The sequence below is a fragment of the Macrosteles quadrilineatus genome, unplaced genomic scaffold (genome assembly GCF_028750875.1).
Source record: "Macrosteles quadrilineatus isolate MER2022 unplaced genomic scaffold, UCM_ALF_1.0 Scaffold_6__1_contigs__length_79288215, whole genome shotgun sequence".
NCBI classification, from domain to species: Eukaryota; Metazoa; Arthropoda; class Insecta; order Hemiptera; family Cicadellidae; genus Macrosteles; species Macrosteles quadrilineatus.
Window position 1 is genome coordinate 58,169,036 of NW_026542599.1, and position 211,300 is coordinate 58,380,335.

Consider the following 211,300-nt stretch of genomic DNA (forward strand, 5'->3'; position numbering starts at 1 on the left):
GAGCACGGTCAATTTCCAAGCAAACTAAAATTGTCAAAAGTAGTACCACTACACAAGAAGGGATCAAAAGTCAAAAGGGGACGTTGGAAATTTGAGACCCATTCCGCTCGTATCAGCATTTTTAAAAGTTATTGAGAAGATACGAAGATGGTCTACGTCATAATCAATGGCTAAGTATTTTTATAAACATCAAGGCATCATGTTTTAATTATCATCAATTTTGTACTAAAAGAAAAGAGGAGGGAAGATACAAAACAAAAAAAGAATTAGGTGATTAGGTGGTAAACTAAAAACTAAACAAACAAAACAAACACGTCGACGTCATATAACAAGACAAGAACTAGAGAACAAGGGATTGGAAATATTAACCTGATAAGTGATAACTAACCGATAAATCTCAATATTAATTTACTGTAGTTATGTAATTCTGGTTTTCTGATTTTTACTCGCCAAGATTATTTATGTAGGCTAGACTAACAGTAGGCCTACTGTATTGAATAATTATTATAGGGTTAAGGTAACCCATTGAAATAGGAAATCAGTCTTGTCTTGCTTTTGGGGTAAGTAGGCTCGGCGATAAGTTTATTTTGTCCTAAGTTAATTGTTAGCTAACTTAAGTCTTGGCTTTGAAACTTGTTTTCTGTCAGCCATTTATTCATCCGCTTCAGTAGTGCAAATTACGGACATTGAACCAGTAGGCCTAGGCCTACAGTAATATCGATATTAAGTTTAGTATCAATAGGCCCTAGTCATATCAGCCTTTGAACATCGATGTCAAAAAAATATCTAAGTCATACATAATATCGATAAATATCGGAGAAATACATCTATATTTAGGGTAGTATAACAAAATGATAACTTAGTAGGCTAAAAAATAAAAATCGGAGTAAATATAAGTTAGGCTAAGTTTAACCTAATTTATACGCTAGCGCTAGGGGCCTAAGTTTTACTAACAAAAATATTGGAGTGAAATATAGATAGTAGCAATATCGGGTTTACCGATGAATCTCCATTAAACTTGTTTTCGAGCTATAGCCGTTAAAAAACGTGTTTACGTGTTTTATCAAATAAGGGTGATTTTATGGAAATACTTCGTTTTGGGGGGGGGGGGTTGTAATTTTAAAATGTCACTTTTCGTTGAGACCGAGACAGATCTCCACAAAAAATAGGTTAACATCTCCCGAGGGCTGCAATCACAGGGACAATATCATCGACACCCGTAACTGCGGCAAAATCATTAACCCCTTCCTTGAGCCGAAATCATGCGATATCATCATCGTCACCCCCATCGTGGCAAAGTCGTGATTATCTCTCGTGTGCTGCAATCATCGCGAAATCATCAGCGTCACCGGTAAAATCGTCAATATCTCCCGTGGGCCGCAATCACGGGGACATCATCAATGTCAGCCGGGATCGCAGCAAATTGATAATCATTAGAAAAATGTTTTTTGTTCTAAAAAAAAACCATTGTCAATCCATTGCGGCCCCCTGTTCCTTGCGGCTCTAGGCCACGTGTCTGTAGTGTGTGGTCACCATTCGAATCGCACATAAGTTATGCCTCGAGCCTATATAGTGCTCTGGGGACACTCCCCTGCATGCCATGAAATACTTCTGCTACAAAAAAAAGCTGTGAGGGTGATAACATCTAAAGGCCCAAGAGAACATTGCCGACCCATCTTCAAAGAATTGGGAATCCTCACAGTGGTGAGCCAGTACCTACTTAATAGTCTGGTCTTGCTAAAGGAAAACCTTAGTGATTTTGTGACCCGTGGTGATAGGCATAAGTATGGAATAAGAAGGGCCCATGACCTGGATATACCTCGCTGCCGCTTGAGCCATACCTTAAGGAGATACCCCCGCTCGGCTATCAAAATCTACAAGTCCCTTCCAAACCACCTAAGGAACCTCGACTGTACAGCGTTTAAGTCCGAGCTGAAGAACTTGCTCACAAATAGGCCCCTGTATAGTCTTGACGAGTTGTCAAATGATCCTTTGATGCCAACTTGAGAAACAGACAAGCTTACCACAGCCTAAGTTTTAAGTTTTATGATATTTTGTAAAGCAAGTTTTGTATATAATAATTTTGTAAATATTAGTATAACGACGCAATCTATCCGATATTACTTCAGTCAAAGATTAAGACAACAAGTAAGTAAGTATTCAACTATAACTCAATAACTTGGTTATTGAACCAAGTTTAACTTAGACATTTGCTATGTCTGCTTGTCTCTCTGTCTGTTATTTAAATGCGTTTGAAGATAAATTAACTTAAAACAGATGGAATATGGATCGTAAAGGAAAACCAAAATATTGATACATTGAAAAGAAATCATTGATAATAATGAATTTTCCCCTTAACAGGAGAGTACCGTTAATCCTCATAGGAAATTAGCTAAAATAAAAAAAAAACACTTGAAATATACTAAAAAATGCTTGTATTTAAAAAATACTATTTTGAAGTGTTTTTCAAGGATTTTAACTGTATGAAAAAAGTCCGTAGGTAACATAAATCAACGATTCATTATAATCTATACTCTGTCTTATTACTCTGTCTGTACTTTGTCTTCCTAATCAGAACCTACTTCAAAAAACTTAATACAGCCCTGAATTCGCATAAAGCTCGACCCACCCCCACCCTGACATGCCTAAATAAGAACTAATTTTAATTTACATGCAATTAGCGTCAGTTCATTTCTCTTGTAAATATTTCATCCTTGCTACCTTGTTTATTCAAAAGTTGTTTATTTAAACAGCGACATCTTCAGTAACCTAATAAATTATTCTTTCACTGTGAAAATGCTGGTAGGCTATATTTGGATTCAGGAGCTAAAAAACTAAAAATTAAGATATCAAAATGAAACACCTATAGTTTATAGTATAGTTTGGAAGCCTATATAATGTTGCGGGCTTAGCAGGTTCTTTACAAATAAAACTTGGCGATTTTATAATAACTATTTATTTACACTAATTATTATATATTTACAGATTTTAGAATTACCTAACACCTAACTAACCCTATCTAAACCTAGCTAAAGCCTATTCTAAATTTACAATGTTTCTACTTACAGCTAGCCTCTACAGGATTTATCACTTCTGTTACAACACTGTCACTACACTGTCACTAGAGACACTACACTGTTCTGTTACTGTTACTCTTACTGTCACTAAACTGGCACTGCCACTAGTACTAGCACTGGTCACTAACACCGACGGGCACTTGCTGCGACGATTCTCGGAAGGCTCAACTCAACTCAACTGCCGTGTGCCGGAAGACGGTCCCTTATATAAGCTTTCCGTAGAACATTCTAGAGACTACTCGTAGGCTAGACAAAGGTGTTTACAGATCGCCGTGGAAGCTTCTGGAGATGTCAAACCCCCTATTGACGTAGTCCGTTGACATGGGTCTATTGTCTATCACTGGCGCGTTCGGAAAAACCGTGTAAACAAACAACCCTTTTGAGACGGCGCCTGGCTATTGTTGCGCGGGGCTCCTGACTTGTAACACTACCCCCTCCTTAAGACTGTTCTGTCCCAGAACAGATTTCCCATGAAGCTTGCGATCTTCTGGTCCACCGGAGGCTCCCCATGGGTTGTATACGCAAACCACAATTTCGATGCCAGTGTCCTTAAAAAGTTCCTGTACCATTTTTCTCACAATCCTCCATTCCAGACCGTCATAACCACATCCCAGCCTGGGAATAGCAAGCTTTTTGATTCCAATCCGAAGAAGTGTGTCTCGCAGGTCTTTCAGGCTTTTCTTCAACGATTCGTAGGAGGGCTTCTGGCTTGACGCTTCCTTCGTAACGAGGTAGAACAAATGCTGTCCATTGCGCTTCAGGTGAAGGGTGGTGCCAATGGCGGGTCTCTGACGCTCAAGATCTTCAGTCCCTCCAAACTTGTTCCTGAAGACTGTGGCTAAACCTCGCGACGCTCTCAGGTCTTCTGCTACGCAGTGGGCCAAGGCATATTCCACTGGCAAAGTGAAGAGGTCCTTGTATAACAGCCTCGGTCCTTCATTTCCACGTCTCTCAGGCACGATGTCTCTTGGCTCGGTTGAGAGGTTCCAAACTTGTTGTTCCTCTTGTTTGCCGTGATCTCCGTTGTAGGGTGCAAGCCTGTTGAAATGGATTAATATGGGTTTGCCGTCTGGTTGCCTCTTAATCCGGTAGATGACGTCATTTAGACGGGAAATAACTTCATAAGGTCCTTCCCACGAGTTCTGGAGATTTGGCGAATATCCACGACGCCTTCGGGGATTGTGTAGCCACACGAGGTCTCCAGGTGTGAACACTCCTTTCTCGGCCTTCACGTCGTACCTCTCCCTCATCCTGTCACTTGCTCCAGATATGTTGCGACGGACTTTCTCGTCCACCATCTTCCCGTTCTTTGACAAGGGAGCCACATCCTGCCACGATGATCTTCCTTTATTGCCCATCTTCCACTGCATAATGTGCCTTAGGTCTGGGCCCCCCTTCCGGTCCTCTGAAAGCTTCTTCTCGTCCTTTTCGTCGTTAATGACGATCACACGACGAACCGATGCACTGTAGTCTTCCTTGCGCGCACAATGATTGCCACTGTCTCCACATTGTCTTCTGAAGAGTGCATCCGCCTTCTTATGGCCCGGCCCAGTGCGATGAGTTGACTCGAAGTCATACTCCTGCTTCGATCCTGGAGGGATTGACTGATTCTTAGTCCGGGGACGCCCCATCTCTCCGCAGTTCCAACAGCGTGCCTGCCGGTGACGATTTTTGAGTGCCTCCAGAACTCTCTCTACCAGGTCCTCGATGTCCAGTGGAGTTGTAGGTTCTGCGTCTGCCACACGGACTCGAGCCTGACCTCTCATCGACTGCCGTACAGCCTCGAACTCCAGCGCCTGTGTCAGTGCGTCATTCAGGGTCTTTGGTCTGGCGAGCTTCACTGCCTGTTGAGTCTCAGGTTCACGTAGACCGTCTAGGAATTTATCCACCGCCAAACTCTCGTAGACATCATCCGTGACCGATGGATAGGCGTTTCTCACCAGACGAGCAATGTCGGCTTCAAACTCCTGAAGTGACTCGCTGGGTTTCTGGATCCGGTTCCGCAGTTGAGATCGGTAAAGCTGGTCCATGTGTCGATGGCCGAAGCGCATGTCCAATCTTCTTACTAGTTCAGCGAAATTCTTCCGCTCCGCCATTGGCATAGCATGCAGAACAGCTAACGCATCGCCCCGTAGTGCAAGACACAGCGTCGAAGCCTTTGTTTCCTCGGTCCACCCATGGACCATAGCCGCTGTCTCGAAGAGAAGCATGTAGTCCTCCCAGGGGGTTTTGCCATCGAAATGAGGAACGATGTTCTGAGGGGCAACGGCAGCAATGGTGGGCGCTGGCTTGGAGATCGTTTCTAGGGCGTTGTCCTGCTGAAGTTCGCCAGTGCTAGCCGATGACGCAGGTGTGAAGCTCCCCGATGCAGCAATTTCCTGCCTAAGCTTAACTAACCTATCTTCTAGATTTTTTTCTATACAATTAAATTTCTCATCTATTTCATTCATCCTACTTTCTAAATCATCAACTTTGCTAGAATACTCATCTAACTTGTTTAGCATTTTTGATTCTACATTTGACATTTTTGACTCTAATGTTTTGCTATTTTCTAACATTTTTGCCTCAATATTAGCTTCTAGGTTTTCTAAAGTTTTATTAGTTTCTGACATTTTTGACTCTAATGTTTTGCTGTTTTCTGACATTTTTGCCTCAATATTAGCTTCTAGGTTTTCTAATGTTTTACTATTTTCTGACATTTTTGACTCTAAGTTCTTAAGCATTTTATTCATATCAGATGTTTCAAATAAAAAGTTATCTGGGTCTTCACCTGCATCAATTAAAGCTTGTTTAAGGCGTGCCTGAAGGGCTGATTTAGTTCCACTAGTATCAAGATCTCGTTCTTCTAATTCTCTCCTAAGATCAGCTACTTTTAACTCATCAAGTTTCACACCTTTGAAAGCCATTTTTATGCCAAACAATTAAAATAATTTTACAATAAATGATTTTTTCCTTTGTAACAAAATTACGACACAAATTACTACTATGTAACAAAGACCCTGAATCTTACTAATATCTAATACAACTAAAATTAAACTCAATATTTTACAATTAAAATCGCCAAAATAATGCCGCTTTCTGACACCAATTGTTGCGGGCTTAGCAGGTTCTTTACAAATAAAACTTGGCGATTTTATAATAACTATTTATTTACACTAATTATTATATATTTACAGATTTTAGAATTACCTAACACCTAACTAACCCTATCTAAACCTAGCTAAAGCCTATTCTAAATTTACAATGTTTCTACTTACAGCTAGCCTCTACAGGATTTATCACTTCTGTTACAACACTGTCACTACACTGTCACTAGAGACACTACACTGTTCTGTTACTGTTACTCTTACTGTCACTAAACTGTCACTGCCACTAGTACTAGCACTGGTCACTAACACCGACGGGCACTTGCTGCGACGATTCTCGGAAGGCTCAACTCAACTCAACTGCCGTGTGCCGGAAGACGGTCCCTTATATAAGCTTTCCGTAGAACATTCTAGAGACTACTCGTAGGCTAGACAAAGGTGTTTACAGATCGCCGTGGAAGCTTCTGGAGATGTCAAACCCCCTATTGACGTAGTCCGTTGACATGGGTCTATTGTCTATCACTGGCGCGTTCGGAAAAACCGTGTAAACAAACAACCCTTTTGAGACGGCGCCTGGCTATTGTTGCGCGGGGCTCCTGACTTGTAACAATAATAATCACCAGTAGTTTATGTATAAAGTCCAACTTAATATTATTCTTAATTGCAGAATGATAAGGAATCTGCAGAACATTTTACAAAGGTGTACATTACAAGCCAAGCTGTCCCATGTCAAGCATACAAGTTTAAGCTTTAAAGAGTGTACTGGTAAGTAATTAAATGTTTCCTTACTTTTGAGTAGGTACAGTAAAGTTTATTTTTGCTGATGTAACTTCCAAAGCTAACTTAGATAGGCCTACGTTTGTTTATGTGAGTTTAGCCTACCTAATGTAAAACACTGAAGAATAGCTCTGCATCACCAGTAAGTCTTCACTGAAATAATTTATAGCTTACCTAAGTTAGTTCTTGGGGTTTTAGTAAGTTATGTGATTTCAGAGAAACAATATAAGATTTTCAAAACACTCACTCAACATTTTTGAGAGTTTATCAAATCATTAGTAGGCCTAAATGTTCTGTTTAATTATTTTCCACACTGGATCCGAAAAAGCAATAAGTTTTTGTCGGAAATATTCCTAAGGGTCTGTAAAATTAAGTAACAAATTAATAACAAATAGATTAGAAGTTTCTTTTATTTATTTATTTCTTCATTTCTGAGGTGTTGCCTTCCGGATTACTTAACCCTAAACCCACAGCCGCTCCGAGAGTTGTATGGCAATACAGTATTATTCGTTCGTGAACATTTTGTTTGTGTTCGTTTTTGTTATCTATATATATAATACGCTAAGCCGATTTTTGTAAACAGAACTCCTCCCTCATTTTTGGACCGATTTTGATAATTAAAGTGTCAAAAGAATGGCCCTGATCTGTAGTTTTGCAAAGTCTTTTTAATTTTTTGAAATTTGTATTAGTTTGGGCAGGATCTTCCATCAAAGTTGGATTTTCTCCCATAAGATTAACATGGGGAAATCTAAATATTTAATTGAAAACTTTGTCTCCACTAATTTGAGAGAACCACTGGGCGTAGAAACTTGGTAGAGGTGTCCAAAGAAAGGTCTTGGTCTCTAGATGAGTTACCAAAAGAAACACGAGGTGAATCCCGTTAGGGCTCTGCCCCAGAAGCATTTAAAGATCCCTCCACAGATTTGCTTACATTTTCATCATGTGGATAATACTTTTGAATTAAACAGCTGTTAATTCTTAAATTGTATTTTAAACAACACACGTTTATTGGGAGCTATTGAATTGTCTAAAAGAAATATTTGCAATGTTATTTACTGATTTAAAAATTGATGAGCTCTTATCGTGTCTAATAACATCCGAACACAGAAAGAAACCTTGCCTAGAATGGTACCGGTACCTATCTTTGAAAAATTATTTGCAGTGGCCTATATTAAGGACCGTGGCCCACTGGGTTGGTAGCATTTTTGAAAATAACACGACATTTTGGCTGTAAAAAATGGCCCAATGAGTAAATACTATTTGATCAGCTACTGTAATGACAGAAAGGTCATCATCATCCTTTATACGATACGTTGATTAACAATGCATTTTAACATTAATATTTACGTAACAGCCAATTTACAGTATTCTTTCTTTTTGGAAATGCCACTTTACTATGTCATTTATTTGCATTATTTGTTGCCAATGAAACCGCACGCCTATATATAAACGAAGAGGCCCCTAACCGTCGATTTCGACGGGTTTCTCCTAGTATATTTATATTTGTCTTGTTAGATAAGCGCAATCTGTAGGTGGCTCACATCAACTAAGACAAATTTTATTAAAAACCTGGCTACAACTTTAACATGGGGATGGAATGTCTAGTTGTTGTATTAATAGTCAAAGCCGGTAGCCGTTAAGTCTACCAATGATTACGTTGGCAACAAGGTATTTAACCTCTATATATTAGTAGGTATTTATTTCTTTTTTTCATTGAGTAAGTTAAATGGTGGTGGTTTGGGCGGTCTAATTCTAGTGGCGACCAACACTTGAAGGGCAGAAAGGTTTATATAGTGGAAACAGCTGTTAGCTGTTTACATTTGATGCAAAATAAACAAAACCACACACACAACGACGTGAAACCAAAAGCTTAGTAACAATTCCCAACGATTCGACTTGGAAAAGCAAACAGACATATGCAATTTTGAAAATACAGTAAAACAACAATGATACATTTTTTTTATTTTAAAAAAGTAAAAGAGAGGTTGGTGGCTTCTTTTAACCTTGCATTTGCCCGTCCACATAGACTACAGATCTGTGGGTGGAACGTATCCAGCTAAGCAAGGGATGAGCCGGTACAGTACAAAGGTAAACTGTACTGATAAAATGTTTGCGGCAGTGACCAGGATCTGAACCTTGACATTGCTTGGGCCTGAAGTCCGCCACGCTACCTACTGATCCACCTACTCACCAGTAGGCTGCTAACCATGAACACTAAGCAGGGTGTTAAAACAAAACAAATCATGCGATGCTACTTTCTGCACTGGAAAAATAATATTAAAAGTGCAGCAGTCGCAACCGTTTGCCGGGGATAGCTCAGCCTACGATGGCTGGGTAAAGTTCCAGGGTCTGCGATAAGGTCAGGGAAACCACTAGGCCAAAAGCCGGGTCTAACCGGTATAGGACTGGCTCATACACGGGCACTGTGAACAAGTCAAAAACAAGTCACCAAAACAAACGTGCAATAATCACTACCAGGCCTACGCCGATTCTCCACACTCCTAGGGGGTCGTTGCTGACTACGCAACTCGGGCTTCGTCCTAACTATCCAATAGTTAAGCCCAGAGTGCCTAAAACACGGTGAGTTACACGACGACTTGCCAATAAAAACCACAACGCGAGTTATCACCAGGCGGGGTTTACTAGGCCACTATAATCCAATACACAACTCTATTGCCCAAGCTAACAATCAAACAGTTCACTCAATAATAATACCAGATAACAATACAAGTGCACTATAGGTAGAGTGACTACACCACTAGTAGCTGGTCTCAATGAATACCAAACCAAACAAGCAAAGCTAAATGGCAATTGCACTACTATTAAATTATTGAGCTACTTAGTAACAGATAAATAAATATTAAATACGTTCCAAACACTAGATAAATATATTATCTGATAGCCGGTACTCCGCTATCCAAGCTACCAAGATAACGTGTTGGATTACCAAACAAGCTGTTCAGGTTAAATTAAGTTAATCAAATGATTAATCAACAACAACCCTACGACTGCTACTGCTACTACCAACTTTATATTACTTAGCTGGGCTTCTGTTAATAGGCTAATAATATTAGCTACTAGCCTACTGGCCACGTGCTTCCAACTACGCACGCTAAATCGTGCAGCCTAGGTTTGTCGGGCCTCACAGTTATTAGTAATATAACTAACTCTTGGTACAACGCAAAATAATATCTACTACAGTCAATCCTTATATATAATACGTGAAGGCGATTTCTTGAAAACACTACTCCTCCGTTAATAATGGACGGATTTTTACAAACGACGTGTCAAAATAAAATATTTTTTGTGTAGACACCCCCTTTCACCAATTCATGTAGTAAAAATCCTCGGGCTTTGCCCCACAGGCCATCAAAGTTGGAGTTTCTCCCATAAGATTAACATGGGGGAATCTAAATATTTGATTGGAAACTTTGTCCCCACTAATTTGAGAGAACGGTTGGGCGTAGAAACTTGGTAGAGGTGTCCAAAGAAAGGTCTTGGTCTGTAGATGAGTTATGAAAAGAAAAACTAAGCAAAATCCCTTACGACTCTGCCCCAGAAGCCTTTAAAGATCCCTCCACAGAGTTGTTTACATTTTGGCCATGAGAATAATACTTTTTAATGAAACAGCTGTTCATTTTTAAATTGTATTTCAAACAACACATAATTATTGGGAGTTGAATTCTACCAACTAAGTATTTGCAATGTTATTTTCTGATTTTAAAATTGATTTTCTTCTTTATCATGCCATGTTTTGCAATATAACGTTCCATTACGAAATCAGTGGAAAATCCTTTTATCACAGCAATTCTTAAATTATATCTTATTGAACTATCTTATATCTATTGTACGGGTTGGTATGTGCCTTTTTCGCCACTTTTGCCTACATTTTATCATATTATTCTACAAAATATCAAATATTTATGTAGAAATATCTGCTCTTATTGTGTCTAATAAAATCCAAAGTTAGAAACATTGCCTAAAATGGTACCTATCTTGACAAATAATTTGCACCTTGACTTTGGCGCACTGAATTAGTAACATTATTGAAAATAACACGACATTTTGGCTGTAAAATATGGTACAAAGAGAAAATACTATTTAAGCAGCTACTGTCATGACAGAAAGGTCATATTCCGTTTAAACTAGATCACATAATCCTTTGACTGGGACGGGTGGCGTCGTCCTGTAATCCAGCTACTAGGAGGTCACGAATTGTGGATATTTATAGGAATGCACTGTGGATGCGATACTCCCTGGTGTGGATTAACGTCCGCACGAGTGAGTACTACGACTACCCGCAGTGCTATCCTGATAATTATACCAATTCATAAATACCAATGCAAAAAAAATTTGGTTCCAATTCAACTATAAACTGTAGATCCCTTGGTTGCCATTCGCTGTATTGACTATTAATTAACAGCTGTATCTAAGGAATGTCGGCCTTAGTAACTAACAAGACTTCAAGATCGCGCCACTCTTCCTACACTCATCTCCATTCATACTTGGCTTACCTACTATGAATGGTCGCCATAAAAAAAACGTATTAAAGGATTAAAGTATTTATTTATCATATACGTTGATTAACAATATGTAAACGTCAATGTAACAGCCATTTTACAGTATTTTTGCTTTTTGGAAATGTTCAATTGCTATGTCATTTGCATTATTTATTGCCAATGAAGCCGCCAAGATCATATGAACTAGGAGGCCCCTAACAGTTCAAGAATAAAAGCCAACTTTACTTCATGTATTCCACTACACCTAACATTCCGTAGAGAGATTATATTGACAACTTTATGTTATTGATAAGGCCGAGCCCCCGAGACAACTAACTGACATCCCCCATGTCAAGGAATTCCAGCTTTATCAGTAACCCCACAGTCAATTTCTCAAAACTATGCTAGAGGGTTCATTCATTGGCACAGAAGTACGATATGAACTGACGCGACGTGACGAAGGAAAATCAAACTTACACTGTAACGGATATACCTCCCTTTGAAGTTAGAACGTGTCTTCTCAACAAACATATATTTTTTCTCAAACACTGATGAAATCACGGAAGTGTTTAGCTACAAAAGATCCACCAAATCCGATTTAAATACTATTTAAAGGTTCTACCAAAGGAAGAGATACCATATAACATACTAATAATAACTCCGATGACGTAAAGGATAGGAAATATTTTAATCATTGAATGAACAACCAAATTTGGCAACTAACGCAATATTGTTATTGTTTTTACACTTACTCTTTGAGCAATGTTAAATGCTCAAAATATGTATATTTCACCCAATTCATCGCAGTTAGATGAATTAACGTAAGCCTTGAAAGTAACCGTCGATTTCGACGGGATTCCCCTAGTTAAATATATTATTTGCGCTCTAGCACCTGCCCAGAACCGTCAGGAATATACTTTAATATTATTCCTGACTAATATAAATAAACACAACTTACAACTCAACCAATTAAATCAGAGATGAATGTTTTAGTAACAACTATCAACTCTTAAACCAAAATGTAAGGAACGTCGTCCACTCACCAATAGTGGGTCTGTACCCAACTTACACCAACCACGACGACACCGATGTCACCCAAATCACTGGACGTCTCACTAGACACACGCTCGCTCTTCACTGCACGGGATCCACGACTAGAATGTCCTTGCTCGGCTATCCAGTAGTCCCGGGATACCCAAGCTTATCCGAACTGATAAGCCGGGTCAAAGGGCGCTAGCCAGGTTCGCCGCCGCCGCTTGCTTACCTCAACAGACTCGCGGCCAAATAGCAAAAATATACCCCCCTAAGGAAAATAGCTCGTTACAATCGTCCACTCTACTATAGAATTAAATAATCAAGTCGTCATTTAGTTATTGGGAAAAAGTTTCAATCAACAAAAAAAGCCAAAAGGCGTGACTGGGCAGGATCTTTCAGAGTGGATTCTTTTTTTGGAAATACAAACCTTAAAGTTCTCACCCTTTGGCAATTAGTTTATAACTGTTTTTTTCCACCCTGCCAAATATTTTTCTTAACAATCTTCGATCTTTCCAGCAATACAATAGTATCTAGATTGGTTTCTTTCGTCCGAGAAGTGTATCTTTACGATTGTGTGATTAATTTGAAAAGACTAGGCAGGCCAGGTGAAGTAGGCCTAGTTGAAATGGATTCTTTGAAGCAAATTTTGGGAAAAGGAAATATAATCAAGGCAGGCTAGTGAAGGGTAACTCAGGGGTGTTAAGGGGGGTGCAGAAATACAAAAGATTAATTTTTATTCCTGTTCGTAACCGCTATAGGCAAAGCTAGCATTTTTGAAATTGCTATTTTGTGGTGTTGTTTACTGTAAGTTACTTTCCACAGTCCACATACAGACTCGTCCAAACCGCCATATTACCATCCAAACCGCTTAATGGACCTTAAATTTGTCATTTTTAATTATGTAGACACTTAGGGTTGCCACCCTAAGTTAGAGAAAATTCGCGCATATGAAAATTCAGAATAGTCCCCCTAATACCTATTTCAATCTACTTTATACAAGCTTTATTAAAATTTTTGAATACATTCATGAAAGTAAAATATTTAACTAATTCACTAAATCAATAGGGCCTAGTGCAATTGGAAGGTAAGTTTGAGTAAACAATTCCAATGTCTAAAATATTTTGCAGGCCAATTTCAAGAAACCATTCATTCTAGATTAGTTAGTTAATTGCATTAACGACTGATAAGAGCTGAAAACAATGACCATTAGTCACTACTGTAATCAGTCTATTATTTCTGTAACTAAAGATTTGACCTATGTTTCTGTGCCATGTTGTAATTATATTCTTGTCCATTTTAGTGTCAACAATGCCAGACTGTTCAGTTGAAATTCGTGAGGCAAAAACCAGACTTCGCCTTGAGGTTAAGAATAGACTGAAAAATTTAACTCAAACTGAAAAGTTGAAGCAAACTTTTATAATTACGTCAAGGGTAAGTAATCTCTTATTATTTTATTTTCTGTATTATCACACCCAAATCTCATTTTACCTATAAGTTAAGGCATGTCTATTAACAGGGGACACAAAACAAAATGTAGTATCCACTCTTTTGTCAATATTGCCACTGTTTACAAAGAGTGGTTAAAGTGTTATGCTTTGAATTTAAAAGTTGCTGGTTCGATCCTGAAAACGATCTTTGTTTCTGGATTCCATTATCATAAGTTAGTGTTATTACCATGATTAAGTTAGACCTACTGATACTTACTTTCCGTGTCCGGAAATCAGACTTCTCTTTTCCAAATATTAGCTACCAATATGGCTTTGTCATTCGCTTGTAAAAGATCATCTAAGATCAGCAGATGGCCGGGATCCTGAACAACACCACACGCACACAAGATGTTTTCTTCGTCTGGTAAGAGACCCCATTTCTGCATGTTTGTCTTGCATTTTGGTACCTCAACCCTGATTCGATTTAGGGTCTTCCACACCGTGTAATGAAGGCCTCCACGAGGAGCCAGTTCCTCCCTGGCTGGTATTGGAGGGTTAGTCAACGTGGCCTCCCACCTTGCCACCCGATTGCTTGAGAGTGATCCATCCAGAACTCGTGTCCGTGAAAGAAAGCTCTTTCTGGACCGAAGCTGTCGCTCTACAGGTTGGTGGCCGTGTACTGGGTGACAAGGGTCCGTCTCTTGCTTAGTCCTTTCTACGACGGCAGCGACATCACGTCGGATTGATAGAGGGGTGATCCCTATGATAGGGAGTTTGTGTACTGGGGTTGGTTTCAAACACCCAGTTACAATCCGAGCCATGTCATTGACTGCAATTTCAACCTTTTTTGCATGTGACGATGCATTCCATACTGGTGCATGCAGCGTACTCCGCAGCCGACACACTGAGGTTCTGCGGACATTAGGGTTAGCAGCACCCTTGCATCTGCTGGTGAGCTTCCTGATGATATTATTCCTCGCTGATACTTTACCCCTTGTCGCTATACAGTGAGATTTAAATGTCATTGTGCGGTCCAGTATGACACCAAGATATTTGGGTGATGCTTACTGATGCTTGGAGGCCTACTGATGCTTTCTGGCAACCGGCTAGGCCTATAGTTTAATGTTTGTGAGACTAGGGTTTGGATAACCTTATGACATCAGATCTACAACTATATTGTTGTTCTTATAGTGAGTTTATGATATTGTTATTTTGTTTTAGATAGTTACACATCCAGATTTCCAAAATGCCAAAAGGATAGCCATCTACCTAAATATGAAAAATGAAGTTGGAACCTTTGACATTTTGCAAGAAGCATTTAATGGTAAAAAACAAGTTTATATTCCACTGTGAGTTGTTTTTGTAATATAAGATTTTAAGAGTCAAACTATAGATTAGATATATTCCCACATAGGTTTATCATGCTGTATAGATCAGCAATAGACAATTCACAGTTAGTATATTTATGTTTGTAAACGCTCAAGAGCATTGTCTGACAATTCTTTGACTTATTTTTGAATTATTATTCTCAATAATTTTTGTTGAAATGTGTTCTTTTAACAAATAAAACAATAAGCTTTATCCTCTCCTCTGGTATTGTAAGCAAAATGTAAATGCCTACTGTAAGGCCCTGTACATATGAGGGTGGCAGCCGCCGCGGTTGCTATTGCGCGGGAATGGCAGCGGTTGAAAGTACAAAGGAGCAAATGGGACCGTTCACATGCAACCGCCCACTTCCAGTCAACCGCAACAAACCGCGGCGGTCGTAGATTTTCCTTCGACCGCTGCGGCTCCCGTGCGGCTAAAGTTACTAGAGTTGGCATGAGATCGTACACATGGGGGCGGTAGCCGCCGCAGTTGACTGCAGTTGCTACTATAGGATCACAGACATCTGCCCGCTTGCCCTGTGGACATCGCTCTCTGTGTTGGTGAAGTGTGTAGCTGTGGCTGGAGTTGATGTAGTGCTCGTAGTGTAAGTTTACAATGGCCATGCGTGCTTCTGTGGAACCAGAAAACTTTGACACTGAACTGTTCATTAAAGAAGTACAAAAAGAAGATACGTTTAGGGCATAAACTAAAAAAGGTTGCGTGGCAAGAGTTAGTTGGGTTTTTTGCTGAAAAGAATTGTCAAGCGTTACGCGTTTAAAAAAAAATAATTGGGTAAATACAATACTGGCTGTCGAGCGACGGTCAATTCACACCGCAACCGCAGCGTAACCGCGGCTCCAACCGCTGCCATGTGTACGGTACTAGGCGGCCGCCGCTGCGACCACTGCGGCGGCTGCCGCCCTCATGTGTACAGGGCCTAAAACTGGCTTATCATATGGCTGTATAGCTGAGTGGTTATAGTAGGCCTACTCACATAGTGATCAGAAGGTTGTTTAATCTTGAGATGAGTCAATTTTTTATGGCTCAAAACTGAACCCAGTCACCCTTCATCATTTAAAGGTTTTCTATAAATGACCCTGGCTAAAGAATGAGCTGATCTTAGTCGGTAGCAAAGCTGTGTCCGATTCATTTAACACTCATATTTGCCTTAAAGTGTCCACCCTAGTGTGGTGTAAAAATGTAATCCAATTTTATATAGGCTGTAAATGGGTTACCAAAAGTGCTAAAGACAATTCATTGCAGAACTGATTGGTATTTGATTGAAGTTCTTGGTATTAGGGGTTTGGTTAAGTCTTGAAAATAACACTTCTTTTTCTCATCTTTGGAATTTTCAGCGTGGTTGGGAGTGACATGAAAATGGTCCGATTGGATTCAATGGATGAGTTAAAAGCGATGCCAAAATCAAAATGGGGAATAATTCAACCCATGGAGAGTGATGAGAGAGAGGACTGTTTGGAGACAGGTAGGTGACTGTGTGTTTGTGTGAAAGTTGGGTTTAATACATTTTTTATGGGCCAGTTAGGTTAGTTTGTATAATTTGTTTGATGACATTCTATGATTAAATTTCTGTGATCTCAGTCGTCAACCACTATTGAAGTCCATTACTAGTTGGGTAAAGTGTTTGAACGTAGTAAATATGTGCAAGGGGCGGAGGGGTGTTTGGAGGTGGTCCATTTGCACACTGATTCATCAGCCTTTTTAAAGTAACAATTAAAAAGGGACATCTTTATAAGACTATCAAGGAATCAGGGTCAGCCCTGAAAGCCTGAATCCTTTTAGCAAACTATCCTGAATTCGATCACTGTCTTGGAAAAAACTGAACAAAACATGTTGCTGACTGGTTGTGTAGATGTGTTTACACTTCTAAAAACTCCTTAAACCACTAATGCACAATTTCTACGTCCAAACACTTTACTCTTTAAATATCAGTCAACTGGAAACAGTAATCAATAGGAATAACCCTCTTCCTACAGAAACCTAATCACAAAATGCAATTTATACTTGGCTGAGCACCAATTTTCGTTTGCAACTTTATTTAGGCTCTTACCATGAGACCTACGGTAATAGCTACTTCCCTATAGCGAAATTCGCTAAAAGAGTATTTGATCAAAAGGAAGATGTAGATGTAAAAGCAGATGCTTCAAATAAAACGTAGAAGTAAAAGCTTTTCCTTCATATAATCTCTATATATATAAATGTGTCCTCCGTCCATTGTCAAGTTGGGCATGGAGGGGCAACATCCAAGCAACGTTGCGGCTATGCCGCGTGACGTCGGTGCAACACTGCATAGTGCTGCTGCCTAACGATCAATCGGGGGGTTAGGCAAACTGTAGCTGCGCATTAACTGATTTCATCGAGCGACCTGCTGAGCTGTCTCAGCGAATTCCAGCCACCCGCGTTACACTTCTGAGAACATTGGCCTGGCCTAGCGCTGAGCCACGGCTGACGGAATATTCCATGGTGAGGCAACTGGCTGACGCAAAAAGTTGGGAGGTTAACACAGTCCAATATTACAGACCCTCCTTTTAAATTTGAAATAAAGCAAAGCTTTTGTGACAGTATTGACAGGGTTTCTTAAGGGTGTAGGAAAAACCTCCCCAGGTGATATGTAATGGGTCTGGGAATTTTTTGGGCCGTCACAACCGTGATAGCGGTAGAGGTTTATACCTACTCTTGACTGACCTACCTTATAAATTACCTGACCTTACCTGACCTTTTAAATAACGATTTTGAAGGTCTGCGTCCTGTATACACCTTTTCATGATCCTTAGTGACTTTAATCTAATTAGGGTCCCTTGTATACTAACTAATATTAATAACTTTAAGAAGTCTTAGCCAACTGCAACCTTTAACATATAAATAAACTGGGCAAGGGTACCTTTTACTGTAAAAATATTTTTATATAATAGGCAGTATTATTGTTATCCTTATCCTCCGTAATTTTCTTAGTTACTATCAGGTGATTTTCCATTATGGTAGTATTTTGTGTTGCATTACAGGAGGAGTAAACTACGTAGTGGTTCCTGGGGTTGCCTTTACTTCCACAGGACTGAGGCTAGGCCATGGCAAAGGCTACTACGATAGATTCCTGGCGGAAAATGATCGGGTGAGATTACTACGTTGAATTATAAAATCTGTAAGTTATAACTATAAGTTTTACTATTAACAGGTACGCCCCAGTGCGGTGCAGCTTAGTGTGTCGAATGATCCCGATTGCCGGGCTATTGTCTTTCAAACTTTGGTCTGAGGAATAGCAAATAACGTTCGGTGATGTACTGCATTATGACGAGAGTCGACGTAGTTCACAACTTTTTTTTCGGACGCTAGGCACGAGCCTAGAATTGTTTTCCACATTACTTCAGGCTAGACCTAGGGGTTACGGCATTATCACTTAGATCAAATGCATTGGTGTTTTGGCGTGATTTGAACCCGGGACCTGTAGTTCACTACTAGTCACTTACTACACGCAAACTTGGTATAGGTCTGCCTTCGACCGACCCTAGGCTTGCACTGAGCAACAGATTGGTTCACTGCAGTGGGTTAGTACTGACCCGGCCACGTGAGGGCTGTGGGTCAGTACGGACTCACCCGCAGCGAACGTGTTAATGCGTTCAAATGCCTGATTTGAAGTGAACTGAAATTATTGATCATGTCAGCTTCATAATCACACCACCTACCCCTGACACAGACAGGTAAACAAAAGGCTTGATTGTGACAGGGTTTAAACCCTTAACCTTTGCGGAGAGATAACATTTTACACCCCTTTCATAATATACGGATTTTAGCGTCCAGTTAAAAACTGCTTGTTTTAATGTTTTTAGTAGAGCAAAGAGCATGAGGGCTTTCACTTTATATGGGTCCACTCCTTGAACGACAGGGAACCTGATGGTTGGCCCGCCGCAGCCCTCTAGAGCACTAGGGCAGGTGCATGAGGGCTTGCACGCTGAACGGTTTTTAGTCAGACAGGAGCCTGCCAGCCGTTTATGTGAATCAGTTCACCATTTCCTGTGCTCATCAATAAATTCAAAAATTCTTAGCTATGTTTTATATACACACTGAAGTAAAAGGTTTTTAAATTTAATTTAATCAACCTTATTAAATCAAAACCAGTGTTATGGGATAAAACTTTCTTACAAAGATCGTGTGGTAAAAAGAACTAGCGAATTTAATAATTAGAAAACATTTCTAATTCTTCTTGCCTTTGGTTTAGTGTATGTTAAACACTATATTACCCCTTTATGAAACAGTGATACGTCCAATCCAGCTTATACCAAATACCTGTTTCAGATTACTGGGTCCAGATGCATAACGGTTGGTGTAGGTTTTAACGAACAGATCGTAGATGAGTTACCTACCAATGAGAACGACTTTCGCCTCACCTGGGTTGTGTATCCTGAGATGAGTTCATTGTTCAGCAAACATATCGAGATTCCGTCAGAGTTCAAACCACCTCCTGAACCATTTATTATTTAGCATTCAAATTCTCACACATTTTAGGTCTCAGTTTGAACAATGTTAATATTTGTGTTTTATCAGGTAAAATAAAGTAATAGGTGAGTTGGTGGCTCAGACGGTAGCATGATGAACTTCAGATCTATGGCAGCAATGTCATGTTTTCGGATCCTGGTACCTGACATTATATTTTATCAGTACAGTTGACTCTTGTACCACATCAGTTTAACCCTCGCTTTGATGGATAATTTCCACACATGTAGATGTTCAACCTCTTAAAAAATAAATACAACAAATATGTATTACTAATAAATTGTAATATTTGTAAATTAGGATTTCACTTAAGACATTTGAAGAGGAGTGCTAATAAGATGGTTCTATCGGTAACCAAATCAAAATTGCCAATTTTTATATATTTTTCTTGGTTTATGGGAAAGAATTATTTTTTTGTATGTCTGTAAGACTGTTGGTTTCAGTGACATATTTAAAACAATTTAAATGATTTCCTATCTATTATCCTAGAACTTACATGACCAACTTTATTATTGTAATTTTAATTAACCTGATAACTGATTTGCATGAAATGAAATAATTTCTTTTACAATCCTGAGACCCATCTGGATGGTTGAAATTTTACTAAATCTACTATTTGATTAAACATTGCTAATTTTCATTGTTACATATTTTATTTATCACTTTGAAAGTAGTTTGTAATAAAGCTTACTCTGCATTATTTTAATACAAGCCAAATTTTTTCCAAAAACTGTAAATCATTCCATGGATGTAAAAAAAATAAATGTTTAGTTCATTTTTTTATCAAGTGTTTTGCTTACCGTATTGCATTTCTCTTATAACATACCAAATAGGTTGTTTGCCAGAACTAAGAAATAGTCAACTTAGCAATATAGTTTTGCTATGGTTTCATATCAGCAAACCACCTAATAGGTTATGTTTTAACTAACTTGACAACTATAGGTAGTAGGAATTTTGTACTCAAGGAAGATACTGTATATATTTCCGTTCTTACTTTTAAATACATAAAATTTATTTCACAATTTTTACAAACTGTACACTTAGATTAAGTTGAAAGCTACTTAAAACTAAAATTAAGTTATACGTAAATAATATAATCGTTAATGATACAACAATCATAATAACTCATCATTTATTGAGCTTAATGCTATTTACAATTTTAGATGGTTTATTTAAACATATGTGATGATTTATGTATGATATATGATTCTCAGGGCCGTATTAAGAATCTATAAGGCCCCTGGCGGCTCACACGAGACGGAATCCTATATTCTGATTCTTCGGTATTGCTTCAAATCAATAATATTAGGGGTCTGTGGACCAGACCTTTTACATTTTACTTTTTACATTTTCGAGTCTTGTCAAAAAATATGACCTTTGGATATTTAACCAGAATCAGGTGGATTCAATATTGGGTTGTTTAATGGCATTACAAAGAAAATATTAATTGTGATACTATAATCAATTCAAAAGAGTTCTGCAATTGTCAAAAAATCATAAACACGAAACAAAGTTGAAAATAGACTAAATATCCTTTGTAATGACAAAATTGTTAGTCTCCCCTGTGGTCTTAGACGCAATGTTCATGGTGAACATCTTTTATGATCACGTAGACATTATTACTATCTCCCACTGTTGCGGCAAAATTGTTAACATCTTTTGTGGTCAAGAAGACTTCACGTCGTCTCAAAATTCTGATTTTTTATCGCACAATATTCATAGTTAAGAACAAAAGCTAAGGTAAAAAAACTGAACCTTCTAACAGATTATCAGTTAAATTAATTTTTCAAGAGTAAACAATTTTCTTTTGAGGCCCCAAGTTAAGTGGGGGTGGGGGGATTCCTCCCGGGCCAAACCCCTGGCAACCATCGTTAAGGGAAATACGACCCTGATGATACTCGATACTGTATAAGTAACAACAGTTTATTATAAGTGTGAAAAATTACTAATTTCAGTTTTTAATTAGGCTACTTTACATTTCATCACAGATTAATAAAACTAGCCTAAAAATTTTTTATGACAAATCTTGAATATTTTTATGCCTAATTTTATAGTATTCTCTACAAGCTTTTTACCTGAAATAACCAAAATACGTCTGAAATTTGTATTAAAAATTTCATATTTCTTTACAAAGTTTTTACAAAACCTTTTCTTTATTCATATTGTGTCGTTAAGGAACTTTAAGTATTTCACGCTATTCATTTATTCCATTTTACAGAAATTGTCAATTACACACACTAATATTACCAAGAAATCATTGCAACAATTTAACATTTGACATATAGTATGAAATTACTTACTGTTTAATTAAGAATAAATTTCCTTTGATAAATATTTGTTTCTTGTTATCAAATAGCGTTTTCTTGTTAGAAGATGTACAGGAGTAGTACGAGTTGAAATCTGGTGCAACTACACAATTATTTACAAAATGGCACAATTATTTTACCATATTTTGTTTTGTAATCTAATGTTACAACTGATCAAGCAGTGAAATCTGTGACTGTGAATACATGACATTCTACTACGTAGTAGACATCCCATCTTCATAAGCTGCTAGTGTTAGAATATAAAGGACGTAGTTGAATTCAGCATTCGAGTTAGTGCGCTACAACATGTGACACCTACTTTTACCATTCACTATTGGATACTGAAGCTTTTACACAAGACAAACCGAATGGTTGACTTATTGTAAATAACATAATATTCTAAGAAAGATAAACTATCACAGTATACGATTTCTAAAAGTGACAATAAAACATCATTACTAGCATGCTGTGAGAGGCTTCTGTAATTCTTAAGTTGCTTATGAGTATAAAACTAGATTCGTCATATCCAAAAAGATAGGATGCCTTTTCTAGTATCCAAACATCAGCCTTTGAAGAGAACTATTTTAAATTTCACAATCTCAATGTACGATTTGTCAATTAATCCCTTACACGTGACTTGAAAAATGTCATAAAAATGTTCATCACATCATGGTTTTAACGAAGGCAAAGGCCACAAAAATAAAGCCTGTCTAGGATTCAAGGATGTTTAAGAAATGTAATTAAAATCAATCTTTATTGCTAGGTTCTTTAAAAACTCTTAGACTTGACATGCAATATTGTGTAGGGATTATGATTCTATTTGAATGTTTCTAAGCATCATATTCCGTTATAAATTCTGAATGTGATTTCATTATGTCTTCTCATTTTATGGTGCAAAAATTATCAAAACAAAACAAAGATGTGAACAAAGTCAGAATGGTAGGTCAAAATAAACCATTAAAATAATTGTCAGTATTGCCAATTGACTGAATGCATACATTTTGATCTGTTTCCTGATTTTCAGGGGTCTTTTATGGCTGTTTAGGGAGCTAATTTATAAATATTAAATCTCTGTTTAATACTTTTTGGGTAAAATACAAGCCTGACCTGCTTAGAGTGTCAAATAAACTATGAGAATGAGAATATAACCATTATTCAAACTAATGTTTGTGAATCAAAGTGTTTGTAAACTATTGAAAAACAGACAACGTGACCATGTGAACTACTGCAATGTTCATCTGCATTTGTAGCAGTTTTAACATATAACATTGTAAAGATTTCATAAAATCCATATACAGTATACCAAATTACAATACAAAGAAGTTTTTAAAATTGGAATTTTTTTTTATGGAACTTAACATTTTGGTAACACATTGGTAACTAATATATACACTAATCCAATTTTCCTTTGAATACTATTCAAACAAAATTCATTACCTTTCAAAAGTACAAAAAACACTTTTGAGCAATCATTTAACTTCTTGCTTTTGTCTGGTTTAAAAATTTACTGTTTCATGTAACAATCTTGTATTTAGTTAAAATTTATGGTCCTCAAAAGTGAAAAAATCACAAATTTCTTTGACAAAATTATATCTGATGAAATTATTTAAGAATCTGTCTTGAATTTTAATATTGTTTTTTTTTTTACTAATACTGTCTTACGCTTTTAAGCTGTGAATGATCCTGTTTTGACCTTTAGGAAAACAAATCATATCTTATCCATAAAAAACTGTTCTTTAAACTAAACAAAATGCAGTAATAAAACAGAGAAATAGTCCTTATTGATTAAAAATTAAAACAATCTTTATTAAACCAGCAAGAAGAAATTCTCTCACACACATAACTCACAACACATGAAAGCTTTTAGATTATAATCAAACTTAAAGTAGCACTTGGGTCTATTTACATCACAGTTCTGTTATATAAAATATCACTCAGGTAGGTTCAGGAATCACAGAGAGCCGAACATCCGTTTTCCCCTCGTCAGCATCAAACTGACAATCATAACTGAGAAAAGGAAGAAGAAGAATCCAACGGCCGTTGTCACAAAGCGACACCAGAACCTGAAACAAACATATGTCTTGAACAATGCACTAACCATAAAAATGTAATTGAAAATACAATATTAATTGTGTGAATTTTAAAGTTAAGAGTTTTAAAAAACAAGCAAGGATGGATAGATAGGAGAAACCATATACTTGGAAATTGGGTGCAATTTAATAGTTCTTGGGATTGACACAAGCTGGTCTTTTCTTCATTGGCTATGTGGATCACTTCACTTCATTCAAGGGCAAATGTATATTTTTGAAACAATACTTCTAAATCAACCCTGATCTGTTAAAATTGCCTTAGCAGATTGACATGGAGAGGTCTGAAGAGTTGAGTACTAAAAACAATGTTGGAACCCTGAAAGCATATCTTAGAGTGTGGAAGATAAATCTATTTGATCTTGATGGTACATCCCATAACCACAGTACTTATTTCAAATACCTATGGGTCACTTTAAATTAACTTTTTACATATATGCCTCTTGCAAATACCTTGCAATGTTATTGCAGAGATAGATATCATACAGTATCACTGGTGTATTATGTTGCTGAATACTGACTTCCAAGTGGCTAATAATACACTATAATTAAGGTTCTTCGTGGTAATCTATACTATTATAAAGAAGAGGTGGTGTCTGTGTGTGTGTTTGTATGAGGTAATCTCAAAAACTACTGAACCTATTGGGCTCAAATTGCACACAAATGAAGCTACAGCTCCGAGGATACATATAGAACTATTCCCGCTTCGATATTGTCCTAGGGCTCTGCCCCGTGGGCTTTCAAAAATCGGAGGTGAGAGATTTTAAAGTAAATTTTGATTGATGGTATCCATGACAACAAAGAACAAACCTACAAAGTTTAAAATGTAAACAAGCAGTACTAACTGTCAAATTGATTTTGATTTCACAATTCCATACAGCTGGTTCAAACATTCATTTAAATACTGCATGAATATTAGAACAGAGAGGGTAAGGATCATATTTAAAATAATGATGTCACTATCCTGAATGAAAACATTATTTAACATTATTTAAATGGAGCTGTCAAACCATACGCTAATGTCACTTAATACTTACATGCCAACCCCGTACAAGGACGGGTACTCTGCTAGTAAATTCAATAAGGTTTAGCTAGCTTATAATAGGGCGATGAGAGTGATTATAGGCACTCTTATTCTACCAACCCATCTTTCTTGTTACTAGTAGTGTTGCAATACTGCTAGCTACCTAACTAAAAAAAAATAATTAAAAGAGGCTCTATTCAAGTTAAAATAGCTATTGCAAAAACCCAGAAAGAACTGATCTTAATCACTGAACACATGTGAGGAATGATTAATATAACCTAATTTTTTTGCAATTTTTTCACATTTTGCTATAGTTAATTACTTGTAAGTAGTTAATGTCTTGTTCAGTAAGGTGTTACCCTACTCATATAGCTGGGTAGCTGAGAGGTTTCATAGTTATATCAATTTTTGTAATCAAAAGTTTGTTGGTTTGAGCCTGAGAAAAGTTAGCACCTTTTTGATGGATTAAAACCATACCCAGCTCCAGCTGTCTTTGACTGGCTTTTAATAAACGGTCCTGGCAAATGAAACAGCTGATCTTAGTCAGTAACAAAGCTACAGTACACAAGGCATCCCACTTCTAAACTCATGTTTCGGTTAAAATATGCACCTAGGGGATGTCCTCCTCTCAATTGGTAATAAAATATAATACAAATATATCAGAAACTCTGGGAGCAAACTGGACTAGTGGTAGAGCTTGGAATTTTAATCCCCAAGGCTGCGGGTTAAAATCCCCCAATCATCAATACAATGGATTTTATCTGAGTGATAGCCACACTACTGTCTAGGCTTGGCCTGATATTGCAAACTGAAAACAGTTCTGGGCTAGATCATAGCATATTATAGGATGTGAAGGTATGGGACATGAAAAAATATCAAAATCTCTAGTAGTTTACCTTTGGCGTTTGCTAGACTTAAGCCTCCTCATGAGCTCTTCAGCTTGGTGCCTGTCCAGGGTGAAGTCTGGAGAATGGAGTCCAGGAAACACCTGAAACAGGAAGACAATGTTTAGTTGACTAACATAGGTTGTTTTAGCCATCCTTATAAAGTTCACATTAGATAAGTCATACAGAAGTGAAACGAATATAAAAAGGTTTCCTTTTAGCGAATTTCCCATATAGGGAATAAGCTATTACCGTAGTACTCATGGTAAGACCTGGACGCGGGACCGATTTTTTGTTTGTTTTGAGGTCCCTAGAGGCCAAAAACACCATCCGTTCAAATTCATATATATATATATTTATATATATATATATATATGTGTGTCCGTTAGCACGATAACTCGAGCAAAAATGATCCAATTTTGATGAAATTTGGTACAAACGTGTAAACCTACGTTTATTCGAACGAGTTCGCGATCCAGCATGATCGGACCATGCGAACGGGGTTTTATGGGGTAAAAATAGGTTTTTCCCATTTTTGACCCAAAAAACATAAAATTTAGCAATTTCTTTCCAAACCATTTTGTAGAGCTTAAAAAAACAAATAATTTAGTATATTGAAGCGTTATTATGCACCTAATGGTTACGGAGAAAATTCAAAAAAATTTTAAATTTAAAATTCCCATGTCATTCTTATGGAGAATAATTAAACTGTTGTAGTTTGCTTGCTTATGAACATATTTTGATCAAATTTGGAAAACGTTTTTATTTCTTACTAACTATTAACATTTTACAACAAAAAAACAGTTTTACCCTCCCTGATGCAGCAAACCTAAGTACTTGTTAAACTAATTCTATTTAAATCGGGAATAAATGTTATATTTTTAAGTAGACATTTCAGTGTAAATGAAATCAGTCAAATGGAAATTCGCTTAGTCTGCAGGTTTGCTGCGGCGGGGGTATTTACAATAATTTAAAGTGCAGCAATCCTAATCCCCATCATAGATTGACCAACATTCTACCAACGAGCAATACAGGTCTGTTGCTTTGGGTTTTTGGTTTTAAACTCTTGAGTCACAATGTCTTTTTTGCCTGAACAATTATTCTACAATTCAAAATCCTAGCATTTCTTTGAACAAAATAAAATCATGTTGAAGAATATGATCCAAATGTAATTCCTGATGATACTATAGTATTACACTGTTCAAATATAAGAATATGTGAAAAACAATCCCAGGCTCGTGCCTAGTGTCCTAGGACAAAAAAAATAATATATATATAAGAATATGTAGAATTTGTCTTACAACACACACCTTTCATAGGACGATGGAAACACCTTAAGCTTGACATTACCACTTTTGTTTGGCAACACAGTAGCAATAAGTAGCACTACTACAAGTGGTTGGATCAAGGATGATGGAAAAGCTGAGTTGCAACACTTGTGAACCGACCTACAATCCAGCTGGTTAACTGTGTGAACATTCTGCCAACCATCTGCAACCAGCAACCATTCAACCTCAACCATACAACTACAGCCAGGCTTGGATTGGATATTAACATTGAATGCCCTCAACATTTGATGTTGCACAGTTCAGTGTGATAACACACGGTACACACCTTAGGTTTCATTGTGTACTTTGGAAAGCAAATTTCGTTTTTGAATACCTAGTAGATTTCATCAAGCGATGTTTGTATATTAATTATAAAAAGGGTTTTCTGATTAAATCATAACTAATATTGAAAATTGTGTCGTTGGGTGGAACTGGAAATATGTGCTACATGTAATTAAAGATATTTTGTTGCATGTAAGTCCAATCGATCCCTATTTTTAAATATTGTAAGTTTTAGTTGAAAGAGTAACTTTAGTTTAATTGAGATACTGAGATAGTGTGTGCTGTAGCAGTATTACCTTTACATACCCGAATCAACTATCCTATAGTACTGTATGATGACTCTCAAAGAAACCCAGACTTTGACTGAAGCACACACTGATTACTGAAAACGTCATATTTGATCAGAGGGCCAATGATAATAGCTTATAAGTAGGATAAAGGAAAATAAATGTCACAAGGCTGTAGTAATAAACAAAACAAAACAAAGAGGACCCTATTCTATTCTAAGCTCAGAGCAGAGTCCAGAGTAATAAAACATAATGTATTATTACTTTGAGTTTTCAAGCAACATACACATAACGACAAATCGATATTTAAAATAGCAAAAAGTCGCGCCAATAACATCGGACCATTGAACCTCAGCCTAGACGCTCGCCAGACAGAGGCAAGGTCGCCAGATCCGGTCTGCCAAGGCCACTTCCGCCCAGCTGATTGGCGGTTCCGTTACAGATCAAGTGACCAAACAGCTGACTTGTGGCTCCGCTACAGCTGATCGTAAGGTCGGACCAGGCAGACGGCAGACATTTTTTGGAGGGTTCTGATCACGCAACTCTTTTAATTATTCGGGTTTTCTCGACGATTTGCACTTATGCAACTGTTTCATCATGCATGAAGACGAGTCGAGGTAATGATAGAGGAGGTGAATATTGTTGACACGGATTTGCACGCCAATATTGAAGTGTTGGTTTCGGTTTGGCAAGAGATGAGAGTGCTGCTGAGGCATACAAGGATAAGTCTTCTTTTACCCGAATATAGGATATTGACATTAGGATATAAGTTAGGGGACTTCTGTTGAGTTTGAAGTCTACAATTTTTTTAGAGTTTAATATAGCATCTTGAACAAAAGAAACTTCATTGAAAGATTTTGTTTTAACTTATGACTTTTTCATTTGAAGCAAGTCCTTTGATCAATTGGTTATAGCGAGCTCAGAAACGTAAAGGCGAATTAATACGCTGAAACAATGTAAAGATGTTAAAACGTAGTCTATAATTTTCCAACCAAAATCCCAAATTTGAAACATGATAAAGCAATTTAGACTATGAAATTAAATAACTTTGCAATCAAATTGTAGCTTATTTTAGTAAATGTGAGATTTAGAACCTGTCTGGTGACATTTTGATAAACTTGAGATGTTTGAGTGGTGAGTGGGCAGGCAGCCAAATACATTTTGAATATACACGATGAATTTCTGGCTTTAGTAACAAATATGCCTCAAAAATGTTTCTTGTTAGGTGAGTTTTTATATAACAGCATTAGGTCTAATAGGCTCAACCAAGTTCTTCAAGACCTAAAGGAATTTCAAGAATCTCAGTGCTAGAAATCCATCATAGTGTTCAGTGTGAAATCAATATTAAAATTACAATCCATTAAATTTGCATCACATCTAAGTACGGAAATATAATGCTTCGAGATCCAATTAAAATGAAGGGTATGATCAATGTAAAACTTGTTTGGCAACTCTCCTTCACCTATTCACAAATTCATTTGTAAATATTCACGTTGAACTAAAGAAAAGTTGATATATGCATTTCTATATTTTGAAAATCTCCAGACTCGGGATTCGCTAGAGGATTTACCTGAGATTTTTCACATGAATGAAATGGACCGCCGGCATGAAACCTAAGAGTAACAAATGATACTGCGCGAGAGCGGAAGTGTTAAAATGAGAGCGAGAGGACATCAAGTCATGAAGAAGATAAATCAAGAGGAACAATAGAGAAGAGGGCATTAAATGGTGATTGTGCAAAGTGCCAAACCTCTTTGCCAAGGCTAAGCGCTGCCTGATGTCCTAATGCAGCTTTCTTCGTCGTTGTTTTTGCACGAACATGTCTCGTCTCGTCACATCTGTTCCAGGACATTCATCAAGGAAGCTGATGAAGAAGCATTTTTCATGGTAAATTGCTCTGTCTTTAGATATGCTTTGTCAAGAGAGTTAGAATTTCTGTTGAAAATGAAAACTACTTTTCACGATGTCATTTAAAGGTGTGAACATACAATGATATTAAATGAATATTCTTGCTATGAAGATTTGAATTAACAAAAAAGTGCTTGAATGTATGCCATTGAATTTTAGACAGCTTAGACACAGTTTAACCTGCAGAGAAGATCAAATGCAGCATTTTTATTTAAATATAAACCTAAGCATTGTTGCATGTGTGTTTATAATCAATAACGTAATACATTATTTTCATCGTCAAGCTTTCTAGGTTAGTGTGACTTTAAAGGGGCCTACATAGTAGTATGTTGAGTTCATTTCTACCTCATAATTTCAAAATAAATTGACAGAAATATTTATATTTATCGCGATTGAACGATTTTTCGCCAGATCAAGCCAGGTTTTGGCATGGCAGATTTTATGTCAGATGTTAGCTTTCTTATTTTAGACAGGGACAGCACTCTACTCTTAAAATCTTCTGTTGAATCGTGCTGCTTGCTATACACTAACCATAGAAGAAGACTTAAGCCAAAAAATTATTCCAGCGCCTAAATGCATTTGCATAATCAATGTTAGCAAACGGGTTGAACAATTTTATTTGATAGTCCTATTCCTCGTAGCACGGAATACAGAAAATTCCTCCTTACATTTCTCTCTTTCTTTATCCTGATCTGAAATCGATGTTAAGTTACCAATTTTAATTAAATGACCGATCTTGAAATCTTCAACTATATTCCTCTCACAGTTCAATAGCGATCTCACACAGTTCTCACAATTAACTGGCGATTGGTCCCACCCGGTAAGCAGTAAGCACTCTTGGACGTAGGGAAAGCTGCACAACGCCTTGTTACATCTACGATCACCATCAAGGGTAACCAAGTAGCGATTACCGGATACTGCGATTACTACAATTACAGTACATCAGTGTTCGTGTGTGGCCGTGTGTAGAACCGGATAATTTACACTTACTATTCACAAGAGAGTGAAGACTACGTTGGTCAAGCTTGGTGCACTCAAGGAATTTTTCAACGAGACTTGGTTGTTACCATTATGCTGTACTGTTTGGTGAATTTGAGATAATGTTTTTAATCATAATTTTGACAATTAACAGAGGTGATTGGTACGTTATGTTTTTTGTTTGGCATTTTAAATCGACTCTTCATTTGGTCATGTTTTAGGGTCCTCGCCGCCGGGGCTGTATTCTATGGCCCCGCCTCACCACTGGGGTCAGATTCTAAAATCGGAAACAACGCGAACTAACTAACTGTCCAATTCCCTTAACATTGGAATCAACATTATAATCTTGTAGTGCCTCCTAAAACAAATTGTGGTGCCAATGTCTATAGATATACAACCGTAAAGTGAATATGTTACACATATTATTCAATAGATTCGGCCTAATGTGGTACTTGTTGATAGATTTTGCATGTGAGAACCCCAACCTTTTAATTATGTAAGTTATATTTTAAGGGGTTTTAAATACTTTAGCGGAACTAATGCTGTAAATAAATTAATAAAGTATCAAAATAAATATATGTTATGAGCTAGAATTTCGACCACTTGTTAGTCTAGGCTAGGCGAATGACCAAGAAGATTAGACTGATGATGTCAACCAAAAACATATTATTACCAATGAGTTTCTTAGGTATAGTTGGATTACTCATCATTAGAGTAAAACGCAGTAACATTCACAAGCCAATGATGAATGAAGAAACATTTTACCTGGGATTGAAATCTACAATCACAATGGAGCGTTCACTTAAATGTTAATCAGATTCGTGAGATTTGTGTGCAATGTGTTGTAATCACTATGTGAGAATTAAGTTCTCTCTTTGCTTAACAAGCCAGAGTCAGATAGGTCAATACAAATTCTACTTAGTAAAAAGACACCTATAAGAGCATAGCAACAACAATTCATGGACAATTTCTTAACGGGTTATGTTTGTTTACTAATTATTGTAATGCATGCTTTGGTAGAGAGAGATCTAAAATGAAGAGTCTGCTTCCTTCGTTAAGTGGACACTTTTCCTTCTTCTTGATGCTTAGCTTAAAGCGAGATCCGAATTACCAAGACTTCTATAATATCATAATAGACATTGGTGTTTGGTAAAGATGAGCTTGTTGTACCTTCAGGACAGAGGTCCGACGCTCTTAATGTCGTGATCCTTTTGGCCTTTAACACTAATAAACAATAAATTACTGTCAACATATTGTCTTCAAGACACCCATCAAGTGTTTTAGTTATTGTTTGTGTTTTTTTCAATGTCTACTATGGCGTAGCTGCCGAATTGCTAGTGACGTTTTTGTACCGTTAGTGTTTTTGTAGCGTTTTTGTTTTTGTAGCTAGTAAATCGGGTTAACCATTTTTTAGCATTCTAGTCTACAATCCACTCGTGTATTTTGGGGACCCATATTTTCATAATATCGCAAAGAAACTCCTTATATTTTTTCGTAGATGTTTAGTCCATATACTAATAAAAACTCTAAAATATTTGACTGCCTACTCCATTTGAAATGTGTTAGGCAATTTTTCAATAAACATTAACATGAACCACAAAGTTTCCTCTTTCCTCTTTTTGACCTCAATCCAAATACCCATCTAGCAATTATCAGATTGTTCCAGCTCTTCGCGATCCACTAATTGGAAAGAAACCTGCCCAAATTAACTTGGTTGCGAAAAGAGAACGGGTTCAGGTGTATCTATTGGTAAATACGGCGTTGGAAAAACTGTACCATCAACTGGTATCTTGCAAAACAGCTAATGGAAACTTGGTGCCAAGGATGTATTGGGTGGATCATATCATCTCGGGCTTTTTATTTGAGAGTTTGCATATTAACTCAAGGACATGTTTAGTGGAATCTCCGGAGTGTTAATGTATGCCCATGCCATAACACGTGTTGCTCTAAATTGAGAACAATTCTATTTGTCAAATATTCCGACTCATAATCCAATATAACGGTTGGACATTCTACATTGTGACTATCTGATAACTCACAAGTCACTTTTACTCTTAAAACATACTTTAACGAACATCTAGGCACGAACTAGCCGACATTTCTAATTTTGTGGAAGATGGTTTAATCTTCCAGCCTAACCTAACGTACCAGGTACTGAGATATTAGTTGAAATGAACAAAAAGATTGACTAGTATGCCTAAGTGTTTATCCCTATCAGTTGCTTTGGAATGTTGTCCAGAGGTGCTTGTAGATAAGCAATCGTAGGCATTCGTTGTCAAGTTTGTGTGTTCAAAATTATACAAAATCTTTTTTGCAGATGTTTTGGCCATTCACTAGGCAATAGCTAAAAACGGTTGTAAGCTGTATAAACTTAATACGATATACCCTTGTTCTTTTGAGTTTGTTTGAAATGGTATGTCTGCTGTGGTATTGGTATGGTATTTTTAAATATTTAAACAAACTACTTAAGACGAACAACTGTCGAAGAATATGTATTGACCTCTGGCATATGTTCCAGTTGAGCATAAACATTAGATTCTCCCTAATCAGTAACTCCACATTTTTATATGTATGAACTAGAAACACCTTTCTTATACGTTTTGAATACAAATTCTAGTTAACAAACTGAAGTAAGACTGGACTTTGTTAGTAAATTTCTATTGAGGGCTATAAGAAGAATTTTTATGACAAACGCAGATACTGTGCTCAATTTATCTATCATCTGAAAAAAAAACAAAAAAACAACACCTAATTATACAAATTCCTAGTCAATTGTAAAGATGTGTAAAAAATCTGTTCTACCTATGACCTTAAACATAGTTCAGAAAAGTCTTAGAAAAAGAAAATAATTTTGTAAACTGAATATATGCTTTGTAATGTGTATATTTGCATTAACATTTTTATAAATACATCCATACCTTGCAATACCCAAACTTAAATTAATTTGTAACTATTACGTCACACTCAACTGCAGAATATGTTCTCAAACAATTCTCGTCCATGTTTAGTGTGACAGAAGTTCGTTACTTCTCTAAGACGTCTCCATCAATGACCAGGAAGCCAGCCATTCTACCCTCTTGCTAATCTTCAACCAATTAACCCATTATTCAGTTCAGATCTGACTGACCCAGTCCAGCCGTCACGCAGCTCTACATAAACGCTTTACATAAACCGTTGCAGTGTTAGATTGTGCAACTCTCCTAGGAAGTAGCAGCTGTGTTTCTGCCGACCATCGTGAAAGAAATCTTATGTTTGTCGTCACGCCACTTTGGTTTACATGGTCGATCAGGAGTGTTTCCTACATTGTATTGTAACACTTTTGTAATGCTTCAGTTGGATCAAGTAGGGACAAATCGTTTGCTGTAGAGGTGTGATTCCATTTCGTTCTAGCAAAGTTTTAAATACACGTGAACATCCCAATGCTGATTTAAATTGAAGGCACATGTTATGTAGCATGCTCAGCAAAAATAAAAGCAAATTTTCCCGATACAAAGTTTACATATCATTTGTGTAAAATTAAAATTAATATCAATCAATGCGCTGTTTCGAACTGAGCCCCCCCTATAAACTGCGAGTGAATACTACCTTTGACTCTTCTGTATCCAATAGTCAATGATACCTACTACGTAAAACTAAATATAAAAAATCTTTGGAAACCACCACATCAGCAATAAAAGTGAGTATAGGTAGACTAAAGCTACATAATCCTATTTCGTACATTGATACTGCCCCGGAACCTGTAATATTTACTAGGGCTTTTCAGTACCTATTACCGTACAATTCTTTACTGTTGACAAGTACTTTCAAATCTATATTAGAACACATTTAGTTTAAACTGAACAGTTGCTGTTTTTCCATTAAAAATGTTCAAATGCTCTACTTGTATAGTGTTGCAGGATTGGCTATAAAACAAGATAAAAAACCAACGGTAACAAGGTAACATAATTGTTTTCTTAACCATAGCAGTACTTGACCAATCCTGAAGTGTATTTTTTCCCTCACGTATTCTAAATTTGAAGCTTGAATAGAAAACATTGTAATCATGATCTGAAGGAGCTAAAGACAGTTTAATCTTTATAATGTTGTGGAACGTTCCTCGGACGTGTGATGAAACCATATATCTAGACACATCGTTTGTGTTGTGTATTCTCAAAATTGAAAAGTCAATCGTAATAATCCTTGACCTCTTCGAAAAATGACACTCGTGCCATCAAACATTACAAACGTGAAACTTGCAGAAAATGATTCCAAGTTGAAAAATGCGTGGTATTTGGCAAGATGCAGTAGCAGCGGTCGACCACGACCACATTGTCCACAACTGGGTCATCCAACCCAGCAACCCTGACACTTGAGTCTATAAATACCAGCGTTGGCCAATCGACCGGCTCCGGCCGCTCCGGCGCGCCGCCTTGGAGGCCGCTACGCCCTTCTCTCGTGCAATCCAGTTTTTGGACGCCAAGTACCGATACTGGAAAGTGGCGTCCGTCAAGGTTGCAATAACCGCATTGCTTGTTTACGTTCTTGTTTTATTGCAAAGTTGGATTCCTGGATGTAGGGTGGTGGTTTTCAACTCTAGGTTTTTGGACTGATTAGACGGTTTATTTATTTATTTAACGGTAAACACCATTTTACATTGTACAATTATTACTTTTTACAGATGGCCGAAGGTGAAAACAAGAAAACGTAGTAATAACATGCGTGTGACTATTTAAGCTATATACCTACGCTTAGAAATATCGAAATAAATTTGAGAAAAAAATTAATAAATATTGTATCACAGCAAGTAGGCAATACATTAAATTGGTTAGTTTTCAAGTAAAATGCATAGCTTTGGTGAATTGGATATTATTTGACTGGCATCCCTAGAAGACGGCTTTATTAAATGTCATCTAGTTTTAAGGCTAGAAGCTTGGTTTCCTTAACGAATAGAAAATGATGTCCCTAAAGGTAACTTTATGGGCCGATCTTCTTTGACTTAATATAGCCTAAAAGTAAGAGTAAAACTTAATTTGTGATTTGTGATGGCCAAGTTATGAATTGTGTTTTTAAGAGGCGTCCCTGGTATATTAGTATGTTTTCCTTTTTTGCGTTTTATTGCAATCACAACTAATTTGTCGGATTTCTTGACAATCAAGAGAACACTTTTACAATGGCATTGATCAAGAAAAGGTTACAATGCTTAATTTATTTTCGCCATTCTTTGTCTATAATTGCATATTATAAAGTACTAGCTGTACCCGCGGGCTTTGCCCCGTTTTACTTCATAAGTAAACTGTGAGCTCGTTCGCATGGCTCAATCACGTCCTGGTTGAAGTTCGTTCGCTACGCTCACTCACCTTTGGGTTGGAGCTCGTTCGCTGCGCTCACTTGCCTTCAAGTTAGCTCGTTCGCTACGCTAACTCGCCTCCAGGTTGAAGTTCATTCGCTACGCTCACTCACCTTTTGGTTGAAAATTAGCTGTTATCATAAATTTAAAAAAAATAATAGTGCTGCACCCTGTTGGTAATCCTTGTAACTTTAATGATTTTCAAATCATAGAACAGAACCAACTTGTTTAATTTGAAACAGCTGTTAAGATTCATTAATTCCATTTAAATACTCATAAGGTTAACAAGGGAAACTCCAGAGCCACTGGGGCGGAGCCCGATAGTCCGATCAGAATAAAAACAACTTAGTTTTCCTATTTAATGCCTAAAGAATCAGTGTACCAAATTTCAGCCTCCTAGGTAAATGGGAAGTGGGAGAATTAGTGATGAGTGAGTGAGTGAGTGAGTCAGTCAGTCAGTGAGGGCTTTGCCTTTTATATAGATTTGAACCATTTAAAATGTCTGAATCCTGAATCCTTTTAGAAATGTTGCAACAAAAAATATTTAATGTTAGAAATGTTTCCTCTTGTAGATTGGAATGTGTTTTCTTAAATTCCGATATATTTTTAAACATAGCGATATCAGTTTATGAAAATCTTATGTTTCCTTAATGTAGCGTGCCTTAAGATATACTTTGATTACTTTTTATTAGTATCAATATATCTGTAATAGTTTGTTTGACAATTTTAAGTACATGTATAAAATGGATAAGGAGCAATCTCCAAAATGTTGTGATTTGAATGATTGTATTAAACAATTATTTACGTAGTCTGGGATGAAATCTCTAGGTGTAAGTAGAGGTGTTCCTAAGTCAAAGAACTGGTACACCCCTGAACTTGCCCAGTTTAAGAACTTCATTTTAGCTATTGCTGATTGGTCCAAAAGCATGCCCCACCTACTGCCTGAACTCCGGAGATTGAGACGGGAGTACCGTACCAGGGTAAAGGAAGCCAAGCAGGTAGCAGTGGCCTCTTCCATCTGTGAGTCACCCAATCCCTGTAAGGCTGCGTGGGATCACATACGAAGGTTAAAAGGTCCTACTCCTGACCCACCCAGAGATTTTTCTAGTGCAGATGAATTTAATCATTTTTTTGTAGAGTCTGTTGATGATCTGGTTAAAAACTGTATACCTTCCAGACCAAATGACACCAATCCTGCTAGCCTTGATTCTATACCCATTTCCCAAGCTTCCTTCACCTGGCATCCTGTGAGTCCAGAGACTGTAATTAAGATTGTGAAACGCTTTAAAAGCTCAAAGAGTGTAGATTATTATGATATGAATGTTGAGCTCTTAAAGAAAATTGTATATGTCATTGCTCCTATGATAGCTCATTTTGTTAACACATCTTTTGCAAAAGGTGTTTTTCCTGAAACTCTTAAAATTAGCCGAACAGTCCCCATATACAAAAAGGGCCCAAAAGATGATCTCAAAAGCTATAGACCAATATCCATAATTCCTATCTTTGCCAAAGTTTTTGAGGCTATTATGCTTGAGCAGCTGTATACCTACTTTGAGGAGCATAACCTTCTCACCCCTGCTCAATTTGGTTTTAGAAAGGGAAAGTCCACTGTCCAGGCAGTAGACTTCCTTGTACAAACTATTCTGAACGCTTTTGAAGCTAAGAATTCTCTATCTGTAATGATGTGTGATCTGTCTCGTGCGTTCGATTGTGTGTCCCACAATCTTTTACTGTCTAAATTTGAAAAATATGGAGTGAGGGGTAATGCTCTTTCAATCCTCAGATCTTACTTATCTGATAGAACGCAAACTGTCTCTTGGAATGGAAGCAACTCAGGCCAGCTTAATGTTAAGTATGGGGTACCACAGGGCTCTATACTCGGTCCTTTTCTTTTCATTGTTTCAATGAACGATCTATATCTCAGAGTTGCTGGTAATGTACTGTTGTATGCTGACGATACTACTCTCTTTTCTGGTGACAGTGATTTCGGCGTTTCCAGGGCTGCAGTCCAGCAGTTGTTGGAAACTGCTTCTGTTTGGTTCAGAGAGAACAAACTGACTCTAAATGGAGCAAAAACTCAAACCATTACATTTAGTCTATCTAAGAATAAGCCTAATGCTTTTGATCAGCCTGCCAAGCTGCTGGGCTTTGTACTTGACCCGCAGCTAAATTGGACAAACCATATCGAACAAATTTGTAACAAACTTAGTAGAGTAATATACCTACTCCGTCGTCTAAAAGCTGACATGCCCCAGGAGTTTGTACGTCTCGCTTATATGGCCTTTTTCCAATCCCACCTACAGTATGGCACTAGACTCTGGGGACATGCGCCTGCTGTAGAAAAAGTTCTGCTTTTGCAAAAAACAGCTGTCAGAGTCCTCTGCGGAGCCCAGCAGCTTGCGCATTGCAAACCCTTGTTAATGGAAAACTGTATAATGTCTGTACATAATGTATATATTTATCAATGTTTATTAGAAATTAAGGCTCAGGAAGACACAATGTGTCTGAACAGTAGTGTACATAGCCATGCAACCAGGAGCTCTTCTAATGTACATAGACATAGGGTTAGGCTAACCAAAACTTTGAATTCTTTTCCTGTTGCAGGTATAGCCTTTTTTAACACCATACCTCTGCAAGTAAGAAGGAAACCTGCAAAAGCTTTTGCTAGGTGTGTTAAGGATTGGTTGGTGGCAAACCCATTTTACTCCTTGCAGGAGTTTTGGAATTCAGATACCCACACAATAAATTAGAAGAAATACAAAAAAAAAAAAAAAAAAATACATACATCTATATATATAATACGTGAAGCCGTTTTTTGTTAACGCAACTCCTCCCTTATTTGTGGACCAATTCCAACGTTTAAGGTGTCAAAAGATTTGTCTCAATGTGTAGTTTTGCAATAAGGTTTTAGAATTTTAAAATTCTTACTCTTAAGGGCGTGAGACCCTCTCAAAGGTCGAGTTTTCCCAATAAGAAATACACAGAACAAATTTAAAAATAAAAAACAGCTGTTTATAAAAAGAAACTCATTCATTAGCTTTTTGGGAGTTAATAATAATGTTTGTAATATTGAGTAGGTTTTGGGTTAAGACCAAGTTAAAAAGTTAATCAGTTTTGTAGGAAGAACAGAAAATGTCTCAAGTTCAAAGAAGAAATATTGAAAACGGGAGTAGGAGACAATTAATAATAAGATATCTTAATGAGGAGAGTAGAAATAGAGAGGCCTGGTCTAAAAGACCCAGATACACATTCACTTAGTGAGATGAATAATATTTGACAGTTCTGATATACATCGATGGTTCTGCTATGCAACTCACTTTTGGAAGTGAAAAAATTTACGAAGCACATAGTGAGTGTTGTCCCGGTGGTAAAGTAAACTCGCCTAATGTCAGATCAAATGAATGCATGCAAGAAATGTTTACTTCTGACACTGACAGATCGAGATATTTCAAAACATTTAGTAGAAACTATCATAATGCCTTGACTATGATAAGTTCAAGTAGTAAGATTATACTAAATCTTGGCGGACCTTTTAGTTTTTATTGTTAATTTTTGTATTAGGTACTTGCTCTACTTCAATTGAGAAAAAAACGCAAATGGATTGTTTACTTCTAGGTTTATGTTTCCAGTTCCTCGGAAAAACTTATACAAGGTTTTTTGACTGAAGTTACCAACACAATCCAGACATTTCAAGTCAAAAATAAGAAGTTTCAACAACTCATTTGCTATTGAAAGTTTTAGTGGCAATATTAGACCAAACATAAGTGAAGGAATTAGTGTTTATATATTCAACGATCGAGTTGTTACGGTCAATTTTATTTTTATGATTTAGAAGAGGCAAATAATACGCTGTTCAAAAAGAGAATATGAAAATTGCTATCCAAATCGTATAACTACATACAAGAGTTATCCAACCTATGTCGACAAATGAATCCATACTTTCAAAACTTTGGGACAGGTATTTAGAGAAACTCCACTGAACAACGTGACACTGACAGACAACACGTTAACATACGTTAACCAACTTTCAATGGCGTTGCTGCTTTAGCCTATTCAAAGCAGATTATGGCAGTCCAGTTGGTAACCCAGAGTTTGTGGGTAAAAAATGGAGCACATGAAATGGTTGATATCACCTCATTTTTCAGGATTCTCCACGGAGAAAATTCGTTTGATTAGAAGGATGTCTCAAATAAAAGAAATAAAATGACCCAACTTAAATTACTAAACACAGGTATATCAGTAAGGCAACAGTATTCTTTAATTCTCAATGCTGGAAAAACTTTGTTGCAACATGTTAACTCGAATTGAGGCAGATCGTTTAGCATTCATTAGAAGTTATCAATTAAAACTGAGAGCAGAAATAATGTAGGTGAACCTTGACGACATGCAAACCGAGATATTTAAAATTAGTTTCTAACAAGTGTTTAAACAACTCACTTAAGATGTAGCTAAAATTACTCTAATTTAAGCATAAAGTTTTCCTCGGCGTTATGTTTCATACTGTACTATGCGGCTCATTGAGCTGCGCGGGTTCTCTAGTATATTTATATTACCTAAACCTGGCCTACAGGTATGAGTGTGGTTTTTAAGTTTTCCGTTTTGCTTTTTCTCTGCTTTGTTAATTTTTATATTTTTTTTTTCTCCGCTGCTTGTTTTACAGTTTTGATTTGCAGTTTTTTTATTTATTTATCTATTATGCATGGTGTGCTCTTTGGACATTTGTATGTGCTCTTTGGACATTTTGTTTTTGTAAATCAAGAGGAATGCATCTCTGTTTTGTATTTTAGTTTAGTGTTAGTGACTTGGCCAATTGTTTGTTATAAACCGAACGGCTCAATAAATCTTGAATCTTGAATCTTGAAATTCCCATTATTTGTACTACTTTGATTAGTTGTACTAAAAAACTACTTTTCATACTTTTAGGCTTAAATCGATAAATTTTCAACAAAGGTTGTAATCTTCTTTTACTAAAATCCACATGTAAGCGATTATCTAAACACACTGTGTAGTTGTGTAAAACAAAAACAATGTGAAACGATAAAGATTTACTAATTTCTGATTTCCAGCACTAAAATACACTGATCCAAAATTTACCTTGCTCATGAATAGATCTTACTTGATACTTGGAAATATCCCACTGGAAGCGTATCTACGCCGTGGTCGTCAATGTATTATATTTACTCTTCATTACTCTTATTTTGTTACTCTTCAAGGAATTCTTTTACATTATATATTTTCTTCTCTTCCAGGTACATTTTTATTTTTTTCTTGAGGCCATTTTGATCTTCATTTTTTAAATTTTGAGGTAAACTATTGTATATTTTTGTGCACATGTGATAAGAACTTTTTTTAACCAATGCTGTTCTTACTTGCTGTACATGGATCTTTAGTTTAACTGCGGTTATTTTACATTTCAACCGATCTTTTAACTCGGCCAACTCGATGCTATTCGCTGAATAATAAACATTAACCATCCTTAGTCTAGAGAAAGTAAATTGTTTGAAATGTCAATTTGTAGTTAATGTCACTCGGCTTGGCGAGTACCTTGTTGAATACCTTAACCGTGTCATCACTATAATTCTGTATGTTTATGGTTTAATTCAGTTAAACATACGTTCAGTTATGATTACGTTGTTAAGAAACTCTTTCTAAAATGTAACTGATACTAAAAAAAAAAAAAAAACAATTGGCTATGAATCACGAATGTGCACTAAATATTGTTTGATGACGAATTATACATTTAGGTGCCATTTTAATCAGGATAACAAGACATCAAAGAATTTAACGCAATTGAAAATGTGATTAATAAGTTTAACTTATGGTAAAACTAGCTTCCGACTAAATAATCGATGATAATCGTGTTCTAACTTTTGTTTTATTATCCTTTACTAAACAGCTTTCATTGTTTCCCCCTATTAATGTTTGTCGTCAACACTTTCAGTATCCCTCTATGGGTTTATTCTTACAACATATTAACTCTTAATCAGCATAATACGTGTTATTCATTTTACGGAGAGTAAATCAAAATACGTCTAATAACACTTGAAACATATATTTACACTTAAACAGTTTTAAACAAGATGGTAAATATATACATAAAAGATGGTAATGGTGATCGACACAAGATGGTAATAGACGAATGACAATACTGAATAGACGAATGACAATGCCCCATACCACGTCTGATGCGCTCCGGGAACGAGATCTGTTCGTCGGTCGACCTTTTCGCTTCCAGTTTGGAGGCTGTTAGGCGAGTGGTAGCAGAGGAACGTGACGCTCTATAACATTTCACTGTTGGTGCTGTTTTTGATCTTGTTGTATCTCAAATCATTATTATTGTTGTTCATTTAATGCTTTATATTGTTATTCATTTCATTATTTATTATTGTTACTAGTTTAATTTCTACTACTGTTATTCTTTTCATTCTTTATCGTTGTTAATGCCTAGCACAAAACACAAACATTCACTGTTGTAGCTTCAATCTTTATCTTTGTAAATTGGTGTATTGCCGTTGGTAAATAAATAAAAAAAATACTTATATCCTATTGGCTACTGGAAGTACTGGCCAAGATATTTCTTTAAGTTTAGGTGTCCTAATAACTTGTGAACTAGTTGTTTACTTTTAGTTGACTGAACTTGACTTGTGTTTCTACTAGCATGTATTTATATAATTTGACTGTCTCTCGTGAACTTATATAATGTCGATAGACGAATAAATATCATTTAAATTCATTTCATTTCATTTAAGTACAACTGGATCCAAAATGTACTTGTTCATTAATAAGCTTATTTCTATTTTTACACTAATTCTTTCCAAGCATTCATTAAATCCTGTTTACAATAAACATAGATTATTCTCCATTTTTCCTATAGAGTGGCCATTTTGTAACAGGTGTTGTTCGGCATTTTATAGCCAATAGGATAAGTCTAGACGTCTTTCAGGATTCTTGTCATTCGCTTATTGGGTCTGATGATGATTGGAGTGTCCAATCGAAATCGATGTATATTACCATGTTTTATATAATATATTTACTATCTTGTTTTAAACGGTTTAATTGTATATGTTTCAAGTGTTATTTGACGTATTTTTATTTACTCTCCATTCTTACAACTTGTCAAAAGAAAAATTGAAGTAATTTGTAAAAAAGAATGGTATCTGGATTTATCAAGTACGTCATTGACTTGTTTAGACTAAACTAAACATAATACCGAGTTAATATTCTGATAACAATTTCTTGCGGTGATATCGTGTCCATAGGCTTTCTGTTGTGACAACTTGTGTTAATGATTATTACTTGTGAAAGTTTTTCAGCCTCCTGTAATTATTGCGTCTTCTAGTAATGGCCCATGCGGATCCTCTGATTAGATATTGGTATTTCTAAAATTCCTTATCTTCAATAATTTCCAAACTTTTGCAATGGTGTTTCACATATAGTTGCCGATGAAACTAATGTTGCATAAACTGCATGTGGTGAAGTAGGTTTACTTCGATTGAGGAACAAAAATAATTGGTGTACATATTTTTTTGGAATAAATCACTAGAATTACACTTGTAGTTTAGTTTTTCTCAATAATACAGTATATTAATTCACTTACTTTGTAATTCCGATAGTTATGTTAATCCTGTTATAGTATCCAACCATTTTAGTGAATTTTTAAGTAAAAAACGAACGTATAGAGAGAAATTATGAAATTCGTTTCTATCTGCAATTGTGAATATGATTGATTTTCGACAATCTGTTAAAATTTAACAAGTGCAGAGGAGCAAAGAATGTTTATATTTATAGGTGAAGATATATTCCAGTTAAGTGGTGATCCTATAACTAGGGTATGATAAATTAAAATCCAAACTGTGGACGACAGAAGTGTTGTTTGGAATTTACAAAATAAGTTCTATGTTTTTCTTTTGGTGTCACAAGTAGAACAGCATCATTGACCTTTTTTATATCACATTCAATGAACGTACACAAAAACAAACAAAACATATATTAGTTTTCTACAGTGATATTTGGAACTGTTTAATGGAGAGAATCAAAGCAATTGTGGATCTGAGTAAAGGTCAAATCACTTAGGCTTGATTATTAATTATAGAAATCCGTTATTGCACATTAAGCGCATCACACTGTTCTTGCAAACGAAGCAGGAAAACCCCATCCCTAAGCTTTTACCACAATGGACTTACTCAAAATCGAACTTCAATTTTCCATATAAATAAATTATTTCTACTTACCTAGAAAACATGAACTATAAAATACTGTTTACCACTGTCTCCTCACGCGTCAGGCCACCCTCAGAACATCAACTTTATCAATCACTTGTGAAAGGGTTAAATACTCGGCTTGTGAAGCTGGATCATAAACCTATGTTGCATCATATCTGTAACCCATTAAGATAATACGCTAGTTACTGTATCTGTAGCGGTTAATGAGAGAATGGAAGTGTCAAGGCAAGTCTCGTGTATGTCCCAGTTTTATATTCTCGTAGTCAAGACTACTTTTTACGCAGATTGAATGTCTTTACAGCCTGATTCGAGAAAATCTGTGTGATTTGCTGAATATATTTGAAATGACAGGTGTAAGAAAATGTGTGGTTGAAAGTTTGATTTTTTGGAGTGGTTTCGATGACGGGATCTTCTCCGTGAAGAAAGGGAACCTACTAGTTCACACTTTTTGTAATGTATTTTTATTAACTTAAACCTAGATTACCAAAAACTATACTGTCTTAAACATTCCTAGATTATGTAGTTAAAGCTCAGTATTTATTAGCTGAACAAAATTATTACTTTAATTTGTCATGGGCCTTCCATCGGATTTAATTTTGGGATCATTTGCGTTCAAAGTAAAATAACAGCTCAGATGAAAATAAACTGTAAAAAATTCATTCCGTACTAATTGAAATGTATACTGACATAAATTTTCAAACATTCCTTGTTCAGGTAATTTTATAATGATGGTGCGCTCAAAACATAATTACCAGTTTTGATATTGATCAACTTGTATTAAGATTTTATCGTGATTAAAAATTGAGATAAAAAAGTAAAATAGGGCATTATATTGTATTATGTTGTATTGTAATGTGTTAAATCACATTGTATTGTATTGTTCAGTATTGTATTCAATTGTATTGCATAGTACGACACTTTGGCTCTCACAGTTCGACATTTAAAACGGAGAGTCGGCTGCACGGGCCGACATTTGGAGGGAAAGGATGAACCTCGCAAACTACAGACCCATCACGCTACTAACCCCTTTTTTGCAATTGCACGAACACGTTTCATTGACCCTATATATCTCACGGTTTGTTGTCTAAATATTTCTTTGTATCGCGTGTATTAAAAGGAACTAGAGGTTGCCCAGTGGTCGAAAACTCGACCAAAAATATGTAGTGTGAAGACCTCTCTATTTTCACCCCACGCTCTAAGTATAGATTTAACATGCGATTGAAATGTATTCCATTCGTTTCGATTTCTGTTTATATTTAGTTTGTTATTTCGTCACCAGCATGGCAACCTATAAGGCCCATGTTAATTATTATAAATTTAAAATTAATTTGTTGTTCTTCTTTTTGAGCATATTTTAATTTATAAACGGATTCTGCACATCTACAGGAAAATATCTTTCTAACAGTATACGTAAATTTTCCCAGTGATGTACACGAGTTGAGAAAAAAGGTTTTAAAGAAACATGCTTGCCTATTAATATATAGATAGATAGATAGATAAATACTGTAAGGGTGGTACCCTAATCTAAATTAAATTAGACACAATTTTTAATTTTTAACGTGATTCGGTTACTCCTGGACACAACATGGCAATCTTTCAATCCCTTCAAATATGGATTTACAATATGCAAAGGCCACCTCAGGGAGACATTTGATTAAACCTTTTAATAAACTTACTTAATCCTGATACTTAAATGATCTCGTTTAATCTTTAATTCATGTGTAAATTGGGAACAATCGAAGAGGAAATAAATTATTTAATTTAAATTGAATAACTTTCAGTCAACATTACAGCATTGCTTGTAATTTTTAAGTTGAGCGTTTTCTATAGTCTCACTTACGATCAAAAGTAAACGACCATTGAACCAGAAGATGGTTTTGCGTTCAAAACCATACATTTTTGAGCATTTAAAAATATTTTTCGATTAACGAAGTACGTTTTACATTTTGAAACGTACTCTGTTACGGTATCTAAAGAATATTCATGGACTATTCGTAAATTTTGTCAATGTACACACCAGCGCGCTAAGAGAGGGAATGAAAAGCAATCAAGAGTTGAGCAACTCACCTGACATTTTGTGGGAGTAATCGAACTGATAATCAGCAGTTGAGTCTAGGATCACGAAAACTACAATCATAGCACATAACACAGCAGGGCCAAGGTTGGGTTAAGAAACAGTCGCGGGTGTTGACACTAGCTGCACGATTAGCTTTCAGCATAGATTAAAGGAGTGCCTACTCCTTTAATGCTTTCAGTGAAGGTGTCTTTGAAGTTATCCCCTGAAATAGGTTCGTTGTTTCCTTAAAGTGGCCTTTTCGAACCAGAAAAGTGTTTAGGGCTAAAACAAGTATTACTTTATTATGTTTGGTATCCTAAACCGAAAAGGTAGGATCTCTGGTTGAAATATTATTTTTAACGCTAATTGTTTGTTAAAGGTCACGTTTGGTCAAGTATAGATGCAAGTGCATAGTAAATCGTAGCATGACAGTATGGCAAAATTATCCGCATACATATCTATAGTTATGAACAAACTATCATTTTACTGCTACGTACGTCGTACAATCTTACAATTAGGCTACTTCATTCGTACCAAAATTGAATGACTAAAAGGTAAGACTGCATTGCCAGCTTTTTTTGGGCAGCTGACATCGCTGGGAGAAAATTAGTGTAAGTTCAGTGGGCTGAAGTTGTTTTGTCACCACTGTTCAGGAACACGTCCAGATACAATTTTTGTTACAGACTCTAACATCGTCTCCTCCAAAATACCATTTTTATTAGATTTTAGTCTTTATTTAAAGACTAAAAGTTAAGACTGCATTGCCATTTTTTGAGCAATTCAGGTAAATAGCATCGAAGAGTTTAAACAACTTGAACCTATCGATATCGGCTAGCAGAAAATGTTTGACGATACAATTTACAGTTGGTCAATGAATACCAGTGCATTAATGAGTCAGTAAAATATATTAGCTAGTTTCCCGGCCCCACCAGCCAATTTGTTGGTTTATTGCGATTTCATTATGCTTTGCAATGGATTTAGATGTATTATTTTCTAGAAACAATTGTATTATTCAACAATCTGTATAATACCTGCAATCCAGCATTATTATTGACAGTTCTGGTTGTACTGTAGAATCATTACCTACGTAATTTCAAATCTGGATAGCAATCGCCGACCAATACTGTAAACTGAAAACATATAAACTAATATATTTTATCCATGAGGAAAGCACTAGAGTTATTTACGAAAGTTTCCAAAAAAATCATGTTTCTGCAGGAATATTTAGTCCACCATTTTAACCAATTTGATTGACAGCAACGTGAGACGCATGGTACAAACTGTGCTATTATCACTTTCGCCTTCGTTAAATCACGATTTCTGGCATCTCAAGCGAAACTAAATATGTGCTGTGGCATAATGTTTCCTCTTATAGCCCATGTAGGGAATTTTCACTTCAGGTAAAATCAAAAGAGATTTAATTCTAGATTTATTTGCCAACGTTGATAGGACTACTGTGCAATGAGAACCTACTTGTACAGAGTGTTACAAAAAACGAAAAAAGATTGCTCTAAACTATCGGATTGCGGAATTATGAAAAAGCTAAGTCATTAGTGCTTGGTAAGATTTTAGCCTGGGACTCTATGGATGGAAGTTCTCAACTAAAAGTTGTCGACCAGGCTCGTTCTGTTCCTCCTTCGTTTCTAACCCATGTAAAAGTGTAAATCTGGTTGTTTATTTAGATTAAGCACAAGCTGTATTTTCCTACTGAACCACAATTTTATGCTTTACAACATTGTTGTCTTTGTCACATTTACCATTGACTAATTACCAAATGCCATCGAATTTGGACTCACTTTAAAATGGTTTATATAAACTCTCATATCTTAAGAACTGGATTGTTCATACTGTTGCTAAACGATTACTAACCACACAGCATATCTAACAGCTGAAAACCCCATCTTTTATACTAAAAAAACGTTTGCAAAACTTATGACAGCTAGCCTGACCATATTAATGGACCGAATTACATGCGGTTGGTACCAAATGAAAGATATTTTCCTGTAGATGTGCAGAATCCCTTTATAAATTAAAATAGGCTCAAAAATAAGCACACACAATAATTTTAAATCTTTTTAAAATTAACATGGTCCTTATGGGTTGCTATGTTGGTGACGAAATAACATCAAAATACAAACAGAAAATAAAAAAAATTAAAGACATTCCAATCACATGTTTTATTTACAGAGTGGGTTGAAAATAGAGAAGTTTGCTCAATATATACTTTTGGTCGAGTTTTCGACCACAGGGCGAGCTCTCGTTATAATACTAATTTTAATCCCCCCCCCCCCCCCAGTAAATGTTTTCAAACTATCAGTTGAACTAAAAATAAAACTAGTATTGGGCCAATGACCTTATCGTCTCCAAGGTAAGTAGGTGAATCTGCATTTACAAGTTTCTATCTTCTGTCAGGAACCTCATTAATTCAAAACAAGACTTTTATCTGAAACTATTCAAAACGGTTTCAGTGTCTTAATAGTCTAGAGTGAATATGCTTGTAAGCTGGGATCAGTTAGGGAGTAGAATTACAAAAAAAGCACAACTGTATCGGTTCCTGCAGTCAATAAACTTGTCTAATTTTAGACGATCAAGTTCGATTAAGTCACCGGGTTCGTTGACAGGCCTTGGAATATATTATGTTAATTTTCCATCCTAAGTCTAGTCTAGCTTTAAATCACACTAATGACTACTGATCCATTTATAATGTAACACCTTTCAAAATTAAACCTTTTTACTATGGGGTGTGATAACGGAAAGAATTTACTAGAAAATAAATTCAAATTGTAAGCACTTTTTCAACTCATTTCTTTTTCACACATCTATTCCTCCTTTCCACCACTCAGTACATTTACTCATCGCTATCTTTAGTTTCCTCTTTCATGCACCTCCATCTCGTATCTACTCACACCATGCACTATGTCACGCCAGGAAGCTCGTGTTACGCAATTCTTTGTGATGCAACCGAGGAAGCCTAGGTGTGAGTTGCCTCATCACTTTCCTCGGCCTTGGTCCTCGGTGACCCTGGCCTTACGTGAGCGGACGTCGCCCCCTCGGTCACCCGGCCAGTCGTCCATAGAGGAGGTCGACCACACCCACCGCAAAAGAGAGAGAGATAGTTTTAGTCACCCTGAAGTACAGCTATTTTAGGAGATCATGCGGAGACTGAATTAATCTGATTGGTTTGCGTCAACAATGAAACAGCTGATTACATATGTGTCAATCGCCTTGTCGCTCTGTAGTTGGAAGACTCAGGAAGGTAGATTGGTACTAGCCTAGTAGAATTTTGTTATAAGCTGCAGTACATATCTCCGACCTTTTTTAAGGAGATGGCCACCACTGATTAATTTTTTCATATGTAAATTTAGTTGATGTAAACTAACCTAAACCTGTCCTAGTCTAACTTAACCTAGCTTGCTTGCACAGGGCAAACTTTTAATAGTGGACTTTTTTTTTAATATCCCCCAAATCTTAAAGAGGATTAAGTGTACGTACAGTGAAACAGCTGATCCTTCCTGTGGCAAATCAGGGAACTAACAGGGGATAGTAAACATATCTTCTGTAGATTTGTTATAGACTAAACTAACTGACAGCTAACCCAAGAATGTAGGCTTTGAGGTACGAAATAAGTTATGGATTGGTCTACTACAATACAAAAATTAAATGTGAAAATACATGTAGTCTACAAAATATTAGTTTAGGGTACGCAGTTTATAGTTTGAAATTGACGAAATTTTATTTTACGCTTCCACGTTTTAATAATGTTTTTTTTTTTTTGTAAATCCTAGTCTTCCAAGTACGGTAGAAAAACTGCCATTACTATCAATATTTGTAGAGTAATAGCATTAAATATCATAAGTATAAATTAATAGCTGACGGTCAATATTATTACTTGGATTACAGTGGTGAAATTCACAATCAATAATGCAAGTAAACATACTATACAAATTTTATCGCAAGTTTACTGTGACAGCTCAATACAGTACAATACCATTGAGAAATGTATTAACATCATATCCAATCAAAAAGATTGCAAATACATTTCCAATAACACTAGCATCTAGACGCTAATATTTGTTTACTGGTAAAATCGAGGTTATGTTTATGTCATGAACGTCCAGTCGGCTTATCGACAATGACCTGACGACCTTGGAATGCACAGACTTTCACGTTAACAGCTGGTCAGATCGAGTGTCGAGTTGGGAAATCAGCTGGAAGATTGCAATTGAGAATTTAGGTTGAGGGAAAAATGATCGCGAAAGACGAGTTTTGACTTGCGTGTAACTATGGTTGATTCAGTTTAAAGGGCTTGCCAATTTTATAATCTTTTTTTCTAAAAATTTACCAGATACTGAGTTTTTTTAAAATTACGTAACGTAAATAGGCGATGTTAGCACTCCTCTTTAATGCTAGCATAGCACTTTGACTGACCTCCAATAAGCTACATCCACTGTGAGCACAATTTTTATTTCAGGATTTATTTTGCCAGCAGTGTCATTTGGTTGCTTCTTGATTCGAACCTAGTACCTACAGATTTTCAGCCCGGCACGCTACCCACTAGACCCCCGAGGCCGATGTCGTTACACCGTATCGTTGCAGTAATGGTGTTCCCTCAGCCAATCAGAAGCCTCCAAATAACACTGTTGGCAAAACTAATCCTGAAATAAAAATTAAACTGCTCAAGATCAATGGCCAGTTTCACTACAGTTGGCCTACTTTATACACAAAATAGCAGAGATTATACGTGTATAACCAATTTTGATCAATATGGCGAGAAAATGGATCCTCATTCGCATTTCAATAAATTTCATGTTTGACAGCAACCTCATAGCAAGATTTCACAGACGTTAATCAATTAGGACAGAATTACAGAATGATGGCCGAAGTGGTAAGGGAAGGAATCGAAACTGCACAGTGAGAAAGTTGTAGACACCCTTCGAACGTGTAAGTAAGAATGTGTATGTTTTTGGACAAGTTAAAATTATATTTTTATCAAATTAAAAAAAATAATCCGCCTCCCACTGAAACAATTTGTATATGGTTTACAATCAAAGGTGGCAGTTTACTGATAAGATATAAATATGACCTGAAGGTTTTTCTTTAAGGAATAGGGATAAGTTATCAGTAATATTAACTCCTTCTACCAGATAAATAATTTCAACATCATCTCCTTTTGCCTTATGATGAAAGAGACTTTGACATGAATAAATGTCATAAACAAGAAGCTCAAGATTCAGCAAAACTTCTTGAGCCACCTGTTGCCGATGAAAGAGCAGGAAATATTGTTTTCATCGAATTCATCTGCCACGTATTGTATGGAGTTAGCTGAATTTGCGTGAAACCTCATACATCTATCACTCTTGAAACACATATCTACACTTAAATGTTACAAGAGTGTTGTGTTTTATTTACTTTTTGTAAGTTTTATTAGTAAAATATTAGTGAAAAAAAAATATATTTTGCAATGCGAAAAGTAGATAGTCAGGCAGTTTAAACTGTCATGTTGCTTACACATGTGGAACAGTAATTAACAGTGTTTGATTGACTGCCTCTAGCAGCCAATACGAAAATTATACATAAGTGAGCGAAATTAAGTAAAAAACGTACAACTGAACTTTTAAAACATTTAGTTACTCCTGTACAAGCCTTGGGTCCACAAATGATTCGTTTGGTTCTAGTTCTTTCTGTCATTTTGATCTTGGTAAGTCTTCCATCCCTACATTTAGATAGAGAAAAAAAAGGTATTTTTCAGAAGGGGACGTTCTATTTGAACTTTGGAAACCCCACAGTTTAGGTTAGGTGATTTTTTTATATTTTTTTGTGATTATTTCTGTTCAGTAAATAAAATAAAATGTTTGAGTAAAGCTCTAAACTAACCTAACTTAAACTGTGGGGTTTCCAAAGTTTAAATAGTGGCGGCCCTCCCTCTTCTGAAAAAGACCAGAAACATGTCTTGGTTGTAGTAGATTCAAAGTGAATTAGGAACACTTTTTACTGTCAACGTAATAGCTTGTGGTAAATTTGACGTAATTTCTATCTACTCATTATTGTTATTGTGTCACTGATTTATGTGTACTGATTTACAAATTTCCTAAACACTCCGTAATACTGCTAACTCAAATAGTATTAAAACCATAAATACTCTAATTATTAGTGTAAAATTTCTAATTAAGCCAAAAGTAAATTATTTTGGGTTTCACTCTCCTTAATTGTGTTGTACTCAAAACTCTAAACTTTAAGGTTCTCTGTTATCTATTTATTTGTTTATCTGGTCTTCCAACCTTCATGTATTTTGTTTCATTTCGGTAGTTTTTTTAGTCCGACATTGTGTTAGCTTATTTTATCGGATTTTTTTAGGGTCACTAAACCATTTATGTTCTTTGTTAAAATCACCACATCGTCAGCAAAAGCAAGCATACTATTTTCCCAGAAACTATAAATGCATGATATTTTTTTAAGGCACCATAATTTAGATGAAGATACAAAAAAATGTATCGCACAAAAGTGTTGCTTTGTTAGTTGTTTTCTGTAGCATGATTACTGATGTCATATTATTATAACCGTCAGGGGTGCTTCAACATGAGAGAGAGAAACCACCCCTGGATAAATGATATATAAAAAAATACTTGAACAGTACCAAAACGGCATAAAACTGCACTCGTGATGCACCTCTATTACAGACAGGGTATACAGAATAGGAAATTTACAATGAGTACTTTCGTACATGCCGAAACTTAAAATTGTATATAGTTTAGACTTTCTAATTTTTCAGTGTTTCTACGGAGCCAACGGTGCCAAGAATGTTGGGACCCAGACCTCCTTTCCATCATTCGGTAAGTAACTTAAACTATCGTACACATAACTCTACTTTAGCAAAATAGTTGAGATTTCCTCAACTTCATCTTCATCACTGCCACCGTAAAAACAGCGTTGGACCATCAGGCCATTGCGGCGAATAACATCAATGGTAGCCAGACACCTAAGCAAACACCGCTCTAAAACTGTATAGTATAAAAAACAATAACACTTCTAAATATACAAAGATGTAAATTAACAGGTGCATTACCGTAAATCATTGTACTACAATGTACAATCATAATTGATCCATTCGGCGCTCAATGCTTTGATTGACTACTTCGATCATCAGTTTAGCATCAGGTTAAAAGTTCTCAACAGTGTTGTGTTTGTTCATTGGGGCCTTGAATCTGGCAGTTCCTGTTGACTGGCAGTGGTATCTACTTGTCGCTCGTACTTTAATTTCATGTCTAATTTATTCGTATGCAATGAAAGAGTATGAAATAGGTCTAGTATAAATGTTACTAAATATGAACGAAAGATATGAATAAAATAAAAACCTAAATATATGTTTACAGATAACCAACCGGAAAAGAAAATGCAGTTTAGTTTTGGGATACGTTTTCCACTTTTGGCCAAAACAACGAACATAGTTTCAAATTATCGCGGATAAACGTAATCGTAGCTTAGTGTGGAAACTATGGCATTAAATTGTGTTTAACCAATTAAATTTGATTTTTATTTCTGTCCCTGTCTTGAGTATACAGTATTTTCAGGAGTGCCGCATGGAGGAGGATTTTGTCAAGCCCTTCCATTGCTTTCCCAAACAACGGGATGAGCCAACTGGGGTTGTTGAAGCCTTATTTCTCTAATACCCTTTCTATATATTGCGAGTCCCATGCCTCCCTTGAAGTAAAGTTACTCTCGCTTGTCTATATTTGAGAGTTAAGGGGATAAAAGAGACAAAGACAGACGCAATACTGCCAGGGTGCTACCAAACGTGTTATTTGTATCAAAAGAGAAGTTTTAGAAAAAATGAAGTCGCTGACAAAAGAGCTACTTCACAAATATACAACTTTAAATGCAAGCAACAGCAACCTTGGAACAAACAAAAAGGGAAGTTAAATTTATAAATGTTACGTCGAAAAAAGTAAACATGTTAGCCTCTAGATCAAATTTTTTTACAAATAAAAGGTTAAAACCTGTAGTACTCGTGACTCATCTTCTAAAGGCTACACCAGTACACCACGTGACCGTTTCAGTATTATAACTTGGCCAATTTGTGTTTAATGTTTTCGTGTTCGTGTAAATGATGTGGATTTAATAACTTTTTTCAACCTCAGTGATGGAGAGGATTTTCCTAACTTGGTGACAGCTTGAAAATGAACCTTTAGATTCGAGACCTTGGTTGCTGACTGAATACCGGATCACCGATAGTACTTCAGGTATTTAAACTTTTATTTAAAAAAGTAGACGAATCTAAGATTAAGTAAGGGGTTTACAAACGCCCTGAATTCACTCACATAGTCTTATTTATACCAAAATATCAGGTATATTTTGTCGGAGTGTAGAACGTATAATGTAGAGTTACATATTCCGAACGTCAAGTTGTAAATGCTCAGATTTATGCTTATTGATTTATTCATATTAAATAAGAAACTCATTAATCTAACCATCTCTGTTACTCATTAAAAGAAATCATAAATTGAAATTGTGCGTCTTTGTATTAATTGTCATGCAACATATCCACAATATTAAGGAACGCGGCAGCGTTCCGCCCCGCCAAGTCCCCCAGCGGTACACAGCTGCTGCAGTGTATATATACATGACGTGACAAAGTGGCTTTTTTACTCGTCTATAGCTCTGAAGAAACAAAAGCTATTAAAATAATTGTTCATCTACTGGATAGGGGCAATCATTCTCAACAAAATAAAAAAAAGAATTTAAAAAACGGTTGTGTTTGAGCAAAGAAAAAACTAGTTTGAAAATTCACAAATTTTCCGTGTTCTCCTTCTTCTCCTTAAATGTTGACGGACCTACAGCCCAAACCACTTACTCAATGTTAATGTTCTTTATGTTGTGTGAAAGCCCTTAGCGTGTAGATGTGCCTTTTGAGGGTCTCAAGTCGGTACGTTGACCCATAAACCCTTGGCAAGCCCTCAAAGTACGATTTTGGCCCATTTAAATAACATGGGATTAAAATCAAAACAAATCAAAATAAAAAGAAGGACCAGCTGCGATTAAATATCAATAAATTTAAATGTTAGAGAAATTTATAGGAACAGCTGATAATTATTTTAAAACTTTTATAAAGTATTTTTTTCAGGTATACCGAATGACTTGAACTACTTACTATATAAAATTACTTAGAGCAGAGATATTCCCCCCGTGATGGTTCCAAGGGGGGGGGGGCTACAGGGGCTAAAGCCCCCCTCCTTGGACCCTGGAAAAATAAATTTAAACGTACATTTCGTCCTTAAAACACGCAATGTCTTAAACACACATCAATGTAGATTTTATTAAACTTAATAAGCGATAGCAGGAGTAGTATTAAGTTCCACATAGATCAACTTTGTGGACAATAGCACAGCAAATAAAACAATATTACGCAATTGAATGTTAGTTAGTTGGACACAATTATATACATTAATATGGCTTTAGAAAGTCAGTAAACAGCTTTTAGGACAATATTGCCGTAGCCTACAATATGTTTTGAGATTTTATGAATGCAATCGTCATAGTTAGTATTAAAATGTCTACTTATTCATGACAAATAAAAATGGGGAAATGGGAGGTTTTGCACACAGTTCTAGACGTTAAAACTGGCTGTAGAAAGTCACCCAAGGGCTCAATTTACACTAGTCTTTAGATATACGGGTTTAATTATCAGAACACTTATGTAACACCAACGCATTGCCAGTAATGTTGGAATTCACTTCAATATTAGGTTGAATTCTATTTAAGTTGGTAAAAGCTTTAAAAACGTTAAAACAGAGGGCTATTACTTTCAACACCTTTATTTACAATTGAACTCACAACAATAAGCATTTAAATCATAATTAAATCTTAGCAATGAAATATAAAGTACAAAGAATAAAATATATTCATCTGCCCGAATTTTAAGTCAACTATAAATTGGTGCTAAGTAGGCCACCAGATGCAATCACATTTTATACATATGTTTCTATATAATTATATACTAAGATACTAGCTAAATTATTTAACTAAGTCTTTTAACATTGTATTAATAATTTTAACAGCTGTAAATAAAACGTGTTTGTTGTCTTTTTCATGTTTACAAAAAGAGCAGCATTGTTTATGTGTAGTGAAGAGATCTAGTTTAAGAACATTGAGAACATTTCTTAGGACCATTTGGTAAGATACCATGGCTATGTTTTAATTGCATTAAACTTTCTTTCTAATCCATCTATCAATCTAATCTATCATCAGTATGCCTTCTAAAGAAAGACTGGCAAGAAAAAGAAAACAAGAATGGTATTTAGATAACGCCCCTGCTATAAAAAAAAGAAAAACAGAAGAAGCTAGCATACAATCCACTAATAAGAGTTCTACTTTTAAAGCTTGGTACCTTGAACATGCTAAAGGAGAAAAATCCAAAGCGAGAAAACGTTATCTAGCTAATATTGAAACTGAGAGGTTAAGAAAACGTGTGCAGTACACAGTGCTAATCATGAACCTCGCAGAGCTAGGTTGCGGCAACAATATTCTGCTAATCCTGAGCCACACAAGGCTAGAATGCGTCAGAAATACTCTACTGATCCAGAATATTATAAAGCTAAAAAACGTTTAAACTACGGTGCAAAACAAGAAATGAAACAATCTAATCGCGAGAGACGTTACAAAGTACTTCGTGCTAAATACCCTGGCCACTTTCGCTTGCGATATAAACTTAAGGTTTTTCACGAAAGGGTGCAAAAGTGTGCAGCCTATCAAAGCCGACGCTTTTTAAATAGATCTGATGGGAAAAGAAAATCAGTAAAAAATGCAAAAAGGAAAACCAAAAAAAGTGTTGCAGCTTCACATATTTTCTTGGGGAAAATAAATTGTGAGAAAATAGCCAGACTTATAGCAAAGAAAATACCTGAACAAGGTTATACTAAAAGGTTGCTAAGGGCTAAAGAGCTCTTGAAATGGGTGTTGCATGCTTATAAAAATTACAAAAACAATTTCCTTAAGGTATTTGTTAGCCTGCAAAATCGTGCTAAAGAGTCTCTTGCTAAGCTATCTGCAACAAGCACGTTTGAGGACAATGTTGATGCGTTGTGTGGGCACAGTCTTCATGTTTCCACGTCGGAGCCTTATTTCTGGGAGTTTACCTATAGAGTGTTTCCTGGTAAACAAATAACTGTTGGTAACGAGCCCAGCACAGCTCATAGTTCACCAAAGAAAAAGTGGAAATGCAACTCAGATATATGCTTCATTGAGCCTGACCACTTAGAGCAACTTAAATCTCTTTACAATGAAATAGTTTCAAGCTCTCTCACTAAAGGTTCTAAGCTTATTGTCAGCATGGGAGAGCACTCATGTCAAAGTGGTGTATCATCTCGTGTAGGTGTTCATCCTCACTCTTTGGACTGTTACTCAGGAGCATGTGTTTCGAAACTTCCTTTTCTGAGAACAATCTATCCTCACTTTCCTGCAATTCGTAGTCTTGTCTCCAAAATTTACCGACTGTTGAAAATAGCTAAGAAGATTATGCTAATTAAAAATGGCATTCTTAACGTGCAGGCGAACGTGTTGTTTTCGATAGAAAGGGAATTTAAAGAGCAAACAAAAGCCTTTCTTACAGATGACACAAGTGAAAGCAAGGTCCCTGAATCTGAGTCTCAGTTGTTTGCAAAATATCACAAAGCATTTGAGGCATTGGAGAAGCGTTCTTCTGAAACGCCAGTGTTTCCCTGTGTCTCATGCGATAAGTTGTTCAGTAAACAGCAAGTAAGCCTGTTGAAAAACCTAAAAAATCAAATTGTAGGACACATATGGCAAAGAATAAAAGACATAAAGAAAGAAGAGTGCAAAACGGGATGGATTTGTCGAGGCTGCCTTGAAAAACTAAGGAAAGGTCAGATGCCTCCTACTTGCATTCTTAACGATCTCTATGTTTGTGCGCAGCCGAAAGAGCTAACTTGCCTTAACAGTTATGAAAAAGTCTTAATTCAGAGAGCCAAAGCATTTCAGGTTGTTACAAAAATGAACACAGTTGGAAAAAGAACAAGTCGAGCTCAGCAACAAATTTCCCAAGTTGTGGGAAGAAGTTTTCATTTGCCACTACCCCTTCAAGAAACCCTGCAAAAATTGCCCAAACCAAGTGACCCTCTGAATCCAAACCACGAGCTGTACGTTTTGGTCAGAGGGGTACCAACCAAAGCAAAGAATGTTTGGCAAATGTTGGTTAGTGTGGATAAGGTACACGCAGCCTTAAGTTTCTTAAAGAAAAACAACGCTCATTATGGTAGCATCGTACTACCTACAGATCCAGAAGGACTCTTCAACCTTAATGATGACACAAATTTGTTTCAATCTACCCATCAAAACGAACTGCCACCTCAGGAAATACTACATAGACGTGCTATATTAACTCAGGTAACTCACGAGGAATGGGATTCAGAAGAGTCTCACTATACAATCCACGCTCTTCATGAATCAAAATCTTATAGTGATGACACCGAGCTCTATAAGATGCTGAAAGTGAATGAACCTCCGATTAGTCATGAAAACAAAGAGATTGACGTGCTTTGTTTCCCTGATTTGTATCCCGAAGGTAAATTTGGCCAGTTTCATTCCAGAGAAACTAAACTCTCTTCTGCTGAATTTATCAAATGTCGGTTGCTTTCAAAGCATTCTCAGTTCAGACTGAATCAGCAGTACCTTTTTTATTTGCTGCACGATGCAAACCTTCGGCAGTTAAGACCAGGAGTATTCCACAAGCTCAACGTCACTGGATTCAGTGGCTCTCTTAGTGCTAGAGACTGTTTGAACAACCTTGCATCGGGAGAATTAGAGGGGAACCTGACATCAGTATTCTCCAAACTCAGGAACACTAGCCAGTACTGGATACAGCCTAGAAATGATGTCAATTGCATGGCTCAGCATTATGGACCAGCTACATGGTTGTTAACCATTAACCATTAACCATTAACCATTTTTACCCATAAGCCCAAGCGATTGGAACTGGGATGACATGGCATTGTTCATTAGGGAAGTTAACCGGAGTGTTCCAGGCGCAGAAAAAAAACAAACTAGTGAACTTGTGGCTATGGATCCTATCAGTGCGTCACGGTTTATCCATATAAAGTTCAAGGCAATGTTGGATTTTATTGTCTCTGATGCTGCTCCTTTAGGAAAAGTAAGTCACTACTTCTACAGGCGAGAATACCAAAGCAGAGGTCTCCAACATTTCCATCTTCTTCTGTGGGTAGAAAATGCTCCTGTAATGGGGACGTCCAGCAACGCAGAAGTAGCCGACTTTATCCTTAAGTACATTACTTGCAAGGTTCCAAATGCATCCGTTTCACCTACTCTCAACAACAGAGTTACAAGTTACCAAATGCATCACCACAACTCGTACTGTATGCGGACAAAGAAAACCAAAACCGGGTTTCGTAAGGCTTGTCGTTTCGGGTTTCTCCGGCCAATCACAGGGAATCTTGTTCTGCGTGACGTTGTCGAGTCTGTAGCTGGCAGAAAAGCTCTCAAGTCTAAGTCACGTCTTTATGACCTACCCAGAACACCAAGCGAGAGCTTTGTCAATGACTACAACCCGGCCGTGTTGCTAGCTTGGAATGGAAACGTGGACATCCAGTATGTAGGCGAAAGCACTTATATCCTACATTGGTATGCCACAAAGTACACTACCAAAAGTGAACAAAGTCATGCTGGCCAAGTTTTTACAGAGATTAATTCTACAAAATCATTAGCTAGTAGACTGTTTAACGTTGGCCTTAGAGCTTTAAACAACCGTGAGTGTGGTTCTTTAGAAGCTAGTGACACACTGTTGGGCATTCCATTGTACGGCACGGACCCGGAGACAACAATAAGATGGTTGGATGTAGGCATGACCAGACACAAAAGACTACAAAAAATCGACAAGATACGAAGTATGGACCCAAGTTCAACGAACATATTCTACGAGTCGTGGGTTGATGACCACTACCCAACTAGACCAGACGAACTAGAAGATATGAACTTATACGACTTTGTGAGATGGTACGATATAGCTGCTCAACCACCTAAAGGCGACCGTGAAGTGCATAAGTTGAATTCAGGCAAATTCCTCACTAAAAGAGTCAGACCATGCTTACTGAATCACTATAAGTACAGCCCCACTCAGGATCCTGAAAAATACTACCATGCATTACTTCTTATGTTTCTTTGTTGGAGATCTACTGATGAGCTGAAAGAGTCTCATGAAACATACACAGATGCTTTTATGGCCAAGCGGACACTTCTCACTCAAGCCTTCAACTATGACAAACGTTTAAAAGACATTATTGCGGCATCGGAGAATGCAAGAGACAAAATTCAAAACCGAGTTGAAGAGATCAATGCAGAAGAAGGAGAGGTTGCTGATCCATCCAATATAGCCTTTCAGCCCTTTAATGAACCTGTCCCCGCATCCCAGCCTGTCAGGGACAGCAATTGGTCGCCGAATGACGAGCCGTTTGAGAAAAAATACCAAAAACTCAATGACGACCAAAAGAGAGTGTTTGATTATGTCAAACGAGTTGTTGCAAACTCTGATGGGACAGATAAATTTCTGAGACATTTTGTAAGTGGTGTGGGAGGTACTGGTAAGAGTTTTCTCATAAAAACTATCAGCTCTTGGACTAAAAAATGTCTTCAAGCCTCTACATCAATATCAGCTCCCACAGGACTAAGTGCTTACAACATCAATGGTTCTACGATCTACAAAGTGTTTCAGCTGCCAGTTGAGCATGGAAAAACTCCAAAGTACAAAGCTCTTACTGATGATGTTTTAAAAATGTTGAGATCCAACCTGAAAGATGTGGTGCTCTTCATAATAGACGAAGTGTCCATGGTCTCCAATCTAATATTGATGTACATAAATCTCAGATTGTGTGAAATATTCAACACCTCAGACCAAAGTAACGGCTGGTTTGGTAAAAAACATATACTGCTCTTTGGAGACCTTTTACAACTTCCACCAGTACACGAAGACTCCCCATTCATTGAACTTGACAGTAGCAAACTTAGTTCTTTTGTTGGCTCTCTGTCTTGTGTTAACATCTGGTCTGAACAGTTCTCTTATGATGAACTTACTACAAACATGCGACAAGCTCAAGATTCTAAGTTTGCTGATGTGTTAAGCAAAGTCAGAGTAGGCAATATGACCGTTGAGGACATCCGTCTAATTGAAAGCAAGAAAATACATCTTAATGGAAAAACTGCTTGTGAAAACCTTTCTCTATTAGGAGATTACTTGTCTGCTTTACCCAACAATTCTGTGTGTCTTTGTTCAACTGGTTACCAATGCTCCATAATAAATGATGAAATGGTCAATAGAATAAGTGGTCCTGTCGTTAACTTGGTTGCAAAAGACTCAGTTGACTGTCTACCTCGTCAACAAAACAAAGTTAAAAAGATACTGTCCTCTTACAACTCTGACTGCAGCAGAACAGCTGGTATGGAGAAAATTATTCCTATTAAGGTTGGTGCTAAAGTTATGTTGCTTAGAAACATTGACGTCACTGTGGGGCTAGTTAACTCCGCCATTGGAACAGTAACGGGGTTGAGGTTTAATACAGACAATTCTGATGACGTAGACTCAGTGACAATTAACTTTGATTGTGGCATTACCCATCACCTACAGCGAGTAAACGCCAAGTTTCAAGTGATGGATAACGCATTTGTGTATCGAGAGCAATTCCCGATATCGATGTCCTACGCGGTTACAATTCACAAATGCCAGGGCCTCAGCTTAAATAGCGTAATAACTGATATTGGGGAGTCCATATTTACATGTGGCCAATCATATGTTGCCTTGTCACGAGTGACTTCATTAGAAGGGCTTCATCTTATTAACTTTAACCCAAGAGATGTGAAGCCTCAGAAATCCGCCATTCTCGAATACAACAGACTAAGGCAGAAGTACAGGTCTGACCTTCCACTTTACAACACAAGTTGTGACTCCTCTTCGGCTCCTTATGTGAGAGACAGGAAGTGGTGCCAGACCAAAAATGTCGAAAAAGTGCAGGATGAGAGTACAAAACCGGTACCCTCTGCAAAGACTACCGGAAGATCGAGAGTTCAGTCAACTTTAGCATTAAAATTTATTTTTTTTTCAGAGAAAAGAGTATTTTTATTTGAACGGTTAATTTTCTAAAAAAATAAATAAAATCTAACAAAAAACCACTAAGTGGTAACACTTTCCCCGCCAAGTCAGCAATCCAAAAAAGATAATAAATCATTACTTTTTCCGCCAAGAAAAACAATGTAATGTATGTAAGTTTGGCAACTTGGCGGCAGACTTTTGCTTGTTTTTTTTTTTCATTTAAGTTACGTTCGTGGATCGAGAGTTCAGTCAACTTTAGCATTAAAATTTATTTTTTTTTTCAGAGAAAAGAGTATTTTTATTTGAACGGTTAATTTTCTACAAAAATAAATAAAATCTAACAAAAAACCACTAAGTGGTAACACTTTCCCCGCCAAGTCAGCAATCCAAAAAAGATAATAAATCATTACTTTTTCCGCCAAGAAAAACAATGTAATGTATGTAAGTTTGGCAACTTGGCGGCAGACTTTTGCTTGTTTTTTTTTCATTTAAGTTACGTTCGTGACAAATCAACTTCTCTAATTAATTAGTCCAACTAAGTATAATAATTTCGAGGTAATCAGTAAATATAAAACCATCACTATTATGATTTTATGAAATGTGGCACAAATAAGGTCAAGTTTTGTAAAATAAGCTCTCACCTAGCAATGTACTAATGGGAGAGATACTTGCTCAATGAAACTAGTTTTATGGTATTTTTAAAGTGATCGAGCAAAAGTCTGCCGCCAAGTTGCCAAACTTACATACACTACATTGTTTTTCTTGGCGGAAAAAGTAATGATTTATTATCTTTTTTGGATTGCTGACTTGGCGGGGAAAGTGTTACCACTTAGTGGTTTTTTGTTAGATTACTCTGGATACGCAATACGTAACTTTCGGTCTCCAATAAACGTTTGTAAAACGGTTAAAAACAGTAAAAAAATCGTAGTGTGGTGAAAATAGTTTTACAAGTAAGTTACATTTTCCATTGTATCTAGACATTTTTGTATTAAATATGTTTTAATTTTTGATAGTTCGAATCATTAAAATACCTCTAGACTTATAAAATAAAACAAAACGTGTACACATATGTTAGAATTACGCGATAACGCCATCGATTGTAGTTACATCAGTAAATTGTAATTTTTCAGTTTTCTCATTTTTTAGGAGTTCAGTTATACATCGATGGATAACGCAAGTTTCGAGCGTAAAGCGAAACAGTAAGCAATTTACAGTTTAAACTCACTGGATATACAAGTTTTTATGGACTTGAATATATACAATATATACAAATATTTCAATTAAAATGAATTCCCGTTTCACACAGTAAAACACTGTTTTATTCTAAGAAGTTTATTTAAATTTTTGGTAGCAAAATCAACTCAGCCTTCACCTATCCTTAGATTTTGACATGGATGAACCTTTCCTTCCCTACCAGTGGCGTTATGGAATGAAGGGATTGTAAAAATTCAAATTCGTAACTGGGTATTAACTTCCGTGAAATAGAAATTTCTTTCCTATGTTAAATTTATAGTAGACGTAAGTATTCAAATTAAGAGTTCCTTATCTCAAACTTTAATGGAGAATTATTAAAAACTGTAACATTCTTTGTCACCATCACTACCGTTGAATAGGAAAACTAAAGTTTGAGTGAAACCTAACCTTATTTGTAGTTCACTCTATGAAAGACTCATTCAATATTTCGAGTAAAAGAATAGGTAAAGTGGTTTCTCGAGGTCAGTTTCGAAATGTAATGGTGCAATTACAAATCATAACTAACTAGGAGGAAATTATTTAAGAATTCTTCGTCTCGTAATCACAGTTGAAAATCTACTTCTTCATTGCTAGAATTAAATTAAAAAAGCATACTGAGGTGAGTTATTTTGACATCAATTCAAATTGAATACTATTGTGATTGCATGGACATGGGAAATTGAATTGATCTAACTTATGATTGATATGATAATGGATTAGTCATTCGAGATATTCTGAATGACGCAATGCTTGGGGAGCAGAACTTCCCCACTAAATGCTAAGTAACGTTTGGTGACTGTCGAGGACCCTTTAGCGTACTAAAATATACAAATCGTACCAAAATTTAATGAGTTGCTCGGCTACCAGCGACTAGTCACTTCAAAAATAGAAAATGTCCTAAATATAAAGAAAGCATGATGTTTTCATCCGAAACACACCCACAAAATTGTCCTACCTCGAAAGAAACTCTATATTTAAATCTCACAATGTCAATTACCATACTGGTGTACCGGTAGCTGAGCACCTCCTTCAACGATTTGCGCTCCGAGTGAAAACGAAAGTGGTCTAACAATTAACCTCGTCAGTGCGAGGTGGCTTAGAGCTCAGTGAGGGACAAGCTAATAAAAGAAATTAGCGAGCTTTCACCGCGCGTTAAAAACTGCAGCCCAAAGTCCAGGGATTCCCGGTAGAAAGTCTGTCAATACGCGCTGCAGTTGCGTAACCAATTTTCGAGGCCTTTCATCTACACTGTGGTATTTTTCAAGGCCATTTTACGTAAATGTGCTTGGTTAATTGTTTATATTGGTAATGACCGTGCTTAAAGATGTGTATGTTAGAAAAAGTTCTGTGAGGTAAAGTGGTCTCGGGGAAGTCTGTTTCATGCTCTAATGATATCTAGGTAGATATTAACAAATTCAAATGTGTAATTAGATGAGTTATACAATGTTATAATGGCTGGGGTTTAAGTTAGATATAGTTTTTGTTTACGTTATTCTTTTCTACGTTTTCCAGACAAAGGTTAACATTTTACATTGTGATTACTGTATCCCCATTGAAATTAACACATATATGATGGAACTATTGTGAATCAGTAGAACAACCAAGTAAGCTAACCCATTATTGAAAATGTACATTCAACGTAAACTTTTAGAGAGCTAAACAAATAACGCACGAGAAGGCAGGGTATCACGAAATACTAAGTCGTACAGAACACAACAGTTTTTTTTACAAAGGTGCGCAACATGAAACTATTTTAAATGATTTCCACAAACGATCCTTAAGTCCCACGTTGATTCCACCATCCATTTCGTTGTACTGAGGTTTTAAAATCACGTAATCCTTAAAATCCTTAATCAGCACAATATCTTTCAGTTAAAACTCAATTACGAGAGAGTTGGTTCGCTAGACTATCGTAACTCCAAATGCCATAGCAGGTAAGCAAGTCGGATTTCCACGCCGCGTAACATATTTGCGGGATTCTTTGATAGAAAATCATAACTCGATCGCCTGCCTCCAGGAAGGATGAATCTCCGTGAAATTCGTGAAATACTATTTATTATCAGAGCGAGGAGATGTCAGCCGTAACAGAGAGGTGATGGATACCGAGAGCTGAGAGCTGAGAGCGTTGGACGAAGAACAACTCGTGCAGCTGATATAGTTGAGAGCTTTCTCGCTAGAAACGAGAAGTTTGAATGATGGAGAGAGAATTTGGAGAAGAAGACTATGCTGATTTGAGTGGTATGTGGGATGTATCTTAAGCGTTAATGTTTCTTAAAATAAAGAGCCCTATGTACATGGGTAATGGCGTCGAACCAAAGCAATGGAAAGAGGTCACCCCTAAAAAATTAATGAATCTAATGAAGTTTTGTTTGAATAATACTGTGACGACTGGATAGTCCCCAGGAATAGCCAACAAACAAAATGCATAGATTCCAGTTCATAGTCTAAGACTTATCACTGCATGATGAATCGAAATTAACCCATTTCAACCTCCAATATTTAAGTGCTAACGGAATAAAGTGAATGTTTCATTCCTGAAAATAACTCTAGGATATGGTAATTGTATTTCATAAAAGAAAAGAAAACGTGGAAGACCTTTTGAAATACACGTTGGAAAATAGATTGCATTGACAAAGGATAAGAGTAGTTACTTAATAATCCTGACTCCAATAAAATCTGTATTCCTTTCTTCAAAAAACGTTACCTGGAGGTACGGACTTTTTGTCAGCTGACTAAACTGAAGAAGACGTTCGTAATATTAAACTTATCTTAATCTTTGAGTATTTTACACATTGAAGGGAATAAAATTAAGTTCCCATAAATTCAATAATGAATAACTTCCATAACTTCAATTGATTCCATATTAACATATAGCCTAAGCAGAAGAATATAATTTACACTAACTAGCTGTTATGTTTAAACATAATTTGAGAAGTGAAACACGTATATCAATACATCACTAGATGGGTGTGTTGGAGTGAGTAGGTGTAAGCATAATCAGCATGTAGGTCACTTTCTAATGCTTGGATAGCAATCTTGCCGACACAAACGAGACATTTTAGTGAATTTGGTTATCACACCTTTGGTTATCACACCTAAATTGTAAATTTAGATATTTTATCTTAAATCACAGACTAGGGCATGCTTACTTGTTTATATTTCTACTGTAGTCCTTGTGGGTTGGCTGTGGAAAATGTAAAGATATATTCATGTGTAGTATATGTGGAGTGCGCTATGGTATCAACTTTTTATATTTTTATGTTTTACATACCCTAAAACTATCTCAGGCTTATAAATGATATATTTATGAGATAATATATTCCATCCGGTGTTGTTTGATAGCGCATAACGTACTGTATACTTTAAAATAAGAGAGAAACGACATCTTCTAGACATTAGCGTATTCTACAGTGACTGGATTTGAAAAACACAACATAAAATTGCAGTAATCTAATCCAAAGTAGTCTAAGCCAATAATAGTACTTCAGGGTTTGGTTGAAATGATAATATGAGTGATGGGATCTTACGGCTAAAGTAAAAAGAAAAAAAAGAAAACAACTGTTTTTGATACAGTTGAATTTACTATGACATACACAATAACAGAATACAGATTCTCTTCATTATACAACAGTGCATATAACATGCGGCATCAGGCCAGTGTAAACAGCGGAAACAAAGAACTCGATGCGGTAATAATTAGTTGGGAGTTTACATTTCTTCTCAGGGTTTGTTTTTGTGAGAAAAATATGGGAAATTTAAAATTTTTCCCTGCATTAAAATAAAACGATAAGTTAATTCAGACGTTCCAGAGGTCATTCCATCATAGAGTTTTTTATGTGGAATTTCAATTATTTAACAATGTTTTACGATTTGTGTAATTTTTGAATTATTATCATATTCTTTCAAATTTACTATTATTTGTAAAAACTTTTGATAGGACCATGTTATGAATTTGGATATTCATTACAAAACAATTTTCCAAGTTATATTTACAGTTCAAGTATGATTGTCGTTGTTATCTTATTAGCTTTCCATATGTTTTTCTGTGCACGTGCTAATTTTTATCCTTGGCATATTCAACATGTAAGTATTGTATGTAATTTCTCTGTCATTTGTGTAAAATAGTGGATCTGTTAATAAATGAAATAATTAATAAAATAAATAAAAATTTCATAAAATACTTAAGAGTACATTCTCAAATTTTGACCAGATGAGTTAGCTGTGAGTGTTTTTGAGGTAAAGCAGTCCAATAATACATTTAAGTATTGTAATCAGAAATATCAGTAAACATTGCGATCTTTTACTATTTTGCTGTCACAGTTTAAAGGGTAAAAAACTTAATTGAAGCGATATTTAATTTCCTAAACATATTTGTCATCGTTATGAGTAAGCTCAAGACAATGTCAAGTACAGTTTCTGTACGCTACGTATAACTTTCTGTTACTAATTTATTTCTTCTCAATATAACAGTTTGAATCAAAAACAATATCCTGTGATATTAAAACCAAAGTATAAGAAACACAACTTAAAATATTTACAAAAAAATAAGAAGAACACATTTGTTTCACTATTTAACGTGACACGAAACACATCACTTAATGTTTTACAAAAGGATGAATAGTCTACTTGCAATTTAACTATAGCTAGCACAATTCTTCAGAAATGCAGTTTTTTTAATAGAGTTTTAATGCAGATCGGACGAAATTTTAGTTACACTTTTTTATTTCACTAATAGGAAATTTAATTTAATGCTTAATCAAACCCCAATGCTCGTTTATTCTTCTATATCCTTTTCAATTGTATATAAAAACCCATTGCATCTAGTTCACGCAGTAGGGTCTCATTGCTGCAGCTTTACAATTAAAAATACACTGGCAAATGCTAGGAAAAAACATCCCGGTTTTCAGCTTGATCTCTCAATTAACTGCGCCAAAACCAGCGGCTCGTGACTTTTGAAGTGCTTATTTGGTGTTTTCCCACATTTAGGCTCGGTGCAGCCTTTCACTGTGGTTTCAAAAACGTTGTCACGCCCGCCTAGCAGACCCCTCAAAGGATTTGATTGGACGAGTGACCCAATGAATTGTAATCAGCTGTGAAACACTGGTATGCCTTATTTTTTGTTCGTCCTCGATAAGGGGTTTCAATTAAATATTAGGTAGTGATGTTTTATCTATGGTAGTGAGCAATGTATTGAGCTACATCGGATGGATTGTTGAATTTGTTGTATGTTGTTGTAATCTCGTTCAGGTTCTTTAGAGTGATTTTAAGACTAGTTAAATGAAAGTTAGTTGTATGAGGTTGTATGTATAAGTTGTGTAGCATATCTTAGCATACTTTGGGCTACCTTTCAATCGAGAGAGTATTGTTATTACTATGTAAAAAATTTTTACGACAAAAAATGTTTACAGCTAGGGTATTTAGTTTTAAATATTACCATTGAATATAAATATACAGCTATAATAATAGTCATACAAATTATTTGAATATACTGTATATTCAAATAGCCAATGGTATTATTATTGAGCATGTTAAGTTTTAATGTTCTTTAAAGGTATCGAGATTTGCGACAGTCTATATTGTTCATGGTATCGAGACTGAAGAAGACAATCCTCCTAGATCAATGTGTTAGGGAAAATACGATGTACAAACGAATATTACAATCCTGAATACTATTTAACCAAAGTTTGATAAAATATTATCAAAACTTCTTTATTCTAAATATTAAAGCCAAATAAAGTCATCATTATCCAATCGTATTGTAGTGTTTCAAATATTAGTATGCGTCATAATGTTGCACCCGATTAAAATTCATTGCAAAGGTAGGATAGTGACACACTTTAATCACTAGAATACTGAGTACAATATTGGCAGGCCACTGTAGTGACTATTGGATCACTGTACGAGTACTACGTGCAGACTACGGTGACATAACTAGCCATTGTTTGTAACTACTAAGTGTGACAGTTACACTGTAGTTACACACATAGTTAACTCCGTAATAGTTATATGGGTCACTACAAACTCTGAGGAACTGATTTGCTTTCTCATTGACGGTTGGCTGGATTAAGTAAGCGATGCTTGAGATTACATCTTTGTTGATTAGTTGAGGACGATTTTTATGTATTTCTCTGTCTAGTTCATACTATTTCTGTATTGTTGTTTCACTGAATTTAAAACAAAATTTAACTGAATAACACAACCTATACAAACTATTTCTCCTTCTTTGGGTATTGCTTGATCTACCACTTATAGAGTAAACTACTCCTACATAAATTAACCGAATGGTAAAGTAAACAATATAAAATGCAATTTCGACTTGGAATGAAAACGGCACACAAAAAACCTCATAGGACATGAGCCACTAGTTTTAGTTTTGAGATAAGACATGTATTTTCAGTATCCAAAGAAATGCATTGATCAATTTCATATTGAAATGTATTTTAATCTCATTACTAAACAGTTCTGCCCCCGCTCCTGTCTACCTTTTTTTAAACTCGACTTCACACACGCAAAACAGTAATGTTAAAATCATGATTACAATCCAGTCATAAATATTAAATTGGAAAACCCGTTATCTGTACACTCTCTAATCAATCAGGAATTTTTATCGTGAGACAAACACAAGGAAATGCCGAAAATAGCAGTGAAAGTCTCAAAACAGCTGATGAAGTGCTGACAACATAAGTGCTGTTGACAGATGTTAACTGACCACGTACGTGACATGTCGTTTGAACAAGCATATGGTGACCGAACTTTGCTTGGGAAAAATATTTGCTTCCGGAACCCTTTTTAAAAACATTTTTCCATAATGGTCAATTCAAGATTCTGGTCTGAATTACTCAAAAGACTAGTGCCAATTTTTAGTATCAATCAAAAACAGAGAATGAATAAGTAAAGAAGTTTGTCCTGGTACTCTTAGATTAGAACCAAAATATTGTGAACCATCCCAAATAAACCACATGCCTACAATGTGTTATTGAACGTTATTTCAAATCAACGTATAAGATACTTTCAATGTTTCTACAACTTTTAAAATCTGAACAGGGTCTCGAACTTCTAGTTTTGCAGTGACAAAAAGGTGTACGCATTCAAAACCCCCAATTGATTTACACAATGCTAATGTATGACTGCTGTAAAATTATTTTTATTACATCAGGATATTATGCGTTTTGCATTTTTAAATTATAAATAAAAAAATTGATCTTTTAGAGATTTAAATACAACACAACACAACAATTAAACCACACAATAGCTTGTCCTTTCGTGTATGGCGAATTTCAAACACACTTATTGTGTGTCCAAATCAAAGCAATTGAAGTCTACGGCCTTGAACTCTGCAAAATAAACCCAAGGAGTATGACGTCATCGTGACTCATAGATTTGTCACATTCCCAATTTTGGTACATTGATGAATCTCTACCTTGATCCCATACACCTCGATATGTTTTGTGTCACAGCAAACCTGCAGACTAACCGAGTTGACAGCTGTTTTATTGTATTTTTACCAAACACGTAAGTAACTAAAAAAACATTGAATTATAGCAAATAAATTGATAACTAAAATCTTAAATCCACGCCTATAAACGACATTGGGCTTGTGAATTTCTGAGGTTCCACAAGATAGACAGTTTTCATTGAATTTCTCAAACTTACAATGAAACGAACAAATTTGTCCATCTGGATGAAATTGAACCGTGTTTCTTTCAAGGTTTGACGACGATGCCAACAACACTAGTAAAATTGAAGTCAATCAATTATGTTTTATAACGAAATAAAAAATAAAATATGCATATTTTTAATAAAATAAAATATACTCTTATTAAAATATATACAACTAGCCGTTGTACCCCGCTTCGCCTAATAACAGAACTACAGGGACTACTCCAGTACTATATACTCGATGGGAGGCGTCCACGGTCGAATTTGACTGTCAAATATCATCGAAGTATATAACACAACATACACAACAAGTTGTGTTATATACTTCGATGTCAAATATCGGTGTTCGGAAGATGAGGCGTCGTTTTCGGTAGAATAAACGATGATGCAAATCCACTAAGCCTGTTTGTATACTTTATCTTTTCACTTTTGCTGGCCAACCTTTACTAGAAATTAAATAATGAACCACAAACTATTATAGGCTCCCACGATCAAAGTAGACAATCACATTTGCGGGAAATGGTTGTAACGTCTTCAGTAGAATAAACGTCTATAACGATGATGCAAACAAAAAATATACATTTTCTGTATACATTTCACAATTTTGATTAGGCGAGCTAGTCCACCTTTATCTAGTTATTGTTTGTGTTATCTAAGCCTGTGGTTGAGCTTTTGTAGGCCTTCATGGTCAAAGTAGAATGAGACTCAGTCGTTTTTGATAGCTCATACCGGTCAACTCCCGAAAGTCGAAGAGTGCACATACTCACACAACATAATACCATAGATAAAAGGAGTGTCTATTTCTTTTAATCTATGATAATACACAACTGTAACACCTCTCCCAGCCCCAGACTCTGCTCTCCTGGGGCGGGTTGTCACGTTATGTCACGCATTATGTTATGATACGTGACGGAAGAAAGCGTCAAGAGTGTCGATGTCGATGTCGCGTTACACAATGATGTATCTATAGTCTGGGTGTCAGACGGCTACGCCCCACTGGCTGATGGGAGTGAGTAGAACCACTTAGGATTAAAGTTACAAGCTGGGAGAGTATTCGACAATCCGGAGATTACGAGGTGGATTTGTTTGAATAGTTAAATTATTGAAGCATTTGTTTGTTTTAGAATTTGGAAAGGTTCTTCAAGGGTGGAATGGAATTACTTAGATTTTCGTTGGCCTTTCATTTATCATGACATGATTTAGAAAAAGTGGCGTGGGTTAAAAAATTAGTAAATTTTAGTTAAAGGAATTGTAATGGTTGAACTTTTAGAAATTAGCTCCATTGAAAAGTTTGGATTCGATCACAAATAATATCACTGAACATTGAGCTTAAAAAGCCTTGCTAAATAATAAATCGACCTGAGATGCTATTGTCGTCGTTGAAACAACAAGCTCCAACCTAAAGGTGAGTAAGCGTAGCAAACGAACTTCAACCAGGACGTGATTGACCCATGCGAACGAGTTCATCTTGAAAATGATCGAGCATTGACATAAAACCACATTAGGACAGGACGACGTCTGTTGGGCCAGCTAGTAATATAATACAATACAACCCCTGTTAACCGAACTCGGGTTAACCGAAATGGTTCTATAAAATAATGTAGGGCTGTAAAATGCTTTAATAACTTCAGTTGTCTGTTTAAAGTATTTTCTAATCCCATTGTAACATTTTTGTTTCTGAAATAAAACACTGAACTATATAGACATTCTTTTAAGTTCATTTTTCCTACACACTGTGGTGATACATTGGCTATTTTTAGCATATGATGGGTTAACCGAAAAATTGGTTATCCGAAACGGCTCTCCCCCCTTATTTCGGTTAACCGGGGTTCTACTGTACTCCAATTCCATAAATAAGCTGGTAGGCCAGCGAGGTCATAGTAATGGACGAATAAGTCAAATTTATCTAACTTAATACCAATCAAATACATTTAAAACCATTTTTTAATGTATTAATTAATATTTTTGTCAACACGTTGTACAATACTCTTGGTCTCAAATACCGATGTAATAAAAACCCGATCTAGTCATTAAACCACTGTAACTGCGTGTCCAGATAAATGAATTAATATTAGTTATTTTAAACTAGGCATCGCGAATGTCCAAGATCTCCCAGAAAGGTTTGCAAGACATGTTGGTGACTAAGGCGAGATTACAAACCCACGAGATGTGCTGAGGTCAGCAACTTTGAGAAGATTTGGGTCATAGCGGTCATAGTTGTAAAGACTAAAATTGGTTGTAAGTTTATGGACATGGTATTCTTTAATATTTTATCATTAAAACTTGTCCTAATTTTTGAAGATATTTGATTACCCGTAAGTACACAATATGTTGAGTGGGAATACAAAACAGCATTTTCTTTCAAAAAATGTTGAAGATTTGAAAGGATTCTTATAATCAATTTCAGTTTTACTGAAGAAATAATTAAAGTAATGAGGACATATATTGATGGGATGAATCAAGGAATCTTTGATTTAAAGAACAGAGTTTGTTGCTATCGTGACTCGTGAGGTACAGAACGTGATGAAAATATGTCCTTAAACATATAAGATTTCTTCCCTATTTAAATTAAGTTGGTCTTACAAGTACTTAGGTTACTTTAATGCTACAGACAAGGTAATAGAGTATTTTCTGAGTGAAATGTTAATATCCTTTGATGGAATAATTACTTAGTTGAATGTCATCAAAATATTTACATGTTAAAGCAAATTTCAACAATTGAGTTAATCTCCATAAAAGATATATTATTACAGATGCAATATACTGATTAATATTATTTGGATTTGAATCAGTAACACGAAGTACGAAAATAACAAAAAAATCGTTTAATAACCAGGTAATATACTGAATTGTTTGTTTTTGTAACCTCTACAAGAAAAAAAATCTAAGGGAAATTAAGTATTTGTATGTTTTATGTGTGAAAATATGAACAAATACGTATTTGGAAAAATTAAAAACCCTCAAAGCACCAAATTCTTATAATCTGATCTTGAACGTTTTTGAACTCATGAAAGATAACCCAGCTTCACATATTCTTACCGAAGTTAAGCAAAATCAGACCACAGTTGCTCGAGTTATCGCGTTCACAAACACCCAGCCAGACCTGTTTGATTCTATTACACAACCCAGATTGATTCCGTCAAATCAATCTTGCTACTTTTGTCTGCCTCGGCGTTCCACCTCAGCCTGTATATGGCGGTCAATTGATTCGCTTCATACTGTAAATTTAAAGAAAAAAATTTTACTATTCCGGGTCCTCCCTTCGTTTCAAACGCCGGTAGTTGCAATAAGGACGTTTAAATACAATATACGCCATCACCGTACAGAAGACGGGGGTTTTCTAGTATTTAGTAATTTTAACCCACCAACAACATCAACAACAAAATTCTAAATAATACGTAATTCAAGCGACGAGCGTAACATTCTATGTAACCGAAGGACCCGAACATCAAACACACATAAATCATCCGGGTACAATGGAGTGTCTACTTTCTGTATCAACATCAATGATACTTATTAGTTCCCGTTATAGCTTTCATTAGTCGTATCATTCATCGGATCAACCGTATCATTCGGTTGTTACGTGACCGAGTGATACGATTACTTGTGATGGATGGTTGGGTCTGGTTGCCACATGGTCGGGCACGGGATAACCTTTGCCCCGGGCATTTGGGGGTATCCATCAGACGTGTCATTACATTCGCGAACGTTGCTCTTTGGTTCGCAAAATCGCTACGTGGAAGATTTACTCGGTCTCTGACTGATGCGGACCCTATCGGGCTTATTGAGATTAAGATTAGTTTTGCAAACTATTGATCACTTCGACACTTTTAGTCGGAATTTTCGTATTAATCTAATAACTGTTTATACTTGAGCAGTAATGTAAAGCCAGGAAGGAATATTTTCAAAAGCATTGTGAAGCTAAGTTTACAAGGGGATGATCTGAAATCAAGTTTGAGGTAGCTTGTGTTGAGTGTAATTTTATTATTTTTGACCAGAACATCTTTAATTTCCTACGTTAGGTATACTGGTAAATTTCTAGGTTAGAACATTAAACATTCTTGATTTATTTTTCATCATTACAGTATAGCTAAATGAGGACAGTATTGAGGTATATTTCTCTCCGGAATATGTACAGTGTGTTTTGAAGTTTACTATTTATTTTCTAGCAAAACCAAACGATCCATTTGAAATAGTATAATAAAGGATAATTCACATTTTCTGTCCAAGTATGGCTATGGCAGCCGGTTTCGACCCCTATGGCGTCACTTTCCGTAAGGTAATACACAAAATCAAGATCTATTTTTATACAAATACCTTGTTCTCTTGGTAATTTAATTAAGATGTGGTAAGATGTAATCCTACATGGAACACATTAGTAGGGAATTTAACAATATGGCGAGAAGTGTATTTCCAGTATACAAAGGCAATGCTATTTTTTGCACTATTTCACAACTATCATACTCGTATAATATTTTGCATTAAATCGGTAATTCTGCATATAACTGGTCTAGTTAGAAAGGGTATAAGGATCATTAATGTTTTGGATTTTTGGCGAATAACTCAGGATAACGTAGTTGGTACGGTTATCTTATTAAATACTGATTTTCGCTCAAATACGCACTCTGAAGATTGACTTAGACCCAACGAGCACACATATTGGTTAGACCTCAGTATTCCACCTCAGTATCCAAAACCAATGACAGCCAAAGCAACACAAACATAATCACCTGCAGGTTATCCAACTTATTGTGCAATGGCCGAGTTCCAGAGTAATTTTTCAAGAAGAATCCAGATCAGCCTCGGCCCGTGGAAAGGTCCACTCATTACCCACCAACCCACTTACACAGAGTAAGTTGAATGACGCAAGAGAAACAAAGAGTTACGCAAGTGTGTGCTCTGTGCACGTCCAACGGAAGTGGATCGGTTTCCGGTGTTAATGGAAGCGATTACCTCACCTTACATGGAGTAAGAGACATCGCGACTAGTTGAGATTACTCGTTTGGGTCGATCGACTGAGAGGAATTTGTGTGATAAAAACTAGGAGCGTGTAAAAAATTCGATGAAATGGTCGGATGAGTATTTGCCACGTACTTGGCCTGTGAAGATTGAAATAGACTGGTATATCTTCAGGGTTTCTTTTGGATTTATTCCAACTGTCAGCGATCTTGCCTCGAACGCAAGTGACAATAATGTTTTCTCCAATATCTTTTTACGGCTTTTGCAGGTGACAAGATTGTGATGTCTCCGTGATCGTGGGAGGTAATTACGATGTCGCGGCGGTTGCAGGAGAAGATGGTGTCTCCGCGATCGCAGAAGCTGTTCATGAATTGGTCGAACTAGAAATAAGATTGTGATCTACAAGGAAGATAGAGATACGATAGGTCTAGGGATACGATAAATCGATGGTCCACATATCTAGAAAAAGGCTGAAAACAACCCTAGTCCTCGAAGCACTAGAAGTCTCATTGCCTCTAAAATCTCACGCTACACCCAAAGGTCTCTCAAAAAGAGCTGATATAGGGAAAACCTGCTTCCACAATAATCCTTACGATTGTTACCTGAGTAGTATAAAACACGGGGGTGATCCCGTGACGTCATAATTAGGTAATTGGTAAGTATTTTGTGATTGTGGAGCAGCGTGAATTACGCAGCGACTCTGGCGATGTATGTTGTGGATTGGTTGGTATTGTTATTAGGTCAAGGTTGTCTGAATGTGTTTTTTTAAATGTTCAGCTTTAATGTTTCAAATATACCATGTACTGGATTGTAAAAATATGTATTGTTCCATTTAACTATCCATCAACTAGCTGTCTCATATAATCTTCGAACTCTGGGCGGAGAAAGTACGAGGTACTAGATACTTGTGAGTTCTGTATCGGTGACATAGTTACGTCTACTGCGTTTTGTTCTTGAGTGTTTTGTTCTTGAGTGTTTTGTTCTTGAATATTATTATTTGAGATATTCGATGTTGAAGATATTTTGGGGTCTTGAATAGGAGCTGAATTTCTTGCAGACATGTTTTCCTGACGGTAGCTAAGAGTCAAATGATCTGTAGTTTACTCTGTTAACACTTATATAGTGTTTACAGAAATTCTAAATGTTTGCACAGAGACGTTTCAATCTTCCGAGAGATGATTCTCACGGAACGACAACAGATGTGAGTGTTCGCATGTGTGTGCCTATAAATAACTAGGCCTACTCGTTCTCGCGGGGGACCGACATGTGATTAACTGTTATTGCTTTACTTTTTCTAGCGTCACTGATTACGCTTAGCGGTGTTACGGCTTTTTGTTAATGGATTATTTTATCTATGTAGGAGGTAAGTTAACCTATTATTGTTTCTGCATTGTGTTCAAGATTGTTGTTTGTCGCGCAAACTAGACACGCTTCATTCGTATTGCGTACTGCTTTGTGTCAAGCAATTTTATCCTGTCACATTTTGTAATTTCCAGAGTTTTAATTATATTTCCCTGTTGTATTTTAAGTTTAAGTGTTTCCAGTTTGTGATACACGTCGTCCCATTGTGATTTGTGGAATATTCCCTAAATATACAGGTAATTAATTTTTCTTGTCATATACATATAGTATCCTAATATATATTAGCTTTTACTATTTATTTATAAGAAGCTCATTCCTTAATCATTACTTAAATTAGCTCAACTATTTGTATAAAAGATCCTACCACTATTTTGTCTAATCATTTAAATACAACCTTTCTCATAGTATAAAAACGAAACTAACTTATCTTTCAAATATAATCCTAATTATATGAAAACTTTACAAGACTATAAATAAATATTTCGGTAAATCTGCACTTACAAAACACTTATCTTAACTCAAAAATTCTTTTGCTGTATGAATACAACAATATACGTTACAACCATTTTTACCGCCTATTTTATAATAATTTTCTACAGAATAAAACGGCTTTCGATTAGAAATAGTTTAGGTATTGGCAGTGAGTTTTTAGTCTTTTCACGTGATATAAAAATTTGAGGCCAATCTCACTAGAGTTTACTAGTGTATTTTGTTGACTATTAATTAAAACTAATGCAGTACATAGCAAACAGCTGATTGATTTATCACTTAACAGATTGCACTACGTTTCTTTTTTGCTTCAAATTTTTACATTACTTGGGAAGTCTATTCTGTGTATAGTCAATGGTTTTATGTTTTTAAGAAAATTGGTATTCCAATATCGCTAAATCACTATACGTATTTAATGTCTCACATTTTGTAACAGATGTTATGTAAACCGCAAATAATCTTTCTTGTGATATATACAAACAAAAAACTATATCATTTACCTCAAATCATTATATTATAATAAAAAATAAATGATTTAGGATAAAAAAATATCTTATAATGTACATTGTCCTTGCCAAAATAAATGTATGTTTATTCAAGTTCACCTCATATTTTGTTGTAGTCCTAATGATAATATTAATTACCTTTTGTTGTTTTTGTATTTGTTAAAATATGGACTGATTAAACTGAATAACTAAACATTTTTAAGATTGAAAAAATGTTTACCGATTTCCTTAACTAACAATGTATAAACGTATAAATTGTTCTTCACAAAACGAGATATCTAAATATGACTCTAATACATTAATTATTAACTTGTTTGGATTATAAAAGGTAAAATGTGATTGCCTAAAATTATACTTTGTTTTTTATTGAGGATTGCTTTATTGACATACGTAAAAATTTCTTCACATTCTAATAATCATAATAGAAAACTATATATTTTACTTAACAATTTTTATATTAAATTATTCTTTGTTCTTTTATCTCAAATTGCTTTCTCACGTACATGAATTGACTCACTTTTTGTTACGCTCTTAAATTATAATATTAATCAAGGTACTTCTCATAGTCAGTTGGCGACTTTATTAAAATATAGCTCGATTAAATTGGTTGTTTTTTATACGATTTTCTTAACATATGACTTGTTCTTCTCAAAATAAACATATAAAATGGTTCTAATACTTAATTGCTTAATGTGTTTTTTTTTCTTCTAGAGTTAACTAACGCAGCTTTACTTGAAACACGGAGTATTCCTGATTTACTACAGGTAATTATTTGAAAAATCTTAGTTTACGCATAGTTCAGATGGTTTCTATCTCTTTGTAATCTTTCCTTAAAAAATACATGTACAACTAAATATATTTTAGTTAATAGTATTTATATTAAATTATTCTTTGTTCTTTTATCTCAAATTGCTTTCTCACGTACATGAATTGTTTCACTTTTTGTTATGCTCTTAAATTATAATATTAATCAAGGTACTTCTCATAGTCAGTTGCTGACTTTATTAAAATATAGCTCGATTAAATTGGTTGTTTTTTATACGATTTTCTTAACATATGATTTGTTCTTCTCAAAATAAACATATAAAATGGTTCTAATACTTAATTGCTTAATGTGTTTTTTTTTCTTCTAGAGTTAACTAACGCAGCTTTACTTGAAACACGGAGTATTCCTGATTTACTACAGGTAATTATTTGAAAAATCTTAGTTTACGCATAGTTCAGATGGTTTCTATCTCTTTGTAATCTTTCCTTAAAAAATACATGTACAACTAAATATATTTTAGTTAATAGTATTTGTAAAATGCTACGATTGTTATGTGTTTATTTTACTTAGCTCGGTTAATAATTTAATTTACTTCATATCTCGTTCTTATTGTTTCTTGTATTATTGAACATTCTTAAGCCAAAAAATATATTTTAAATTGTAATTTGCATCTCCATAAGTATTATAAAATCACGTATCTTGTTTTGGATTATTAAAACGGCTATTCCGCTATCTTTCAAATAATATTAATATCAAAATAAATATTAATAATTAATGGCTGCTCTTGCTAGTCCCCCACTACACCTCATATCCTTTGATTGGGTGGGTAGACCACGCCTCCAGCAAGCCCCGTCCCCACTACGCTACCTGTCCTGTGATTGGCTGAGTAGACCACGCCTCCACTTAGTCCAACCCCCCACCAGAGCGCACAAAACTAGTTGAATCTCTTTCAAACCTCACTACATCTTGTGTACTCGCACGGTACACATCATGTTCTGTCTCCTTTCAAACCCTTGTCTATCTAGGGTTTGAATGAATCTTTATCATGCGACAGTGGTCAAACCAAGTTGCATTTCTATCCATCCTTTACATACAACAGTGGTCAAACCAAGTTGTATTTAAATCCTTCCTGAACATGCGACAGTGGTCAAACCAAGTTGCATTTCTATCCATCCTTTACATACAACAGTGGTCAAACCAAGTTGTATTTAAATCCTTCCTGAACATGCGACAGTGGTCAAACCAAGTTGCATTTCTATCCATCCTTTACATACAACAGTGGTCAAACCAAGTTGTATTTAAATCCTTCCTGAACATGCGACAGTGGTCAAACCAAGTTGCATTTCTATCCATCCTTTACATACAACAGTGGTCAAACCAAGTTGTATTTAAATCCTTCCTGAACATGCGACAGTGGTCAAACCAAGTTGCATTTCTATCCATCCTTTACATACAACAGTGGTCAAACCAAGTTGTATTTAAATCCTTCCTGAACATGCGACAGTGGTCAAACCAAGTTGCATTTCTATCCATCCTTTACATACAACAGTGGTCAAACCAAGTTGTATTTAAATCCTTCCTGAACATGCGACAGTGGTCAAACCAAGTTGCATTTCTATCCATCCTTTACATACAACAGTGGTCAAACCAAGTTGTATTTAAATCCTTCCTGAACATGCGACAGTGGTCAAACCAAGTTGCATTTCTATCCATCCTTTACATACAACAGTGGTCAAACCAAGTTGTATTTAAATCCTTCCTGAACATGCGACAGTGGTCAAACCAAGTCCCATTTCTACCCTTCCTTAACATACAGCAATGGTAAACCCAAGCTGCTCCTTTCAAGCCCTTGCCTATGTTATATGTCTAAAAGTTCTTCATGCATGTACTGTTTAGTCTTTCTTGCTAGATAATTTGCTTTAGTAGTTGTGACTTGGTGTTAGTGGTTTGAATCTTTGCATGTTTTTTTTTAAATAACTAATGACCTTGACCTACTTGTATTATTGGTTGTTTGAAACTTTATCTTTAAAATAGTTTCTCTGCCCACATGCAACTCCTCCTTTTAGATGTACTTATTCCCCCACCTCTTTACCACACTCAAATCTTCCCCCACTCTGTCTATCTATATCCCCCACCACTTAGGGTGGGTATAAATGAGAGAGCATATTGGTTAATAACATCATTCTGTTGCCAGCCTGCAGAAAAGCCATGGACCCCTGCTTAAGAAAGACTACCAAGCCAATGAAGCCAGTGGCAGGCATGAAGAGATCTAAACTTCAGGAGGCGTTGACTGGAGGTGTTAAGAAGATGAAATCATCAACTCCTTCTGAAACCCTGGTCAACAAGACTCTGTCGCAGCCGGGATCCTCTTCATCTGCCGCCAAGACTCTTTCGCAGCCAGGCAAGACTCTGTCGCAGCCGGGATCCTCTTCATCTGCTTTGTCTGACGATGCAAAGAAAACAACTACAATATCAACTCAATCTTCCCTTGCCGCCAAGACTCTTTCGCAGCCAGGATCTTCTTCTGCTTTGTTTGAAGATAGATTGAAGAAACCTTCTTCTGGTAACACTTCGTCGAAGAAACGGTCTGATTCATCGTCTTCCTCTTCTTCTTCTTCGTCATCATCTTCCTCGTCTTCTTCATCGTCCTCGTCCTCTTCTTCTACGTCATCGCCCAAAAATCAAACAATTAAGTCCCCTCTATCCATGCTTCTCTCTCCCATAATTCTCTCCTTGCTATCTCCTATTAAATCTCCAGAAAAGCCATCCACTCCCAAACGTAAGCCATCTCCAAAACCTCAACCACATAGCCTAACTCTTCCTAATTTAAATTCCTCCTCGAACCAAATGCCTGACATAGATTCTCCTGAAATTACCATTCCAAACCCCCCACCCAAATCCCTCCCTGCTGCACCCACCGTTGTTAGAAAACTCTTTACTAAAACTGAATCCTCAAAAGAATCCCTTCCCCCCCATTCAAACCCTTCTGAAAAATTGGTAAAACTCATGGCCAAAAGACGAGCTGCATTTAAGCCCAAGCCACAATGTTCTTATATTTTCCAAAAAGGGGTGAAAAAAGGTGAGCGTTGTGAAAAGTCCTGCTTTTCTGATGCTAATGTGTGCAGCCTCCACACTAAGGGGAAAAGCAGGATGGTACCCACTCAACCTAAAATTATTAGCAGCAAACCTGTCGCTACCAATCCTCAGTCATTTGAAAGACCATCAATAATCGTCAAAAGCCAGGCTCAGGAAAAATCTTGTACATCTGATCCAACACCGAGCACCTCACGTGTTGTTGTGATAGACAAGATTTTGCCTAGCCAACCACGAACGTCAGGCTTTGCTCGACCCTGTCGTCCACCACAAATTCAAGCTAAAAAAACCAGAATTGATAGGCTACCCAAAAATCGTAAATTCGAAATTCTTTTGATGACACCAAACGGTGAAGTCATTTTAAGAGAAGGAAATGACAGGTTCCGACTTAAATTACCCAGAGGCATGACCATCCCGAATACAACCCACCGATACTACATAATTCGTGATCGGTCTTCGGGATGGGCATCTGTAACATTATAAATTGGTTTAGTTTCAAATTGATCTTAATTATCCTCTAAATTCTCCTTTAGTATGCAAAAATTGGGAACGCATTTGTTATAGCCTAACAAATGCGTTCCCAATTTTTGCATTTAAAGAGTGACCTTGAGATTTTAGAAATAGATTATTTTAATCAGAGATTTCCATCTAATTTATTCATAAAACATTAGAAACAAATTTGTTATATCCTAACAATGTGTTCGCAAAGTTTCATGTATAATATTTTGATAAAGTTATTTTAGAAAACATATTGATTGTTCAAGTTGTCCAATATTACATCAACATTTTTCTATATTGTAAAATTAACTATTCTAAGGACATTTAAAAGATATATTATGTTTATCTCGTGTTTTGCAAAAAGATCTTCATTGCCATTGTGTATAAATTAAGTGTAACACTTTATGATATAACTCAATATATTTTCATAATCCTCAAAGGCATCTAGGCATACAAACACAAAATTTATTTGCATTAACTGTTTAAGGTTAATTCCTTTACATTTCATCTTTGTTAACAGGTTTACTTGAATAGTAGTTGTACATTTTATACTTAAGTAGTGTTGAACTTTACAAGACATAGAAAACAAACATATAAATGGTTAGCAACCATAATACTTTGTTACCATTCGTTTTTTAGTATGGAAATAAATATGATAGAAGTTTCTATGTTTGGTTTTTCTTATTAAAACCCCTACTGATCCATTTTTAATATTGCAAATTACTAAGACGTAAAGATGTATCGTTTTTATGATCAATACAGTTGCGGAAATTTTATTAGCTTAATAACTTTGTCCAACAATTAGGTCAAGGTTAAACTGAAGAGTTTTTAAAAAATAATAAAATCAGCTACATATCTTCTGATTCACTCTCTGAACTAAAGGATAAACTTCTTCGAAAATTACCACAAAACTTTTTAGTTGTTGTCAAATTTATACTTAAGTAGTGTTGAATTTTATTAGACATAGCCAATGAATATATAAATTATTAGTAGCCATAATACTTTGTCTACATTCGTTTTGTAGCAAGAATAGGAATAAATATACCAGAATTTTATGTTTTTAACATTGCAAATAGTTTGTTCTGCTACGTCACCATGACTTAAAAATTGCTAAGATGTAATATGTAATGATGCTATTAGCTTGATTAACTGTGTCCAACAATTAGGTCAAGGTTAAACTGAAGAGTTTTTAAAAAATGGTAAAAAGCTACATATTTTCAGATTCACTCTCTGAACTAAAGGATAATCTTCTTCGAACATTGCCACAAAACTGTAATACTCGACAAAGTTTATTTTCTCCATTTTCAACTTCATCTGCTTGAACTGGAATCTTTGGTGTTTCACAGTAGTCCGAATGAAATTCATTGTTCGGTGTGGGTTGACCTTGTTCGTTGTTCACATCCTCGTCCAGTTGTTCTTCCTCTAGCATCTCTTGCAAGTCCTCGTCGTTTTCTGTATCACTTTCATTTTGTGCTTCATCAAAATCAGTCTCCCAGATTCGAGGCTCTACTCCAGTAAGGTTCGTGTGGTCCGTAGGAGGCATTGCGAATATGTAAGCTATAATGCTGCTTCCTGCGTTATTATAAAATCCCGCCCACGACCCCCACCACCACCATAAAATACTTATGCCATTGGTGGAAAGGGTTGGGGTCTAATCCCCTCCCCCTTATTGAATAAATAGAGTGGGGGGTTATACACTGTGTTATATATATAAGTCACGCACGCAACTGATATCATTCCTATGAACACAACCATGCAGTGTGTAATGTAGCTAGTTTCCTTAGTAGTGTCTTAAACTACGAAAATGTATCAATGTGAAAATTGTCATGAGTCTTTTGAGGATGAATTTCTCCTCAATATTCATAATGAACTATTACATATGTCTAATGAATCTTCAACACCTATGGAATATGAAGATTTGATTGAAGACCCCTTCTTACAACAGAACAGACCAACAGTTATACAGTATGCACCACCAAACCAACAATTATCAGTAGAAATATTAGCCCAAGCATTTCCTAAAGCCATAGTAAACCATTTCAAAATTTCTAATACAAATTATGATTTGTCAGATTTTATTTTAAAAGCTAAACCCCTTATCATAAAAACACTACAACAGGAACTAACCAGACTTAATTTTATCAAATTTGGCTTGCTCTTGGACACTAGATTTACAAATGTACAAAATGAGGTGTCCCCTCGGGGGTTTATAACACGAAATAAATCCATCATGGTAACCACTGATCTGGAGGCTGAAGTCGACAGTTGCTTGGAAGAAATTGTTGTTAAAATATCTGAACATGAAGGAAGAGGATCTGGGTGGTCTTTGTTAAGCGTAGACAGCTTAGATATACGTGTACATAAACATGGGTATGGTGATAGAGGTAGTAGTTTCATCCCACTGCCCAAAAAGATTGCTAATACAAGAACTTGCATAAATGTTCAAAATGAAGACAATGAGTGTTTTAAGTATGCTGTTTTAGCAAAGTTTGTTGAAGACAGGCACGCCTATAGACCAAGCCGTTATTATAGTGAAGTGGCTCATAAATATAATTTTACAGGTTTGGTTTACCCAGTGTCTTTAAAAGATATCAAGAAATTCGAAAAACAAAATCTTAATTCATCCGTTAATGTGTATGGATTGGATGAGTCTAATAATGTGTTTCCTATTCAGATTACATCTCATGAACGTAGAGACCATACAGATCTTTTACTTCTTACAAATGGTAAAATCTCACATTATGTTTACATAAAAAACTTTTACGCACTTTTATCAAGACAGTTATCCAAAAGGAAGATGAGTCTCACCATTTGCAAACGGTGTTTTTGCTACGGTGCCAAACCATTTCATTTGGGGGGTAAGGAATGGTTACTTGACCACCAACGTCTCTGCAATAGTAAGGACGAAGTAAGGGTTAAATTACCTCACCCTAATAGAGCTTTTATTAAATTCAACAAAACGGCTCAACAATATCGAATACCAATTGTTATATATGCAGACTTTGAGTCATCGTTAGTTCCTTTAGTTTTAGATGAGTGTGATCAAAGCAAAATTAAAAAAATTCAATTTCATGAACCAAACAGCTTTTGTTTAATGCTTAAATCAACTTTGGATGAAGATCATTTACGTCAGTACGGGTTGACAACCCAACCACTTGTATATCGCGGTGAAAATGCTGCTAAGTCATTTGTAGATAACCTTTATGATATAGCTAATAAGGTGGAAAAACTGTATAGTTATGTAGTTCCAATGATTAATCTTACACATGATGAATTGACATTCCATGAAAGTGCGGATAGATGTTACCTTTGTGACTGTAGTTTTACAGAAGACAACAGGCGTGTTCGGGATCATGATCACCTGACTGGTTTTTACAAAGGCCCTGCTTGCAACAGTTGTAACATTAATTTTAAATTACCAAAGTTTATCCCAATAGTGTTCCACAATTTAAGTGGATATGACTCTCATTTCATAATTCCTGAATTAGGTAGAGACAAAGGGGCGATTGATGTTTTAGCTACAAGTACGGAGAAATTTATTAGTTTTTCGAAAAAAGTGGGTAAAATAAAATTAAGGTTTGTAGACTCTTTCAGATTCATGGCTTCTAGTTTAGAGAAATTGACAGCTAATTTGCAAAGAGAACATTTTATTGAAACTCAAAAGATTGTCGCATCTGATCACATGGATTTGGTTCTTCGTAAAGGAGTGTACCCTTATGATTATATTGATAATCCTGAAAGATTTAACGAGACCTCACTACCACCCATTGAGGCATTTTACAGTCAGTTAAATGATTCTAATATTGACCCTGAAGACTATCAACATGCTTGTCAGGTATGGAGTGAGTTAAACATGAACACCTTAGGCGAGTATAGTGACTTTTATGTGAAGTTAGATGTAACACTTCTTTGTGATATAATGGAGGAATTCCGTAACACCTGTATAGCGGCCTACGGATTAGACCCTCTACATTCATACACCTCGCCTGGATTAGCTTGGCAAGCTATGTTAAAAGAAACAAAATGTACATTACAGCTGTTAACAGACATTGATATGGTGCTTATGATTGAATCTAGTATCCGTGGGGGACTTACCCAGAGTGTAACAAGGCATGTCAAAGCAAATAATAAACACATTCCAAACTTCAAGAAGGAGGACCCATCAGTTTATTTAGGGTATTTTGACGCCAATAACTTATATGGGTGGGCAATGTCAAACCCACTTCCATATGGTAATTTTCAATGGATTGATCCAATATTATTAGGTGATGTAACAAGTATCCCAAAAAATGGAGACACCGGATTCATAATGGAGTGTGATTTTGAATACCCATCCACACTTCATGATCATCACTATGATTTACCTCTATTAGCTAAATCTGAAATACCACCAGACGGAAAACATCCTAAGCTGATGATGACGCTTAACGACAAGGAACGCTATGTTGCCCATTTTTGGGTTGTCCAACAAGCCATCGAACTTGGTCTAAAATTAAAAAAGGTTCACCGTGTTTTACAGTTTAATCAATCATGTTGGTTAAAAACATACATTGACTCAAACACAAAAAGAAGAGCTGCAGCATCATCGGCTTTCCAAAAAGACTTTTTTAAGCTGATGAATAATGCAATATTTGGAAAGACCCTAGAAAATAAAAGAAAACATAAAAATGTTAAGTTAGTGTCGGATCCCAAAAAGGTAGAAAAACTTGTAAGACAACCAAATTTTAAATCATCTATTATCATAAATGAAAATCTTGTTTGTGTGTCAATGGACAAAACTACTATTAAAATGGATAGACCTATGTATGTTGGTATGTGTATACTTGACATTTCAAAAACACACATGTACGACTTTCATTATAACAAGATGGTTTCATTTTACGGAAGAGACAATATTGGAATTATATATATGGATACCGACGCATATCTTTATTGGATCAAAACTCATGATATGTATGAAGATTTACGAACATTTATGTATAAAGACGATTTCGACTTTTCCGACTACCCGGTAGATCACCCTAACTATGACAATGGTAAACACAAAAAGGTGTTAGGAAAATTTAAAGACGAAACAAACGGAATCCCATTAGAAGAAGTAGTAGCACTAATGTCAAAACTATACTCATTAAAATTATACACTGAAAGCACCGACAGCGATATTGGTGTAATAAAAAAGGCGAAAGGAATTAAAAGTTCATATTTGAAGAAGAAACTCAAGTTTGAACATTTTAAAAAGTGTTTATTTGAAAACCAAGTTCATATTGCAACTTTCAAAACCATTAGAAGCTTCAACCATAGACTATATACGATTGTGCAAGAGAAGATTGCAATAACATCCAATGATAACAAAAGATACATACTGGAAAATGGTATTGACACACTTCCTTTTGGACATTATTCAATCGTAACTAATTAACCTAATAAATCCAAGCTGTTTCTTAGCTTATCCTATATATCACATTTCTCTGTCCCAATATCCTCCCCGTAAAGAAGAGGGGGGGGGGGGTTTATTCCCCCCCCCCTCTTTTTTACACATTTTAAAATGACCTTGACCAATATAAATAATTGATAAATATCAGAGATATCCATTACTCCGACTGAGCCGTACGACGGATGTTATGATTGAATATGGTTTCTAAATGGCAAATTGTATCTGAAATTCATAAACCTGCAAGGAAAAACTTTCCAAGGAGGAATACAGTTCTAAAAGGAATTAATGACTTATACCAAGCAGATCTAATTGAAATGATACCTTACAGTAAATTTAACAAGGGATTTAAATATATACTGACCGTGATAAACTGCTTCACAAAAGTTGCTGATGCCATGCCTTTGAAGGATAAAACCGGAAAAAGTGTGACCAAGGCTATGGAGACTGTTATCCAGAGGGATAATAACGTTATCAAACATTTGCAAACTGACGATGGAAAAGAATATTTCAATAAGGACTTTTCAGTGTTAATGAAAAAATATAATATAAATCATTATTCAACAAAATCTGAAAAAAAGGCCGCAATTATCGAAAGATTTAATAGAACGATAAAAGGAGATTTGTTTAAGGAATTTTCAAATAGAGGTTCTTACGTGTGGATTGATATTCTTGGAAAATTGTTGAACAACTACAACAATAGGTTTCACAGAACGATAGGTATGACCCCAAGTGAAGTAAATGAAAATAATTCAGAACAAGTTTTGAACAACATTAAAAGAAGCACACGTCCAAAGGTTGAAAAGATTTTACCACATAAATTTGTTGAAGGTGACAAAGTCCGTATAAGTAAATATAAGGGGATATTTAGTAAGAAATACCTACCTAACTGGACGAACGAAGTTTTCACTGTTTATAGAGTGCAACCAACGTACCCAGAAACATATATTTTGAAGGACAATAAAGGCCAAATTTTACATGGAGGTTTTTATGGTCATGAGATGTTAAAATCTTCTACAGGAAATATTTACCTTGTTGAAAAAGTTTTAAAACGTAAAAAAGATAAGGTTTTGGTTCGTTGGCTTGGTTTTGATAAAAGTGAAGACTCTTGGGTGTCTAAAGAAAATATTATATAAAAAACGTCATTTATGAAACAACCTTCACAGAGTGATGTCATGGACATTATACACAATGGATATTCTTTTGAAATTGAAAATATAGACAATTTAACTGTGGATAATGTAAAACTCAAAGAAGGTAAACATGGTAAATTATTACCAGACAGTGTAAGGTCTATAGTAAGTGGACCGTCCAATTGTGGGAAAACTAATGTTGTATTTAACTTGTTAACAAACCCACATGGTTTGCGGTTTAATAATGTGTATATATTTTCCAAATCATTGGCTCAACCTAAATACCAGCTACTAGATAAAATAATATCGGACGTTAAAGAGGTATCTTTATTTAAATTCGATGCAAGCAGTGAAATACTACAACCTGGTGAAGCTAAACCTCATTCAGTATTCATATTCGATGATGTGTCATGTGAAAACCATGACACGATAAGAAACTATTTTTCCATGGGGAGACACAACAGTATAGACTGTATATATATTGGTCAAACATATAGCAAAATTCCAAAACAATTAATAAGGGATAATGCAAATGTAATTATAATTTTTAAACAAGATGAGATGAATTTAAAACATATATATAATGACCATGTTGGTGTTGATATGTCATTTGAAATGTTTAAAAAAATATGTTGTAAGGCTTGGGATGAAAAATATGGATTTGTTGTAATTGATAAGGATGAAAGTATTAAAAACGGGCGATACCGAATAGGGTTTGATAGGTTCGTTATAATGCACCAGCAGTAACACATTTTATCTATTAGTAGATTGAATTTCATGATGAGAACATGGGTAGCCAAGAAAAGCTTGTAAAGGAAATAAAAACATTAAGTGATTCCATTAGAAGAAAAAACAGGGCTCTAAGAATGGGTATAAGTGAAAGAGATAGGTATTTAGAAACAACATTTAAACCTATTATTGAACCCATAAAAGACCTGTCACACACGTTTTCTAAATCAATTCAACCTACAGATAGTGAAATGTTACTACCTGTATCGAAATCAGAAGTACAAGATGGTTTAGAACCATTAACGACCTATAATGACTACGAAGATTCAGAAGAATTTGAGGACGCTGAGGAGACTGATGAATCAGATCAAGATTCCAGAGAAGGGGACAAAACTTTGGAAATTCCTCAAGAATATGAAAGTATTAAGAATGCGGATATTAATCCATCTGAAATAAGTAAATTGGGAGAAGATATAACTTCAAAATCTGTGCTTGGAAGGAAGTACTTATTAAAAATGTTACATTCTACAAATGCTAACAGAAAATACCATGTTTATGGTGCTAGACTTGAAGACAACGGGCTAATGATTGGAAATAGTAAGCTAGACATTGATGAAAATGATGTTATACACGTAGGAAACAAAAAATATAAGGGGACACCTGGTTTATTCGAACTTATATTTAAAAACAAGCCTGGTAAATATAATAAAAAAGATTTAGTTTTATTTAAAAACATTTGTGCTAAAACAAACCTTCATAGAAAAGGTTACAACTCAAATTTACCAATACATAGAAACCAATCTGTTAAATACACAACTATCATATCAGAACTATTCCCGTCACAAGTCAGAAGAGTTAAAAGAAGGGCAATCTCATCAATCGACATTGATACAATTCATAAGAGAAAAAGGAAAGATGATATATCAACTTATTCTGGAGAAGGACTATTTAAAGACTGCTCCAACACTAACGTAATATATTACAACAATGCAAACAAATTAATCGATAGAATGAAATTGATACGTGAAGCTATTGAAGCTGGTCATTCAGGTTTAGAAAACGAATGGGTAGCTTTGGTTGATGAACTGCGCAATCGAGGGATAATTGATTAATACTAATAAATGCTATATATTTATTAAAATTACAAAGAAGTATTTGTTGTGTTACTACACTGTATTTTTTGCGTAAGGAGCTTTCATATACAATTACCAGTGTTTATTAAACAAATCGTATAAATTAAAAGGAAAAACTATTTATTAGTCATTCGTTGAAACATATTTATAGAGTGCACTCTTCATTTGTGATTTTACTATAAAAACAAATGTTATACAACAACCGTGCCATTCGCAATCGAGAGACCTTCAAGAGAGGAAGGGGAATAACATCGACGGCACTTTCTATATTGACTAAACCAGTTGGAGCATTAGTCAACAAAGCGATTGATTTACTGCCTGTGGAATTGCATTTAATTGGTGGTTATCAGTACTGTGGTCCTGGAACAAAATTAAAAAAACGCCTTGCTAGAGGAGATCCGGGAATAAATAAGCTCGATCAAGCTTGTAAAGAACACGATATAGCGTATTCAAAATTTGGTAATTTAAAAGACCGATCAGTAGCAGACAAAATACTTGCTGAGAAAGCTTGGCAACGTGTAAAAGCAAGTGATAGTAGTATTGGAGAGAAAGCAGCAGCGTTAGCAGTAGCGGCAGCAATGAAAGGAAAAACAGCTTTTGGTGGAGGAAAAAGGAGAAAAGGAAGACGTAGTAATGTTAAGAAACGTGGAGGAAATATAAGAAGGAAAAAAAACAGAACTTCTCATAGAAAAAAAAAGAACAAACCTACAATTTGGTCTATGATAAAGAACGGAGGAGGGTTATACCTAAAGCCATACCGTGTTTATTAAACAAGAGGAATAAGTTGATAATTCCAGATAAAGCCTTAAGCAATATTGAACTTTTACGATACGCTAGCTGTTTACGCATACCTTTCTTCAGAGGTGTTTTTATGAAGGATGAACTACCATCCGTAGTAAATAATAACGAGACTGGTATAGTGAATCTTGATAATGCTAACGGTCCTGGCACTCATTGGGTTTGTTACAAAAAACTCGGTGAAATAGTTTACTACTTTGACAGTTTTGGAAACTTACCGCCTCCGAAGGAACTTCTTGAATACTTCAAATCTTCAAAAATTGTATACTTTAACTATGATGGACAACAACCAGAAGATACATCAATATGCGGCCATTTGTGTTTAGAATTTTTAAAGAAAAGCATTAGTTGTCTATAAATAAGTGGTAATTAACCTATGAGCATTCAGTTATGTCTCAGACCCTAACACTATCAGGTAGGAGCTCTGTGCTCTCTATCGATTATTTCCCGCCTATTGAGTTGAGTTCTCTTGATGAGTATGAAATCGGTCTTCTCAGTTTTGAATCGTACAACTCAATACCAAACGTTGATGAAACAAACAACCTGTTTCATTTCGATAAAGATAAAGTAATAACTATTCCGAAAGGTGCGTATGAGGTGCAGGACATAAGAGACTATATACAAGAAAAATTCCAAAAAATAACAACAAAGGAAAAGAAATACTATATCCAACTAGGAACCAACAACAATACTTTAAAATCTATGTTAAAGTGTACTGTGGAAGTAGATTTTTCTAAGCCTAATTCCATCGGAAAACTATTAGGATTCGGTAGTATTAAAGCCGAACCTGGAATCAGTTATTACTCAGAAAACGTTGTAGACATCTTTAAAGTAAACACAGTAAGAATAGACTGTAATATAGCCACCGGATCATTCATTAACAACAAACAAGGTCATATGATTTTCCAATTCTTTCCCGCTGTACCACCTGGTTATAAACTGGTAGAGATACCTAATCCTGTAATTTACTTGCCAATCACTACCCGGACAATCAGCAACATTACACTAAAAATCATGGACCAAGACAATAGACTGGTAGATTTCAGAAATGAAAGAATTACAGTTTGTTTACACTTAAAGAAAAATAAGTAGTGTGAAAAAAAACCTTTTTCAATTGTGTTTTAATATATAAGTAAATTTCTTTTGGAAAATCATTATTATGTTTGTACACGTTGAAAGTTGAACACCTGAAATGATAAGGCACCACATAATTGATAAATTCGGCCACTCTTTGTATACACAAAAACGTGAGAGACAAGTAGAGCTAGAAGATGATAACGATGAAGAAGATACTAAAAGATTTAGGGTTGCATCTGATTATGAAACAGCACGTCAACCGGTAACAAAAGGTTATTTAAACCGTTACTATGTTAATAAACTAGATTTAAAAAGTGTGGAAGAAAAACTTGTTCACATAGATGAAAAGTTGGACAAATTGAAAGAATTAAGCGATCGATTTTCCACATTAACACAAAACTTGAAATCTTCTAATGATGGTCTTGAGGAAGCGGTAAAAGAAGTAAAAAAGACAATTTCTCCTCCTGAAGGATGTTGCTTTGATGCTAAAAATAGGAGAATCACTAATGTTGCTCAAGGAATCAACAAAGATGATGTAAGCACTGTTAGCCAAACATTGACATACGATCAGGAAAAAGACATCTTTAAATGCGGTGATAAGGAATTCGACTTGGTTGTAAATAATCCATTAACTCCTGTAATAATAGCTAAAGATAGTAGTATAAGTGGATTTGCATCTTATCGTGGTGGAGATTACAAATTTCGCACACATGTATATCGGGTAAAAGATCGGCTTATAACATACATGGGATCAAAGTTTGTTTGGAATGAAGAAGAACGCATGATCAAACCTGAATATGATGGTCAACAAACTAAAAATATATCAAATTAGGGAAACTCTTGACATATCCTGATAATAAGTAGAAAAAATCAGATACTTTACAGAATGAATAGTAGTTATATTATATCAAACATCTTCATTTATATTTTAGATGAAACCAGGACCCCTTTGACTCTAGAGGGTAAGAAAAACTTCTGTTCATTTTCTTATGTTAACCCAGTTTATGAATAATGGGATTATCCTTTAAAAAGAAGAGCACTGGTGATTTAAGAGTTAGTAGGCCACCTGCATCAGAAGAGTTAACAGTTGAAAACATTAAATTTCTACAGGATATTGGTCTGCATGTAAATAATAATGGATATACTGGATATAACGCACGGTCCAACTTTCGACGAGACTCTATGGGAAAAAGAGTATCACACCCACAACCCCTACGCTTCATCGAAATTAAACAATAACGATGAAATTAGAATTCCAATCCAACAGCAAGATGTCTACACCCTTCCTTCTGAGAGTTGTTTGTACATCGAAGGAACAGTAACAAAAAAGGATGGCACTATTGGAACAACCATTCCTTTCGTTAGTAACCCGATGGCGTTTCTTTTTGATGAAATAAGGTATGAAATTTCAGGAGTTACCATAGACTCTACAAAAAGGGTAGGGATATCTAGTACACTGAAAGGACTATGCTCATTATCACCAAACGCAAGAAATCTACTAGCGGTTGCTGGGTGGGTTAATCCCAGTTCAGATTCCATAAAACCCAATGCAAATGGTAATTTTGATTTTTCTGTGCCGTTAAGGTTGTTACTAGGTTTTGCGGAGGATTACAATAAGATATTGATAAACGTAAAACAAGAATTGGTTCTGTTGCGATCTTCAAATGACAAAGACCTTATTATAGCACCCCAATCAACGACTGAAGAAGCTCTGGAATGGAAATTATACTTGAATAAGATAGTTTGGAGAGTCCCACACTTGAAACTGGCAGATGAACACAGGATTACACTTTTAAGGCAGTTGAAAGCTGATCGTGATATCGTTCTACCATTCAGAAGCTGGGAATTGCATGAATACCCTATTCTACCGGAGACAGAAAGACATACATGGACTGTAAAGACTTCTAATCATTTGGAAAAACCTAGATATGTGATAGTTGGACTGCAAACGGACAGAAGAAGTAACATAACTGCTGATGCAACATTATTCGATCATTGTAAACTTAAAAACTGTAAACTGTACCTTAACTCTCAATTCTTTCCATACGACAATTTAAATGTTTCTTTTGAAAAGAAGCGGTATAGTATTTTATACGACATGTATGCAAGATTTCAATCTTCATATTATGGCAAGGCAAACACACCATTACTATCACCAACTGAATTTAGTTCAAAAGCACCTATCGTGGTTATTGATTGTTCAAAACAAAATGAATCCGTTAAATCTTCTAGCGTGGATATTAAATTAGAAATGGAGTTTGAATCCAACATACCTTCTAATACAAGTGCGTACTGTTTGATTCTTCATGACAAAATTGTAACGTACACACCTTTAACCGGTATAGTAAAGATGGTTTTATAAGCCTCAGCAAGACAAGGTATAAATAGCAGTCACTTAAGCAAGGATTCAGTTTATATTTGTCAGTGGTTGAAGCAACATATGATACTGTAGACATGAATTCTTTAACGGACAAAGATAAAAGCAGTACCAAAGTGGAAGAAGAGGTGGTTGTTAGAGAAGAAGAATATGACGCAAAAGTTAAGCTTTGTGAAGATGAATTATCAGAGTTTCTAAAATTCCATACTCAAGATAACAATGATATGGACAGTTGTGAAAACAGTGTTTTTGTAACTAACTCAGCGCTAAAGAGGAAGAAAACCCCCGAAGACGACCTTCCTCTTAATATGTTAACGGATATTTTCCTCCGTATATTTTACCCCATTTCAAGATGTATGTCTAAAGGCATTGCAATCGGATTAGTGAAGGACCTATCATACGCACCTAACGCAATTTTAAATCATGGAGCAAAAATGTTGTTTTTTTCGGAGCATGCTTGGGACTCATTCATAAAACATTTGCACTTAATCGAATGTTATTTGGCTAAAAACATGTTTGGTAAAAAAACGGCTGTTCGGTTATTGGATTGTGACATAGAAATAGATATTTATAAGTATCGTGGAGGACAGCAAATACGTTTCAGAGACCTATCAAAACACGATATTAAGATTCAACTAACAAGAGAAGAATTTTATGTTTTGGGTTGTGCCGCTTCACCTGTAACTAGATACATGAAACAACTAACATTTTCAAGCTCTGTAATAAAAGAATATTTAGTGGATGCTATGGATCAATACCCTGACTCCCAGATTCTACACGGACCGATCGATACATCAATTTTTAATCGAATCCCCTATGAGGTTGAAATGTGGCGGAGTATAAAAGACTACGAGATCAATAAGACTACAACGGATGACGTAAAAGAAAATATTGAAGAAACACAGCCAATCTAAGTGTGTTTTAGTTTGAAATAAAAAAAACTAATTTAAACTCGTGGGGTAGGCCTACTTGGGGATGATGCCCACGTTAAATATACATCAACGCGCCTTAACTGTACGGCCTGGTATAAATATAAAACCTACCGTGGTGTGGAAATCAGTTACTTGACATTCTTACCATGGAGCAGAGGGTATGGTTCTCAGACAAAGTTAAAACAATAGAAGAGAAACCCTGTGTGATTGAGTTCCAAGCTTTTCGTGGAAATACAAATGAATATGTTGTTAAGGAGTTAGTAATTTTAGATTTATTAACGTACGTTGTCTATCCCTTTATGTTTAAACCACCACATTCTTTTAAAAAACTAAATTCTAAAGCCAAGTTAACTAATAAGTGGGTTACTAGGAATTTTCATCACATTGCATGGAATGAAGGATTTTTAGATTACAACACTGTAGATGATGTAATGTATCACTTTTGTGCGAAATTCAACCGTATTTACACTAAAGGTTTGGAAAAACGAAGCTGGATTCAAAAATATACCATTGGTAACGTGATTGATGTAACGATTGACTCAAATTTTAAAGTGTGTTATGACGGTATTTGTCTTGCAGGCAAAAACAAATGTCATCGTCAAGGTCAATGTGCTTTAAAAAATGCATACCGTATAGCATCATTCCTAAACCAAAAGGAGAGCTGCGGTAGTGGGGGAATCGATGGGTATAAATATGAGGAAAGTGTGCAGACAACACATCAGTATTGTTCCAACCTAGGACAGGAAAACACCTACAGCTTGACCAATAAAGATGGCATCTCAACTCCAGAACCTTGTTGATCAGTTCAACACTCATTCAAAGTCAAGTGTTTTAATTACTAAAAAGTGTTCAGAACTTAAGGAACTAAAACATTATATTGTGCATAGAATGAAGAAAATGGAAACATCTATTGGGGACGCTATTCTAGTCTCCTTAAGCGATGCACCTTTTACTCCAGGAGATGAACCAAAGTTCCAAATGTTTCTTCCAAAACGGTTTGTCAGCATGTTACAAAATGAGGATCTACGCAGCATCGAACCGGGCTCTCTCTATTTGGTATCTCATGGAGTTAGTGGGAACAACTCTACAGAACTCTCTTTGCACTGTTGTTAGAATAAGAATATTGTACAAATGATTGTATATAAATAAAATATTATAAATTATCATGTTAGTATTTTGTCTAAAATACTAACATGATATTTTTTAAAAACTGATATGGATGACCTTGACCTAAATCAGAAACAACATTTTTACAATCGATTACAAACTAGCTAACCCCCACCCCTCTTCTTTGCGTATAAAACGTTGCTAACAGTTGGGTTTTAATCATTTGGATTGCAGCGAGCCATCTACTCTCTTAATATGTCCGCAACCATTTTGAAGATTAAAATTGCCTTTCCGAACTATACTCACTTTCAAACTAGGCTAAATTCTTTTGAAAAAAGTTTACATAACTCTGTCGTAAACAATTCCAAATGGGAATTATCCGAAGCAGGGTTTTTTTACACTGGGAAGAATGATGAAACTATATGTTACTACTGTGGAGGAGGATTAAAGGATTGGCAAGAAGAAGATGATCCGTGGCAAGAACATGCACGATGGTTTCCAAGATGCCCCTTTGTGGTTGTTAACAAGGGGCAAGACTTTGTGAACAAATATTCCAAGCGAATAAATAAAAATGTGATAGTTAAAAAGAGAAGCTCAACCAAAGGCGTAGGAACAAACGAACCTGTGCAAAAACAAGGATCGGAGTGCATAGTATGTTTGTCCGCAGAGAGGGAAATTGTGTTTTTACCTTGCAAACATTTTTGCAGCTGCATCATGTGCGGCCTAAGTGTTGACAATTGCGTTTATTGTAGAACCCCTATTATTTCTGTGATGAAAATATTTATGGTGTAATACGAGGCCCTTTAAAAAGATTAGTGGTGGGGGTAGCTAGGAGGGGGGGGGGGATGGACTTTACCTATAAATACAAGAAGATAGTCCTATGCCTTCAATCGTTCTGCAGACTTCCTAGAGGCAACTACAGCTCAATACAACAATTATGTCTCTCAAGGTGAAGTTTGTCCAGTACGACGATGTTCAACTTTCAACCTACCATGATATAGATGTTTTTGCTGAAGAGTTGAGAGTTCTACTTGCAAGTGGGTATGCAGTTACAGTAACAACAACAGCCAACAGCACTCTGCTTCCAGACTACGGAGCTTACAAACCACCATGCCCCAATCGAAGAAAATTTGAAACCGACCATTCAGCATTCAACATATATGGAAGCAGCAGCTCTACGACGAAGAACGATTCCAACACTTCTTAGATTTAACTTAGATTTAACTACTTTACATTATTATTACTATTGTTGATTGTAAAAAAAATAAATGAATAAATAAAAAATATTCTGCACTATTTATCCATTAGTGCAGAATATTTTTTAAAAACAGATTCAGATGACCTTGACCTAATAACAATACCAACCAATCCACAACATACATCGCCAGAGTCGCTGCGTAATTCACGCTGCTCCACAATCACAAAATACTTACCAATTACCTAATTATGACGTCACGGGATCACCCCCGTGTTTTATACTACTTACCTGGGATGAATTGATTCATTGGGTTAGTCCACGGGCAGGATTTTGGAACCGAGACAAGAACATTAGTACGTTCTCATATTTGTGTACCCCATGGGAACCCTATACTTTTTTTAGAAAATAGTTTTCTTTAAATATTAGACCTTATAGATATACTGTGCGTAATAGCGCACAATAGAGTTAACTTTGGATAACGTATCTAATCGTGTATCCATGGCAAGGATCGGTATTGTAGCTGGTCCTCTGAATATTCCTTTGTATTTTGAGGAGACGATTTATCAATAAAAGTTTAAAAGTAGTGGTTTTATTAAAGAAGGTCTGAAAGCTTCTTCAGATACCGTCTGTGAAAGTACGTATAGCATTTAGTTTTCTTTCTTGTGGGGGGGGGGGGATTAATTTTGTATCTCAACATCTTGGAGGATTCGTGAAAATAGATCTTAAAACAAAATGTTTTCAAAACAACATATCGAGCTCCTAGTAAACCATTAAAATTTAACATACAGCAATGTTGTCATAAAAGAAATACGAGCGTTAAGTAGCGGCCATAAACAAACTCATCATAAAGATTAATTACAGTACTTGCAGCGATGATGCCACAATTAATGATAGCACTAAGGCCACAATAGCCAGCAAATAACACAGAAGAGATGTTAGCTTGCTTAATACACGTGGCTTCTCAGCATAAAGATGACGTTTCTGCATTGTTACTGGAGAAGCCTCTGGCAACGTCATCTGGGAAATATGAATACATAACTCTGCTGTCAGATAACTCGGGGAACGATGGAAATAGCTATGGGAACTCAGGAATAGAATACATTACCTGAGGTGTTAAATGCGAACATTGGATTAGTCTGAAACTGTTAATTAACTTATAAAATTAAGAAAAATTTTGGACTGTCGGCAACATAACTTGTAAGAGTTAAATGCGTTGATTTCGACTTCCTTTCTTATTTAAGTTCCTCTCTTATTTTAGGGGTTAACAATGCCCGATTTACTCTTTCTTTAAAAATACTATAAGCCATGGCGAAATATACGAAGGGAACTCATAGCTACAGAGCTATGAGTTCCCTTAAATACACTGTGGTAAAACACAAGCAATAAAATGTAGAATATCCACTATCTATCAATCTATTTGTTATATGACTGAAACAAAGATGAAATCTAGAAAAGGTCCAATCTTAGCTGATTGATCTTTATCGCCTCTCCATTCATTCCCAAGGTAAAATCTGCAATAAACTGAATTGAGTCTCAGACATTGCCTCAGTCACCCACTCAACTGTCAATCCTACATCCTGATCACCAAGCTATCAGAGACCAGACTATGTGGGAGGAACGGACAGGCGTGGGGTGGAAGTGAGTACTCGAGCTTTCTATAGTTTGTATTTGTTATGGACAAACTACACTATCTGTCAGCCCAAGTGACTTTCCAAATAAACATCCTCGTCGACTGTAAACCCGTGTTTGTTTCAGAAAAGACAAAGAGACGTCGTAAAACTGTAGTTTGGAGAAAATGCCGGGTACTTGATTACTTTAAATGAAGAGAGAATATGTTTGTTGGTATTCTGTGTTCTATGTTTAGAGGTCGTAGGTAAAATTAGTTTGAAATGCTTCACAAAAAGGACTGAGGTGTATTAAATGGTGAAAGATTGGTTTTGCTAAGTAGACGTAGTTTTACTCTTTCCAAGTCACAGGATATGGTTTACAGTAACATCTTCAAGTAATCAGTGTTTATAATAATTTATCTGGTCCTATTGATGTAGTGTTAACTGACACATGTTATTAAAATAGGCATTATTTATCATTATTTATTTTGTCCGATTATTATATTACTGATCTGATAATGCTACCTATAACTAGATAGAACCTAATGGCGACTATCATATGTACACAATGTTCAAGTGAAATTAAGAGAAATATCCATACAAGAACCTTCGTTTGAGTTTGGAATAGTTTGAAAATAGTCAGCTTAGTAAGTACAAAGTTGTTGTGCTTACCTAGCAAACTAAAGGTAGCTTCTTCATGGTTCAACACCTAACCCATCTGTCCTTGATCATTGGGTTGTTAATAAATGACCATGGATAAAGGTAAAAGATGACCATAGTCAGTGACACAAGGCATCTACCAGAATTCTACCCTAAACCCAGCTTATTTTTGGATAAATAGCCACGAAGTAGCGTTTACATCTTTATTACGGTATTGGTAGTAGGTAGTATTTTCTACTTACACAAATCTGCTTCTCAGCCGTTGTCGTCTCCTTCTCACACACGGTCCATTGCGAGTCCTCAGTCCTTTGCTCAGCCCGGAGTTTCTCGTATCCTCCAGGACCTCTACACTGCAAAGACTCGTACAACATGGCGTTTCGCACCCTCGTCGGAACACTGGTGGGGTTCTCGTGAAGGAACACCGGGCCGAAGGGTCTCGAGGAAGCGGACGACGGTGGACTCGGGGTAAGATCCGAGAAGCCACTACTGGTGGACGAGCTCGACGTGGAAGTCGATCCTTGCGCGTCGTACAAAGGTTCGACCGGGGGAAATCTGCCGAGTCTCTTGAGCAAGGATAGTCTTCCAGCTTCCAGGTCGTCATCACTAGACCCCTGACTGAAGGCTCTACCTACAGTAGCGACTGCTTCACTTCGACTTAGACTCACCGATAGTCTTCTAAGAGCTTCTTCTGATCTTTCGCAGTGTCTGTAAGTATTAGAGTCCACTCCGGAGTTTTGGGATTCGAGAGCATCGAGGCTTTGGTTGATCTTCTGTCCGATCTCGTGGAGAATCTCTTCTGCCACCTTTTGCCGAGTGTCCGCGCGGTTGATGGTATCGGACAACTCGCGTAGGAGGTCGTACGGCGACGGTGGCTTCTCAAACTTCTGTCGCATCCTGTAAATTCTCCGGTCGACGCGGACCGGTGGTTTTCTCTGGCGGTCCTCATACCTCGGCCAGACCGGACGCGGAATGCAGTAGTCGATCCTCCCCTCTGGGATGGTGCTCAAGCCCGGCGCTGACACTAATATCTTGGGGCTTTGATCCAGCGTTTCCTCTCCGATGTCTTCTCCACTCCAGCCTGAGCTTGACCGTTGACTCTCGTACCCCGAGCTTCCAGACTTTCCTCCGGCTCCGGAGCAAACGCAACGACCCTTGCGACGACCTTCTTCCTCGATGAATATTGGGTTTACCCTAGAAAAGAAGAAATAAATTAAGCTTTGGGGATTTGCGTTGTGATATATTGGCTAATATACCTAATTAACCGGTAGGGTACGTAGTCCACACTTTAATTGTTGAGTAGAAACATTAATATTGTTGGTGAAAAGGGTGTTACACTCTACTATAGGAGGAATACAGTAATTGGGACTTTTAAATAACGATTTTATTTAAACTTCTATAAAATGGGATACTAAAACCATATACAACATCATAGAACATATGAAAATAGTCTAATCTGTTATAAATATTCAAGTACATTTAAAACAATGTTTTTATAGACAATAATATTGATCTCTAACAAAGGAGCCCTTTTAGCTGCTCATGAAATTACAACAACCTGCATGAAAAGCTGCACAATATTATGCAAAAACTACTGCATAGATCATAGAGAAATAATGTAGTGCGGATGGCAATTAAAATATGAAAAAATAATCAAAATTTAAAGATAAATCGTTACAATCGTTAGCACCGACCTAGTGACAGCGTAGACCTGGGATGGTCTGTTGACGGCGATTGTTGCTAGAGGGTCGTCAGTTACCCAGTCCCGGGGTCTTCTTTGAGCCCCAGTCAACCACTTGATCATCCCCGTGCAACCCCATTCGGCCTCCTTTCCTGAAAAAAAACACATTTTTAAAAAAGAGCTTATTAAAAAAGGTAATACAAAATTTCCCAATTTGTATACACAATTCAGTGATTCAATTTGCATTTGAGCCAATTTTGAGGGTTGAGAGCTTTTAAAAGAAGAGATTTTCCTGATCCAGATCAAATATTTGTTTGTTGTATTCCTTAGTTTCGTTTTCCGATCTGGAAATCTCACCGGTTAGGCGGGCCTCTAACCGCATAATGACATTATAATGTAGTACCCACCTAATCTCTAGGTGCAAGGCATATTATTTAGTCAATGTGTGTTCTAGAGTATTTTTTTAAATATTCTAACCACACCGAAAGTGTACATGTCTATTGGATCCTATAAATGTGTATGTGTGAAGTTCCCGAATCCATTACACCGGCAAAAACACTAACCTAACTTATTTACTTAAAACCTAACCTAACCTACAACCAACCTCGCCTAACCTTAGCTCAACTAAAATAACTCAACCTCCCACATAAAATCTGTATACTCATATTTGCACCCAACTAACCAAGCATTGAAGATACAACACCTTTACAATACAATACGTTTTTAATTATTTAGATACATTTACTACCTCGAAAAAGTACAACTTACACCGAAATCTATGTAATTCCAAAGTAACATACATTGATGAATAATATTCAATCGAACCATTCGACTTTATCTATACGATCGACGGTTGAGATGCATATTAAGACCATTACCAGAGTAGCTGAGATATTGCAACCTTCCAACACTCATAAACTAAGGGATCGCTGCAGAGTTCACGACATCGTGCTGCAGTTTCACCTTGTTATGTGGCACAACCTTCACAGTACTACAATACACCCATAAAACACGGGATATGTTTTTATTGCTAGCCAAGAGCATACTACGTTGAATCATATTTAAAATCTTATATCTTCATACGTAGGCTTCGTCGAGGTCCAGCGATGTTGTCAGCGTCAACATCAAGGGTGCTGAAGATTCAATTGCTTATTTAAAGTGTTCTTACGTCACTACTAACACAGAAAATAATTGAGGGATTTCAAAAAGGTAAAATGTTCATTCTCTTATTTAAAAGCGTGGTATTTGATTATAACATCAGTATGACACTGAACGCGACAAGCAGTAATTTAGAAACAGAAAATTAATTCAATTTATCGTAATCTTGTCAAAACCTGTAAACTAACAATAAATATTTACAAACTATATCGTTACCGGACGTAAACATAACCTAAAATTGCTTTCAGCTGATAAACAAGAATGCCAAATAAATCTTTGTATTATGAAGGCTGGTAAAATACAAGATGTATGGAGTAAGAAAACTTAGCAAACAGGTCAGTCATTGGTCGCCAATATATAAGAAGAGTAATGTGTTTTGTAGTTATCAGTTGCTAATAAAGTTGAAGTAATAATAAAATTGCCATAATTTGTTATTTTGACGAAGAGTCATTTTACTTACCATTATTTGTTACATTAAAGAGTAGACTACTTTAAATAGGGCAATGAGTGGATTTTAATGCTACGTTTAGAATCGGTTTCATATTTTTCAGAGTGAAATCTCACATAATATCTACAAAGTTCCCCCGGTACATATAGCTTGAGCAGAGTGCCTCAAATGATGTTTTAATTGCCCACTCGGCCGCTGCGACGCGGCGCGCCACCATCGCCGGGAAAGTTGCTGATGCTGATATGTGCGAGAAAGTGAAGTTGTCAACGAAGGTCAGTGGCAGCGGCAAGTTTGCGTCAGCGATCGTCATATCGTCACCCGGCTGTGAGTTGTGTCAGAAACTGGTAGGGCGGTAAAATTGGCGGGGAAATCGTTCTCCGCAATGTACGGCAGTGCTCTGATATACCATCTATTATAGAAGTAGTCATAATATTTTTGATATATAATATTTTTTTTCCCTCTGGGAAAAGATAGCAAGGCACTCATAGCACATATTCCTGAAGATTCCGACATTACATACATCCTTAGCCAGACTAGGAGACTGAGTGGAACTGGGTACATTATCCATAGGGACTTTCCTCGTGAGATTAGGGACAAACGGTCTTACCTTGTATCAGTGCGGGCTGAAATACAACGAGTGGTGGGTGACGACAAGGTGAAGATGCAGCTAGTTCATGATCATCTGTATGTGAAGGGACACAAGTTTACGTGGGAAGAGGGCTGTCTAAGATCTGGTCCAACCAATGGCACAAACATCCTTAAAGAGCTTTTTCGACACGATTTTTCCGACTTTATTGCCAAACTACCGAGCGAGAAGGCAAACAGGCGCAATGAAACTTCAACTGTGAGACAGACACCGACGCCATCTCAGACCTACGCAGGGGCAGCTTCCAAGGAGCCTTCGCGGATGGCAGAGAACAAGAAATCTTCCTCAGCTTCCTCGGGTCCATCCCAAGCAGACGACATCATCAAACTCCCACCTCAGGCCGAGGTGTGAGAGGGCTACGCCAATCCTCCACAAGACCAAAGGCAAGAAATTGATCTTTATCAGGGACTTTTTAGGGCTTTGGTTTATAATGTTTGTGGGCTCAAAAGCAAGGTTAGTGGTACCAATTTTTTAAATGTTTTAAAAAGTTATGATTGTATATTTTTTTTGGAAACCTTTATATCAGAGAGTGATGTAGTTTTTATTTCAGCTCAGCTGAAGAATTTCAATTTGTTTTTTAAGTTAGCCGTCAGGACCGGAAATGTAGGGAGGTATAGTGGTGGAGAGATTATAGCAATTAATAAATCATCTCCTTTTATTGACAGCTTGACTTGTGTCGAAGAACATAATTTTAACATTGTAAAAGTGAGTTTCATGAATACACAAAGCTTTCTTTATTTTTTGCCTCTTTATTTAAATTGTAACAACTGGGAACAAGACTTCGAAAATCTAGTTACATTACTTGATAGCAGTGAGAAAGAAAATTGGGTTTTATTAGGGGATTTAAATTGTAGGACAGGGGATGAACAGGGATTTTTAGACGGAGAAGTTAGCAATATAACAAAAAAACTCAGCGATTTTCGGAAATCAAAAGACAAAATCATTAACAGTAGAGGGCGCAAAATTTTAGAGTGTTTTGACAACACAGGTCTTATTATTTTGAATGGGAGATCTGAGAGCGATAAGGAAGGGGAATTTACTTTTATAGGGTCATTGGGTTCATCAGTCATTGATTACGCGGCGGTGTCAGTAAATTCTTTACATCTAATCAATGATTTCAAAGTAGTGCCGTACCCAGGCTCAGATCATCTTCCATGTGAAATTAGGTTAAATGTTGCAAGTCCTAGGGTCGCTGGAGGGGAGTGTGGTAAAATCTTACCTTTACTTCCTAAGCTAAAATGGACCGCCAGTGACACTTTAAACTATCATAAACGTACTAATTTAAATTTAGAGTTAGTTACAATTTCTGATGATAACCAAGAAAATATTAATCAGGTAATTAAGTGTGTTTACGAATCTGCTGAACAGAAACCAAACAGTGTTGCTAAAGGTAATAAAATAATAAACAGAAATCCTTGGTTTGACTTTCAATGTTTAGCTGAAAGGAAAAAAATGTTTAGGCTTTTAAATTTATACAGAAAAACCAATTCAGAGGAAGTAAAGAAAAGCTATCTCACACAATTCAATAACTATAAAAAACTGTGTACTTGTAAAAAGAAATCTTACTACGATAAAATTATATCAGATCTAAATGATAGCAAAAGTGATAGCAAGTCATTCTGGCGGGCCATTAACACCTTCAAAAGGAAAAATGACAATATTGTGGGAGATATATCTGCAACTAATTGGTTAAATCATTTTAAGAATTTATTGAATCCATCACTTCTGACAGGGTCGATAAGTTATGCAGAACCGCTAATAGATAACGACCAGCTGGATAATCCTTTCACTTTCGGTGAATTGAGGAATGTTTTGAAATCAGTGAAATCCGATAAAGCACCTGGACCAGACAGAATACCTTATGAATTTTTCAAAAATGCCTCAGATGAATTTTTAAATATGTTACTAACGGTATACAATAACATTTTTATTAGTGAAACAGTACCAAAAACATTTAAAGAATCGATTATTTTTCCTTTACACAAAAAAGGCGATGTTAATTTAGCTGATAACTACCGAGGTTTGTCTTTTATTAATAGCATTACGAAAATATTCACGAGCCTTATAAATATTAGATTACAAACGTGGATGTGCGAGAATGAAGTACTAACAGAATTTCAGGCAGGTTTCAGAAGAGGATACGCCACCATCGATAACATATTTAATCTGACATGTATAATTAATTTACGTCTATTACAAAAGGGACAAAAGCTTTATGCATTCTTTGTAGATTTTAGCTCGGCTTTCGACACAATTGATCGGAGAGCATTGCTTTTCAAATTGGCAAATTTAGGTGTCTCCACGCGAATGCGGAATGTTTTAAAGAGTTATTACAGTGAAACAAGTTCTAGTGTGTGGTGTGGAGGCGGAATAACTAGTTATTTTCAAACTAATACAGGTTTAAGACAAGGATGTAATCTGTCACCGACTTTATTCAGCCTATTTATAAATGATCTGCCAGAAGTGGTGGAAGGGGGGTGTAACATCAATGGGGTTAAAATAAATGTGCTACTTTATGCAGACGATATTATTCTCCTTTCCCCAACGAGCACTGGGCTGCAGCATATGATTAAAAAATTAGAAAACTATTGTGACACTTGGAATCTAACTGTCAATCTAAATAAATCTAAGATAATGGTGTTCAGAAAGGGTGGAAGACTAAAGGCAGGTGATAACTGGAGGTATAAAGGAAACGTTATCGAGGTGGTAAATCAGTATAAGTATTTAGGGGTTACATTTACAAGCAACCTGTCATGGAACAGCCATTTTAAGGAAAAAGCCAGAGTAGGAAAATTTGTTATCAATTCTGTATGGAATTCTTTATTTAAAAACAATAAAGTGCCAATGATTTCCAAAATATCGTGTTTCGAGGCTGTTGTGCGATCGACAATCTGTTATGGAGCACAGACCTGGGGTTTCATAGAAAGTGAAATAATAGAATCAGTACAAACTTTTTTTCTAAAAAGAATATTTGCACTGCCTTATAATACGCCAAAATATGTATTGTACCTTGAAACATACTTCGATAAACTTTATTTTTACACTATAAATTTAAATATTAACTATATTTTGAGATGTTTAACTTTGCCACCAAAAAGATTGCCAAACTTTTTAGCAAAACAAATAATCGAGAAAAAAACATCTTGGTGTAGAGAATGGGAGTATTTGGGACAAAAATGCAATATTGAGTTTAGTTTCCAAGATCTCGATCCAGAGGGGTTGGGCCTCCAGCTGAGGACGGTGGCGGAAGTGTTGCGTGGCAGGTGGAGGGAGGAGTGTGTAGGCCGAGCGCGGACCTCTGTCCACCACAGGCAATTACTGACGCTCGACCTTGAACTTGGCGATAGGAGCCCAATAATGCTCAACAATACGCATATCGCTTCTTGGGCTATTAAAGCTAGAGCAGAACTGATAAATCTAAACTACAAGCCGTGGTCTGAACAAAATTATCTTTGCACTCTCTGTAATCTTCAACAAAATGAAACTGCATATCATTTTATTGCAATTTGCCCTATTTTAAAACATATCAGACGTCTTTGGCTTGGAAAAAATACTTTAAACGAAACAGAATATGAGTGTTTTTTAAATGGGTGGAATTGGCGAGCTTTAGCCCAGTATTTAAGTAAGGCATGGAAATATAGGTGGGACATAATTAATGAGTTCAATTTATAGCTAAAATTTCTTTCTTTATTTATTTCTCTTCAATTATAATTAAAAATCATGAGACTCGCTTGGAACCATATTTTTAAACGAATTAATGTTGCTTTTATTTTATGTTTTTTACGAGCTGTATTACATAAATTTAAAAATAATTATAAATGTACTTTTTTATATAAGTATACCTAGTTAAATAGTTACTTACATGTTAAAGTTTTAAAATATGTTATTTTACAGCAAGGTGCCAACCAAACAGACGGTTTAAATAAACCATTGTTTTGTGTGTTTTTGTTTTTTATTGTAAAAGATGTAAATAAGTTGTGAAGAATAAAGCACTTTTTTCTTTCTTTCTTTCTTTCTTTCTTATTTTTGTGACTATCCCAGCAGGCTTCAATCTATTTTATATGTCTGTGTTGTTAGGATTTAAGCAAAAAATATTTCCGAAGTCCCTTAAACCCTGTAATCTGTATAATCTGTGATCGCGTCGCAGCTTGATTTGGAAGAGTAGTAGGGTGACTTCGATTGGACGTTAATAACACTTTTCTAAACAAAATAAATCTTCTATTTGATTTAGTTTAGTTTATGGTTGAAAATGTATTCAATTTTTTGAAGTATCATCGTAATGTGTCAGTCATTTTAGTATCTATTGATCCAATTAGTCTATCGTCTTTAGTTTCTTGTGGTTAGGTATGTTAAGGACACACAGGGATTTTCTTGAAAATATTGGCCAAATCTTTGAAGATTGACCTGAACCTGAAGTAAAGGTAGAGCCCTTGGGAAGTTAACTTCAGAAGTCAGTGCTTCGGCAATTCCAAAGTGAACATTTAATTTACATCTTAGAAACAAATACAGAGTGGTTAATTGTTTGCACTATTCCAATAGGGTGGTAATTAACGACCATATTAAATCCATTACAAACTACAACCGGAAAATAACACCGGTTATATTGGGTGTTGGGGGGTTTGTTTTTTTTGTGTGAATCTCGTGTAGTGCATCGGATATTTCTTAGTGATGTCATTAAAAAGTCTGATCTGTATCTTGACAGAACCGTAAAATGAAGAAGCCCCGATTATATTTCCAAGAAGTTTGCTGTAAATAGCTTCGAATTCAAATTTGGAAACACGACTAACAATCTGATACCAATGAATACAGAACTGTATTCATTGCTGATACTCAGATTGTTAGCATAATTATAATCACACAGCTTACAACTTGTGCTATTAGTAGATTTTAAATCGATTAGTCAAGTTAGTTCACTTTAGCATGATTTCATACAACCTATAGTCTTTAGGTAACAATTTACAACGTGTTAAAAGCAAACTTCAAGTGGCATTTACCTCTTGTCATAAAATCCCATAAAACCTGCCAATTATGAGCGGCTTGAAGTTTAACGTCTACGAATAGAAGGTCTACAGTTGCTGTGAGGTACGAGGTGAAACTAACCAGCTTTATACTCCTCAAATACCAGAAGGTAATAGACAGAGACAATAACCATTCGTGACTTCACAGACTGAAAAGAAAACCTGCGGATTGATGATGTATTGTTGTCTTACAGTAAGGAGTTGGAGAGACCAAGTATCTCAAAATAAAATTCATTGTAAGAGAAATCCTAGAGTGAAACATTCCTGAAAGAAATAGGTTGTAGATTGACTGTTACAAATTAACGGTGACAATTTTGCAATAAATCCAGACGAAGAACTTGTTTTACATTATTTTTTAGGAATATATTAGTTAGTTTTCGTAAGGAGTTGTTTTAAATTGTTTAGAGTATATGCTTTCTATGTATGCTTCGCATATTTAGTATTGCTTGTATAAATTTCTCAGACAAGAAACGTCTATTAGGTCAAGGCCTTGTACCTAAGCTTTGAATATGCACTTTAATTTGAAAACAAATATTTTACCCTTACACCTACAAACTAAGAAATGCCAGCTACACTTATAAACACTAGTTAACTAAGTGGTACGTTTGCTTAAAATGGCCTCTTGTAGAATAATATTCAGGCTCAATTAAGCTAGAATACTGCAAGTATCCGGTAGTAAATCTGAAACCAGTTTTAAAATGTATTTACCCATGGGATGGATATATCCAATTGTGAGTTCTCCTAATCTTAGATGCTTAATATTTTACTTAAAAGTTGGACCATAGGTTGGAACCAATGTTGGGCTCTAAACGTAATTATCACATTGAATAAAACCATCAGCGATTGGCTGGATCTAAGTCTTGGACATCTAGGACAGAAAACTCTACTCTCATACCATTCCCATGACTAGGTAAGCGTATTCTTTTCTTGGGTAATCGGTTCAATAAAATAAGTTTTTTCATACAGTTACCTGAGAAAGTGGGCTTCCTTGCACTGATTAACGCAAACGTTCTAATTGCTGCATTTACTTACTTTTGCCGCACTCATTTTTTGCCTCACTATTTTTTTCCACACTCCAGTATTCTTGAATACTTACTTGAATACTTGTATTCATTATCCTTGACTAACGATTGTCAGATAGATTACGTCATGTATTTTATGTATATTAAAAGTATTCATTTTTTAAACTGGAATAACTATAATAACTAATCTTTACAACTTAATAACAACCAACTTTATATTCAAACCAAACAACACAAAACAGCGTGCTTTTATTTGGCAAGGAATACGTGTACGCTTGAAAATAAGTTGGCAACACTTAAAGATACTAGACTACGATTAGCTGGTGCAGCGTTTCCCATTTTGTTCAATGTTGGGTTTAACCTAACCTAAAAACGTGCTAGTGTTTGAAAGACTAATTATTTATATGCTTTATAGTAACTGTAGAAAAAATATAATGTGTAACGTGAGTGCAAACTGCCTTTGATGCAATCGAGAAACTTTCCACACCCGCGGCTCGTGCGTAAACATTTCTCTCATTTTGTGCAGCAAAGTGCCACTTTGCACACTAATTACACAAATAACTATATAAACCAAGTGTATAGGGAATTCAAAGAAAAGACAAAATCAATGTACGAAAACCGAAACTAATATCCATTCCGATAAATCTGTATGACATCTTGGTACTTTGCACACGAGGAAAGTTCAACATACCTTCACTTGAAGGAGGATTTTACGAGGATGATTGGTTCTAGTTAATCGCTACGGACGCAGTAACTACTGGTTAACTAGTGCTAACTGTAACACCGGGAAGAGTTCTCGGCTGATTGCGAACTTCTCGCCGATTATGGTACACCTGCTGCTTCTGGGGGACCTTTAAAAGGTAAGGTTGAAATATGTGTAATATTTTGTAGCAAATGTTAGAGTTTCGTATTTTAAAATTAGACTCATTTATGAATTAATTCGTTTTCAACACTTTTTTCATATTGTTATAATTTACCACCTTTATTGAATGTAATACAGGAAATTACATGACAATAAATAGAAAACCCGTGAATAGAGATTAAACAAAACTTACAAAAATTAAAAAGGAAACAATTTGTTTTGGTGCTCAAAATTTAGTACTCTTTCAACTAGTTTATGATTATCTGCAAAGGAAAATTAATTTGATGCGCATTGAGAACTACATCCAAGCAATCCATTTTCAATGAACACTTACTTAAAATATTTCCCATTGATGAAAAGATAAGTTTTTTCTTGGACAGTTTATTAATTGTATAGTCATTTTGTAGTGCAAGGTTATACTAATACAATACATCTATGATATTTAAGTCCATATTTTGTCAAGTAAGGCCATTGCACTTTTAAAAGATAATAATATAGAAATATTTCCACGAGTGAAATTGGTGTTCTGTCACGCCCTTATCATACATCTTTTGGCTGACGTTGTTTTTGTCGAATGTGGAACGAAGTTTAAGTCCAGATTTTAGAGATAGTTTTAATGACAACGAGAATTAGGTAGTGTAAATTAGTGTGGATCAGATAGTTTTTTTTTGGGACACACTTTAATCTCACAATCCAACAATTGTCTCAATATATAATCAAAATAGCTACAAGATGTATGACGTTTGGAAATTTTTGATCGACTAATGTATTTTTTATCGTAGATGTTATCACCATTGAATGGAAAATAAGAATATTTCAAATCATAAATATACAAAGAATGCAACACAATTTTGTTGTTGGAAACTACTCATCACCAAGAGTAAAAGGAAAAAGAAATATAAAATCAAGATGTGCTACGTAAACTCATGTCCCATCAGTTTGCATATAATGTCATATAATTTAAATATAAATTTACAATTAATCCATATATTCAACACTGATAAATAGAATCTAAATATATTTTCAATCGATACCAACCATGTCATTGCTCATATGCTCTTCCGCGTGGTTTTGTACTAAAATACGACACTTCTGTCATGGACGTCGTGATTTCAAATCTTATTAACTGCCAATGGCCATGTGACGATGCCATAAATGTATTGTTACAGGTCATTTAAACTGTAGATTCACCTATCAAGCAAATAAAGCTTCTTGAGAAGAGAACCTTAATACATAATTTTAATACTGTATCAATGGAGAAGCTGTGTAACATCAAATACAGATAATTTAGAGCTAGTTGCTTCAAGCTTGCATCAATTACTCATTTCAATTTTGTCCTAAATGAATATTATTTTAAAATCCGATTTCAAATAAAATGTAATATAACAATATATATTTAGATTAGCAGGAGTCAATAATCCTATTGATACTACAAATTATTCTTGCGTAAACCAAAAGACGTTCTACAGCTAACTATTTACAGTGTTTATATTTGTCCTCGGGTGAACATTCTTGTTATAACCCGATTAGGAAGATTCAATGTAACAACTATCAGCACCAGTTTTCAATAATCTTCTTAAACCTATAAACTTGACGGTACATGAACTGGATTACTTAACGAATAGATTAACTAGATCTATTCGCAATCTTAGACTAATCTTAGATCCGCAATCACCAAACCAGAATGGTTTCCTCCTGACTCGGTACGACTAAGAACAGGTTACTCCTGTATAGCAGAGTGAGGTTTTAATGAAGATTTCAATGATACTTTGCCGGACTCTGTCATTAAACTCATCTCCACTTGTTATACAACTGAGGATATTTCTCATCAATCTATTCCAGTCTTCTTCCCACACTAATTGGTGTCAGTTGCGATAAAACGTTCTTGCAATTTATATTAAAAGTTAATTTGAGTTGTGTAAATACCTTCTGGTATAGTCTTGTACTAGCTTAACTTTGTTAGTCGAATCCTTATATTTACAGTTTTAACTTTGATGAATAATTAACTTCTCTATAAAGGTGTAGAGTAAATAGTGGAAACTTAATAGTCGTCGAAGGCAAAGTATATAAATAGTAATATAAATAAATAGTATATAAATAGTTGTAATTTACATAACTTCCACATTTCTCATTAATCGAAAATGTGTGTAAAATTTGTGTTTTCAAAGGAGACATAAAATTTAAAATTAAGTCATTAACTTAACTACTTTAAATGATAATCTATATTTTAATTTTCAATCTAAACCAAAAGGGGGGTAACCATCCATTTAACCTAGTGTATTAGACAACATTTTATTGAGCTATATTAAACAAAAAAGTATCATCCTTGAATGAATCAACTGAGGAAAACATTACAAAAGTGTGAAAAGTACATTGTAAAATTTACAAGAGAAAATCGTGTAGTGATATCAATACATTTAAGCACCCCTGGTAATTAAACGAGCATTAAAACATAGTTGACATGTTATTCTATATAAATAAAATTAGAGTTTTGTCTGTACATTGCTCAGAATCATAAATTTTTAGGTTATTTTTACGTTTTATACATTAAAGAAGCCGAAACAAGTCTCATCTAAATTTCTGTCTGTCTGTCTGTCTGTCTGTCTTTCTGTCTTTCTGCAACACTCAAGATGGCATTTTACGCAATCTTCTCCAGGAAAACGAGAGTACCTATCAAGACCCAAGTCATTTTAATGTATTCACTGGATTGGCGAGAGTGTCTTTAGCCATTAAAATATGGCCTCACTACTTTGTAGTTAAAATTACGGACGTTCAAAAATGCAGTTTTGTGTGATTTTTGTCAAGTTTTCGTCCAATTTTTATCACATAATCATCTATGAAATAACGAACAGCTGTTCGGATCAAGATTATTTTTTTTTAGCTGTCACTGAAATGTTTACAAATGTTGTTTACAAACACCGCAACCATTTCCGATCACGTTTTGAAGGCAAATCCCATCAAAGTGAGATTAAAAACGTTTTTCTTACATAAGGATTTAATTAATCGTAAGTGGAATAATATAGTGTAATCGTAAATTAAATAACTAGGCATCATCCAGGTCTGGAACCAGAGATTCTTTGTGTATAAAATTGTTCTGGAGTTTTGATAACCAGAAAGAAGACATTGAATCAGTGTTGTATACGGCTGGGAAACTTAACTTTACTAATGATCGTCACCAATAGCTTAGAAACAAGGTTCCACTCATTGACGGCTCTTCAATGGTGGTTGTGTAAAGTGTAAAGTAAAAATCACAACTGCAGAGGGTGATTGTAACAGAGGTTTACGGATGATGCTAAACTCGATGATTTTCCAATGTGTCACTTTCTGTTCCTACCATTGACATAGTCAATAGTTCCTACTCACCGTGTGATGCAATCGCTGGACCATACAGCCAATAGACCCATAGCCCATCTCTTAGGTACGTACGCTTACCCAATTATTTATAACAACCTTTTCGACAACGATCAATGATACCGGTACTTTTTCATAGAATACACGGCCTACCTAGGTACTTAAGAAATAAAATTACAAACGTCCAAAAACCCAACGTTGTGTGATTTTTGTCACATTTCCTTATAATGTTAATAGATATACCAGCAATCATTGTTTAGAGAATACGTAATCTATTAAAAAACAGAAAGTTTTGTTCTATAAGGTTGTTTTTTTTTAAACTGACACCGATAAGTTTACATTAAGAGTTGTGTACAAATAAAGCAATCAATGGGAAATAACTTTGATTGCCGATAACTTTTTACGAGAAAATCCAAAACCAAGAGATCAATAACCTTGATTAACGCATATAAGGCTATTGGTCGAATGTACTACAGTTCTTAACTGTAAACGTTGGTTTTTGATACGGTACTGGTTCTTTTCCTTTTAACCATTGGTAGCAGCAAGAATCATTTTTACGTACCAACACATCACAGTAATTTACAAATTAGTTATCGTTGGTGTAGCACCTTATTTATTACAGGCGTAGGCCTATTCAATTTAATTGATGTCTTAACTGTATAATTTTTGCTTTTTCTGTCTGGATTCCAAAATGTTATGCTAAGAAAACTATAACGCATTTTAGTAAAACATTTATTCAGCAAACCATCATGAATTGTTCAAACGCTTTGAACGTTGTTTATGTATCAATAGTTCGTGGCCTATTTTGGTAATTGTCATTACAAATTACCAATCTAAATCGTCTATAGTAGGCCTACTGTACTTCATTTCATATAGCAAACCGATTCAGATAGCATTTCGACAGAATTTCGAGTCATCTCCGGTCCAAGCAAATATAAATTGTTATGATCCAATTTTATGGCATTAACAAAGATTTCAAGTACTAATTTTATATGTACTTTTTTATGCTTAAAGCGTAGCAAATTCCCTAATTAAGTTCTGTATTTTTGTGTGTATGCCTGTTGGTAACGCATTAATGTCCTTATTTCTCAGTGTTTCACGGAAAGGACAAGAGCGCCTTGATAATGAAAATGTCAACCCGAAAAAAGTGTTAAATTAAGAGGTTGAGGTAGTACCTTAAATACTTTTAACCATTATGTTATAGTCCTTTAAATTCTGAACAAAATTGTACAAATCCCATTTCCGTATATTTACTCTCACCGCTTACACATGATAAAGGTTGTTGACAAACTTATGGGAGAAAGTATGTGTCAGAATGCTGATACCGTTTATTTAGTGTAATCATTGGATATAACATATGGACCAACAAGATCCGGGTGACATTTAATTGTGAAGCATTAGTTTTGGCTTGAAACTGTCAGATACTGTATTTGCGAAGGAATAGTTTTGTCAGCATATCTGAAAGTATGCAAACCAACTGCTGTGCTTTATATAAGAAGGTTTTAACTGACTATGATAAGATCCCCGTGCGTAGAACGGGCACACAGCTAGTAGTTGAATAAGGACGCTACTTGCTGAAGAAATGTCAAAGATACACTAAGAAGATAATTTAGCAAAATTGGACATATAAAATGTGTAATTATTACTTATCATAAGAAAACGTAGTTTACCGAGATATTTAGAACTCTTAGATTGGAGAGTAGTACTTAGGTTTAGCTCACAGAGTCGAGACTGCTATTGCTAATTCGTGCAGATAATTGCTAAACTGCGTAAACGAGCGGAGAAACGAGTGTTGAAAACTGTAAATGTCACGACAATCTTACAGTAATCGACTGTTGATCCAACAAGCTGTTTAACTACGGTATTGGGTTTGTTTAGTCTTTGTATATCGATACACTTCTTTGGACTAAACATTCAAACCTTTTATAGGATCTTGGACTTTGGGTAGTGACCGGTTTGTTAAACAGGTGAACAACTTCCCAAAGATTCCGGATAGCCTACGTTGACTCAATTGATCTTCAGGTTGCTACATTCCTGCTCCTATTAAGTTGAATTGTGACTTACCTTGAAGATGGGTAGCTAAAGGTATCAGAAACGTCTGTCAGTGTTTTTACGTGTTAAAGAACCATACAACGAAGAGTTTTACCAGATAACGAAGCTGACATCTTCATTTATCCCATAAACTAAGATTCGAGAGTGAAGGTCTATTATCACTAAGAAAATTACGTAATTGGATACACTCCCATGTTGAAGTTGAAGCCAGTTTTAGAATTTTGAAGCTCTAGTAAACTGTAATTTTGTCAAATACAGTTTTCCATCAGAACGACCAAACGTAAAGGGGACACTTTTCAAAGAGACTGTCCAGTAACTTATCAATTACTCACCTACTCTAAGTAAAAAACAAAAAATCAGCTTGTTTAGTTGGTTATTGTCTGCATAGTTCAGGGTATTTATGTACTTGCATAAAATAACATATTTTTACATAATATTCGTCAACAAATGTATCATAATTCGTACATACAAGTCCAGAATGTGTATGTCCTTGGCAAGATAGGGTAGCTCAAAATGGACAGGAAAGGTTATTGAGAAAAGAAGACGGTTCAAAAATTAAGATCATTCAGTTGAGAAATTTGGATGTTAAAAGACCAAGAATGAGATAGAAGGACCAAGTTCAAAGCTAAAATGATTTATTTGACACTAGACTTAAAGCGGTAGAAGAAATAACAGAGTAAAGACTTATAGGTGGGGCCAAACCCCTACAGAGGCTTTCAATGGACAGGTAAGAAAAAATAAGGTATATATACGTCAAGGAACACATACGAGGATTCCTTATGTCTCACATATGATTCATCACATTCCATATCGCTGCAATCGTGCCGGCTTTAAGTGACATTACACAACTCCGTACATATTGATACACAAACATACGGGCGTGATGGAAGAAAGCAGGTATTGAGCAACGGTTGTATAATATAGAACAAAGCTCTGTGCTAATCACAGGAATGAATAGAGGCCGACGAGGAGTAGAACCAGCAGGTGGCTTTAGAACATAGATCAGAACATGAAACTTTACTTCCTATTAATTATTTTACTTTATTTCCTATTATTTTCAGGTAGCCTTGGCACCACTGTATGTGAATAAATAAGTAATTCACTTAATTCTCGTAAACCTCAGCAGTATTACATTGGCTTCAAAATCAGAAATGTTTGACACCTCAACACGGACACTCAAACAAATTGTGGATATACCGGGATCGAACCCGCAACCCGTCCCTATCGCAAGTCCAGGACGCAACCCCCTACATTAGCATCACACCCAAAATTACATCTTAGAAAATTTGGTCATATCTAATATTTGTGTATGACCGTGAGAATTAAAAAAGTATTCAACCAAATAGTTTCAATGGTAGTTTCCATGCTTAAAACTTCGAAACACATCTTAATACAGCTTTTAAGTAAATTAGTTAGGTTAAATCTACTTATGTTCAGTCCTGTGATGTCAAGAAATAGTGAAAACGAGTGATGTACATGTACCTAAAAATAATTGTTTATTCTTAGCATCATTAAATAGATTTATAAATCAGCTCCTTGTTCAATGATTGTCAAATTCTGATGATGATGGACTAGAATGAGTTATAAACATAAATACAGTGTAAGTATTTAGCATAATTTGACATCATAAAGCTCTACATGAGTAGGTGAAATTTACTAATACTAATACTAATTTACTTCCCGAGTTATTAGGGTTGTTTCAAAGTTGTATGTCTGGAAGGCACAGTTCAAACTTTGGTTTTGAATATTAATACACCATGCACCATTAAAATTATGAAATGTGTTATGTCTTGGCCCACATATTGACTGGTTTCCTACTTCACCCGATCGTAATAAATTCCTTGCGGTTAAAATAATAAGTTTCTGTATTAAAACAGGATTCCTTTTAGGGTCAGTGCGGTTTGTGCGGTTGGTGGGCTTGATGGTTTGTTGTTAATTATTTATGAGATTTCTTTTAGGGCAATGGGTTAGTCTTCAGTTAGGGTAAACAAATATTTAAAAAGTTTTCATTTATATTTATATTTTGGCAGCTAAACCATAAATATAACAGCTCTATAAACCATTGTGGGCTTCATTCAATATGGTTAGTATAACACAAATGCCCCTCTATGTGTTTACCTTCCTATTAGCTCTGATCAAATGGGATGTCCTGTCAAATTAAAACGTTCTTAATTGTCATGATGAACGTTTTGAAGGGGAAAAATGCTCGAGACTTTGTGTATTTTACTTTTAAGTTACTATCCTTCATATGAATGAACACGATCCAAATCTAGGCATACACTAGTAATAGTAATACGCCTACTAAGTGAATACACGATGCACAATATTTTTCCTCATAGGGGATGTAAGACTTCCATAAGCACATGCATTTAGTTGGACAATCAACATCAAACATGGACAATCAAAAACTTGGTTATAATTGCAGGTAAAAAATTTCATGTCCGTGTTTTCGCATGTATATATTTTACTAGTCATCACAAGAGAAGGCTTCACTATATTATGTTATGTTTTTCAATCACGACTGAGACACCACCTAGGACGTGTATTTCAACCTAAATATGTGTGAAGGGTGAGTGTAAAATGAAGTGAGATGACAAGTACAACTTTGATGGTGGTCAATCATATCCTGGAATTCATTTAAAATAAACCTTTGAGCTTAGAACAAAAGTAAGACAACAAAGGTAAGGTAAGGTCGTCAACAAAAGTAGGACAACCTGACAGAATTCCAGGTGTTGTAAGGTTTTTCCGTATAAACAACCCAGTGACCAAACATATTGGGCATGAATCTCATTGACGAGGTCACATTGGGATCTTTTCTCCAGGTTTTATTCTTGCACTTCGCATTCACCGTCTCATTATGGTTGCAATTGTACGACTCTTTAGTTTATCTGTCGTGACCTCTCAAGGCCTTGATGGTACTTTCTACTAGAGAGCGATCCTGGCCAAACCCTTCGCTAACGTCGCTATAGATTGTCACCGGCCATGTACCCATGTAGCCATGCAGAAAGCGATGCAGCTATGGGATCGTGCAAGTCCTACGAAGTGACCGTGTAGCTATGCAGCCACGAAGCTACAAGAACTTGCAGTCATTAAAATCCAATGACGTGACCATCTAGCTTTGCAGCTAAAGGGTAATACAGAATACCACACGCACAGCCATACAGTAATGCCGAATGTTAGCCATGAAGTCAGCCATGCAACCAAACTGTTTCTCAGAATGCCAGGGGTGCAGACATACAATCATGGGAACCCAACGATGTAACTATGCTTACAGCTAATGTGTACCTATAAAACCAAGAAGACTTGCAGCAAAACGGATGCATTCATGCAGCACACTGTGACAGATTGTGTTCAATTATACAATATTAGACATCATTTATAGGAATCTCCCTCGAATGCATTCACTATGCTTAACACAGTCTATTAACAATTTTGAGTCTGTAACAAGCTGACAAAAACTGAAATACAATGTTGTGTTGGGGCCAATTATTATTAAGGTCAATGTCATTAAAGCTTCATCTGAAACTTATCAATCATAGCCTTTATTAAATACACAAGAGAATCTTAAGGTGTGATTAGGCAAAGACAAAATTCAGTGTTGGATTGCCAGAGGACTTTTCTCACTCGAATAACAAGGTTTTTTTTATCTGAATTTTTTTGGCATTTGATTAAAGTGAGAAATTTAATTTATCATCCCAGTAAATCATGAATCGTAAAATCACCCAACTATTTTAATCCGCTTCTAAATAGATCAGACAACCAGGAAGTAACTAATTTGGAAATTCCTCGCATTAGAAGACACCTACTCAACGGAAATGTTTTCGAATATGAATCATCCGATACAGAATTTAAGGAAATGTCACTTATCTACTTTTTTCCTGCGATAAATTGGATCAACATTTACTATTTCCTCAATTAAAGGCAATTCTTAGAAGTCTAATGTCTGACTAAGCACAGATTGTTTTCAATTATTGTCTTCTCTGAAAGAATAAAATATAATAAAATACGTTGATCCAAAATAATGCTTTCAAACCCAAATAATTGTTCGAGAAAATTTTGTTGTATTGTTTACATATTTGTCGAATGATATTTCCAACATAGAGGCCGTTCTCCTCACACAAAACACATACCTTTTTGGTTTTACAACAAAACTGAAACTGGGATTTGAACCGTTGAAATGCAGCATTACCAAAGACTACTACTGAGCTGAAGGCTATTTGTGATGCGTCAGATTTAACTTGAACTTGATCTTCCAGTCAAGAATACAAGGGATGGATGACTGATGAGGGTTGGATACCCTAGACTAGACTACCGCAAGCCAACGGTGCCTATTCAGCAGTTACTCTTTTAATTTTACATCTTTATTCTTACCTAAATTGGGATATTCTAGTTCTGGTTTATATAGTAATCAAAATCCAGTTTTGAAGAAGTAAAGATCCCTATCAAGTATTTTTTTGACGAAAAGTTAATTAACATGCCAGAATTCAAACAATTTGGTAGTCCAAGTGTTATGAATGAAAGATTATGGGGTTCATGAACAATTCACATAGATTTAGGCGTAAGCTTTCCTCTTAGATTTCAAAATGTGTCATAATATGACACATTTTAAAATCTAAATATTATAGTGATACAGTATAATTATTACATTTGCCATATTGTGTGAAACAATTCCACATCTCAACTACATAATAGTTCCACATTGTGAAAAAAAAACGCACCTAAATACCTAAAAACCGCTATAAAGGCAGTAAATATCCTAACAGTATATTATTATTACACATAAATATCCAAGGAAAACATAAATTTCCTCCATCTCTAGTCAAAAGTTTGTCTCAGGACCTGAACCAGACACTCTGTGGTAGTTTCGTCATGCAGTGACATACGGAAATTTCACATGAACACGGAAAAGACCGAAACTGTCCGAAAGACACGATTACACAACGTGTCTGAGGTCAGGATTGGATGAGTCTTCAACTCCGACGTCGAGGAGGCAAATCCGGCGGGAAGGTGATTTACCTTTGGCGGGAATGAGCGATACGATGTATTGTGTACGTGTATAGTGTCGGTGCCTGTGAAGAGATACGCGGATATGTGGTTGGTGCTGAAATATTTTGTACTATACAGTATTTTACGCTGCCAGATCAAATTTGTTTATGTTATTTGAGAAAGTTAGGAAAGTTTGTGGACCAGAATTGCCTCTGGATAGATACATTTTATTCTAAACAGACCAAATGCCTACAGAACATTTTTTGTTGAAGAGCTTATGTCTGAAATAATTACAGTTGTTAGTAAAAACGATAAATAATTTATTTAATAATCTTTTGTCCTATCGTAACCTGATTATGTTATTATATTTTATTATACCTAGATCCACCCTAATCTAAGCTGACCTGAACTGCAATCCATGCAGAGAGGAGTAATGAACTGATTTTAACCGATTTCTCAATTACCCTACCCTCACGTACCCTCACGTAGGATGGAATGGAACTTGCACCTAGTTTTGCAACACTATCTCTTCTGTCCTAGCTATGTTCTGTACACTAGCAGAACAGGTAAAATAGACCCACAAGTACAGATACAAGTAAACTGGATCTGCCATTACAGGATTAACCAGTAACCAGTCGGCCTTCGCATCACTGGCCCAATTGTTGTCTCAACTATCGATTTATAGCCACTTTCTACCCACAAGGTCACACTCAAATTCATTGTCAACTTCAACTTTCTAAAGATTATGTAAAGGTAGATGTAATCCCGAAATTTTCCTCGAGGAAATGATTGGTATTAAATTAACCTTTAGAGGTTATTGTAATGTAGGGACATCATCGCTATTGCTCAAGATTGTTTTGTGCTTCATGTATTATTTACTCATGCGTGAGTCGTTGTTTTTTGTTTAGATGAAGCACGAGTTTAGTAGATCATGTTGAATGTATAATGTAACAGTTATAGTTCTTTGAGTTATTTATACAGTACTACTTTTACATTATCTAGTAGAACGGCACACTCGCTTCACTTCGGATACTACGATGACGTAAACATTCCTTATCCATCTTAAAACTTGAGGAGCCGATGTAGAATAGTGTCACATATCACGCACCAACTTTATTATCATGCCAAACTAAAAATGTGACTTTTAGTTAACTATAGAATCTTTTGGATCCTTATAGCTATCACAAAACGACAAAAACTTTAAACGAAAATAGAAGTTCAGTACACTATAAAGAAATCAATTACACTATGTTTATTATAGCATGAGTAAATACCCCCGCCACAGCAAAACTGCAGACGAAGCGAATTTCCATTTACCTGGCTGGATTTCTACAAAAATATTTCCTGAAAATGGTCAGATTTTTTCCTATTTAAATAACATTAATTTCAATGAGTAGGCTACCTAGGTTTGCTGCTACAGGGAACGTAGGTGTGTTTTTTATTATAATGTTGATAGCTTAGTATGAAATAAACAAAATTGCCAAATTTGATTAAAATTAATCCATAAACAAGCAAACTACAACAGTTTATTTATTCTCCATGAGAATAACATGGACATTTTAAATTCAAAGTTATTTTATTATCTCTGTAACCACACATATACATAAATAATTATATATGAATTTGAACGGAGGGTGTTTTGGCCTCTGGGGACCTTAAAACGAAAAGGTAAATCGGTCCCGGATCCAGGTCTCATCATGAGTACTACGGTAATAGTGTATTCTCTATATGGGAAATTCGCTAAAACACTCTTCAGCTTGTCCATTTTACTATAGGTACTTACATCAGTATAGGCTGTAACTAGAAATTGTTGTAAGTAATTCAGTATTAAGTTATTAGTTCAGTCTATGCTATAAGTTGCCAGCATACAAAGTAAAATTACTGAAACACAATCGTTGTTTGTTTGTGAATTTATTTTATGAAATTGAAATATGATACATATGTGTACCAAAACGAGTAATATACTTCTTATAAACTCATGAAATACAACATACAGTAATATGAACGAGCATTCTTTTACAAATTCACAGTGTTTCTTATATGGTTACAACACTTAGAGAAACAATAGGACCCTGTTCACCAAGCGGGGGTATAGCTCAGTGGTAGAGCATTCGACTGCAGATCGAGAGGTCACCGGTTCAAACCCGGTTGCCCCCTTAAACTTTTAACTGTGTATTTATAGATTGAAAGGTTATAGTTAGTTTAATGTTTGCATAAATTGATATTTAATTTGAATTTAACATGTATTTTTCAAAGTTTATCCTTATTGTGTATTTTTGTGATATTTCGAAACTTGATTGTATTAGTTCCTCTCTATTTTTTAATTGTTTACTGTAAATTAACTGTTGCTATTTTAAAATTGTTTTAAATTTTATATTTATTTAATAAATTATTATTATTATAAATCATGCTGATTAGAGAATTTGCTGGACTTTAAATCTGAAAGTTTTATCTGGGATGAAAACACATAAAAGTTTCAAAATAACAAATGATTGGGCATTAAAGCTCTCGACTTTTATTTAGTTCAATCATAGACCAACCAGACTCGTTCATAAAACAAGCCTTACACTTAATCAGAATGAAGTCATTAGTACAACAAAGTAGCAAGATATCCAGTATAAGGGTCATGGTGGATCTACACGACAATGAGGACACTTTCTATTGTTAGCGTTGCAGAGTGACAGTGTATGGTGTAAATGTAGGTAGGTCAGTGTGTAAAGTGATAACGTCTCGCGATCTACGAGACTGATAAGAGAACAGTCTGTAGCAATCTCGCAATTCACGAGACTTCCCACGAATGACTTGCAGGGAGTAAATGCAATTTAAACTACACCGAGGGTGGACGAAGATTAAAACCAACTACCCTAAGATCGTATCAGTTCTTTAAGTATTTTAAGTTAACTAAGTTTTTTTAGTTGACTACTTACTATAGTCCTTTCACAAAATATAGGTGGTTTGAGAGTAAGATCCCTAACGACTTTTCTATCTTAATATATATGTTGTAGCGATTGACGGTTTGGCAAATCTCAGGGGTTGAGCTATTGTCTTAAAGGTAGGATCGAGTCAGGTTTCTTCCCCTAAATCCGTCTAATTTTAGTAACAGGAGTATAGTAAAATGTATTAGCGAAGTGTCTCGTTTCACTTTGGTAGTGATTTTACTTGTTTTATCTATGCTAGGGCAAAATAATTTACTAAAATGGCAAAGGGATGGTTCGGTACAGCTTCGAACTATCAAAACTACTCTCACTTTTCTCATGATAAAATTAAAATAAAGATCAATACATAAAAATCAGTACCTAGGAAAATTTTGTGTGGGTCTTCAAATAAGTTTCAGTTTATATAAAAAAAAAACAACTAACTCCTGTTCGGAAATGATTTGATGACAACAAACCAATTTTCTGCATGAAATCCACAGATCCATATTGACGAGCTGTTGCAATACAAAAATTAAACAAACCTATTTTATATTTATTTTATTACATTCCTTTGGTCTGCAAAGTTATTTTTATATTTTCAATTATTTTTCTTAGGTGACAATTTTTGGAACCCAATCTGGCAACGTGAACGCTATCTGAAATACGTGTAGGCCTACTCAAGAATACATCCAGAATGAGAGAGACTTTTCGTTTACACAAACTTGTATATAATTTTGTCTTTGTAAACTGTTTTCATACGTCTGAATGACTCTGATATTTGTGATGTAAAGTTGACAGACTGACATGACTAGGGAAATACGAAACAATAAATCCTCAAGGCTGAGTTGAGTGTGACAGATCCACTGAGAGGAAAACAGAACATTGAGTGTCCCAAGGCTGTCGATGACAATGTGGAGTGAAAGTTGACAACATGTAGCCTGTCTGTGGACTGGAACCGTGGATTTGGAACTGTGGATATTTGAAACTGGCTTTGGAACTGAAGTATTGAGAATCTGCATTTAAAACTGGAAAATGTGTGCTTCGTAACTGTATACAGTATTTGAACCTGGATTTAGATGGATTGTGCATTTGCAACTGATGATTGTAGACCAACGGTGTCGTTGTTGCGGACTGGGAACGGTTTGTTGGTGACTGTGGACTTGGACAACATTTGAAACTGACTTGAAATATATGGATTTATAATTAGGATTTGAAACTTCCGATTAGGCGTAACTGTAAACTGGCAACTGTATTGGACTGTATTGAACTGATTTGGAGCTATGATTTGGAACATAAAACTGAGAACGGTAAATATTAAATCAGACTTCAACAGTAGACTGTGAACTGAACGAAGGACTGCATATTTCAAACTGTAAGTTTGTATCTAAAGTTTACAAACTGTAGATTTTGAACTGCTGATTTTGTTATTGCAAACGTAAAACCGGGAATTATAGACTATTTTTGAAAATGTGACAATGTGTTTTAATCTCATAACTGTGGATTTGAAGCTTAATAATCAGAACAAGGCTGCTTTACAGCTATGGAATTAGGTTGTGGGTTTTGAAATTTATTTGTTCAACCGTGGTATAAAAACATGAATTAGAACTGGAAATCGGTACCTAGAGATTCGAAACTTAAGGCTAACATTTATAATTTGAACAAAGAGGTGATACCGGACTGAAGTTTTATGTACTCAGACAGTTTTCTATATACTAATCAAACGGGTAATGTTTTTACTTGAAATCGTTGCTACTTAAAATCTAGTACTAATATTCAATATACACGGCTTATAAAGATACTGGTTTGAAAAATCGCATCGGGAGAAAATATTAACTCCTACAACAAAGAAAAAAACACACAGTCAAACCGTGATTAATACGCAATTGACCCGGAAGTAGATCTCGTCTGTGATAAAAAGAATAGAGATAATCTATTAAGAACAAATTTAAAACTTATAGACAGCTTTGATTCATGATGGCTGGAGTCTTGTCAATCACCGCATGGATTGCATAACCGATTGTTATTCAATAAGAAAGCTATCTTTGCAACAGAAATCGGATCCATATCAACCGATCTTTCACGTGCCCTAATGTAAACAAGTTGAGTTATTATTGGCTTAGACCTTTTACTTGATGTTTTGTTATACGGTAATCCGAGTACAATATGCTTGGAATTGGAGTGGTAATGCTATAAGGTTCTGGAAACATTGGATTGCCTCTGACGTTAGAAAAAAACAAATCTGATGTTGTAATTGTTTCACTTCTAACATCTCGTAATATATTTATACTAGGTGAAACCCGTCGAAATCAATTGTTACTTTCAAGGTTTACGTATGAAAATTTAAACAAATAATGTTATGTTTTGTTCTGTGATAAAAGGAGTTTAAGTTAGTTCTTGATTTTTTTCACTATGGACGAAGCTTCACACTTGTCACCGATCATAAACCCCTTCAAAGAATATTTGGAGAAAACCGGAATCTTCCAAAGGTAATGAACAATGGGTTGGTGAGATGGGCCCTAGAACTGAATCAGTACAATTTTCAAATCAAGTACAGGAAAGGAGATGAAAACGTTTGTGCTGATGCAACGTAAACCTTGAAAGTAACCGTCGATTTCGACGGTTAGACGAATTTACACATTCATCTAACAGCGATAAATTGGGTGAAATATACATATTTTGAGCATTTTTCAGCATTGTTTAAAGAGTAATAAGTGTAAAAACAATAATGATATTAATTACGTTAGTTGCCAAATTTGGTGGATCATTCAATGAATAAAATATTCCCCATACTGTACGACATAGGAGTTATTATTAGTATGTTATATGGTATCTCTTCCTTTGGAAGAACCTTTAAATAGTATTAAAATCGTATTGGTGGATCTTTTGTAGTTAATAGAATGTAATTTCATATGACTTTATTTCAAAAGAAAATATTTGTTGGTAAGACATATTCCAACTTCAAAGGGAGGTATATCCGTTACAGTGTAAGTTTGATTTTTCCTTCGTTACGTCGCGTCAGTTCATATCGTACTTCTGTGTCAATGAGTGAACCCTCTAGCATAGTTTTGAGAAATTGATTGTGGGGTTACTGTTAAAGCTGGAATTCCTTGACATGGGGGATGTCAGTTAGTTGTCTCAGCCTTATCAATAACATAAAGTTGTCAATATAATCTCTCTATGGAATGTTAGGTGTAGTGGAATACTTGAAGTGAAGTTGGCTTTTATTCTTGAACTGTAGGGGCCTCCTAGTTCATATGGTCTTGCGGCTTCATTGGCAACAAAAAATGCAAATGACATAGCAATGGGACATTTCCAAAAAGCAAAAAATACTGTAAATTGGCTGTTACATATGTATTGACGTTTACATATTGTTAATCAACGTATCTTATAAAGGATTATGTGATCTAGTTTAAAAGGAATATGACCTTTCTGTCATGACAGTAGCTGCTTAAATAGTATTTTCTCTTTGTACAATATTTTACATCCAAAATATCGTGTTATTTTCAAACCAACGTGTTACGAAACCACTGCGCCAAAGTCCGTAATATAGGCAGGTGCAAATAATTTGTCAAGATGGGTTCCATTTTAGGCAAGGTTTCTATGTTTGGATTTTATTAGACACGATAAGAGCAGATATTTCTACACAAATATTTGATATGTGTAGAATAATATGATAAAATGTATTCAAAAGTGGTGAAAAAGGCAGACACCAACCCGTAAGAAATAATTGTAAGAGTTATTGTGATAAAAGGATTTTCCACTGATTTTGTAATTTAACTTTATATTGCAACACATGACATGATAAAGAAGAAAATCAATTTTAAAATAATACTTATTTGGTAGAATCATAGACAAATAGAGTAAATAGAATTCATTACCTTCCAATAAATGTGTGTGGTTTGAAATACAATTTAAAAATGAACAGCTGTTTCATTAAAAAGTATTATTTACATGGCCAAAATGTAAACAACTCTGTGGAGGGATCTTTAAAGGCTTCTGGAGCAGAGTCCTAAGGGATTTTGCTTAGTTTTTCTTTTGATAACTCATCTACAGACCAAGACCTTTCTTTGGACACCTTCTACCAAGTTTCTACGCCCTGCCGTTCTCTCAAATTAGTAGGGACAAAGTTTCCAATTAAATATTTAGATTCCCCCATGTTAATCTTATGGGAGAAACTCCAACTTCGATGGCCTGTGGGACAAAGCCTGAGGATTTTTATTACAGGAATTGGTGAAAGGGGGCGTCTACACAAAAAAATACTTTATTTTGACACGTCGTTTGTAAAAATCCGTCCATTATTAACGGAGGAGTAGTGTTTCGTAGAAATCACCTTCACGTATTATATGTAAGGATTTTGTTATGTCATGCTTTTATATCCTAGGACGACTAGGCAAAACCCCTGAAATGTTGCACATGACTTCAGGTCCTAAGGGGTTGTGGCGTAATCACATAGCTAAAACGTCATTGGCGTGATTTAAACCTTGGACATCGATGACCGAACCACTAGACAAGCTCACTACACAATATTGTGTTCTTGCAATATGTTTGACTAGGAACAGTATTAGATCAGCTGTTTGAATTGTGGCATTCATCATCCCACCATATGTTCAACGTGGTATGGCATTAGATCAGCTGTTTACCATTTGACGGTTCATTAGTAAATCTTCGTTGAAAGGAAAACGTGAAAATCAGTTTACACTAGACTGTATCGAAAGTAGACCACGAATGAGTGACGACTTATTCCTTATAGCTGTCAGAACTAATGACAAATGAGCCAGATCGTTTGATATATTGTCGGAAATTACTTCTCCTTTTGGTAACTAGATCTGTGTTAAACCTGTCTGCGATGAAGCGTGGAACACGGAATCGAATCTGGTTTAAATTGGGTTGAAGTTCGTTAACCGCTGACTCAGTCAGTCAATGAAACGCTTGTAAACCGCTTGTAAAAGTAATTGTAAACATTTTACTGTCAATATAATGAGAATATTGAAAAATTCAACTGTAACAAGTTTATTGATTTTATAAAACAGTTTTGTTGCAACGACTACAATATTAAAAGTTCCATATGAAAAATCATTCTATTCATATGTAAACGCTCAATCCACTTCAAAATCAAAATGTTACGGAGACTTTTGAAGAATGTTATTAAAACATATATATATATATATATATATATGTAAAATTCATCCACCACTATATTTCATAAATGCAGGATTACTCGCCTATCTTACTGGAGTTATTTCAAATTATACTTATAATAGAATTGAATATGATTTTGATACATGTAGAATGGAAAAATGGCAAAGAACATTATAAAGAATATAGAATGTTATAATGAAAATATAATATTTGGTAAGGAAATAAGATTTAGAATAGGGGAATAGAGTTAAGAGAGAGTGTGAATTGATTAATCACTACTCGAGAAACATAGATGAAAAACAATAGGAGTAAAATAATGACAAGATTTATTCTAAAATCTTTTCTATTAGCATTATCTGCAAGTTACTGTAATTGCGGGGTGAACGGTTTATCAGAAGCTCTGTTTGTCTCTTTGTTATCACCGGTTTTCCTAATGATACACTGAGATCGCAAACTTCGAGTTCTCAAAAGGAGTGGTTGTGATCACGTTTTTACAATGGATATTTTTATTTGTATGCTCTAAATATTTGTTGTCTTCAGCCGTTTTATTTCCAGTCATTGCCCGATTCGTGTACCTAGTCACGTTATAGACACCTTCATACCTCAAGACGGAGTCTGATTCGCACAAATAGTGAACTGATGTTTCCTAATCAGTTAACCATGATAAACTTTGAGAATTATAAATTTTTTAAAGGATAAAAGAGAGAAGATAGAGACAGTATTATGTAATTCCACCATCCTGATCGTGCCTTACACCACAGCACTAGTTCCAGGAGGCGACTGTGGACATCCCACGATTGTGGAGAAACATCTTCCGCGACGGAACTGACGAAATAGGAGACACCGACCACGAGTTGGGCGTGACGAGTGGACAGGAGTCACCATCTTCCAGGAGCGCATAGTGCAGAGGTCATTCTAGAAGAAGTCAAAAGACGTCTTTTTGATTTCTTTTTTCTAGTGTTCACGTCAATGACTGTTTTCCATGGGAGAATCGTGGTAGTATATTTAAGCACAAGGGAGTAAAGTGACTCTTTTTGAGGAGGTCAAGTTTTACGACCGAGTCAAAAGGCGAAGTATGAAAATTAGCAAGGGTTGAAAAAAAACTTTTTTCCGTTGGATTAAATATATTTTTCGCCACATAGCACCATTATTTAACCAAACTCAGTTACAAATAGCATCTGGGTGTAGATTCAATTTGATAAAATGAATAAGATTAAATTATATTAAAAAGGCTGGATACGAAAACCACGTCATGTTTTTTAGTAACGTCTTAAATATAAATTGACAAAGTGCCTACCAAATGGAATTTGCATTAAGACTAATTTATTAGTTATTTAAAGATATGTCAACAAAATGCAGACTTTGCGAAGGTGTGTGTTCAAGCAAATAGACTATTTCTACAATTGTACATGGAGTTTTGTATACAGTATTTGCATTTCAAAAAAAGTTATATTCGACTAATATAAGAAAATAAATGTATTACCTCAGGAGACTTACAGAGTACAAATTAACCATTTCCAATTCCTAATGAATCCTGAGAAAATAGCTTAGGTTAGTGAAAAACTCCATCGGTAAAAACTGATTTCATTGACATTTCTCATGCACAAGAATAAAAAAAAAACTGAGATGCAATTTAAAATACCAACGTTAATAGTCGACACCTCATTAGGCGTAACATTTTCCAGCCTCGTGCCAAATCAAGATGGAGACCTTACATGGCGGCGTCTGGGATTTAGCTGTTGTGAAAGAAAGACCTTCAGTATCTAGGTTCGGATTCTGTCAAATTGTTCGGATAATTCGCCATTGTGGTGCTACCGCCGCCTATTGTACCATTGCTACACCCAATAGAGCTAATGTCTGTGACATATAACTCGAAAGGCTGCACAAATGGCTGGAATTCGCCATTACATTGGGTTCGAGGTTCTAAGCCCATAATCGATTTGTTTCATTGATTTGTTATTTGTACCTTTCAGCAATAGCGAAAATAATATTCATTGTTATATAAAGGTTTTTGTTTGTGTAGTATTGGTTCTTTGATTAATTTTCGATCATTTTAGGGGTAGGAAGAGCACTTTTGTATTCTCAACGGGTTTCGTAATTTAATAAATTACATAATTGCCCTTATCACACTCTTATTATTTAAACAAACGATTTTAAATCCCTTTATCGATAGGAGATGTATAGAAACCCCATCACTTGTAGAAGAAACTATCTCATTTGCAGACATTCAAACGCGGGATTGATCTCGTACAGCAAGAAGTTGAAGACCAACATCAAGCGTGAGATTATAACTGGTAAGAAAGGAAGTGCGTTGGGATGACCAAGGAAAGTTCAGGATTGTATAAAAAGCTCATTAAATCTTTGTGTCGGGTGGCCGATGAATTTACCGCCAGATTGTGAGACTTTCACATTGCGCGGGAAACGGGAAGTGGGGGCGGCGAAGAGGTGAACCCTGACCGGGAGAATTTTGGCTTCTGGTTCCTTTTTTTATACATAAGTATTACAAGTATACATTTAAATCATTATTATTATCAATTGGGATGGGAACGCCACCAGAAGCGAATTTTATCCCGAATATGAGTGAAGGATCAGTGTAGCTTTGTTGCAGACCGCAATCAGCTGTTTCATTAGCCAGATTAATTTAAAGCCCAATGATCAGGGACAGCTGGGTCTAGTTTCAACCTTAAAAAAGCTTCTAACTTTTCCCAGGATTGATCCGGCAACCTTCTGATTGTTAGGCGAGTACTAAAACCACTTAGCTACCCAGCCAGTTATTACATGTACCTTACCAGTAGGTACTTTTAACAAACAGATGGGCCACCTTCTTTAGTCATAAAATGATGAAATTAACTTTGGGATTTACGGAAAAAGTGAGGAGCTTATTGTGAAAAATATTTGGTGACGCGTGATGTTGGAGCCCAAGTAGTTTTTTTAGAAAACTAAACTTTAGAGGAGACTTGAACACTTTTACATATATAAATGATTATGGAATAATGTGGAAATATTTGTTTTATACACATATTGAAGCCCTACAACTTTCTTTTATTTAAGTAAATTATGAAAGTCAACCTATTTGAAGAACGCAATAATACATCGAGTAAGTTAGGAAAAGGAGTTTCTGCATGAATGCAGTCATATGAAAATAAGAATATTTTAAATGTAAATTACTGTCCTAAACCCAATGCAAGACTAATAGGGCAACTCTACATATAACGTGAACATTCTTTATACTAACTAGGCTTAAAAAAACGATGTGTAGGCAAGTCTATTTGTCCACGTAACATGACATAAATTATGTATTCAATCTATACTTGTGGTAGAGAAGTGGTTGCTGTGTTCATTTCCTATTCATATTCTAGAAAGAGAACGAATTTGGAAATTTTAAACGACTGCCAGAAAGACTAATCGATTATTGTAAAAAAGCGTAATTCGAAAGTTAGTCAACAACTTTATGACAGTTCCAAGGATTCTGGGGTTGCAATACACATATCAAGTTTATAATGCGGGTGGTTACGCTTACGGTGTGCTGTGGAAGTACATTCACCTACTAAAGAGCCATTTAAAGTAGGCCTACTATATTAGTGAGTGGGTTTACTACAGATAGACTGACTACTGTTAGATAGACTGACTACTGTTAGATAGACTGTTGCTTTCATAATGGTAGAATAGAAACTAAGGGACCATAATTTTGGAACCCCAAAGTATACGCTGTCTATTAAATCGTCTCGTTCAATTTGTGTTTATAAAGAAACAACGATTGTGTGTAAAGATTAAATATTTGAATTGCCTATTGAATTTTCAACCAAAAAACTGTGAGCTCGCCTTAAAATAGTCACCAAATACATACTGCTAGATGAAGAGTGCTTGTAGATGAAAAGATTGCAGTTAATACATTAATACAATACTTCTAATTTACAATCCCTCCTGGTCTGTTCCATTTAACGAGGAATTTTGCTACAGTTGATCCGAATGTATATCCGTCTGCCTTGATATCTAAACAATTATGCCACAATTAACAACCCAACTGACTAGCAATATCGAGAAACAAAGAACCATCCATTTTTAATTACTACATCATAAGTACCTACAGTAAAAGGTGCAGATCATGAACGAACTGTGTTTTTGCTTCTAGGCATCTCAAAATAAAGTTATAATACCCCACGATCTATGTTTTACCATGAGAACCATTGTAATAGCTCACTTCCCTGTAGGGAAATTCGCTCGAACGTCCCTCGTCGAGTACGCCAGAACAGTCAATTATTCTGAAGAAGCCTGGAGGAAGATCTCGTTGACCTTTTGACAGTCGTTTCGTCACTGCGTCACTCCAACGAAGACCTACATTCTAGTGACGGTGCCTAGGCCAACCGGCTGCCAATTGGCACCGGCTTCTGGGAGCTACTAACATCTATCTCGCTTATATAGTATTAGCCTAATATTATCGAAGTAATTGACTGAAACTTCAACTTGGGCCTTCCAAACGGCGAAGCATTGAGTGAGAACTTCACATTCCTTAAGGCAGAAACTTTGAATTGAGATTTTAATAATACAGCAAACATGATTTTTGACTTGTCAAACAGGTAGTTTTATGCCTAATATTTTGTACAAATACACGTATATGGTCTTTAAAAATTGTTGAATTGGTATGTTTTTGTGAGTTTTTCATTGTATTAAAGCGAAGACAATTTCTGCTACAATTATTATGAGCTTCTCTAGCATCCTTAGTAACTTGTTCTTTCATTTTATCACGCAGGCCTATAGAATAAGCAGACACTTGTATTTTAATTAGTCCTTAGTCTTTCCTATATGTACCGAATTAATTTTTACATGTGACTTTGTTAAATACATTTATAGGAACAATTTAACAGTCTGATACACATGGAGAAGATGGTACAAAACTGTTAGTGTAAATTCATAGCAAAAAAGCTACTTCCTTCCAAAGTTCTTCTAGATCCAACCAGATCAAGATATTTCACAAAAAGCATCTAATGATGGTTCTTTGCACATCATTAGCTACAATGGCAACCCTATCACTTCACGGTAACGCCGCGGTAGTCAGATAAAATCGGATCTTGACTAAAGATCACTTCCTCCCGATTATCCGGATCTGATCATGATGGTTAACCGAAGTAAGGATCGTGCTGCTACTTGACCACTGGCGATTGCATGATATTCCCGCCATTTTGCAGCCCTGGGCAAGACTTTGGCGGGATTTCGATTTTGATCTCACAACTTCCGTGGTTATGATGTATAGCTCTCCGTACTAATCTGATTTGTTTTATGCAACAATGTAAATGAATGGGTTTGTGAATGACTATTACATTTAAACCTGTATTGCAAATTTCTCCAATACCTAGGGCAGAAAAGGCATATTATGCGTCCTTATTTTCCTCATTCAGTCCAAATGAATTAAATTATTGTGAATTATGACAAGTTTGAATAGCAATCATAATAAAACTAAAAGCTGATTACAGCGAACTTTTGTTCTCCAAGATGGAAATCACAACTGTCATAGATTAAACTATCCCTTACCAAATTGATTTTGATTCCTACAAGTGGCAATAGAAGAATCGGGTATCCTCACCGTTGCTAGCCAGTATGTCCTGAACAGCCTATTACTGTTAAAATAGAACCTGACCAGCTTTAATAGCAGAAGTAGCCATCACAACCACGGAACACGCAGAGCTCATGACTTGGACATGCCTCGCTGCCGTCTAACACAAAAGAGCTACCCACACTCTGCTATAAAGATTTTCAACACCCTGCCCGAAAGAGTCAGGAACTTAGACCTGACAGCTTTTAAAGCGACAGTGAGCAATTCTCTCTTGCAAAGGCCCCTCTATAGTGTGCAAGAGTTGGTAGAGGAACCTCTCATGCCGGGATAACCTCTTACGTTATCTATCCGTAACCACGGTCAAAGATAAAGAAGACAAGTATCCAAGTAAGTATCCAAGTATCCAATTAATAATAGACTAAATATATAGTTGTTATAATATTTGATTTAGATGCTTTTTATTTCACATTAAATTCAGGTATATCATTAAGTGACATTTTTCTTCTTACGTTATTATGAAAGACATGGCATACTCGGGAAAACTCAAAATTTGGCTAATCTAAGAAAAACAATCAGATTTTTTGCCTCTACATACAAAACATTATCACAAGAGAAATTATGTGCAGCCATTAAGCTGAAATAAATCATTGAATGGGTGTCGATTGAAAAACAAATGGTGCCACATTAACATATTTATAAATTTAGCTAAACAAGCTTTACAGTAGCATGTCAGAAATTACATGTCCCAAATATGTTTGTTTCCTTTAGTTTGATTTTTAAACCACACAATTATATCAAGAAAACTCTCCACTTTAAGCTTGTATGAAGCTTGCCCGTATACAGGAAGTATTTATGTTCCGCTTTCCAAATATTCTTCAACCTTAGTTCAGCGTTGAAATGCATTATTTATATGGTTTGATGCCGCGCATGTGTAGATTTCCACTCCGATACGCCGTTTGTTACGTTATTATGACGCGGAAGTCGGGAATTAAACCCAAAACACCTACTGTGAAGTTCATAGTGTGTAAAAGTGTCGTGGTACAACCATACTTCAGTTAAAGATTTAAATTGTTCTAGACAATTTAATTTAAGGAATCCTGATTCTATTTTTATCATATCATAGCCTAGTTATTTCTCATTCTCACTAATATTACACTCATTGATTATGTTGATAATAAAATATTTGCTTCATCCGTGATTCGCAACAGAAAGAACTAAGGAGAGAATAATAAGGTTCACCAATTCCACTGTAGTCAAGAGACCCATTGATTTTCGAAACAAAACTCAAAAGAACCACGAATTTACATTACAGAGTTTACAAAACTGATTACAATCACGAATATTATAACAGAATCGGCATGGGTCTTAAAGATAAGGCAATGATGCCACTGGCCCGAAATTTAAACATTATTTAACATTAATTTAATAGAACAGTCCAAACCAAAATGTTAATGTAGTGAAGGATTCGGGCCAGTTTGTCTTGTTGATGGCCAAGTTCACGATTTACCTTTGAGTACAATCCTAGCCCAGTCGGCTCTGTAATTTTAGTGGCCCAAAACGCACCGATGACAGAACACACAGGATGATAAAGAAAGAATTACCATATATGATATTTATCAAACACTAACCTTTAATAAATCTAAATGCCAACCTCACAACGATAATTTAAATCCATAATTAGACAAGTTTCACCAACTCTCGGGAAATTAGGCAACAACCGGTTTCAAATATATTAACCGTGTTAACACGTTACTATCTTAATGTTCAATTAATTACTGCATTAAACTAACAAAAGAGTGTGGGATAGTTGCATTAGGCAATGTATTCGGGAACCAGGTGAGGCAACTTTACAGTTTCATACCTCCGTCGACAGGTTGGCCAACCTTCTCATAGTAGGTGTAGTATTTAGAGCCCAATGGGACTTTAATGATGCCTTTCACACATCCAAACTGGTTTTTATTAGACATCAGTGAGAATTACGTTTTTTATGACTGCCCAAAAACGGGGTGACAATGCCACGACGATTTGAGAAAATTTTTAATGAGAGGTTCACAAGCTGGGATTTGGTTTGGATGTAAGTAAAGAATGTTTGCAAGATTTTAATGGATAAAGAAAAATTACGTACGTAGAACAATAACATTGACAATAACAAATTGAAGGTAATTTTAGCTCCAAAATGATCCGAAAGCCTTAACCGGTAACAGTCAGGAACACTATTTGAAATTATAAACGAAAGGATCAGTGCTGAGCTGATTGATAATAGTCGGTCTGAAAATTTGTTCCATCAGAGACTTGACGTAATTAATTTATGTCCAAAGTATTTTGATCTAATTTTTTACGAAGGAGATTTGGACTAAAATCTGATAAAAAAAACATTAAGACAAGAAAACCTGTTTCCCCAAAACAGTGTACGTGGAAAACACAACAAAGATTAAAAAAGGGTAGACTTCCGTATCTGTTGGCACAAACAACCGAATAAAAATATCCATCGATGTATCGATTATTCGATATATCGTTTGGTTAGTTAGGTAAGGTTAACCTAACCTAACCAACCAAACAATCGATATTTTCATTCGGTTGTCTGAGCCAACAGATATGGAAGTCTAAAAAAAAAAAAATAATAAAGGTAAAATAGAAAATTGTATACATTTTTAAAATACTCTTTCGTTTATTACTTTTTGGCTTAGGTGTTCCCCAATCCATTACAAAAAAAAAACTTATCTTCTCCAAAAAATACTTATTTTTATAGATTGGTCGACCTACAGCCTAAGGTAGATTCCGAACCATCTAGTCATGTCTATACGTCATTATGCCATAGCTGAAATTGAAAACCTCTGAGATCGGCGTCTATTGAACCTGAAAGTGCGATACTTTAAACTTCTCGATCCAACCACTTGGAAAACCGCACTAGAATTTAATCGCTATGAATATAATTTACAAGTACAGTAAAACTTAAGTTACACAATGAAAAACTAGGTTGTTGTACTATGGGTTCATCCCTCAGCTCTTGTAATGTCTAGTTCAGGTCGATGCCATCTTTATCTCGTCGTCGTAATGGTTAAATGATGATGTTTATCCAAAGGCATTTGGAGGACAAAACAAAACACTCACCGGTGGTTTCCCGCTTTATAAATAACATTCCCTCTGTTCTTAATAGGTTCGACGTAGTGACGTAGTCATCGTAGGCTTTGGTCACGAGATTAAAGGCCGGTCTACACGCAAGGATTTCGCGAACGTTTTATCTGCGCAGGTAAAACGTTGCAGTCAAGTCGTTGCAAAGAAATGCGTCCACACGGTACAGGTTTCAGCACCAACTTTTAGTGCAGTTTTGTGATAACTTTCCGTGTATGTGCATGTAATATCATGGAAGATGTGTTTCTGTTGGCAATTTCTGCAGCCAGTGTTACAAGTAAGCAAAGAAATAAGTCTGAGATACGACGGCGCTCGTATGGTCAAGACGTTGGTTACTAAAAAGACAACAAACTTCATAATAGTTTCTCTGTTCACGTTTGAATCTACTGCTTTGTATTTTTCAAAAGTATCTAAGTCTTTTATCTTATCACAGTCACTATATTCCTTACTCTTGACCCTCCATAAATTAAGGACACTTCTGGACAGTTCGATGAATTCAACAATAAAATCACGGGAACATTGGTGAAGATCTGCGATCGTAATTAAAAAACACAATTATACCTCTGACAGCACGTGAAGACAACGCTGCATACTGGGGCTAGAGCGTGAAGACGGAGTTGAAACGGATGACAGTGTCCACACGCAACGACTTGTCTGAAAACGTTGTCAAAACTATGCTCTCAGCAATAGTTTTATCGCTCCGTCTTCCGTCTCCGCGCAGTTCTCAAAAATGCACAGTTTTGTGGTACACACGCAACGATTTGACTGCAACGATTTACTTGCGCAGGTAAAACGTACGGTAAATCCTTGCGTGTAGACCGGCCTTAAGGTTGAAGAATTCAACGCCTGAGCATTGAACTGGACAAACAACGGTGATTCATTCTTTTTAACAAGCTTTGGTATTTCTCCACCAAACGTCCTATTCACTAAATGCTTGGACATTGTGAGATGCTGTAGAAAAGAAGTACATTGACTTATTGGTGTTGAAATATGGAGAAATAATGGCATGATGTGGAGAGCCATAATGTTTACCTTCTCTTGAAACATAATTTAAAATAAAAGGGTAATCTATCCTCTTTTCGTGTAGTCGAGCTCAACTCCATTCTTTAGCTCAACAGTAAAATACAACTAAATGTAAATTTGAAACATTGTTAACCTTTGTGAATTAGCTCCCAAAATAGTTCCATTCTTGTTTTACTACTATATAACATTTCTTACTGTTATTCGATGTAATGTTATTACTCCGCCAACAATATACGAATCTCTGAAATTATTTTTTCTCCCAATTTGTCAAAATGTTGTTAAAGAGGTATAATTTTAGTGAAATTCACAATACCACAAGATGATAATACTATAGAACCCTTTTAATGGTACAAGAAAATATATTTATTGGTTCTATTTCCTAAACAACGGACGAATTGTACAGCTATGTCCAACTAAAGTCCTCAAATCCAGCTGACTTTTTTCTCTAGAGCTACCTTACATCTGCAACGGTTTATATGTATATACATCAACAGTTTTTGCTGCAGTATGACGAAACATGTGTATTATGCATAGGCTCATTGTTGAGCATATTCATTAATAACGTCATGCTTACATAGCTTACGAATGCACATGAAATAAAATAATAAAGGAATACAATTACTGCAAACAACTGAATTATGAATAACGAAGTATCAATTAAAGATTCTCCAAGGAAAACGCAACAACAATGAAATGATTAATGTACTGAATCGCATAGTATGCTCAGAAAAAACAAGTAGTAATTAATAAGTTACATTGATGCTCAGAGAGTGAAATTGAAACACGGTTATTAACTAGTCTAACAATCCACGAAATTGTAAACAGTCTTTACGTAAATAAACAGAACACAGTGTGGGTACCATTGACTTTAGAAACTGCAATTAGGCTTTATATCCTGTTGTAATCTTTGAACCAAGATGTGTGTTAAATAATCGGTAAGCCTAGAAGGAGTTGGAATTAGTTTATTTTTTCTCGGTTGCGGGTTGATATTTCTACTTGTGTTTATTCTTAATTAGAAACATTAGGTTACAAAGAGTGGTTTACAATTAATTATCAATGTTTATGCCGGTTACTTTTTTGTAGTTACTTTTATGACGACAAAAGTTCTTAAATTTCAATCTTAAAATCTGTGCTTCAAGTCCTTACCTAAAATCTCAAAAGAACAGAATTGGTTTCTAAGGCAATTTTGTTCTGTCAAAATAAACATTCTAAAGACGTTGCAAAAACACAAAAAAATCAAAACACACACTACGTTTACAAAAAATAAAAAATATGTATTGACAAAACTATAAGAACATATGTTAAATCAATAGTAAAAGATCGGACTCAAACCCTGCTGTTCAGTATGGCCGTCGGCCCGCGGTCTCGTTACATACGAAACAAGATATTACACAATCGAGTTACGAACGGTTTGAGTGTGTACTCCATGTTAATTAGGCTATGAGAACCTCTTTGTTTACCTAATACGCCACCATCATAAACATCTGAGTCATTGTTTGTGTGTGCAGACTGTCGTTGCTTCTGTGTAGTCGGATCTAGGCAATTGTTTGGGACAAGATGAGACATCAAGTTGATGAAGCCAACTTCTCTTCCAGATAAAAGTGGTTGGATTTGGGATTGCATTCAAGGTCAGGAAAGGTTTATTCATATCCAACACTGTAAATAAAGTAAGTGAAATGAACGCTCTTCGGCAGCAATGGACTTACCCAATCATTTATGTACTTTCTGTGGTATGCCTAGAGTTTTATCATATAACAAAGGCAGTCGGGCATGGATTTACCTGTGGCCAATAAATTAGGTTTGTACTCATTGCTGCAAGTAGACCCCATACCCGACAACCTTCGTTATTCGAACAAACTATATGGTTGGTGTGATTATTTAAAGTGTTATTCATGACAGAGAGATGATCAGATTTATCGGTAGAACAAAGTCTAAAACAAGAAGGACGTTGTTAATGAGTGGTGACTTAATGTTTTTCCTAGACGATTGGTCTGCTTGTCACGTGTTGGGTAGGTTTTAATTGTTTTAACGTCTTGAAGTATGCTTTATGAGGGAATATATTTTTAAGATATAAACTCATTTCTGCTATTTATTCGTTAACATTAGTGTTATATGGATTTTATAATAATTAAATGCTAAAAATACTAACCTCTTAGAAGGTCATTAACTCGACCTTGAAAATATTATGTAGGTTTTTATGGTTTTCATGATTTAGTATGTGACCAAAAATTCTGAAAATGAATAACTTATTCTGAAAACTCACTAACATGGCACACATCACACATCTAACACTCTCATGATTAGGCCTACCGCAAATAAATCTGTTTTAACATCGACCTTTGTATATGAGATACTTCTCTATCAATAATATAATACTACACGAAAAGAGGATAGATTACCCTTTTATTTGAAACTATGTGTTTCAAGAGAAGGTAAGCATTTTGGCTCTCCACATCATAACATTATTTCTATATTTCAACACCAATATGTCAATGTACTTCTTTTCTACAGCATCTCACAATGTCTAAACATTTAGTGAATAGGACGTTTGGTGGAGAAATACCAAAGCTTGTTAAAAAGAATGAATCACCGTTCTTTGTTCAGTTCAATGCTCAGTGTTCGACGTTCAGATGTCGCAAGGGACGGTACGGCACGCGGTCTTCAGATCTTATCTACACCTGATGCAACGAGAGTTCAACACGCACTGGTTCACTTTCGATTTCAAGACACTCGTGTATGCGTGTTTGTGTTTGCACACGTGTGTGTGTAGCAGCGCTTGTCTGCGTGGGTTTGACGACGTGTTACATCACTAATCACGGTTTCTGAGAACTTCAGAAGGTGGCGCGATTTGAAACGGTGATGGCATAAGATATATACATATATATCATCACTCACATACATATGACATATATATGTGACATATATATATCACTCATGTAATAATCCTTGATATTTACAAGATCTGTATATGATAGTTTATAATATTATTATTATGTAAGTTAGTATTAATTTATGAAATTCAAGTTTGCTAAGAATTTTTACCCATGAATGTAATGAAATATTATTTTTAAACAGGAATGTTAAGTGACGAAAGCATTAGGTGATGATGCCTTGTGTAGTTTTAAGTCAAGTCAAACTATTAGCGATTGCAAAAATAAACGAGATCATCAAATAATACCTTTTGCATCAACTGTTGGCTTGGTTTTATTGGATGATAACTGAGCATTTTTATTAAATCTTCACGAGGTCAAAATGGAAGTTATTTGAAATCTTATAGATAGTACATGTGTAAAAGATACGCAAGTTATGTCTATTTACAAAAAACGCATATAAAAGAGCGGATCTTTGAACAATTGATTCTGCTTAATATTTTTCACTTATTAAATTTCTCCAATAGATTTACCCGGTAAAACATGACTTAGGTTTAGGATTGATCAGTTCGCTTGTAAAAAGGTAACAAAAAACATAGGAAACAAAACCAATCCATACAATTTGTGTATTTGAATCGTGTTTTAAATCTTTAAAAACGAGGATATTTTTAGAGGGATGCAATAATAGTAATGTGTGTGTAATATATTTTGTGTAGCAAAAAAGGCTTTATTGAAGAAGTCAGTACTCCTATAGACCTTCAGACATTCTTAATAACATTCAGATCATTTGGAAAGCAAGCAAGTAAGCATGCCCATATTAATAGTGTTCCTAAAGGAATGCAAAGATATGTTCGTATGACCTTGATCCTAGTTTACGAGCTGAGGGAACCACGGTCTGAAGGACCCAGAGGAAACACCGATCCTGGATCTAGGAAGGACATCCCGTTGGAATATACAGGAGCCAGCCAAGCGGCTATCCTTCGATTACACACCCTTGTCCTCTTCTACTGTACTATTAAATGTGTAAAACACTTTCCACGTTTTAGGCCTTATGTAGATTTACTTTTGTGATTTATATTTATTACACTTGACTATGTTTGTTTACTAATCCTGTCATGTTTTAGGTGGTTTCCTACCGAGGCCAGGATCAGATTCAAGATATCCAAACGTGGTGAAAACCATATTATTGATCATGTTGTCTACAAATTCCTCAAATAACATAAACCACAACCCAAAAAAAGAACTTCAAACAAAAAAAAAATGAGCCAGGTTGTTTTTAATTTACATTGTCAACACAATGAAAGTTCTAGTACCGCACCAATGACTCTCTAACATGAGTGCAAGTCATTGATGGTACTTTCTACTACATGAATGACTAATTAGCAGCCATAACCGCCAATAGAATATCCCACTCCATATTCATAACGCAGGAGAAAGAGATAGAGGGTGACAACAATGGTATCTGTGGGTGATATAAATGCGTGGCCTACTTATCCTTTGTTCTTTACACCTATTTATACCGGTAGAGGTTTGTTCTTTATACAGATTAAAGGGGTTGAGAGGTTTTAGATAATGTTTAACTAATACAGATTATAGGCTAATATATAAATGCTCTTTAAGTAAATACTGCGGATGCAACGAAATATTAATAAATAAAATCAGGTAAAATCGGGAGCATATGGCTTTAAGGAGAAGCCTGAAAAGGTGAAAACCTGAGAAAGACCCGAAGTCATTTCCGGAGTTAAATAGAATAAAGAGATGGATCACTCAATATGGCGTGGTTATTATGAAAAATCCTAGCTCCATAAAATTGAGATTATACACATAACTGATATGAGATGGGAACGCAACTAAGGGGTGAGACCAAATCTTCGAGTCAGACGAGTGAAGAACGTAGCAGATACTTATAAAGCGTTGTTACTGACTAACATCAGCAGCTTTTTTGTTACGATAATTTCTACAGAGCCCAATGAAGACAGCTGTGTCAAGTTTTGAATTATCAAAAAGCCTCTGACCTATCTTAGGATTTCAAGCGGCGACTTTCGGTGTTAAAGGCGTACACTTCTCAGACCCAGCTACAAAGTTAGTTACAAAGAAAATTATTCTTCTCTCATCGCAAATCATTCTTCACTTTTAATATTTACGCTCACAACTCTCTCCTTAAAACATCTGCAGCAATCGAAACGAGCTGTAAGATGACAGCATTCAAAAGTATTTCCTTACTTCCTTCGAGGAAAACATAAATGTGCGGAAAGAATTACCTAAGATTATACAACCGTGGGACCCCGGCCAGTTCGGACCACAGTGTTAGCGTTAGTAATGACAGTGGTTTACCTTTTATGTGCGGGAACTGTGTCTTTGACTGTTGTCATATCCGCGAGGTGAACAGAATTTAAATTTTGAAAAAGGTTAACTTAATAGCTAGGCTACGACTAAAATGTAGAGAACTTAAAGGGGGTTTTGTGTGAAGTATGATTTTGTACACTTCTACATGTTTCTATAGTGTAGCTAAATATAAGAAGTTCGTCTTCCAAATGTTATGTGTACTTTGTGTTATTGGTGCTTAAAGTATTTTTGAAAGAGTGGATAGAGTTTCCACAAATTGTGCCTTGCTCATTAATATGAACTAAAACAACGGCTCACAAAATCATCACATTGGTGATTTTGACGTTTTTGTGATTTTAATGGCTATTGGAAATTATATTTTAACATCTATATATCTAATTCCGTAAGCCCAAAATTTTACAATGAAATTGTGAGCGAACGGGAGGCCGTAGAAAGCTGGAAGAGGTAAAGGTCTGGGCATGAAATTTTGGGGAAAATTATTCATTTTTCTTAATTATGTACCAAAAGGTTGTTACAATTTAATCACATTACAGAAGGCCTGGATTATTTTTTACTAGACCAACCACTACTAAATAGGACTACTATTTTATTGGCACTGTAAGAATAAACTCTTTTAAATATTCATTAAAAGGGGTTATCTATTATCTATGGTAGTTTGATATTCAATATTCTATTTTAAGTAGAGAATGAAGTGGATTATCCTTAGGCCCTATCACTTCTTTGATGGCTGAGATTGCCTTTCTTTCAGACAAACCATCTCAAATCCAACGATCAAGTACTGATAGGTCAAATTTGAAACCATCAAAATGCTACTGACCGTTCTCTACACCCTTTATACGCGAGCTTTGTTTTACTTTAGTTAATAACATCTTGATCAGCATTTTACGTGTTGTTAAATTTACAATAAAAATACGTCTGATACATACTCCTGAAATTCCTTAATACAGTCAATTCCTGACCAAACTAACAAGTTGCAAATATAAAGAAGACACTATCTCTACTTGAATCACGGGTTGGCTGCACTTGTTGAGGCTATGACCTGCAAGACGAGGTTAGAAGTTAATTATGGGGTTAGCGAAGACTGAAGAGGATCTCTGGTTATGCAACCGACAACTGTGTGGGAGAAGAGAAGGCTGAGGTTGTCAAACATCTACTAAGTAGACTCATTGACTACGGATAATGCGGGTTTACTACTTACTTCTTAGATTGGGTGGAATGGTGGCCCTTCTAGGAAACTCAAGTTAAAATCCCACCATTGTTACTTCGACCATACAACTTCTGTTTTACAAAGGTTAGGACATAAACTCGCCGGTCACAATTGATTATTTTGGCCTACTTAGAGAATGATGATACGTTCACTATACGAGGAGTATAGTATTTAAGAAAAATTACATACGACATAAAGTAAATATGGTGAAATCTGATACATGATGGGAGTTTCATGCCCGAATAGAGGGGGTAGATTTTATGTAATGTTTGATTTTTTCTTAGATAATATTTTCAATACGTGATGTGATCTTGAGATAAACTAGTAGGAACAAGCTATAGTTTGTAAATGTAAAATTCATGACAACGATTTTTAAATTTACATTTTAGAATATTGCAACCAAGTAGTTAGATTTTTATCATGCATAGAGCACTATCAACGATCCTAAGAAATACATGAGATGTTCTGTGGTAGACTAACAAATTCTGTTCAGTATCTAAGTAACGTTGGTGTCAAACTCAGTTTCATTTATGATTACTTCATCTTGATCTTGATTTAAGTAAAAATGAAACAGGTGCTGGTTACTATACTTTATAATTCGCGATTTAAACATAAAGCTAAAGCCCAATACTCTATTTTAATACAGAATTATAAATCACCAAAACGAATAATACAATCGCTATAAATAAATATTAAATAATTATATTTGTTAACATTGTCGTTCAACCTTCAGTTCTTAGGATTAGAATCTAATAAAACCAAAAAGCAACAAAGGTAAAACCATTTACCTTGTAACAATCCAACTTTGCGTGTAACGCTGCCAAACAATGCAAAAGATGCATTTTACACACAGAATCCTGTTTACAGGAATTCGCTAACAACCAACAATCAATCGGAACGATCACCTTTAAACGACCTTCAGGAAACACTTTGCGGGGTTGAAAGTCAATTGAGGCCTCTATTAGATGTGCATTGAGCAACCGATGGCAAAAACTCTTCGCCTTCTACACGCGACCTGTCTAACTGGAATGCCGCGGGAAGATGCAACCTTGCAATCAGCTGGTGAAAGTGGATCAGATGCAAAACGCGGTTTGGCGGGAATGCCGACCAGCTGATTGGCTTGTGGAGCCAGACCGGTGGTTTTAGCCACACCTGGGTTGGTTACAAAACAGGTGTTTGTGTACGAAGTTTTTAAATACTAGTGATTGAATGTTCCTTATTGATACATTACCGTATGGGTCGTATATTTGAAATATTGCATGTGTTTCTTTAGATTTTGGACACAAACACACCCCTTCTTGCCAGGAAAAATACTCAACCAAAACACAAAATAAAAATAAAAAAACTAAAACATCAGAACTGAACTTCTCACATTGGTTGTTTGTTTTGTCTACCTCTGATGTTTTGTGGCCATCTAATGTATTGAAATTGCTGTATTGCTGTTGGGATTATAAATAAACTAGCTTGTACCCACGGCTTCGCCTGCGATGGTATAACCATAAATATCATACAGCACAAGAAATAAATAGAGTATTACAAACATTACAATAATTATCCGTAGTGACTTCGTCAACGATCACGAAAATAAGCTATTATCACTATTCGTTGCGTAACGCACAGTTTAAAAAATCATGTTACGATTAAAAAGTCTACGATGATTAAGTTACAATTAACAACTAAATGAAAACCATTTTGTTTAATCTCCGACTAAAAATCTTACAGCATAAAGTCTTGAAACTGAAAATTCCGCGGCTCTTCATCAGCTTCTCCAAGTATTTCATAGCTGTATCGTCTCTTCTAATACAGGTAAAGACACTTTTCCAACAGAACAGCACATTCCAACAGGCTCGTCTTTTCATTTTATTGCTTTGCAATGTATACACTCTTTGTCCATTCCATATATTTTTAATAATTAATATAGATCGTTTAGTCTATTAAACTAAACGATTGAGCTAAACGATGAGATCGTCGTGGTATCCCATTGCATCATATTTAAACACACACCAAGAATCGAAGTATCTCTGTTGAATGATTGTAGATAATTATTGAAATAAAACATAAACATAACTGTAAACAATCCTACTTTGACAGTTCTCATTTTAAATTACAGATTTTTGTTGCTGCTGGTTGAAATTAGCTATTGTCATAAATATAAAAATTGTAATAGTGCTGCAACCTGTTAGTAAACCTTATAACTTTTTAATGCTATCGAATATCATATAATCAACTTGTCTAGTTGAAACAGCTGTCAAAATTATTTAATTTCTTTTAAAATATGAATACTCATAAGTCTAACATGGTAAATTCCATAGCCACTGGGGTGGAGCCCGAAAGGAATTTTGAGATAAGAATAGGCTTATATGTTAATCGGAAATATGAACTATCATAATGCCAAATTTCAGCCCAATCCGACTAGTAAATAATGCGTGATTGAACTTTAAACTAACATACCAACAAACAAAACTTTCAGATTTATAATATTTATGAATATCTCATACATTTGGCTTCTTTAAAGTATTTGTTGTAGGCAAATGTATTGTATTTTTTCTGATCAGTATAATAGATTGAGTTTAGAGTATATACGTTTAACTCCTTTTCTATTTTAAAACATGTACAACAACAGAAGAGTGTATTTGTCAATTCTTGCTTATTTCCTGGTATTGTTACTGTAGAGTTAAGCATACATAAAATTTACCCTATGTTAGCACTAACACATCAAAACTTGCTTCAAATTCTGTGTTACAAATGTATACTTTCAGTATTCAAAGTCAATAGTGGGATTAATTATTCAAAATTATTTCATAATATGGAATTTTCAAACTAATTAACTATATTTTGTATCAGGTTTTAATTATTTTACCCATCATTGCAAGGATTTATTTAAAAAGTTGACTGTGAGAAGGGTTTTAAAACCCTGTATATAGCAAATGTATTATTAGTTTATAATTATTGCAATAAATGTTAAACCATGACACGGCCAAAGTGCCGTGCACACAGACAGCACACAGACCACAGATACAGACCATGTACACAGAGAGTGCTTTGGTTATTTTTAACACAACTATGAATAAAATATAATTCTATTTTGCAGTTTTTCTCATATATATTTATTTAAGCTACAATGCTAACAAGCTGACATTTACATAACTAGAAGCACAAAATTATGATCTGAGGAACAGAATGAATGGTCTGAGTCATAATGAGTGATAAAAATGAAGAATGTTCAATACAATGACAACAGACTTGACTTAAGTTGATCATCCATTACATTAACTTCAGTCGTAAACGACTGAAGACTTTATGTGGAACTGTTATGTGCAATCGTTTAAATCACTCGTAATTTGCGCGTGTAAAATTGTCTTTACGTTTATGAGACAAGTTAGTAAGATTATATAGTTTAGGGTATAAAGGAAATTGTTTTTTCTGTGTATAAATATAAGCTTTTGTTATAGTTTCTTTGTGAAAATATAACTGTAATAATTAATAAATAAAAAACTTTTTTAAAACAAAACGTTTTTAATTGCACTAAGAAGTAGCAAATAATTTATAAATATGTAGAGAGTATAAATACTTGTAAGATTTAACACGAAAAACGTGGGGTGCATGCAATAGATAATTTACAATTACCTTCACCTAATGAACTAAATAATGTATTATTACCAATTTCATGCACCCCACGTTTTTCGTTTTAAATCTTACAAGTATTTATACTCTCCACATATTTATAAATTATTTGCTACTTTTTAGTGCAATTAAAAACGTTTTTTTAAAAGGTTTTTATTTATTAATTATTTTCTACTTTTTAGTTTTTAATTTGTTTGAATGTTAAATCTATTTCAAGAATCTATATCAGATTAAGACAGACGCAAGTGGGAAATCTATGGTTTATTTGAGTTTCTTTTAATATAATTATATATTAGATTGAATGTATGACCTACCTACTAACTATAAATATATCAATCTATTTAATTTATTGTTTACTTTATAGAATACTAAATAAATAACAATTGACATTATTAACAAACACCTTTATATCTGCAATCAGATTGTTTATCTTTATTTTGAATTGTTTTTGTTTGTATAAAGAATATCTTGGGAGCATAACCTGTACCTCTTAACCTCTGCTCTTCGAACTGTCAAATTTAAGTATTTACAGCTGACTTAAATTCATTGATATATTTACATTCTTTCAAAATGTAAACATGAAAAAATTGGAAGGCCATGGGGCGTAGCCCAAGCAAAATATGAAAATTAAATTATATAATATTGCATTGTCATCCATTTGTGATCTATGTTTCAAATTTCAAGTCTCTAGTATAAAGTTAGTATACAATTGATTGCAAAATTTGTACCGGACAAGAAAGCGAGCTAATAAAAACGTTTTAAAAATATCTACCGATTATTTGACTCCTATGATTTAGTTTTTAAAAACAAGGGTCATTGACAAAGTTCTAAGAAATATATTTAAAGTTGTTGGTTTAAGTCTTTGTCCAGCCCTTATCCTAATCAAATATATTTGTTTTTAATAAAATGTATACTCAACGTAATTTGAAATTTTATATTATAATAAACTAATTTCGTTTAAATTAAATTAAATTTTTTGAGCTTGATTTCAAAAATGAAATACTATTATTTGAAATAATACACGGTTAGGATTAAGGAACATATTTCATTACAACCACATGATAGAAAAATATGTTACATAAGATATACAATTAATGGTTTAATAATCGTCGTACACCATTCAACATATCTCCATGCAGTCGAACTATTGTAAAATACACTATAAAACCGAGTGTAGTTTGGAAAACGTTTGAGTTGAAGACAATAGCCAAACATATATTTATACTTTAATAACGACCATAGCCCTCATTTACATTTAGCCATGAACTACACAAATTAATTCCGTTTTTTAGTGACTTAGTGCCTTAATTCAACAATAGGAGAACATTAATGATTTCATCGTCTGGTGACGAAAAATCAAAAGGGAAAGCAGGACAACTATACAGGACATTGAATGCATCATTTTCAGAACCAAATAATATAATAGTTTCTATAACCTTGCAAAAATATACATGTATTTTACAGCTAGTATTCCCTTTACACACTTCCGGCAAGAATTTGATGATTTGACCTTATATATCCTATTGTTGTTATTCATAATATAAGTTGGTATTTCCGAAGAACATTGCTAATGGCTTGTTTATTTCCCTGATTCTGTTGTTAACGTGGCAGTCCTGTAGTCGTTGAAAGGACCTTTGATGGATTGTCACGTTTGAATAAAACAACCTACAAAATTAATAAAAAAATCATTACTGCAATTGTTTGTTTAGTAAATGTAGGGGATTTACATAAGTTTTTCAATACATTAATTTATGGTAATTGAATATATATTGTTTGTTAGCAAGACCGACTTTTACCATTCTTTTGAGGGAGGGAATTTTGCATTCAATGACTATTGCTGCAAAGGTGAATGCAAGAGATTCTATTTGAAGAGGAAAATAATTTTGTATTACTAAAAAAGTAGGCTAATTTAATATTTTCTATACGTTTTCAAATAAAAATATGCAATAACTATTTTGGAATTATATCAATAATAGAATATTTTTACATTGTTAATAATAATAGACATAATTTTTTTAAATATGGGTTATCTATTATAAAACCTTTAAACGTATTGTTTCAATATTTTATTGAATAAAAAATAAAATACATTGCCACATCAATATTTATTGTGGAAAGAATGTTGAGTAATTCTTTACGTTTGTATTACTTGTTATATTTGGCGTTCTTTATTTATTTGTTACTTGGAAATATGAAATACTACTAATACATTTAGCCTAAATTAAGTCCTGGAAAATATAGTTATAATTTAAAACTTCAAATAAAGATACTACTTTCCTATGATACCATAATTTTATATAAAGTTCTAAATAAAAATTTTATGAATTAAGAATTTATTAATCTGATGTATACACTCTATCACCTATCGATATTTTAAACTAATTTAAAGTAAAATATTATATAAACCATAAATTTAAACAAAACAAATTACCTCAAATGTATCCCCTTACAATAAAGCCACATGAATCCACCGAAGGTTTGTACACACCACTCGCGCACGCACAAACACACATTTCCCGCCGTCGTCGCGGGTACAACTGCCGGACTCGCGGGTTGGCGGGAGGCAGCGCACAGAGTAAGAAGTCTAGGAGGGGGGACGGGTCAGGGCCGACACACGATGCTTCCAAAAACGGCCAATATATATACTTCAACTTTATTTTCGTATTGCACAACTAAATTCCTCACATGAAGGGCTATGCGGAATTTGTGCCAAGAAAATTCTTACACCAGTTTAAATGGTGCAGGAGCTTCTCAATTAAGGTGCTGGAGGGGGAATTTGTGTTTTGAAATGCGCAAGAAAATCTTAAACATTGATAATTTGATCAAGTATGAAATTGTGTGTGGTAAATTTTCTTTGCATGTCGTGTGGCAAGTTCAATGACCGAAAATTATCTTACCTTGGAGTAGGTAGGAGAGTGAAAAAATGTATTCAGTGTGAATTTGATAACTTCTTAGGGCATTCAAAGCTACAATTTGATCAATTATTAAACTATTAGTGATATTCTATTACGTTATGTGTGTGACAATAACTTTTTATACATTTATTGTTTTTAATGGTGGACGATATTTAATAACATTTCCAATATTATATTACTGTTATGACGTAACATTTGTTTCACACGAAACAATACTGAATACATTTTATTTTAGTGAGCAAGAGAGAGTGAGAGAGGGGGAGTGAGTGAGTGAGAGGGGGCAGATAAAACAGATTGAGAGATACGTAAGTAGTAAGCGCCATCAGTACCACCCAACGTTGAAGTCTCCGGCCAAGGTGAACGTATTGCTTAACTGACCATCGACCAGTGTCGATCTTTCCACTTGTGGTATTTTTATTCCAAACTTGTCACAATTCGATGGTATCGCCTTTCATTGGTTATTTCATTGGTTTTAATTGGTTATTCTCATAATTAACTAACAACAACTGCATGAATAGATTTTTTATTGATTTTCTTTATATTATACTAGTTGTTACCCACGGGCTTCACCCATTTTGACTTCATAAGTATTAACAAAACTATTGATTGGTTAGGTTAAGCTGAAATAAACAAAACATACTTACAGCTGATGTATTTTTAACATTAGGTATATGGAAAGTTCCCTTTGGAAAGCAATTACGACCTTATAGGTCAATTTAAGAAATAATGGATAATTTTGCGCAAGGTTTCTCGTCATGACGAACATGTTAAGTATATGGTTTATGGGAGTGTGACTTGTAGTTTCCTCAAAAGTTCATGGGCACTTTTGTCTTTATATATAGATTCATAAAAAAGAAGATAAACCAGTTAACATAGGAACACTAACTCATATGACGGGTGGTATAAGAAATGTGTTATTCATTGAATGATCAACCATATTTTGTAACTAACGCAATAGTCATTATTGTTTCTACATCTATTTAGTACTCATTAAACAATGCTAAATGCTCACACTTTATAATTTCACTCTTTTTGTCGCAGTTAGAAGAATTGTCATAAGCCTTTGAAGCAACCGTCAATTTCAATGGATCTCACCTAGTTTTCATTTATTTTAAAAATGCAGAACCTATACTTTGAATAAAATGAGTTAAAAATATATTAACTTAAAATAATTTGTTCATAGTGACTATAGAGTAAAATATGGCCAAAGACTTATTCCTTATTAAAAGGAAACCAGAAGATTGCGAAGAATTTTAAGTGTTAGATAGCCTGAAATGATGTAAGGAATTGTGGAATTTGACAATTAAAATCCTGATTGAGGTTCAGAAAAAAAGATAAATTAATAATAGAAAAATACTTCTTAACAAAAAACAACCTACATGTTATCAAAACGTCCTGGAGTGAATTTCTGCCGGTAAAAGAATATTTATAATTCCTAGAGAGTTGACCAAAAGGCTGCTAAGACCTTAGTTTGCTAATTAGAGACTCCCGCACCGCCTTATCATCTTATCCAACTATTTTATGGTGATTCTAATCAAACTGTTAACAATATGATTTCAACTCCAGCCTTCATCTGTTTACGGTAACTATTATTAGTCAACAGAGGTCCTTGGGTGATGGTTTGGATAAATTACCTGAATATCATACAATTAAGATTGTAGACTATCTTCACTGTCAATTTGCTATTTGCATGGTTACTTATTAAAGTACCATAATTAAATGCAAATAATCAAACTCCCAAAAAGATTCGCAGCTAATATAGTGTTTAGATTGCGGTTTTTAGACCCAGATTCAAGTCCTCCTTATATTTATGGAAGCATTTAAATACGTAATACGTTATTTTGGTAAGGTACATTACTAATATTATCGTTACCCTGCTATTATTTAATATTAAATTTCAGTTGGCAGGATTCAGCTTATCCTATTTAAATAAGTTAAAAGGAGGTGTATTTATTTATTTATATTGACGTGAAAATGTTGACATTTTATTCTTGTTCCTATATAAGGACAATCTAAAAGTTTATAAGGGCTCTACTCGTATACCAAAATTGTTACTATAAGTTGTTAGGTTATGGGCAATTTAGTTAGATAATGGTTTATTTAGTATAAGGTATAGTAAACACCAAACAACCATAGCCTGACATAGTTGATGTTTATTCTATGATTATTAACATTTTTGAGTTGATTTACAAATTATTTTTACCTATACACATTGATTAATACAGTACCATAATGTTTGCTGGGGGAATATGTCCAATAGCGTTTAAAGTCTGTTTCTGTAACCGACCCATCTTTTCTCAGTCGATGATAAATAACAAGGTGGGATCAAATCACCAGACACCAGCTTTCACGTCAAAAGAAAATTTCCATTGGTGTTTGGTGGGATTTGAACCCCAGTACATTATTCTTAAAGACATTATGCGATTTCAATTGTTACACAGCATATTGACTTAATTATATCAATTTATAAAAGAAGCCATATTAAAATTCGTAAATGTAGAATTATATGTTACTACTGATAGGCGTAGTTGATAGAGAACAAAGCACAATTTACCTTTAGACTGAGAATTTATATACTGTATTCCCTAACTTTCTAATTTTATGACGCTTGTGTACGGACACATTAAGGTAGCATAAACCTGATAATTTATAAGGCGCTCCTAGATTCAAACGGTTTAGTAACTAATTAACATATTGTTACCATAAAGACCGGTTTGGCTGAATTACAGGGAACACTTTCACTTTAATACGTTTATTGCCAGTAAACCAATGGGGAATATAGGATTGTGCTGTTATACATTACAGCTTTTCATTAGTTCATAACATCACTGAAATAATTACTATCGAGACTCACTTTAGCCAAGTCCCAGTGCTTTTCACAGTATTATTAAATACAGTGCCCTTAAATACCCTTTTTTCTAGTTTTTTATCGTTTATTTATTATTATTAGATTTCTTCTATCTTTACTTTTTTCAGATATTTCCATAATACTTTCGTTATCTGCTGTGGCTTCCTGGTAAAAATTATTTTTTCCTTTTTGGTAAATGTGTAATTAGTAGTTAGAGTAACAATTATTATTAAAACGATGTTAGATTATAATATGGATAGTCTGATAATAACTCGTTCCCCACGCACAGGCTTCGCCTATGTGGGGAAATTCCATTAATATTAAGAATACTGTTTTGTAATTTTTTGTTTATCATGGAATAAATGATGTTTGATTTGATTTTGATTTTTGACTTAGCATAACAAGCTCCAATCATTTAGTGCTTTACATTATTCATCTGTAGAAAAGTCTTAATGTTTTTGAATTGTTTCAAGAACTCGGTTGGACTCAAGAACATTAATAGATCAATATTTACCAAGCAAAAGAAGAAGAAAACGTATTAATTCCTAATGATTTAGGGTGTAATACGCTTTAACGTTTTACTATGCAACAATAAAATCTTTTAAATACTAGCTTTTATAGTTTACATCAGTCAAAAGCCCAACACTAGCGTTTTGCGTATGAAATAATATAGTTCGCGAGAAATGTTACTCTTTTGTATTATAAAATGATAATAGTTTCAGAAATAACTTTATAATCATTTTGACAGATATTTATAATTTTATATCTGACTTTTAGTTGACCCTTCTTCTAATCTATGAGGCTAAAGTTAATGTTTTTAAATTTATTTTTTTATTTTCTCATATTATGAGGGCCTGTCCTAATAATAAAAAAAAAATACTAAAAGACAATTTCCACAAAAAATTAAATCGTTGAGAATATTTCAGCAATTTTTTACAAAAACAGCCAAAGTTTGTAATTGTATTACAAATAAATCCCGTTGCGAAATTCCGCACCCCATAAATTAAAATGGTGCGGCTCTCCAGCTTAATCAAAGACCAATTTTAAGCATTGCTATAGAATATCCCAGAGAGCTTCGAAACTTTCTTAAGTCAATTAAGCTATAACGCCTTAAGCGATAAACTATGGCTACTTGTTAGATAAATTTAGATTCATTTTACCTTTCACGTTGTATAATTATAGTACATATACAAATTAAATTTCCAATAAAATATAAATTATAAAGTTATCAATTTCCCTGTAGTTATAATAAAAAATGTAATTAATCAATTTTTTATATGAACTAAAACCTACAATAATGTTGTAAATACTCAATAAATCTCAACTAATTTTTTTCAGAGAATCTGGACAGTAACATTACATTTTGGTTAGCAGTCAATTATTGTGTTAAGTTCCTTAAAATATGTATAAAATATATAAAAAAAATTCGTTGACTCTTACTAAAAATGTAGTCAGATTTAATGTTCTCCCTGAAAATCTGGGGTTTCCTTACACGAATCAGAACAACGACACAATTGAGTACTTTTAAATAAGCATTACATTGAAACACTTTTGGAAGGTCACGAGCCTTTCAGACCATTTAGGTAAATTTTAGTATAATAGACCCCTTAATCGTACAACTACTTTACTATTTCCAAGGATAATTCGTAGTTAAGAATAGCAGTAATTTGAACCAGGCCTACTTTTGGAACATTTTAGTCTTACAGTCACGTGCTATGCCAAGGACCATTTTGAGGTTATGGATATCTGAGTGGTGTTTTGTTGCCTATTTTAGAAATGGTTACAGATTTTATTCTATTTTAGTACCACATTCGTGGCGATAGTTTCTGTAGGAATGTTACCTCGGGACATCGAGGTATATTCTCAAGGTCTCTTACTTCTTAGAGTATCTGATCTGGGTTAATACTTTCTAACATGCCCAGTCTAGGATTATCTAGTCGGCCATTAAGATTTACCAATTCAGTGTTCCAAGCGGTTCAAGGCTTAGGAAGATTAATTATACAATCAATGTAAAGTGTTCGTGATGGGAGGTGAAGTTTACACAACTGTAATTTGTTAACTATCTCTTAAACACTTCATAAGAATTGGGAGGTTTTAACTGAAATTTGAAATGTCATCGGAGAAAAAATATTTAAGGGGTTTTGTTAAAATGAAAATGTATGCCATTAAATTAAATGTTATTTTAATGTTAAAGGCAATTACAATAATTACAGCATAAGTAATAATCTTTAGTGAGTATGAAGTTATAAATAATTGCATTAGTTAATGTGTGAAGACCTACAGATAATCTGTTAATGATAACGAATAGGATAACACAATTTGGTCTACAGCTTTACACATTAAAAATTATAGAAACAACAATAATTACTCTTTTTGTATGATATTTCATACAAACAAAACCATAGAACTGTTGATAGTATTAACGACAGAAAACTTGGAAAAACTTGAACAATTCTAAAAGTACAATCATAACGGTCCATTAAATCAAATAACTACTAACGACATAGCACTTACATCTCAAAATAATTCAGTAGATACAAACTGACTAAATTGCCTAAGAAGTGACGAGAAACTAAAGTTCTTTCCAAGTAAAAAAGACGGTCAGAAGCATTCTTATGATTCAGGAAATTATATGGCCTACCAAAATTGTTATATGTAAAATAAGAAGATCAGAAACCACTACATAAATCAGAAAAGTTTTAATTTTTTTTTTCTCAGAGGAAAAGAATCTTCTGATCAGAAGTTCCCCATGAAAACAAAGTAAGACGAAAGGAGAAAGAACGACTATAGTTCATCCAACAGTTCAAAGACTTAAGATGCAGCTCTACCCGAGGGTTCCTCATACTAAAAACGAAACGTTCAGAAGTGAACCGATGATCTAGAGAAAGATTTAGATAAAACAAAAGAAGATCATGATCAGAAGTCATCAATGGTTGTAAGAAAGATGCAGATCTTACAACGGTCTTCGTAACAAGTAGTCGGCCAGAAGCCATCCAACGATAAAAAGAAAATGTAGTTCTGCCAAAGTTCCTAATGAAAATAGGACGATCAAACACTCTCAATTGATTTATATAAAGATGTAGTTCATTCAAAGTTCTTATTTTTATTATTTAAGAAAAATAAGATGATCCAATTATTCAAAAGAAGATAAAGACCCTCCACAAAAAGACGATCCTAAGTGAATAAATCAGTTTGAGAAAGACACAGCCCTATCTAAGTTTCTCTCAAGAAAAAGAATGTTCTTAACATCCATCCATTTATTCAGAAGATTATGCAGCTCTGCAATATTCCTTATTGGATCCTTATTGCATTATTCCTTACAGTGGAATATTCCTACAAAAATTGAAGACGACCAGAAGCGACAAATGACAATTATCTAAAGAAAGAGGATGATCATCCCACCTGATTCAATAGGATTCAAAGATGCAGCTCCTAAGGTCATTTAAGATTCCATCCCCAAAGGTCGAGCCAGTGGTCATTGTGCAAGTTGCCATTGGCGCCGATAGCCACTGATTCTTAGCACACACTTTCCTCGAAACGTTCCTGACTTTGACACGGTTTTACCTCACTCTCACAACAAGTATCGATAGCCAAGTGCCAAGGTCTTTGTCTCATTTGCAACCACTTCGCCACACGTGGCCGAGTTCCAGGTTTGTTTTGAACTTACAATAATAATTGTGAATGCTACGTTTGAATGTTTGGGTTTGGACATAGTATTTTGGTTTTAATATTTAGATGGGGTTGGGTAGAATGTTTCAAGATGAGGTTGTTCATCTTTGTCTTTTGGTTTGTACGGATTTCGTTATGGAGTAATAGTCTCACTAATGTGGTACGAATATGAATTTAGGCTGTGGCAAGCATTGCATGTTCTATGTATTGAAGATAGCTAGAGACCTACCCAGTGCATTTCAGAGGTGTTGCTAATATGCCAGCGTCTCCATCGACTTCGGTATGGAGTGACGGGTTCAACCACCAAAGAATCCATAAACATATAAGGTGTTCAAACCGCTAGCTCTAAAACGAGTTTGATATTATCTCATATATAAAATTATACTGGTACTAGATACTAACGAATAACATCAAGCATCCACCCCAGTTTATATAAAAACTGCAAAAAATGAAAATGATTGGAACATGATAATTCATGGTAATCAATTACATGTGCAAAGAGTGAGATTTGCCTGACTAACCAATACTTTGACTGTGGACATAAAGAGACGTAATGTTATAGTGCGGGTCAAATATGTAAGGGAGGTTTTTACTTAAAAATTTAGTTCACAAGCATAAAACACACATTTGATTTGTAGTGGTGAAAATGGTCTGCTTAGGTTGTCAAAATGTTTTTACTAAATAACAAAACCAACCAATGTCACAATCGGATGTTAAAAAGGACATTTATTTAGTTTTGTAATCTACCTTTTTTCCAGCGTAATGCTTTACACTATACAAATGTACCAAATACATTTCGAAAAAGTTCTCCCAAAATACTGATAGGTCAAAAACACAAGTGGTCCAAAGGTGACACCTTGCAGCACTCCGCGACCTTGTAACGTCCGAGATGTCATTTCGGGAATCCAACTTGGAAACTCGGCGACCTTTGCACAATAATAACAACGAATGTATTATAATAATTAAAAATGCAGGGAAGCGGCGCGGCGCATGACTTCTTGGGGTCAGCACGCAACCTGGTCAAGGCGCTACGGAGCCAAGGGCTGTTACACAATACTGCCCACTACATTGTCTATGTGATGGAGGAGTTGTGTTGGGCGAGGTTTTATTGAATGTTGAGCCATAGATTGATGTTAAAGCTGCTATAAAAGTTCACCATCTGTTGTATATACAACAAAATCCTAAATAATTAGTTTTGGGTTAGCAATTGAAATCAAATCTCGATCGAAATGGGGTGGAAACTTGCGTTTGTATGAATTTGCTATAATAATTTAGCCACATATAAAATCAATGTATGTGAAACAAGCTGAAATGTACAGGCCTGCCAACTTTAGAACTGATAATAATGCTGATACTGATAGCTCTGCAGGCAAAGAAATTACAGACGATTTACAGAATCCGTTGTGTTCAAGAGTTTCCAGAGCTTTCCTAGAGTCTCAACACTTCAATGAATTAATTGGTTTTGTGTTGCTTGTTTTATGTGTTGTTCAAATCCTGTTGCGCTGAATGCACTGATGTCAATTAAGTGACTTTTCAGGACATGTTTACAACATACCTTGTAAAACAAGCAATAGTCCATAAATTTATAGTATTGTTGCAGTAAAGGTTTATGGAACAAGTAAAAATAATAACAAACGTCAAAACGTTCTTTTTGCAACACGGATGGAAATTAAAAGTCTTTAACTGGTCTATAAGGGTGACAAATCTATGAAAGAAGTTTCATAACTGTAGACAAATTTAAATAAACAAGAATTATACAACATGTGACTGTGATCATACGTTATGAAAAACATGATATCTAGTTCGATGTTTTGATAGAAGTTGCGCAAGTCTCAGGTTTCAACCATCAGAGAAAGTGTAAAGGTTGACTCCATACTGAGAAAATAGAACACCACGAAACTTAAGAGTTGAACACAGTCGTGATTTTGAGTGGCATTTAATTAGTAGTTAAGTAATGCCATTGTATCGCCCATTCACTTATTCAACGATTATTGTAAAATATTGCATTCGGTATTTGGAAGAGTTTCATTGTTTATATTTCGCATTTTACTGCCTGCTGCACTGTGGTTGTTGTATTTATTTGTAATATTCATGGTTATGATCAAATTATTTTTATAACATGTTTTTATATTGCAGATTAGTAATTGGTAACGTGTCACCATGTAATCCATGTATTCCCAACGCACATAAATACAATGCATAAAATACATAAATATTATGTGCTCGTTGTGTATTCCATGTGTTTATTTTCTCGCTAATTAAAACCTTTAGCTATGAAATCTATATATTAATTTAAAACTGTTTTTCTTTGTGACAGCTAATTTGAGAGAACGGCTGGGCGTAGAAACTCGGTAGAGGTGTCTAAAGAAAGGGCTTGGTCTGTAGATGAGCCATCAAAAGAGAAACGTGGTAAATTCCCTTGGGGCTCTGCCCCAGTGGCCTTTAAATTACCATCCCATGTTATTCTTATGGGGGGAAAACGGGTTTTTGTCACAGCTAATTTCAGACAATGGCTGGGCGTAGAAACTTGGTAGGGGTCTCTAAAGAAAGGTCTTGGTCTGTAGATGAGCCATCAAAAGAAGAACGATCTAAATTCCCTTGGGGCTCTGCCCCAGAGGCCTTTAAAGTTCCCTCAGCAGATTTGTTTACATTGTGTACATTGTTTACATGGCCATATGTATAATTTGACACTACTTTTTAATGAAACAGCTGTTAATGTTTAAATTGTGATTTACTGAATTTGTCAAAATGAAGTGTTTGCAATGGTTTTTTCTGATTTTAAAATCGATTTTCTTCTGCATCGTGTCATGTTTTGCAATATATTGTACTATTGCCAAATCAGTGGAAAATCCTAATATCACAGTAACTCTTAAAATTATTTCTTAAGGAGTCAACTCATATCTATTGTATGGGTTGGTTTCTGCCTTTTTTGCCACTTCTTGGAGATTGTACGTAGGCGTGTTGCACCTAGATGATATTCTTTGGCGTATTGCATCTGTAGACGATACTTGGGTTGGTGTAGTTATTACAATGGAAAAAAAGCGAGAAATCCTGGACAATTTTATATAGGCCTACTAAAAATAAAACTGAATTAACAATGTGCTACATTTCTTGAGCAATCATTGAAAGAGCCGATTTGCAAATAATGGAAACATAAGAAAGTCATAGAACACAACCAAGTAGAAGAAATAGAAATAATGTTTTTTTTCTTCATTTATAATCGTTATTATAGAGAACCTTATGAGGCTATGAGTGGGAAACATTTGTAGAAAACTTTAAAAAACAAGATCAGCTTTTGAAAAAGATAACATATTTACAAACAATTTAGATTATGTCTAACTGTTGTGTACATCGTGAGTATTTTCATAATCTTTGAGTCGACTTTTATAGTCATCGGAAATTATGACAGTTATTCGTTTCAAAATAACGTCTGTAATGCTTCGCAATTGCTCGAATTCGAGCAACAGGTACACTAGTTTATTACTAATACATTTTTTCGATATGTTTTAATGATTTTAATTACGTATGTCTTGTAAATGGATGACACTGTACCGTTGGAAATTGTAATAAAATAGTGAGCCCCATGCAGAGTTTTAACTAGTTTAAAATAGGCCTACATTTTCTAATAATATACACTTTAATCTCCTGGTGTTTACATTTAACGATTTAAAAAAATTATAACCATGCTCTTTTTGTTAGAACTATACGTTTCTATTTACAATACAGTATCATTTACATTTTGTTGTTGTTTTTATTGATTTATTGTATTTCTTTTGTTAATGTAGTTGACAGATTTGACAGTGTTATACCGCAAGTTTCGAATGTGCTATAACATATAAACTACCTACCTTGTATCTTGTTAAATTATTCTTTAACCTTTAGGTATTAAATTAAGTTCCATGGTTCTATATATAGCTTTTCATATAGATCGAAATTTATGTAATAGACAACCATATAGAAAAGCGTAATTGCAATTGAATTTTACAGGCACTAAACCACAAAATCTATTACATCCCACAGTACAAAGAGTATTAAAGATTTTCAATCTAGGGAAAGGCCATTCTGCTCTTTCAATGTCATATTGCCTTCGACCCTTATGGTAAAGTCAACGCAAATACATTATTTATTTCTCGTTCGTCCTTCCAGTGGGTGCTGGGCGTTTTCTTGGATTGCTACAATCCTTTAAACAATCCGAGACAAAGGCTTTAATGCTGGATAACCATCATGATCAGACCTTAACCAATGGTAATACACTATCGACACACACACACACACACACACACGGCCACAGGACAAGCATTCGTGAGTTAGTGGACCCTGCTGACCAGGGACCTAACGACGCGGCCTTAACCCCTTTACTACCCGCTGTCGTGCGAAAATCATCCTTATTTGCAAAGATTTGAGTTTCAAGGACTTTGTGAGCAATGAGTAGTTGCGATAAGGTCGCGTTATTATTATAATTTAAGTGAATCGATGACCGTATGGTGCGCCAAAATCAACAAGACCTATGTGAGTTGAAGTGGACGTTAGAGAAACAATTAATTGGAAAAGTGTCATATGAACTTGCATTTTTTATATGTCTTTATGAACCCATCACAATGATTCAAACATATCTTGATAAATTCAATATCCTTAATTGTCAGCTAGAGGTAATTTTAAAGGTAATTTTTCGTTTAGTTATAAGTAGTTTGGGTTTCAATGTTTAAAAAACTTTTTCATACAAACTATTTAGCCTAAATAAAATATTTGTCTAAATCTACTGCTTGTCTTTGAATATCTAAATCCAGGAAAGAGCTATTGTAGATAACCCGGACATGAAACATATAAAAACAGTTTTAGATTTTAGCGAATTTCCCATATAGGGAATAAGCTATTTTGATAGTATGAGCACTCTCCATGTACAGTAGTATGCAAAGTCAATTCAATAGAACTACTGAACAGGTAGACTGGTCTACAGCAAACAAAGGGTTTAAAAACTAAATTAGACTAATCAAAATAAATTTCTGATTTTCAATACTTAATTTCTAGGTTAAACAGTTTACTTCCTAGTTCAAATATTTAGGTCTGTAGCTTCTTTGGAAATTAACCTACATCCATAATATCCACAGTATTCATCCATTAAGGAGCTCATGCAGAGTAATTATTTTGCCAATAGTTTGAGAGTTGACTTTTTCTTTGAATTCATTCTATCGCCTTGCGGTATTTATTATAACAAAGTCTTTTTTATATTTTAGTTTTGAAACTGACACATTCAATGCAGTGGACTTGGAAAAAACGAAGAGATAATATTAACTAGTATTTGAGGAAAATTAGTCGATATAAGTGGTTTAAATACCTGTATTTTTTGTAATCCAATTGGTTTCGGTTTAACACTGGAACCATCATCAGGCTTCACAAAGACAGTGTAGCTTCTTGAGAAGGTCGTCACAGTTCACACAAAATCAAAACATCGAAACATTTAAAACATGACATGCATGAAAATTAGTGTACAAAAACACACAAAACAAATAGCTGACACAACACAAAAGTTGAAATCTACTCAGGAGCAGTGCACGCTCAGGTTTTATCAAGTTTAAATGATATTTTCTCGGAATAAACCATTTACCTTATAATAGATTATAAACTTTCCAAGAGCAGTAGCAGATATAAATCTATTCTTTTATTAATTTTAAACATAAAAAAATGTGAAATACTAATGACCTTTCTTGAAGCTCTCAAATCCAAAAGTGCATACCTATGAATTTATCAGCGTATAATATTATAAGTGAATATAATAACTAGCTGCTGTACCCGTGCATCGAAACGGGAAGAGTAAATAATAAAGTGTATCATAATAAAGTTATTTAATAAAGTGTTATATTAAATAATCCTACCACATAGTTGTGTAAAATATATTTAATTTCATTGGATCAGCTGTCTGAAATTGTGAAATGAGCATTCAGCTTCTGATTGTTTACATTTAAATGTCAACGCAAAGGTAAACATTGTGATTTTTCTCATGATTCCATGGAGACCAATTATATTTACTTTTCAAACCCCCACCTCAAAATTCTAGACATCCAAGGGGCGTAGACGGAGAGAAACTCAGGGAACTGAATAGGCATATGACATTCCCAGATACTTTGACCATGTTTGTGCTTAATTTTGGCTATATCGGTTTAGTATTTTAGTCGTGTCAGCCACCCAGACAGACATAAAGATACCACCTCAATTTTATAATAGTACAAATTATAGTTTAGACCAACAGTTTCGAATTACCGCATAATTAGACGGTGAGCCTTGCAGCAGTCTTGTGAGCTTACTAAGCGCTGATGGTCAGATGGTATCTTACTTGAGAATATCCTTTTTGTTATGCTCTTTGGCAACTTCCTCCTAATCAACGCAGGAAGGAGGCTTGAGGAAGTGTATTGACGAGGAGGGAGAGGTCAGAAGAGGTAATTGGGTTAATTAATCGGATGTGCAGCTTCGAAGGTTGGCTAACTGTACAGAGGCCAAACCACGAGTAAGTACCATGTGTTAACTTTAACTATAAATAAATGAAAATAGACTTTTTTTTTAAACTTATACACCATAGTGAATATAATGCAAATATGGGTGAAAAATTATTGTTCAATTACAATGATAGCTTACTTGATCTCTAAGATCCCCTAGTAATATGCTGGACCATTTCTATAAGCACATTGTTCAAGGACATCCACGTTCGTTTTCAACAAAACCTATGAAGTAGACCTTATTAACTGTATCAATGCTTGTAACCAGTTTTGAAAAAGAAACTCCTTTTTGCTTTTTATCAAAATAACTTCATAGGTATTTTAATTTGAAAGGTCAAGTTAATATGAAACATTGTATCAGTATTGTTCCCTTAATCTACAAATTTACAAGAAAATATAAAATAGATCTTTGTAGCCCCTACACTTTGTAAGAGGCTCATTCTAATAAGTTTACTTTTACCATTGACTAAGGAAATAAGTTTCCCTTCTTTGTTTCCCTTGTCTGTGCTTTTACTAAAGATCTTGGCTACAACTAGGCCGTGTAATAGATAAAATAAACTCCCTAAAATATTTCTTCCTTTTAAAACAGCTAAATACTACTTTTGCATCGTTTTAACAAGTTTAAATCTATTTCAAATGAAGACAACAACCTATTCGCTAGTTATTGTTTATCCTCTAATCTAACAACTAAGTAAAACACAAATCGTAAAATCTACCCTAAAATAGGAAAGAAAATTTAGTTTTGCCAAAAAATTATTTCTAAAAACTAGACTAATACATAATTTATATTACAAATCGATTCAACGGGACACAGCTGGAATTGCCCAGAAGATCTGTCCAGTGCGAAGGACAAAGGATGTCTGGAGCGATGCCAGGTGTCGTCTTGACGCATATTAATTTGTGTGTCAACTGCCCTCTATATTGCCATCAGTGCCTTGACCCAAGGTCACGTGGTCCGGTGAAACGTCAACCTGGAGATGTCCAGGGCCTTGGGTATGTTGTGAGTCCAACATAAACTAGGTGACATAAATTGAAGACAAACCTGTAGAAGTATCAATGTAAACGAAGGAATATCGGACACCGCAGGAGATTCGTTACTCTCAGAAGTGAAATAGTCTGTGTATTTACATGCAATGAAGTGGAATTGATCCATTGATATACTTACATTCCAATATGTTACGTTTCGTAAGACAACAAAGCCAACATAATCTATCATGTGCCTTTCCCATCAAACGGGCAAAAACTCCTGTAGATGATATGTATGAACCAAAAGTAATGATATGCCCAAACTAACAACCGAGCCCAACATAACCTAACCTAAAAGAATGTTACCTAACCTATCTTAATAAGCTAATGTAACCTTATTTACTTTACCTATATTCGTATTGGGGGAAAATTGGGGGAAAATTAATTGTGGCTGTCCTTTTTTTGAAAAGATTCTGAAACTTGCATACAATATCAACATTAACTTATTAGATTCTTTCTATAGAATCGACTACTTCTTGTATCTCGATTATCGAGAAAAACTTGAAGGAGTGTTAAAATAAACTTTATGGAGTATCTATACAAACTTGTTGGTTAAAAAAGAAAGACTTTTGGCAATATTTTTACCTGATATTGTTTGTATTTTGTCGACGTAACGTGCATTAGTTTCAACGTATATTAAAGATATGAGAGTTATTAAATAGCACTTTCAGGGACGTCAGTAATGTTGCTGGCGTACTAATGGAAGTGGAGTGTCAACTTTATTTTTTTACTGCAACACGAGAATAACTTAAAAGCCAAAGACTTCTTCGATTACTCATTTTGAAATTCAGTTTCACTGACTTGTATGCCAGTCTTTCACTACATAGACTGATTTTTTTATAAAGTGATTAAGCACTTTCCAAAGTATTGAAATTGACTGAGATTAGAACATTTTGATATCGGTTGTTTGTAATTAACAAAAATGATTCAAAACTGTACCACCCGACAGATTACCACATTCAGTAGCTTGGACTCCATTCCATGTACTGGAGAAGGTCAACAATGTAAAACCTTGCAGAGAACATGGAAGATCAACAGACAAGACAAACGATCAGCTGTGTTACCACGACTCTTTTGTTACTAGTCCTGGTCCAGGGACGTTGCACTGAGGTTTCTAAGGTCTGCGGATATATCGACGACGTTGGTAACAAGACCATGGTTTGAACAGTGGCTTTGCTAGAATGTTGGCAAGTACTTAACTTGGTGAAATAAGAAGTCCTAGCTTTGGGTTGGAAATCGCCACATTGGATCTCTCCTAAATTTCAACTCATTCTTTTCTACATAAATTATTTAAGGAGTTCATAACATATTTTGTTTAGTAATGGTACCTACAACAGAGAAGTTGGCCACAATTTGGTTGGACTCATAACACAATTTGACAATACTCTATCTAGTTTTGAATTACAGTATTTCCCTTCGCAAATCATTTTTTTTTGCAATGCAATGGCTTATACAATCTACGTGTTTTTGTTCTATTGTCAACGCTATGTTGGTTTGCATTATCAATTTTTCGCCCAATGACAAATCGCATCTTGGTACAGAATTGTTTCCGTACGGGATCCAATTAGAAACTAATCTCAATTATTTTCTCTTGCGTGAAGATTAGTGGAATCATTACACCAAGCTTAAACTTCGCTCAAAGATAGAGCTTAGTCAATTGCATTGAGAGGATTTCGTCTTACGTCATTAGTAGGTGTTTAACATTACAAGACACTTGTTAAGTGAATAGCCTGGAGTACAATCGAGTGATAAATTAAACCAAATTAAAAAATCTCCCACTGCCACACCGGAGATCTTGAACTCTTGCGTAACTGGTTCATTCACTGGTTTCGTCAAGTTGGCTAACCTTATCCGGAAACTGAATGTCACTTCCGAAACGACTGGACTGTCATTTCCGGTCGAACAGGTGTCTTAAAACCTGACTCATTCTGGAAGTTTTGGACTGAGGTTCTAGTTGAGTAGCAGTTGTACATATTTATTCTCACTTTAACTGACATTTTGTGTTTCAGTTGGCTATATAATAAATAGTGTTTAAACTTTTGTACTTATCTAAAGAATAGTTTCTAAGTACTTAAATTGCTAGCTAAACTGGCAATTTTTCTTTTAATTTTATTATATCCGTCATCAATTACCAGAATTCACGTTCTTAATTGTTTAATAGTTGATTTGTAACTGTTTTTACGATTTTGCATAATTGAAATTAATTTACTTACTAATTAATTACTTCCTTTTAGTTTTTGCTGGAATGGGACCATTTAATTGTAACTTTTCACTAGCATTTTACTAGAATTAATGGATTGGAAAACAAGCTACCCTTTTCAATTTTTGGAAGTAAAAACTTGAGAAACTGGTTGGATTTAAAATTAATTTTTCTAATTTAACAAATTATGGACGACAACACTTGAAGTTACTATTTAAACTGTCCTGTTGTCTCATATCATTAAATATATAAACACTAACGTGATATACAATGTAAGCAAACCTGTCTTCAATATGTACATGGAATCGCATCGCACTATTAGAGACAAAAAACATGCAAGATGTTTACACTGGCACCTAAAAAGGACACACATAAACATCGTAGTAGAATCTCGCCTAGGGTTCACGGCCCACAACATTCAATAGGTATAAATTACTTATTGCTAGATAGGTGGACACGACCATTACATATTTATCTATGTAATCTAGCTATCCCTGATAGTCTTACGCCACAGCCCGCGCCAACAGCTTCTGCAAGGTCGGGAGAAAATTCCCGCTTTCCCTAAACGACCCGCGAACTTCCCGGGATTGGGAGGTTTGGAAGGTCATGACCTTGACTTGAGTCGGGTGTCCAGTAGTTAGGTAACACTTTCGTCCGGAAGCAAATATTTACATGAAAGATAAGAAGATGCTTCGGAATTCCATGAGAATTCTGTAGGCAACTTAAACGGATTTCTCCCTGATGTCTGTCTGAATAGCGGGAGTGCATCTTCTATCAACTATATTTTACATGCTTTGGTGTGTATTTTAAGTCGAACACGAATGAAGGGCGAGTTTAGAATAAAGTTACCTGAGCAGCGTTCTTACTGGCCAGGAAAATTTATTAAAAGACAACTAGTCAAGGACAACGTTGTTTCTTTTCCAATCTTCTAAAGCTAGTATACCTACTGAACTGATTGAGCTGAAAGTTAATCAAAAGGAATATCATAAATCCAGATAGCTTATAAAGCTTATGCATCTTTAAATTCCCAGGGATATGATTCATACATTTTCGTAGTACGAAAATTAAAATAGAAATTGCAACTGATTGCAGTACACTTAATGAAAGGCTCGTCCAACTATGTTCTCATTTCGTAAAACACTGACAATAAATCTGTATAGAAAAATAAAATAATAATTAAAAAAACCCAATGGTGTAGATCACAGTTAATTGTATCTGTAACTAGTTTTTCACTTATGAAGAACACAGCTAAAAGAACCTTTCATAAGTGGAGTAATTTCCAGTTTGTCTAATGTATGTGGTGAAGCGTTTGTGTTACCCAAATAATGTCAATCAACAATAAACCTGCTTAAACCTTCAAACCCCACATCTTTTTCCAAGACCTATACAACTCGATCTGGTCAAAAGCTTCCTGAACTACTAGTCTCCTAGGGGCCTATTGTGGTTTCAGCTTCTTCGCAGAGTATCTATATATATAACTAGTGGCTTGTAGGGGCAATAGCCCCTATATTATGGTAATTATTTTGTACAAATTATTAGTCTCATGGATTACCCTACCTTGAATTATCATTTAACATTTTTTTTTAAATTATGATATGTATCTATCTATAGGGTGTTTTTTTTAAAAACTTGCATCTTTATTTATGTAAAAACCGCAATAGATAGAAATATGCAGTTTGCGGGAATCATCTATTGACGTAGGGGGACCAATTGTTTTGAATTCAACGTTACATTCACATTCCCCCCCTTTCCCCCCCTGCCACCAACTTATTTTTTTTAAATAGCAAGGTACCCCTTGTGACATATCAAATAAAAGAGCATAAAAAAAGAAAATGTTTGATGAAAAAAAATTGAAAATCGGTTCATAAATTTGTGAGATATTCCCCCCCTCACCCCCCCGGAACTTAATTTTTTTTTAATAGCAAATTACCTCTTGTGACATATCAAATGAAAGAGCATGAAAAAAGAAAATTTTTGGTGAAAAAAAAATTAAAATCGGCTCATGAATTTGTGAGATAATCACCCCCCTTTTCCCCTACCCATAACTTGTTTTTTAATAACAAGGTACCCGCCCTTGTGACATATCAAATGAAAAATAAATTTCGCCAAAATTTTTCTTTTTTCATGCTCTTTCATTTGATATGTCACAAGGGGTACTTTGCTATTAAAAAAAATTAAGTTCCGGGGGGGTGAGGGGGGAAATATCTCACAAATTTATGAACCGATTTTCAATTTTTTTTCATCAAAAATTTTCTTTTTTCATGCTCTTTTATTTGATATGTCACAAGGGGTACCTTGCTATTAAAAAAAATTAAGTTGGGGGCAGGGGGGGAAAGGGGGGGAATGTGAATGTAACGTTGAATTCAAAACAATTGGTCCCCCTACGTCAATAGATGATTCCCAAAAACTGCATATTTCTATCTATTGCGGTTTTTACATAAATTAAGATGCAAGTTTTTAAAAAAACACCCTGTATTAATAGGCAAGCATGTTTCTTTAAAACCATTTTTCTCAGCTCGTGTGCATCGTAGGGAAAATCTACGCATACTGTTAGAAAGCTATTTTCCTGTAGGTGTGCAGAATCCCTTTATAAATTAAAATAGGCTCAAAAATAAGCACAAAAAATGAATTTAAAATTTTGAAAAATTTAACATGGATATTATGAGTTGCCATGCTGGTGACGAAATAACAACGAAATATAAACAGAAAATCAAAACAAATGGAAGAAACTCCAATCACATGTTCTATTCAAAGTGTGGAATGAAAATAAAGAAGTCTGTACATTAAATATTTTGGACGACCTCTAGTAATAGTTATTACATACCTGCATAATGCATTTTGATGTCTGCTCTATTTAAAATAAAAATTCCAAAGGACATGCGGTGTGTTTATAATATAAACTTTCTAATGATAATTTACAACTATGGAACATTTTCCAATAAACAATCTTTAAGACTATTAATTAAATCTATATAGATTTCTTTAAATATAGACAAATTATCTTAGAAAAACACATAGAGATAATGTCATCATCGAAATTGTAAACTGCTAATTCTACGACAAAATCTCTCTGAAACAATTTGTTTTTTGTAGTATCCATTTCGGTCGATTACTTGGTCTTTATATGGTTCTAGTACTATTTTAACATAATCTGGCCTCTTCACTTTTCTAAAAGCAACATATAGTTGACCATGGGTAAACACTGGGTTTTTTTTAAATAAATGCCCACTTTTGTGAAAGTTCGTCCTTGCGCCAAAATTTTACCAAATCAAATCGTTCTTTGGTCCTACCCTGTGTAATGCAATCTCATTTAAAAGTGGTAATCTATACACAGGAATAAATTCATGTTCATCCGATGCTCATTTATTCTTCTTCCATTAATATTGTGCCAAATCTGGTGCCTGTTGTTTTCATTTCGAGGAACAATAACTCTGCGTGGTAGTCTTTCGACATTATACATTACTGTGCAAAAAAACAATCCATTGTAAAGTATTAAGCTTACAAGTATCAAATTGTTTAGAGTTCAAAAGATTTGATCTAATTTTCACTTTGTGTTGTTTACTGCTTCACAAACAATTTTACAATAACAAAATAATAACATATGCACATTCAGGTGTAGTTATAACTTTTTTTAAATTTATATAATCACAGCTGTGTTTACACTAAATAAAAATACATAAAATTAGATTCCCATGCTATTTAAATGTAAATTATTTTATTCTGTTACACCCTTTTGGCGCATAATTAAGAAAAATGAATAGTTTTCCCTCAAAATTCACGTCAAGACCTTTAAAATAAGACCCCTCCCATCCTTCTACGGCCATCCAGTCACTCACAATTTCTTTACAAAAATTTGACTTACGGAATTATATATATTGATTAAGTTATTGTCAATTGGTATCCCTATTGTTGTTATTTATCATAATAAAAAGATTATCATTTAAATTAATAGTAGTTAAGTGCAGCACGCTGGGTAACTGCTACTACAGTTTTAATATTAACAACTATTTTAGAATAAGATTAGTGGCTTGTAGGGGCAATAGCCCCTATATAGGCCTATATATTCTAGTAATTATTTTGTACAAATTATAAGTCACACGGGTTACCCTACCTTGAATTATCGTTCAACATTTTTGTATTTTATAATATGTATAGGTAATAGTAATTATTACATACCTGAATAATTCATTTTGATATCTGCTCTGTTAAAAAAAATCCAAAGAACTGTTCATGTGGTGTGTTTATTTATAATATAAACTTTCTAATCATAATACAACTAAGGAACATTTTTTAATAATAATCTTCATGACTATTAATTAAATATATATAGGCCTACATTTCTTTGAATCTATATTTATAAAAGAGGAAGTTTGTATTAGATAAAACACATAGAGATAATGTCATCCTCCAAATTTTGAAATGCTCATTCTATAACAAAATCTCTCTGAAAACAACATTTGTTATATAGTATCCATTTTGGTCGATTCCTTGTTCTTTATTTGGTTCTAGTACTATTTTAACATCATCTGGCCGCTTTACCAGGCTAAAAGCAAAATAAAGTTTACCATGGGTAAACACTGGTTTTTCAAATAAATGCCAACTTTTGTGAAGGTTTGGCCTTGCGCTTTATTTATAGTAATAGCGAAAGGTAATCGCGATGGGAATTGAGTCCTTGTAAACTAAAAAGGCATATTAGGATATGTTATTAGTTTAATTTTTGGCATGAAAAATATGTCCTCTTTGCCTACTCCAGTAATTACTTCTAACTTTACACTTTTTTCAGACATACCTATAACACAACCAATCGTACTCCATTAACTAATCCAAACGCATAAAATTGGGAAAAAGTCTATTTCAGCTTTATAGTAGTATACAGGGTGTTTCAGTAAAGGGTAACGGGCTATGCAGATTCAGATTCTACATGCAAAAATAAGTCGAAAATGTAGAATAACTTTTTTCCGATTTCGGCTTAATTTAGCCGTAATCCGCCATTTTTTATTTTTTTGAAAATAATTAATATCTCAAAAGCCCTTGGAGATATTTTTATAAAACTTGGAATAAACTATAAGTGTACAGGTATAAACGTTATCCAAAAATATATTTGATCAGGCTCATCCAATTCCAAAATGGCGGCCATTAAAATTTTTTAAAGTTAAATTCCATGAAAACCAGCCGTTGAAACAAAATTTTAAATGACCGCCATTTTGGAAATTTGATGAGCCTAATCAAAGATATTTTCAGACAATGTTTATACCTGTAGACTTAAAGTTTATACCAAGTTTCATAAAAATGTCTCCAAGGGATTTTGAGTTAATAATTATAAAAAAAATACAAAATGGTGGATTACGGCTAAACTAAGCCGAAATACAAAAAAAATTATTCTACATTTTCTACTAATTTTTGCATGTAGAATCTGAATCTGTATAGCCCACTACGCTTTACTGAAACACCCTGTATACATTATAGTACATATTACATATTAGCATATGCTTTAAATAAAGTTAAACCACGTGTTTTAAAGTAAACAAAGCAGACATGACCTAGATTCCCATGCTATTTAAATGTGAATTATTTTATTCTGTAATAACCTTTTGGTGCATAATTAAGAAAAACGAATATTTTTCCCCAAAATTTCATGCCCAGACCTTTAAAATGAGACCTCTCCCAGCCTTCTACGGCCTCCAGTTCGCTCACAATTTCATTGTAAAATTTTGGGCTTACGGAATTAGATATATAGATACGTAATATGTAAGAAGCCGTTTTTTGTTAACGCAACTCCTCCCTTATTTGTGGACCAATTTCAACGTTTAAGGTGTCAAAAGATTTGTCTCAATATGTAGTTTTGCAATAAGGTTTTACATTTTTAAAATTCCTACGTTTAAGGGCGTGAGACCCTCTCAAAGGTCAGGTTTTCCCCATAAGAAATACACAGAACAAATTTAAAAACAAAAAAACAGCTGTTTATAAAAAGAAACTCATTAGCTTTCTGGGAGTAAATAACAGTTAATCAGTTTTGTTGGAAAAACCGAAAATGTCTCAAGTTCAAAGAAGAAATGTTGAAAACAGGAGGAGGAGACAATCAATAATAAGATATCTTAAATGCGTATGAGGAGAGTAGAAAAAGAGAAGCCTGGTCTAACAGATACCCATCAAGATACAAATTCCCTTGGTGAGATGAATAATATTTGACAGTTATGCTATGCGACTTACTTTGGAAGTGAAAAAATATACGAAGCGCATAGTGTTTTCACGGTGGTAAAGTAAACTTGCCTAATCACAGATCAAATGAATGCATGCATGAAATGTTTACTTCTGACACTGACAGATCGAGATATTTCAAAACATTTAGTACAAACTATATTAATGCCTTGACTGATAAGTTCAAGTAGGTAGTAAGATTATACAAAATCTTTGCGGACCTTATGTTTCTATTGTAAACTTTTGTATTACTCGGTCTACTTCAATTGAGAAAAACGCAAACGGATTGTTTACTTCTAGGTTATGTTGCCTGTATCTCGGACAAACTTATACAAAGTTTTTGGACTTAATTTGCCAACACAATCCAGACATTTCAAGTCAAAAATAAGAAGTTTCAAAAACTCATTTGCTATTGAAAGTTTTAGTGGCAATATTAGACCAAACATAAGTGAAGGAATTAGTGATTATGTATTTAACGACCGAGTAGTTATGGTCAAGTTTATTTTTATGATTGAAGAGAGGCAAATAATATACGCTTTTCAAAAAGAGAAAATGAAAATATATATCCAAATTTTGTAGCTACAAGAGTTAACCAACCTATTTAGACAAATGAATCCATACTTTCAAAACTTTGGGACATGTATTAAGAGAAACTCAACTGAACAACGTGAGAACGTTCTGACGAAGGCATATCACTGTGACTGAAAGACAACACGTTAAAATATGTTAACCAACTTTCAATGGTGTTGCTGCTTTAGCCTATTCAAAGCAGATTATGACTGTCCAGTTGGTAACCCAGAGTTTGTGGGTTTGTTGATATCACCCAACTTTTTAGGATTCTCTACGGAGAAAATTTGTTTGATTAGAGGGAAGTCTCAAATAAAATAAATAAAATGACCCAAACTTAAATTACTTAACACAGGCTATCAGTAAGGCAACAGTTTTCTTCAATTTTCAATGCTGGAAAAACTTTGTTGTAACATGTTAACTCGAATTGAAGCAGATGGCTTAGTATTCATTAGAAGTTATCAATTAAAACTGAGAGCAGAAATAATGCAGGTGAACCTTTTACTAAATTAAAACATACCTCGTCTTGCAGTTCAAATAAATAGTGTCTTTTTCAATCCACTACATGTTTCGCCATGTTGGCATTTTCAAGTGGGTAAACAGAAACATTGAGACTTGAAACATTATAATATCCGAATTGGACTCGTCAAGTTGTAGAAATTTACATTGAAACACAAAACTGTACATACATTTGACACGTACGAACGAAACATTATCATGTAGGCCTACAACACTTATTGTAACCCGATCACGGCACTGACTGAGACAGAACTGGCAGGAAAACTAAGAAGTCTCAGCTCCTCTGTTATCAGAGGTACAAAGGTCAACTTGCTTGTGTCCAGAGCTATGGGAGATGATTGTATTAAATATTGCATGAGAATTGAAATTTAATTTTTCATTTAAAATATTTTGCTTTGTTTCTTCTTTATTGTAGCTACTGTATATTTCAAATTGTTCCAGAGAATCTAGCTTATTCCCTTTGTTTGCAAATGTGTAAAATTTGTAAGCTGTTTTCTATTTTGTCTACAGAATGATTAGTATCTATAAGGTGTTGGGCAAACGTTGATTTTTGTTTATTAGTTTTGGGGTCGGGGTAGTGTTCCTTGAAGCGCTGAGTAAAAGTTCTGCCAGTCTGTCCAATATAAAAATTAGGGCATTCCATGCAATTTATTTTATATACCCCTGATTTTTCAAATTCGTTCTTATCACTTGTATTACGGGATAGTGCCTGTTTGGTGAGTGATAACTTTCCCGTTTAGTGAGTGATAAGCACTCCAAAGAAACTGCCATATTATTTGATTTTGAATTTTTTCCAAGAGTTATCAACAACACCAACATAGTTTTTGACAAAAAGGAAATCAGCTTACTAGAAAAAGGTTTAAATTATAATCTGCCAAGAAGAGGTAAAAAAGCTCTTTTCAATGAATTGATAAATGCTGAATGTGCAATTAAAGCTATCCCAGATGAGGATGATAGAAATTTCACACGCCTTAACATGTCTAAAAAATTGAAGAAAACCCTCACCAATGATTTATCATTTAATAGCACTAACCTTTCCCGCACACACAATGAAGAGACCAGACTCTTACAAACTATCAAAGAAAAACTAACTAGCCACGAAGCTATCCTATGCAAAGCAGATAAGGGAAACACCACCGTAATATTACACAAGAAATCATATTTTGAAAAAGTAAATGAGTTTTTTGACAAAAATAACATTTTAAAAATTAACAAAGACCCTACAAAAACATATCGGAGAAGAATTAAAAAGCTAATAAATGATTCAAAAACTATTTTCACTCAAGAAGAAATAAAATATTTAAAGGTAATGAACCCATCTGCACCAATTTTTAGGGGTTTGCCAAAAGTACACAAAGAAGGCACACCTATCAGGCCATTAGTGGACTTTACTCCAGCACCAACATATAAAATTGCAAAAAAGCTTGACAAACTACTCCGAGAAAACATCACCTTGGCCCATAACTACAGTTTGAAAAACTCATATGAATTCATAGATAAAAATAAAAATATAAATATACAGATGCACCACACACTTGCCTCATTTGATGTGGTCAACCTATACACAAATGTGCCTATAAATGACGTACTGGAAATAGTAAAAACCCATTTGTATAACAACCCGACCCTATTAATTGAATCTGCCAACGAGATATTAAGTCTACTTAAAGAAGTCTTGAAACAAAATTACTTTACCTTCAATGAAAAATTTTACAGTCAACCCGATGGCCTTTCCATGGGCTCACCATTATCTGCGATTCTTTCTGATATATACTTAAATCACATTGAAAATGAATTCATATTCTCAGATTTAAATAAATTCAGGAACAAAATCATACTTTATAACCGTTACGTTGATGACACAATAATGTTATTCAATGGCAGCTCTAGACAGTTAAATCTACTCCTCAATTATCTTAATAGCATTGCTCCCAAGCTTCAATTCACAATAGAAACAGAAGAAGGATACGGGCCAACAAAATAAATTTCTTAGACATGACAATTGAAAAAAAGGACAGTAAGTTGTGTTACAGCGTTTACAGGAAACCCACCTCCTCAAACCAAACGATACATGCAACGTCTTATCATCCCGTCTCTCACAAACTTGCTGCATACAATAGCCTAGTAAACAGAATGCTTAATTTTCCTCTTTCAAACCACAGATTACAATAGAGAACTAAATATTATCAAACAGATTGCAGTCTCCAACGGTTATAAGCCGAGTATGATCGACAAACTAGTTTCAAAATTCAATAATAACACACAAAACAAAAAACTGAATGTTACTGGAAAATCGGAAAAGAAATTCATTTGCATTGAATACAGTCAAACAGCCCAGAATGGACTCCACAAAGTGCTGAAAAAACACGGACTCCACCTGACCTTCAGAACAACAAATAAAACCAAACAGGCACTATCCCGTAATACAAGTGATAAGAACGAATTTGAAAAATCAGGGGTATATAAAATAAATTGCATGGAATGCCCTAATTTTTATATTGGACAGACTGGCAGAACTTTTACTCAGCGCTTCAAGGAACACTACCCCGACCCCAAAACTAATAAACAAAAATCAACGTTTGCCCAACACCTTATAGATACTAATCATTCTGTAGACAAAATAGAAAACAGCTTACAAATTTTACACATTTGCAACAAAGGGAATAAGCTAGATTCTCTGGAACAATTTGAAATATACAGTAGCTACAATAAAGAAGAAACAAAGCAAAATATTTTAAATGAAAAATTAAATTTCAATTCTCATGCAATATTTAATACAATCATCTCCCATAGCTCTGGACACAAGCAAGTTGACCTTTGTACCTCTGATAACAGAGGAGCTGAGACTTCTTAGTTTTCCTGCCAGTTCTGTCTCAGTCAGTGCCGTGATCGGGTTACAATAAGTGTTGTAGGCCTACATGATAATGTTTCGTTCGTACGTGTCAAATGTATGTACAGTTTTGTGTTTCAATGTAAATTTCTACAACTTGACGAGTCCAATTCGGATATTATAATGTTTCAAGTCTCAATGTTTCTGTTTACCCACTTGAAAATGCCAACATGGCGAAACATGTAGTGGATTGAAAAAGACACTATTTATTTGAACTGCAAGACGAGGTATGTTTTAATTTAGTTTATACTAAGCAGTTCAGGGGCTACAAAATGGAATTTGAACCTTTTACGACGCAAATAGAGATATTTAAAATTAGTTTCTAACAAGTTTTTAAACAACTCTAAGATGTAACTAGGATTACTTGAATTTAAGAATAACGTTTTCAACGTAGCTATATTTCACACTATGCGGCTCATTGAGCCGCACGGGTTCTCTAGTATTATTTATTTTAGTAATTTGCAACAGCTGTTGGCTGGTTACTACAATGTTTTGTTTTGTTTCCGTTATGATGTACCAGAGTTTATTATTCGTATGTCAATAAAACGTTTGCATTATATTCGTTCATATAATTAGTTTTTACCACCGGAATTTTACCCCCTGGTTTGTGACGTCACGTTTGCCCAGGGGGTAAAATTCCAGGGGGATCAAAATCCGCTACCCCAATGTAATGGTGTATTATTTTATGTAGGTATAACATCCCTTACGGTATATATTTTTTAAGAATATAAAAATTATCATAATTTTGTTCAGTCCTCCCAAAATTATGCACGATTTCAAGCAGAAGGTACTCGTTATATCTTCTCTAGGTTACATGGCCCTCTAAAAAATTGGTCATTAGTCCCAGCTGGCCTAGAACTGCCCAGCACGACATCCAGGACCATCATGACGTCATTACAGTACTGCACGCCACGCCCCCATCACGCGATCAGCTGTTTTTGACATTGGCCAAAGCCGGTGATTACCAGAAGAATGTCAGGTGGTTTCTAAAAATGGGCGATAATGCTGTGGTCAAGGCTCTGCTGACCGGCCGTGACCTACCTGTATAGTGTATAGCACGTCCCGCACCGGCTACTGTGTAATGTGTATTGCATACTTAGCTCTTTATCTATTATATTATCAAAGAATTAAATATGACTTGTTTATGGAAATATTTAAGTAGTAATCAAATCAAACAAATTCGGCAAATCTGCATGATTGCTGCGTCGGAGTTGTTTTAAATTGTTTTACTAGCATTATTCGTATTCGACATTATTTGACGAAAATTGTCCTGAAAACTCCCAGCCATGCTCTGATAAAATCTTGATCAAGAAAGACATTTCAAATTAATTAACATTATTGGAAGCAATTACTTTTTGTAAAACACCATGAATAATAAAAATAATGATTAAGTGCTACGCTAAATTTGTAAGAGAAATAATTGCATTCGTGCATTATTATACTAGCAATTACTGTATATTCCAGTATTACAACAACATACGCAATTACCTGTTAACTGGAAACATTGAACTTTGTACCACAATCGTCCGAGCGTGAAGATCGTGATTCTCTCCATGCTGGTGTTAAGAGATAAACAATATGTAACCTGGGTGATACGAGTGGGCCAAGGAGGTGGCATTTGCAGACAAACATATTAATCTTCTGCAAGAAATATGACTTTTCGCATCTGGCCTTGGACGGTCCTGCGATTTGCTTTTGAATGTTTTCGTAATTCCAAGTTGGAGAGCTGAAATTACCATATAAAATACCCTGAAAGGAAACTATTGGAGGGTGGATGGGTTTTTGGGGTTTCTAAAGTTAAGGTTGTTAGATTAAATACATCTAAGACTTTCTCATGTCTATAAGCAAGTACCATTGCCACTCTGTGAAGATCTAAATGTTTTAAAATGCAAACAATACTTGAAGTAATTGAATTTGTGTCCATAACAAGAGGGTAAACGTGGTACAAAATTTATATTTGATTCCCAGAATTTTCCTTTGGGGTTACAGAGTAATCTGTAATGTGGAATGAGTGTGAAATAATAGTTTTATTTCATGTATAACTTAAGTAATTCTAATTGCTATGAAGAGCTGTTAAAGTCAGAATTATTTCTACAGACATATGTATAGTTTTACTTTCAGGGATATCTTGTAGAGTATTCAAATCGATGACTGATGAATCAAAGATTATGATTACCAGGCGAGCAGAACACTAAAACCACTCCAACTGGATGATGAAAATCTTCCGAAATGCCACGCAGGGTTGTGTTATCCTTAATATTTCTCAAGATCGCAGTCTTGTGTGACCAATGGGAAGTCATTTAGGTGAAGGATGACACTCCGGGCTCCCGAGTTACGTGTGAGACTTCCACTGTCTCCGGTGACAACATTCAAGGATAAACACCTAATTATAATCTACGTTGGTATTAGATGCTAACTAAATCAAATGTATCGTAAAATGAGTAAGGAAAAAATGGTTTCGTAAGAAACGTATTTTTTATAACCCTCTAAATATAATATATCATTTTATTGCTAGAGCTGGTTCGAATGGATTTGATATAAACCTACCTTAGTATATCAATTCAAACCCCGTACTAAGAGCAGAAACCCTGCTAGTTTTAAAACCCTATACCGTTCTAGAATAGACATTTTACTAAGTGTAAAGTATTTGTGTAGATAAAAGATGATTTCCTTTTGGTAGAATTGCACGACATGAACTATATAGCAGGATGTCTAGACAAAAACAGATAATCAATTATTTTAGGTTCCAGCCATAATTATTCATGCGGAATTTGATTATGTTATAATATTTAAATTATACCGACACACCCGAGTGTGTTTCCAGGCAAAAAAAGTAAAACTGAGTTAATGAGATAAAAGATGTGTTACTAAGATCAGCTGGTTATTTAGTCAGGACCTAAAAAACCTCCAATGATTTTCTAAGGATCGAACCTCCAACCTTCTTATTAGGTTACCATTATATCCACCCAGCTCAATCGTCGTAAGTTCCGGCAACATTTTCTCATGCCCAGATTTGTCGTGTGTTCTTCTCGTTTAGACTTTATCGTCCATCTAGATCGTGCCTTAGCGCAGCAGAGCAGATGAAGGTTAACCTTTTATATCACCTTCAACAGCCTTGCGAACCCAGCGAAAATTGGGTCCCGGATGTGGCATAGAATATGCTGTAAAGGATACGGGCATTATAAACAGACCTCGGGAAGTAGAAATTATATGTATTGTACTGAAAACTAGGATAATTTAATATAAGGTGACGTGATCAAAAGATCCATGAGTAGGTCAGGTGAAATATGCGATTTGATTTGTGTCTTCATTCTTAAGGAAAATGTATAAATGAATAATAAAAATGTAAAGGAAAAAACATACTGTGAGGTACAGTTTGAGGACAAATGTAATAAAATAATATGACAATAAAAAGTTTGTTAGCTATATTTTAGTATATTTTCCAATGTAATAGCTTAAAGACATGATTTTGTGACACATGAACAGAGTACTTAAAGATTTATATTTCATTATACTACAAAATATGGGGAATCTATATTTACTGTTAATATAATCTATACTATTAAACAATTAAGGTGGGGTCTGTTTGTCTGGGCGGCTGCCATGACTAAAATACTAAACCGATACAGCTCAAATTAAGCACAAAGATTGTCCATATAACTAGGAATGTCATAGGAATATTCATTTCCCTGAGTTCCTCTCGGGCTACGCCCGAACTTTATGTCATGCTAAAGTTTTGACATGAGGTTTTCAAAAGTAAATATTGATTGGTCTCCATTGAAGCATGAGAAAATTCACAATATTTGTTTACCTTTGCGTTGATATTTCAATGTAAACATTCATAACTGCTAAATGCTTATTTTACAATGTCAGACAGCTGATCCAAACAATAAAACTAAAATATTTTGCACAACTATGTGGTAGGTTTATCTATGCCATTGATATATTTTAATGTAAACAGTAGGTACAACAGTTACAGTGTAGGTCATACCTTAAAAAAAAAATGCGGTTCTTTTTTTATATAAATTCGATCTACTTAACAAGTGTTTGGATTAGGCGGTATGGTACATCTTTCCGTTGCGAAGCACAGGTACAGAGCTAGTACTTAAATAAATGTATAACCCTTTAATGCTTAACAGCTTTGATTGTTTAAGGCATAGCCTTTTCCTTTTTTCTCATGTAGCAATTGGCTGCTTGAGGACCAGCACCATAGGGTTTATGAGCCAACGTGTTCAAATAATGTGATCCTCTTGCTCTGCAACACAGTAGTTTTAACTAAATTTAATATTAAATTAGAAAAAGAAGTGTAGGTTATGGGGTTACATTTTAGAGGAAAACATGATAAGTAAGTTTACAAGAAGAAAGTTGAGATAGTACGATTAGGATCTGTCATAGTTTTTAACAAGAGTATATTCGAAAGAAATATGATATTTTTTGCTGAACGTCAATGCATTAAACATAGCTGGCCAATTAATACATGTATTACATATTACAGTGATGGCCAATAGCCAAATAAAATATACAATCATATTCATATAGCACATCAAAATGAATACTGTTATGGTGTGTGGATTTACCGAAATATCATCCCCACAGGTAGATTTCTTTTAACTAATTAAACGAACAACGCTTGGTTGATGCCTCAAATGTAATGGTGTTTTTTTTACATTTCGGATGTGTGTAAGTGATTTTGTAGGAGTGTTATGTTTAGTAAGAGAAAAGTTCTAAGAGTTTTGTAGAAAATTTGTTTAGAATTTATGAAACTGGTGTAGAATGCAGTTGTCTACTTGGAATATTGAGAGGAGCAAGCGTCTGATTCATTAATATTGAGTAATATAACACCCGGTTGATTGTCCCCAATTACCAAGGAATCACATAAATGGAATTACTACATACAGTATCTAAAGTCCAGGTTAAATCTGAATCATGTACATAAGATGTCAACTTGCTGTATCCAAATACAAATCCACATCTGGTTAACTAAATAGGACGTCTACTAGCAGTATCCAAAGTCAATGGTGTACATGATTTACGCCATTAGAAATTCTACTTGAAGTATCAAAAGTCAATGCTATATCTGGTTCACATACATCAATTTGCAGTATCTTATGTCAATGCTTGATACACCTAATTGTATATTCATCAAGTAGTATATTGTGCTCGACGGTATTAATCCAATTGTTTTTTCTTTTTTTTTTAGCGAATTTCCCTATAGGGAAGTAGCTATTACCGTAGTTCTCTTGGTAAGACTTAGGCCCGGGACCGATTTACTTTTTCATTTTGATGTCCCCAGAGGCCAAAAACACCATTCGTTCAAATTTTTATATATGTATATATATATATATATATATATATGTCCGTGAACACGATAACTTGAGTAATTTTTATCCGATTTTGATGAAATTTGGTTTGAAGGTGTAAGGCGGGATAAACTTGAACGAGTTCGCGATCCAGCATGATCGGACCATGGGAACAGGGTTTTATGGGGGGTTTTATGGGGTAAAAATTGGGTTTTCTCACTTTTGACCCTCAAAATACAAAATTTCCCAATTTTTCTCCAAACCTCCTTAAAGAGCTTAAAAAAACAAACAATTCAGTATATCAAAGTGTTTGTGTACGGTTATTGGTTACGGAGAAAACTAAAAAAATGGTAAATTTAAAATTCCCATGTTATTCTTATGGAGAATATTGTAAAATGTTGTAGTTTGCTTGTTTATGGATATATTTTGATCAAACTTGGCAAATTTATTTATTTTATAGTGAGCTATCAATATTTTACTAAAAACACACTACTCTATTAGTTTCCTTGTAGCAGCAAACCTAGGTACTCGTTAAACCTAATGTTATTTAAATAGATCAATTAAAAAACCAATTCAGCCAAATGGAAATTCGCTTAGACGGCAGGTTTGCTGCGGCAGGGGTATTGTAATCCGTAATGTACTTGATTAAGTTTTTGCTAATAAACACATGTTAAAACTATTTTTTTAAAGATTTTACTGTTATCTGTCAAAACCGTCTTGTCCACGATACAATCACATAAAGGGAGTTTAGGCACTTGTTAAATTCCCAAAAAAATCACTTATGGACAATCCCTGGAGTCCGACTTGTACCACTTCAGATCCATACTTTCCCATAGTTGATTACAATGACTAAGCAAAATTACGTGAGGATCGCTGCATCATTTCAGGAGGAGTATTTTGTAAAATAAAAGCATACGTATAGTAAATGAGCTTCACTAGCTCCGCTCAATGAACTTCTTAACTAGGGTTTCGAAACTAAGTGGATCTACACGTAAAAACACGTTTAAATAAAGATATCTTTCAATAAAACAAATCATAATTATGTTTCAACCCGCATCGGTTTCACTTATACACTAAACTTGGTTGCCTGGAGAATTTGAAATCCTTTCCTAATTGAAATATAGAGAGATCCTAAAAAAACTTTTTGTGTTCAAAATTATTGTGTAACAAAAATTGGTATATTTTATACAGGAGATCTTAAGAACAGCTTTATTCTCTTTCGCCTGCTCCCCCCATTACAAAGCAGGGATATTTTTTTCATCCATGGACGCTAGGCACTGAATCGTTTTTCACACTACTTCAGGCTCGACCTAGGGGTTACGGCATTATCACTTAGAGAAAATCTATTGGTGATTTGGCGGGATTTGAACCCGGGACCCCAGGAACCGGAGTCCCGCGCTCTAACCACTAGACCAGCTCGCTATCCCCCAAAGCAAGGATATTGTACTTTTTATTCCTTGAACTCATGATGATCAGTTTCTACTTGTATTCTAAATATGCATCTGTTTTGCTCACCCTTCCATAGGCGGAAACGTGATTGGGACGGTTGCTCTGGAATTGCAAAGGCAGAACTTGAAACGTAACCAGCTCGGACATGACCTTGCGACCCACAGGTCAGGATATAGGATTACGTTCCAGAAATATTTCAATGCCTTCCAATGGCTGCAGCTTTCATGTAGTGCTGGAGAAAAGAATTAAATGATCAATTTTGTATATTTACACAAGAGAAACTACTATACTAAATTTGTTTATGTTGAGTAGAAGGCGATATGGAAAACAATGTTATGTTCCTCTAGTGTTGCTATTGTCCATTTTTTGAGGTTTATCATGCTTTTGCTCAAAGAATTTTTAGTGAGTTATCCGTTTAACTGAAAATGTGCATAACTATTCACTGGAAATTTAAATGGACAAAATACACTGTAATAGTCTTAGTCTGATGTGGCGTGGTCACACTGAGTGAATAAAGCTGGTTTAACCAGAATACAGAAGTGTATTTACGATTAGGGACACCATTTGCAGTATTTGCTGTTTAAAACCAAGTAAAGTTATATTAAAATAAACTCCCAGATGTAACCTTTTTCACAATATAAAGTATGGTTCTATAATTTTTGGTTGTCTTTTAATGTACCTTTAAAATTAGGAATACTTCCCTGCCCCACCATGTATAAATAAAATACAACCTGAGAGCTATAACACATATACTTACTAAAGTAACATCCAGGCTGTGTCCAACCGTTGTTGAAGATGAAATCAGCTGTGCCTCTGCGGTGGAATGTTCCAAACGCCATTGAGTTGGTGTGGTATATGTGCACTAACTGTGCGTCGTCCTTGGAGATGGGTTTGTTGAAAAACCCGGATAGTCCAAGTGAGAATGGATCTAAAGCTGCAAAAGGTGCCTATTTTAGTAAATACTCTTAAATTGATTTATCCTCTAAATAAATTTAGCGCTTGATATTAATCTTTGTCCAAAAAACTACAATGATGTAGGGCCTAATTAAGTTTTGAATTTCACCAAAACTAAAATGCCAAGCCCCAATGAAAAAACAGAATCTCTGTTTCTCTAGAAGTATTAGCTCAAAATGAAATAAAGACATTAGGTTACATGATGAAAATTAACGAGAGCCATTTTGAAACGAATATGGTATTTTATATTTTTCATCTACTGCTATTGGTGAGCGTGAAAAAACAACAGCGTTCAAAGACTGGAAGGGAGAAAATGCTAAACTAAAGTAAGATCATTTATGTTTATCTCAATTTTGTTTTTGCATATTTTAACATTAGAGAGTTGAAATGAAAATAAATGAAAATACTTTTTATTGAGGCGAACATAAGGACCACATGGCCCTTTCTTACAGTTAACCTCTAGAGTTGTTATTGTTTCAGCGACTAAATGATCATGGTTTGTAATAAAATGGTTTTTTTAGATTTTTAGCGAATTTCCCTATAGGGAAGTAGCTATTACCGTGGGTGGCACGGTAAGACCTAGACCCGGGACCGATTTACTTTTTCATTTTGATGTCCCCAGAGGCCAAAAACACCATTCGTTCAAATTTATATATATATATATATATATTTATATATATATATACGTCCGTGAACGCGATAACTTGAGTAATTTTTGTCCAATTTTGATGAAATTTTGTTTAAAGGTGTAAAGCGGGATAAACTTGAATGAGTTCGCGAACCAGCACGATCGGACCATGGGAACGGGGCTTTACGCGCGGTTTTATGGGGTAAAAATTGGTTTTTCTCACTTTTGACCCTCAAAACACAAAATTTCCCGATTTCTCTTTAGACCTTATTAAAGAGCTTAAAAAACAAATAATTTAGTATATAAAAGTATTTTTGTTCGATTGTTAGTAACGGAGAAAATTAAAAAAATTGTAAATTTAAAATTCCCATGTTATTCTTATGGAAAATATTGTCAAATATGTTGTAGTTTGCTTGTTTATGGATATATTTTGATCAAACTTGGCAAATTTATTTATTTTGTACTAAGCTATCAATATTTTACTCAAAAACACACTTTATTAGTTTCCTTGTAGCAGCAAACCTAGGTACTCGTTAAACCTAATGTTATTAAAATATATTTAACTGAAAATCAATTCAGACAAATGGAAATTCGCTTAGTCGGCAGGTTTGCTGCGGCGGGGGTATTTATAGAAAATGTGTCTATTTATGATATTATTTAAACTATCAACCCTCACATCCAATCAAGGCTCGGTCTGATATCTCATTGGGAGGGTAAATATGACTTGTTTAGGGAAATATTTGAGTTGAAGTCCAGTCGGACTAACACAAATCCTAGTCTGCAGATTTGCTGCAGCGGGGCATTTCTTACCTGTTATGGATTTTATTTTATTTCCACCATTCATAGCAGATACATATCGACCTATATTTCCTGAGAGTTGAGCTGAAAAGCAAAAACCCACAATATGTATCTGATTGGCATTTATCAGTCCCTTCCGAATCCATGAGATAAAAGAGTCACCCAGAAGTTGACTCAACTCCTGTAACTGAAAACATATGTAATCGTAAGTATAAACATAAACTTGAACACTGCTAAGCTATAACATTATTATATCATAAAATGTGTTTTGTTTTAAAAATACCCCCGCCGCAGCAAACCTACCGACTAAGCGAATTTCCATTTGTCTGAATTGATTTTCAGTTAAATATATTTTAATAACATTAGGTTTAACGAGTACCTAGGTTTGCTGCTACAAGGAAACTAATAAAGTGTGTTTTTGAGTAAAATATTGATAGCTTAGTACAAAATAAATAAATTTGCCAAGTTTGATCAAAATTTATCCATAAACAAGCAAACTACAACATTTGACAATATTCTCCATAAGAATAACATGGGAATTTTAAATTTACAATTTGTTTAATTTTCTCCGTTACTAATAATCGAACAATAGTTATTTGTGCAACTAGTGAGAAAAGTGAGCAATTGACTCACTCGAGAGAAATCCTTACTCACGAGCCGTAGGCGAGTGAGGAATTGTTTCTCGAGTGAGGCAATTGTACTTTGAACTCGAGTTGCACATTATACTTTTCCTACAGTTACCATAAAACCATAATTAGTTACCATAATTTGTAAAGAAACATAACCTATTTTTACACAGAAGTGAACTTTTAATATAACATTTAATGTGAAGTGGCAAATACAACAGTAAAACAGCTGACCAGCTGATTTACAGCCAGTGCTGCCAACGTATTTCGCGCGCATACGACGTTGACTGCATGTTACGCGCTCACTAGTTCGTGCCTTCACGTTGCAAATCTGGAGTGAGACAAAGTAATTAGAGTGAGACAATGTTAACATTGTCTCACTGATGAGTGAATTGGCCACTTTGCTGTCTCAAATCAGTGAGAGAACATGTACATTGTTAGGTAACTGTAGGAAAAAATACTTTTATATACTAAATTATTTGTTTTTTTTAAGCTCTTTAAAAAGGTTTAAAGAGAAATCGGGAAATTTTGTGATTTGAGGGTCAAAAGTGAGAAAAATCAATTTTTACCCCTTAAAACCCCCCGTAAAGCCCCGTTCCCATGGTCCGATCGTGCTGGTTCGCGAACTCATTCAAGTTTATCCCGCTTTACACCTTTAAACCAAATTTCATCAAAATCGGACAAAAATTACTCAAGTTATCGCGTTCACGGACGTATATATATACAGGGTGTCCATAAAAAACGTTTCAGGACTTTGGGAAATGAATCCCCATACTAAAAGGAAGAAAAAAGTTTATGGGAAGGTATGTCCGAAAATGCATATTAACCCAGATATCCGCCATTTTGTTTTTTATACAAACATATTTTTATCTGTGAAGTTTTTTATCCGATGATTATGAAATTTGGTAAACATGTTAACATACACAAGACCTATAATAGAAAAAATTTTAAAGTTGTTCCGATTGTAAATTTCAAAATGGCGGCCGTTTGAACTTTTATAACTTAAATAACTCAAAAACGGCTAATTCTATGAAAAGATAATTGAATACTTTTTTTTTGCATTTTTAATTTCCTATCAAACGATACCAAGATCAAAAAGATCGGACAAAAGATAACTGAAATATAACTTTTTTGTGTAAAAATAAGGCAAAAATTAAGGGTTCCTCTACTAACTTTGCCTTATTTTTACACAAAAAACGTTATATTTCAGTTATCTTTTGTCCGATCTTTTTGATCTTGGTATCGTTTGATAGGAAATTAAAAAATCAAAAAAAAAGTATTCTTGACATTTTTTCATAGAATTAGCCGTTTTTAAGTTATTTAAGTTAGAAAAAATTAAACGGCCGCCATTTTGAAATTTACAATCGGATCAACTTTGTTATTTTTTCTATTATAGGTATTGTTTATGTTAACATGTTTACTAAATTTCATAATCATCGGATAAAAAACTTCACAGTTAAAAATATTTTTGTATAAAAAACAAAATGGCGGATATCTGGGTTAATATGCATTTTCGGACATACCTTCCCATAAACTTTTTTCTTCCTTTTAGTATGGGGATTCATTTCCCAAAGTCCTGAAACGTTTTTTATGGACATCCTGTATATAAGTCTATATGTACAGGGTGTTGAAAATGTCTGGAACCAGCATTATATCTGGTGAGTGGTTAAAGAAATACAACTGATATTTTGTGTACGGATATACTATGGTTTTACCTATCCTTTGGGGCCTTATGACGTTTTTTACCACTTATAGGGAACGTCCTGTGGAGGATGCAGTAAAAAGTTTTAATGGAAGCCTATGGTAAATGATACATCATTTTAAAGGCCATTTTTTTCTGAGTAAGGAGCCACAAGTTTCATCTCAAAAGGACCACCCTAGCGAAAATGGTGACTGTTTGAAGGTTTTGAAAATAATTGAATTTTAAATTTCAAACAGTCGCCATTTTTGCTAGGGTGGTCCTTTTGAGATGAAACTTGTGGCTCCTTACTCAGAAAAAAATGGCCTTTAAAATGATGTATCATTTACCATAGGCTTCCATTAAAACTTTTTACTGTATCCTCCACAGGACGTTCCCTATAAGTGGGTTTTTAAATTTCAAACAGTCACCATTTTTGCTAGGGTGGTCCTTTTGAGATGAAACTTGTGGCTCCTTACTCAGAAAAAATTGGCCTTTAAATTGATGTATCATTTACCATAGGCTTCCATTAAAACTTTTTACTGCATCCTCTACGGGACGTTCCCTATATGTGTTAAAAAATTTCATAAGGCACCAAAAGATAGGTAAAACCATAGTATATCTGTATACAAAATATCAGTTGTTTTTCTTTAACCACTCACCAGATATAATGTTGGTTCCAGACATTTTCAACACCCTGTATATATATATATATATACATATATAAAAATTTGAACGAATGGTGTTTTTGGCCTCTGGGGACATCAAAATGAAAAAGTAAATCGGTCCCGGGTCTAGGTCTTACCGTGCCACCTACGGTAATAGCTACTTCCCTATAGGGAAATTCGCTAATAGAAGTGCTAGAGTATCAATTACGTTTCATGATATTAAAACAAATTAAAAGTAAAGATTTACTTTAGATTAAATAAGTTATTTATCTTAATTGATATTTTCAGTTCGATTTAGAACCATCAACAATCATAACAAGTGAAAGGTGGGTAGAAATTCCACTCAAATAAAACTATAATATGACACAAATAGCTTACAATTACTATTGTAATTTGATAGAAATTAGCTTTCTGTAAGTCCTAAAAATAGTTTTAACCACTTTTAGCTAGTGGTCTAGAGTGAGGAAAAAACTGTATGAAAATACCACAACTTTTATCTTAAAATTCTAAATTTAAAGGGTGTATTTCTTCAGAAGAAAAACTTATAGCAACATTAAAGTCCCGTACATGTAGTTCGCAGTACAGACGGGGTGACAGTGCTTGGCATGTAGGAGAGATCGAGCAAAATTGATTAAAACACAATTAAATGATCATCCATTTAATAAGAGAACAGAAACCGGAGATAAAACCTACACACTACGTACATCCGTACTCGCTTCAAAAACAAGTACATTTTGGTGGCAAGAATGTAGTGATTCGAGAGGAAGCATTCTCGCGTAAGTTGTCGCGTAGTATGATCACTCTGCGCACGTTTCAATTTGTTTCATTGTACTGTATTTCTGAACTACTCTATGTGTTTACTCCTGCACCCTCGCGTGTGCTTGCGCAACTACTTTACTGGCGCGAGCGTGCATGCAATGAAAGCAGCGAATATACGTCTCCGTCTCTACTGTCTCCAGTAGAGACGGCAAGTTGCTGGCTGCAAGTACTGTCCATCACGTCACTTGCCGTGTTTTCCTATACACCGGGTGAGTACTATCGGCAAGTGATAATGAAAGAGCTTGCAGTCAGTCTGGTTTGAGGTCACGAATGAATGGTGTCGATAGTTGAATTTAATTTGTGTTGAGCACGTTGATATGACTTATGTTCCACAATAGTTCGTAATTTTGAAAAATCTCTAAAAACTTAGTGATGTCATCACAGCTCCATTTAATGATTTTTTCCTTCTAAGCAGGGCTCTTGTCTGACATTTTTAACAAACACACTGTCACTTCACACGATCAACTGATAAACTCTGATTTCACTTGCCTTTGTGCTCTACTGGTGGCAAGTGCATGGCAAGTACACGTTTTGATATGAAAGTTCTGGCCGCCAGTGGCCCACGTGACCCACTACTTGCCACGGCCAGGCCAGTAAAATCAAACAAGTTTGAGTTTTCTTACCGCCAGTAAATACTTGCCGCTGGAAAGGAAAGTACCCCTATACACAAGGAAAGTATGCAGTAAGTTTAACTGGCAAGTACTTGCAGCCAGCAACTTGCCGTCTCTACTGTCCCAGTCTATACGCTGCTTTACTATTTACTAAACTGTACAGGCACTTCGTTCTTAAGCAAACGAGGCAACCACATTTTTGACTTTATGTATTTTAACATTTGTATTAGAAGAACCATTTACCTCAGTGTTAATTCCAGGTATAAATACCGATTTGAAAGCAGATCCCACCATAAAGTTCATAACCTTTGGCATGTCAAAAAGAAACACGTTGTACTCATTCTCTATTAACCTTCTCAGGGCCAGTGCTGTTGACAAAAAATACTATTAACATCGAAAATCTAAAAGTTTTTTTATTTAATAATTGTAAGCGATTGATTGTATTTAAATGAGAAATTCAATTATACTTACTACCCTTTTTCAAAGTAAAGTACCTCGGGATCGAGTTTTGCTCAGGGAATATCATCAGTACAAACATTTCCTTATTCTTTATTCGTGGTATGACACGGCTATTGCTAGACTACCTTGTGGTCTTCCAGTGAGAGCAGGTCAAAATTGATGCTTACACCAATGATGTTATATTATAACATTATTCTGACTAGCTGTTACCCACGGGCTTCACCCCGTTTGACTTCAAAAGTATTAATAAAAACTATTGACTGGTTAAGTTGCTGAAGTAAACCAAACAGAATACAGTAATACAAACAAAAAATTACACCTGATTTTTATAAGGTAATACATTTAAAGAATAACAAACAAATAAGTACAGCTGAGGCATTTTTAACATTAAGTATTTGTAAAGTGTCCTTTAGAAAGGAATCACGGGCAGTTTATGAAATAATGGATAGTTTTGCGCAAGGTTTCTCGTCATGACGAACATTTTAAGTATATGGTTTATGGGGTGTGACTTTTTTTCTCAAAGGTTCATGGGTACTTTGGAATTTATATATGGATTTTAACACCAGTCCATGATATGATGTGGCATCTCCGTTCTCATAGTGCAATTATTTTGGTATTCGAACGGTGTTAAGGCACAGTTTGTAACAAATTTCATTACTGGATAGGTATTAATTGAGTCACTGCACCTACTTTAATATAACATATTTGAACAAAAACCCTAATAGGTAAATGGAAGCTATCTTTGTCTTCATCAATATACTGAAGTCGACGAAAGCTCTCCTTGGGACTTCATGAACTATATTAATTTATTAATTCGTTTTACAATTAAAAGCAGCATAGTTAAAAGAAAATACAACCTAGGTATTGAAGTTACCGTACTTAACACTCACCGGTTACAATGTTCCTTACGCTCGTGTGGTAGGCGCTGGACGCGCTTGCGTGTATAAGGAAGATTGACTCCTTATCCTTTCTGTAACCAACACCATTGACTATGCCAACATCGTCGGTCAGAAGCGTATCAGCGGAAGCCAGCGGCTCTTCATCGTATTCGTACCAGTGAGGTATTTCTTGTTCAAATGCCCTTAGAGCGTCGTCAGGACTCCCAAGGAACCGCGGTAGTACGCCACCAGCAGCAGCTCCCGACCCCTCGGGCATCCAATCGTTTCTAGGAAAGAATTGAGCATTGCTTTAAAACCACTCAAAAAATATAATAATTGGATAGATGATTGGTGGTTATTAATTGGTAATTGTTGGAAAACCACCTGTTTTAAGTTATCACACATATGCCTACATTTTATAGAAAAGTTACAAAAAATTCTCTGAAATGTCAGATTGTATTCAAACGATGAACAGCAAACAGTCAATCAAACTTAATTATAACTATATTGACAAAGAAGAAGACAGAAAGAAAATGTAAATTCTCTTGAGGCTCTGAACCGGAGGCCTTTAGTGTTCCCTTCCCTCATTTGTTTACATTATGACTAGATGGATATTCTTACAATATTTTTAAATAAAACAGCTGTTAATATTTACTGGTGTGTGTGAGTTTGTCACTTCATATGAACGTATTACATATTGTAAAGAACCAAATTTTACTCTTCCGCCTAGCAAACTCAAAGCACAAGTATAACTTCAATAAGCACGCTACACTTATACGTCAACTGCTTACAAAGGACGCTTATTCAGCAGAGTATCCGTCCTTCGTACGGGTTGGCGTATAAGCATAAAAAAATTAAATAAAAAAAAATTAATAGTGCTGCACCCTTTTGGTAAACCTTATAACTTTTTAATCTATCTATCTATATATTAATAGGCAAGCATGTTTCTTTAAAACCTTTTTTCTCAGCTCGTGTGTATCGTAGGGAAAATCTACGCATACCGTTAGAAAGCTATTTTCCTGTAGGTGTGCAGAATCCCTTTATAAATTAAAATAGGCTCAAAAATAAGCACAAAAAATGAATTTGAAATTTTAAAAAATTAACATGGGTCTTATGGGTTGCTATGGTGATGACAAAATAACAACACAATATAAACAGAAAATCAAAACAAATGGAAGACATTCCAATCACATATTTTATTTACAGTGTGGGATGAAAATAGAGAAGTTTGTACAATACATACTTTTGGTCGATTTTTCGACCACGGGGCGTGCTCTCGTACTTATTTAATACGCAAGCAGGATTTTTGTGACAATTACTCCTCCGAAACTACTGAACCGATTGACATGTTTTTGGTGTCATTGGAAAGAGCGTAAAGTGAAGTTGTGCAGGAAACTTTCTTTTTAGGGAAATAATTAGAGAGTGAGGCCCTGGGGCCCTTTAAAGTTTCGTATTTCTCCATAAGATTAACATGGGAAACAAACATTGTTATGAAACTCCAGCTGTTGTCTGAAATGCTGTTCTGCTATTTAATTTAATTTGTTTACAATGAGAATTTGTTTCTTGGTGCCATGTGGACAATGAATAATACTTTTGCATATAGCCTATTTTAAATGCTATACACTATATAAAATGATAGTACTGTAATACTAAGAGATCTTAATTATTTAAATAATCAATAAGCAGGATTGAGCCTTTGCCTATATGTTCCTGGTAAGTATGTTGTAACTGTTTCTCATAGTATATTATAGTATCTTTAAAGTAAAACCGAATATTTGTTTTGCATTCTCACCCCGTAGCGAAGCACGGGCAGAGCAACTAGTGCTATTTAATATCATAGAGCCAGCTTGTGTAGTTGAAACAGCTGAAAGCACAGAAGATACGTCAAATAACCTTATAATAATAAATTTACACTTATACTGTTTACTCACAATACGGTAAATACATATAAAAGATGGTAAGTGGTGATCGACACTCCATTCATCATCAGACCTACTAGTAATAGGCGAATACTATTATAAGTGTTTATTGACTTATCTTTTGTGCTTTCAGGTAAATTAATTACACGTACGATGACGATCAAGAAGTTTGAAACAAGTTTTTGAAACAGCTGACAAAGTTATTTTATTCCTTTTAAATATGAATACTCATAAGGTTAACATGGGGAACTCCAAAGCCACTGGGGCGGAGCCCGAAAGAAGGTCCATATGTTAATCGGGAATGTAAGCTATCATCACACCAAATTTAAATCCAATCTGACCAGTATTTTTCGCGTTTACTTGTCATTAACATCCATCCATCCATCCATACATACATACCATAGACTAACCTATGTTTTATCTATGTACATACATACATACATCCAAACTTTCCAACTTATAATATTAGTAGGATTACAGTACATACACAATGTGGAACGAAATTAGTGTTAAACAATTTATGTGTTAAACTGGTTAGTTTTGGTGACAAAATGACACCAATTTAGGTTTCCAAACAGGTGATGTATAGACGTTTTTCTGTACTTAACTGGACTTTTTCAGTTAATAACCTTTAAGGTGATGTATAAAAACCTACTGTTTCTTTGATATTTCGAGTTTCTCTTGAAAAACACGGAATGGCCAAAACTTATATCCCTTTGAAATAACATGTATTTGCTTATATAATATGGCAAAAAGCTGCATTCAAAATCAAGCTTAAAAAGAAATTTTTAGGATTAACAACCTTATGATCCTAATTTTGTGATAAATTTTTAATTAGACCTAGGGTAAATTTTTTTCGTTATTGAGAAAAATATAATATTGTTTACGTGTTAGTTCTATGGTATATTTACACTATGTGCAAAATTGATTTAATGCAAAAAACACAACTTGTATGATAATAATGAATGATATTTTGCTGTTTTGCTCTATGTTTTCTGCTTGTTTTTGGCCTGCCAGGTCGCCAGACCTTATTATATAAATAAGTCTAACAATATTAATAAATATGAAATAAAGACGTCTACTTGGCTTTTTTGTGTGGCTATGTTGAAAAAAAAATAGTGCTTCACCCCGTTGGTAAACCTTATAACTTTTTAATGCTATTGCATGTCATAGAACCAACTAAAATAGTTGAAACAGCTGAAAAATTTCTTTAATTCCTTTTAAATATCATAAGGTTAACATGGGAAACTACTGACCCACTGGGGCGGAGCCTGAACGGATTTTTGAGATAAGAATAGGCTTATAATTTAATCGGGAATGCGAACTATCATCATGCCAAATTTCAGCCCAACCCGTCCTGTAGTTAATGCGTGATTGAACTTCAAACACACAAACAAACATACAAACAAACACACAAACTTTCACCTTTATAATATTGTGCATTTATAATGCACCTTTATAATGCAGGGGTGCATTTATTTATACATTTAAGACAGCACTATAAATTCCTTAATATTCTTATAAAGATCCCAATCTAAGCAAATGTACATGTTTTAAGAGATAATTCAATTTGAGCAGTTTTGTGTTTTTCAAGAGAAACTCTTAAATTTGGGAATAACAAATCAAAGAAACAGAAGGTTGTTATACATCATTGTAAAGGTTATTAACTGAAGAAGTTTTTTGTAATATTTGAAATTCTACTCAGTCCAGTTTAGCGTAGAAAACCTTAAGTACAAGTTATTGAATTTTTCGAAACAATCTCAAATTTAATCTCTCATTGCAGAATAAGAGCTCATACAGACTTTTCATCTCAGGCTTTGTACTATTACTATTGGAAATTGAATATTGATTCTGAAAATAACAATACATTTGAAATTTTAAAAAAATGGTTTGTACTATTATGGCCACTTTAATTAAAAAATACAAATATTTGAAAAAATCTTAATTTGTCTGTTATACCAGTGAGGGTATTGACAACTGAATTGGTGTCATTTTGTCAGTGATACTTAGTAGTTTAACACATGAAATTTGTTTACACTAACTTTGTTCCACCCTGTAAATATATAAGTTTAATCTTAATGTCTTACCTTACTTTTCGTAGCTTTATATTATTCATGAAATTCTCTTTCAAACTTAGTGTTCCTAGGGAGTTGTTCTTCACCATTAATACGTTTGAACAAAAAGTCAATGCTAAAACAATGGTTAATATGACTTAACTATCATAATTTAGTTAATTAACACACAAAATGACATAAACTACAACAGTTAGGCAAAGCTTGTAATAACAAAGGTTTTAAATCTTAAAATTACATAAAGTCAATATATTTCGTTCTTTATTACAAATTTGCCATTGGATACAAATTATTCAATTATTTGAAATCTCAGCACCAAGAGATAACATTCTATGACTGTAATTATTATAATGATTTATTTAAATTAACAATTACTTTTCTTTGATTGTCTTAAACTTAACTAACTTACGCACACTTACATAACAGGAGATTGTTGATTTGTCCCCTCATAATGACAAACACTCGTAGTAAACTGTATGTTACATGCAATAAACAAGTCGACTGTGGTATGAAACGTTACTTGCAATTATACATCAGTCGCCAGCTGCTCTCCAATCACCTAATAAGAGCAATCAATTTGAAATGACGGTTGATATGTTTGGTACACAACCGTTAGAGAGATATTTACATATAATGCTCGAGTCGAATCAATCCACAAAGTATAAGTATAATGTTAATGTAATAAAATGATAACCTAATATTGGTAGTAACCAAATGAAATATGTTTTGAATATCATAATTTCTAATTTAGAAAAAAATTTGACGATTAACTATGTTTTTAATAAGAAGTAAAATACTTGGAACGACTAGGGTTTTTTTATATTGAGATATTGAAAATCAGAAGTCTCCATTTAATTGAACGGATTTTTATGCCGAAAGCCAGCGGCAATACCACATGTTAAATATTAGTTGTTGGTGATTTATATATATTTATCTGTCTAAAACTTCGTTCGTAGCGAATAAGCTCACAACCAAAATGCAAAGTTCTTATGACAGCCCTCTCAGATCACCACGCTCAGATAGCTTCCATAAACTGTTCTCTGACTAACATAGATAATCCAATAAAATATAAACTTTTCAGAGGTTGCAATAATACTACTATACAAAGCTATTACTGTAAGCTATTACTTAAGCAGTACAATTGGATACCAGCAACTCCTCCCTACCAATAAAACTCCGTTTTCATAGTCCGGTCATGCTCGGGCATCATGGTTTTCGATCTCGTTAACATTACCGTAGGCTTAGACTTTTGTAACAAATTCCATCTAAATTGGATTATTTTTACGCGATTTATCTATCGTGCTAACGGACACACACAAAAAATAAATTCAAATTGGTGTTTTTAAACGCGTCCACAAAATTGAGCGGAGTTATCAGGACATTATTTTGTCATTGACCCTCACCATCTACCTTTATTATTATTCATTATTCATTACTTTCATTGTTTTAACAACAATGGCAGATGCACTGTTCAATATTTACCGAGGTACTGGGCTAAAAATATGGAGTTAGCACGAGTTGGGATGTCAAAAAAATCCTCAACAATAAAAAAAAAAAAAAAAAAATCAAATTTTCAAAATAACTGCATTGGATATGTATAGATCTAAAAAATAAAATTCCCATTCTTACATGTAATACACTTATATACAAATAGATGCAAGGTAACCATTTAGAGGGCTAAACAAAGCACGGCTGGACAACGTCCTTGGCTGGACAGCACTGGACCTTTCTCATGGGGGGGGGGGGGGGCAGAACAACCTATCGAAATCTTTCACAAGCCACCCTGACCTTGAAATCACCCTTATCATTCCATTATTGATGCCAATATCAACAGATCTTTGATAGGATCTCCTCCTCTTTGGCAACTATGAGTGGAAGGGATACGAAAGTGAAGCATCAATATGAATTGAGAAATAATATAAGCATTGTACGTAAACATATTTTGCTATTATACTATTTCTATAAAGACCATTTACTAGAATAATTCTCAAGTGTATACAGTATACATGGTGGCTTTGATAGTCAGGGGGCAGAAAACCTATGGCTTTTTCGTTTCGGGAATGAGATATTAAACTTCAGGGGACTTTTAAAACAATATCTAATAGACAACTTTTCAATTTGATCGGATGGACCCAAATTAGGTTTTGTTTTGTGATGCATAGATAAAAGGTAACATACAAATATAGGTGATGTTATTTGATGGATTAAAAGAAATTCTACAAACGGGTGTACATGTTTTGGTAAAACGTCTATGAGATAATTATCACAATTGATAATGCTATCCAAAGATATTTCTCCTTCCATTCTACATGTGTAGACCTCTCTCTTCCAATTCTACACTTGTTCTTCGCTTATCTTTGGTACAAAAAATTGCCAAATGTGTCCCCATCTTAATGGGTAAAACCATTAAAACATATAAAGTACCTACACATATAGAACATTTACCTGTCTAAACCTATGATTCTAGAGATAAGGTAGTAGAACTTATACGTAGGTTTTTTTTTAACTTACGAAGTATACAATTTTCTACACTTACGTTTGACTTATGTCTAATATCAGTATTTAAAATTGTAATCGATGTTTAAAAAGACCCCTCTTTTAATATATCATGGGGATTTCCCAAGTCCGCTTTTGTGGACAACCTACATTGCATTCATTGTTTTACTACCATTGTTTGTCGATTTCTTGGCTAGCGGCACGAGGCTGGTGTAAATCAGCTGATTGGGCAAAACAGCTGACGTGCAGCGAACAAAGTATGAAATAATCGCAGTCAGCTGTTTTCTATGGGTGTGGTGGCCAACGCCCGTAAGTTACATAACTTGCTTACAATTACATGCACGGTGGTAAGCTGTGAAACTCATAATTACTGCGCTTCATCAGTGGTTGATCATTCTTTGGTTGGATATAAAACTAAACCAAGTTGTTGAAAAGAACACATTGTAGAACGCAATAATGAACAGATCTATGTCTAATTTGAGGCAAATTCCTTCCTAGAATACGAACCACTAATGCATTTTAGCATTGAAATGAAAACTGCAAGCTGACTAAACATGATATTGTAAAATCTGAAGATAGTTATACATTTGATGCCTGAGAACCATATAGTGCGTTTATGGCGAGATATATATATATATATTTTTTTTTTTGTTAGGATTCATTTTAAAATCTGCTCTAACTCTGTGGTTACATATACAGGGTGGTAAAAAAGTCCCTGGACAGTTAAATATTTTAAAAAATAATGCAGATAGAGCTACAATACTTGGTACAAAGCAACATCTGCCATTTTGCGCAGGATCAACCTTTTGAAGTGCGGTTTGCGGCATTGTATTTTACTAAAAAATACCTTTAATTTGATGTGCATATTGACCTATGCTTCCATTTAAGATTTTCTTCCGACTCCTTGTGGGCCGTCCCCCTGAAGAGTTATTGGATCACTGAATATGTGTTAAAATAGAGTTTTATGCCCTGTAACTTTGTACCAAGTATTGTAGCTCTATCTGCATTATTTTTTAAAATATTTAACTGTCCAGGGACTTTTTTACCACCCTGTATATTAACCATAATTTGTAATCTTACTAATATTATAAATGTGAAAGTTTGTGTGTTTGTTTGTTTGTTTGTTTGTTTGAAGTTCAATCACACATTAACTACTGGTTGGATTTGGCTGAAATTTGGCATGATGATAGCTCACATTCCCGATTAACATATAGAAATATTCTTATCTCAAAAATCCTTTCTGGCTCCGCCCCAGTGGCTCTGAAGTTCCCCATGTTAACCTTATGAGTATTCATATTTAAAAGGAATTAAATAATTTTGTCAGCTGTTTCAAAATAACAGAAGTTGGTTCTATGATGTTAAATAGCATTAAAAATTAAAAGGTTTACCAACAGGGTACAGCACTATTAATATTTTTGTATTTATGACAACAACCAACTAGCAACAAAAAGCTGTGATATAGAATGAGAACTTTACTTTTTTCTATTGTTTAGGTGCAGTGGTAGAAAATTAAGGCTATGATAGATTTGCTATACTACAGCATACCGTAAATTAAAAGAACCAAATTTTCTTAAACCGTGTCCTCTCCCATTGCAAACGCAAAGCCAAGTATAACTGCATTAAGCATTTTGTATACTTATACGCCAACCCCGTACGAAGGACGGGTACTCTGCTAGTACCACAATAATGCTGATTATTATACCAAATGAGTTGACAAATAAGAAAAGATAATATGTTTACACTCGGCATTACATGACAATTATAATTGTCATATTCGTCCTTATACAGGATATTTTACAGAGTTGCATGAATTATTGATGTATAAATAATTCATAATTAACTTTTTAGAGTTTAAATTCTGGATGATTCAGAATATTAAAGGTTTTAAAACAATAAAAAGGCAGGATGACAACATAAATTATAACTTTTAGTAAACTAGCCATTAAACATAATACAAACCATACATTTATTTATTTATAACATTTATTTAATTAATCCCTAATTCTTTTTGGATTTGGTATTAAAAGTTAATATAACCTTTTTTGAAATTTACCCAAAATTTAGCATTACTGAATCCCCGTTTTTAGTTTATTTCTTTAATACATTCTGTTAAGGTGTCAGGTGTGATATGACTTAGGGTTCCATCAAATTATGTCTTCAAAGTGAATTGTTCCCCTTACCCCTGGAACAAATAACCCAAAACCTACTGTCATTTTTATAATGTTAAAAGCTTTGTAGGCCTACTGTAAGAAATACAATTTTAAATTAAATACAGTAAAGATGGGCAATAGTTCTACGTTCATAAAAACTTAATTGGCTGCATGTATAGCTGTTGATTTCCACTATACACTACTTTAACTAACTTAAGTTCAATTTGAAAATTTACAATGGTATGGTAAAATATAATGGGGTAACAGAAATAAGATACTTGGGCACTTAATATACAGGATCAGTTCATAAAACCAAAGTTAGGTACTACTTGAATTGTAAGAGCTTTAAGGGACCGAAGTTTCCAGCTAGAGAGGCCTATCATTGTCTTGTTTTTAAATACGTGGACCCACACTTAAGGTCGGCTCCAAACATCTACTGTAAGTCTGGGTCTTACCTGAGAACCAAAATACCATTTATAATTGGTGAGGTTTATCATATGTCAGAAGACCACGCTCTAACCGGGCCAAACCGGTAGTGGCAAATTTGCATTTATAAAGAATATTGAAGCCCACCGTCTTGTGTAATCGTTCAAAGAATCTACCAAAACAGATCCTGGAAGCCCATAGGACAAGGGCTTCAACACCGTCAATCAGATTTCAATTAAAACTGCGGAATTCACCGCAGGGTAGAGGTGACACATTCGGACCACTAGGTCAGTGTTTTTGGCGCGCAATGGCCGTGTTTTGGCGGGAAGGTGAACCGCAGTTGCGACAATGTTTACCTCTTGTCAGACCAAAACATTACGTCACAAATCAGCTGTTTTGTCGAATCAGCTATGTCTATAATTATCTTGTTAACTCTTTTTTCCCATGGAATTGAAAAAACCAGGGTCTGACCTAATCTACAATTTCATGTTAAAAAAATAATATTTTTTGTTATATCACAGATATAAGCCCACCCAATAAAAATAATGCTACCTGTAAGGTTATTTTATTAAAGTAAATTTAACGGGGAGTTCAAAGAAAAAACAATTATGTTGATAGCCCGTTTACATCAAAAGATATAGGTGATTTAGTAAAACACTACACTTTCAACCTGGTGTTTGGGGGGAGGGGGGGTTTTAAGGGGAAGCAAGGGGGGGAAATTCGGGGAACTTTCAGAAAACACCCTTCCTATCATACACTATCACCATGCAAAAAATCAGCTTTACATCTTTCATGTCTTTGTTGGCCTTGATTTTTAACTTAAGTTACTGGGCTAAATAGGTCTCAGAATTTGTTAAAAATATGAGTAATAGTTTCCTTGTACGTAATAAAAATAAAGATAAAATCGAATACATCATTTTTTAGAAGTTTCATGAAGTTGCTCGAAGTTCTGGCATTACATTATAATGGTCGACACCGACATACCAGAATTTGTATATTATAATGCAAGAATAACTAATGGATGAGTTAAGGGAAAGCTTTGATACCGACGAATATCAGCTGGTTCTTCTGTGAAGATCATTTATGAGAAGCCCAGTGAAGGAGGACAGTTAGGGCCAGTTCCAAACTGACAAAACGTTACCTTGCTTTAACATTGGATCAAACTGGAAACCTGATTACTAGGTAATCGTTATAACCACTCAGCTACCCTGCTACAATGTGTTGTGTGATTAATATTTTTACGCTATCAAATAATAACAAGATTGTACCACTACAAAAACAATAGAGGACAAAACCTCTAAATTAATTCAACACACAGTTCTTTAGATACTACTACTACACAGTTACTACTTTACACTACTAGATACTACTTTACACACAGTTCACAGTTCTTTAGATCACATTAGCCATTTTGTCTAAGATTTTACTTGTCTATGACCTCACAAGCCGCAATGTTGTTTATAATCGGAGATTACCCGTGTACGGACCAAGATCGACTGCAACACTCAGATCTGGGTCAAAACTGGTTTAATCGCAGGTGCAACTGCAGTTGCCCAACGGCCAGCTCCTATCTGGGTCTCGGATTCTTTTTGCGATCGTCAACATCGATCATAGTTTGTGTGATACGAAAGGAACGTTAGGGGTTCAAATTAATGCTATGATAGTGTCAGAGGTAATTCTACGATCTGTGTTGTTTAAAGAGACAATAAGAGCCTATAGTGTTCAGAAATATCACCAGAACATTTTTGAAAAGATTATGTTGGATTTGGTAGTTATATATCGATGGGTAGTACTGATCACTAGTCCGTATAATATAATAGGTTACGTACCTTTTTCTGTCTTCAGTATTTTAATAGTAGTGTAGGTTTACTAGTTTCGGGTCATAAGACCCATTTTAAAATCGACATCAAATTAGTCCATAGATCCGACAGAAGGCTTTATCAACAAATCGACACGTAAAGTTCACATTATACCACAGACAACAATAAATAGTAGGCTGGCCACTTATCGCACGTAATCGCGGGACAAACTAGGAGGATATAATATTATAATATAAATCATCCTAATGTACAAACCAACGCAGGCTGCACGCGTACACGACGGAACTAACTTTTTCGACTTTCTACGGACACGAACAATCTTTGAAAATGTTTTGATCCAAAAAGGAAATAGTCAAATAGGTTCTCTCATAATTAAAACGGCCTAATTATATTTTTCTCTTAGGTTTTTCTGCAGGGATACCTAGTTTAAGTGACTTGAAAGTTACCGTAACCTACAATAAGTTGTATTATCAGTTCAAAAAAGGTAAAATTCTCAAGTTCATATTTTACACTTACGTCTGTTAAAAGAGAAAGTTTTAGAGTTTTAAAGGGACGTTTAACCTGTACACGTAAATAATCATCGAAATTCCATTGAATATTTAAATCTGATTTCCCAGATAAAGGTGGTAATGTAATAGTAATAACAACCTCATATGTTAAATCAATCAATCTTATGGGCTTAGTTTGATTAAACAAATTATCGTGTGATCTTTTTTACACAGTACAGTGTTCAATGCAAATAATAAGTTCAGTTACAGTGAGTTTATAATCTCACTTAATTTTCAAAATAAATTTGGTAAATAATTTTACAATTCATTATTTAAAATTAAGTATGAAGTTACATTAACTAGTTTCGGTAAATATAGTTAACATAACATGGTTTATTTATATTTAGTAATATACAAAAACTATTAAAAACAAAAAAATGAAAATCATTGTGGAAATTGATCATGGCTATTTACATTTGCATTACAGTTAGATGGCTCTGGTTCAGTTATAACCACACAATAAGCCTGAGGAAATAATCAAAATCAATAAAACTTGCACTTAAGGTATATATCATCAACTTTATTATACACTATGTTTATTGAATCATTATTTTCTAAGTGTTTTCGAAGTCCAATGATAGCCATATCTAAACTGTGTTTCTTTGTGGCATTGTTTGTGTCTCTGACTTTAAACATAACATTTCTCCAGGGTCATAGCATTGTTGCGACCTAGTGTACAATGTCTCCGTTCCTCGTGCTTGTTCTTTATCTAAATGTTCTGCCATGTATGATCTTTATCTCAACTTCTCTACTTCACTGTATAGCTTGTTGTTTACTTGCGTATACGTAGAGACCAAATGTGGACTTGAGTGAAAGGCTTCTTTGTACCTGTTCCAAAAATAAAGAGTTTCAAAGTAAAATTTGTAGCTGTTTAGGTTTATCTTTGTAGGAAGAAAAAATAGGTCTTAAAGGTAAGGAGAACTTTCGATGTGTTGAACAATTTCCACCACAAGTCACGCAGTTATTACTTCCATTAGAGTTGATGAACGAACCTTGGTATTACTCTAACCCAGTTATTCAATATCAACTTAAACTTTAAGTATTCAAGTGAAGGAACAGCTATTAAAATATAATTCGCATTAACCTACTTGTATAATTGTTAATTATTTGGCGTTAAAAAGAGAGTTGGAACTGGATATTTGAAAATGGACTTTGAAAATGAATTATATGTATGAATTGTGAAGTAATGAAGGCGGAGCCTTAAAGTAAGTTACCTTTTTAGTTACCACTCGCAGGTGCACTAGATCATGATATTTTAAATGGCACCTTAATCGTGAAAGTTGATTTGGCTGGACAGCTCGTAAAAGTATGTTACAGGGAAACAACCTCTTATTGTACTTAATAAATTAAATAATAACCTAATCCGCCGCATAATTTACCATGCATTTAAACTAATATTTATCTCGTTCTATGAAGATTTTGATATATAATACCCACCTGTAAAGGACTTATTATGGAAAGTTTGATAGGTTATTGGTTATTTTGTTAACGTCAATCATGTAACGTTTGCGTAATTGATTTAATGTCAGGAACATCATCAGCCCAGAATAGACATGAGTAAAACTGTGCATTTACGGGGGAAAATATTAATACTCTAGAGCAACAAGAATGTGCTTTTACACTATATTAAAATTATATGTCCATCATAAGTCCCAGTTGGTTGGGGACTAGGGTCAGTTATTACGAGAATAACATTCCGCATTGAAAGGAGGCTTTTACTATGAATTAAATATTACCTTTGACTATGGAGGGTAGTAGATATTTCATGATGAATTCAAAGTTGAAATAGTCATCGACAATGTATGTTGCTGTCATTCACTGGTTTTTGCCGAATGAACCGACTCTCTACTAAACATTTAATATCACCTTGAATTAAACATAGTCTCTAGCCAAGCCAGCTTCTAATTAAGGCATACTTACTGAACTACAGAATCTTTATATCACGTAAATTGTGTAAGTATCGAAAAGTAAGGGAGAAAATAATGAATATTTGGATGAGATATAATTTCTAACATCCAAAGACCAATTTAAATTCCCTTTTTGTGGTATTCAGGATCAATGCCAGTTAAAGGCATCCAGAGTTGGTAAACATACACTGCTATATTTCTAGGCAGGTTATATTGACCCATGTTAAAATATAATCCTAAATATTTCATGGGCAAGATAAAAAATTATGTCTCGTATAACAATTTATTTTAGACAAAGTTAAAATTGTATTTGAAAGCTTCATTAAAGAATAGTGAGCAACAGTGCGATCGTGAAATACACATGACGCAAACGCTAGAATTCAGTTCGCAGTCCCAGCTGACTGGGGTAAAATTCTGCTGTTTCGTCAGAAGTAGTATTAGAGTAATAGCGACCTGGTGCTTTAAAAACAACCATTGACTATGGATAGTAGGCCTACTGACAATAGTTGTATTGTTGGATAGTAAAATACCCCCGCCGCAGCAAACCTGCCGTCTAAGCGAATTTCCATTTGGCTGAATTGATTTTCAATCGATCTATTTAAATAACATTAGGTTTAACGAGTACCTAGGTTTGCTGCTACAAGGAAACTAATAAAGTGTGTGTTTTAAGTAAAATAATTATTGCTTAGTAGAAAATGAATATATTTGCCAAGTTTGATCAAAAGATATCCATAATCAAGCAAACTACAACATGTTACAATATTCTCCATAAGAATAACATGGGAATTTTAAATTTACAATTTTTTTAGTTTTCTCCGTAACCAATAACCGTACAAAAACACTTTGACATACTGAATTGTTTGTTTTTTTAAGCTCTTTAAGAAGGATTAGAGAAAAATTGGGAAATTTTGTGTTTTGAGGGTCAAAAGTGAGAAAAACCAATTTTTACCCCATAAAACCCCCCATACAACCCTGTTCCCATGGTCCGATCATGCTGGATCGCGAACTCATTCAAGTTTATCCCGCATTACACCTTCAAACCAAATTTCATCAAAATCGGATAAAAATTACTCAAGTTATCGTGTTCACGGACACATATATATATAAATCTATTTATACAGGGTGTCCGGTGATAAGTGTTAAATAAAATTTTGCATTAAACTACACGGTAATGGTGACAGAATGTCGCAAATTTGAGGTTCCCAACTTCAACAGTTAGAGAATAACAAATAAATTAAGATTTTTCAAAAATTATTGTAGTTGTTATGAAAAAGGTTATTTTACTCTGTTAAAAATGCACTTACTGTCAGTTTCAATGTCATTTTCAGAATCCTCACAAAATTTTAAATAAATATAACACATAATCGTTGGGGTACGTAAAAATATTCTATTTAAAATTCTTCGTTAAACAAATTATTTTTATATCGACGAAAATGTAAATAACATTCAGCAGTTTATTTCTCGGTTGTTGAGTTCCGGCGAGGTTATCAAATATGACTAAAAACTTCCTTATTTAAAGGGCTTTACAATGGTGTATAACAACATTTACCTACTGTCAAATCCATGGTGAATTTTACGCACTATTGTGAAAAATCACGGCCAAGCCAAAACAGATATTGTAAAAAATAATAAAATTTTACTTACTATTTTATGAGCTGACCACTGATGATGAGGGTATGTATAATTTATGATTGACCAGACTACACTTCCATCAAACTAAAGAGTTTTTTTGAAGACTTTGGAAAATTTGTAATTAAAAAACACAACACATTAGTAAAAAACATAATACACACTACAATTTAAATATGAAATGATAGTTAACCCATTAAACAAATCAATGACACACTTTGTCCGAAGCACAAATCACAGTTTGAGTGTAAAGTGCCCACCGTTTTCCCGCAAGCAGGCCCTAGCTCTTTTGCGGATTGCGCCAACTGTGACCTCATACGTCAATTTTTCCCTTACTTTCCCAGCAGCCTCAAAGATTCTCTCCCGTAACTCAACTTCAGAGTTTACAACAGTTGAGTAAACTAGACTTTTCATGTAACCCCAAACAAAAAAATCTAACGGGCTCAAGTCTGGAGATCGAGGAGGCCATGTCACACTTCCTCCACGTCCAATCCATGTCGGGTAGTTTTGGGATAGCCACAACCGAACGCTTTCAGTAAAATGTGGTGGAGCACCATCCTGCTGAAATATGATTTCAGCTCTTTGTTGAGGATCAATTTCATCCAACAACTGAGGTAGAGAGTGCTGAAGAAAATCTAGATATAAATCACCGTTCAGATTTCCTTCGAAGATATGAGGACCAATTAACCGATCTCCAATCACACCTGCCCACACGTTGATCCCAAACCTTTTTTGAAAAGAAGCTTCTCTGGAGGATTTTGGATTTTCATTATTCCAAAGATGCATATTGTAAATATTTATCACACCTTCTCTGGTAAAACGGGATTCGTCAGTCCATAGTATTTTTTTAAGGAAGTGATATTCAACAAAATCACGTTGAAGAAGCCAGCGGCAGAACTCCTTTCTGGATTCGAAGTCACGAGGCTCCAATCCTTGGACCTTTGTAAAATGATACGGATGGAAGTTATTGTCCTTCAACACTTTATGTACTTTCCACCGGGACATACTAGTTTCAAGGGCAAGCTGCCTAACACTAGTAGTAGGATTATCCATAACTCTCTGAATTACACCCTCTTCAGCTGCAACATCATGCACAGGTCCTACTTCTTTCTTCTTCTTCTCAACCGATCCTGTTTCCAGCAAACGTTGATGCACTCTAGTAAACACCTGAGTACTGGGGGTGGTGCGATCAGGATACCGATTCTGGTACTCTCTCTGAGCAGCCGACGCATTACCGTTACACAAACCATAAATAAAATGCATTTCAACATACTCCCGAATCGAAAAAGACATAGTTGACCGATCACTGTCCACATGTGACTGATAGATCGTTTTAAAATATGACTACTGGTTCGCTTTGTTTTCTTATCGCTTGGATAAAGTATTGTTATCAGTAAAATACCTGAATCTATTGACTAAATCCATTCAACAAAGTAGAAATTCCGGGAGATAATTTAAATCTTATATGAAAATTATACGATAACCGTAACTTTATCACAAACACATTTTACTACTATGTTTCTTTTCTTAGCTGGGTAGTTATAAACAAAGCGTTGCATGCGAGAAAGAAATACAAATTATTTGTTGCCTGCACTTAAATGTATTATTCTTCACAATAGATTTTCTTTGCCCTACCATGTTTTTTTCACAATAATGATCGAATTACATTAGGAAATTTGAAATTCTGTAAAAACTATTATACACCATTGTAAAGCCCTTTAAATAAGGAAGTTTTTAGTCATATTTGATAACCTCGCCGGAACTCAACAACCGAGAAATAAACTGCTGAATGTTATTTA

At 35.0% G+C, this 211,300-nt stretch overlaps 3 protein-coding genes, 1 long non-coding RNA gene and 1 other non-coding gene across 6 annotated transcripts; 3 read left to right on the top strand and 2 right to left on the bottom strand.

The window, feature by feature from the left end:
* The first annotated feature begins 351 nt into the window (after window positions 1–351).
* On the top strand, window positions 352–20,516 carry LOC128996694 (5-formyltetrahydrofolate cyclo-ligase). Its single transcript, XM_054422131.1, has 7 exons — window positions 352–560; window positions 6,831–6,928; window positions 13,775–13,905; window positions 15,123–15,250; window positions 16,625–16,752; window positions 18,290–18,396; window positions 19,578–20,516. Exons 2-7 carry the CDS (start codon window positions 6,832–6,834, stop codon window positions 19,761–19,763), a joined length of 777 nt encoding a protein of 258 aa, XP_054278106.1. The 5' UTR covers window positions 352–560; window position 6,831; the 3' UTR covers window positions 19,764–20,516.
* A 254-nt stretch (window positions 20,517–20,770) lies between these two features.
* On the bottom strand, window positions 20,771–165,183 carry LOC128996319 (uncharacterized). 2 transcript variants are annotated; one of them, XM_054421571.1, is made up of 5 exons: window positions 165,111–165,183; window positions 103,007–103,145; window positions 101,558–102,506; window positions 26,089–26,180; window positions 20,771–24,144 (listed from the first exon to the last, which is right to left on the bottom strand). In XM_054421571.1, exons 2-5 carry the CDS (start codon window positions 103,114–103,116, stop codon window positions 24,033–24,035), a joined length of 1,263 nt encoding a protein of 420 aa, XP_054277546.1. In that variant the 5' UTR covers window positions 103,117–103,145; window positions 165,111–165,183; the 3' UTR covers window positions 20,771–24,032. The 2 variants fall into 2 exon arrangements, with proteins under 2 accessions (XP_054277546.1, XP_054277547.1); XM_054421572.1 differs by lacking the exon at window positions 165,111–165,183 and adding an exon at window positions 152,775–152,868.
* LOC128996320 (uncharacterized) lies at window positions 51,992–53,972 on the top strand. Its single transcript, XR_008491042.1, has 3 exons — window positions 51,992–52,161; window positions 53,233–53,293; window positions 53,834–53,972. It is a non-coding gene; the product is annotated as an uncharacterized LOC128996320 (long non-coding RNA).
* On the top strand, window positions 124,622–124,693 carry Trnac-gca (transfer RNA cysteine (anticodon GCA)). The gene has a single exon. It is a non-coding gene; the product is annotated as a tRNA-Cys (tRNA).
* An 18,554-nt stretch (window positions 165,184–183,737) lies between the features above and the next one.
* On the bottom strand, window positions 183,738–199,036 carry LOC128997195 (phospholipase A1-like). The gene is made up of 8 exons (XM_054422792.1): window positions 198,945–199,036; window positions 198,541–198,643; window positions 194,547–194,821; window positions 193,441–193,565; window positions 188,808–188,982; window positions 187,173–187,349; window positions 186,482–186,647; window positions 183,738–183,921 (listed from the first exon to the last, which is right to left on the bottom strand). Exons 1-8 carry the CDS (start codon window positions 198,973–198,975, stop codon window positions 183,816–183,818), a joined length of 1,158 nt encoding a protein of 385 aa, XP_054278767.1. The 5' UTR covers window positions 198,976–199,036; the 3' UTR covers window positions 183,738–183,815.
* Window positions 199,037–211,300: the final 12,264 nt, after the last annotated feature.

Excerpts from the sequence above, each read along its gene's own strand:
- LOC128996694 (XM_054422131.1), top strand. The coding sequence starts at position 6,832 with ATGATAAGGAATCTGCAGAACATTTTACAAAGGTGTACATTACAAGCC. Across the intron at positions 6,929-13,774 it reads AAGCTTTAAAGAGTGTACTG|TGTCAACAATGCCAGACTGT; the intron begins GTAAGTAATTAA and ends TGTCCATTTTAG. Across the intron at positions 16,753-18,289 it reads AGAGGACTGTTTGGAGACAG|GAGGAGTAAACTACGTAGTG; the intron begins GTAGGTGACTGT and ends GTTGCATTACAG.
- LOC128996319 (XM_054421571.1), bottom strand. The coding sequence starts at position 103,116 with ATGATCAAGTGGTTGACTGGGGCTCAAAGAAGACCCCGGGACTGGGTA. Across the intron at positions 102,507-103,006 it reads CAGGTCTACGCTGTCACTAG|GGTAAACCCAATATTCATCG; the intron begins GTCGGTGCTAAC and ends CTTCTTTTCTAG. Across the intron at positions 24,145-26,088 it reads AAGTCTAGCAAACGCCAAAG|GTTCTGGTGTCGCTTTGTGA; the intron begins GTAAACTACTAG and ends TGTTTGTTTCAG.
- LOC128997195 (XM_054422792.1), bottom strand. The coding sequence starts at position 198,975 with ATGAGGGGACAAATCAACAATCTCCTGTTAT. Across the intron at positions 188,983-193,440 it reads TACCTGGAATTAACACTGAG|TTACAGGAGTTGAGTCAACT; the intron begins GTAAATGGTTCT and ends ATATGTTTTCAG. Across the intron at positions 183,922-186,481 it reads ACGTTTCCGCCTATGGAAGG|AGCAAGAGGATCACATTATT; the intron begins GTGAGCAAAACA and ends ACTGTGTTGCAG.